Source organism: Haemorhous mexicanus, chromosome 13 (assembly GCF_027477595.1).
Source record: "Haemorhous mexicanus isolate bHaeMex1 chromosome 13, bHaeMex1.pri, whole genome shotgun sequence".
Taxonomy (NCBI): Eukaryota; Metazoa; Chordata; class Aves; order Passeriformes; family Fringillidae; genus Haemorhous; species Haemorhous mexicanus.
Genome location: NC_082353.1, coordinates 3,580,143 through 3,851,908, shown reverse-complemented (window position 1 = coordinate 3,851,908; position 271,766 = coordinate 3,580,143). Strand labels below are relative to the sequence as shown.

At 54.0% G+C, this 271,766-nt stretch overlaps 18 protein-coding genes and 2 long non-coding RNA genes across 32 annotated transcripts in view; 13 read left to right on the top strand and 7 right to left on the bottom strand.

Annotated features, from left to right (window-relative positions):
* SCAMP5 (secretory carrier membrane protein 5) overlaps nucleotides 1–4,605 on the top strand; it is a 7,196-nt gene extending 2,591 nt beyond the window's left edge. The window contains exons 4-7 of the mRNA XM_059858038.1: nucleotides 1,152–1,308; nucleotides 1,961–2,062; nucleotides 2,223–2,340; nucleotides 2,451–4,605. Coding sequence (XP_059714021.1) covers nucleotides 1,152–1,308; nucleotides 1,961–2,062; nucleotides 2,223–2,340; nucleotides 2,451–2,645 — 572 coding nt within the window. The 3' untranslated portion in view covers nucleotides 2,646–4,605. The remainder of the gene's footprint in view (nucleotides 1–1,151; nucleotides 1,309–1,960; nucleotides 2,063–2,222; nucleotides 2,341–2,450) is intronic.
* The window catches only part of LOC132333203 (uncharacterized), a 6,405-nt gene extending 1,545 nt beyond the window's left edge, over nucleotides 1–4,860 (bottom strand). Inside the window, exons 1-2 of the long non-coding RNA XR_009488085.1 lie at nucleotides 4,721–4,860; nucleotides 1–2,950 (exon numbers count right to left, since the gene is read on the bottom strand). The exon at nucleotides 1–2,950 is cut by the window's left edge and continues 1,545 nt beyond it. This is a non-coding gene — a long non-coding RNA (uncharacterized LOC132333203). The remainder of the gene's footprint in view (nucleotides 2,951–4,720) is intronic.
* Nucleotides 4,861–5,814: 954 nt separating this feature from the next.
* PPCDC (phosphopantothenoylcysteine decarboxylase) lies at nucleotides 5,815–31,639 on the top strand. 8 transcript variants are annotated; one of them, XR_009488070.1, is made up of 7 exons: nucleotides 5,815–6,066; nucleotides 7,555–7,719; nucleotides 11,686–11,781; nucleotides 14,004–14,132; nucleotides 16,272–16,440; nucleotides 30,491–30,735; nucleotides 31,504–31,639. XR_009488070.1 is itself a non-coding variant. In XM_059857928.1 (6 exons), exons 2-6 carry the CDS (start codon nucleotides 7,567–7,569, stop codon nucleotides 30,574–30,576), a joined length of 633 nt encoding a protein of 210 aa, XP_059713911.1. In that variant the 5' UTR covers nucleotides 5,815–6,066; nucleotides 7,555–7,566; the 3' UTR covers nucleotides 30,577–31,118. The 8 variants fall into 8 exon arrangements, 6 of the variants coding, with proteins under 6 accessions (XP_059713911.1, XP_059713912.1, XP_059713909.1 ...); XR_009488071.1 differs by lacking the exons at nucleotides 30,491–30,735; nucleotides 31,504–31,639 and adding exons at nucleotides 17,480–17,573; nucleotides 19,068–19,685; XM_059857928.1 differs by lacking the exon at nucleotides 31,504–31,639 and having other exon boundaries at nucleotides 30,491–31,118.
* Nucleotides 31,640–40,827: 9,188 nt separating this feature from the next.
* On the top strand, nucleotides 40,828–55,576 carry C13H15orf39 (chromosome 13 C15orf39 homolog). 2 transcript variants are annotated; one of them, XM_059857922.1, is made up of 4 exons: nucleotides 40,828–40,967; nucleotides 50,380–53,427; nucleotides 53,802–53,835; nucleotides 54,038–55,576. In XM_059857922.1, the coding sequence occupies exons 2-4, from the start codon at nucleotides 50,427–50,429 to the stop codon at nucleotides 54,039–54,041; spliced, it is 3,039 nt and encodes a 1,012-aa protein (XP_059713905.1). In that variant the 5' UTR covers nucleotides 40,828–40,967; nucleotides 50,380–50,426; the 3' UTR covers nucleotides 54,042–55,576. The 2 variants fall into 2 exon arrangements, with proteins under 2 accessions (XP_059713905.1, XP_059713906.1); XM_059857923.1 differs by lacking the exon at nucleotides 40,828–40,967 and adding an exon at nucleotides 44,328–50,024.
* A 153-nt stretch (nucleotides 55,577–55,729) lies between these two features.
* LOC132333136 (mucin-1-like) lies at nucleotides 55,730–62,180 on the top strand. Of its 2 annotated transcripts, XM_059857924.1 has the most exons (12): nucleotides 55,730–57,826; nucleotides 58,279–58,337; nucleotides 58,938–59,092; nucleotides 59,526–59,620; nucleotides 59,746–59,804; nucleotides 60,052–60,188; nucleotides 60,269–60,393; nucleotides 60,526–60,584; nucleotides 60,920–61,074; nucleotides 61,435–61,541; nucleotides 61,653–61,766; nucleotides 61,959–62,180. In XM_059857924.1, exons 1-12 carry the CDS (start codon nucleotides 56,687–56,689, stop codon nucleotides 62,001–62,003), a joined length of 2,250 nt encoding a protein of 749 aa, XP_059713907.1. In that variant the 5' UTR covers nucleotides 55,730–56,686; the 3' UTR covers nucleotides 62,004–62,180. The 2 variants fall into 2 exon arrangements, with proteins under 2 accessions (XP_059713907.1, XP_059713908.1); XM_059857925.1 differs by lacking the exon at nucleotides 60,920–61,074.
* Nucleotides 62,181–65,109: 2,929 nt separating this feature from the next.
* On the top strand, nucleotides 65,110–70,177 carry LOC132333253 (SNW domain-containing protein 1-like). Its single transcript, XM_059858156.1, has one exon. The coding sequence runs from the start codon at nucleotides 67,735–67,737 to the stop codon at nucleotides 69,349–69,351; it is 1,617 nt and encodes a 538-aa protein (XP_059714139.1). The 5' UTR covers nucleotides 65,110–67,734; the 3' UTR covers nucleotides 69,352–70,177.
* Nucleotides 70,178–74,740: 4,563 nt separating this feature from the next.
* Nucleotides 74,741–77,756, top strand: LOC132333240 (mRNA export factor GLE1-like). The gene has a single exon (XM_059858129.1). It carries the CDS (start codon nucleotides 74,887–74,889, stop codon nucleotides 77,308–77,310), a length of 2,424 nt encoding a protein of 807 aa, XP_059714112.1. The 5' UTR covers nucleotides 74,741–74,886; the 3' UTR covers nucleotides 77,311–77,756.
* An 872-nt stretch (nucleotides 77,757–78,628) lies between these two features.
* LOC132333241 (uncharacterized protein C15orf39 homolog) lies at nucleotides 78,629–85,242 on the bottom strand. Its single transcript, XM_059858130.1, has 2 exons — nucleotides 85,113–85,242; nucleotides 78,629–80,226 (listed from the first exon to the last, which is right to left on the bottom strand). Exon 2 carries the CDS (start codon nucleotides 80,177–80,179, stop codon nucleotides 79,670–79,672), a length of 510 nt encoding a protein of 169 aa, XP_059714113.1. The 5' UTR covers nucleotides 80,180–80,226; nucleotides 85,113–85,242; the 3' UTR covers nucleotides 78,629–79,669.
* Nucleotides 85,243–85,546: 304 nt separating this feature from the next.
* LOC132333204 (mucin-1-like) lies at nucleotides 85,547–91,888 on the top strand. Its single transcript, XM_059858040.1, has 12 exons — nucleotides 85,547–87,570; nucleotides 88,023–88,081; nucleotides 88,659–88,813; nucleotides 89,247–89,341; nucleotides 89,467–89,525; nucleotides 89,765–89,901; nucleotides 89,982–90,106; nucleotides 90,239–90,297; nucleotides 90,633–90,787; nucleotides 91,148–91,254; nucleotides 91,361–91,474; nucleotides 91,667–91,888. The coding sequence occupies exons 1-12, from the start codon at nucleotides 86,431–86,433 to the stop codon at nucleotides 91,709–91,711; spliced, it is 2,250 nt and encodes a 749-aa protein (XP_059714023.1). The 5' UTR covers nucleotides 85,547–86,430; the 3' UTR covers nucleotides 91,712–91,888.
* A 123-nt stretch (nucleotides 91,889–92,011) lies between these two features.
* LOC132333205 (SNW domain-containing protein 1-like) lies at nucleotides 92,012–100,069 on the top strand. The gene has a single exon (XM_059858041.1). The coding sequence runs from the start codon at nucleotides 97,475–97,477 to the stop codon at nucleotides 99,089–99,091; it is 1,617 nt and encodes a 538-aa protein (XP_059714024.1). The 5' UTR covers nucleotides 92,012–97,474; the 3' UTR covers nucleotides 99,092–100,069.
* Nucleotides 100,070–104,304: 4,235 nt separating this feature from the next.
* Nucleotides 104,305–107,168, top strand: LOC132333250 (mRNA export factor GLE1-like). The gene has a single exon (XM_059858142.1). It carries the CDS (start codon nucleotides 104,444–104,446, stop codon nucleotides 107,138–107,140), a length of 2,697 nt encoding a protein of 898 aa, XP_059714125.1. The 5' UTR covers nucleotides 104,305–104,443; the 3' UTR covers nucleotides 107,141–107,168.
* A 2,857-nt stretch (nucleotides 107,169–110,025) lies between these two features.
* Nucleotides 110,026–111,991, top strand: COMMD4 (COMM domain containing 4). Its single transcript, XM_059858010.1, has 8 exons — nucleotides 110,026–110,316; nucleotides 110,396–110,467; nucleotides 110,544–110,609; nucleotides 110,847–110,886; nucleotides 111,005–111,124; nucleotides 111,318–111,398; nucleotides 111,487–111,663; nucleotides 111,796–111,991. The coding sequence occupies exons 1-8, from the start codon at nucleotides 110,314–110,316 to the stop codon at nucleotides 111,834–111,836; spliced, it is 600 nt and encodes a 199-aa protein (XP_059713993.1). The 5' UTR covers nucleotides 110,026–110,313; the 3' UTR covers nucleotides 111,837–111,991.
* A 173-nt stretch (nucleotides 111,992–112,164) lies between these two features.
* NEIL1 (nei like DNA glycosylase 1) lies at nucleotides 112,165–115,699 on the top strand. 2 transcript variants are annotated; one of them, XM_059858009.1, is made up of 9 exons: nucleotides 112,169–112,648; nucleotides 112,747–112,866; nucleotides 113,025–113,097; nucleotides 113,600–113,699; nucleotides 113,837–113,961; nucleotides 114,426–114,453; nucleotides 114,782–114,855; nucleotides 114,986–115,199; nucleotides 115,355–115,699. In XM_059858009.1, exons 1-9 carry the CDS (start codon nucleotides 112,221–112,223, stop codon nucleotides 115,372–115,374), a joined length of 1,182 nt encoding a protein of 393 aa, XP_059713992.1. In that variant the 5' UTR covers nucleotides 112,169–112,220; the 3' UTR covers nucleotides 115,375–115,699. The 2 variants fall into 2 exon arrangements, 1 of the variants encoding a protein (XP_059713992.1); XR_009488084.1 differs by lacking the exon at nucleotides 114,782–114,855 and having other exon boundaries at nucleotides 112,165–112,648.
* A 240-nt stretch (nucleotides 115,700–115,939) lies between these two features.
* On the bottom strand, nucleotides 115,940–127,521 carry MAN2C1 (mannosidase alpha class 2C member 1). The gene is made up of 26 exons (XM_059858024.1): nucleotides 127,390–127,521; nucleotides 126,904–127,029; nucleotides 126,294–126,417; nucleotides 125,973–126,043; nucleotides 125,651–125,828; nucleotides 124,991–125,180; nucleotides 124,539–124,645; nucleotides 123,378–123,488; nucleotides 122,927–123,019; nucleotides 122,696–122,812; nucleotides 122,166–122,261; nucleotides 121,735–121,880; nucleotides 121,184–121,307; nucleotides 120,899–121,020; nucleotides 120,287–120,372; nucleotides 119,652–119,822; nucleotides 119,310–119,392; nucleotides 119,034–119,128; nucleotides 118,807–118,911; nucleotides 118,480–118,636; nucleotides 117,994–118,137; nucleotides 117,791–117,900; nucleotides 117,156–117,235; nucleotides 116,884–117,029; nucleotides 116,605–116,708; nucleotides 115,940–116,530 (listed from the first exon to the last, which is right to left on the bottom strand). Exons 1-26 carry the CDS (start codon nucleotides 127,479–127,481, stop codon nucleotides 116,413–116,415), a joined length of 3,096 nt encoding a protein of 1,031 aa, XP_059714007.1. The 5' UTR covers nucleotides 127,482–127,521; the 3' UTR covers nucleotides 115,940–116,412.
* A 2,220-nt stretch (nucleotides 127,522–129,741) lies between these two features.
* On the bottom strand, nucleotides 129,742–163,633 carry SIN3A (SIN3 transcription regulator family member A). 2 transcript variants are annotated; one of them, XM_059857918.1, is made up of 21 exons: nucleotides 163,530–163,633; nucleotides 154,024–154,244; nucleotides 152,456–152,632; nucleotides 150,539–150,645; nucleotides 149,763–150,045; nucleotides 146,932–147,183; nucleotides 146,125–146,277; nucleotides 145,143–145,301; nucleotides 143,831–143,920; nucleotides 142,360–142,478; nucleotides 140,676–140,886; nucleotides 139,043–139,159; nucleotides 138,105–138,343; nucleotides 136,739–136,922; nucleotides 136,002–136,575; nucleotides 135,372–135,541; nucleotides 134,190–134,363; nucleotides 133,408–133,500; nucleotides 132,969–133,063; nucleotides 132,585–132,792; nucleotides 129,742–131,215 (listed from the first exon to the last, which is right to left on the bottom strand). In XM_059857918.1, exons 2-21 carry the CDS (start codon nucleotides 154,210–154,212, stop codon nucleotides 130,985–130,987), a joined length of 3,825 nt encoding a protein of 1,274 aa, XP_059713901.1. In that variant the 5' UTR covers nucleotides 154,213–154,244; nucleotides 163,530–163,633; the 3' UTR covers nucleotides 129,742–130,984. The 2 variants fall into 2 exon arrangements, with proteins under 2 accessions (XP_059713901.1, XP_059713902.1); XM_059857919.1 differs by lacking the exon at nucleotides 163,530–163,633 and adding an exon at nucleotides 162,217–162,356.
* A 43-nt stretch (nucleotides 163,634–163,676) lies between these two features.
* On the top strand, nucleotides 163,677–166,462 carry LOC132333134 (uncharacterized). Its single transcript, XR_009488069.1, has 2 exons — nucleotides 163,677–164,780; nucleotides 164,949–166,462. It is a non-coding gene; the product is annotated as an uncharacterized LOC132333134 (long non-coding RNA).
* Nucleotides 166,384–176,979, bottom strand: PTPN9 (protein tyrosine phosphatase non-receptor type 9). Its single transcript, XM_059857921.1, has 13 exons — nucleotides 176,615–176,979; nucleotides 172,864–173,007; nucleotides 172,319–172,408; nucleotides 172,094–172,218; nucleotides 171,391–171,496; nucleotides 170,671–170,781; nucleotides 170,115–170,443; nucleotides 169,651–169,744; nucleotides 169,480–169,549; nucleotides 168,884–168,962; nucleotides 168,475–168,625; nucleotides 168,176–168,383; nucleotides 166,384–167,912 (listed from the first exon to the last, which is right to left on the bottom strand). The coding sequence occupies exons 1-13, from the start codon at nucleotides 176,645–176,647 to the stop codon at nucleotides 167,686–167,688; spliced, it is 1,767 nt and encodes a 588-aa protein (XP_059713904.1). The 5' UTR covers nucleotides 176,648–176,979; the 3' UTR covers nucleotides 166,384–167,685.
* A 1,958-nt stretch (nucleotides 176,980–178,937) lies between these two features.
* SNUPN (snurportin 1) lies at nucleotides 178,938–187,851 on the bottom strand. 2 transcript variants are annotated; one of them, XM_059857916.1, is made up of 8 exons: nucleotides 187,685–187,851; nucleotides 187,381–187,537; nucleotides 186,394–186,498; nucleotides 186,199–186,295; nucleotides 185,233–185,330; nucleotides 184,868–184,945; nucleotides 183,702–183,782; nucleotides 178,938–179,984 (listed from the first exon to the last, which is right to left on the bottom strand). In XM_059857916.1, the coding sequence occupies exons 1-8, from the start codon at nucleotides 187,834–187,836 to the stop codon at nucleotides 179,667–179,669; spliced, it is 1,086 nt and encodes a 361-aa protein (XP_059713899.1). In that variant the 5' UTR covers nucleotides 187,837–187,851; the 3' UTR covers nucleotides 178,938–179,666. The 2 variants fall into 2 exon arrangements, with proteins under 2 accessions (XP_059713899.1, XP_059713900.1); XM_059857917.1 differs by lacking the exon at nucleotides 184,868–184,945.
* Nucleotides 187,852–188,236: 385 nt separating this feature from the next.
* SNX33 (sorting nexin 33) lies at nucleotides 188,237–193,021 on the top strand. Its single transcript, XM_059857915.1, has 2 exons — nucleotides 188,237–190,458; nucleotides 192,356–193,021. Exons 1-2 carry the CDS (start codon nucleotides 189,018–189,020, stop codon nucleotides 192,607–192,609), a joined length of 1,695 nt encoding a protein of 564 aa, XP_059713898.1. The 5' UTR covers nucleotides 188,237–189,017; the 3' UTR covers nucleotides 192,610–193,021.
* A 6,628-nt stretch (nucleotides 193,022–199,649) lies between these two features.
* Nucleotides 199,650–225,883, bottom strand: CSPG4 (chondroitin sulfate proteoglycan 4). The gene is made up of 10 exons (XM_059857966.1): nucleotides 225,568–225,883; nucleotides 213,328–213,491; nucleotides 208,487–212,065; nucleotides 207,709–208,188; nucleotides 207,151–207,327; nucleotides 204,099–204,297; nucleotides 203,851–203,985; nucleotides 203,543–203,697; nucleotides 202,548–202,731; nucleotides 199,650–202,351 (listed from the first exon to the last, which is right to left on the bottom strand). Exons 1-10 carry the CDS (start codon nucleotides 225,656–225,658, stop codon nucleotides 200,448–200,450), a joined length of 7,068 nt encoding a protein of 2,355 aa, XP_059713949.1. The 5' UTR covers nucleotides 225,659–225,883; the 3' UTR covers nucleotides 199,650–200,447.
* Nucleotides 225,884–271,766: the final 45,883 nt, after the last annotated feature.

Sequence of the window (271,766 nt, the reverse complement as noted above, 5' to 3'; positions counted from 1 at the left end):
CCTTCTAGAATAACTCAGTTCCCTTATCAGGCACTTCCCCTGAACTTTGGAAGCACCAGCCCAGGGAGCGCCCTGTACTTTATAGGGGCATGTTAGGAAGAGCTGAGCTAAAACCACAGAGGTTGTGTGTTCCTGCTTTTGCCATGGCACCAGGCTGGCATCCCTGGAGCTGTGTCCTGTCAGGAGGTTGACCCTGGGGTGGCTTCATCATGTCAGGAGGCTTCACTTCTTTAAGGCATGGGAGGAAAAAAGCTGTGCTTCCCTGTGGAAGCTCTCTTGGGGGTGTTCAATTCCTTTCCCATCCCAACCAGGATGTTCTTCCTCTTAATGTAGCAGAGCTTGGTCCTTGCTCCTCAGCACCAGCTCTTAGACCCAGTCACTGTCCCTTGGGTTTTGCCTCTGGAGATCCTCTCTGCGTCATTTTCTCCCCAGCAGCCCCTCAGACACCCAGCACAGAGTGGCTGGAAGATCCCTTCATGTCCTTTAGGGCAGCTGAGCTCCTTGCCTTGCCAGCTGCAGCTCTCAGGCAGGCGGTGGTGGGAGGGCTTTCGCTCTCGTCGAAATAATGAATCATTCTCCGAACTCGGAGGCGTCAGAATGCAGCTGAGCCTTCTCTGCTTTGTCCTGTGTCTGCTGAGCTGGGACTCATAGTCGGAGCCCTTGTGTGGCCTGATCTCAAGGAGGGGTGGGCGAGGGAAATGTGTCACCCCCTGAACCGGCAAGGCGGGGTCAGGAGTTCGGGATTTTGGCTCTCAGTGGTGCTTGGGGAACTCCTGCACAAGCTCCTTCAGCAAAGATGTATCTGGAGCAAGCAAAAAACTTCACAGTTCCTCCAGTTTCCTTCTCATAGTGGAAATGTGTCCTGGCTGGATAGGAGCAGGAGGATGCAACTCCTGCCAATCTCAAGAGCCCAGGAACTCCTTAGGGAATTACAACTCTGAGTGATACATTGATTTTCCTCCTGTTACACTCAGCTGAGGCCTGACCCCTTTTGGCCCAGCCAGCCTGGGAGTGTGCTTCCAGCTTAATTTAAGGGAAGTTCAGCTAGGACAGGACTCTGAGGCCACATCCCTAGGGTCGGGGTCCTTGGTGTCTCAGTGCCACCCTTGCATCCGTGCTACTCTGCTCTGTGTGTGTGTGTGTGTTTGCAGTGAACAGCATCACCTTGGCGGTGAATCTCGTGGGCTGCCTCGCGTGGCTCATTGGAGGCGGCGGAGCTGTAAATTTTGGACTGGCAATTCTCTGGCTCATTCTCTTTACGCCCTGCTCCTATGTCTGCTGGTTTAGACCTATTTACAAAGCTTTCAAGTAAGTGGTCGCACCTGAGCCTGGCTTCTTTCTGCCTTGTTTTCCTTCGTAAACGGTCAGTGTTTAGCTTGGGGCATTGCCTGACTAATTGGGGGAATTCCTTTCTGTGCAGCCCTTTAGCTTTACTTTCTAACCTTCAAAACCAGAGTGTTTGGGATTTCCTGGGGGCCAAACCCCCCATCAGGCCATGTAAGGACACTTTCCTTGTGCCTCTGTGCAGTGGTGGGGGACAGTGGTGAGGATGCAGCTGGGGTGCCACTTTCCCTCTCATCCCTGAGGCATATCTCATATTTTCCCACAAATCCTCGAGGTGTTTGTACAGATTACCCAGGGTGCTGAGGTCAGTCCCCAAACCTAGAGAACTGGGGGTGTATTTATTCCCCATGTGGGGTGGTGTGAGCTGAGAGCCGTGTCCCAACACAGATGTCCTCAAGCCCAGCTGACTGAGCCATAGGGAGGGTCTGGTGCCCCGTGGCTTTCCCAGGTATCCCTTGACCACCTCCAGCCTCTTGCAGTTTCTCCTTTGCCTTTAATTTTTCTTTCCATCACCCTCCTGCTAAACCATGGCCAGGTCTGATACGTCGGAGCATCTCCCTTCCCTTGGAGTGCAGTGGGGATGGAGGTGCAGGAGTGACTGAACCTTCTCTTGCAGGACAGACAGTTCCTTCAGCTTCATGGCCTTCTTCTTCACCTTCATGGCCCAGCTGGTGATCAGCATTATCCAGGCAGTGGGGATCCCTGGATGGGGGGTCTGGTAAGGAAAATGCTGCTGTGCTGGGTACAAGGGTGGTCACCGTGGTGGTTTAGTGTCCTTACTGGTTCTCTCCTTGGGGAAGATGTTTTGAGGAGCTGGGAGGGCTGCTGGCAGTTTGAGAGAGCCGGTGAATTAACCGGTTGTTTCAATCTCCTTGCAGTGGCTGGATCGCAGCGATTTCCTTCTTTGGGACCAACGTGGGCTCAGCTGTGGTGATGCTGATCCCCACTGTGCTCTTCACAGCCATGGCGGTCTTCTCCTTCATTGCTCTCACTATGGTATGGCAGGAAAAACAGGGGTTTTCCACATGGCTTTGGGTGGTCCTCCTGCCACCCCGGGAGGTCCGCGCCGGCCGCAGGCGCTCAGCCCCTCTGGATTTTCCCTGCAGGTGCACAAGTTTTACCGGGGCAGCGGCGGGAGCTTCAGCAAAGCGCAGGAGGAGTGGACCACGGGGGCCTGGAAGAATCCCCACGTGCAGCAGGCGGCCCAGAACGCGGCCATGGGGGCGGCGCAGGGCGCCATGATGCAGCACGAGACGCAGTACTCGGCCACCCCCAACTACACCTACTCCAACGAGATGTGAGCAGCAGCGGGACTCTGTCCTCGGGAGGAAGAGCTGGGGGGGAAAAAGGGAGGAGGAAGCCTGAGCCGAGTTTCTGCAGCTGTCTCAGAAAGTCAGAGTGTACCATAATGATGGTTCTTTTCCCGTCTTTGTAACAAGATCCTTTGGGATTTTTTTTCCTTTCCTTTTTTTTTTTTTTTTTCTGTTTTTCTTGTCTTGAGGTCTTCTTTTCTCCTTTCTTTTTCATTCTGAAGAGGCCGTGAGTTGACCTGCAGGGCTCTTGTTGTGCGTGGTAGTCAGTGTCCGTTCACGTGTCTTCTCTTTCCCTGTGGAATAGTGTATGGTGGTGGTTTTTTAATTACTGTGGTGATAGGTGTACGTTAGAACCTCATCAGCCAAAAGCCCCCCCGTGCCCCCAAAAAGGGAAAAAGAGCAACCAGCACCCATCTTCCCTCTTGGAATAAGCCCCGAACCTCGGGTTTTTGATGTGTGTGAGTTTTCGCTTTCAGTTGGTAGTGTCCAGCCACTTGCCACTGTCTCAGCAAGGGCAAGCAATCCTGGGAATTCTCCTTTTTTCTTTTGCTTTTTAACTAGCAGGTGGCTGGCTGATTTAGGATTAAAAAAAAAAAAAAAAAGAAAAAAAAAAGGGAAAAAAATATAAGAAACCCTCAATCCTGCTGTTGATATGCTGGAAGCCAAGAGATTCCTAATCTACACCCTGGCTCAGGATCTACAACTTCTCTCAGTGTGTGGTGTTGTGAGTAGTTTACACTTGACGTGGAGGACCAGTGTGTGTGTGCGTGTGTGTGTGTGTGTTGGGGAGCAAGGACAGGTTTTCCCTGTGGGATACAACCATCCCATTCCAGATTCTGCATCCTGAGTCTGTTTTTTTTTTTAAAGGCTTCTGTTCTGAAAAGCAGCTGTAAAAGCAACAGAGTGTTCTTCAGAGGACCTAGGCTTGGGCAAGGCTGTGGGTCAAATCTTGCCACCCTAAATCCCAGCACATCCAAGCAGTCTCCCTGCTCATGGAAATAGCCAGGCCAAGATTTGTCCCCCTTAGCTTTGGAGGTTTGTGTTAATTTAAGTCTCTTAAGGAAACCTCCAGGCTGGAGGGAAGGACTCCTGCTCACCTGTGCTCCTGAAAAGCGTGGTGAGATGGGGCCCTGTGTTTTCCTGGTGCAGAAATCCCTGTCAGGCCCGAATCCCTGCCCAATTTGGGGATGTTGGACATTAAATAATGATCCTCCACCCTAGCAGGAGGCAGCTGAGCTCAGACCATCATTTCTTGGGGAAGGTGACTGGCACACCCTGGAAAAGATTATGAGTAGGAGCATAAATGGGATGGATGCTGCAGGGCAGGAGTAGGGAAAGCTACTTCTCTGAGATGCTTTTCAACTCTAAATGCACTTTAGATAAGCCAAATTTTTCTTCAAGTCCTTGAAAAGCAGCCCAAACAGAATCCAATCCAGCCCTTTGGCTCCAGTATCTCCTGCCTGGGACAGGGAAAGAGCTCAGTGTGCCACCAGCCAGGACTGTGCGAGTCCCCAGCCCCGTATCTGTCCCCTCCAGCCCTCCAGTGATGCTTGGATGTGACCCCTACCCCTGAGAATCACCCCAAAAAGGACCTTTTCTTCTCCAGCAAAGCACACCAAGACTAGTTTCCTTTTTAAGGGTGTCACTCCAGTCATTCTGCAATAGGCAGTTGTCTCTTGACCAGACTAAAATGCAGCTACTGATAAAATGCCTGTGTGTGTGTGTGTGTGTGTGTATATATATTTATGTATAAAATGTCAGGAGAAAAGTAATCCTTTGCTAAGCCTATTATGTACTTAATCAGGTTTAAATATTGTGCAATCCATTTCTAGCTCGCCTAAAACTTACTCTGCCAAACCACATGCTCTGTCATCCGTGTCTGAGAAATGATGGATTAAGTGACTTCACCTCTTGCATTGACAATAAGATGCATCAATAATAACTGTAATGAGCTGTAACTAACAGACATTGCTTCAGCACCTAACCCTCCTCTCTGATGTGTCTCCTGAGTGTGTGAGCGCTGAAACGTTGCCCCAGTGGGGAACTCGACCCCTCGTTCTCACCTTGGTTATTTCTAAGCTGTCCCTGCTCCAGGTGGGGCTGATGTGGGTGTGATCAAAGCGTGGTGCTTCTGAAGCCCACGCGGAGGGAGAGACGGGCTGTTCCTGCTGCTGGGCAAGAGGCCACTCATAGAACACACCTGGGCTTCTCCTGAGGTGTCCCTGTCGCCTTCCACGTCCTGCAGTCAGCAGAGCACAGCTCTCTCTTGCTGTCCTTGCTGCTTGTTTGTAGCCAATATCAGAGGGATGTCCAAATAACTGCTGCTTTTGAGCTGGATCTGTCGTGCCCACATAATCATGGGATGGTTGGGTGGGAAGGGACCTTACAGCTCCTCCAATAGGGACACCTTCCACCATCCCAGGCTGCTCCAAACCCCATCCAGCCTGGCCCTGGACACTTCCAGGGATCCAGGGGCAGCAACAGCTGCTCTGGGCACCCTGTGCCAGGGCACAATTCCTTCCCAGTATCCCACCCAACCCTGCCCTCTGGCATGGGAAGCCATTCCCCCTCATCCTGTCTGTGCCTCAGACAATAAATACTTGGTCCTTTAATCCATTTTCCCCTGCCAGCTCTGTGTGGCTGTCCTGAATCCCATAGGAAAGGTTTCACTCCTGATCTCTAGCACTTTCCTAGGCTTAGATATCACCCCTGTCACTTGAGGGGCCCTCAGACCCTCTCCTCTACCCCGTTCCCCACACGCCTCCTACGCCGAGTTTCTTTGGCTTTTGTTACATTCCAAAACCTTGCCAGGAGCTGCAATCCCCGTTAAGACTGCTTCCTGAGCAGCCTGAAGCCACCCGCTTGCCCTTCGTGATATCCCTCACGTGGCCATGACTGGGGCGCAGACGGGCACAGAGCCCTCCCGGGTGGCAGCACTGCCGCCATAACCCGGGAGGGGGCCATGAGGGGCCGCCATGACACCCCTTCCTCCTGCGGGTCGGGCCCAATCAGCGCCGAGGGCGGGAGCAGCGCGCACCAATCAGCGCCAAGGGCGGGAGCAGCGCGCACCAATCAGCGCCGAGGGCGGGAGCAGCGCGCACCAATCAGCGCCGAGGGCGGGAGCAGTGCGCACCAATCAGCGCTGCGCGTGCGCCAATTCCCGGCCCCATCCACTTCCGTTCTGCGGCGCCGCTCCCCTCACGGCCCCGCTCCCCTCACGACCCTCCCGGCCCTGCCAGGAGCGGTATCGGGGCGCTGTTTGTCACCTTCTGGGGGACCCTGCGGCTTCTCGGTGCTGCTGTGTGGCCTTTTGGAGCCGTTTTCAGCACAGCTACCGCATTAAAGGTCGATTTAATTAACCCTTAAGGGCCTGTAAATTGTTTGTTTTCTAGTGGCTGCTTCCCCACAGGTGTGTTTGGGTAAGAGGAAAGCGCGGCCCAGAATTTTTTTTATCGTTATGTTACATATGTTATTATACATACAGCTTTTACTATAATCCTTTGCCGTGATTTTATAATTTTTACCGCTATTTTTGCCGTTATTTTTACATTTGTACCATTTAAAATTTTCACCTTTTAACCATTGTTTTACCGTATTTATCATTATTTTACCATTTTAATAACTGTCTCATAATTTTATCCTTTTTATTCTTTTTATCATTACTTTATCATTTATAAGCATTTTGAAAGTTTCCTACTTAAAAATTTATGTTTTAGTACCCAGGCTTTAATTTGTAGATGCTTTGGTGGAATGAATTGGAAACATGCTAGGGGTGCTTTGAGTAGATAATAATTTTAATTATTTATAAATAATAATAATAATCCGATTTTAATTAGATACAGATAAATATGTGAAGCATGATGGTAGCATTGAAATCTCTCAGCCAATGTCCTGCCCCCTCTTAATTACCCTTGCTAATCAGCAAAGCTGAAATTGGGCTTTTAGTGGAAAGTGTCCCTGCCCATGGCAGGAGGTGGAGTTTGGTCACTTTAATTTCCCTTCTGACCCACACCAGGCTGTGATCCTGTGAAATTCCTCTCTCAAACCTCTAGGTTGCTCCCAAAAATCAGGACAGCCTGTGTCTATCTTCTTCATTCCACCCAAAGTGATTCCAAACAGTTTGAACAACAAGGACATCACTAAAATTGAACAAACTTTACTGGTTGCAGTGATTTTTCAAGAACTGAATTTGCTCTTTGCTGCTTAATCATTACTTGATTATATTTGAGATACTTGTGTCAGTTTCCTCACCAAAACATGAATTTCTGGTTTTTATCAGTGTGGCAGCAGCACAGGGAGGCCAGGAGGAAGCAGCAGACTTGCTTTAGAGCTGCTAGGGAATTATTTCTAGTGCTGCTGTTAATATTTAGGGACACAGTGAGAAAGAAGATGTTTGTGCATGCAGTGAGGCCCCACATTTTTAATTATTAAGACATCTCTGTGCATTTATTAATCACCAGAGAGTGCAGAGGGAAAGCATCTCAGCGGGGGTTTGTTTGCCTTTAGAGAACTTGGTGTAAAATTTTACCCCAAATTGATTTATTTATCTGTCCTAAATTCTGGATCGTGTTCAACATGTGGGAGTCTTAATTTTGGAGGGCATGGACTTTACCAGAGCAGTTTTGTGGCCTCTCTGCTCAAGTTTTAAGAGTCTTTCCCAGTATCTGAGGGAAAAATGTAATTATCCACTGAGCTGCTCTTGAAGTTCTGCTGGTGCTTGAAATCCATGTGGGATGAGTGACATTTGGGGGATGACCCAGAGTCATCCCATCTTTCTGGGTGACTCTGGGTCCTGCAGGGTCCAGGTCAGATCCCCCTTGCTGGGGATATATTGGGATTGGAGCTGTGCTTGGAGGCTCTGTTAGCCCAGTGTCTTTGTTTTTCTGTGCCTGCACAGCTGGATTGGAGCATGGAGCCCATCTCCCTGCCAGAACCAGGCATTCCTGCAGGAAACAGCTCATCTGGGGCACAGGAAAAATTCCATGTGCTGCTGGGAGTGACTGGGAGCGTGGCTGCCCTCAAGCTGCCCCTGCTGGTGGCAGAATTGCTGAAAATCCCTGGGGTGAGTGAAGCTCTTGGTGGAGCTTTGTAAAGTTGGAGTTACCCTGGTTTAGGGGAGTGATCACATGGCTTCTGCTGAAATGACAAGTTCCTCCTTGGGGGGCCCTTAGTTCAAAAATGTCTGTGAGGAGGATTCCACCTGTTTTTAATTTTTTTTTCTTTTTTCTTTCTTATCATTTCATACTTGAAAAGATCTTTGCTTTGGGTATTTTTTTTTTCCTGGAGTTTGTCCTTGTCAGTCAAGTTATCAGATATGGTTGCAGACAGAGGTGATGCTTCTGAAACTTCTGAAATCTCCAGGGTACTGCAGTTTTTTATGGGTGGGATATGGCTTTTCCAAATGTGATCCAGAAAGGGACAACAGACCTTGTGAAACCAGAAATGGTGAACACAAGCTGTTATATGTGATGGTGTAGGGTTTTTTCTAATATTTGCTGTCTGGAGTAACAGAAGTGCCCAGCAGGGGCCACTGGTGACTGATCAGGGAGGGAAATATGCTATTTTGCTGTAGGATGAAGTTAAACATAGAAAACTTTCAGGTTTTTAGAAATGGAGGAAATATTTTGGAGCATTAAAAAAAAAGAGTGGCAGGGGCAAGAGGGTGCATTGAAATCTGCAGATTTATTGATGAGATTGCTGCATGAATATCCTTTGGGATGCCTTGGGAGGCTGTACCTTGTGGGTCCATTTAGTAGAGGCAGAGGAGGTGCTGGTTTGTCTGGTTGAGGTTGTTACCCAAGCTGGAAAGGGAGCTGGAGGTGAGGCGTGTCTGGCAAAGGGAGGCCTCAGTTAATTTATGACTTGGCCCAATGTGATCGGTGAGGTCAAAGGTCCCAGCCTGAGATAAAGACAAAAATGACATCAAGGAATGGAGTGGCCAGGCCAGAGCCAGAGATAGAGATCTTCTAATCCTTTCCCTCATGGATTAACTTGGCTATTGTCCATTTTCCTTTGCTCCTGGAGCTTGGGATATCCTTCTGTGCAGGTGACAGGCAGAATGCATATGACCCATGGTAGGAATGTGGCTCAAACCCTTTGCTTCTCTCTGAGTGTTTGTTTCATAATTAAAAGCTGCAGACAGCTGGACTCGAGCTCTCTGTGCAGCCCCAGAGGTCTCTGACATCCAGTGCAGATTGTGGCCACTGGTTTTAGGGCAGAAAAAGCCAAAAAGTGAGACATCCAGGAGTTTTAAAGCTTATTAAGCAAAGTTATTTACTCATTTCTGCTGTGATTTCAGGGCCTGCTGAGTCAGTGTAACTTTCCCATGGCATTTATTGATGCTGCAGCAGGCTGTTGCATCAATTTCTTTACTGCTGGAGCAGAACTTTACAAAGCAGGCAGGGCAGGAGCAGAATCTGGCTTTGATACCAGAGGAGATGTGGTCACAGGCTTGCAACCAGAGTGGTTAGTTTAAATTGATGTTTTGCCTGAAATGGTCTGTGGTGAACGACTTGTCAGAGTGATTTTGCTGCTCATTAAACTTTAACACCTCCTCCAGGGTGCCAGTGGATGTGAGAGCTCACTGCCTTTTGCTCGAATTGTCCTTGACTTGTCCTGGAAGTGTCCAAGGCCAGGTTGGACAGGGCTTGGAGCTCCCTGGGATAGTGGAAGGTGTCCCTGCCCATGGCAGGGAGTGGCACTGGAACACCTTTAACTTCCTTTCCAGTCCAAACCCGTCTGTGATCCTAGCTTAAAGAAAGGCAAGGACAGACTTTTTGGTGGGCAAAATGTTTTGCTGTTGAAGCTCCTGGATGTCACCTGGACTTCAGGTTTAAATCACACCCTTCACTTCATTGTGCAGCTGCCAGGCAGCCTCTGCCTCAGCTTGTAGGTGCCATTTAACAGAGGAGCTCTTGTGCTCAGGCTGTGTGGAAAGATTTTGCTGTCAGAACTGAGAAAGCCAGTAAAAAATAACCACGTGCACCTCCTTACCCTGAGTAGAAAGGGCTGTGCCAGGAGAATCCTCTATCAGAGACCAGCAGTGTTGCCTGAACATGGGCTTTGTGGTAAAGTTTGTTTTGGAGATTTGGCCTAAGCCAAAGACCTTTAACTAATCTAAACTGTCTCCAGTGAGGGAGTTTGAGTGTGGCCAAACTGCCTTTGCTGTTGAAGATATCCACAGGCAAACAGAGGGTGTGCCAGGTAAATAGAATAAACTATGCAGGCTGAAGTAATCCTGAGAACACTGCCCTCTTCCCAGTCTGGGAGGCACTTGAAGGACTTACTGAGAACAAGGGAACCAGGAGCCCACCCCAGCAGAAACCCTTCATTAGGGAGAATATTTAACTCACAGAACAACTTTCTTGGGGGCTGGTGGGATTTCAGCCACCAGCACTCAGACTCCTTCAACGTCCCTCTGGAACCTTCTGGCCTGGAATGGTTGAATGCAGTGCTCAACAACCAGAGCTCTTCCCTAGTCCTGGGCTTATGCTTAGAAAAATAAATATTTTTTTCAATGGTAGCATTTCAGAGAGCAACCATCTCCTTCAAACTGCACAGTGGCCTTCAAACCCCCCAGATAAATAAATAATGAAATCAATTTTTTGCAGACTGAGGTTAACACCTCGCCCGAAGCCTGCGGTGCAGCGGAGCGGCGATAGCGCCTTTGTGGGTGTCGCTGCTTGGCTCGAGCAGCTTCCTGTGGGGTGAGGTTAGCATGGAAATAATACAGTTAGCTAATGCCTATGAGTGTGATCTTCATGCTCAAAAACACTCTATGAACACCTGCCATTCCCAGTCAGGGGTGTTTCAAGAAAAACAGACATTTAGAAGAGGCAGAAAAACAAATGTACAGTACCAAAAATGTGTTGTGCACCAAAAATGTGCAGTGCATCCTGTCACTTTTCCTTCAGAAAATGGGGGAAATTACCAGCAGGCACAATATGCCGAGGCTGGGGTTTTCCACTGCTCCCAGCTGTTGTGCTAGTCTCAAGAGCCAACACTGCCTGGTTCCCAGTGGAATAAATGGTGTTGGGATCTGGATTCATGTGCTCTGTCACATCACTGCTGCTGTTGCAGAGAACTTCTTGGAGCTTGGAGGTTTCAAGCAGTTGATTGTAGCAAGGAGTGCACACACCGAGTGCCTCATCAGTCTTCTACCTCAAGGCACTGCTTTCCAGCAGGAGAGAGCTGCTGGTGGGGCTGATTTTTCCCCATCTCACTGTCAGATCAACAGAACCATGCAGTGGATTCTGGGAGTTGCTGGAAGGAGCAGGCAGTGGCCAGTTCCATGGAAAAAGGGGTATTTTTCACTGTAATCAGCAGCCTGAGGTTCATCTTCCTCATTACCAGCCTTCAGAGTGCTCCATCCGTGTGTTTTGATGTTGACCAGTTTAAGGAACATCCTTGGGAGGGATTGCAGCTGGAAGTTCAGCTCCATGTCCCACATGGGCAGTCAGGGCATGCAGAGCTGACACTGGCTGATCCCAGTATGTGGAGGCCACCTCTGGTTCACTGCCTGTGGCAGGAGCTCTTGGCAACGTTTATCAGAGCTGCAGGACACACAGAAAACAGGGAAAAGGCCCCTTTTCCACTTGGGAAGGTTTCTGCAGGAGGAAACGAGAGGTTCACCTTAGCACCTTTTTTAAGTGCATGTCAAATAAACACCTGAAGGATGGGATAGGCTTTCCCCAGCAGACACCAATGAATGAAGGTTCCAGTGGCTTTGAAGGTTTATCTGAGATTTCAGAGAGAACCCTCCTGTGTTCACTCAGTCTCTCTTTGTGAAAGCCACGTGTTTGCTGCACAGAAACCCTGTGCTATGGGCTCAGCTGCACAGAGGTTTTCCCTTTTGCTTGGCAGGTGAGGACCTGCCTGTTTTAGGTGGACCTGAAATGAGTTTCTGGCTCCTGCGGGTGCTTGTGGTGGCCTGGCCTTTCAGCTGTGAATAGGGGAGGCTCTCTGAGAAGCCACAAACCCTTCAAAATTGTCCTCAAGTCTAACCAGTGGTCTTTTTCTTTCTGCTTAGCTCGAGGTGAAGGTGGTCACTACTGAGAGAGCAAAGCATTTCTACAATGCCCAGGAGATTCCTGTGACCCTCTATGGTGATGAAGAGGAGTGGCAGGTGAGTTATCCTTGCAAATAGAAGCATTCCTCTGAGTTTTCATGCAAGAAACCACACTTAGTTCTTTTTTAAACCTGAGCCAAGACTCACTCCTTGGTGTAGTAATACATGTTTGGAATGTGGCTTTTGAAGAACGTGCTGTAAAGGAGGAGGAAGAGAGAGGCTGCCCTGATGCAGTGGAGGATTTTGTCCTGCAGCAGGCAGGGAGGGTAGAGGGTGGTCAGCTGAGCTGCTCTGAGTGTCAGGAAATGTCAAGACAGCCACTGCAGAGCCATGGTGAGCAAGTTTGGTGCTTGTCATGAGTCATACTTGTCACGCAGGCAGCAGCTTCATTCTCCTTAGCTCTGCTGTCAGGGCTGTGAACATCTCTGCTCCCTGTGAAACAGCTTTTTCTCCTCACTGCAGTTTTACTGACACACTTTGAGACTCTTTGAGTATGAAGAGGTTCGTTGTACAAGCGTCAAGATTTGTTTTTCCATACATTTCATCCCTGCTTTGCAGGGCTGATCTGAGCACAAGGTGCTCTCTCCTTACCCCTATTCCTGCTCACACAAGAGCATCACTTTTAAGAGGACAGAGACACACACATGGCAATGGCCAAGAAACTTTCTGGCTGGTCTCAGGGATTGGTGGATCCCAAGGTGCTACAGCCTCAGGCAATTGTTTCTGAGGAACCCTCAGTGGGGTGATAGAAGAGCTGCAGGTCAGGCTTTGAGGTATGCTGGCACACTGGAGAGCAGGCACAGAGCTCTTGTGGTGGGAAATAATCACAGAATGGTTTGGATCGGAAGGGACATCAAAGCTCATCCAGTTCCACCCTCTGCCATGGACAGGGACACCTTCCACTATCCCAGGCTGCTCCAAGCCCCATCCAACCTGGCCTGGAACATTTCCAGGGATGGGGCAGCCACAGATTCTCTGGGCAACCTGTGCTAGGGCCTCACCATCTCACAGGAAATTATTTCTTCCAATATCCCAATATCTAACCCTGCCCTCTGGCAGTTGGAAGCCATTCCCTCTTGTCCTGTTGCTCCAGTGCCTTGTAAATAGCCTCCCTCCATCTTGCTGGCTCCTTCAGGCACTGGAAGGACACAATTAGGTCATCCCAAAGCCTTCTCTTCTCCAGGCTGAACACTGGCAGCTCTCTCAGCGTTTCCTCATGGGAGAGCTGCTCCATCCCTCTGATCAGCTTGATGGCCTCCTCTGGGCTCACTGTGACAGCCTGCTCAGCATCTCTTTGTGAGATCCTTCACTCTGACAGTAAAACAACAAGAAAGGATCGAAGTGAATGGAGGAGGTGGGAAAGGTGTTCAGGAAGCCCAGGCTTTTCGGATGCTGCCTTTTTGTTGTGGCTTCCCGTGACTCAGAGGAGGAGCAGTTTGTGGACCTGACACAGCCTGTGCTGGCCTGTGGTTGGGTCTCCTCTGGGGAATAAGCACCTGATGCTGTTTGCTGCTTCTCAGGACTCTTTCCCAGTTAACTGAGCTCTTAGACCAGGGTTTACTTGAGCAATTCCGGGCTTTAGAGAAAAAAGAAATAATCACTCAAGAGTGTATCAAGGAGAAACTGGCTGCCTCGTCCCTGGAAGTGTTCAGGGGTGGGATGTGCCTTGGAGCAACCTGGTCAAGTGGAAGGTGTCCCTGCCTATGGGACAAGGTGAGCTCTAAGGTCCCTCCCAGCCCAAACCATTCTGTGATTCAGAGAGCCACGAGAGGAGAGAAGTGCCAAAGTGGATAAACCTCATCCATCGTGGAGAAAGGCGACAGGACATTGCTCCCTGCAGTACTTAGGAGGGTTCCCTTTGCTGCTTTGAGTGTGAGTAGGGTTGTGCATCCTAATTAAAAGTGACTTGTTCAGTTAGGGGTCTGTACCTCGTGAGAAACCAGTGGGCAGCTTCTCTTCAATGTGAAACTTATAAATCACATGGGTTCCCCAGGAAATGTACCCTGGTTTGGGCCTGCCTGGCTCAGCTGGCTGAGGAATGGAGCTCTTAGGAATAATTACAAAGCCAAGGAATGCTGTAGATGGGGACAGCTCTTTGCTGTGAGTTGAAACCTGTGAATTGTCTTGTGGGGAAAGGATCTCCCCATCCTCTGATCCGCTGCCATCCCTTAAATTCCATAAGCATACTTCCATAGGAATTCCATCGGGAGTTGTGATTCCTGGGTGGGATTGATGAGGTGTGTGAGGGTTTGGTGCTGCCCACCGTGTGTCCCCCGCAGCTGTGGAAGGGCCGCTCGGACCCCGTCCTGCACATTGAGCTCCGGCGCTGGGCTGACCTCATGGTGGTGGCACCTCTGGATGCCAACACGCTGGCAAAGGTTGCCAATGGCATCTGTGACAACCTGCTGGTGAGTACCCAGGCTCTGCCTGTCACTGCTGCCACCCCTCAGGACTGCTTGACTTTGCCTTCATGGAACCTTGGTGCTTCTGCAGCATCACCAACAGTGAGATTTGCACGTTCTGCTCCCCCTTCATCTGCTTGTCTGTCTCTTCCCCAGCATGGTTCCCCTGCTCCTTCTCTTTCCTTCCTTGAAATCTGTTCCCACTCCTCAGCTCTCAGTCTCTCGTCTCATTTCCCAGCGCTGCTTTGTGTTCCCTCCTTTTTCTGGAGGGTGGTATTTCTTTCTGCCTCCATCCTCTCTCTCTGTCACTCGTACACACTAACACACACTCACTCCCTTTTGAGTTCCTCTACATTTTTTTCAATGCAATCTGGAAAGACACCTGTAAGATCAGATAAAACTGTTTACTTCCTGCTACTTCACCACCTCCCTCACCTAACATAGCACAGACTTTCAGACATGCTCATGCCGACTTACCTCCCAGCCTCAACTACAGAGGATTTTCCTTGTTCAGGCTTGTTTTTTGGTACTTAAAGGGCCCTTGAGGCTCTTGAGCCTAATCAGAAAGTGTATTTAAAGGGAGTGTTCTTCTTTGTTGGGTGCTGGGGACCTTCAGCAGTGCTGAATGTTTTGTGGCCAGGCATTAACCACACAAAAGATCTCAGGAAGCTGCAGATCTGCGTGACCTACAGCCTTTTGAGTAAGAAGTGCATATAAATGAACAAAATCCACCCAGAGCAGATCACTGGGGATCTGAGAGAAGCCAGAAAGAGCTATGGGAGGGACAAGCAGTGTCTTGTCCTTCTGGGTCCCTTGTGGGTGTGCTGAGGGAAGAGCTCAGGATGGATGTCAGGGATGTGTGGCTTCACAGGCTCCTTCCTGCTTATCTTTGGAAGCCTTGTAAAGGGAAGAGGCAGCTCCAGGAAAGGGAAGTAAGTGCTGGAGGTGCTGGTTGGCAGTTCAGAACAGATTCCATCAGATTTCCTTGTGCTGGGAAGGGTTCAAGTCATAGGGTATTAAAAAAGATGGGCAGAGCTGCTCCCTTGGAAGCTCCTTTGTTTGAAATGCTGCCGGGCCGGGGAATCCGATGGACGTTGCACTAAGAACAACCAGCATTATTTTTCCAAGGGGATGACGTGATCCTGGGTTATCTGGAAGTGCTGAGGAGTCAGATTTGATTGCCTGTAGCACACAGGAGCTGCCAGATGCCTTTTAACCTGCCAGTATCTCCTGCAGCAGCCCATATGTGCTTGTGTTCTCCTCTGTTGTATTCTGGAAGCAGCACTGCTTCCCATGGAGGGAGTTATGGATCCAGCTGGCATTTCATGTCAGAAAGACTCATTGCCAACTTTCATTGTTCAGCTTTGTTAGCTGAAGTGTTGCCCCAGGGGTGTCTTTGTAGCCAGTAAGATCTGTGGCCACCTCTCAGCTTCTCTGTGTCCCACACAGTCTGTACACATCCTCTTCCAGCTTGGTTTGCTCCAGCTTGGGCTGCTGGCTGGAGCATCTGGGATTTATCCTCTGCCTAGCCTCCCTCATCTTTCCTGCTTGGCTGGAATGTGCTACAAATTAGTCTCAGCCCATGGGTTAGTCCAGCTGCACTGACAAAACAGCAGCCAGGCTGGAAAGGTACAGCAAAGGGATGGGAAGGAGTGAGGAGGTCCCAGCCCTGCCATTGTTGCCCGATCTGAAGAGAACACACAACAACCAGAGTTGCTTTATAAGGTGCTTTATTAGGGCCCGGGAGCCTGAGGACTTTCGTCCAAAGTCAGAGCCCCATTTTGCCACAGAATCTGCAGGGTTTATATACTTTTCTTAACATGATTGCTTCATTTGATCTATATGCATCGCTAAGCATCTTTAAAGGCATACAGAGATTTATTAGGTACATTATGACATTTGTTACTTAGCCAGAAGGTGCATTCCATAGATAAGGTTTGGTACATTCTCTAGATTATACATCCTCTCGATCTACCATGCACTAAAGTTCACTCAAAGTTTACCGGGCCTACTGCGGCCTTAGCATAACTACTGCTACTCATGCTAACTATTATATTGCTTCATTAATCTAGACATCTATCTATTAACTAGAATATGATTTTCAATCATTTTCGAACTTCTGCGACACCATGGCTTCTCCTGCAGACCTGTGTGATCCGCGCGTGGGACCTGAGCAAACCCCTGCTCTTCTGCCCAGCCATGAACACGGCCATGTGGGAGCATCCCATCACAGCTCACCACGTGGAGCAGCTCAAGGCCTTTGGCTACACGGAGATCCCCTGTGTGGTGAAGAAACTGGTGTGTGGAGATGAAGGTCAGTCCTTTTCCTGGCACCTGCCCCTTTCCCTACCATGTCCTGGAGGGATGTGCTGCCTTTTGTTGTGTGGCCGTGGAGATGTTGAACTGCCACGGTTTGTACAAACAAGCTGAAGCTTTACCCTGTGCTATCTCTTGTCATTAATTTTTAAATAGCCTTAAGAGCTTTAAGCTGAGCCTGATACTGAAGAGAAATGCTCATTCAGGAAGAGAGGAGATCAAAGAGAAGGAAGGTTCTGTGGCAAGCTTCACCAGCCTGGGATTTGGGTGTCTTGACTTTGCCCTCTGCTGGGACTGGGGGCTGTTTTCATTGTGCCTCAGTTCCTCAGCTCCATCACTGGGATTAAATCTTGTCCTTGAGTGCAGACAGTGAGAAAACCCTTTGCAGATGTGGCTGGGGGTGTAGCTGGACACACATTTAACATTTGTTGTTATTGTTGCCTGGGTTACTTTTTAGCTTCCCAAACAAGCTTTGATTTGGGGTTTTGACACCGGAGTTCTGTGAAGTGAAAGAGGGGTGTGGAGGAAGTGCAGACTGAATACATTTAGCTTGCAGTGCTAAGAAATAATCATCTCATTTGAGTTTTAGTAGCTTGCTTTAAATGGAGGTTTTTTGACTTTTGAGAAGGGTTTTAATATAAACCACTTGGATGAATGGATTTGTATTTTTATTAAAATTTCATTGGGCAAATCTCTGTAAAATGTGCCTTAGTTCCAGCCACAGCCTGCGCCTACTTCTGTGTAACAGCCCTGGCTCCAGCAGGATTTTAACCACCCTGTCAGTCCAATAAACAGTCTGTGACAAAGACAGGCTGTTAAAATGTCCCTCATGGTTAAATTCTAGGCCTGGCTTGGTTTTGGAATCCTTAGGTAAGTGCAATGACTCCATGAATTTGTACTTTTGGAACTGAAAACTAAGAAATATTTACAGTTAGGTAAGTGTGGTCAAGTAACTCAGACATCAGTTGAAATATCCTGGGTGGTTAGCCTTTCACTGGGATTTTAGACATGATTACATCAAATTTCTTCATATCCAGCTCAGCTGTGAGAGCAAACTCCTGAAGGAGCTTGGAGGAGAGGGATGCAGGGATGGCAGGAGCAGCCTCATCTGACTGGACTCCACTTGTGCTCGTGAGTCAATTCCCAACAAGATCTTCCTGATGGCAAACACCAGCACTTCTCCTGGCAGGTTGTAGGGAGATTATGGCAGGATACTAATGGATTCCATCTCTCTGAAGACCAAACTAGATTCCACAACTGACATTTTTTCACCCCTTCCTCTTTTCTCAGGCCTTTCACCCCACAGACTCTTCCACATTCATTTTGGTTTTGTGGCTTCCATCCACGCAGGGGTTTCCCTGGTTTCCACACAAGCAGCACATAGCAAAGCTCACACATGTGGTGCAGGAGAGACTCAGTTTGCATCAGTTTTGTCTGTTGATGTTGTGGTTTGTTTGCTCTAGGAGGTTTCTCTTCCTCACCCCATGTGGTTGGGTCTCACCTGAAATGCACCAGATCCTTACTGCCCCCAGGTTTTATCTGATGAATTTTTCTCCCTTAGTAAAGGGTGGATTTAGACAGAAAGTCCAGCTAAAAGAGTTAGAATACCAGACTGAGTTTCTTGACTGGATAGTTTCCATACTGCCATTGTCTTCATCATCCTTGGATGGATTTCTGGAGCCTGGCACACTGGCAGATTTCCACCTGTAGGCCTGAGCTGTGCTCTAAGAGTTTGCTTTGCTAAACCTAAAAATCCAGCACTGAATTGCCAGAGGTGTTGGAGTAGTGGATGGTGGAGGAAGAAGGCAGGCCTTGGAAGTGTTCTGGAAGGGTGTAGCTCTGCCAAACCATGCAGAGAAGTGTCTCTTGTCAGGTGCAGCTCTTCTCCCTGAGCTTAGGAGAGCAGAAGGGTCCAAATCTGCCTGCAGCTTGTCCACAGGATGCTCCAGACCTCCTGGGATTTACAGGTCTGAAAAAGAGGAAAACAACATTTCCCAGAACTAATTTCTGCTGAGCAGTAAGTTATGAGATCAATTAGCCAGCAGGATAAAGTACCAAGAGAGACTAGAGACTCCTTTTCAGTCTTCCAAGAGACAAATACCTGTGGGAGAAGCATCTCCTCAGCTCCAGGCAAATTGGAAGAGTGAATGGCCTCAGTTCCCAGTGCTGAGTTGAGCACACAAGGTTAGACAAGGTGATTTCATCATCTCAGGCTTTAAAATTCTGAACCTGAATTTAAAACTGCTTCAAAGGAAAGCAGCAGCACAACATAGATTAGGTGTTCATCTGGCAGATAACCAAGCCCAAAGGAAAAGCCTTTCCATTTTGTTCTGTCCAGCACTCAGCCTTCTCCAAGAGTTGCTCCCAGGATTCAGGCTGGTGAGAATCCACAGCAGCTTTCTTTAATGGAGGTCCTTTCTCCCAGGCAGAGTCATGGGAATGGTATGGAGTTGTCAAGTCTTTTGTATAGGCAAAGACCACTTCAAAAAGATTCTGAAAACACACCATTTTGAATTGAAATGTACCTTGAAGAAAGGAGGTGAGATAGGGAATTTTGCTCCACACACTTTCTTTAGGTTGCCCCCACCCTGGATTTCACCCTGTGGTTTTGCTCTTGCCCTGCAGGCCGAGGTGCCATGGCAGAAGTGTGGACCATCGTGGAAAGAGTTAAAAGGATCCTTGAAGAACGGGATTTGCCAAGGCAGAGCTGATCTTTTGGCATGCAAATGGTGGTTTTGTGCCTTCCTGATGGTTTGGAGATAAAGCTAGCAGGAAGCTGGGCTCTGCTGCCCTGGTACCATGGCATGCATACCTTTAGCTGCTCTCCAACAGAAGGAGCCAACGGTTGTGTTCCAGCTGGTGCCAAACTGAAATGTGGTACCTCACCACAGACTTTCAAAAACCAGAGCCAAGAATGTGCTGCTTTAGTGTGGAAAACCCTGTGGTATTTTGGGAGTAACTGTTCCTGAGGCTGCTCAGCCCCCAGTGCTTCACACCTGCTCTGTTCTGGGCAGGCTGCAGAAGGTGTTTGAGCTCCTGTGGTTCTAGAGAGGAAAAGGCCCTGCAAATTCTGGTGCAGGGTAATTCCAGCCCTTCTAGCAAGTGTCTCCTGGATAATTCCTGCTCTCCAAATCTTGGTCTGTAGCTGTGCTGGCTGCATGTTCCTCCCAGCAGGAGTCACTGTCCAAACAGATTTTCCCTCTGGGAACTTAATAAAAAAAGAGTTTTTAATCCTGCCCCTGATGAGTTGCCTCTTGTAACTGCTTTGGCCAGTATCTTTGCTAAGTTGTGTCTGCTTAGGGTTTTTTATTGGAGAAAAAATTGACTGAAAGGGGCTCTGCAGTCCTTTTGCCCTTTTGTAGCTGTTGTCTGGAGAGGGATGCAGGTATCAACCTCATTCCAAAGTGCCTCCTGCCCATCTGGGTGCCCCAGTCAGGAAACAAGCAGGCCAGGCCTTCATGGAAAGCCAAGACTGCATGTTTCCCATGGGAATTAAGTGAAACTTCATATTTGATGACCTTTTCAGCTTGAAAATTTACTGCCTGGCATGAATAAGTTGGGAAATCCTGTGCCCTTGTGGGCCAGACCAGGCAGGGCTCCCCCAGTCCAGCCTTTCCTTGGGAGCAAGATCTTGCTTCTGAGGGGACTGGGAGCTGTGGAACATACTGCTCTAGCAGAGCACTGCTGACCTACAGAGTTTATTTTTGACTAAACCCAAACAAATTTGAGGCCTTGGGTACAGCATGTGCATCCTGCCTGTGAGGGAAACCTCTACCTGCTGTGTATGAGGGAAGAGGTCACTAGGTTAGGTTTGCTTAACTTACCCATCCCACACAAATAAAACCTCTGAACCTTCCCTGTTTTGGCTCTTCCACTGACAGGAATCCAGCAAGTCACAATTTCTGAGAAGGATCTTGGTGTGAGCAGAGCTTGTGGCTAACACAGAGGGCTGTAGTGGTGTTGTGGCTGTGACTTCTGCATTTTGCCAGGATTTATTATGGAGTGACCTGCATCATTTGCTCATGTTCTCAGCCTCTCAGAGGACCTTCCCTTAAGCTCAGTGACAGTAGCAGAGATGTTTCTGGCTTGCATGAGTTTTGATGTGAATGGTGTTTCTTCTGCTCACAGGAGAATGTGTGTTTTGGCTGCTACAACTGGCACTTGTCCTTGGGATCTGTCATAGCTATCTCCAGTGCCTGGAGTTGTTTATCCCTCCTCCTGCTCCCTGACTTGGCAGCACAGAAAATCCAACAGTGATTCCTCTACCCCAGGACAAAACACCACATTCCTGATAACAGCCTTCCATACTTTCAAGCCTGCTTTGCTGCCTTGAGCTGCTCCAGAAAGGTTGACAAGTGATCTTCTGCACAATTGCTGTGATTTTTTCATTGGAAGCAGGTTGTGATAGCTTTCCAGGCTGGGATAAACCCATGCCCAAACCACCTTTCCTTCAGGGCAAATGGAAGAAACAGTTAAGCTCCTTCTGGGAGGCAGGAGCAGCTTCCAGCCTGGCACAGGTACAGGTCCCCACACATGGCCAGGGAGATGCAGCAGCCCATAGGCAGGAGCTGCTCCCTGTGGAAAAGGAGCAGGAATAGAGCTGGGGAAAGCCCTGTCTGTTTGAGAAGGTGACTTTGGGACAGTGTTTTTCTAGGATGAGGCTTGGGGTGGTGATGAAGGACCTGATTCCAAACCAGGGCTCTGTGCCAGCTTGGGCAATAGGCACCACCAGGCTCTCCTTAGTCAGTGAGGTCACCAAGAGGTGTTGAGGGATGGATCCCTCAGGGCATTCAGGCTTCCATCTCCATCCCTCTCAGCTCTGTGTGTGACCCAGGTTCACATGGCAAGCCCAAGACACTTCCCATGAGCTTTTTCTTTTCCTTCAGCTTTTCTTTTTGAGCCACATGCTGATTTTTTGTTTCACTTTCCCATGAAACTGTCGGATGACTGAGGCAGCACTCCCATGAATCCTGCTGCGTTGCAATTTCATTCATCCTGCTTAAAACTGTTTCTCTCAGCATGGCTTGGGAGTGATAAAGAGCCAGGACAAAAGCTGAGCAAAGGCAGCAGCCCACCTCCTTTCCTGGGCTTGCACATGCCTCTCAGCATCCCTGGCTCTGGCTGCTTTCCCCCATCCCAAACTCCATGGGATCCCTTTGCTGCTTGGATTTGGGGAGCACCAGAGGAGGATGGAGGTGCCGTGGTGCTGTTTTGGTCTGGCTTTGATCAGGAGTTGGCTCCCCAGCCTGATTTAGGATGGGAATTGCATCATCTCATGTGCCTGTTCCATCCCACTCCTCCATCTTGGGAGCCTACAGCAGGAAAAGGACATCTGAAAAAAGTGATAAAACCTCCCCACACTGAGACTTGGAGCAGTGGTGTCTCCGTGATGCACCTGGTGTGGTGGCTTTGCACCCCAGGGCTCCAGATTTGACACCTCTTCCCCACCCCCGGGCACGGGGATGCCGCCCACTCCAGATCCCCAAAGCACGTGAGGTGGCAGGAAGTGGGTTTGTCCCCAACCACAGCCCAGCCAGGCACTGAGGGAGGCCAGGGGTTGCCACAGGGTGGCAGATCAGCGGTGCCAAGTGACAACGTGAGGTGTTGGTAGGTTTTTTCCTTTCCTTGCTCTGGCAGGGTTCAAAACAGAGACACAAATCTTCCTCCTGTAAGAGGAGTGACAGTGGAAAAGGGAGATAATCCAGAGGGATAGTGGTGGTTCCAACCTCTGTCTTCATGTTTTGCTTTCCGTGTGCTTAATTTTTTTGTCTGGCCAGCCCTCCTGACTTGGGAGATGCTGGGAAGCAGCTGCATGACCCTGACTAGTGATAAGGTGGTTGCCAAAAGACCCAGCAGAGCTGGGCACAGACTCCTTGGCACCAGCAACACAGATAGCTTAACTTTGGTGGGGCAACCTCCCAATTAAAACTTGCAGGTGCAGGGTTCTTCCCCTGGCCATCTGCCTCCATGGGTGCTTGAAAAATTGTTTTCAGGAGTAATTGAGTTTAATTAGAGCTTGAATTCCCTGGAGCTTGGATGCTCAGAGATGCACAGGGGATGGAAATAATCTGATGGGGCAGTTTCCTGCTAGGTCTCACCCTGTCTGAGGTTTTATTAATGGGATCTTATGTTGTCCTTTAGATGGAGATGGAGGTTTTTTCTCTGGGAATGCTGGCTTTGGTGTTGTACCTCACTTTTCTGACTCTCTGGGGAAAACGGGATAAAGGGAATGGAATGACCAAAAAGCCTTTGTGCTGTCCAGGGACATGAGGAATAAAGGTCACTTTAGTCATCACAGTAAAGATAAAATGAATATACTCTTGACCACAGGCTCCTGGGATCCTGAAGGGAAATAGTCTCTGCATGAAGAGTCCTAAAATGAGGCTTAAAATCAGACTCCAGCAAGTGTGATCGCAAAGACCCCTCAGTCTGAAATCGAGGTTTGCCTGGCTCCCAGTCCCTGTCCCATGGCATTCAATCCCTGGCAGGTCATCATTGGCCCCTGCCAGGGGGGAGAGCACCCCAGTGACCCTTTGTCCCTCTGGTCCCACAGGAGTATCCAGAAAATCCCCCCCCCACCCCAATCCTTCCAGCACTGAGTGAGCGTGCCAGGAGAGGCAGTGCCAAAACAAGCTGGGGGAGGGCCAGCACAGCGATAAAAGCTTTATAAAAGGGATTTATTCCTCCATGGCTCCTTGGATGGCTGGAAGAGCCTTCCCCCAGGAGAGCTGTACCCCCAAGAGCAGCCTGAGCCCCCAGGCCTGGCTCTGCTCTGTCTCGCTTGATTTCCACAGGGTGCTTGGGTGGTTTGTAGTTTAGAAGAAATATGATTCATGAACTCCAGCATGATAAGGATGAGGGAGGAAAGAAAAGCCACGTCAACCTGAAGGAATGTGGCTGGTAGAGAGCCCAGCCTGTGGCTGGCAAAAGCCCTGGGAGAGTGGATCAAGCATAAAAAGGGGCAAGATGAGAACATGTGCCTGAAAAAATAGCTGAAAGCTTCCCATCCCTGCTTCAGGGGCTTCTTGTCCCTCAAATACACTGCAGCTCTGAGGCCATGGGATGGCTCCAGATAAACTCCATGGACATGGGTCAGCCAAACTTCCTAACTGGGGATAATTGATGGCCAAAGCTGCTCTGTTTGCACAGGGTTGACTGTGCTCCAGCCTCCCTCCAACCACTGCCCTGCTTCCCCAAGGATCAGGAACCAGCGTGGGGTCTGGGAGCCATGCCAGCCGTCCCAAAGCAAGCTCCAGTGTGAGTGGCAGGCAAGGGAAGCATTGTCCTTTGTCCCCCTGCTCTGCTGGGCAGCTCTGTGTGCCTGCTGGGCACATGGCTTGGGCAGCCGATGCCATGCCCAGATTTCCTTCACCAGTGGGAATGAGAGTGGCAGGGAAAGCCCTGACCTGGTTCTTACTGCCCCCTGTGCAAATACATAATGTTTGGCATCCTGGCAAACACACAGCCCCTTTATAAAGGCAGCAAATTTTGGCTGTGATGAGAGAGCATGGCCATTATCAGAAAGAATTCTAGCTCTGGAATGTGCCAAGGCACACACAGGCAGACCTCTGCCCCCTGTTCCCATCCAGAATATCCTTCCTGAGGGCGGGGAGCTCCTGCTCTTGCAGCATCCCCAGGGAGTCTGTATCCTGCATACCCTCGGGGTGAGTCTGCTCTGAGATGTTCTGGGTGGATGTTATTTACAGCAGCATTTTTCATTGATAGCAAATCGCTCTTGGTGCCGGGAAAAAGCTGCTGAGGTGCTGGCAGGGTGCGGGCAGGGTGCAGCTGGAGCACCCAAATGCCTGCAGCCCGCGAACCCCAGCAGTTGCCTCGGCACAAAGTCAATATTGACCCTCTGTCACGCTTGTACGCAGCGGCACTCCCGCTGCCAAAGCAGAACAAAGCCCAGCGCGTCCCTCCAGCGCCGCCTCTCTGGGCCGGCTCTTTAAAAGTAATCAGCATTAAATTGTTGGGTCTGCTGGGGCTTTGTTGGAAGTCAAATACCTGGGAAAAGCCGTGGAGAAAGAGAGCTCCAGCTGCTCTGCTTCTTACTCCTCACCCTTCTCTCCCTCCCCTCTCCCAGAGCACCCATCCACGCTGGATCACTGCATGGAAGAGACATCACTTCATATCCCTGTCACATCTCCAGCTCCTCGGAGGTTACTGTCGTGCCAGAGCCGGGACATGGGAACTGGCAGCACCCCAGGGAAATAAAAGCTGAAGTGCTTTGAAGGCTTGGCCTTCGAAGGGGGAGGGTGATGGGGGAGCAGAGAGGAACCAAAACCCAGTGGCAGAGGAACAGGCTGAGGGCGAAGGGGAAGTGAAAGCAGCTGTGATTACTGAAAGCTCAGATGTGAAAGAGTAGGAGCACTATCTTTGGGGCTCTCACTTCCCTGTCTGTGCAGGTTTTCTTGGCTTCGGGCTATTTTTAACCCCGTTCCTGTCTTTGCTCATAAATTCCATCCTGGGGTGGGTGGGGAGGTGAGTGCCACATGTGCCACCAGATTTTGGAGTTTGGGGGCTGCTGAGCATCTCTGCATGGTGGGGTTTGAGGGGATCATCCAGCATCTCTGCATGGTGGGGTTTGAGGGGGTCATCCAGCATCTATGCATGGTGGGGTTTGAGGGGGTCATCCATCATCTATGAATGGTGGGGTTTGAGGGGGTCATCCATCATCTATGAATGGTGGGGTTTGAGGGGGTCATCCATCATCTATGCATGGTGGGGTTTTGGGAGGTCACCCAGCATTCCTGGTCTGCTGAGTTTTGGGGACTGTTCCCTGCTGGGCATGCAGATATATCCGAGCTGCATCATCCCTCTCCATCCCTTTTCCATCCCATGGCACCTGGGCTGTATCTGCTTGTTTGGCCTCCAGATAAGGAGGTATTTTTGTCTTTTAAGCAGACTCACAAATATGTGGTCCCTGTCCCCAAATATTTTCTGCAGGACTGGGCACCTGGTAGTGGGACAGAGTGGGGTGCTTGGGTACACCAAGTACCTCAGTAAAACCTTTTTAACCTGGAACACCATCACCAAGGGTTGAAAGAGCTCCTAGTCTGGTATCAAGCAAGGGTTTTCTTTCTCAAAAACTAATAAGTGATGCTTTCTCTAAATGTGCAGCCTCCACACTTAGTTTTGAGTAACAAAATTCTGCAGGAGTGTGGATTCAAGCAATTAAACAGCACTAATTAAAACAGTGCACACACACAGACACACACACACACCCCATCCCTGCCCCATCCCTGGAAAGAGTCAGCATAACTCAGCGGTGACCTCGGCTGGGCTGTGTGACTACTGTCCTCTGCAGGACCCCAAACCTGGGTTTAAAGTTAAGCCTGGGATTAGAGGCTGTGCTGAAGCCAGCAGGGTGAGTCCCTTCACTGTCCTGAATCAGCAGTGGCTGCACAGGGAAGCCCCGGAGCAGGCAGGAGGGAGTCTGGCAGCTCGTGGGGTGTTGGATGCTCCAGGAAGGGAGCTGGCCGAGGGTCCCCTGAGCTGCAGGGGACAGAAACCGCAGTAAAATTAACACCACTCCCACTGGGTTTAACCCACTTAAACCTCTGTGCCTTGTCCTGTTGTGGAAGAAGCATCCTCATTCTCCTCTAAAATTCTCCCAGGGCTGTCTGCCTTCCTTTTAAAGCCTGGTTTTACTCTTCCCTCTGCTCTTTTAATGCTGCTGGGTCGTTTTACCCCTATGTATCTCCATTTCCTCTACACCGGCCTTAAATTCCATAATTAACAGGTCAATGCAGTCAGTCCTGTTCCAGGGATGGGGAGGGAGGCAGCTCCTGCTCCGCACTGAGGAGGGGATGCAGAAGTGTTTAAAACGGGACCACACTCCCGGTACTACAGTGATTTCAGCATTTATTATAAGAAAAAGAAATGCCTAAGCAAGGGGGCCCGGGCCGAGCAGGGGCGCTCCCGTCGAGGATGGAGCAGCGCCGGCGCTGGGGCTGCTCAGCAGCGATGGCCCCGAGGCTCCAGGTGGAGCGGCACGGGTTATGTGGGTCAGATGCCCCCTTTTGATCCTGTTTTTTGTCCCTTTGGATTGGTTTCTTTTTGGGTCCTTCATTTGCATGAAGGTTTAAGGCGCTTGATTGGCCATTACAGTTCTGTCCAGGCCGGTTTGTTTCTCTTGGGGGTGCTGCACTTTGGTGTGTTATGGTACCTTGAGTACCGTGTATTTCTTATAACTACCCTTTTAACCCCTTTTACAATATAACAACCAAACTAACAGTACATGTTTAACAATTATCAAGTATTTTACAACCGTTTCTAACCTATTTTTAACAGAAGGAAACATCTGGGAACTTTCCCTCTGAAATAAACCAACACAAGAAAGAAAGAAAGGATAATATAATTAGGTGGGGGGAGAGGCAGAAGAGAAGTCACTCCTTGAAACCCAACCCCTTTCATCCCGCAGGGAGATCACAGGGGAAGCTGGGTCCGATGCACTGAAACATTTCCAGGCCTAGAGTGTTTAAATAGAAAGGTTATGTACTTGGGAGATTCATTTCATCTCTTAATTGGTTGTTTGTTTGTTTACATGACTCGGGAGCTCTTTTCTCGTGTTTGTTTTGCTGGCTCACTCAGCTGCTGAAAATCCCGGCCGGCCGCGTCCCGACCCGGCCAGTGCCGAGCATGGGGCTGTCCTTCGGTCCGGCTCCTCCCCATGACCCCTCTTCATCCCCCCGGAGCCAGCTGCCCTCCCGTGGCACCCAGGTGTGCCACTGGGACGTTCCAGCTGAGAGCATCTCATCTTCCCTTGTGGAAATCAGGAGGTGGTGGGGATGGACCCCTCTGAGCCAGGATTTGAAGCTCTTCCTCTCCCGAGCATCCTCCTAGGCCCAGCAGAGGATGAGATGCAAAACGCCACGGGTTTGTGTTTGGTTTTCCCCCGATCTTGGTTCTCTGCTGGCTTCAGCCTGCACAAAATTTTGGAGGAAAATCAGCTTTCTCCTACCATGGCTCTGGAGAGAAGTTTTAGAAATACCTGGAGAAGTGCAACAGCTTCTTGCTCACCCTCCTCTCTTGGCTGTATATACATTTTATGCTAATTTTCTCTTGGTTTTATCTGGGTTTATGTTAATTTCCTGTATCCAGGCACGAGGTGCCCTGGGGCTCTTTGGCCCAGCGGATGTCCTGATGGCAGAGGGTCCCCTCAACCTCGTGCTTGGATGGGAGAACCTCTTTCCATCCCCCTTCCTGGACCAGTGGATCTTTATCTCAGCCTGGCATCCATCCCTGGAGGGAAGAGGGGAAGCTGCACTCCTGGTTGGGCAGATAAGGAGCAGCCACCCAGATGGATCAGTGGGATGACCTTGGGAGGAGCAGCCTCGGGGCGATGGGGAAGCCGAGGAGAAGATAAAGGAGGGCATTGTGCCCAAGATGAGCTGGCACCACCACCCTTGAAATGAGGGAAGTGTTTCCTAAACAGGCAGGTTGGCCCCAAAACACCTCCCAGCTCCTGGGGCTCTCCTGGAACTGATGTCAGCAGTGGCCATGTGTAGTTTGAGAGGAGCTGATGGGTGTCAATGCAGGAATGTGAGGATTCGGGGCTTTTTTTCCCATGGGTTTTTGGGTTGCAAATGTGTTAACATCTGTGGGTTTTTTTCGTTTTTTTTCAAAATCAATCCCTTTCTCAATCTTTGCTGGTTGCAGAGGAATACACATTGCTAAGAGCTAAATCAGAGCCTCTGCTCCTCCTCCTCCTCCTCCTCCTCCTCCTCCTCCTCCTCCTCCTCCTCCTCCTCTCCCCTTCCTCCATTTGAAGTCTGCATCAACACTGATAATTAAAACCACGTTTGGGAGAAATTTATTGATTTATCCTCTGGAATTTCTTTTTCCTCCTGGACTTTTGAACTGCTGTCATGGAGAAGGACTTCCCCATGTGCTGCCCAGTCGTTTTTGTGGGGATATGATAGAGATTTTAGGGAAGGCACTATGAAAGATGCCATTCACTTTTGTTAAAATTTTAGAAGTTCAATAGTAATGAAAATAGTAAGAACAATTAGGGCAATAAGAGTCAATAAAAAGCAAAGAATTACAGACATACAGGTGCCTGGCACTCTGCCACAAAGCACACCTTGCTAACAAAGGATTACCCCTTAAAAGCAATAAACTTGCATATTCATATATCCCCTACATGATTCAAACATTCCTTTCAAACTAGGGGGTTTCTGCTTAATTTTAGCTTCCCCCCCATCTTGTAAATCAGCCTTCTTGGTTCCTCGAAGTCTGAGCTTTCCTGATAAGGAGGCAATAATTCTTCTCTTGGGATTTTGGTGTCTGTTGCTGTTATCTCTATCCACATAGGATTATGTGAAGAATTTCTTGATTATCTTTTCCATTCCTTGAGCTAGGAATGGAAAAGTATACAAAATAATACAAAAAGTATCTTATATCACATAGTTTCTATTTTAATATGCTATAGGCTAAAAACCATATTTACCACACTACTTAAAAGAGATTAATACAGCATCACTTTCCAACATCACACATGTAGTATTCATTTTAATATTTGCCAAGAGCCAATCATATAATATGCATTTTTCACAGCACCAACTTACAACCATCCCATGCTGTCTCCAAGCTTTGAGGCTGTGAGAGCATCCTGTGCTGCCTCCCCAGCCTGTCCCCAACCCCTTGGAGTCACAGCCAGCAGGACACAAAAACCCAACCCCAGGCCATCCACTGAGCCCCATGATATGTTTGGAGCAGCAAGGAGGTCAGGAAGCCAGGAAGCCTCCAAGCTGGTGCTGGCCTGAGGTGGTGGGATGAGAGGACCAAAGGCTAGGAGGGGATTTTTCCCTTGTGCTGTAGGGTGTTGGGGAAAAAATGTGTCAGGATGTGGTGATGGGATTATCCGGCCACACTGGTAATGGAGCCTTCTCCAAAAATTCATTATTGTTTGGGGCTGAAAAGTCCTGCTGGGGCTAGAAGGCCCAAGCTGGACTTGTGAGCTGGGAGTCACCTTCTGGAGAGCAGATGAGACCCTGCCCTGAGCACAGTTCTTCTGCTGGTGCTGAGCTTTGATGGGAAAATGCTCAGTGGGTTTTGGGACTGTGGAGAACAGCAAAGACTCATCCAGGATTTTCCTGGGCTGGGATTTATGTATGCCACTGGCCAGCTGATGAAAAGTCTGGAAATCCCAGGACCTGCCATGTCTTGCAGAGCCACTGGCTTGGCGTAGGCAAAGCCCAAGCCACTAATTACCTGCCTGAGGACAAAAAACTTGTGGATTTGTGTTTTCTTAGTGTCTGATCCAAGGAGGTCCCCATTCAAGTGGCACCAAGAGTGCCCCAGGGAGATCTGGCGTCCTTCTGGAGAACATGCAAAGCAGGAAAAGCTTTGAAAGCCAAGAGAAGGAGGAGGAGATCCCTGGGTGTCACTGAGCATCTCCTCCAGGCCTGGCTGATGCAATGTGAGCCCTTCCAAAGGCTGGGAAGCCCTGGGTAGTCCCCAGGGACTTTGGTGGCATCAAGGCTGGCTGCCAACTGGGGCTGGGGAGTCCCCAGCCCAGGGGCAGATGCTGAACTGGGGCCAAGCTGTGGTTCCCTGTGGGAAGGGCTGATCCAGCAGCTGTGGATCAGGTGGCATCAGATATCCCTGAGGGAGGGTCAGCCAGGAGGAAACCTCCTTCTAACAGGTTTCTATGATGAGGACATGAGGTTGGGATGGGGAAGAGCAAGGCAGGGGGTCATTCCAGCTCTAAGCCCTGAGCAGCCATTCCTCTCCTCTCCCTGGCATGATAAAGCCATCCCTGAACTGGCAGTGTGGTTTATCCCACCACCTCCTCATTCCCAGCCCTCTTTCCTGAGGGTTTCCACAATAAAAGCCCTGCTGGGGGAACTGGGGTCAGCCCCAATGTTGGTGTCCCAGTAACAGAGGGATGGAAAAGGACAGATTGTGCATCCAAGCAGTTGGCTGGGGGATGTCCTGTCCCACATTGGGCTGGAGAAGGTTCTGCAGCCCCATCCAGGAATGCTGCAGCAGGCACAGCCAAGAGCCTCACTCATTTATTGTTATTTTCTTTTCCTTTGCAGGCACTGAAAATTGCTGCGTGGGAAGAGAGGTGTCTGAAGGTGATGAATGGCTTTGCTATGTTTGCCAAGGAGATGTTTTCCTTTGATGGGCACCAAAACACCTGGGCTTGCCCTTCCTGGCTGGAAGAGTGAAATTCCCTAAAACAGCTCACGAATACAGGCCAAATCAGTAGTTTCAGGAGAAAAAGAGGAAGGCTGTAGGTGCCATTGCAGAGGAGGGGAGAGGCCAGGCTCAGCAGTCTGAGGTATGTGATGTCCATGTGCTGCTTCTGTCCCAGCCCAGGGGATTTTCCAGTGACCTGGATGTGAGCAGGGCACGCTCCATCCCTCCCACCAGTCCAGGCTTGGGGGAACTGGGTTAGATAAGCATCCCTGAGCCTGGAGGAGGGGAACCACACTGGAATGGTGGCTCCCAGGTCCCAGGGGTGCAGCACCCCAACCTCAGCTCCTTGGTTTGCGTATTGAAGTTGGGGTTTTCCCATAACAGGAAGATTGTGGTGCTGCCTCTGCTTCCTTGGAGGAGCAGCCTGTGGGCTGTGAATCATGCCTTGGACAGCAGAAAGGAGATCTTCAGGGCTTGCTCCCTGCTCCTCTAAACATCCATCCATCCATCCATCCATCCATCCATCCATCCATCCATCCATCCATCCATCCATCCATCCCTCCATCCCATCCTAAGCCATCCCACCAAACCCAGGTGCTCCCTGTCATCCCAAGCTCTCTACCACTGCTGCTTTCCTCCCTGAGGATGGGATGACAGGGATCTGGGGCTGTGGATGTTGGTGCACATCATTTATCCTGGTTTATCTGCTCTGTTTGGGATGTATTTGTACTTTCTCATGGTCCTTCTGAGGAGCAGAACGCAGACAGCTGTTGGGCTGCAAAACCTTCAGTGAGCTGGCATGGATGGATCTCTTCAGAGAAACAGTTTTAAGCAGAGAAAAAAAAAGGGATATATTTATAATATTTATTTATTTTTAATAGCTTTCTTTTTGTTATTTTAAACTACTTAGCTGGTTCTTCAAGGCATTCCAGCCCCAGCAGCATCCCGTGGTGAGAAGTTCCCTGGATGAACATGCAGCCTTCGCTCACCTCTGCCAGGGCAGGGACCTGGCACTAGAGCATCACCAGTAATTTTCCACCCGTCTCCACGCTGTGGAAATACACCCAGGCATGGAAAAAGCCTAGAAGGGAATAAAGAAGACACTTGGCCAGTAGAGCTTGGCCGGCTCCCAGCTCAAGGAACGGCTTCAGGTTCATCCCCAGCTCTCCAGTGCTTGGCAGGCTTGGCTGTCTCAGCTCCTACAAACGGGACAGGCCAGCAGCATTCCTGCCAAAACCCCGGGTGCTCCTGCTCCAACAGCTCCCTGCACCCACGGGTTAGCTGCATGACAAAAAGGGGGGAAAGTGGCCTTTTTGTGACGTTTGGTTGGGATTTTTTCCTTCTCACCGCAGAGAAAAGGAGAAGGAAATACTTGGCACAGAGGGCGGAGCAGAGCGAGGGGGAGCTTGGGGGCAGCGGGGATGTGGCAGTGGGAGGCGAGTGGGCCCTTTATGAGGCTCTAATTACTCCAGCCAAAACCCACATTAGCCTGATGAGTGAAAAGAGGTTTTTACGAGGGCAATAAGATGTCCCAGCCTGCCGGGGCGGTGACTGCCAGCCCGTGGCCTCGGGCTTTCCGAGGAGCCGCTGGTGCTCCTGCTGCAATTCGACTCCAGCTCGGCAAGAGGGTCCGGCCGTTTCCCAACCTCGCGGTGCTAATCCCTCTTACCTCAGTGGTGCAGCAATAACCCCCGGAGCCACCCCCACCTCCCACTGCCGGCGGCTGTCAAAGCACACTATGTTCCCTGACAAGGCTCCTCACACCCTGCACAGCCCCGGCAAACAAGGGCAGCTTCCCAAATCCCACGAGCATCCTTCCCCCAGCAGCTTTCCTTGGAAAACACCCTCGAAGAGTCACTGTTCCCAGCCCACTTCCTTGAAAACTCAGGTTGCTGTGAAAACAGTGGTGAAACAGGCTGGGAAGAGGGCACCAAGGGCAGAGTGACCGAGGTCTGTGATATCCTCATGAGTCCAGAGAAGACAAGGGATGAGAGGGTGGTGACTCACTGCCTCTTGTGCAAAACCCAGCACCATCCAATGCATCCAGCATGTCTGAAGATGTTTCTCCATAGGATTTCTCCTGATACGAGAGGATGAGGGTGCCTTCAAAAAGCAATTCCTGGAAGAGGAAGCCACCCAGGACACCAAGACCACTCACACTGCTGAGTGTAGAAGCTCACTGAGGTCTGATGTTTTCCTGGGATCCTCTGCTTCAGCCAATGGTTGTGGAGGAAGGAAACCCATCAGCAAGGTGTTGCTCCCACATCTAGGGGACAGGAAGTTCCTGGAGACAGGCTGGCCAAGGGTTGGCCAAGCTGCAGGGTCAGGACTGGCAGACCTGAGCAGGGGCAGGAGGGGGTTATTTGGTAGAGATGGTCATGAAGGAAACAAGATATCCCCTTTCCCAAGGTGGCTGAAGGGAGCTGAAGACACCAGGATTTAGCCCCTGGGAAGAATGAGTCAGTCACAGGGCTGCCACAAGGATCTGTTATCACAAGGATCTGCTATCAGTGGAAAATCTGTCTCATGAGGGCATCAAAGCAGCTCCTTGTGTGCCAACAGGAAGGGGGAAGGGAAGGAAAAGAGGACAAAGATCCTCAGTGCCAGGCAAGGAGAGTTCTGTGGCCCCCAGCCCCTCTGGGATGGTGCAGGAGGGGGTTCAGAGCCCTGTGTCCTTCCCTTTGAGAGCTTCTTCAGCCCATCCTGGCAGCCCAGGGGCTGGGGGAGCTGTGAGGGGAAGGTCTCACTCTGACAGCACCACGGAGCCAGAGCTGGGCCCAGCATGTGTTACTCACCTTGAAACTATGTGAGTAAACAGAGAAGGCTCCTCTTCCTGGTCCCACCTGCAATTAGGCTGCAGACTGGAGCAGAGGAGCCTGAATCCACCCTGGCAGATCATGGGGATGCTCTGCTCTCTCCTCTGCTGAATCCTCAGGCCAAGCCACCCAGGAGAGGAGGATGGTGAAGCTCCAGTTGGCCTCCTGGACCATCCCCTCCTATATGGAGCTTCCTGGAGATGTCCCACCAGGAGGAAAACACCCCTTTCCCATCACTTCTGGTGTTTTTATATGGGAATAAATCACATGGGACTCCATTTTCTTCATGGTGGAAAAAGCCCATTCTTTATTCACATAACTCCTTTTTATACAGTTTTACAGACCTTGGGGGTGACTCCAGTGGGTTAGTAGCTTTCTTGTCAATTATTGATTAATAACAAGTTGTTATTCTGTATTGATTAGTCATTCAAATCCCCGGGGTGTACATGCAGGAAAAGTTGTTTGTGAGAGATAGTTTCATTTTTCTATCTAATGGTGTAAAAGCAGTTTATACAGGTGGCAGTTGTTTTTCACCCAGGAATAGATTGTTATGCTAACAAACTGCTCACAACAGGACTGCTTTCACATGGGAACTTGCAAAGGGCCTTAGAAGGAATGACAGGCTAGCCAGGGCAGGCCTGATTTTATGAAGGCTTTCTTTATGATTTTTCTACCTTACTGCAACCTTTTTATAACCTGTATCACCATTTTTTGTTGCTGAGCAGCAGCTACACTGATGGCTCACTGTGACATGAGGGAAGTGGAGCCAACTGAGAAGAACTCAGTTGAGAGACTCAGCACCAGCTGAGAAGAAGAAGAGTTGATTCCACAGGAAAGGGACCTCCCTGCTGGCCCAGCAAAAGCCTCTGAGCTCCAGGGATTTAGTGACCACCACTGCAATCATGTGTCCCACTGGCTCCTGACACCTTCCACTCAGGTCCTTGGGGTCCCTAGAGAGGCTTGGCTCTTCTCTGTGGAAAACCTTTATCCATCTTGGTGTCCTCTTCCCCACCAGTGCCTAGAGGAAGAGGAGAGACCACCCTGGACCATCCCCTAGAGGGAAGAGACCAGCCTGCAGAGCAGCACTGGAGCCAGCCCAAGGCCAGGGAATCTTGCAGAAGACTGAAGGGTTTCCAGGATTGACAGTGGTTTCTGCAGGCAGGAGAGTGAATAAAATGGTCAAATTCCTCACAATTCCATGCCTGTCCTCCCACACAGAGTAAAGGAATGCAGGAGATACCGCAGCAATGCCATGCAAACACCCTGGAGAGGTGAACCTCCTCCTGACCCCAGCTAGGAGAGAACAAAAACAGTTTTAAAGACTTTTGGAGCATCTTGATGCATCCATGGGAGGCTTGTGGGCACTGGATGTGTGGGGAGCAGCTGATGGGTCGATAGCCTGCAGGAACACCAAACCCATGGACATTAGAGATAACTGGTGGAGACAGAGTCCAGAGATGTTACAGAGACCTGTAGCCATTCCCACACTGGGAATCATGTAGAAATAAATGAATTAACCATTCCAGAGCTTTAGGTACAGGCAGCAGCATCTGTGCTGGCACAGACACAGGGATTCTCTTTGGGAATGAGGCCACAGATAGGAAGAGAAGGGGAAGAAGGTGCATGTGTTGCTGAGGTTCAGACTGGGTGACCTCAACCAGATCAGAAACAAAGGGAGGGAGAAAAAAAAAAAAGAGGTAAGAAACATCAGCTTCCTCAGGCTGATCCCTTGCAAGACTTACTCAGAGTTACATCATGGTGCTTATTAGGATGCAGATCCCTGAGAGCCACGGCTCCAGAGCCTCTGGAAGGATCCCTGGGGATGTGGGGCCCCCCTGGCCAGCAGCCAGGGCAGTAGGGATGGCACCCCAATCCCAGCTGTGCCACTGAGGCCAGCTTCCCAAACACAGGCACTGCTGCTGCCCCCACAGAGGGACTCAGCTCTGTTTTGGAGCCCAGGGAGGTGAGGGGTGTTTGGGCACAGGGCTGCCTCCTCTCTGTGCTCCTCCCAGTGTTCTGTGGCTGGGACTGCACAGCTGCTGCTGGCCAGAGCTGAGGGCAGCTCACCAGCTTCCCTTAGTCGGCTGTCACTGCACCCAAGGCTTTTCCAAGACCACAGGGCTATTCCTCACCACACAGCACTGAGCAAGGTGGTTTCCCTGCCCTGGCTGCTCTCCTCCTCTGAACCAGGAATGCTGGGGTGTCTCTGGAGGTGGCCAGGGAACAAACCCAGGTAGGGGGCTGCTTCCCCCTGGAAGGGCAGGATGTGGAGGTGGGGCTCACAGGGGAATGCCAGTCCAGGAATCTCTGCTCCTGGGTGTGAGATTCCTGCTGAAGGTCTTCTCTCATGCCCCAGGATGCTCATGAGAAACTGTGCCGTGGGACTGGCCTGGATATTCCAAGAGTATCATCCTTGGGTTTGGGGGGGTGTTTCCTTCCTGCAGGCAGGGAGCAGGTGAGCACCTGCATCCTGCCTGCTGAGAGAGCAGGGAGCGTGTCAGGGGCATCCCCAGTGCTGCCACCATGCCAGGACTTCCCACAGAGGAGCATCCAAAGTGCCAAGCTTAGCAAGTCCAGCCAGGAATTCAGCGCTGGAGCCGTGGACTCCGAGCCCATATCCCCATGCACAAGTGGCTTTCCTCAGCTTTGGATGGGTTCCATCAGCCTGCAGGCTGCTCCAAGGAACTTCTCCCTCCCTGCATCCTCCCCCAGGGTTTTGCAGGATTTCACGTCCCGTACTGGGAAACAAAAGCAAAAAGAAACACCACAGCTTTTTTATAATGAAGTGCAGGAACAGCGTGTGAATGCCCGGGCAGTAATTCAAGTGAGAACATGGAGCTGGAAAGCTTTCAGCTCCCAAACTCAACTTGAGCCTCAGCACTTGGCTTTGTGCTGCTCATTCATCCACAGGGGTTATTTTTGGATTCCTCCTCCTGGGAGAACAGGATTAGTTTTGTTTTCAGTGTTCCTTGGAGAGCAGCTTGCTGAGGGAATGACTTAGCAGAGAAAAACCCTCTTGGCTGGTGGGGTCTGCTCGATTCCATGATTCTGGGTGGGAATGTGATGATCTGTCATGTCCCTTGGGGATTTATTCCCACTCTACTCTTGCTGGGGCTTGGATATCTCATTACCTACGGATAATTATCTAGAGATAATGAGGTACCTGCATCTCTGAGTTGCTGGGCCCTCTCTTTATTGCTTTCCTGGGGCAGCAAGCAGAGTAAGTTGGGATTTTTATTTATTTACCAATAACTGTAGGCCCTGGCAGGATCCAAATCACTGGAAAAACATTGGATGAGCAATCAGATTTGCCTATGCCCTATTTTCTTAGAATCATAAAATGGTTTTGGTTGTAAGGGACTTTAAAAATCATCCAATTCCAGACCTAATTTTCTCCTAGTTCAACCTAAAAGGGGATCTTAGAAGAGAGGAGAGAATAGAAGGAGAATGTCTCCCATAGAAGGAGATCCAGAGCAAAGAGGGGTGGAAGAAGCTGTAAAGACCCACCCCAAAAAATTCTCAGAGTGTGGCATCTGACTTGCAGGACAGGGAAAGATGTGGGAGTGGGCATTTCAGAGGATGTTTGGGTCTCCTTCTCTCACTGTCAGCAGTCATTTGGAGGCTTGGAAGGAGCTGGCAGCTTCCAAGGCTTCAACCCCTTCTTGGCTCCAGAAGAGATGAGTGGGATGAGGAAACCTGGATCCCTCTCTCCACAGTAAGTGTACTTTAAATTCAACCACAATGGCAGCTGTTGGGAGCCCTCCCTATTAACCCTCTTTAATCTTCCCCCCACTCCATCCCTTCATCCCTATTTTCCTCTGTCCCTCTCCTGCAGCAGGCTGTGCCTTGGGACTGTCTGCACAGCTCTCTTATTCCAATTAGCTAGCTAATTAGAGCCTCATCAGGGGTGCTGCTGCCACCAAGGATGTCTCCAAGGCAGAGCTGCTAACAAGGCTGGGAAGTCCCTGGCAGGAGTCCTGGGGATGGTGGGGTGGGATAAAGCTCCCTCTTGTCCTCTTGGACAGAGCAACAGATGCTGGTGTCCCAAATTCCTTGTGGTGGGATGGAATTGGGGGAGTTTTTTGGGGACCAAGAGGATTTGCCTTCATTCCATTCATGGGATGTGTTTCAGCTGTAGAGGAGGGCCCCATCCATCTCTCACTGCCCTCCAAATGGCTCCTGAGCCAAAGAAACCATCTCTGTTTTGGCTCTCTTGGATCATTTGGGGGATTGCCCAATGATTTGAGGTGTGGAGAGAGGTTCTCTTGTCCCTAGGAGCAAACCCAAGGGCTGCTGTGTTTAAAACCAGGGAAGCTGCAGGCTTTGTGGCAGCATGTGACCTTTAAATGCCACCTCTCCCTGTCACCAGGGGATCAGTTGTGTAGCTCATCTCTCCTGAACATAAAGCATGACTTGATGGGCAAGCAAATCAAAGAGAAGAGGGGAAAAAAAGAGGAAAAAGGAATGAAGGTAGATGTTTCTGGACAGATCTGCCACAGGAAGAAGCAATGGACAGGTCTGTGAGCTGGGGACCACCCACCTTTCTCCATCACTCAAGCCCTGGCCAGCATCACTCTGAGTTCTGCCCTCCTAGAGGGGGTTAAATCCTTTTGGGGGGCTTAATTAGCACCAGGACAAATTGGGGAAGCAAAAGCTGGGACAAGAACCAACCCTTTTTGGGGTGTGGGAGAAGTGGTGTGGGTGGGGAGCAGCAGTGAGCTCCAAGTGCTGCCTGAATGCCCATACGCCCACCTGGAGCCCCCACATCCCTGTGTCTGCCAGGGTGAACCCCAGGATGGGTGTTCCACAGGGACCTGGAATTTGGGGACCCTACAGCCAGTGACAATGTGAAGCCAGCAGGTTTCCTGGGGGAGCCACAGCTCAGAAAACAACAGATTGAACAGAGGTGCTGAGAAGCCTCAAAAAGAGAATTGAAAACCACATGGCCAAAATTTGACTGAATCAGTCAAATCCTCACCTCCCCAGCAGGCCTGTGGGGATTCTGGGGCTGCTGCCATCACTGGGGACCAAACAGAGAGGATGCTGATGGCTGGAGGGGCAAAAAGGGTGGGAATGGCCATGCCCTGAGTGGGAATCACCACCCACCTTTCCCCCAAAAGCACACTCCCAAGTCTTTAAAAATTAATATAAAAATTAAAACTATTAAAGTTAAATAATGAGTTGTTGTTTTTTTTTTTTTTTTTAAGTTGGTGTCTCCTGTTCCAGCAGGTTTGATGCTTCAGCAAGGAGCAGCTCAGAGCATCTGAGTCTCTAAAGGCAGAGAGGGAAGCTGAGAGAAGGAAATTCACAGGAAAAAGAAAAAACCAGCAGGTATTTGCTGAGACAGCAGGTAGAAATTCTCCTCTCTGTGCCAGAGAAATGTAAGATTGAGAAAATGTTGAAATTTAGCTTTCAGAGTCCAGCTGGATGCCTGGCAGCAGGGATGTGGCCAAACCAGGATGAGGAAAGGTGTTTCTTGAGTAAGGTTATGTAAATGTATGAGCCAAGTCAAGCTTAAAGGGATTATCTGCCATTTTGAGGGAATTGCAATTCTGTTCTGTCAGGTCAAAATTAACACTGATAGCTTCAATGCCCATAACTCTAAATAACAACCTGTATTATCCAGCCATTTGCTTGTTTTAATATATTTTAACTATTCTGTGTTGCACACTAATATATAACAATATATAACATCTCATAATTGAATGTAATAACTATTCTCTAATTGTATTACCATTTGAACAAAGAGAGTATTAATGGCAGCACCTGATCGATGAGCTCCAGACAGCAGTGTGTGTAAACTTCGGAGCCAAGGGACTGGGAATTCCACGTCTGCTCCTCCCAGATCCTTGTTTTCTTTGCTGCTGCCACAACACTGCTATAAATTAAAGCTGTAAGTGGAAAATAATGCTCATGAGGCCAAGGAAAGGAGAATTTAAACCCTGCTTTCTCGGTCTTTGTTCAATGAAGTAATGAAAAAGGGGAATTATTTCTTTTTCACTTAGAAATCTTTATTTCTCACTGCCTGAGGGAGCTGAGCCTCTGCCACTGCTTCACTCCATGGCCTTGGGCAACGCACTTAATCTCCCAGGATCTGTGTCACTGGGTTAATCATATTTACGTGCCTTTTATGAGGGTTAATGATTAGTCTGGGAATGTTTGCATGGACTTTTCCAGACGCGACTCCTTAGATAAACGCTCCGTGTTCATGCTTGGGGCTGGAAGGGGTTAAATGCGGGAGAAGGGGCTCTGCTTTGGGGCGGGGAGTGACCATGAGTGGGTTCAGAAGCCATCCCCAGCCCACCCCAGGCTGCCAGCGGATCCCTGGCTCTGCAGACGGGATGGGAAAGCGATTTTTTGTGAACACAGGGAGTTGAGTCCGGCCAGAGCCGGACCTCCGGCCGCATCCCGGTGGGCTCAGCCTGGGGAAGGCTCCTCCTCTGTGCTCTGTAAGGGAGGAGCTCCTGTTTCACAGGAACCCCCGCAGTGCATGGGCTGCTATGGGGAATCCTCTTCTTCGGCTGCCGGTGTCACCGAAATAAGGAAATAAAGTTTAACACCGGTGGAGGTCTAAGAAGCACACACTATAACCCACCCGGATACAGGGCGGGTGACTCTGCCTAAGGTGCACTCATGGCTCAAGATGATACACGCCTTTATTAAGAGGCGCCAATTCATCAGAAATTGTTACATATGAAGGTCTTTGCTGTCAGGGTGAGCTGTGCACGTGTTTTTGAACCATTTGTTACTCAGGAAGCCGTGGAGCCCCTAAACTGGATTGGGCGGCACGGAGTTTTTACCATGTTCCGTAGCCACGTCACCTTCCGTGAGCCGTGACTTCGCCGTCAGCACCTGCATCGGGGGACCCCTCGGTGGGGGTCCTCTCTTAGCGGGGGTTCCTGTAATTGGGGGCACCTCCCTAGTGGGCACTGCCTGTAAGTGAGGGGTCCTTCAGGGGTCCCTCCCTAATGGGGACTGCTTGTAAGGAGAGTGCCCTTAACGTCGCTCCTCCCTAAGGGGGTCGCCCCTTAATAGGAGGGTAGTTCCTAATGGGGACTGCCTGAAATGGTGGCCTTCACTGGGGGCTCCACAAAATGGGGCTCCCCTGAATCAGTCACCATAAAATCAGGGCTGCCCTTAATAACGCTCCACTCCACACCGTGGGTACCCCATGCGGCACCTCCTCTATAATGGGGGGCTCGCTGCAACAGGGACCCCTCCGTACAGCGGCTCCCCGGCTGCGGGTGACCCCCGTAACGCGGGGGCATGTTCACGTCCAGAGAAACCTCTCTCCGAGCGCAGGGGGAGACCCCAGACCAGCTCAGCGCACATGTGGCTGGGCTGTGCTCTGCTGTCCCGTCCCGTCCCCTCCCCTCCTGCGGCCGGCCCACACGCACACCCAGCCCTCCTCCTTCTCCACCTACTCCTCCCACTTCCTCCGCACAAGGCGGGCTGCCGGCCGAGGAGGGGCAGCGGTCCCCCAGTCCCCCCGTCCGCGCCGAGCCCCCAGCCGAGCCCGTAGCGATGCGCCGGGGGAGGCACCGCGCCGCAGCCGCAGGTGAGTGCGGGCCCGGAGGGATGCGCGTCCCGCGGGAGCCGCGGGGCAGCAGCAGGGATGCGGGGGCAGCGCGGCGCGGGGACCCCCAGCCAGCGCCACGCCTGCCTTGGGCTCCCCCGGCGGCTGAAAGCCTCGAGCAGGGGAGCCCTGCACGCCTTCCGGGGGATCGTCTGCTTCTCCTCGGGCCGTGCGAGGAAAAACGGGTGGCGGGCTCCGGATCCCGGCATTTTACCCATGTATGGACACTTTGGATCGTGCGGCCGAGCGGCAGCGGCAGTGCGCTCAAGCTCCTGCCGGAGGTTTCTCTGGGGCTCGCCGCAGTGTTGCCCACCCTGATGCGGTGGCCGTGGCTGTGCGGAGGGCACAGAAGGACGGCCACGGCCACCCAGCCCTGCCACATGCAGAGCTCGTGTCCCGGCAAGGGCCCGCGAGCACCGAGGGGGTCCCAGCCGTGCCCGTGGCCAGCCTTGGATGTGAGTGACATCGATGGGCCGGGATGGGATCGGTGCCTTTTGGAGGGGTTTTAACTCCCCAAGCAGAAGGAGACGCGGTCACTGAGCCCTTCTGGTGACTGCTCATTGCTCCGTGAAGCTTTGGGGGTTTTTAAATAAAAGTGAGTATTCCCTGGGGAAAAGGAGTGGTTTCAACTTGAATCTCAGACCAGCCGTGGCTTGGTGCATGCATTCCAGTGGGATACTGCCTTCAAAAGCAGCGGGCTTGGGCCACGGGAAGAATCCGGCTGGGCTTGTGTCCGCCTGGGAGAAGCTGCAAACTTTGTGGGAAAGGGACAAGGAGTGGAATGAGGGAGCCGGGACCGCTGAGGCCGCTTGTTTGTTCCCCCAAATGCCTGAAGTCTGGGGGAGCGATGCCGGTGAGCTCATCCGAGCCCGCCGGCCATGGGAATGGTGACCTCCTGGGCAGGGTCCCAGAGTGCCCGAGGTTGTGGAACCGGGATTGCAGCCGGCCGGGGAAATCCGCCTCCTTCCCGCCGGGGTCCGGGGAGAGCCCGGGAACCCGCCCGTGCCGCAGCACCTCGGGGGCGCTGGGCTTGCTGGGTGCCAGCGTGTCCAGGAGCTTTTCTTGCTCGGTTCCTGCGGGCTGGCCGGGAGCTGGCGGCTGGGTTTGGCATCACGTGGCGATGGAGGAGGCGGGAGAGTGCGGGGAGAGGCTCCCGCTGCGGGCATCGCATCCCGGGGAGGAAATGCCGGGAGCCTGCGTGCCCCGCTGAGAACAGCCACGGGCGCATTGTTGGCGGCTGCCGGGGCCAAAAGAGATGTCCGAGGTGTTCCCCACGGCCTCGGCAGGCCGGGGAGGAGCGGGAGCCCTCCCGTGTCCTTTGGGCACCCAGAAGGCGGCAGATAAGGCTACCGCGGGAGCTTCTCAGGGAGGTTTCGCTGCTGCTGGCACGTGTTCCCTCGGCGCTTGCTTTGACTTTTACTCCCTCCCGGCCAAACGGCCCCGTGTGGGAAAAAGCCCCGAGAAGAGGGAACGGGGGGAAAAAGGAAAGGAACATGAAAGAAGTGGAATAAGGGGTTGTGTTTATTCCACCCGCTTCTTTTCCCAGCTGTAGGTTTGGGAATTACAGGCTGCATGTGTTGGGCTTCTTGCAAGCATCGCCCCCAGCGCTGATTCCCACGTGTCCCTGTCCTCCCCCGCTGGCTGGGACAGTCCCAGAGGGAAAAGGCTGATGGTGGCAGCAAAAGCAGAGCAGTTTTGCTGGCCTGGCTCAGGTGTGGGGATGGCAGTGGCTGGGCAAAGTCCCTGTGGATTTCATGGAGAGAGGGAGCCCCTCTCCCGAATTTGGTTGACGAGCTCAGCCCTCTCAGACAATCCCTGTGCCCGGCTTCGGCCCTGCCCTGGGATCACTCGTCCTGCTGTGCAGCCCCGCAGGCAGAATGAACTCGGAGCTGGGTGAAACAGGGCGGCTGCACCGTGCCCGGTGGCGTCACCCGATGCCGTGGTGACAGCGGGGCCGGTGTCACAATATCCCCGCGGTGGGGAGTTGCAGATGCCCGGGGCTTTGGGGAAGGGAAGCAGCAGTGGGGAGACATCGGGACTCACAAGATCCTGGGTTTCTGTCCCAGCTTGTCCTCCCCTAACACTGTCCCAGCTGGGAAGGGATCCCATGCCTGCACGGCCCTCCCACGCAGCATCTCCCAGGGAGATGGATTTAAGCACCACCCTCCCAAGAGATCCCTTTTGGAAGGAAAATAATCCAGCCTGGGTTTTCTTCAAGCTTGCTTCCATTCGAAGGGAGCTCTTTTTCCTGGATCTACGGGCTGGAAATTGAATCGGCACTGCACATCCTGGGAATGACCCCAGAGATTTATCCTGAGGCTAAAACTGTGGGAAATGATGTGGGGGAGCTGCTTCCAAGGGTGCAAGCAGGGAGGGAAGCACCGCGCTCCCCTGAGGGGTTCCAGAGGATTGCAGGGAAGCAGTGTCCTTCCTGGGAAGAGATCAGGAGCTTGCATGAGAATCCCCCCAGGAGGGCTCAGTGAGGGCTGCAGCCTCAGCTGTGCTGTTCTGGGTGGGCTGGGGAGCTCTGGTCCCCTCCTGGCAAAGCTGCAGCAGCACCAGTGGCTCTCTGCCTTGTCTCCCCCACAAGTCTCCCTCCATATCTGCTCTGTTTCCCCTGCTGTTGATGTGGCTTTTATCTTATCTCCTTGTGCTCTTCCTCCATTTCCTCCTTGGCTTCTCTGCTAACGCTGCCACAAAAGGGAAAAAACCACCCAAAAATGGAGGAGATCCTGCAGGGAGTCCATTCCCGGGCTTGGGGTTGCTGGGCGGTGCTGGGTGACAGGGGGTGACATTTGGCCATGCTGGTAGAGTGCTGAGTGATGCTCAGGTTTGTCCTGGGGCTGCTTGGGTGATGTGCAGGATGCTGGCTGATGGTCCAGGGGTGCTCTTGGGGCTCAGCTGATGGGCAGGTGTCTCAGTGGGATGCTCAGGAGACTCTGGGTGCTGCCAGCTGATGCTCAGAGAACACTTGGGGTTTTTGGGATGCAGGGCTGTGCTGGGACAGGCTGCCAGCTCCACCTGCTGGCACCCACCTCCTGTCACTGCGGGCCAGCCCCACCCCACAGCAGCCCCAAATCCCCTGAGGGAGAGGCTGAGCTGCTGCCTGCGGGTAAAACCCTCACATTACTTTACAGGGTGATGCCGGGAATGGGAATTTTGGGCACTCTGGGTCTGTGTCTGCTGGCTCCTCACCCGAGCTGACCCAGCTTTGCTCCCTGCTGCCTGCAACAGATGCTCTGTGAGCTGTGGAACCAACTCAGCCAGAGCTTTCCAGGGTTTTTCCAAGGAGATGGATGGAGAAATGCCCCAGCAGGCTGCCAGGACTCCTCCCACGGACAGGGAGGGTCGGATCCTGTGGAGAGGGGAGATCTCTGCACAATTAAATCCCTCAGAACTGGCCACGCTGTAGAATTGTACAGCAGACTGTGCATCTCCAATTAGTGCTGCACACACAGGGATTGGACCTGCAGTGACATTCCCCTGTGGAATGCACTCAGATGTGCAGAGATTCCCCATCTTGATCTGAGGCCTTCCTGATGCACAGAAAGTTTGTGCTGAGATTATCAGAGATTAATATATTTATAGTTGTTTTATTTGTGTTTTCATTGAGAGTAACTCATTTGGATACCAAATATCAGTCAAACAACGTTATACATTGTTAGTTTCATTTTAGTAAGTTTATTTACTCTTTTTACTTGAAAAACAAATGAAGTGGGAAAAGCTTTTTTTATTACAGAAGTATAATTTCTTTCCAGCCAGACTTAGCCTGGGAGTTTGTACAAAGGTTTTTTACATATATTTGGAACAAAAAAGTTATGTACTAACCCTCCATGTTCTGCCTCAGAAGGCTTGGAATTTACGATGCTGAGGCTACATTTGTCAGAGATATTATACAGGAGAACTGAGCAATCTGGAGAAAGGACAGAAGAAAATGTCCCATCACCTCCTGAGCCATTCTATTGCAAACCACCAGGGTGGGAGATCTGAAGTGAGCAGCAGCAGCAGAGACCTGAAGGAATGTTTGAGTCGGGGCTGGTGTGTGAGGCTGGGATGTTCATGGTTAATGCCCCAAAGAATGGAGCATTTGCAGGAACTGCCCAAGGGCAGAGGGGCACAGCCCCAGCCCGGGCTGCAGTTCCCTGTTGGACAAGATAAGGGAAGAGGCTGATAAGAGACAAATGCTGCCAAGTGCCATGGTCAGCCTGCAGTTAGCCTGCAGATGTTCATCCCCTCTGATGGGCCATAATTGCCCTCTCAACTGCACCTACAAGCAGTTGTGTCACAAGTAAACAAATACACTCAGGTGTCCTGTGATCCCTGATCCATAATCTGCAGAGTTACATCATCCAGAGTAAAAGTCCCTGCCCCAGGGGAGGTACCTGGCTGGTCCCACCAAGCCTGAACATTTTATTAACCCTGGAACTTTGTGCTTCCTGTGCTTCCCTCACCCCAGGTCAATCATCACCGTGGAATTGCAACCTCCCAGTCTTGTTGGAAGATCCATGGGTGCTGGGATCTTTCTCCTCTTACCCTTTCCTACCCTTTCTTTTCCTTAGGCATTCTTGAAGTATTATTTTTGTGCTTCTGTATTGCTGTGTTACAGTAGATAATAACCAAAGCAGCGCCACTGCAACCAAATTGTTCTAAAATAAACCCCATATCTATATATATGTGTATATATATTTATAATCACCATTTAATCAGCATTGTTTCACTCTAATCAGCCCCAAGGGCTCAATTAACAAGAACCTGGTTCACCCTCATGTCGCAGCAGAGACTGACACATGACACGACATTAGAGGTTCATGTGGCAACAGGAAATTTTTTTTTTTTTTTAATTACAGTTCCCTTTGTACGTTTTCAGAAAGCCCACACAGTTGGGCCTGATTGGCTGGATTTAGTTACCACCCATTTTACTGGCCAAAGCTGTCTGCATCCCTAATGGCCTAGGCTGGTTCCCCAACGGCATAGAGTGTTGAGGTATAATTGGGATTATAACTGTGAGGCCTGCAGGCCAGCTGTTAGCCACCATAGTTCCCCCTTTCTGTTTTTAAATACTAACACAATGTTTGTTGTCTCCTGCAGGGCCCTTTGCAGACAGGATGACAAACACTGCACAATGCCAAAAATAATTGACACAAATTATAAGCCTAGGTAGGATGAGGCTCTGCATCAGACTTGATAAGTCTAGCCTTACCAGTTGTTGTGTATCCCAAATACCATCAAAAAGGATTTTTCAAGCATGTCCGAGAGCCATCAAGCATGGCTTCTTAGGGTGGTATGCCCCACACTATTCACATTCATAACCCAATTACACAAACAAAATTGCATTTAACTTGCTTACAAATGGTTAAACTTTAAAAACTATCGTGCTTCTACTTTTGATATGTCCCAGCTGGGTTAGACTTACAGGGACAGTTTGCTGTCACGTGACCTTGTTGCCTACATCCATAACACCGGTGTGTTAACAGGAGCTGCAAAAGAATCTGTCCTAGATTGCAAAGCAAGATGTCACCAAAAGTATGTATTCTATTACCATCTGTTAAAACCAGGTGGGGCAGTGTTCTTTATCTCTTCCACAACTAATCCTCCCTCCTGGAGATATCTTCTGTTAATGGGCCATTGAGTGTCACCACCTGACTGATAAAATTCCATCATCCCATTGTGAGATGCTCCAGGAGGACTGCAGCCACCCCTTAGTCAGACTGCTACCAACACCCTGTCAGGTTCTATTCTGACTATGTCAGTGGGGTTTTTTTGTACTACTGCATTTTATTTTAATTTTCCTATTAAATGGTAGGGTTTTCTTAAATTTATACATACCAGTAAAGAACTGTTACTCCTATTCTCATATCTTTGCCTGAGAGCCCCTTAAATTCTAAACTATAATAATTCAGAGGGAGGGGGTTTACATTTTCCAGTTCAAGGGAGGCTCCTGCCTTCATTCTGTCCTTCAAACCAAGACAGAATCGGCTAACTAAGCAATACTCCCTGATTCCATCCCAACTTTAGCACATGCATAAATAAATTTATTTAAGGATGGTTTTTCTTTTGGTAACAAATCTAGCCCTTTTGCAGTCCTCATTTGCATTATCCTATGCCAATTTTCAGTCAATTGATTTCTTGCATCATTATTTATTTTTTGCTTTTCCCTGGCATCTTGTGTCCTCTATGAATTGCATGTATGGTTCCTTGGGGCCTTGTTTGATCGTGGAATACTTCTGGGTCGGTGTTGCCATGTCTGCAACATTCAGCAGGGCTTGTATCCCCAAGTCTTTTGCCTGTACTAATATTTAAGGATGTAGGGAGGATTGTCAACAGGGGGCAGTCCCATAAGCTGAGAAACCCTAGCCCCAAAGCGTGGATCTTGCTGCGGTACCTCTAAATTGCACAGCTCTTGATCCTCTGCATATCGCTGCCAGGTGTACTTAAACATCATTTACTGAACTGGGGTACATCTTCACTATCTGTTTAATATCAGAAGGTGTCGTCTCATTGGCAGTAAGAAACAGGAACATCCTTGCTACTGCCAGAGACCCCAGCGCGTGTTTGGCAGCTGGCCGGCACAGTTCAGGGAGGCCCTGCCATTTGAGGGAAACATACTTGTCACGTGTGTACCAGTCGCATCTCAGCACTGGGAAAGCTCCAATTGTCCTGCCCAGAGGCTTTGAGCCCCCCTATGACATTGGGGCCGTGGGCACAGAGATCTTTTCTGCACATTTGAGATTCCCATCCGCAACGGCAATCAGCTTTACCTGCCTCCAGAAGCTGACAGGATCGTAGGTAGAGATGGTGACTGGTACTGGTGGTGCGGCAGAAGCGTCCCCATGCCAATTGGTAAGAGTGTGATAGCTTGGGTTCCCCCCATTAAAATGTTTGAGTTTAATCATGGAAAGCATCCCTTGGACTTCCCAAGGCCTGGTTGTGGATGTGGCAGGGTATGATGTCTCACGGTCCCGGGCACCGGCAACCTCCATCAGCGCTGGGTGCCTCTTGACTTCTGGGCTCTGCTCGTGTGCTGATCCTGTTGGTGGGTGCGCCAAGCGGTGTCTGGGCTGCCCGCTCAGCTGCAGGCAGGGGCGTGCCAAGCACATTAACGGCAATGCAGAGCCCAGTGGCACGGCGCAGGCGGTTTCAGGTGCTGCACAAACACATCCGTTGCCCCCAGTGGCGGGGTTATGGCGGTGTGTCGGGATGGTGCTGCAGGGACAGGGGGCTCTGGTAACAGCCACTTCCCTCTCGGTTTCTTGCCCGTCGTCTCTGCCCGCACACCTGAGGTGGCATTCACTCCTGCCTTGGATTCCCCCTGCCCTCTCTCCTTACGAGACAATCCACTGGGTGGTGCCCACAGTGCTTCAGCTGCAGCTTTCGCGCTCTGGTCAGCTTTTATCGGTTTTAAAGTGTCCAGTACCAAACACCAGGTCGTTTAAAAGTCTTGAGTTGATTTGTTGCCTTGTGAGGCAGAGTCAAATACCAGATCACCAGCCCGCTCCCATGTTTGTACATTAAAAGCAGCTTCTGTGGCTGTGCCCAGTCCGTGTCTCTTACACCATGACAGCGAGGCTTGTAGAGACTGTTCATAATATTTTATCCCAGACTGGACGAAAAGAGGGTTCATCCCTGTACAACAGCCTTTTCCTCCAATGAGACTTGCGTCCTCATGTTCCCTGTGGACACTTTCTCTACTTGCAATGGTCGGGACTCTGCAGCTCTACTTACTCCTGGCAGCTCACCTGGCTGCCTCTCTGCTGGGCTCCATCTCCCTGCTCTCAGCACAGCAGCCTGCTGCCGATCACATTGGGTATCACCACCTCTTGCAGTCAAGATGGACACATGACATGACACTTGACGTTCATTTGACAACAGCAAATTTTTGGTGCATGCAGTTCCCTTTTGTAAGAGATGGTCTGAAGTTTCCCTCATTTGCCTCATGACCGTCGCAAGGACAGAGACTAAGATGCTGAAGACCCCGACTGGAGTCCTGGCCTGGTTGAGGTGGATGCTTGCCAAGTGATTGTTTTGCAGGTCTGCATGCTGTGCTGCCACGGTACACTGCTTCAGGCAGGGACTGGTGAGGAGCAGCTTGGTCTGTATGCTTTCGCCTGCTTCATGGAGCAACAGGTCTCATCACAATAGCCTATGAATTTCCCCACCTCTTGGCCAGATGCCACTCGCTTTAGACAAAGACTATAAACAAGTAACTTTCTAGGGTAACTTTGGTGATCCCCCACAGAATGAAGATGAGTCTGTTGGCTGGACCACGACTTTATCTCTCCCTTGGTAGCTATAACCCCCCTTCTCTCTCTCTGTCCTTTACTTTGTTTCCTTAATATCTCTCTCTCCTCTGTCGCATAATTGTTGTTGGCTCTCAGTAAAGGTGCACTGCTGTGATTAAATTGAAAGTCCCCTGCTGTGTATCTTTTGCACTCTGAGATCAGTAAAACGAACCATCATGACCCCTACTTGTACTGGCAGATCGTGACACCTTTATATAGTTTCAGAAAGCCTGTGTGGTTGGTCCTGATTGGCTGGATTTGGTTACCAACCAGCTTACTGGCCAATAGCTGTCTGCATCTCTAACGGCTTGTTCTGGATTGCAAGGCAGGATGTATTCTATTACCCTCTGTATGGCAGTTGTCTAGGTGTTAAGTGGGCAATTTCCCCTTATCTCTCTCCCTGAGAGATCACAATCACTCCTCCCTCAGCAGGGGGCATCCCGTGATAAGAGGCTGTTGAATGTCACTGCATGGCTGATAAGAACTGTAACATCCCCTTGTGAGATGCTCCGCCCAGAGGGAGGAGCCAAGCATTGCTATCCAGATATAATCAGGAGATTCTGACACACCAGCACAGCTTCTCCACTGGATTCACCAGAGGAACAGCAGCTGCTTCTACTTCCACGGATCTGCGGAGGAAGAATCACCCTTTTTCTACAGGACCCCCCTGCTCCAACAGAACCACACCTGACACCTCAGGAGGACTGCAGCCACTTTTCCAGTTGGACTGCTGCCAGCACCCTGACCAACAGGGTGTCAGGTTGAGATCTGACTCTGTCATTTTAGTGTACTGCATTGTTTTTATTTTATCATTTTATGTTTTTTTCCCCCTTCCCTATTAAAGAACTGTTATTTCCTGCTCCCGTATTTCTTTTGCCCGAGAGCCCCTTAATTTAAAATTCATAGCAATTTGGAGGGGTGGGGAGGGTTTGCATTCTCCATTTCAGGGGAAGCTCCTGCCTTCTTTAGCAGGCACCTGTCTTATCCAAACCAAGACAGCCACCACACTTTCACCTTGTGGGAAATGGCTTGTAACCCTCTGTCACCCTGTGCCATCAGAGGCTGCTGGCTGTGGGGACTTGCTTTGCTCATGGCTCGTTCTCTCTCTTTTCCAGGAAGGCCAGCTCACCTCTCCCGTGGGGACAGTGGCACCAACGTATAAATGGCCTCCAAACGGTACTCGCAGTCTGCAGGCCCTGTGATTTTCAAGAAGCTGCCTCGTCTGGCGCCCGCCCCCAGCTTCCTGCCCAGCAAAATCCCAGGCACATCCAGCCCCGTGCCCCAGCCTGGCTCTGAAAACCATTTCAGCTACAAGGGCTCCTACTTTGCCTGCCCGCTGCAGAGCCCCGAGGGCCCCAAGCAGCCCCCGGCTGGCTGGAGCCCCACGCCCGCCTACCTGCACTACGGCCCCGGTGCCCTGAGCCAGCCTGTGCCGGCCGAGGGGCCACTGCTGGGCTTCCTGCTGTACCCACCAGACAGCCTGGGCTCCAGGCTGCAGCCCCCGGACACCCAGAAGAGCAAGGACAGCCTGAGCCATGAGCAGCTTATGGCCAGAAATAAGCTGGAAAGTCCTAGGTGCCCCTTGCCAGTGAAGAAGCCAGTAGTGGTGAAGAAGGCAGCTCCTCTAGCAGTCCCCAAGCCCATGTACGGAGCCCCTGCCTCCTTCCTGGCTCCCAGGATGGCTCTCCTGCTGGGTACACAAGCAGAGAGCCTGAAGCAGCAGCGACCAGGGGACACAAACTGGGCCCTGCCCCCTGCCACCCACCCTCTGCACCCCAGCGAGCCCCACAAGAGTGGTTCCAGCACCGACCACAGACTCCTGCCACTGCCCTCCAGCCTGGCCCTGCCTTCCAGGGAGCAGCTGAGCTCCCCCACTGCCTTAACCCACTATTGCGTCACCTTTGATAAGTATGGGCCATCCCCCAGCAGCCCATTCCTGGAAGCAAGTTGTCCCTCTGCCCAGAGCCAGAAGAATGTGCCAGAGGTGCCCAGCCTCAGCCTGGAGCCCTGGCCCAAGCTGCAGCCAGCTGACAGCAGCCCAGTGATCCAGGAGAGGTCAGCAATGTGCTACCCACCTCCCCCCTACCCGCTGTCACCCCACAGATCTGGCCCCCTCTACCACCCCCCAGCTCCCACTGAGGGAGAGCCCAGTGCCCTGCCCAGCTTTGGCTACGTGGGAAGCAGGGAGCCCTTGGCCAGCACCTACCTCAAGGCCCAGGAGCCCAGGAGTTACTTTCCCAGCCCCTGGGAGCCCTACGTGCCCAGGACAGCGGGTGCCAGGCTGGGGGCAGCGCTGAGGGATGCTGAGCCGGCCAGGGATGCCGAGCTGCCCAGGAACAGCGGGCACCCAGGGTTTGCCATCAGCCCGGGCCATGCATCCATGTTCCACGGCTCCTTTCCCGGCACGGAGCCGGGCTGGGAGCAGCACAGGGCAGGCAGTCCGCAGTGGCGAGCTGCACCAAGGCACAGCAGTGCTTTCCAGCCTGTCTGCACCTCAGAGAAGCTTTCTGGGGGCTCTGCTGGGCTCGCTGAGACATTTCCTGAGAGAGGAGGGAGCTGGGAGAATCCCAGGCAAGGGGAGGAGGAGCCGCTGTATCCAGGGAGGAGGAGCAGCAGCGCAGCCCCTCAGGACACCCCCCGTGGGGGACCAGGGGAAGAAAATGCCTGCAAGGTCATGGATCCAGCCAAGGAGCTCCTCTGCCCTTCTCCGTCCGTGACCCCCATCAAAGGGCTGGAAGATCTGAGGGACACCAAGGCTTTGTCATCCTCCCCACCAATGCCTGTGATCCACAACGTCTTCAGCCTGGCACCTTACCAGGAGTACCTGGAGAAGGCCAAGGGCACCGACCCCATCCTGTTCTGCAGGAAGCATCTGTGGGAGGACTCCTCAGCCCAAAACACGGCTGGCAGCCAGGAGCCTGCTGCCCTCAGAGACGTCTCGCTGGTGTCCAGCCTGAGGGCCGGCAGTGATGCAGTGCAGAGCCAAGGGGAAAGCTCTTACAGGAGCATCCCAAAAAAGCCAAAGCCTGTGCCCCCAGAGCTGGAGTCTCAGGAGAGCAGCCCTGACAGGGAGGGCACCGAGGAGTCACCCTCTAAGGACATGGTGCTGGACCTTAGCTTCAAGAAGAGACTGGTGGAAGCTGGGGACACCCAGAGACCCCCTGGCTGTGTGGAGGGGACACTGGAGCGAGAGGAGAAGGAGGAGAGAGAAGCTGCAGGAGGGAAAGTGGGGCTGGGAGAGGGGGCTCAGCCCCAGGTGCCTGAGGCAGACTCTGGGGACAGGAGCAGCTTCCAGAGCTCAGCCAACTTCATGTTCCAAAAATACAAGCTGCTGCCCTCCCTCCCAGCCAGCACTGAGCCCCCCCAGCAGGACGGCAGCTCTCAAGCCCCCCAGCCCAGCCCCCCCAGCACCACCCCCACTCCAGCTCCCCCAGCCTCCTCTCCATCCAGCAACCCCCCGTTCCCACCGCCTAGCCCCCAGCTCAGCATCATCCTAGCCCCAAACCCTGCCCAGACTGTGCTTCCCACAGCCCCCTCCACTCCAGAGGAGGAGAAGGTGGTGGTGGTCAAGAAGGTTGGTGTCCTCTCACAGGCCCCCTCGAGGCAGTACTTCAGCACCCTGCACACCTTGCTCTGTGACACCATTTCGGACTCGGTGTCCCGCTCCTCCCCGGAGCTCCTGCGGCAGTGGCTGAAGAAGGCTGAGCTGGCAGAAGAGCTGGGGGAGATGCCCAAATCCTTGCCCAGCCCCAAAGATGGCTCCAAGGCTCCCAATCCTCAGAAGCCCAGCAATGGCAAGGAGATCTGGCTGGCTTTCCAGGACGTGGCCGAGCTCCTCACCAAACTGCTCTCCCAGCTGAAGACCTTCATGTCCGCTTGCCCTTTCCCTCATGTCGTCCGGGCAGGAGCCATCTTCATCCCCATCCACGTGGTGAAGGAGAAGCTCTTCCCAAAGCTCCCCGGGATCTTCGTGGACCAAGTGCTGCAGAAGCACAAGGTGGAGCTGCGTCCCACCACCCTCTCAGAGGAGAGGCACCTGAGGGACCTGGAGCTGAAGAGCTGCACCTCCCGCATGCTGAAGCTCCTGGCGATCAAGTGGCTTCCCGAAATCTACCCTGACCTGCTCAACCTCCACTGGCACAACTCCGTCCAGCAGCAGCTTGGTAGGTAGCCTGGCATCACCTGGGGATGGGTCCCTGTGGCTCTCCCAGGGATGTTCCCGCTGCACCTGCCCTCCAGGTGCTGCTGTTCTTGAGGAGCATCCAAAGGTGCCTCAGCATCCCTATCCTACTGAGGGTTCGCCCAGCTTTTCCTCTGTGGGTTGTGGAGGGGGGGAAGTTTGAGCTGGAAGGCAGAAAAATCATCCTGGGGTTGTCAAGGAGGTTTCAGACAGTTCCAGATGACCTGTGCCCATCCAAGGGTGCAGTGTCAGACCTCTCACACATGGCTGTCCCATCTAGCTGATGACTTCACTGCTCTGTCCAGATAACTTTTTGTTGCTGTTCAAGGCCATTAACAGCACCTTTATTTCTTCCAGATTCAAGCTCAGAGACTGGCCAGCAGCCTTCCAAGTAAGTAACTCTTCTTCCAGAGTGGGTTTATAGGAGTTTATGGGATTTGTTTGTCATTTTGTGGAGGTGTGTGGGTGTGGATTTCATGTGATGATGAGCAGTTGGAGCTGGCTGGGGAGGCTCTGCTCCTGGGGCTGGGCTGGAGCCAGGAATATTCAGGATGTGGAGGTGTGCCCTCCCTAACCACTCCTTCCTCTCCCAGGTAGCCCTGGCCTGGAGGCACTGAAAACTGATGGCAAAGCAACAGCCACAGAGAGATCAAGGAAAAAGTAGGCACTGAGGAATGTGCCAAGGGCAACAGCCAAATGATGAAGGGAATGGGAAAGTCCTGAGTCCCCAGAGCCGGGAATGGGAAAGTCCTGAGTCCCCAGAGCCGAGGATGCCGAGGATGCTGACACCACCAGCAGCCCTGCAGGCAGGTCCCACTGGCATCAGGATCATCCAGGATGCTGATACCTTGGCAGGAACCCTCTGGGGATGCTGCTCAGGGTGGAGAACAGCTCGGGGTGCTCCAGGGACATACACAGGGATGCTGCTGGCAGGTTTTCTGGGCCTGCAGGCATGGGCTCGAGTCCCTCATGGCAGCTGGAGCTACTTTTCTTTGAATGGATCATCTTTCAGTGCATCTCCCACCTCCATCCATGATTGCCCTGGTGAGCTGAGAGGGAATGGCTGGAGTTCCAGTGGAGCTGGAGCAAGAGGAGTGTGGAAATGGCCACAGCACCGTCCCCAGCCTTGGAAAATGGGACTGCAGGGATGACATCCCACCTCCTCCTCTCTCCTCTGAATCCCCCTCCTGCTTTATCCATGCTTTTCCCAATAAACATCCCCTTCCTATGGGATTTTCACCTTTAAAGTGCCACCAAGACCTGGCACAACAGCAAGGGCAAGGGAATCGTGACTTCCATAGTCCCAGGACTAAGTTGGTTTTGTGAAAAATGAAAACATTTTACAAATGTTCTGGATTAACCTTTATAAGGAGCTGCTGCCTTCAGGTCATGTGTTTTGGGTTGGTTTTTTCTTTAAATACAGTAATTTATACATGTCTTTTAATTTAAACTAAAAGACTGCAAGAAACTCTTAAAGAGACTCTTAAGGAAAAGAAAACCAAATCACTTAACGTCCCCGATCCTGTCCCAAAGGAGAACGTGGGAGATGCACGTTTAGGGACCACCTTGGTGGAGACTGAAGGAGCAGAGAGGGGAATGATGCTGCCAGACCTTGGAAGGAGGGATCCTTTCATCTCAAAGGGTTATGGGCATGCCAGGAGGGATGTGGGCATGCCAGGACTAATGGACAGCCCCTCACCCTGCGGGGCTGCAGCCGGGTACACAGCAGAGGCCTTAAAAATTCATCTCTCAGGTGTTCTTCAAGGAGAAGAACAAAACAAGGGTTATTCTAATTTTTTATTTCACTACAGGAAATATTTATTTTAAACTAAGAAGATGGGGTGGGGGAGGGTAGGTGGAAATGACCCCACCAGAACTGTACTTATTTTAGCCAAAAGGTGTGTTTGCTACTGGGGGATTTCTGTGGGTGCCTTCCTGGTTTTCCGTGGGGTGGCTGTGGATGTGAGGGAGATGCTGCTCCTCACAACCCCCCACACCTGCATGCCGGTGCACAGTGATTTGGAAAGCAGTGTTTGTTAATAATGTTGGTTTTGTACATATATAAGGTTCCAGGGAAGAAAGTTCCTTCCCTTTATTTAATTTTTTTTGTAAGAATATGAAGAGTTCCCTCACCTGGTTTAAGTGAGTTTGACTTGTTTCCAGACATGCCTGCTTCTGTCTCTGCTTCCCAGCGTGGGCACAACAGGACCTTCCTGGGCCTGGAGGGACCCAGATCCCCCACCTGTTGCACTTGCCCTCTTCTCCCTGCAGCAAGCCACAAGTGCTGTGCCCAGCCCCTCTGTGCCATCACTGGAGGTTGAATCCAGTGTTCAGGATGCCATGACAGGAGCACATCCCAGCCTCCACAAACCCTGTGGGTGACAGCCTGGGAACAGGGTGCTGGTGGATGTGTGAGCATCAGAAACTGGGCAGGAGAGTCTGGACTGCTCAGGGATGCAGCCTGGGCTGACCCAGTGGGGACCCCAGGACTCGCCCCCTTGGGAGCCTCCATCAGGCACAGAATCTGCCTGATCCCAAAGGCCAAGTGCTGCAATCCACGTTCTTCAGCCCCAGGTGGTGGAGCCCAGCCGGTGAACACTGCCACAGCCTCACAAACAGGGAGTTGTGGGCAGCATCAGCAGGGTTTGGGGATCATCCTGCCTGGAGGGACACACCCACCCCCTCCTTCTGCTGCTGAGAGCTCCATGAGGAGCAGAGGGAAGCTGAGACCCCTCCAGCTTCACCTGGGGGAGTGCAGATGAGTTTGTGTGTTAATTGGGAGCAGCTGGAACAGAGCCACAGCCTCCCCTGGGAAAGCAGATAAAAGCCAGGCCTTGGCTGGGCCTTGGTGCTCTCTTCTGCTGGGTGCTGCTGGGTGAGGGGTGCTGCTGGTCCTGGCTCTCCTTGGGGAGGTTTCTGGGGATGAGGGAATGTCTGAGCCCTGTGCTGGTTACAGCCCTGTGCTGCCCTGGGAGCTTCCCAGGAGGTGCTGAGGCTTGGCAGAGGCTTTCCTGAGCTGGGAGCCTGCTGGGGACAAGGGAGGGGGGTTTTAATGAGGAGCTCCTGGGATGGGAAGTGTGGGAATGGGCCTGGCACTGGGATGTGGGAGTGCAGAGAGCCAGCCTAAATCTCCTGCTGTCCCTCTCCACAGCTGAGCTCTCGCCGTGGCCTCTGCCGACAGGAGCCGAGGGCTCGGAGCGCCGAGCCCCCCAGGCGCCGCTGCTGCCCTGCAGGCAGGAACGATGCTCCGTGCGGAGAGGGGAGGGGCTGCGGGCCCAGCCCCGTGTCCTGCTGCCCGCGGGGCTGTCCCTGCCCGCAGCCTGTGCTGCAGAGCCTTGCTGCTGCTGGCCGTGTGTGTGCGTGCCACTGCTGTCCCCTACGGCCTGGGCGCTCTGCCTGCTGTCACCTGGGGTCCCCCGGGCTCAGCAGCCTCCCAGCGAGGGGTGGGTGACACTCTGGGGACAGCGTGTGGGGACCTCCTCTCCTCGGGCTGCTCCCCAGGGATGCAGGGAGTAGTGTCCCCTGGAGCAGGTGCTGGGGGACAGAGGCTGGGGACACGGACTGCAGCCACACGGACATCTGGGACCTCCCTGCAGGGGCAGCCTGGCTGTGGGCACAGGGAAGGGCTCAGGCTGGCCACAGCAATGGCTGTCACGCTGTCCCCCACACCGTGGCCTGGCAAGAGGGTGCCTGTTGCCTCAGCTCAGCTCCTCCAGCCTGAGGGTCCCAGCCCTGCAGGTCCCACCGTGGCTGGGATGGGCTCCACAGCCCCTGGTGTCATCCCAGAGCTTGGACAGATGTTTGTGACAGAAGAATCCAGGCCCAGCCAGCCCAGGACAGCATCAGTGGGACCTGTTCCCACTGCAGCAGGACCTCCAGGGCCCAGCCCTGCCAGCCCGGGCTCTGTGCCTCCCCCCTGCTCCACAAAGGCAGCTCTGCAGCGTGCCTCTGAGCCTGGCCACCACACTGCCACCAGCAGCACTGTGACATCTCCGTGCTGCCTGCTGCCCTCTCCTGGAGCTGGGCATGCAGCCAGCTCCCTGCTCAGCTCCCAGAGCCTGGCTGCGCCCTCAGCACTGACCCTCCGTGCCCACGCCGTGTCCAGCGGCTCCAGCACTTCCCAGAACTCCTCCACAGGCACGGAGCAGCTCCCTGCAGCCACCAGAGCAGCCTCCAGCCCAGCTGAGCTGATGACAAAGGGCAGGCCTGGCTCCACAGGGAGGAAACCCCCTGCATCCCACCCCTCCAGCCTGCCCTTGCCCTCCCAGCCTGTGCACGTGCTGCCCTTGCAATTCCGGCTGCTGGGCATCGCTTACGGCCCGGCTCTGGGCAGCAGGAATTCCGAGAGCTACCGGCAGCTGGAGGGAGATGTGACACTGATGGTGGGTGCTGCAGGGGCCTGGGACACATCTGGCACTGTGGGCTGTGGGGTGGTGCCAGGCCCTGCTGGGGGAGAAGCCTGAGTGCTGCATCAGCCCTTGGCTGGTTGGGTGCCCACCTGAGCACGGTGGAGGTGGGCAAACCCCTGGCACTGCTCTGCTGGAGCTTGGTTTGAGGTGGGGCTGGGCTCCCCTCACCCCTGGCAGCCAGCAGGGCCCTGGCACAGGGCATTAGTGCTGGGCTGTTCCCTGCCAGGATGGGGCTGGCTGCTCTGGGTGTCCCAGCTCATCCCCAGGCATTCCCAGAGCTCTCCCTGGGGTGCCAGTGTGCCCTCCCCTGGGCAGGCTGAGCTGACTTCCCTCTCTTTATTGCCCACCTGCTCCTGCATTTCCCCTTCACATGGGGGGGCTTGGGAAACCTCCTCAATTAATTCCCAGCTGCTTCTTCCTTCCAGCTCAACCAGATGCTGTCCAGCTATGAGAGCTTCCTGCAGGCCAATGTCCTGGAGTTCATGTGAGTGTGCAGCTGCTCTGGAGGGCTGGGTTTGTAGGAGCAGTGGCCTGAGGCAGCCAGCCTGGCCTTAAGGAGAGTCCTGAGTAGAAGAGCAGCTTGTTCCACTTTGATAGAGACTGTCTGTTCCCTTGGGAAAGGTGCATTCCAGAGGAAGGGCTGCAGCCATAAACACCACGTGGGAATGTTTTTCCTTGGTCTCCCAGAAGGCTGGGAGGTGGATGTTGGAGCGAGTGGCTGATAAGGGCAGCAACCTTGAGTGCTTTAATGAATGTTTGGTGGTGTAGGCTCTTTTGGCTTTCCTCTTACATGTTCCTGAGACTTTCTTCAACCTTTCCCAGAGTGGAAACATAGAAATACTGAGTGTGTGCAATAAAGGTGGACCCTGCTGGAAGAAGCAGTGCTGTCTGGTTTTCTTCCAAGCTGCTGCAGGTTTGGCTTGGAGGGAAGGGTTTGCCCAGGAGAATGCTCCAGACAGGAGCATTGAGGGGCTTCACTCCCTCCCTGGTGTCATCATCCTGAGGGATCCCTGTCTGAATTCCTGGACAATGACACCTGGACAAAAGCAGTAGGTGTGCTGCCCACTGTCTCCTGTCCCTCCAGGAATGGCTCAGTGGTGGTGCGAGGGCAGGTTCTGTTCTGGGGGGATGCTCCTGCTCCCTCCAACTCCCACCTCATCCGGACAGTCATCACAGAGGCCAGCAAGGGAAGGAGCATCTTCAGCTGGCAGCTGGAGCCCCAGTCTGTCCAGTCTGCTGGTGAGTCCTGAAGATCTTCCCACAGCAGGGCTGCTGCTGCTGCTGCCCAGTGCCCTCCTTGTGCCTCTCTCCAGGCTGAACCCCGTGCAGTTTGGGTTCCAGGCTTTTCCTTCCCTGAACATCCCTTCTCCTGGCCTGTGTAAAGCCACTGTAAGGATGTGGAGGGTGGTGGAGGGCACATCTGTAGCAGCTGGGCCTGTGTGGGCCTGGGCTTCTGCTCGGCTCCCTGGCCTCCCCTCTGTGCCCCAGCCCTGCTGTGCTGGGAAATGGTACATCCCGAGCCCTTCCCACATTCCAAGGGATTGCTCCTCACTCAGCTGCCCTGCTGCTTTCTGCCTTTGGTGTGTGGCCATGGATGAGCTCTGGGCTGAACACTGTCTCCCAGGGAAGCTGCAGGAACAGGAATGAGTGGAACTCTTCCCAACTCCCTTAGGCTTCAGCCTGGAGAACCTGGACCCGGAGAAGCTGTCCATCTCCCTCACTGGCTCCCAGCTTGGCGTGGGCAGCATGGAGAGGCTGGTCAGAGAGGTATGCCAAGCCTAGGGGGCTGTTCCAAAGGGAGATGCTGGGGGAATGGGCACAGGCTGCCTGGGTGCTGGAAGAGCCTGTGCTAAACAGGGCAAGGTGTGAACTGTTGCCTTCTCCCTGCCCAGGTAACTGCAGCTGTCAGTGCCCTCTACCACGTGAGGAACTTCACCATCTCCCAGCTCAGGTATGGCATGCAGCTACTCCTCTGCCAACCTCTTCCTTTCATCCCCTTCACTCTCTCCTGTGCCCTCTGCAGCTAATCAGCTGTGCTGCAAGGATGGAGGGAATGGGGAAAGCTGGCAGGGGATGTGCAGCTGGAGCAAACTGGAATTGAGCCCCTTCTGTGGGCTCTCAGGAGAAAACCTCCAGGAAAGGTGCTGGAGCCAGGTCCCAACCCTCCTGCCCTGCTCAGAGCTCTTCTCTCCCCTCAGGAAGCTGGGTGGGAACACGGAGATCACTGGAGACCTGTACCTAGACACAGTTGTCCATGCTGACGTTACAGAGGTTCTGGAAGCCCTGACTGCACTCTCAGGCCTCTCCGTGGCCCTGAGCTCCCTCTCGGTGGAGGGTAAGGACGGTCCCCGTGGGTGCTGGGGGCAGGGTGGCTGCCAAGTCTGCTCAGCCAGCGCTTGTTTCCTGCTCCTTCAGGGTCCCAGCTCGGGCTGCACGTGTACCCTCTGTCCTTCGTCGTCACCAACAGAGCCTTCAGCCAGAAGCTTCAGGATCCACTCTCTGCAGAGCACCACGATCTCTCCAGGCACCTTGGTGATGCGGTAGGAGTGGGGCTGCTGGAAGAGGGGATTGAGGTCCTCCCAGCTGGGTGGGAAGGGAGCAAGAGGGGCTGCTCTGGGCTGGCCAAAGTGCCCCAAGAGCTGGCAGGGAGCTGAGCACACCCTTTCTTCCAGGTGGCGAGAGCCCTGAGGGATTACCCATCCTTCCTGACAGCCATCATCAAAGAATTCCTGTGAGTTGGGAGCAGGGCTTCTGCTGGCCAGGGCTGCACAGGGGCAGGGAGGTCTCCCTTCAGCCGTCAGCCAACAGGGCATGGCTGACAGCTGCATGCTTTTGGCTAAGGAAGGGTTTGCAGAGGAAGCTGAGGTCGAGCATTAAGCCATTGCAGCAGTGGTGACTTGCTGGACCTCCAGGCATGTCCCATCCATCCCTCGGCTCCCTGAGTGCAGAGATCTCTTCCTCCTGAGCAAAACCCTCTGGGAGGAGGCTGGGAGTGCCCACCCCGTGCCACTGTGGGGTCATGGTGGGGCTGGCAGCTGCTGGAGCTCTTCCCAACCCTGCCTGCAGGCCTGGCTCCTTGATCTGCCATGGGAACATGATCTTCCGCCGCCCCGCTCCAACCAGCGTGCAAGTGCTGCGGGCACTCGTGCGCTCGGTGGGGCCAGACCAGGCTCTGGCTGGCTCTGCCATCCACGTGGATCCATCCTCTCTCTCTGTGGGAGGTAAGCTCTCCTCGGGCACCTGAGTGCCTGAGCTCCACAGGCCCCGTGCCTGCCCTGGGAGCAGAGTGGATCCACAGCTGGGCCCATCCTGGTCCCTTGTGTCAAGAGAGGCTCAGGTGCCTTGGCTGCTGAGGTGAGCAGGCAGCAACACTGACTAACAGCTGTGCCCCTTGCCTCTGCATGGCCTGGGGCACTGGGGATGGAGACCTTCTGCTGCAGGCTGCTGTGGGAGGGGAGGAAAAGGCACGGAGGGAGTGGAACAGGAGTTATTCTATGCCCTGTGTCAGTCCTGGGGCAGAGGGTGGCTGGCACCCCGTGGGGCAGTGCTGGCACAGCTCCCAATGCTCTGCTCTGCTCCAGAGGACACCCTGGAGCCTGCCAGGCCCCAGCCGGGCTTCCCAGCCTACGGAGTGGCCTTGGTGGTCATCGGTGGCCTCTGCATCGTGGCTGCGCCCGTCGTGCTTGTGGTGAGGGCCAGTCCTGTCTGCTGGGCTGGGCCAGCAGCCCTGGGCCCTGGGCTGGGCTGGGGGGCTCTGTGGGGCCAGCTGGGGCTGCAGTCCCTGTGCTCTCCTCCCCAGTGCCTGGGCACCAAGAGGCTGGGCTGGCAGGCTGGAGGAGCCCTTTGGGACAGAAGAGACCCTGAAGTGGGCATCCAGACGTTGGAAATGGAGAACCAGGGCTTCTGGACAGAGGTCAGTGCCCTTTGCACCCCTTGCATTTCCCTCTGAGCCTGGGAGCTGGTGTTTCTGCAGCTCACAGGTTCTCCTGTTACCTGGTGATGGTCCCTGGGGCTGGAGAAACCTGTGGGGAGCTGGAGGGAAGGGACCCTCACTCCTGCCTTCTTCTGGAGGTGCTTCAAGGGACTTCTTCCCTCTCCCCTGCAGGACCCTGGGGATGGTCACTTGGTGTGCCAAAGCACTTCTGCCTGAGGAGAGAAGCAGCAGCTGGGGGGAGCCTGGACAAGGGCTGTGGGTGGGAAGGAGATGCTGAGAAGCTCTCCCTGATCCTGTGGCAGCAGCTGCCAGGTGCTCCCTGTGCAGAATCCAGACTCAGGTGTGTCAAGGAACCATTTTGTACCTGAAATAAACTGTTTGTAGACCGTGAAAGCCTGTGGTGAAGGATGTGTGTCTGCTGTGGGGGTGGTGTTGAACCAACCTCCCTCCTGGGCTCCCAGTACCACCCCAGCCCTGTGCTGCTGCTCTAACTGGTGCCTGTGAGCTGGGCTTGCTCCTCTCCAGCTCTGGGATAACAGCCCTAGTGCTGGGGAGGTGAAAAAGCAAGGATGTGCAGGCCAGCCCCACAGTCACTTTCCCAGCCCTGGGGTTCTTCCCCTTTGAGCACGCTGGATTTTATTTCAGATCCTGCTCTGGGCTGTTTGTTCCCCCCCCCAAACCTGCCCCAGGGGCTTCATCTCAGCTCCAGCCCCACAGCACTGACTGCAGCTCCTGCTGTGTGTGCTGGGTGCCCCAGAGCCTTTATTTCAGATCTTTATTTCTGTGCTGCTTTGCCTCTGGCTCTCTGCAGTCCCTATTCCAGCCTCAGTGCCAGGGGCTTTATTTTACCTTTCCCCTGCCACAATCTTTACTTCACCTCCAGGCCCGGTGTGTCTATTTCAGGCACGCTGAGGGCTTTTATTTCAGCCCCACAAGCAGAATTTCAGCCCCAGATCAGCATCGTGTCCCCACAGTCTTTATCAACACCTCGGTGAGATCCCAGCTCTGCAGTGCTTCCAGCTCCACTCTCACCAACCTTTATTTATTGCCAGCTGTGCCTCTTCCCCCTGCAGCAGGTGCAGCTGCTCGTGCAGCAGAGCAGGAGAGAGGCAGTGGGGTCCCAGCTGGCAGGGAGGCTGTGATTGGCTGGAGGGATGCATGGACTGTGTATGGGCTGGAAGCTGATTGGGTGTGAGGACATGTGGTCAGCAGCGCTGCAGCTGAGCCAGCCAATGGGTGCCCTTCTTCTGTTCAATCCCTTTGGGCTTTGGCTGGGTTTCTGTTATGTCAGGTGGAGATTAAAGGTCTAGAAGGGGCAATTTCTGCAATAAGGGGGTCTCGTTCACTTGCACAAGGGGCTTTGTGTTGCTTTGTTCCCCATTGCTGCAGAGGAGGGCCCCATCCATCTCCCACTGCCCTCCAATTGGCTCCAGAGCCAAAGAAGCCATCTCTGTTTTGTCTCTCTTGGATCATTTGGGGGATTGCCCAATGATTTGAGGTGTGGAGAGGGGTTCTCTGGTCCCTAGGAGCAAACCCAAGGTCATTTTGGAGGGCTGCTGTGTTTAAAACCAGGGAAGCTGCAGGCTTTGTGGCAGCAGGTGACCTTTAAATGCCCCCTCTCCCTGTCACCAGGGGATCAGTTGTGCAGCTCATCTCTCCTGAACCTAAAGCATGACTTGATGGGCAAGCAAATCAAAGAGAAGAGGTGCTATGTGAGGTCATTGGCTGGAGACAGGGCTGACACAAACTCTCAGAGATCCATGTGGCAACAGTGGTGCTTTAATATGTAAGAGTCTCTGTAAAGAGGGTCTGAAACTCCTGGGTTTAAACAGGCTGGGATCTCTCTCTGCCTGGTTCTCAGGCCAGTGGTTCTTCTGCCTCTAGACTTGAACAGGCTTGGCTGAGGGTCCCCTGCATAGGTTTGAGTCTAACCTCTCCAGGGACCTGTTGATCTGTTTTCTGGAACAGTCCAGGCCAGCCAAACTGGATTTGTGTTACCTCCTTGTCCAGTTACAGGCTGGCTGTACTGTGACAATTCCTCCTTTTCTTTTGATTAAAAATGGCAAAGTGTTCTCTGTTGTCCTGCCTGCAGGGGCCCTTTGCAGTCAGGGTGGCAGAAGGCAGCAGGGTCTCATTTCAATGAGGCCTTTTACAAATTGGACTTCAATAGTCCCAGATGTCCATGAGGAGGGTGAACAAGTTTCCATCCCTGTTCCACACATGGCTCCTCCAGCTCTGTTGAGGAGCTCTCAGGAGGATGCTGCCTGTGGTCCTGGGCAGGAGGTAGGGCAGGAGGGACACATCTGGCAGGCACCCAGTGTGTGTCAGGGTCTGTTGGATCCCACATCTCCCCCTCCCCAGGTCATGAGACCCCACGGGCCTCCCCACCCACTGGTGATAAGGTCTCCCACCATTCCCTTGGGTTTGGATGTCTGGTGGTCACTGGATGGATGATTGTAGTGACTGGAAGTGATTTAAAATGACTGGGTTCTGGGACTTTCCTAATACTCTCAAATGGTTTAGTGTCTAGACAGCTTTAGCTGCCCTGCTCTGTGGGGATTCGCTGCACATTCTCCCTTTTGTCAATCAGCAGAGAGAATGAACAGAGTGAAAGGTGGATGAACACCTCTGGGCAGATCCAGGGGGCTTGTCTGTTTGTGATAGCTTGCTCTGCTGTATTGAGAGCAGCTTTTGCCTCTGGGGTTAATTTTCTGCGGGAAGTTAATCAGGATCACCTTTTAGGAGGTCAGATAAAGGTGCTAATTGTGAGCTGGCCAATCCTAGGTAAGGTATTGTCTGGGTTTGGAAAGACAGGTGCCTGCTAAAGAAGGCAGGAGCCTCCCCTGAAATGGAGAATGCAAACCCTCCCCCCCCTCCGAATTGCTATGAATTTTAAATTAAGGGGCTCTCAGGCAAAAAATATGGGAGCAGGAAATAACAGTTCTTTAACAGGGAAGGAAAAAAATAAAAGGATAAAACAAAACAATGCAGTACACTAGAACAACCCTGACAGAGCCAGATCTCAAGCTGACACCCTGTTGGTCAGGGAGTTGGTAGCAGTCCAATTGGAAAAGTGGCTGCAGTCCTCCTGAGGTGTCAGGTGTGCTTCTGTTGGAGCAGGGGGTCCTGTAGAAAAAAGGGTGATTCTTCCTCCGCAGATCCGTGGAAGTAGAAGCAGCTGCTGTTCCTCTGGTGAATCCAGTGGAGACGCTGTGCTGGTGTTTCAGAATCTCCTGATTATATCTGGATAGCAATGCTTGGCTCCTCCCTCTGGGTGGAGCATCTCACAATGGGATGTTACAGTTCTTATCAGCCATGCAGTGACATTCAACAGCCTCTTATCTCGGGATGCCCCCTGCTGAGGGAGGAGTGATTGTGATCTCTCAGGGAGAGAGATAAGGGGAAATTGCCCACTTGACACCAGACAACTGCCATACAGAGGGTAATAGAATACACCTTGCCTTGCAATCCAGAACAGGTGTGACCCAGTTGATGGCACCCAAAAGTTTCTGTGCATCATTTAGAGTTTGGATTTTGGTTGAAAATGGAATTGTTTCTGGTTGTACTAACTAGTCCATTATTTTGAGTCCCAAATATTTCTAGGGTGCTTGGTGCTGCACCTTCTCTGGTTCTAGCTGCAGCCCAAATGGTTTTAATGTTTGCAACAGGCTTGGCTGAATCTGGGAGAGTTCCTCTTTTATTTGGGTTGTATCAGAATGAATCATGCAAGACTCCATTTTCTTCATGCAGGAAAAAGCCCATTCTTTATTCACACAACTCATTTTCATGCAGTTTTCACAGACCTCGTGTCTGACTCCAATTGCTCAGTAGCTTTCTTGCCAATTACTTTATTGGTTGGTAGAAGGTATTTTACTTGTCCATCAAATCTCTCTATTCTTAAATTGTTTAGATATTTCTTCGCTGATTCTCCTGGGGTAGATCTACTGTTTATGCAGGTGCCACTTTATTTTCTCCCCAAGTATAGACTGTTGTGTTAGCAGATTCTCCTTCTCACTTGGGAACTTGGCTGGCTGCTTAGCTGCACTAAGAAGAAGTGAGAGGCTAGCTGGTAATCTAGCAGAGCAAGGCCTGGTTTTATGAGGCCTTTCTTTTATAATTCTTTTACCTGTCGGAGTAGGGCTGCAGTCCAAATGTCATCCATGTGGTGATAACAGCATGCCCTGGGAGTTGCTCTCTCCCTGCTGAGAGTGCCTGTGCCGTGCAGCAGGGACAGATTGCAGGGCTGTTTGTCATGCCTCGGGGAAGAACTCGCCATTGGTAATAATAATGATAATAATTGGTAATAATAACACGGCATCGTTGCACTGGTGCCGTGTTATTGACAGGAGGCACTGCAAAAGCAAACTTTGGGGTATGGTCTGGCTGCAATGGAATAGTGAAAAAACAATCCTTCAGGCCCACACTCAGGCCAGGCCACTACCCAGGCTCCAATTGGGAGGGAATTCCCTAAACACATTTGAAAACAAGGCTCCTAAAATAGCAGTTATGAGTAAAGCCCTTGTGGTTAAAGACTAATCAAAGCATCCAGTAGTTGGATCACTGTGGAGTTTCCATCAGGATAGAGATGCTTCAAACACTGCAAACTGCTGGAGTGCTGCTGTAATAATAACTGGGCAAAAATCACAAGACTAGCAGTTTGGAGAAGGCTTTCAACAAAGCTCTGCCTTTTGTTGGAACTCTGAAAAATACTTAAAATTATGAGACAGCATTGGGTCAGACCACTGAGCCAGTGCAGGGAGCCGCCAGAGAGCTCAGCTGATCCAAGAGATGCATAAACAGCCAGAGAACAAAGACAAAGGATCCTGAAACAACATGTGTCCTTAAGATAATTGCACAAAGAGATGTTAAAGCATAGAGGAAGCTGGCTATAAATACACTAATACCATCTTATAAATAATGCCTATTATTAAATTGGAAAATTCACACCATGTAATCAATACATCAGTGATAACCCTCTCAGGAAGTTGAGGGAACACCTTTCTAAACTGTCATATACCTATGACAGGAAAATGAAACAAAGGGAAATGCTAAAACAGCTTACAATCAATAACAGCCATAATGGAGAATCATCACTGACTCTTCTGTGTTACCTATGGAAGACAAAACAGCAATTGTAATGAAGATTGTAACAGGCAATAGACTCTGACAAAATCAAGGGTGAACACACTGTATGTTCTTTAGCCAGAAACAGGTGTTTATCAGTGTTTCATCACAGCTGTTTTAGTTGGATTTGTCTTTCCTCTTCAAAGAAAACAACTCTCCATCTTACAATGTAGAAAATATTTAACTGCCTTAGACTGCAATGCAAGATGTAACCACAAGCATGTGTTCTGTCACCATCTGTTAAAACCAGGTGGGGCACTTTGCCTTATCTCTTCCACAACTAATCCTCCCTCCAGGGAGATAATCTTCCGTTAATGGGCCATTGAGTGTCACTGCCTGACTGATAAAATTCCATCCTGCCATTGTGAGATGCTCTGCCCAGGGGGAGGAGCCAAGCATTCCTGCCTGGATATAATCTGGCCCTTCAAACACCACAGGCAGTCTTCTCCCACAGGATTGCCAGAGGAAGACCAGACTCTTCTACCTCACCCCTGGACCTTCAGAGGAAAACTCCCCGATTCTCCAGGATCCTGCTCCAGCAGAACCACAGCTGGCACTGCACGAGGGCTGAGCCACCATTTAACGGGACTGCTGCCACCACCCTGAGCCACAGGGGTCAGGTTGTATTCTGACTGTGTCTGCTGCAGCAGTAAAATTGTTTTTGTGAGCTATTCATTTCTAAACTTTGCAGAACTGATGCAGATAAAATTCAAAGTTACAGGACTTAGTTAAGACCTTAAAACTAATTGCTGCAAATAATCTTGGGAGAAGCGGAGAGCTGCGGGCTGGGCGTGAGGCAGAGCGGACGGCGATCGTGGTCAGGATGGCCCTCACCAGTTTTTTGCCAGCTCCAACCCAGCTGTCCCAAGATCTGCTGGAGCTAGAAGCAAGAGCAGGAGCTCAGGGATCCAGGCAGACTGCTCTGGTCTCCTCACAAAGGGAACCTCCCCCCTATGGTTACCGGAAAGGATGGATACCAAGGGCGCTAGAGGATTTTGGAGATGGGGGTGCCTTCCCAGAAATTCATGTGGCCCAATATCCATTGGATATGGGCCAAAAGAAGAAAATTTCCAATGCTTTGGCTCTTCAGGTGGATGCAGAAGGAAGAATAAAATACGATGCAATTGCTCGACAAGGACAGGCAAAGGACAAGGTTATTTACAGCAAGTACACAGATCTTGTGCCAAAAGAGGTCATGAATGTGGATGGTCCTGGACTGCAAAGACCAGATGAGAAGGCAGTTAGAGAGATAACCAAGAAGACAAGAGCAGCCTTGGAGAAATTAGTCTCCCAAAAAGTTGCAGCAGCCCTGCCGGCTGGAGCTGCTGAGAAGGCAGCTCCTGCACAGTACATTCGGTACACGCCATCCCAGCAAGGAGCTGCATTCAACTCTGGAGCAAGGCAGAGAGTTATTCGGGTGGTGGAAATGCAGAAGGACCCTCTGGAGCCTCCAAGATTCAAAAGCAACAGGAAGATTCCACGAGGACCACCGTCTCCTCCAGCACCTGTCTTGCACTCTCCAAGTAGAAAGCTGACTGTGAAAGAGCAGCAAGAGTGGAAAATTCCTCCGTGCATTTCAAACTGGAAAAATGGAAAGGGTTACACCGTTCCCTTGGATAAGCGTCTGGCTGCAGACGGCAGAGGATTGCAGACCGTTCATATTAATGAAAACTTTGCCAAGCTTGCTGAGGCACTCTATATTGCTGACAGAAAGGCTCGTGAGGCAGTAGAGATGCGTGCCCAGGTGGAGAGGAAGATGGCTCAGAAAGAAAAGGAGAAACAGGAGGAAAAGCTCCGAGAAATGGCCCAGAAAGCCAGGGAGAGGAGAGCAGGGATCAAAAGCCGTGTTGAACAAGAGGATGGAGACGCTGGAGCAAGAGACGAAATCAGACGTGACCGGCGCAAAGAGAGACAGCACGACAGAAATCTTTCCCGGGCAGCCCCTGATAAAAGGTCAAAGCTGCAAAGAAATGAGACCAGAGACATCAGTGAAGTTATTGCCCTGGGGGTGCCCGGCCGCAGGCCATCCAATGAAATCCAGTATGACCAGAGGCTGTTCAACCAGAGCAAGGGTATGGACAGTGGCTTTGCTGGAGGAGAGGATGAAATTTATAATGTTTATGACCAGCCATGGAGAAGTGGCAAGGATCTGGCCCAAAACATCTACAGGCCAAGTAAAAATATGGATAAGGACATGTATGGAGATGATCTAGAGGCTCGAATAAAGACCAACAGGTTTGTTCCTGACAAAGACTTCTCTAACTTGGATCATAACAGCAGAGGCAGGAGCAGAGATGGACCAGTTCAATTTGAGGAGGATCCATTTGGTTTGGACAAGTTTCTGGAAGAAGCTAAGCAACACGGTGGTTCCAAACGGCCACCAGACAGCAGCTGCCCTAAGGAGCACGAGCTTCCGAGCAAAAAGAGGAGGAAGGACTGAATGTGCTCCTTGAGAGGTAGGGAAATGGACTAAAAACCCAGACTTCATCAAAAAGGATTTTTAATATGGGGTGTGCAGGAGGATGGTGTTGTAACACAGCAGTTCCCAACTCTAGCATGCACACACTAATTCTTCTACACAGGACAGCTAGCCAGGGAGAGAGAAGACATGGAGACCACTTGGAAACATTTCATAAGGGAATTAATTCTTCTTTAGCAAGGTCTCTGACTTTGCTGATTCCCCATTGCCCAGCGTCTAAGGGTAAGAATGTAGCCCCCTTCCTACAGCTTTAGTTTTTGCAGGTAGCTAAATCTTGAGCTGTTAAAAGCCTTCCAGCTGTATATAATGATTGTGTCATGCTGTAACAAATGCTGGGGTGTTCATGTTTCAGTGGTTTAGTGTGGTTATGGAGTTTCATTGAACAAGGGAGGGGAAACAGCTGGATTCTGTATTAAAACAAGCACTCATTCATAGTCTCTCAGTAATCCTTGCTTTAGTTTGTTTACATTTAGTGAAATAAAGCCTCCTTCTGTGGTAGCAGCTCCCTGGTCAGAGAGAGACAAGCTAGATACCTTTTCCCAGAATCAGCCCGGGAAGGTTTAGGGAGCTGGAGAGAAAGAATTCTAAACAATTCTGGTCTTGCTGCACCTGATGTTGTGCACATGTGGAATGTGTTCTGGAGATTTGTTTACAAAGGGTGGTTTCTTAATTAGTCAATGGTGATGGTGTTTTAATTAAAGGACCAGTTAGAGGTCCATCTGTAATGAAGTAGGGTATAAAAAGCATGGGTTTCTTAATAAAGAAGTTTATTAACCTTCTGTGAATAGCTTGAGAGTCTGTGTCACTTATTACCCAGTCCTGGCTTGCTGTGCCATCCTTCCACCACTCAAAAAAACCCCAAAAACCAACTAAAAAGCCCAAAAGGAGCAGAGCTGCAGCAGCCAAGCTACACCAGGGCAGGGCGGGGGGAGGTCCACCATGCCAGGGTGGGGCACAAGGGGAGGCTCACCATGTGACCCCATATCTACAACTGCTCTCTCAGATGAACAGCAATTAAATGTTGATCAGCCGATTCCAAGTGATGGGCAGGTGCCACCCCAAAAAGTGCAGGGCTGAGCTGTCCCATGCCGCCACTGCAGCCAACAAGGGAAGGAAAACTCTGCAGCACCATCCTGCAGCTGTGACCCAAGGCTGCTGTACCATATCACATCCCTGGGGATTAGATTCTTCACTCTGGATTGACTGGCAGCGGTGGCGGTGGAAGCCACACAGACTGATCATGGTGCCACCTGCGCCTCTGCAGCTCTGTTCCCTCCACAAAACACTTGTGGGTGAGAAAGGGGAGGGGAAAAGGCAATAAAAACCAAACCCTAAGAGCCGCACACCTTAAAGTGGGAAACACCAAAAGGCAAATGTAGAAAACTCTAGAAAGGCACTAAGCATCCACAGCTCTCTTTTGGAATCTGTGATTTCTGTGGGGGACCGCTGCCCGAGGGACCCAGCCATGGTGGAGCTGCGGGGCTGGAAACAAGCTTTGCTACAGAAACACTGTCCAGCCACCCCCAGTTTCACAGGTTATGAGTTTTGCAGAGAGCCCTTGTGCTCAGCTTCTGTACCATTTGGGGCTCGGGGATTTCTGGAGAACAGGACCTGCTCAGACAGCTACAAGCCACCACCCACCAGCCTCCCTGGTCACCACAGTTCCCCAGAGAGTGGAAGCCAGCCGCCCCCATGCTGCCTGTCCGTGCCACCAGGGGCAGAAACTTCATCTTGCCAGTGGTAATTTTGCAGCTAAGTTCCAGTTCCAGGCTCCTGGTTGTTTGTTTCTCCACGCAGTTTGACTCTCACTGTCCCTACCGCCGTGTCCAGCCCCAGGATGAAGAGAAATGGGCCAACATGGGGGCTGCATGCTCCCGAGCATCTGCACACAGGGACACACACACAGGTGCTGTCCTGGCACAGGAGTGTGGGCTTGAGCTCTGCTAAATACATTTTCCAAATCGGGGACGGTGGAGGCCCATGAGCCTGCCAGGGAAAGGGCAGTAGCTATGCCCTGGAGAGGCACACAGCAGGCTCCAGGCATTCCTCACAGCTCAGGGTGAGGAAACAGGCTGCCCTGACGGTGCTCCGCAGGACTGTATTAATTTGTCCCAGTTCTGTCTTCCCCATTGGCCTGTTGGCCTTCCCTACCCCTTTTACCCTTCTATGTTCAAGTTCTAGTGAGATCTCCATTCCCTGTAATCCCATTGGTGTCTGTAACCCCAGCTATCCAGCCTGGCATTCCCTAGCAGTCCCTTCCCAGTGTACTGCCCCTGAGCCCTCAGACCACTGGATCCCTGACACTCCTCTATGCTCCCTCTTTCCCTGTATTTTTTACCCGTGACCCTCTTTTGTCTTTGGGCCTTGGGCCCCTTCAGTGTCGCCTGAAATGAAGCGCGTTGGAACTCTGTACCTGGACCATCCTGTGTGTTAATGCAGAGCTGCTGCTCTGTGTGTGTGTTTGTGTGTCTGTCTGTGTGTGTTTGTGTGTGTGGTTGTGTGTCTTTGTGTCTGTGTCTGACTGTGTGTTTTTGTGTCTGTCTGTGTGTGTGAGTGTGTCACAGAGCAAGGTGTGCAGGGTGCTGAAGTACTGCCCCGAGGGGGCCTGTGAGGGGACACCAACCTTCTTGACCACCACCACCACCTTCTCCTCCTCTGGAGTGGAGGGGGCTGTGGGAAGCACAGTTTGGGGCTAGGATGATGCTGAGCTGGGGGCGAGCTGGGGGCTAGGCTGTGGGAACGGGGGGTTGCTGGATGGAGAGGAGGCTGGGGGAGCTGGAGTGGGGGTGGTGCTGGGGGGGCTGGGCTGGGGGGCTTGAGAGCTGCCGTCCTGCTGGGGGGGCTCAGTGCTGGCTGGGAGGGAGGGCAGCAGCTTGTATTTTTGGAACATGAAGTTGGCTGAGCTCTGGAAGCTGCTCCTGTCCCCAGAGTCTGCCTCAGGCACCTGGGGCTGAGCCCCCTCTCCCAGCCCCACCTTCCCTCCTGCAGCTTCTCTCTCCTCCTTCTCCTCTCGCTCCAGTGTCCCCTCCACACAGCCAGGGGGTCTCTGGGTGTCCCCAGCTTCCACCAGTCTCTTCTTGAAGCTAAGGTCCAGCACCATGTCCTTAGAGGGTGACTCCTTGGTGCTCTCCCTGTCAGGGCTGCTCTCCTGAGACTCCAGCTCTGGGGGCACAGGCTTTGGCTTTTTTGGGATGCTCCTGTAACAGCTTTCCCCTTGGCTCTGCACTGCATCACTGCCCGCCCTCAGGCTGGACACCAGCGAGACGTCTCTGAGGGCAGCAGGCTCCTGGCTGCCAGCCGTGTTTTGGGCTGAGGAGTCCTCCCACAGATGCTTCCTGCAGAACAGGATGGGGTCGGTGCCCTTGGCCTTCTCCAGGTACTCCTGGTAAGGTGCCAGGCTGAAGACGTTGTGGATCACAGGCATTGGTGGGGAGGATGACAAAGCCTTGGTGTCCCTCAGATCTTCCAGCCCTTTGATGGGGGTCACGGACGGAGAAGGGCAGAGGAGCTCCTTGGCTGGATCCATGACCTTGCAGGCATTTTCTTCCCCTGGTCCCCCACGGGGGGTGTCCTGAGGGGCTGCGCTGCTCTTCCTCCTCCCTGGGTACAGGGGTGTGACTGCTATAGCTGCTCTAAAGCTGCACAGAGAATTTGGCCTGACAGACACCAACTCAACTAGCCTGGCTCATTAGGAGATATGCATAAAGAACCCCAAGTGTACTAATGATAGGCTGGACTTAAGTTCAAACAGGGGACCTCAGCCAATCCCTTGGGATCATGGATGCACTCCTATCCTTGCCAGTGAGCTGGGTGCAGTTAAGATCTTTAGCCAATCATGTTTATATGAACGGGGCTTTGAAACCCCTACAAAAAGACCTGTCAGTCAATAAACTTTGGCTGTTGCTGCATGAGCACGCTGTGTGATTGTCACATTCCTGCCTCCAACACCCAAGCAACATTTGGTGCCCTCTGTGAGGACAGCAAGCTGCTGCAGTGTTGTGGAGATACAGGGCAGCAGAGATTGCTACCAGGCACCTGGGTGGGCTGTGAGAAGCTGCAGGCAGTGAAAAGAGCTGCTGGCAGCAGAAGGACTGCAGGCAGCAGAGAGAGAGCTGGGGCCAGTAGAGAAAGCTGTGGGCAGCAGGGACCTTGTCTTAGATTGCAATGCAAGATGTAACCAGATGCATGGATTCTATTCCCATCTGTTAAAACCAGGTGGAGCAGTGCTCTTTATCTCTTCCATGACCCATCCCTCATATCTCTGAGGGGGAATATCTTTTGTAATGGGCCAGCTGTTAAAAGCAGGTGGGGCAGTTTTCTTTATCTCTTCCACAACTAATCCTCCCTCCAGGGAGATATCTTCTGTTAATGGGCCATTGAGTGTCACTGCCTGACTGATAAAATTCCATCCTGCCATTGTGAGATGCTCCGCCCAGGGGGAGGAGCCAAGCGTTCCTGCCTGGATATAAGCGGACACTTCAAACACCACAGGCAGTCTTCTCCCACTGGATTGCCAGAGGAAGATCAGACCCTTTGACTTCACCAGTCGACTTCAGAGGAAAACTCCCCTCTTCTGCAGGATCCTGCCTTCTGGAAGCAGACACCAGCCTTTCAAGCCAAGAGAGAGCGGCGGGCAGCAGAGGAAGCTGCGGGCGGGCAGAGAACCCTGCGGGCAGCAGAGTGCTCTGCCTGAAGTGGAGAGTGCGGCAAGGAAGGGCAGGGAAACCACGTGGATCCGAACACCTTTGTGATTTACAGACACCTCTGGGCAAAATGGGAGCGTGGGCATCAGTGCCAGAAGACCCTACACTCCAGGTATGGACTCTTCTTTTAACAAGCAGAGGGATTAGCCATGATAAACAGGCTTTACTAGCCTTAATAAGGTGGTGTGGGAGCCACGGACTGGACGTGTCCGAAGAGGCAGCCTTGGATTTAAACACATGGGATTGGGCTGGTAGGTCTATACTGGCAGCAGCTGCCGCAGCCGATGAAGCTGCCATCAATGTCGTCAGACCCTGGAGGCTCATCCTGGCCCTGATCAAACAGTTGGAGAGCGAGCGAGACACGAGGCCGGTGCAGGGGACGGCACGGGGCGAGCCGGGGAGGAGAACAGGCAGAGCATCCCCCGCGTGGGGCCGCGGAGCCTCCCCGGGAGGGGATGACCTGTCTGCAGAGTGCCCTGCAGCTGCCTGGGACCGGGACATTGCCCAGAGCAGGGACCATATGCCAGCCAATCACCCCACCACGGCACACAGACGTGGAGCCAGCCCGCACAGGGACGAGATGCTGGTAGAGGGCACCGTCACTGAACAAAGCGACAGAGACACCCTGCGCTCCGGAGCTGAGTTAAACAGCCCTCCTGCAGCCACCCTGGGTCCTGCCTCGTCTCTGTGCCCTGCTGCGCCAGCCCTTGGGGCTGTGACAGGCTGCCCTGCCTTCCCTCTGTGTCCTGCTGCTTCAGCCAAGACCACCGAGACCGCAACTGCCCGCTGTGAAATGGCAAGCTGCCGTGGAGCCACCTCTGCCTGCTGCCAGGCAGCCCTCGGGCACTGCAGGATACCTGGCTGCTGTGGAGCACAGGGCTGCTGCAGAGGGCTGTCTGCCACCGAGCCTGGCTGTGCCACAATGGCCAGCGAGCACTCTGTGACCAAGCCTAGCTGTGCTGGCTCTGCCGCTGTGCTGCAGGGGCGCCCGGCTCTCGCAGAGACAAAACACCTCACAGCTGTTCCAGGTATGCCCGTGCAGCCGTTCCAACAGCATGTGCCAGGGACACCCACATGCCCTGCTGCAGCACACACGCCAGCACTGCCTCCTCCCAGAGCCTCTTGGTCCGGCTCTGAGACCATGCCTTCTGCCTGGCCTCTGCAGGGCTGTTGCTGCAGCTCAGGGGAGGGCCTGGGAAATACATCCCCAGAAATTCCTGTAAGGAACAGCAGATCGGGGAATCCCTCAGCAGTCGCCACCGGGACTGCACGGCCACCGTCGGAGCGGAAGCTTGCTTTGGGTTGTATGCCAGCAAAGCAGACAAGAGAGACCCAGAGCCATCACCCCTCAGCAGAGCCACAAAATACTGTCACCCTCGCCGCAGTGCCGACAGCGTTGCCCAATCCTGTGACTGCTGGGGAAAAGGAAAACGATCATCTTAGTCTGCTGGAAATAAATCAAGAAGTTACTCCAGCTGTCTTGACATCTAAAGTAGCAAACTTTGAAGGCTGCATTCGGATGTGTGAAGAGATGCACAGGCTGAGAGCAAGGGAGAGGCTGAGCCAGCGGCAGGAGGAGCTGGAGCAGATGGTGAGGGCAGCCTATGCCCAGGCCACTGAGCAGCTGAAGCGCTTTGCTGAACTGAGGGAGCTAAAGCGGCATCAGGAGTTCCAAGAGTTGCAAGAAGTAATGGAGCAGAGCTCCAAGGAGGCTCAGAGGCAGCAAGAGAAGCTGAAGGAAGAACACCGACGCAGAGCAAAGATATTGAACCTCAAATTGCGTGAGGCAGAGCAGCAGAGGCTGCGCCAGGAGGAGCTGGAACTTTTGCACAAGAAAGAGGGCCAGGAGAGGCTGCGTCGCCTTTATTCCATCCAGGAGGAGCTGCTGCAGCTGAACCAGCAGATTGATGCCAGCTCCAGGCACAAAGACTTGCCCAGAATCGACCTGGCTGCGTACAGCAGTCGTGGCAACCAGATCTGTGGACTGGTGTCAGGGCTGATCCGCAGCGCGAGCGAGAGAGGGCTCCCGGCTCAAGCAGACGTGGCCAGCTCTGAACAAGCCCTGCAGGAGATGCGGGGGTTGATATCCAGCCTGCAGCAGGAAGTCTCTGCAGCTCTAGAGGAAAAAAAGAGGAGAGATGAAGAAGAAAAGGAACAAAAGCAGAAAGACTTAGAGGAAGAAGAGCAGATGATGTGTCAGACTTCTGCCCCTGCCCAGCAGTGGTGGGGAAAGCAGCAGAAGGAAGGACTTCAAGTGGAAACAGAAGAAAGTATCATGCAGTGGTACCGGCAGCTTCAGGATGCTGCTGAGCAATGTGTTGCTGCTTTCAGTGAACTTGGAAACTGCAAAGGCAACCCTGAGGTGAAGAAGATAAAAACCAACTTGCAGAAAGCAGCTACAATCCCTGTGAGCCAGATCTGTAGCCTATCAGGCTCGAAGCTGAGAGAGGTCTTTGAGAAGATCAATAACCTGCTGTCTGGGAAGCCTGTTCAGACTGAAGGCCAAACGGTGTTGGTGACTCAGCATCCGCAGGGGCTGGAGTTTGTTTCTTACAAACTTGCAGAGAAGTTTGTGAGACATGGGGAAGGAGAAGTGTCTTTCCACCACGATTCAGCCTTCCCAATTGCTGTGGTGCTCTCAGGAATCTGGGAATTGCACCCTCGAGTTGGAGACATCTTTCTAGCTCATCTGCACAAGAAGTGCCCATACTCTGTGCCATTTTACCCTGCTCGGAAAGAAGGGACTTCTGTGGAAGAGTATCAGAGGATGCTGGGCTATGAAGTTCATGATTCCAAAGTGGAAGAACCAGATCATTTTCTTAAGAGGATGTCAGGAATGATTCGTCTCTATGCTGCCATCATCCAGCTCCGCTGGCCTCATGGGAACAGACGAGGGGCTCATCCTCACGGGCTGGGCTATGGATGGCGCTGGCTGGCGCAGATGTTGAACCTGGAGCCTCGGGCAGATGTGACAGCTGCGCTGCTGCTGGATTTCCTGGAAGTGTGTGGCAATGCTCTGATGAGGCAGTATGGGATTCAGTTCTGGAAAGCAATGCTCTTTATCCAGAAATCCTACATCCCAAGAATTGAGGCTGTGACCAGCTCTGGCCAGATGGGCTGTTTGTCACGTTTGAAGACTTTTGTGCAGAAATGTCTGCAGGCAGAGGAAATGCCATTACCAAAGGGCATTCTGACGCCTTCCTTTTGGAGAACATAAATCAGTCTGTATGTCTTTTCCCCTAAATGTTTAATTTAAGAAGATTCATTTGTTACACTTAGAAGCTCATCTTTGCATTAGATCTTTATAAGTTTTTGCACAGTTATTTTGTATAGTTATTTTGTATAGTTTTGTCTATAGTAAATTACTGAAACTTCAAGACTTTTCCTTCACAGGTTTAATTGTGGAGGCTGCTAAACTGACTGAGGAGAAGCTTACCACACTCCCCTGGAGTGACAACCCTTAAGCAACAACCTCCCTAACCAAGACAAGGAAAAAAGCTTCCCCCAGCAAGCACTGTTGCTGTATGTTGGTTCTATGGATCCCTTTGGCCCTTCCTCTTTGTTCCACCCCTGTGCCCTCATCTCATTTGTTCTGAAGTTCTGCCCTGCCCCTCACTATCCCTTTATAAACCCCTGCTCTCTCTGCCTGGGAGAGTTCTTCATCCCTGGACCCCTTTGAGGTAAGAGCTCAATAAAAACCCTCTGTGGAACCTCATTCAAAGACTCCCTCCTTTCCTTCTGTGCTGCTCGTGGCTGAAATCACCCGAGAGCTGAAATCACAGGGCGAGAGCGAGACCTGCCTGTGCACCCAGGACATCTTTTTAAAGATGCTTCTCTGGAAAGGTCACAGCACTCTACCACCTCTGCCTGCCACAACATTTAATCATGTAGGAGATGCTTTAAATCCATTGTCCTGATGGCTCCAGAGATTAAGGACTCTTGGGCTGAAAAGCTGCACAGCACAATGCAAGTTCCATTGTGCAGTTTGTCTCATGGAAGTGAAAATGCCCACCGAGCAGAGTAGCAAAAGCTGTTTACACACTGAATCACTTAACAGGACCCAAGCAATCCCAAAACCCACTTATCTTAAACCATTTCCTATCACTACAGACATCAGGTGATGCCCAGTCACCTAAAGCAATGGTAAAGACATGATCACAAAGAGGTGGGAAGGTCCGTGGGGCCTCATTCCAGGGCTGTGGGTGCGTTTCCACAGACACCAGAACAGGATGGACACCAGCCAGCTGTGTCTGCCCTGCCCTACCTCCTGCTGGGGACCGGAGACAGCACCCTCCTGCTGGTCCCTCAGCAGATATCGTGGGCCAGTGATTTTAACAACTCCTGCACCTCTCACATGGAGATTTGGGGCCTTTTGAAGTGACAGTTTGTTTAAGGATGTTACCGAATAAAGGACACAAAGATTTTATAACATGAGGTCTTGAGTATTTTATCTATTGAAGAGTATGAATCAAAACCTGAACTCGACAAGTTGTTTTCCATGTTACCTTCTCTGGGTTCTAAGGTTAAAATGTTTCCAGTTCATAGCATTAAGTTCTAAGTCTATAACCTCCAAGTGTTGTGCCGGTGGCACGCCAGGTTCAAAGCTTGCATTGTTGGTGATCCCTCCTGACAGCTCCTGGGGATGAATGCTACAACTCCAATGGTATGAGAGACACATCACTGGCTGAGAGATGCTGGCCTTGTTGAGGTGAGCAGAATCATCTGTATCACCATGCTGTCCTGCCATCCTGTTTGCAAAGGGCCCTTGCAGAGGGATGACAGAGAGCACCTTGCGTGTTTTAGAACAGAAAGGGGCAGCTGGGACAGCTACAGCTGGCCTAGAGCTGCACAGATCATTTGGCCTAACAGACACCAACTCAGCCAGCCGAGCTCGTTAAAAGATAGAGGGAAACAAGTCCCCTGTGATAGGTTGGATTAAGTTCAAACAGCGGACTGTGGCTGATGGTAGAGACAGGAATGTGACACACACAGCGAGGTTCATGCAGCAGCAGCCAACTCCTATTGAAGTGCACCCCCTTCCAGAGGGGCTTTGAACGTCCTGCTCTTATGGACATGAGTGGATAAAGGTCATAACTCTGCCCAGCTCACTGGCAGTGATTTGGGTGCAGTCACGGTTCAAAGGGACTGCCTGGGCTCCCCTTGTGTGAGCTTGAGCCCAGCCTATCAGTCCCAGACCTGGGGACTTGGTTACTGCTACTGCCTAACGAGCTAGGCTGGGTGAGCTGGTGTCTGTTATGCCAAATTCCCTGTGCAGCTACAGACCACCTAGAGCTATCACAGGGAGCTCAGCCAATCCCTCTGGATCATGAAGGCACTCCTAGCATTGCCCATTGTCCCGGGCACGTAGGGCTCCAAGGGGCTGGGAAAGTAACTCCTGGGCTCCTGGGCCTTGAGGTAGGTGCTGGCCAAGGGCTCCCTGCTTCCCACGTAGCCAAAGCTGGGCAGGGCACTGGGCTCTCCCTCAGTGGGAGCTGGGGGGTGGTAGAGGGGGCCAGATCTGTGGGGTGACAGCGGGTAGGGGGGAGGTGGGTAGCACATTGCTGACCTCTCCTGGATCACTGGGCTGCTGTCAGGTGGCTGCAGCTTGGGCCAGGGCTCCAGGCTGAGGCTGGGCACCTCTGGCACATTCTTCTGGCTCTGGGCAGAGGGACAACTTGCTTCCAGGAACGGGCTGCTGGGGGATGGCCCATCCTTATCAGGCTGTCCTTGCTCTTCTGGGTGTCCGGGGGCTGCAGCCTGGAGCCCAGGCTGTCTGGTGCGTACAGCAGGAAGCCCAGCAGTGGCCCCTCGGCCGGCACAGGCTGGCTCAGGGCACCGGGGCCGTAGTGCAGGTAGGCGGGCGTGGGGCTCCAGCCAGCCGGGGGCTGCTTGGGGCCCTCGGGGCTCTGCAGCGGGCAGGCAAAGTAGGAGCCCTTGTAGCTGAAATGGTTTTCAGAGCCAGGCTGGGGCACGGGGCTGGATGTGCCTGGGATTTTGCTGGGCAGGAAGCTGGGGGCGGGCGCCAGACGAGGCAGCTTCTTGAAAATCACAGGGCCTGCAGACTGCGAGTACCGTTTGGAGGCCATTTATACGTTGGTGCCGCTGTCCCCACGGGAGAGGTGAGCTGGCCTTCCTGGAAAAGAGAGAGAACGAGCCATGAGCAAAGCAAGTCCCCACAGCCAGCAGCCTCTGATGGCACAGGGTGACAGAGGGTTACCAGCCATTTCCCACAAGGTGAGCATAACCCAGGTTGTTGTTAAGGGACCTCTGGGGGGTGAGTAGAGTGAATAAACAGTGTCTATTAATATATATATATATATATATATAAATACAGGGTTTATTTTAGAACAATTTGGTTGCAGTGGCGCTGTTTTGGTTATTATCTACTGTAACACAGCAATACAGAAGCACAAAAATAATACTTCAAGAATGCCTAAGGAAAAGAAAGGGTAGGAAAGGGTAAGAGGAGAAAGATCCCAGCACCCATGGATCTTCCAACAAGACTGGGAGGTTGCAATTCCACGGTGATGATTGACCTGGGGTGAGGGAAGCGCAGGAAGCACAAAGTTCCAGGGTTAATAAAATGTTCAGGCTTGGTGGGACCAGCCAGGTACCTCCCCTGGGGCAGGGACTTTTACTCTGGATGATGTAACTCTGCAGATTATGGATCAGGGGTCACAGGACACCTGAGTGTATTTGTTTACTTGTGACACAACTGCTTGTAGGGGCAGTTGAGAGGGCAATTATGGCCCATCAGAGAGGATGAACATCTGCAGGCTAACTGCAGGCTGACCATGGCACTTGGCAGCATTTGTCTCTTATCAGCCTCTTCCCTTATCTTGTCCAGCAGGGAACTGCAGCCTGGGCTGGGGCTGTGCCCCTCTGCCCTTGGGCAGTTCCTGCAAATGCTCCATTGTTTGGGGCATTAACCATGAACATCCCAGCCTCACACACCACCCCCGACTCAAACATTCCTTCAGGTCTCTGCTGCTGCTGCTCACTTCAGATCTCCCACCCTGGTGGTTTGCAATAGAATGGCTCAGGAGGTGATGGGACATTTTCTTCTGTCCTTTCTCCAGATTGCCCAGTTCTCCTGCTAATATCTCTGACAAATGTAGCCTCAGCATCATAAATTCCAAGCCTTCTGAGGCAGAACATGGATGGTTAGAACATAACTTTTTTGTTCCAAATATATGTAAATCCTTGCACTAGCTCTGAGGCCAAGTTTGGCTGGGACAAAATTATACTTCTGTAATAAAAAAAGCTTTTCCCCACTTCATTTGTTTAAATTAAAAAGAGTAAATAAATTTACTAAAAATGAAACTAACAATGTATAACGTTGTTTGACTGATATTTGGTATCCAAATGAGTTACTTTTGATGAAAACACAAATAAAACAACTATAAATATATTAATCTCTGATAATCCCAGCACAAACTTTCTGTGCATCAGGAAGGCCTCAGATCAAGACGGGGAATCTCTGCACATCTGAGTGCATTCCACAGAGGAATGTCACTGCAGGTCCAATCCCTGCGTGTGCAGCACTAATTGGAGATGCACAGTCTGCTGTACAATTCTACAGCGTGGCCAGTTCTGAGGGATTTAATTGGGCAGGGATCTCCCCTCTCCACAGGATCCGACCCTCCCTGCCCCTGGGAGGAGTCCTGGCAGCCTGCTGGGGCATTTCTCCATCCATCTCCTTGGAAAAGCCCTGGAAAGCTCTGGCTGAGTTGGTTCCACAGCTCACAGAGCATCTGTTGCAGGCAGCAGGGAGCGAAGCTGGGTCAGCTCGGGTGAGGAGCCAGCAGACACAGACCCAGAGTGCCCAAAATTCCCATTCCCGGCATCACCCTGTAAAGTAATGTGAGGGTTTTACCCGCAGGCAGCAGCTCAGCCTCTCCCTCAGGGGATTTGGGGCTGCTGTGGGGTGGGGCTGGCCCGCAGTGACAGGAGGTGGGTGCCAGCAGGTGGAGCTGGCAGCCTGTCCCAGCACAGCCCTGCATCCCAAAAACCCCAAGTGTTCTCTGAGCATCAGCTGGCAGCACCCAGAGTCTCCTGAGCATCCCACTGAGACACCTGCCCATCAGCTGAGCCCCAAGAGCACCCCTGGACCATCAGCCAGCATCCTGCACATCACCCAAGCAGCCCCAGGACAAACCTGAGCATCACTCAGCACTCTCCCAGCATGGCCAAATGTCACCCCCTGTCACCCAGCACGGCCCAGCAACCCCAAGCCCGGGAATGGACTCCCTGCAGGATCTCCTCCATTTTTGGGTGGTTTTTTCCCTTTTGTGGCAGCGTTAGCAGAGAAGCCAAGGAGGAAATGGAGGAAGAGCACAAGGAGATAAGATAAAAGCCACATCAACAGCAGGGGAAACAGAGCAGATATGGAGGGAGACTTGTGGGGGAGACAAGGCAGAGAGCCACGGGTGCTGCTGCAGCTTTGCCAGGAGGGGACCAGAGCTCCCCAGCTCGCCCAGAACAGCACAGCTGAGGCTGCAGCCCTCACTGAGCCCTCCTGGGGGGATTCTCATGCAAGCTCCTGATCTCTTCCCAGGAAGGACACTGCTTCCCTGCAATCCTCTGGAAGCCCTCAGGGGAGCCGCGGTGCTTCCCTCCCTGCTTGCACCCTTGGAAGCAGCTCCCCCACATCATTTCCCACAGTTTTAGCCTCAGGATAAATCCCTGGGGTCATTCCCAGCATGTGCAGTGCCAATTCCAATTCCAGCCCTTAGATCCAGGAAAAAGAGCTCCCTTCGAATGGAAGCAAGCTTGAAGAAAACCCAGGCTGGATTATTTTCCTTCCAAAAGGGATCTCTTGGGAGGGTGGTGCTTAAATCCATCTCCCTGGGCGATGCTTCGTGGGAGGGCCGTGCAGGCATGGGATCCCTTCCCAGCTGGGACAGTGTTAGGGGAGGACAAGCTGGGACAGAAACCCAGGATCTTGTGAGTCCCGACGTCTCCCCACTGCTGCTTCCCTTCCCCAAAGCCCCGGGCATCTGCAACTCCCCACCGCGGGGATATTGTGACACCGGCCCCGCTGTCACCACGGCATCGGGTGACGCCACCGGGCACGGTGCAGTCGCCCTGTTTCACCCAGCTCCGAGTTCATTCTGCCTGCGGGGCTGCACAGCAGGACGAGTGATCCCAGGGCAGGGCCGGAGCCGGGCACAGGGATTGTCTGAGAGGGCTGAGCTCGTCAACCAAATTCGGGAGAGGGGCTCCCTCTCTCCATGAAATCCACAGGGACTCTGCCCAGCCACTGCCATCCCCACACCTGCGCCAGGCCAGCAAAACTGCTCTGCTTTGGCTGCCACCATCAGCCTTTTCCCTCTGGGACTGTCCCAGCCAGCGGGGGAGGACAGGGACACGTGGGAATCAGCGCTGGGGGCGATGCTTGCAAGAAGCCCAGCACATGCAGCCTGTAATTCCCAAACCTACAGCTGGGAAAAGAAGCGGGTGGAATAAACACAACCCCTTACTCCTCTTCTTTCATGTTCCTTTCCTTTTTTCCCACCCCTTCCCTCTTCTCGGGGCTTTTTCCCACACGGGGCCGTTTGGCCGGGAGGGAGTAAAAGTCAAAGCAAGCGCCGAGGGAACACGTGCCAGCAGCAGCGAAACCTCCCTGAGAAGCTCCCGCGGGAGCCTTATCTGCCGCCTTTTGGGTGCCCAAAGGACACGGGAGGGCTCCCGCTCCTCCCCGGCCTGCCGAGGCCCTGGGGAACACCTCGGACATCTCTTTTGGCCCCGGCAGCCGCCAACAATGCGCCCGTGGCTGTTCTCAGCGGGGCACGCAGGCTCCCGGCATTTCCTCCCCGGGATGCGATGCCCGCAGCGGGAGCCTCTCCCCGCACTCTCCCGCCTCCTCCATCGCCACGTGATGCCAAACCCAGCCGCCAGCTCCCGGCCAGCCCGCAGGAACCGAGCAAGAAAAGCTCCTGGACACGCTGGCACCCAGCAAGCCCAGCGCCCCCGAGGTGCTGCGGCACGGGCGGGTTCCCGGGCTCTCCCCGGACCTCGGCGGGAAGGAGGCGGATTCCCCCGGCCGGCTGCAATCCCGGTTCCACAGCCTCGGGCACTCTGGGACCCTGCCCAGGAGGTCACCATTCCCATGGCCGGCGGGCTCGGATGAGCTCACCGGCATCGCTCCCCCAGACTTCGGGCATTTGGGGGAACAAACAAGCGGCCTCAGCGGTCCCGGCTCCCTCATTCCACTCCTTGTCCCTTTCCCACAAAGTTTGCAGCTCCCCAGCTTCTCCCAGGCGGGCACAAGCCCAGCCGGATTCTTCCCGTGGCCCAAGCCCGCTGCTTTTGAAGGCAGTATCCCTCTGGAATGCATGCACCAAGCCACGGCTGGTCTGAGATTCAAGTTGAAACCACTCCTTTTCCCCAGGGAATACTCACTTTTATTTAAAAACCCCCAAAACTTCACGGAGCAATGAGCAGTCACCAGAAGGGCTCAGTGACCGCGTCTCCTCCTGCTTGGGGAATTAAAACCCCTCCAAAAGGCACCGATCCCATCCCAGCCCATCGATGTCACTCACATCCAAGGCTGGCCACGGGCACGGCTGGGACCCCCTCGGTGCTCGCGGGCCCTTGCCAGGACACGAGCTCTGCATGTGGCAGGGCTGGGTGGCCGTGGCCGTCCTTCTGTGCCCTCCGCACAGCCACGGCCACCGCATCAGGGTGGGCAACACTGCGGCGAGCCCCAGAGAAACCTCCGTCAGGAGCTTGAGCGCACTGCCGCTGCCGCTCGGCCGCACGATCCAAAGTGTCCATACATGGGTAAAATGCCGGGATCCGGAGCCCGCCACCCGTTTTTCCTCGCACGGCCCGAGGAGAAGCAGACGATCCCCAGGAAGGCGTGCAGGGCTCCCCCCTGCTCGAGGCTTTCAGCCGCCGGGGGAGCCCAAGGCGGGCGCGGCGCTGGCTGGGGGTCCCCGCGCCGCGCTGCCCCCGCATCCCTGCTGCTGCCCCGCGGCTCCCGCGGGACGCGCATCCCTCCGGGCCCGCACTCACCTGCGGCTGCGGCGCGGTGCCTCCCCCGGCGCATCGCTACGGGCTCGGCTGGGGGCTCGGCGCGGACGGGGGGACGGGGGAACCGCTGCCCCTCCTCGGCCGGCAGCCCGCCTTGTGCGGAGGAAGTGGGAGGAGGAAGAGGTGGAGAAGGAGGAGGAATAGGAGTACCAGCAACAGGGTGTGAGATGGTATTCTGACTCTGTCAGTGTTGTTTGGTATTACTACATTATTGATTATAATTTTTTTCTTCCCTAATAAAGAACTGTTATTCCTACTCCCATACCTTTGTCTGAAAACCCCTTAATTTTAAAATTATTATATTTCAGAGGGAAAGGGTTTACAGTTTCCATTTCAGGGGAAAGGCTCCTGCCTTCCTTAGCAGACACCTGTCTTTTAAAACATGGGTCACAGCCTGGGAAGAGGATCACTGGGTGACAGCCTGGGAACAGGGTGGTGGTGGATGTGTGAGCATCAGAAACTGGGCAGGAGAGTCTGGACTGCTCAGGGATGCAGCCTGGGCTGACCCAGTGGGGACCCCAGGACTCGCCCCCTTGGGAGCCTCCATCAGGCACAGAATCTGCCTGATCCCAAAGGCCAAGTGCTGCAATCCACGTTCTTCAGCCCCAGGTGGTGGAGCCCAGTCGGTGAACACTGCCACAGCCTCACAAACGGAGTTGTGGGCAGCATCAGCAGGGTTTGGGGATCATCCTGCCTGGAGGGACACACCCACCCCCTCCTTCTGCTGCTGAGAGCTCCATGAGGAGCAGAGGGAAGCTGAGACCCCTCCAGCTCCACCTGGGGGAGTGCAGATGAGTTTGTGTGTTAATTGGGAGCAGCTGGAACAGAGCCACAGCCTCCCCTGGGAAAGCAGATAAAAGCCAGGCCTTGGCTGGGCCTTGGTGCTCTCTTCTGCTGGGTGCTGCTGGGTGAGGGGTGCTGCTGGTCCTGGCTCTCCTTGGGGAGGTTTCTGGGGATGAGGGCCGTGTTTGGGGCAGGGAATGAGGGAATGTCTGAGCCCTGTGCTGGTTACAGCCCTGTGCTGCCCTGGGAGCTTCCCAGGAGGTGCTGAGGCTTGGCAGAGGCTTTCCTGAGCTGGGAGCCTGCTGGGGACAAGGGAGGGGGGTTTTAATGAGGGGCTCCTGGGATGGGAAGTTTGGGAATGGGCCAGGCACTGGGATGTGGGAGTGCAGAGAGCCAGCCTAAATCTCCTGCTGTTCCTCTCCACAGCTGAGCTCTCGCCGTGGCCTCTGCCGGCAGGAGCCGAGGGCTCGGAGCGCCGAGCCCCCCGGGCGCCGCTGCTGCCCTGCAGGCAGGAACGATGCTCCGTGCGGAGAGGGGAGGGGCTGCGGGCCCAGCCCCGTGTCCTGCTGCCCGCGGGGCTGTCCCTGCCCGCAGCCTGTGCTGCAGAGCCTTGCTGCTGCTGGCCGTGTGTGTGCGTGCCACTGCTGTCCCCTATGGCCTGGGCGCTCTGCCTGCTGTCACCTGGAGTCCCCCGGGCTCAGCAGCCTCCCAGCGAGGGGTGGGTGACACTCTGGGGACAGCGTGTGGGGACCTCCTCTCCTCGGGCTGCTCCCCAGGGATGCAGGGAGTAGTGTCCCCTGGAGCAGGTGCTGGGGGACAGAGGCTGGGGACACGGACTGCAGCCACACGGACATCTGGGACCTCCCTGCAGGGGCAGCCTGGCTGTGGGCACAGGGAAGGGCTCAGGCTGGCCACAGCAATGGCTGTCACGCTGTCCCCCACACCGTGGCCTGGCAAAAGGGTGCCTGCTGCCTCAGCTCAGCTCCTCCAGCCTGAGGGTCCCAGCCCTGCAGGTCCCACCGTGGCTGGGATGGGCTCCACAGCCCCTGGTGTCATCCCAGAGCTTGGACAGATGTTTGTGACAGAAGAATCCCTGCCCAGCCAGCCCAGGACAGCATCAGTGGGACCTGTTCCCACTGCAGCAGGACCTCCAGGGCCCAGCCCTGCCAGCCCGGGCTCTGTGCCTCCCCCCTGCTCCACAAAGGCAGCTCTGCAGCGTGCCTCTGAGCCTGGCCACCACACTGCCACCAGCAGCAGTGTGACATCTCCGTGCTGCCTGCTGCCCTCTCCTGGAGCTGGGCATGCAGCCAGCTCCCTGCTCAGCTCCCAGAGCCTGGCTGTGCCCTCAGCACTGACCCTCCGTGCCCACGCCGTGTCCAGTGGCTCCAGCACTTCCCAGAACTCCTCCACAGGCACAGAGCAGCTCCCTGCAGCCACCAGAGCAGCCTCCAGCCCAGCTGAGCTGATGACAAAGGGCAGGCCTGGCTCCACAGGGAGGAAACCCCCTGCATCCCACCCCTCCAGCCTGCCCTTGCCCTCCCAGCCTGTGCACGTGCTGCCCTTGCAATTCCGGCTGCTGGGCATCGCTTACGGCCCGGCTCTGGGCAGCAGGAATTCCGAGAGCTACCGGCAGCTGGAGGGAGATGTGACACTGATGGTGGGTGCTGCAGGGGCCTGGGACACATCTGGCACTGTGGGCTCTGGGGTGGTGCCAGGCCCTGCTGGGGGAGAAGCCTGAGTGCTGCATCAGCCCTTGGCTGGTTGGGTGCCCACCTGAGCACGGTGGAGGTGGGCAAACCCCTGGCACTGCTCTGCTGGAGCTTGGTTTGAGGTGGGGCTGGGCTCCCCTCACCCCTGGCAGCCAGCAGGGCCCTGGCACAGGGCAATAGTGCTGGGCTGTTCCCTGCCAGGATGGGGCTGGCTGCTCTGGGTGTCCCAGCTCATCCCCAGGCATTCCCAGAGCTCTCCCTGGGGTGCCAGTGTGCCCTCCCCTGGGCAGGCTGAGCTGACTTCCCTCTCTTTATTGCCCACCTGCTCCTGCATTTCCCCTTCACATGGGGGGGCTTGGGAAACCTCCTCAATTAATTCCCAGCTGCTTCTTCCTTCCAGCTCAACCAGATGCTGTCCAGCTATGAGAGCTTCCTGCAGGCCAATGTCCTGGAGTTCATGTGAGTGTGCAGCTGCTCTGGAGGGCTGGGTTTGTAGGAGCAGTGGCCTGAGGTAGCCAGCCTGGCCTGAAGGAGAGTCCTGAGTAGAAGAGCAGCTTGTTCCACTTTGATAGAGACTGTCTGTTCCCTTGGGAAAGGTGCATTCCAGAGGAAGGGCTGCAGCCATAAACACCACGTGGGAATGTTTTTCCTTGGTCTCCCAGAAGGCTGGGAGGTGGATGTTGGAGCGAGTGGCTGATAAGGGCAGCAACCTTGAGTGCTTTAATGAATGTTTGGTGGTGTTGGCTCTTTTGGCTTTCCTCTTACATGTTCCTGAGACTTTCTTCAACCTTTCCCAGAGTGGAAACATAGAAATACTGAGTGTGTGCAATAAAGGTGGACCCTGCTGGAAGAAGCAGTGCTGTCTGGTTTTCTTCCAAGGAAGGGTTTGCCCAGGAGAATGCTCCAGACAGGAGCATTGAGGGGCTTCACTCCCTCCCTGGTGTCATCATCCTGAGGGATCCCTGTCTGAATTCCTGGACAATGACACCTGGACAAAAGCAGTAGGTGTGCTGCCCACTGTCTCCTGTCCCTCCAGGAATGGCTCAGTGGTGGTGCGAGGGCAGGTTCTGTTCCGGGGGGATGCTCCTGCTCCCTCCAACTCCCACCTCATCCGGACAGTCATCACAGAGGCCAGCAAGGGAAGGAGCATCTTCAGCTGGCAGCTGGAGCCCCAGTCTGTCCAGTCTGCTGGTGAGTCCTGAAGATCTTCCCACAGCAGGGCTGCTGCTGCTGCTGCCCAGTGCCCTCCTTGTGCCTCTCTCCAGGCCGAACCCCGTGCAGTTTGGGTTCCAGGCTTTTCCTTCCCTGAACATCCCTTCTCCTGGCCTGTGTAAAGCCACTGTAAGGATGTGGAGGGTGGTGGAGGGCACATCTGTAGCAGCTGGGCCTGTGTGGGCCTGGGCTTCTGCTCGGCTCCCTGGCCTCCCCTCTGTGCCCCAGCCCTGCTGTGCTGGGAAATGGTACATCCCGAGCCCTTCCCACATTCCAAGGGATTGCTCCTCACTCAGCTGCCCTGCTGCTTTCTGCCTTTGGTGTGTGGCCATGGATGAGCTCTGGGCTGAACCCTGTCTCCCAGGGAAGCTGCAGGAACAGGAATGAGTGGAACTCTTCCCAACTCCCTTAGGCTTCAGCCTGGAGAACCTGGACCCAGAGAAGCTGTCCATCTCCCTCACTGGCTCCCAGCTTGGCGTGGGCAGCATGGAGAGGCTGGTCAGAGAGGTATGCCAAGCCTAGGGGGCTGTTCCAAAGGGAGATGCTGGGGGAATGGGCACAGGCTGCCTGGGTGCTGGAAGAGCCTGTGCTAAACAGGGCAAGGTGTGAACTGTTGCCTTCTCCCTGCCCAGGTAACTGCAGCTGTCAGTGCCCTCTACCACGTGAGGAACTTCACCATCTCCCAGCTCAGGTATGGCATGCAGCTACTCCTCTACTCCTTTCATCCCCTTCACTCTCTCCTGTGCCCTCTGCAGCTAATCAGCTGTGCTGCAAGGATGGAGGGCATGGGGAAAGCTGGCAGGGGATGTGCAGCTGGGCCAAACTGGAATTGAGCCCCTTCTGTGGGCTCTCAGGAGAAAACCTCCAGGAAAGGTGCTGGAGCCGGGTCCCAACCCTCCTGCCCTGCTCAGAGCTCTTCTCTCCCCTCAGGAAGCTGGGTGGGAACACGGAGATCACTGGAGACCTGTACCTAGACACAGTTGTCCATGCTGACGTTACGGAGGTTCTGGAAGCCCTGACTGCGCTCTCAGGCCTCTCCGTGGCCCTGAGCTCCCTCTCGGTGGAGGGTAAGGACGGTCCCCGTGGGTGCTGGGGGCAGGGTGGCTGCCAAGTCTGCTCAGCCAGCGCTTGTTTCCTGCTCCTTCAGGGTCCCAGCTCGGGCTGCACGTGTACCCTCTGTCCTTCGTCGTCACCAACAGAGCCTTCAGCCAGAAGCTTCAGGATCCACTCTCCGCAGAGCACCACGATCTCTCCAGGCACCTTGGTGATGCGGTAGGAGGGGGGCTGCTGGAAGAGGGGATTGAGGGCCTCCCAGCTGGGTGGGAAGGGAGCAAGAGGGGCTGCTCTGGGCTGGCCAAAGTGCCCCAAGAGCTGGCAGGGAGCTGAGCACACCCTTTCTTCCAGGTGGCGAGAGCCCTGAGGGATTACCCATCCTTCCTGACAGCCATCATCAAAGAATTCCTGTGAGTTGGGAGCAGGGCTGCTGCTGGCCAGGGCTGCACGGGGGCAGGGAGGTCTCCCTTCAGCCGTCAGCCAACAGGGCATGGCTGACAGCTGCATGGTTTTGGCTAAGGAAGGGTTTGCAGAGGAAGCTGAGGTCAAGCATTAAGCCATTGCAGCAGTGGTGACTTGCTGGACCTCCAGGCATGTCCCTTCCATCCCTCGGCTCCCTGAGTGCAGAGATCTCTTCCTCCTGAGCAAAACCCTCTGGGAGGAGGCTGGGAGTGCCCACCCCGTGCCACTGTGGGGTCATGGTGGGGCTGGCAGCTGCTGCAGCTCTTCCCAACCCTGCCTGCAGGCCTGGCTCCTTGATCTGCCATGGGAACATGATCTTCCGCCGCCCCGCTCCAACCAGCGTGCAAGTGCTGCGGGCACTCGTGCGCTCGGTGGGGCCAGACCAGGCTCTGGCTGGCTCTGCCATCCACGTGGATCCATCCTCTCTCTCTGTGGGAGGTAAGCTCTCCTCGGGCACCTGAGTGCCTGAGCTCCACAGGCCCCGTGCCTGCCCTGGGAGCAGAGTGGATCCACAGCTGGGCCCATCCTGGTCCCTTGTGTCAAGGGAGGCTCAGGTGCCTTGGCTGCTGAGGTGAGCAGGCAGCACCATTGACTAACAGCTGTGCCCCTTGCCTCTGCATGGCCTGGGGCACTGGGGATGGAGACCTTCTGCTGCAGGCTGCTGTGGGATGGGAGGAAAAGGCACGGAGGGAGTGGAACAGGAGTTATTCTATGCCCTGTGTCAGTCCTGGGGCAGTGGGTGGCCGGCACCCCGTGGGGCAGTGCTGGCACAGCTCCCAATGCTCTGCTCTGCTCCAGAGGACACCCTGGAGCCTGCCAGGCCCCAGCCGGGCTTCCCAGCCTATGGAGTGGCCTTGGTGGTCATCGGTGGCCTCTGCATCGTGGCTGCGCCCGTCGTGCTTGTGGTGAGGGCCAGTCCTGTCTGCTGGGCTGGGCCAGCAGCCCTGGGCCCTGGGCTGGGGGGCTCTGTGGGGCCAGCTGGGGCTGCAGTCCCTGTGCTCTCCTCCCCAGTGCCTGGGCACCAAGAGGCTGGGCTGGCAGGCTGGAGGAGCCCTTTGGGACAGAAGAGACCCTGAAGTGGGCATGCAGACGTTGGAAATGGAGAACCAGGGCTTCTGGACAGAGGTCAGTGCCCTTTGCACCCCTTGCATTTCCCTCTGAGCCTGGGAGCTGGTGTTTCTGCAGCTCACAGGTTCTCCTGTTACCTGGTGATGGTCCCTGGGGCTGGAGAAACCTGTGGGGAGCTGGAGGGAAGGGACCCTCACTCCTGCCTTCTTCTGGAGGTGCTTCAAGGGGCTTCTTCCTTCTCCCCTGCAGGACCCTGGGGATGGTCACTTGGTGTGCCAAAGCACTTCTGCCTGAGGAGAGAAGCAGCAGCTGGGGGGAGCCTGGAGAAGGGCTGTGGGTGGGAAGGAGATGCTGAGAAGCTCTCCCTGATCCTGTGGCAGCAGCTGCCAGGTGCTCCCTGTGCAGAATCCAGACTCAGGTGTGTCAAGGAACCATTTTGTACCTGAAATAAACTGTTTGTAGACCGTGAAAGCCTGTGGTGAAGGATGTGTGTCTGCTGTGGGGGTGGTGTTGAACCAACCTCCCTCCTGGGCTCCCAGTACCAGCCCAGCCCTGTGCTGCTGCTCTAACTGGTGCCTGTGAGCTGGGCTTGCTCCTCTCCAGCTCTGGGATAACAGCCCTAGTGCTGGGGAGGTGAAAAAGCAAGGATGTGCAGGCCAGCCCCACACTCACTTTCCCAGCCCTGGGGTTCTTCCCCTTTGAGCACGCTGGATTTTATTTCAGATCCTGCTCTGGGCTGTTTGTTCCTGCCCCAACCCTGCCCCAGGGGCTTCATCTCAGCTCCAGCCCTACAGCACTGACTGCAGCTCCTGCTGTGTGTGCTGGGTGCCCCAGAGCCTTTATTTCAGATCTTTATTTCTGTGCTGCTTTGCCTCTGGCTCTCTGCAGTCCCTATTCCAGCCTCAGTGCCAGGGGCTTTATTTTGCCTTTCCCCTGCCACAATCTTTACTTCACCTCCAGGCCCGGTGTGTCTATTTCAGGCACGCCGAGGGCTTTTATTTCAGCCCCACAAGCAGAATTTCAGCCCCAGATCAGCATCGTGTCCCCACAGTCTTTATCAACACCTCGGTGAGATCCCAGCTCTGCAGTGCTTCCAGCTCCACTCTCACCAACCTTTATTTATTGCCAGCTGTGCCTCTTCCCCCTGCAGCAGGTGCAGCTGCTCGTGCAGCAGAGCAGGAGAGAGGCAGTGGGGTCCCAGCTGGCAGGGAGGTTGTGATTGGCTGGAGGGATGCATGGACTGTGTTTGGGCTGGAAGCTGATTGGGTGTGAGGACATGTGGTCAGCAGCGCTGCAGCTGAGCCAGCCAATGGGTGCCCTTCTTCTCTTCAATCCTGTTGGGCTTTGGCTGGGTTTCTGTTATGTCAGGTGGAGATTAAAGGTCTAGAAGGGGCAATTTCTGCAATAAGGGGGTCTCGTTCACTTGCACAAGGAGCTTTGTGTTGCTTTGTTCCCCATTGCTGCAGAGGAGGGCCCCATCCATCTCCACTGCCCTCCAAATGGCTCCAGAGGCAAAGAAGCCATCTCTGTTTTGTCTCTCTTGGATCATTTGGGGCATTGCCGGGTGATTTGAGGTGTGGAGAGGGGTTCTCTTGTCCCTAGGAGCAAACCCAAGGTCATTTTGGAGGGCTGCTGTGTTTAAAACCAGGGAAGCTGCAGGCTTTGTGGCAGCAGGTGACCTTCAAATGCCCCCTCTCCCTGTCACCAGGGGATCAGTTGTGCAGCTCATCTCTCCTGAACCTAAAGCATGACTTGATGGGGAAGCAAATCAAAGAGAAGAGGTGCTATGTGAGGTCATTGGCTGGAGACAGGGCTGACACAAACTCTCAGAGATCCATGTGGCAACAGTGGTGCTTTAATATGTAAGAGTCTCTGTAAAGAGGGTCTGAAACTCCTGGGTTCAAACAGCTGGTTTAAACAGGCTGGGATCTCTCTCTACCTGGTTCTCAGGCCAGTGGTTCTTCTGCCTCTAGGCTTGAACAGGCTTGGCTGAGGGTCCCCTGCATAGGTTTGAATCTAACCTCTCCAGGGACCTGTTTATCTTTTTTCTGGAACAATCCAGGCCAGCCAAACTGGATTTGTGTTACCTCCTTGTCCAGTTACAGGCTGGCTGTACCGTGACAATTCCTCCTTTTCTTTTGATTAAAAATGGCAAAGTGTTCTCTGTTGTCCTGCCTGCAGGGGCCCTTTGCAGTCAGGGTGGCAGAAGGCAGCAGGGTCTCATTTCAATGAGGCCTTTTACGAATTGGACTTCAATAGTCCCAGATGTCCATGAGGAGGGTGAACAAGTTTCCATCCCTGTTCCACACATGGCTCCTCCAGCTCTGTTGTGGAGCTCTCAGGAGGATGCTGCCTGTGGTCCTGGGCAGGAGGGACACATCTGGCAGGCACCCAGTGTGTGTCAGGGTCTGTTGGATCCCACATCTCCCCCTCCCCAGGTCATGAGACCCCACGGGCCCCCCCACCCACTGGTGATAAGGTCTCCCACCATTCCCTTGGGTTTGGATGTCTGGTGGTCACTGGATGGATGATTGTAGTGACTGGAAGTGATTTAAAATGACTGGGTTCTGGGACTTTTCTAATACTCTCAAATGGTTTAGTGTCTAGACAGCTTTAGCTGCCCTGCTCTGTGGGGATTCGCTGCACATTCTCCCTTTTGTCAATCAGCAGAGAGAATGAACAGAGTGAAAGGTGGATGAACACCTCTGGGCAGATCCAGGGGGCTTGTCTGTTTGTGATAGCTTGCTCTGCTGTATTGAGAGCAGCTTTTGCCTCTGGGGTTAATTTTCTGTGGGAAGTTAATCAGGATCACCTTTTAGGAGGTCAGATAAAGGTGCTAATTGTGAGCTGGCCAATCCTAGGTAAGGTATTGTCTGGGTTTGGATAAGACAGGTGCCTGCTAAAGAAGGCAGGAGCCTCCCCTGAAATGGAGAATGCAAGCCCTCCCCACCCTCTGAATTGCTATGAATTTTAAATTAAGGGGCTCTCAGGCAAAAAATATGGGAGCAGGAAATAACAGTTCTTTAATAGGGAAGGAAAAAAATAAAAGGATTAAACAAAACAATGCAGTACACTAGAACAACCCTGACAGAGCCAGATCTCAAGCTGACACCCTGTTGGTCAGGGTGTTGGTAGCAGTCCAGTTGGAAAAGTGGCTGCAGTCCTCCTGGAGTGTCAGGTGTGGTTCTGTTGGAGCAGGGGGTCCTGTAGAGAAAGGGTGTATTCTTCCTCTGCAGATCCATGGAAGTAGAAGCAGCTGCTGTTCCTCTGGTGAATCCAGTGGGAAGCCGTGCTGGTGTTTCAGCATCTCCAGATTCTACCTGGGTAGCAATGCTTGGCTCCTCCCTCTGGGTGGAGCATCTCACAATGGGATGTTACAGTTCTTATCAGCCATGCAGTGACATTCAATAGCCTGTTATCAGCAGATGTCCCCTGCCCAGGGAGGAGTGATTATGATCACTCAGGGAGAGAGATAAGGAGAAATTGCCCACTTGACACCAGACAACTGCCATACGGAGGGTAACAGAATACATCTTGCCTTGCAATCTGGAAGAGGTGTGACCCCGCTGATGGCACCCAAAAGTTTCTGTGCATCATTTAGAGTTTGGATTTTGGTTGAAAATTGAATTGTTCCTGGTTGTACTAACTAGTCCATTATTTTGAGTCCCAAATATTTCTAGGGTGCTTGGTGCTGCACCTTCTCTGGTGCTAGCTGCAGCCCAAATGGTTTTAATGTTTGCAACAGGCTTGGCTGAATCTGGGAGAGTTCCTCTTTTATTTGGGTTGTATCAGAATGAATCATGCAAGACTCCATTACTTCATGCAGGAAAAAGCCCATTCTTTATTCACACAACTCATTTTCATGCAGTTTTCACAGACCTCGTGTCTGACTCCAATTGCTCAGTAGCTTTCTTGCCAATTACTTTATTGGTTGGTAGAAGGTATTTTACTTGTCCATCAAATCTCTCTATTCTTAAATTGTTTCGATATTTCTTTGCTGATTCTCATGGGGTAGATCTACTGTTTATGCAGGTGCCACTTTATTTTCTCCCCAAGTATAGACTGTTGTGTTAGCAGACTCTCCTTCTCACTTGGGAACTTGGCTGGCTGCTTAGCTGCACTAAGAAGAAGTGAGAGGCTAGCTGGTAATCTAGCAGAGCAAGGCCTGGTTTTATGAGGCCTTTCTTTTATAATTCTTTTACCTGTCGGAGCAGGGCTGCAGTCCAAATGTCATCCATGTGGTGATAACAGCATGCCCTGGGAGTTGCTCTCTCCCTGCTGAGAGTGCCTGTGCCGTGCAGCAGGGACAGATTGCAGGGCTGTTTGTCATGCCTCGGGGAAGAACTCGCCATTGGTAATAATAATGATAATAATTGGTAATAATAACACGGCATCATTGCACTGGTGCCGTGTTATTGACAGGAGGCACTACAAAAGCAAACTTTGGGGTATGGTCTGGCTGCAATGGAATAGTGAAAAAACAATCCTTCAGGCCCACACTCAGGCCAGGCCACTACCCAGGCTCCAATTGGGAGGGAATTCCCTAAACACATTTGAAAACAAGGCTCCTAAAATAGCAGTTATGAGTAAAGCCCTTGGGGTTAAAGACTAATCAAAGCATCCAGTAGTTGGATCACTGTGGAGTTTCCATCAGGATAGAGATGCTTCAAACACTGCAAACTGCTGGAGTGCTGCTGTAATAATAACTGGGCAAAAATCACAAGACTAGCAGATTGGAGAAGGCTTTCAACAAAGCTCTGTCTTTTGTTGGAACTCTGAAAAATACTTAAAATTATGAGACAGCATTGGGTCAGACCACTGAGCCAGTGCAGGGAGCAGCCAGAGAGCTCAGCTGATCTAAGAGATGCATAAACAGCCAGAGAACAAAGACAAAGGATCCTGAAACAACATGTGTCCTTAAGATAATTGCACAAAGAGATGTTAAAGCCTGGAGGAAGCTGGCTATAAATACACTAATACCATCTTATAAATAATGCCTATTATTAAATCAGAAAATTCACACCATGTCATCAATATATCAGTGATAACCCTCTCAGGAAGTTGAGGGAACACCTTTCTAAACCGTCATATACCTATGATGGAAAATGAAACAAAGGGAAATGCTAAAACAGCTTATAATCAATAACAGCCATAATGGAGAATCATCACTGACTCTTCTGTGTTACCTATGGAAGACAAAACAGCAATTGTAATGAAGATTGTAACAGGCAATAGACTCTTTGACAAAATCAAGGGTGAACACACTGTATGTTCTTTAGCCAGAAACAGGTGTTTATCAGTGTTTCATCACAGCTGTTTTAGTTGGATTTGTCTTTCCTCTTCAAAGAAAACAACTATCCATCTTACAATGCAGAAAATATTTAACTGCCTTAGACTGCAATGCAAGATGTAACCACAAGCATGTGTTCTGTCACCATCTGTTAAAACCAGGTGGGGCACTTTGCCTTATCTCTTCCACAACTAATCCTCCCTCCAGGGAGATAATCTTCTGTTAATGGGCCATTGAGTGTCACTGCCTGACTGATAAAATTCCATCCTGCCATTGTGAGATGCTCCGCCCAGGGGGAGGAGCCAAGCATTCCTGCCTGGATATAATCTGGCCCTTCAAACACCACAGGCAGTCTTCTCCCACTGGATTGCCAGAGGAGCAGCTTTCTTCTCCCGCTGGATTGCCAGAGGAAGACCAGACTCTTCTACTTCACCCCTGGACCTTCAGAGGAAAACTCCCCGATTCTCCAGGATCCTGCTCCAGCAGAACCACAGCTGGCACTGCACGAGGGCTGAGCCACCATTTAACGGGACTGCTGCCACCACCCTGAGCCACAGGGGTCAGGTTGTATTCTGGCTGTGTCTGCTGCAGCAGTAAAATTGTTTTTGTGAGCTATTCATTTCTAAACTTTGAAGAACTGATGCAGATAAAATTCAAAGTTACAGGACTTAGTTAAGACCTTAAAACTAATTGCTGCAAATAATCTTGGGAGAAGCGGAGAGCTGCGGGCTGGGCGTGAGGCAGAGCGGACGGCGATCGTGGTCAGGATGGCCCTCACCAGTTTTTTGCCAGCTCCAACCCAGCTGTCCCAAGATCTGCTGGAGCTAGAAGCAAGAGCAGGAGCTCAGGGATCCAGGCAGACTGCTCTGGTCTCCTCACAAAGGGAACCTCCCCACTATGGTTACCGGAAAGGATGGATACCAAGGGCGCTAGAGGATTTTGGAGATGGGGGTGCCTTCCCAGAAATTCATGTGGCCCAATATCCATTGGATATGGGCCAAAAGAAGAAAATTGCCAATGCTTTGGCTCTTCAGGTGGATGCAGAAGGAAGAATAAAATACGATGCAATTGCTCGACAAGGACAGGCAAAGGACAAGGTTATTTACAGCAAGTACACAGATCTTGTGCCAAAAGAGGTCATGAATGTGGATGGTCCTGAACTGCAAAGACCAGATGAGAAGGCAGTTAGAGAGATAACCAAGAAGACAAGAGCAGCCTTGGAGAAATTGGTCTCCCAAAAAGTTGCAGCAGCCCTGCCGGCTGGAGCTGCTGAGAAGGCAGCTCCTGCACAGTACATTCGGTACACGCCATCCCAGCAAGGAGCTGCATTCAACTCTGGAGCAAGGCAGAGAGTTATTCGGGTGGTGGAAATGCAGAAGGACCCTCTGGAGCCTCCAAGATTCAAAAGTAACAGGAAGATTCCACGAGGACCACCGTCTCCTCCAGCACCTGTCTTGCACTCTCCAAGTAGAAAGCTGACTGTGAAAGAGCAGCAAGAGTGGAAAATTCCTCCGTGCATTTCAAACTGGAAAAATGGAAAGGGTTACACCGTTCCCTTGGATAAGCGTCTGGCTGCAGACGGCAGAGGATTGCAGACCGTTCATATTAATGAAAACTTTGCCAAGCTTGCTGAGGCGCTCTATATTGCTGACAGAAAGGCTCGTGAGGCAGTAGAGATGCGTGCCCAGGTGGAGAGGAAGATGGCTCAGAAAGAAAAGGAGAAACAGGAGGAAAAGCTCCGAGAAATGGCCCAGAAAGCCAGGGAGAGGAGAGCAGGGATCAAAAGCCGTGTTGAACAAGAGGATGGAGAAGCTCGAGCAAGAGACGAAATCAGACGTGACCGGCGCAAAGAGAGACAGCACGACAGAAATCTTTCCCGGGCAGCCCCTGATAAAAGGTCAAAGCTGCAAAGAAATGAGACCAGAGACATCAGTGAAGTTATTGCCCTGGGGGTGCCCGGCCGCAGGCCATCCAATGAAATCCAGTATGACCAGAGGCTGTTCAACCAGAGCAAGGGTATGGACAGTGGCTTTGCTGGAGGAGAGGATGAAATTTATAATGTTTATGACCAGCCATGGAGAAGTGGCAAGGATCTGGCCCAAAACATCTACAGGCCAAGTAAAAATATGGATAAGGACATGTATGGAGATGATCTAGAGGCTCGAATAAAGACCAACAGGTTTGTTCCTGACAAAGACTTCTCTAACTTGGATCATAACAGCAGAGGCAGGAGCAGAGATGGACCAGTTCAATTTGAGGAGGATCCATTTGGTTTGGACAAGTTTCTGGAAGAAGCTAAGCAACACGGTGGTTCCAAACGGACACCAGACAGCAGCTGCCCTAAGGAGCACGAGCTTCAGAGCAAAAAGAGGAGGAAGGACTGAATGTGCTCCTTGAGAGGTAGGGAAATGGACTAAAAACCCGGACTTCCTCAAAAAGGATTTTTAATATGGGGTGTGCAGGAGGATGGTGTTGTAACACAGCAGTTCCCAACTCTAGCATGCACACACTAATTCTTCTACACAGGACAGCTAGCCAGGGAGAGAGAAGACATGGAGACCACTTGGAAACATTTCATAAGGGAATTAATTCTTCTTTAGCAAGGTCTCTGACTTTGCTGATTCCCCATTGCCCAGCGTCTAAGGGTAAGAATGTAGCCCCCTTCCTACAGCTTTAGTTTTTGCAGGTAGCTAAATCTTGAGCTGTTAAAAGCTTTCCAGCTGTATATAATGATTGTGTCATGCTGTAACAAATGCTGGGGTGTTCATGTTTCAGTGTTTTAGTGTGGTTATGCAGTTTACTTGAACAAGGGAGGGGAAACAGCTGGATTCTGTATTAAAACAAGCACTCATTCATAGTCTCTCAGTAATCCTTGCTTTAGTTTGTTTACATTTAGTGAAATAAAGCCTCCTTCTGTGGTAGCAGCTCCCTGGTCAGAGAGAGACAAGCTAGATACCTTTTCCCAGAATCAGCCTGGGAAGGTTTAGGGAGCTGGAGAGAAAGAATTCTAAACAATTCTGGTCTTGCTGCACCTGATGTTGTGCACATGTGGAATGTGTTCTGGAGATTTGTTTACAAAGGGGGGTTTCTTAATTAGTCAATGGTGATGGTGTTTTAATTAAAGGACCAGTTAGAGGTCCATCTGTAATGAAGTAGGGTATAAAAAGCATGGGTTTCTTAATAAAGAACTTTATTAACCTTCTGTGAATAGCTTGAGAGTCTGTGTCACTTATTACCCAGTCCTGGCTTGCTGTGCCATTCTTCCACCACTCAAAAAAAACCCCAAAAACCAACTAAAAAGCCAAAAAGGAGCAGAGCTGCAGCAGCCAAGCTACACCAGGGCAGGGCGGGGGGAGGTCCACCATGCCAGGGTGGGGCACAAGGGGAGGTTCACCATGTGACCCCATATCTACAACTACTCTCTCAGATGAACAGCAATTAAATGTTGATCAGCCGATTCCAAGTGATGGGCAGGTGCCACCCCAAAAAGTGCAGGGCTGAGCTGTCCCACGCCACCACTGCAGCCAACAAGGGAAGGAAAACTCTGCAGCACCATCCTGCAGCTGTGACCCAAGGCTGCTGTACCATATCACATCCCTGGGGATTAGATTCTTCACTCTGGATTGACTGGCAGCGGTGGCGGTGGAAGCCACACAGACTGATCATGGTGCCACCTGCGCCTCTGCAGCTCTGTTCCCTCCACAAAACACTTGTGAGTGAGAAAGGGGAGGGGAAAAGGCAATAAAAACCAAACCCTAAAGCCGCACACCTTAAAGTGGGAAACACCAAAAGGCAAATGTAGAAAACTCTAGAAAGGCACAAAGCATCCACAGCTCTCTTTTGGAATCTGTGATTTCTGTGGGGGACCAGGGGCCCAGCCATGGTGGAGCTGCGGGGCTGGAAACAAGCTTTGCTACAGAAACACTGTCCAGCCACCCCCAGTTTCGCAGGTTATGAGTTTTGCAGAGAGCCCTTGTGCTCAGCTTCTGTACCGTTTGGGGCTTGGGGATTTCTGGAGAACAGGACCTGCTCAGACAGCTACAAGCCACCACCCACCAGCCTCCCTGGTCACCACAGTTCCCCAGAGAGTGGAAGCCAGCCCCCCCATGCTGCCTGTCCATGCCACCAGAGGGAGAAACTTCATCTTGCCAGTGGTAATTTTGCAGCTAAGTTCCAGTTCCAGGCTCCTGGTTGTTTGTTTCTCCACGCAGTTTGACTCTCACTGTCCCTACCGCCGTGTCCAGCCCCAGGATGAAGAGAAACGGGCTGACATGGGGGCTGCATGCTCCCGAGCATCTGCACACAGGGACACACACAGGTGCTGTCCTGGCACAGGAGTGTGGGCTTGAGCTCTGCTAAATACATTTTCCAAATCGGGGACGGTGGAGGCCCGTGAGCCTGCCAGGGAAAGGGCAGTAGCTATGCCCTGGAGAGACACACAGCAGGCTCCAGGAACTCATCACAGCTCAGGGTGAGGAAACAGGCTGCCCTGATGGTGCTCCGCAGGACTGTATTAATTTTTCCTAGTTCTGTCTTCCCCATTGGCCTGTTGGCCTTCCCTACCCCTTTTACCCTTCTATGTTCAAGTTCTAGTGAGATCTCCATTCCCTGTAATCCCATTGGTGTCTGTAACCCCAGCTATCCAGCCTGGCATTCCCTAGCAGTCCCTTCCCAGTGTACTGCCCCTGAGCCCTCAGACCACTGGATCCCTGACACTCTTCTCTGCTCCCTCTTTCCCTGTATTTTTACCCGTGACCCTCTTTTGTCTTTGTCTTTGGGCCTTGGGCCCCTTCAGTGTCGCCTGAAATGAAGCGCATTGGAACTCTGTGCCTGGACCATCCTGTGTGTTAATGCTGAGCTGCTGCTCTGTGTGTGTGTCTGTGTGTCTGTCTGTGTGTGTTTGTGTGTCTGTCTGCATGTGTATGCATGTGTGTGTGTGTGTGTGTGTTTGTGTGTGTGTGTTTGTGTTTGTGTGTATGCATTTGTGTGTCAGTGTGTGTGTTTGTGTGTGTGGTTGTGTGTCTTTGTGTCTTTGTGTCTGACTGTGTGTTTTTGTGTCTGTGTGTGTGAGTGTGTCACAGAGCAAGGTGTGCAGGGTGCTGAAGTACTGCCCCGAGGGGGCCTGTGAGAGGACACCAACCTTCTTGACCACCACCACCTTCTCCTCCTCTGGAGTGGAGGGGGCTGTGGGAAGCACAGTCTGGGCAGGGTTTGGGGCTAGGATGATGCTGAGCTGGGGGCTAGGCGGTGGGAACGGGGGGTTGCTGGATGGAGAGGAGGCTGGGGGAGCTGGAGTGGGGGTGGTGCTGGGGGGGCTGGGCTGGGGGGCTTGAGAGCTGCCGTCCTGCTGGGGGGGCTCAGTGCTGGCTGGGAGGGAGGGCAGCAGCTTGTATTTTTGGAACATGAAGTTGGCTGAGCTCTGGAAGCTGCTCCTGTCCCCAGAGTCTGCCTCAGGCACCTGGGGCTGAGCCCCCTCTCCCAGCCCCACCTTCCCTCCTGCAGCTTCTCTCTCCTCCTTCTCCTCTCACTCCAGTGTCCCCTCCACACAGCCAGGGGGTCTCTGGGTGTCCCCAGCTTCCACCAGTCTCTTCTTGAAGCTAAGGTCCAGCACCATGTCCTTAGAGGGTGACTCCTTGGTGCTCTCCCTGTCAGGGCTGCTCTCCTGAGACTCCAGCTCTGGGGGCACAGGCTTTGGCTTTTTTGGGATGCTCCTGTAACAGCTTTCCCCTTGGCTCTGCACTGCATCACTGCCCGCCCTCAGGCTGGACACCAGCGAGACGTCTCTGAGGGCAGCAGGCTCCTGGCTGCCAGCCGTGTTTTGGGCTGAGGAGTCCTCCCACAGATGCTTCCTGCAGAACAGGATGGGGTCGGTGCCCTTGGCCTTCTCCAGGTACTCCTGGTAAGGTGCCAGGCTGAAGACGTTGTGGATCACAGGCATTGGTGGGGAGGATGACAAAGCCTTGGTGTCCCTCAGATCTTCCAGCCCTTTGATGGGGGTCACGGACGGAGAAGGGCAGAGGAGCTCCTTGGCTGGATCCATGACCTTGCAGGCATTTTCTTCCCCTGGTCCCCCACGGGGGGTGTCCTGAGGGGCTGCGCTGCTCTTCCTCCTCCCTGGGTACAGGGGTGTGACTGCTATAGCTGCTCTAAAGCTGCACAGAGAATTTGGCCTGACAGACACCAACTCAACTAGCCTGGCTCATTAGGAGATATGCATAAACAACCCCAAGTGTACTAATGATAGGCTGGACTTAAGTTCAAACAGGGGACCTCAGCCAATCCCTTGGGATCATGGATGCACTCCTATCCTTGCCAGTGAGCTGGGTGCAGTTAAGATCTTTAGCCAATCATGTTTGTATGAACGGGGCTTTGAAACCCCTACAAAAAGACCTGTCAGTCAATAAACTTTGGCTGTTGCTGCATGAGCACGCTGTGTGATTGTCACATTCCTGCCTCCAACACCCAAGCAACATTTGGTGCCCTCTGTGAGGACAGCAAGCTGCTGCAGTGTTGTGGAGATACAGGGCAGCAGAGATTGCTACCAGGCACCTGGGTGGGCTGTGAGAAGCTGCAGGCAGTGAAAAGAGCTGCTGGCAGCAGAAGGACTGCAGGCAGCAGAGAGAGAGCTGGGGCCAGTAGAGAAAGCTGTGGGCAGCAGGGACCTTGTCTTAGATTGCAATGCAAGATGTAACCAGATGCATGGATTCTATTCCCATCTGTTAAAACCAGGTGGAGCAGTGCTCTTTATCTCTTCCATGACCCATCCCTCATATCTCTGGGGGGGATCTCTTTTGTAATGGGCCAGCTGTTAAAACCAGGTGGGGCAGTTTTCTTTATCTCTTCCACAACTAATCCTCCCTCCAGGGAGATATCTTCTGTTAATGGGCCATTGAGTGTCACTGCCTGACTGATAAAATTCCATCCTGCCATTGTGAGATGCTCCGCCCAGGGGGAGGAGCCAAGCGTTCCTGCCTGGATATAAGCGGACACTTCAAACACCACAGGCAGTCTTCTCCCACTGGATTGCCAGAGGAAGATCACACCCTTTGACTTCACCAGTCGACTTCAGAGGAAAACTCCCCTCTTCTGCAGGATCCTGCCTTCTGGAAGCAGACACCAGCCTTTCAAGCCAAGAGAGAGCGGCGGGCAGCAGAGGAAGCTGCGGGCGGGCAGAGAACCCTGCGGGCAGCAGAGTGCTCTGCCTGAAGTGGAGAGTGCGGCAAGGAAGGGCAGGGAAACCACGTGGATCCGAACACCTTTGTGATTTACAGACACCTCTGGGCAAAATGGGAGCGTGGGCATCAGTGCCAGAAGACCCTACACTCCAGGTATGGACTCTTCTTTTAACAAGCAGAGGGATTAGCCATGATAAACAGGCTTTACTAGCCTTAATAAGGTGGTGTGGGAGCCACGGACTGGACGTGTCCGAAGAGGCGGCCTTGGATTTAAACACATGGGATTGGGCTGGTAGGTCTATACTGGCAGCAGCTGCCGCAGCCGATGAAGCTGCCATCAATGTCGTCAGACCCTGGAGGCTCATCCTGGCCCTGATCAAACAGTTGGAGAGCGAGCGAGACACGAGGCCGGTGCAGGGGACGGCACGGGGCAAGCCGGGGAGGAGAACAGGCAGAGCATCCCCCGCGTGGAGCCGCGGAGCCTCCCCGGGAGGGGATGACCTGTCTGCAGAGTGCCCTGCGGCTGCCTGGGACCGGGACATTGCCCAGAGCAGGGACCATATGCCAGCCAATCACCCCACCATGGCACACAGACGTGGAGCCAGCCCGCACAGGGACGAGATGCTGGTAGAGGGCACCGTCACTGAACAAAGCGACAGAGACACCCTGCACTCCGGAGCTGAGTTAAACAGCCCTCCTGTAGCCACCCTGGGTCCTGCCTCGTCTCTGTGCCCTGCTGCGCCAGCCCTTGGGGCTGTGACAGGCTGCCCTGCCTTCCCTCTGTGCCCTGCTGCTTCAGCCAAGACCACCGAGACCGCAACTGCCCGCTGTGAAATGGCAAGCTGCCGTGGAGCCACCTCTGCCTGCTGCCAGGCAGCCCTCGGGCACTGCAGGATACCTGGCTGCTGTGGAGCACAGGGCTGCTGCAGAGGGCTGTCTGCCACCGAGCCTGGCTGTGCCACAATGGCCAGCGAGCACTCTGTGACCAAGCCTAGCTGTGCTGGCTCTGCCGCTGTGCTGCAGGGGCGCCCGGCTCTCGCAGAGACAAAACACCTCACAGCTGTTCCAGGTATGCCCGTGCAGCCGTTCCAACAGCATGTGCCAGGGACACCCACATGCCCTGCTGCAGCACACACGCCAGCACTGCCTCCTCCCAGAGCCTCTTGGTCCGGCTCTGAGACCATGCCTTCCGCCCGGCCTCTGCAGGGCTGTTGCTGCAGCTCAGGGGAGGGCCTGGGAAATACATCCCCAGAAATTCCTGTAAGGAACAGCAGATCGGGGAATCCCTCAGCAGTCGCCACCGGGTCTGCACTGCCACCGTCGGAGCGGAAGCTTGCTTTGGGTTGTATGCCAGCAAAGCAGACAAGAGAGACCCAGAGCCATCACCCCTCAGCAGAGCCACAAAATACTGTCACCCTCGCCGCAGTGCCGACAGCGTTGCCCAATCCTGTGACTGCTGGGGAAAAGGAAAACGATCATCTTAGTTTGCTGGAAATAAATCAAGAAGTTACTCCAGCTGTCTTGACATCTAAAGTAGCAAACTTTGAAGGCTGCATTCGGATGTATGAAGAGATGCACAGGCTGAGAGCAAGGGAGAGGCTGAGCCAGCGGCAGGAGGAGCTGGAGCAGATGGTGAGGGCAGCCTATGCCCAGGCCACTGAGCAGCTGAAGCGCTTTGATGAACTGAGGGAGCTAAAGCGGCATCAGGAGTTCCAAGAGTTGCAAGAAGTAGTGGAGAAGAGCTCCAAGGAGGCTCAGAGGCAGCAAGAGAAGCTGAAGGAAGAACACCGACGCAGAGCAAAGATATTGAACCTCAAATTGCGTGAGGCAGAGCAGCAGAGGCAGCTCCAGGAGGAGCTGGAACTTTTGCACAAGAAAGAGGGCCAGGAGAGGCTGCGTCGCCTTTATTCCATCCAGGAGGAGCTGCTGCAGCTGAACCAGCAGATTGATGCCAGCTCCAGGCACAAAGACTTGCCCAGAATCGACCTGGCTGCGTACAGCAGTCGTGGCAACCAGATCTGTGGACTGGTGTCAGGGCTGATCCGCAGCGCGAGCGAGAGAGGGCTCCCGGCTCAAGCAGACGTGGCCAGCTCTGAACAAGCCCTGCAGGAGATGCGGGGGTTGATATCCAGCCTGCAGCAGGAAGTCTCTGCAGCTCTAGAGGAAAAAAAGAGGAGAGATGAAGAAGAAAAGGAACAAAAGCAGAAAGACTTAGAGGAAGAAGAGCAGATGACGTGTCAGACTTCTGCCCCCGCCCAGCAGTGGTGGGGAAAGCAGCAGAAGGAAGGACTTCAAGTGGAAACAGAAGAAAGTATCATGCAGTGGTACCGGCAGCTTCAGGATGCTGCTGAGCAATGTGTTGCTGCTTTCAGTGAACTTGGAAACTGCAAAGGCAACCCTGAGGTGAAGAAGATAAAAACCAACTTGCAGAAAGCAGCTACAATCCCTGTGAGCCAGATCTGTAGCCTATCAGGCTCGAAGCTGAGAGAGGTTTTTGAGAAGATCAATAACCTGCTGTCTGGGAAGCCTGTTCAGACTGAAGGCCAAACGGTGTTGGTGACTCAGCATCCACAGGGGCTGGAGTTTGTTTCTTACAAACTTGCAGAGAAGTTTGTGAGACATGGGGAAGGAGAAGTGTCTTTCCACCACGATTCAGCCTTCCCAATTGCTGTGGTGCTCTCAGGAATCTGGGAATTGCACCCTCGAGTTGGAGACATCTTTCTAGCTCATCTGCACAAGAAGTGCCCATACTCTGTGCCATTTTACCCTGCTCGGAAAGAAGGGACTTCTGTGGAAGAGTATCAGAGGATGCTGGGCTATGAAGTTCATGATTCCAAAGTGGAAGAACCAGATCATTTTCTTAAGAGGATGTCAGGAATGATTCGTCTCTATGCTGCCATCATCCAGCTCCGCTGGCCTCATGGGAACAGACAAGGGGCTCATCCTCACGGGCTGGGCTATGGATGGCGCTGGCTGGCGCAGATGTTGAACCTGGAGCCTCGGGCAGATGTGACAGCTGCGCTGCTGCTGGATTTCCTGGAAGTGTGTGGCAATGCTCTGATGAGGCAGTATGGGATTCAGTTCTGGAAAGCAATGCTCTTTATCCAGAAATCCTACATCCCAAGAATTGAGGCTGTGACCAGCTCTGGCCAGATGGGCTGTTTGTCACGTTTGAAGAGTTTTGTGCAGAAATGTCTACAGGCAGAGGAAATGCCATTACCAAAGGGCATTCTGACGTCTTCCTTTTGGAGAACATAAATCAGTCTGTATGTCCTTTCCCCTAAACGTTTAAATTAAGAAGATTCATTTGTTACACTTAGAAGCTCATCTTTGCATTAAATCTTGATAAGTTTTTGCACAGTTATTTTGTATAGTTATTTTGTATAGTTTTGTCTATAGTAAAGTACTGAAACTTCAAGACTTTTCCTTCACAGGTAAGAGGAGGCTGCTAAACTGACTGAGGAGAAGCTTACCACACTCCCCTGGAGTGACAACCCTTAAGCAACAACCTCCCTAACCATAGCAAGGAAAAAAGCTTCCCCCAGCATGCACTCTTGCTGTATGTTGGATCCCTTTGGCCCTTCCCCTTTGTTCCACCCCTGTGCCCTCATCTCATTTGTTCTGAAGTTCTGCCCTGCCCCTCACTATCCCTTTATAAACCCCTGCTCTCTCTGCCTGGGAGAGTTCTTCATCCCTGGACCCCTTTGAGGTAAGAGCTCAATAAAAACCCTCTGTGGAACCTCATACAAAGACTCCCTCCTTTCCTTCTGTGCTGCTCGTGGCTGAAATCACCCGAGAGCTGAAATCACAGGGCGAGAGCGAGACCTGCCTGTGCACCCAGGACATCTTTTTAAAGATGCTTCTCTGGAAAGGTCACAGCACTCTACCACCTCTGCCTGCCACAACATTTAATCATGTAGGAGATGCTTTAAATCCATTGTCCTGATGGCTCCTGAGATTAAGGACTCTTGGGCTGAAAAGCTGCACAGCGCAATGCAAGTTCCATTGTGCAGTTTGTCTCATGGAAGTGAAAATGCCCACAGAGCAGAGTAGCAAAAGCTGTTTGCACACTGAATCACTTAACAGGACCCAAGCAATCCCAAAACCCACTTATCTTAAACCATTTCCTATCACTACAGACGTCAGGTGATGCCCAGTCACCTAAAGCAATGGTAAAGACATGATCACAAAGAGGCGGGAAGGTCCGTGGGGCCTCATTCCAGGGCTGTGGGTGCGTTTCCACAGACACCAGAACAGGATGGACACCAGCCAGCTGTGTCTGCCCTGCCCTACCTCCTGCTGGGGACCGGAGACAGCACCCTCCTGCTGGTCCCTCAGCAGATATCGTGGGCCAGTGATTTTAACAACTCCTGCACCTCTCACATGGAGATTTGGGACCTTTTGAAGTGACAGTTTGTTTAAGGATGTTACCAAATAAAGGACACAAAGATTTTATAACATGAGGTCTTGAGTATTTTATCTATTGAAGAGTATGAATCAAAACCTGAACTTGACAAGTTGTTTTCCATGTTACCTTCTCAGGGTTCTAAGGTTAAAATGTTTCCAGTTCATAGCGTTAAGTTCTAAGTCTGTAACCTCCAAGTGTTGTGCTGGTGGCACGCCAGTTTCAAAGCTTGCATTGTTGGTGATCCCTCCTGACAGCTCCTGGGAATGAATGCTACAACTCCAATGGTATGAGAGACACATCACTGGCTGAGAGATGCTGGCCTTGTTGAGGTGAGCAGAATCATCTGTATCACCATGCTGTCCTGCCATCCTGTTTGCAAAGGGCCCTTGCAGAGGGATGACAGAGAGCACCTTGCATGTTTTAGAACAGAAAGGGGCAGCTGGGACAGCTACAGCTGGCCTAGAGCTGCACAGATCATTTGGCCTAACAGACACCAACTCAGCCAGCCGAGCTCGTTAAAAGATAGAGGGAAACAAGTCCCCTGTGATAGGTTGGATTAAGTTCAAACAGCGGACTGTGGCTGATGGTAGAGACAGGAATGTGACACACACAACGAGGTTCATGCAGCAGCAGCCAACTCCTATTGAAGTGCACCCCCTTCCAGAGGGGCTTTGAACGTCCTGCTCTTATGGACATGAGTGGATAAAGGTCATAACTCTGCCCAGCTCACTGGCAGTGATTTGGGTGCAGTCACGGTCCAAAGGGACTGCCTGGGCTCCCCTTGTGTGAGCTGGAGCCCAGCCTATCAGTCCCAGACCTGGGGACTTGGTTACTGGATAACAGCCCTAGTGCTGGGGAGGTGAAAAAGCAAGGATGTGCAGGCCAGCCCCACAGTCACTTTCCCAGCCCTGGGGTTCTTCCCCTTTGAGCACGCTGGATTTTATTTCAGATCCTGCTCTGGGCTGTTTGTTCCTGCCCCAACCCTGCCCCAGGGGCTTCATCTCAGCTCCAGCCCTACAGCACTGACTGCAGCTCCTGCTGTGTGTGCTGGGTGCCCCAGAGCCTTTATTTCAGATCTTTATTTCTGTGCTGCTTTGCCTCTGGCTCTCTGCAGTCTCTATTCCAGCCTCAGTGCCAGGGGCTTTATTTTACCTTTCCCCTGCCACAATCTTTACTTCACCTCTAGGCCCGGTGTGTCTATTTCAGGCACGCCGAGGGCTTTTATTTCTGCCCCAGATCAGCATCATGGCCCCAGAATTTTTATAAGCACACCTCAGTGAGATCCCAGCTCTGCAGTGCTTCCAGCTCCACTCTCACAAAGCTTTATTTCGCTGTCAGCTCTGCTTCTTCCCCCTGCGGCCAGGTGCAGCTACTCTTGGACAGGATCTTTATTTGAGGACGAGCTTTGCGAAGCTTCAGCTCCCGCTTCGATCGTCATATTCCCGCTCCCTCCCTGTGGCTGGGGGCTGCTAACGCGGTGCGGAGCTCAGGCGGCGCCTCCGCTCCCCTCAGGGCGGTCTGAGGGGCCGGGCTGGGCGGGACCGCGCCCGGCCCGAAAGGGCGGCTGTGATTGGACAGGGAGGAGAAAGGCGGGCGGGGATTGGCGGCTGTGATTGGACTGGGTGGAGAAAGGCGGGGCAGGGATTGGCGGCTGTGATTGGACAGGGCGGAGAAAGGCGGGCAGGGATTGGCGGCTGTGATTGGACAGGGCGGAGGAAGTGGGCGGGGATAGGCGCGCGGGCGCGCTGTGAGGCCGCGGCCCGTGGCAGCGCGAGGTGGCCGGTCGGGAGGAGCCCGCGCTGCCGGACAGGCCAGGGTCCCCCGGGTGCCGCTCCGGGACCCCCATCCCCTCCTCCGGCCTCTCTCCTGCCCGGGTCCCGGCTAAAAGGCCCCGCCGACCCCTTACCGGAGTGCCGCCCCTGGGCAGGGGGCGGGGAGGGGCTTAGCGGGCGCTGGCCCGGGAGTGGTTCCGGGTCGCAAAGGCGGAATCTGCCGTAGGAGCGGACCGGGTAGCGGCGGCGACATGGTGGGGAGAGGGTCGGCGGCAGGGAGCGGGGAGGGCGGGTGGAGCGTGCTGCGGGCTCTGATCGCTTCTTCTCCCGCAGCGGTTCCGCTTCTGCGGGGACCTGGACTGCCCCGACTGGGTGCTGGCCGAGATCAGCACTCTGGCCAAAATAGTTAAGTGTCCCCCGCGTCCCCTGCCCGCGCCCCGCCTGCTGCGGGCCCGCCGCTCACCCTCCTTCTGCCCCGCAGTCCTCGGTGAAGCTGAAGCTGATCTGCGCCCAGGTGCTGCGGGACCTGCTGGGGGAGGCCATCGAGGTAAGTGTGGGGCTGCCGCAGCGGAGGCCAATGCTACAATGGCATAATCATCAACATTGATTAGTCTCGTGTTCTTCATGCGAGCCTCAGCGTTAAGAACGCTACCGGCCTCTACTAGTAGTACTAATATGCATAGCAAGTATTATTAGTATGAATGTTTAGGTAAGAATTGTCGGTGCTAACACTGGTAGTGAGTGTGTTAGCTGGTGCTTACTGTGATGCTCTGCTCTCCCACAGTATGACAAGATCCTGAAGCTGACCTCAGATGCAAAGTTAGGTGAGCACTGCTGTCCTTACCAGGATCCCCCGATAGAGCCATGCTCCAGGGATGAGCAGCAATGCATCTGGGGATGCCTTCCCAAGGTGACAGAGCTCACCCTCCCTCCCATCTGCAGAGTCAGGGGATGTGAAGGCGACCATTGCTGTCCTCGGCTTCATCCTCTCCAGTGCAGCCAAGCACAATGTAGACAGTGAGTCTCTGTCAAGCGAGCTGCAGCAGCTGGGACTGCCCAAAGGTAGGGAGAACCCCGGGGGTGGCACCATGAGCCAGACTCGGTGGGATGTTGGGGATGGAGGGCAGGCTGGCTGCTGTGCTTCCTCCGTCACCTCCCTTCTGTGCCGTCGGTCCCTGGGGTGCTTTGGTGGGGTTTGGCAGCTGCAGGTCGGTGTGAGCAGAGGGGTTCTTCTCTTGTGTCCCCTGACGAGCAGAGCATGCCAGCGGGTTGTGCCGTTCCTACGAGGAGAAGCAGAGCCCCCTCCAGGACAGGCTGAGGGCCTGCAGCCTGCGATGTGAGTGAGTGCTGAGGCTCGCTTGGGCTGTGGGGTCACCCTGCTGGAGAGAGCCGGGGTGCTGACACCATCCCACTGCCCACCCTAGTGAGCCAGCTGGGCTCGGTGCGCTGGCGGGTGGATTACACCCTCAGCTCCAGCGAGCTGCAGGAGGTCAATGAGCCCGTGGTGCACCTCACCTTCAACGTGTGCGACAGAGAGTGTGAGAAGATGACGCCTGTCCCTGTGACGCTCTCGGCCAACAAGTTCTGGGTGCTGCTGGCAGGTGAGGCACCAGGAGGGGTGGCAGCGGGGACCTCCATGGGGGATTCTGCAGGGGGAATTGCTGTGGGAGGCACACTGGGAATGGGATGCTGCAATACCAGCAGCTCCCCCACATCTCCACATCTCTCTGCAGAGCTGAAGCAAGCCCAGGCCCTGATGAACACCCTTCTCTGAGGAGCCAGGAAAGGAGCCCGGCCACGGTGGGAGGCTGCGACACTGAGCTGGGGGTCCAGATTGGTGCTCCTGGCTGGGGCAGAGAACGTTTCCCTTCCCTCCGAGTTCTTGGGGTCCTCGGGGCAGCTCTAATAAAGTCTCGGTGACAAAGCTGAGCCTTGTCCTGCTGTGTCGCCTCACGTTGTGTAACCTCTCCCCGCGGCGGGACCGCCCCGGCAGGGCGGCAGGGCACCGACCTCCGGGATCAGCGCGCGGCCAATGGGGGCGCGCATTGCCCGTGCCGCAGCCAATGGGAGCGCGCCTCTCGCCCCGCGCAGCCAATGGGGGGCGGGCTGTGCGGCCGGCGGTGGCGGCGGGCTCGGGCCGAGCCGTGCGGCCGCCACCATGCCCGAGTGCCCGGAGCTGCACCTGGCCGGGCGCTTCATCAACGGGGCCTGCGGAGCGCTAGTGTTCGCGGGCGGCGTGGAACGCTCGGCCGTGGGCCGCGGCCCCGAGGTGCCCTTCCGCAGCGAGGCCTACAGCATCTCGGCCATCGCCCGGGGCAAGGAGCTGCGGCTGACGCTGAGCGCGCTGGACCCCGCTGCCGGTCCCCCCGCGCAGGACCTGGTGTTCCGCTTCGGCATGTCGGGCTCGTTCCGGCTGTGCCCCGCCGCCGAGCTGCCCCGCCATGCCCACCTGCGCTTCCTGACCCGGGAGAGTCCCCCCCGCGCCCTCTGCTTCGTGGACCCGCGGCGCTTCGGGTCCTGGCGCCTGGGGGACGCCTGGCAGCCGGAACGCGGGCCCTGCGTCGTGTCCGAGTACCAGGCCTTCAGGTGAGCGCCCCGAGGAATGCCCCCGGCTCGGTTGTGGCCGCTTTTCCTGCACAGACATGTCCAGGTGACTCTTCTTGATGGCCCGTGCTCGCTTGCAGGGAGAATGTGCTGAAGAACCTGGAGGACAGGGCTTTTGACAAGCCCATCTGTGAGGTCCTCTTAAATCAGAAGTATTTCAATGGAATTGGGAATTACCTGCGTGCTGAGATCCTGTACAGGTAAGGCGGGTTGAGCACCCGCTGACCTGCCAGGGAGGGAGGTTTAGGCTCTAAGGGTGTGCTGGAGCTTGCCAGCTCCTTGGCTAAGCTGCTGTGCCTCCTCACCTGGCAGACACTGGAAAAGGCAGAAGCTTCAGGCTGCTGTGTAACTCTCTCAGGTTGAAGATCCCTCCCTTTGAAAAAGCTCGGACTGTGCTGGAGGCCCTGAAGGAGCAGGAGAGGAGGAAGAAGGTGGGGTGTACCAGGTGCTTTCACGGGCTCAGAAAGCAGCAGGTTTCCAGACAGGTGCCAGAAGCAGGGGTTTGGTTGCCCGTGGCCCTTCATGATGAGCTCTGCCAATCTCTTGCCCTGAGGAAGTCTGCAAGTGTTTTTGGGGTGGGTGAGGAGGAAGAAGTGAGGGAAGCAAACACCTTGCAGGCTTAAAATCTCCAAAGGGAAAGGCTGCAGTAAAGCCAAAGGCTGATGTTGTGACCTCAGGGGAGAGGAAGTGGCTATTTTGAGCCTGAAAACAAACTACATGACCTGCTGCTGGTGTTTTTGTGTATTAGTCCTCTTTCATGGCTTTGTAGCTAAATTGGAAGCCTACTGTGTGGTGAGCTCAGGGCTATCATGTGTGGAGAGGTGGCAGCTCATCCCCTGGAGGGCAAGAGATGGGGAAGAGGACGGGAGGAGAGAAGCCGAGGAAGCAGAGGTAGCTGGCATGTGACCTCTGTGCCCTTCTCCATGCCTGCAGGATCCTTCCCTGACGCTGAGCAAGAAGGTGAAGCTGAGGCAGGAGAGCCCAGATCTGCTGGAGCTGTGCCACACCGTGCCCATGGAGGTGATCACGGCAGGTGAGGGGACAAGACAGGCAGTGGGGAGAGAGGCTGGGGTTTTGCATTCTCAGCATCAGGAGGTTTGGGGGGGCCGCCCTGTCGTGGTGATCACAGCTTCTGCTCTGATTCTGTCCTTTCCCTGTCTCCCCTCCCAGAAAAGCAGCTCCTGGACCCGGAGCACCCAGATAATTACTCTGCCTTTAAGAACTGGCTGCAGTGTTACTTGGTGCCTGGCATGAGCTCCCTGCGTGACCGCAGTGGCAGGACCATATGGTTCCAGGTAGGAGCCTGGGGCTGGGGAGCCCCCAGACCACTCTTCCAAGGGGATACTGGACTGTTTTCTGCTTGCTGAGACTCCCTTTATTCTGCATGGCTGGGGGTCCCCCTCTCCATCAAGCTCCTGGGCATGGGGGTGACAAGGACCTCCTTTGTGGTGGGCAGCCAGCTAATGGATGGTCAGCAATCTGCAGCAGATAGAGGGAAGGCAGGGGTGTTTGGGTGGTCTGGCAGCCCTGTTCTTCCCTCCTGGGCCCTGTGTTTGGGGCCTTGCAGGTGCAGGGAATGATGGCAGAGTCCCCAAGGCAAAGGGCAGGCAGAGCAAGCCCAACTCTGCTGCCTTTCCAGGGAAATGTGGCTGTTTCCCAATCACTGCAGTGGCTGCAGGATGGAGAAGGGGCAGGGATTCTGCTGCTGCTGCCTGCAGAATGACTGCACCCCAGTCACTGCTCTGTCCCTTCCTTACAGGGAGAGGCTGGCCCCATGGCTCCCAAAGGTGAGTTTCCTCTCCTCTTCCTGTGGGACCCACTCTTGCTCCAGGAGGGCTCCTGGGAAACCCCTGTCCTTGCTGTGCAGCACAGGGGCACAGACAGGAGCAAAGCCATTCTCTCAGGGGTGCTGTGACAGTCACTGGCACCGGGGGGCAGAAGCCATTTGTCCCCAAAGCTCCTTACCAGCATCCAAACCTGCCTGGGTGCAGCTGGTTTTTCATCCTGTAGTTCCTCACTCAGAACAGCATCCCTGCAAGGTCACTGTGCCAGGGGCTGTCCCTGGGGGTGCAGGCTCTGCCTCACCCTCTCCTCACCCCACATCCTCTGGTGCAGGGCAGAGACCCCGCAAGACGCCCCGCAAGAAGAGCCCTGAGCTGAAGGCAGAGCCCGAGGCACCAAGAGCCGAGGTGAACAGCTTTGTGGCTGTGTCTGTCTGTCCTGCTGCCCCTGCCCTGCTCGGGCTGCTCACGAGTTCGTGGTGATGATCCCACACGGAGTTCCCCACCTTGGTAATCTCCAGCTCTGACGCCCACCCAGGTCACCCCCCGTGCCTCGAAACAGCGCCGCAGGGCTGCAGCAAATCCCCCGAGGCTGGAGGAGAAGGAAGTGAAGGAAGAGCAGAAAGAGCAGGCTGACAGGCCAAGGAGGGGACGTGCTCGTGGAAGGAGGACAGTGACAGCTGCCCCAGCCTCACCTGAGGAGCCTCAGAGTGTCAGAAGAAGCCGCCGCACATCTGCTGGCAGGAGCAGAGGTGAGCCTGGCAGTGCCTGTGGCTTTGTGCACCCCTGGGGGCTCTGGGAGAGCTCCCTGGTGGCAAGGGGGACAGAGGGGCAGGAGAGGAGCCCTTGGGGGAGAGCTGGATACCCCCTTGCCCTCTGACTCCTCATTTCCCTCTTCCTTCTCCAGGTGCAGCCCCTGCCGTGTGAGTGTCACCTGCTGCCACCTCCTGAGGGGCATTTTAGGGGCCAAGAGGAGCTCAGGCAGGGCCTGGCCACGTACCAGGGTCAGTGCTAGTGAAAATGGAGCTGCTCCCTACCTCTGCTCACACTTATTTGCTGCTGTGGCTTCGTGCCATTCGGGAGGGAGAAGCTGAGCCTGGTGATGGGGCTTTTTCCTGCTGTCCACAGGCATTTCAGGGAGAAAAGGGCCAGGACCACATGTTGTACTGGACTCTGACTCCTTCCTCTCCCTTTTCTGGCTGCTGATCCAATCACTGTTTTTAGCTGACTAATAAAGTATTTTGTGTAGAAATCACCGTGCATGCCTTTTCATGTGAAGGATAAATCCCTCTGTGCCCAGTCTCTTCTCCACAGGGGCTGGAGCAGACTTCCCCTCCACCTCATCCCCCCAAAATAAAGGTAAGTTCAGCCTCCCCAGTGCCAGGAGTGAGATCCTGCTCAGGCAGACACTAAAAGAGCAACTACAGCAAATACCTGGAGGAGGCAGGTCAATGCAGTTACCTGGAAACAAGTTAAGAAAACAGGCTGGAGCTTGTTTTTATGTAATTCTCATGATTTTTTTTTTTTTTTTTTGGTTTCCTCTTCTGCAAGGGCAGTGCAAGGGACAGGCAGGGGGAGAAGGGAAGGAGTGGAGTGTGTTTTTACACTCACTGCTGGACAAGATGATGGCTGTGACACAGGACTTGCTGTGGAAGCTGCTGGTCCCCAAACCTCTACAGCTGGAGCAAAGCCCATGCAGGGCCACCAGCCTGTCTGCACCTTTGTCCACACTTAAATGAGCTCAGAGCTCACTCAAGACCACCTACCCTGGTTGGGCAGTGGGCAGCTGTCCTCCTTCCCTGAGGAGCAGGGTTGTTCAAGTGCTGATTTGGGACAAGGGGACAGAGCCCTTCCCTGGAGCTGCTGCCTTGCACAACTCTTGGGACGGGGAACAGCTCAGTCTGTGGTCTGAGCTCCCAGGGCTGCTCCAGGCACTGCAGCACCAGCAAGGGGCGATGTTTGGTGTCAGCAGCTCCGGACCAGGAGGACGGAGAGCACACGGAAGGGTGTGAAGGAAAGCCTCAGGCCCCGCTGCTCCAGGGGCAGGCGGCCCTGCGCAAGGGGACGCTCCAGGAGGTCGCAGCTGGGGGGCAAAGCACAAGGCTGAAGGGCTGATCTCCATCCCCAGGCACCCCCAGCCCTTCTGCATGCACTCACAGCATCGCCTCCTTCACTGGGAGGGAGGTCTGGAGCCAGGCGGTGACTGTGCTGCCATGGGCCTCGTAGAGCCGAACCACCACAGCCTCGGGTCTGTCCTCAGCCTTGGGGGAGGTCACACAGATGAGTTCAGACAGATGAGACAGGCACAGCCCCTCCAACACAGGCTGCTGTCCTCAGCTGAGCCTGACCACCACTCAGTGTGGGTAGAAGAGCAAACTCTGCTCAACAACAGCACCTTAGCCCCTCTGCCCTCCCCTCCTCCACCCCAGCACCTGCCTGCTTGACAGTCTCCAGCACGATGGCAGGTGAGCTGACAGAGAAGGCACTCCAGGCTGGGCACTGGGCACAGCTGGCCGGGACCACGTGGAGGGGGAAATTCAAGCTGTAGGCTTGCTGAATCACACCGGCCTCCTGGAAGGAGCCTGCAGCACAAGAACCTCTCTCTGGTCAGCCTCTGAACACACACGGCCAGAGGCACGCTCACCCCAAGGCTCACTGGAGCAGCTCCCACCCTGCACGTCCCCATGGGGCCCAGCTCTGTCACTCACCCTGGTGAGGCATCACAGCGTAGGTGAACTGGTGGTGCCCAATGTCTGCCGTGGCATCAGGGGACTTGGGTGCTCTCAGCCTAAGGCAACACGAGGTTAGTGACACCGGTGCCCTGGCAGCACCCACTGTCACCCACTGTGACAAGACAGCTGCTTCCCTTGCTACCTCGAGGCTGGGCCCTGAAGTGGAAGCAAACATGCAACAGCAAACAGACCCTGGGCAGTCCCAGAAGCTAAAAAGCTGGGGTGTCATCCTGTGAAAATTGCAGCTGACAGAGTCAAACTGAAATAGGCAGCTGCTTTTAGCTTTGCATGCACCTGTAACATTACCACTCCCGTTTCTTTCCTCTCTCTAAGCCTCCCTTCCTGGGGTATGTTTTGGTTAGCAACAGAAAAGCTACCTGCTACAAATATGACTCTGATCTCTCCTGAATTATCTTTGAGCACAGTTCACAGGAATTAGTTCTAACTGACTAAGATAATGTATGTCAGCCAAATTCTCAGAAAACAGCCACCCACCAGACTATTTCCTTGTTATAACTGAGGTCATTTAGGAGCAGGTGTTGCCTTGACTTCCAAGAGACACCTCAGAAGGCAGAGCAGCACAGCAGCCCCCTCACCCATCCCTCACTCACAGGGAGAGGCTGAGGACGTTCCTGTGGGCCGATGCTCCGTACTTGCAGTCGTTCAGCAGAGCCACCCCAAAGCCATGCTCAGAGAGATCCAGCCACTTGTGAGCCCACACCTGCAGCAGGCACCGAGGGCTGTGTTCAGCACACAGATGCACTGCCTGGAGCAGGAGCAGCCCAGCCCCAGGAGCACAGCAGCTCCCTCTCACCTCGAAGCGAGCCCAGTCCCAGGACGTGTTCCAGTGCGTTGGGCGCTGCAGGTGGCCAAACTGGATCTCGTAGGTGGCGTTTGTGCTCCTCACCTGCACAGGGAACTCCACCTTCAGGAACTTGTGAGCCTCCTTCCACTCCACCTAAGTGTGGCAGCAGAAGGATGTCACCATGGGGGACTGACAGGCAGAGGCTGCACTTCTCGTGTCCCGGTGTGCAGCAGCCAGTGCACATCAGCTACAACAAAAACACACCAGAGTCTCAACAGGGATGAACTGGTGGGTCCCACCTCCACCCTTGGCCCTTGGGACCCCCAGCCTTGGGAGGAGGACAGGCAGCAGGGGACTCCAGGGAAGAAAATAGGGAAGAATTATATCCCAGGGGGGATTATATCCCCAGGGGGGATATAATTCAGGCACAAGGTTCAGCTCCCCAGCTCCCAGCTGCACAGGATGCCAGTGTCACACAGCAGCCACGGGCCAAACCTGGGTCAGGAAGCGGAGGTAGGGGCACGTGGCATCCAGGATGATCTCCTGTGTTAAGGTGCTGCTTTTCCCCACCTGCAGGGAGAACCTCACACTTCCCCGCAGGCCCCCAGCCAGGGTGATTTCCAGAGGCTTCAGCAGTGTTGTCACTGGCTTCCTAGAGAAAGGAACGAAGGCAGAGATAGTCTCAGCCTGGTAGATCCAAATCCCAATGCAGCAGGCACTCACTTCTCCAGAGTGAATGCTCTCTTACAGCTAGGACTGACAGAGAGGCAGGAACCTCAGGGCAAAGCCAAAATCCAAGTGCTGCATGCACTGCTCCTCTACCTGGTTTCCAAGTGATAATCCATCACATCCCAGGCATCCCAGTAGAGGGGAACATCATCAAAGAGTGCAAACTGGTTGGCATAGCAGCCATCTGGGACTGACTCTCTGAAAGAGAGAGGAACAGGGGAACAGCAGCATCAGAAGGGCTGGCAGTGGAGAAAGGTGCACGGTGAGAAGTCCTGGGAGAGGTTTGAGGAGCTCAGGGCCAGGAACCGGGTGACACAGACCTCCCTGAGTCCAGCAGCTGAAGCGAGGTCAGGTGCCCCATTGTGTCCAGGCAGACAGCAATTACCCCGTTCTCCATGGTAACGGAGCCATCCTCCTTGGGAAAAGGCCAGAAACAGGTGTCACAGACCCACACCTGTGGGAGCTGAGTGCCTCCAATGCAAATTTAACATGTGGATTCCTTAGATTTCTCCTCCTTTTAACCCCAACCCTGATTTCTCCTCGAACAACCTCTGACGCGGGGCACACAGACCTGAGGAAATCTGCCTTGTGCTTACCTGTTTCCTCACTGCCACAGGCTGAGGAGGCACAAATGGCTCCTGCACTAGGGCATAGCCCATGCTGGGGACTGTCACCAGAGCTGGAAAGCAAAGAGGTTCTGTTCCAACACTCTCCCCAGACTGAACCCTAAGTGACACGACTGCTGCCCTGCTGCTCCCATGTCAGATCTACCGCCTCCTCCCACACCCTCCCCTTCATGCTTCAGAGGACTTTATCCCCTTTTAAGCTGTCCAAAGAACAAATTGAACAGTCAATAAAGTCCTCGCCAGGGGAGGGAAAGGCAGAGTATTTCCCTGTTAGCAACTCTGACACAAGAGCTACCGCCAGGTCAGACATACCCAAAGTCTCTGTCCCGTCCGGCCCGGGCCTGGAGATCACCTCGGAGCGTTCCCAGGACAAGGTGTTCAGCACGAGGGTGCTCTGGGTGCTGCACGCCTGGGGCTGCAGCAGAGCCCTGCACAAAGACTGCACAGCCTCCTCCTGCAGCTGAGCACCAGCCCTGCGGATCTCTGGGCAATAAAAGGGCCTGAGTTGGCTCCGAGAGAGCTTCTGGCACTCCCCGTGCAAATGTACACACACTTTATCGCCTTCCCAGCTACAATTGCTAATTATCATTAATTATTATTATCTATTAGTGATTCGAGTGTGTAATTATTCCGAACTGTGTTGTTACAAGATTACAATGAGCTGTGCCAGCTCAGCTGGAAAATTCTGGTTACCAAAGCTCCTGCAAGCACCCCTGGGCAGGCAGAAACAAACCTTGCTGGGAGTCTATCCTGGCATGCCAGCAGCAAGGAGAAAAGCCAATAAATTGGGATGGTTCTCAATCCCTTGGCTGCCCTGCTAATCTAACACCATTTCAGACACGCCTGCTGAGCTGGCCCTGGCAGTCCAGGGCTGGAACCTCCCCAGCCCCACCAGGCAGGAGCTGCTCCCACAGGTGAGCGCCCTCCTAGCCAAACTCCCTGCTCACCTGTGTAGTATTGCAGGGCATCCTCCACCACCAGCTGGATGCAGCTGCCTGGCAGGACATCGTGGAACTGGTTGAGCAGCAGTAACCTAAAACAGAGAGCAGAAACCAGGGAAGAAAGTGAAGGAGAGCACTGGATTTGTGCTGGCTTAGAACAAGCTCTTCTCTCAAATAAGAGCCCTGCTTGCAAGACAGACAAACTTAATAACTATTCCTTATTGCCCCATTACCCAACCCTTGAGAGAAAAGGATTTTTTTCCACAGCATCCTTTAAATCCCTTCATGTTAGGGCTTGTCAGCTGCCATCTCAGTAAACCACAACCACGGGCAGTAAGAGCTATTTGTTTGTACCCCTCAGGGCTACAAGATACCTTGTTGCACAAGCTCAAACAAGTCAAAACTGGGGGGGAGGAAGAAGCCTCGGTAGGAAATGAAGTTTCCAGACAGCAGAGCAGCGAGGGTTTGGAGTTATCTTCCAGCAGGAGAATGAAGCATGGCAGCAAATTCTTTCCAGGTAGATTCCTGATCAGTTTATGGCAGGGTGTTGCTGTGCACACACAGCGCTGCAGCACTGAACTCTGCCCCGGTGCCCCCAGTGGTCCTACCCTCCCTCACCTCCAGAGCTGCTGGAGCTGGCTGGCAGGATACTGGAATGCTGTGTCCTGAGCCACAGCCAGGCTGCTGAGCACTTCCACGTCATGCAGAATCCGCTCGCATTCCCGATTCCCCTTCTTTATCTGGTGCCAGTTAAGGACAGAAGGAAGATGCTCAGGAAATGGGTAGCTGGGAGTGGATCTCTCACACCAGCAGCAGAACCCCAGCTCCAGTGCAGGAGGGTTGGCTGCTTGCAGGTGTTGTGAGGTTTTTGCATGGCCCCCTTGCCTGGGACGGGACCCTGACCTGGGCCTGCGTGGTGTAGGTGCCATTGTGAAGCTCGAGGAAGAGCTCTCCCACCCAGGTGCACAGCTGGGATGACTCCTTCTCCAAGACAGAAAAGAGCTGGTCAGGGGTGGAGATCTGCACCCTGTGGGACAGACACACAGACAGTGATGGGCTGGGGAGAAGCCTGTGACATGGCTAATTGTGCATCCGAAAGGAATGGAAAGGTCTCAGGCCTCAAAATCTGCAACACACCCATACAAAGTATTCCCTTCACCCTTCTACCCCTCTCCTGTGAGCCCATCCCTCTCCTGTGGATGTTCCCCAGGCACAGCTGCTGTGCTGGCCATTCACCCCACAGCTCTCCTGAGGGGTCACAAGCAGTCCATGGCTGCCCTGTGGACCTGTTCCTAGAGCTCTTGATGATGGAGAGATTCCATCCCCTGCAAATCCTTCCCAGCCTTCCTGCCCATCTCCCTGCCCTTCTCCCTTTCTTTTGGCACTGCTGAAGGCCAGGCCTGGCTCAAAACAAATGCCCCTGGCAAGAGAGAGGGTGGGAGCTCTCCTCTCACCTGGGCAGCCCATCAGTGTCACTCATTCTCTTCATCCTGTCCAGCATCTGCTGCGTGGGGCCCCCTCCTCCATCCCCAAAGCCGAAGAGGAATGCGCTGTGGTTCACACGGCCTTTGTCCTTGTTGTTCTTCACTGTTTTCAGCACCTGGAGGGATTTTTGGGCAGCTGCAATCCCCTGGCACCCAGCCCCAGCTCCCACAGCTCCATACAAGAAAGCCAGGTCAGTCTTTAGGGTGCAAAGCCCAGTCTTGCTCCTCTTCCCCAGCCCAAAGTGCCTAAATCAGGCATGGGCACATCTTGGAGCCAGGCACCCCAGCAGCCTTTGTCCAACAATGCTGCTGGACATGCTGCTCCCTTCCCAGGCAGCCTCACAGCTGGCTTCAGGGGGCTGGCAGTGCCCTTCTCGTGCAGGTCTGGCAACCTCACTCACCTCTGCCACTCGTCCTTGCATCCCATAGGAATCACCAGGGGGGAAATGGGTCAGCACCTGGGAACCGTCAATGCCTTCCCAGAAAAAGGTGTGATGCTGGAGGGGAGAGAAAGGAAAATGTGGTGCTCAAGGGCATGTCAGAGCCTCTTCAGGGTTTAAACTGGGCCTTCACTTTCTCTCCAGGGAGGTGCAGGGTGCCCTGATGGATCAGTTCAAGGAGAGGACAAGAACAGGGAATGCCACCAGGGCAGGGGCTGGATTTGCTGGATCTGTTGGACCTGCACACAAGTCACAGCTTCCCATCTGGAAGCAGCAGGAGTACCTAGGCCAGGGGCCTGGCTGGGATCTCTAATCACATCCTTCCTCTCTCCTAAAGCCTGACAGGACATCACTGCCACCAAACCCTGGTGGCTTCTGGAAGCAGAGCCTGTGTTAGCTGAACTGAACAACTGTGGAACCAACAGGTCCAGCCCTGCAGAAGACTCCAGCACCCCCAGTCCATTCCCTGGGGAGAAGGCAGCACAGCTCACCGGGAAGGAGTTCACCAGGTTCCAGCTGAGCTTCTGCGTGAGGAAGCGCCGGATCCCAGAGCCACGCATCAGCTGGGGCAGCTGGGCTGAGTACCCAAACGTGTCTGGCAGCCAGAACTGGGGCACAGGAGCAGAGGGAGAGGGACACACACAGGTCAGCCCAACCTCACAAAGAGCAAGGGGTGCAAGGAGATGGTGGGCAAGGAAGGCATGATGGAAAAGAACAAGTACCTCCGAGCAGATCTGGCCAAACTGCTCCTGGAAGAACCTCTGGCCCTGGAGAAACTGCCGCACCATGGACTCCCCGCTGGGCAGGTTCCCATCCTGGGGAAGGCACGGGGAGTCCATGAGGAAAGCCAGGCACAGGGAAGGAGAGATCTTGTAAGACCCTCATCCCCACCCACCTGACCTGGCAGATCTTGGGGAGAACCTCAGCAGGGCTCAGCAGAGGGGAAAAGGAGGAACACACTAGGGAGTCCAAAGCTCCTTTCTCAGGGAACGATTTGGGAGCATTGTACTTTTGCCAGGCTGGACACTTCAGACAGCTGCTGTTCCTAGGCCTGGAGACCATCACCAACCAGACAGGCTCAGCAAAGGCTCAGCTCTCCCCTGCAGCGTCAGGCCTGGCCCCAGAGGATGGCACGAGGAGGGTGTGGCAAGCCGGGCTCACCATGCTACTCACCATTTCCACCCAGGTGCCTCCCACAGGAATGAACTGTCCCTTGGCCACCAAGTCCTGGATGCGTGCATAGAGCCCAGGGTAGCAGCTCCGCACCCACTCGAACTGCTGCGCCTGCCGGGGCACAGGGGTCAGCCCCAGCTCCCCCACACCCTGCCCCTGCTCCCTGCAACGCTCCTGGCTCCTTATGTGCTGGAATGCAAGCCTCTCTGAGCCCCTGAGAGAGACAGATGAATGCAGGGGCTGAATTAAAGCCTTTAGGGAAATTAAGATATATTAAGCCACAGAGATATGAAGCAGAAGTGTGGGTTTGGGTTTTAAGTAAGTGCAAGTGTAAGTTACAGTTTTAAGTAAGTAGAAATATATTTAAGTACCTTAAGAAACTGTGTTAGCTAGTAAAGGCCCTAAGGCCTAGTTTAAAGTTCAGTAACTTAGCTCAGACTAAAACACAGCAGAACTCTGATTGTGTCTCTAAAACAGAGAACTATATGTGTAAATAGATAGAAGTATTCATGTAAATAGACAGACTTACACATGTACATTTTAAGTAAGAAAACAGTATATTTGTGTAAATAGATAATATTATATACGTGGCTTTTTTAGGTAAAAACTGACACTACTTTCATACTACTTCTGCATATTAAAATTAAGTTTAGATTGGTTTAGAAAGAATGTTTTAGAATCGTGCTTTTAGCTGATTGGTTGTTTTGTGTTTAAAAATCCCCCTGTATTAAAAGGAACAAGAAGAAGAATACAAGAAGAAAGAAGGAAGAAGAACGAAGAAAGAAGGAAGAAGAACGAAGAAAGAAGACAGAAGAAAGAAGAAAGAAGGCTGTGGTCCCTGCTGCTGTTCCTGCACAAAGCCTGAGACTCCACACCAGAGAGCAGATGTTGCAGCTGCAGCTCTTGCCTGGGACTCTATGCCAGAAAGCTTTTAGCATGGATTTTAATACTTTAGCACAGACTTTTACCACCTTTAACTCTTTGCCTTCGAGACTGATGTATTCAAGCAATGAACAACTTTACAGCAACTAATAACTGCTCTTGCCTCCTTGAAGACCCCAGACCCAAACCAGCCTCGACAGTTACATCCCCCTATCTCATTTTGCTGGAAAAGCAACATGCCACAAGCAAAGGAGAGATGTCCAGAGGGAGATCCCTCACCTGGGAGCAGGCAAAGGTGAGCTCTGGATTGTGCTCCATCAGATGGACCACGGTGACCCAGCTCCGGGCGCACTTACGGATGGTCTCCTCATAGGGCCACAGCCAGGCTGCAGGGACAGGCAGCCATGGTTATTACCAGCTCCTCACAGAGCTGGAACCTCTCTGAAACCCCTCCTGGGATGGGAAATTGAGGGGTGAAGCCCAACAGGCGGAAGACAGCAGACTGTAATTCATCCCTCATCCCCAGTCCCATCACAAAGGGCACAGCTAGCCAGACCCACTCTCCCACACTGCCCCGGTGACAAACCAGCAATGTGGCAGCACAGAGGGCCCATTCCCTCCTCTCAAGGCATGGTACCCTGTGCTCGGAGCCCAAGGGCAGCCTGTTCTCCCCTTGGGCAGCACACCCTGGCCTCCAGGTGAGAGGAGAGGGAGCGCTGTGCTGCTCTCACCAGAGTCAATGTGGCAGTGTCCCACGGCATGGACGGTGTGCTGGCTCTGGCCGTTCCTCTGGCTGAAGATGGCTGCAGCCAGGTCACGTGCAGCACGGAAGGTGGAGGGGTCTGTAACATCACACACGTTGACCATCTGGTTGGCAGTGTACAGTGCCTGGAAACTCCTCTGGTTTTCCTCCCCGAGGAGCTGGGGTTGAGAGGGATAAAAGTATGACTCTGGCCACTGTATCAGCTCAGATGTCACCTGCCTCCAGGAGAACCTGCTACCTCCTTTCAACATCTATCTCAGGCAGTCATAACAGGTAAACACCACGTCTCTGCTTCACAAACACAGCCTTTTGCCTTTCCTCACATGCCTTCCAAATTCAGGTTCCACATACGCCCATTCCAGGGGACCGTGGTTAACATATCCTGCTTTGGAGCAGAAAATGGATGAAAAAACACCTGTGGCTTCTCTCAATTCAGCTTTCTCCTGCTCTAGGATATCCTGAGTTGGAAGGGACCCACAAGGATCATCAAGCCCAGACAGTGTCAATTGTGCTAAAGCAGAAGCAGCAAACATTTTCTCCTCCAAGGTCTCAGGTCACAGAACAGCAGGAGGAGAAGATGCAGTGAAGCTGAGGAAAAGGTGAAAGAAGGGAAGAGGAGCTCCCAGACCTGAGCCATGTCCAGCAGTATTTCCAGATCCACCAGCAGTTCATAGACATCTCTGTTGAAGACAACCAGCTCAGCCTTGCTCAGGGTAACCCTCCTGTCTGGGTCCGGAGGGGCAATCATGCTGCCCTGGCCAGCTCCAAAGAGCCCATTGCAGGCCAGCTCCACGTACAGGGTCAGGCTGTGGGGACAAGAGGAAACCATCAGGGAGCAGTCACCACCACCAGGACACAGACAAGGACATGTGTGTGTCCTCGGCCTCTTGGCTTCCAACAACACCAAGGTCCCCCAGCAGTGGGGGGCTCTGGCTTGCCTGGCCACCCACCTGTGGGGCTCCGACTCTTTCAGGCTTCTTGTCAGGATGTAGCTGGTCTTCTCACCTTCCTTGGTCAACCCCTGCACAGGAAGATGGCACATTCAGCACATGTCAGCAGAGGTCCATGACAGCAGGCTGGATGGGCAGAATAAGATACCCCAAACTCCAGCTGGACAGAGGGGCTGGTCCCACACGCTGTGGGATAATTGTTGGCACAAGAACAGGAACAGAGCCCTGCACAAACCACCAGAGAATATGGCAGGGGTTCCAAAGGTCACCCCTGTGTACACAGCAGGGCACCTGGCACAGCCCTGACCCGTGTCTCCATACCTGCACAGGCTGGGCATCTCGCCACACCATGCCCTCCCCATCGCTCTCCCAGACGAAGTGCACTTCCCGCCCTGCCCATGCCGGGGGGATGCTCAGCTCCACCTTAAACCAGCATGTCTCCCACCTGGAAGAGAGCAGGCAGCAACCTCAGTCCACTGTGTGACCTTGTCCCGAGGGAAAGCACGCTCCCTCAGAGCCCTCCATGGAAAAACCAAAGTGGGGACAGCCCATGAGAGTGACGAGATTCACAGACCTGATTTAACCTGTGCCCTTCTGGAACCCCAGATAAACCAGCAGTGGCATCTTGTCTGACCACTGCTGGGATAAGAATCTCTTCCCAAACATGACAAGCAAACACATCCCCACCAGAAGCATCAGAGACACCACCACGATCGCAAGGAGCTCTCAGCAGAAACGAGCAAGAAACTTGTACCTTCCTTCATGAAATCTCCCTTAGGGCTTCTGAGCAGACACCTCCAAGCACTCAGCAGGGAAGATCAACTCATGTCTTCACCAGGGACAGCTTGTGAGGACTCACCCACACAAATACCTCTGAGACCTGAGCTCCGATCCCACCGGGGGCACAGCCCCACCGAAACCTGCCACTCACGTGGGCCCGAAAGACTCTCCCACTTGAGCCGGCCCGAATTCCTGCGCGACAGCCTCCTCGTACGGGATGCGCCGCGGGGTCTGGAAGCAGGCGAGCGATGCCGGTGGACAGCGATCCCCAAAAAGCCTGTGGGACACAGGAACAAGATCAGTCCCGCACGGACTAGCCCGAGGTGGTACACAGAGCTTTCACAGCACGGCTGAATCGCCCTGCCACCACCCATCACCCTCAAGAATATTAATCGCTGAATAATAAAGGGCCCGGGTGGCCAGGGGAGGGCTGGGGGGCTGAGGGGCTGTGCCGTGGAGTCCCGGGGCAGCGCTCCATGCCCACTAAGGAGAGTGTGTGTGTGAGATTTGTCCCCTCAGCGTGAGCTCCCCCAGCCCCCGCACCCACGGCCGGCAGCGCCCCGGGGCAGCGCCCCCACCCCGAGGGGACACACCGGAGCGCCCCGGGGGTGTCCCGGAGGGTCCCCCCGCCGCCCACCTGCCCCGCAGGTTGCAGTCGGTGAAGTAGGTGTCGGAGAAGAACTTCTCCACTCGCTCCAGGGCCGTCCGCCGGTTCTTGATCGCGGCCATGGCAGCGGCCGAGCCCCCGCCCCGCCCGACGCGGCGCAAGCGCGGCCGATCCCCGGAGCCCGCCCGGAGCCCGCCCGGAGCCCGCCCGGAGCCCGCCCGGAGCCCGCCCGGAGCCCGCCCGGAGCCCGCCCGGAGCCCGCCCGGAGCCCGCCCGGAGCCCGCCCGGAGCCCGCCCGGAGCCCGCCCGGAGCCCGCCCCTCTGCGGATCGCCCTCCTCGCTCCAGCTCTCCTGCTTCCAGGCTCTGCGGCGCATCCCGTACGAGGAGGCTGTCGCGCAGGAATTCGGGCCGGCTCAAGTGGGAGAGTCTTTCGGGCCCACGTGAGTGGCAGGTTTCGGTGGGGCTGTGCCCCCGGTGGGGTCGGAGCTCAGGTCTCAGAGGTATTTGTGTGGGTGAGTCCTCACAAGCTCTCCCTGGTGAAGACATGAGTTGATCTTCCCTGCTGAGTGCTTGGAGGTGGCTGCTCAGAAGCCCTAAAGGAGATTTCATGAAGGAAGGTACAAGTTTCTTGCTCGTTTCTGCTGAGAGCTCCTTGCGATCATGGTGGTGTCTCTGATGCTTTTGGTGGGGATGTGTTTGCTTGTCATGTTTGGGAGGAGATTCTTACCCCACCCTGAGCGCTCCGTGGGTGAGAAGACAGAACCTGCCTCATCACGGTCCCTCAGCCTAAGCAATCATACACCCTCCTCTCCATGTCCTGGTTTGCCTCCAAATCGCCCCAAAATGTCATTATCATCAGGAGGGAAGGAAGGATCTGTACACGATGCTCAGCCCTGATGTTTTACTCGCTACAGTCAAGTTTACAACATTGGTATAGAAATCGCATGGGTTGTGGGCTGAGGATCATGTTACAGAATACAAAAAGCAAGATCAAATAAAATTAGAAAAAAAGCAAACCTCTGCTACTGTACAGGCTGGGAGCAGAGCTGGGATGTCAGATGGAGCACCAGAGGCAGAGGTCTCCCCACGGTGTGTCCCAGGGTCCTGCACCAGCCCCACTTCGTTCAATGATGTGCAGGCACAGGGCCCTCCTGGCACAGGACCCCCACCAAGCAGCAGCAGGTGGTACTTCCAGGCTGGCCAAAAGTCTAAATCACCAAAGATTTTCCCTTCCACATCACCTTGAGCATACACCAGAATTTAAAAAAGGGGGGAAATAACAGGGGAGTGTGCATGACACCTTTGGAATGGAAGAGGACACATGAGAGCCCCTTCCTGCCTGGTTACCTCAAAGGAGGAGAAAGGTGACAGGTGATTTATTGCCAGCAGAGTGTGAAAATCCCCTGCTCGGCTCTTCCTTCTCTCCCTCTTCTCCACAGGAGGCTCCCATTCCAGCCCTGCCTGCTGTGCCAATGACTCTGGCCCCTCGGGGCTGTGACTTCCACACCGGCTCCAGGTCCCCCTCCAGCCCTGCTCCCCTGCCTCGCTCCGAAGCAGGGAAGGAGCTGTGGTGGCAGGAGGAGAGAACCTGGAACTAGATGATATTTAAGGTCCCTTCCAACCCAGGCTGTTCTGTGAGTCTGTGAACCTGCTGTCTCAAAACAGTGAGTCCAGGGATGATGGAAGGCACTCCATGTGTGCAGCACTGGCAGCATGGATTTCTACTAGGAAAGCCACCTCCTTTTGAGAAGACACCGTGCAGTGGTGGCTGTCGTGGCTTACAAAGTCTGTGCTGACTTCTTTATTTTTAAATTCAGAATCTTCCCCCGCATTTTAAATATCTGCCAGCGTTAAATTTCTCTGCTTAAAAAAATATATATCCCATATGTAGATTTCTGGAGTGAAAGCACTGAGACCCACCCCCCTGCAGCCCCTCCTCCTTCTCTTGCCCACACACACACACAGAGCAGCTCTGTCGAATACTGGCTTGGTATTTCCCATGATGTTTTCTCCAAGACAGAAAAGGAAAAATACATCAGCACAATCAGCCCCAGCTGAGTTGCTCAGCAACACTTCCCAAAAGCAAAGATCCTTGGAGCTGGAAGACAAGGTGGATAAAAATTACCCACCAGGAAAAAAGCCAAACATTTAAAAATATTAAAATTATATACTCTATATTTATATTTTTCAGGCTGCTAATACCTCAGTTTTTTAACCCCCAAACACACACGCTGGCTCTGCTGTTTCCTCTTGCCAGCCTTAGAAAAGGGGTTGGATTACCTCCCTCTTCCCCCCTCCCCTCTCCCACTCCAAAACCTGCATGCTGCAACAGTGCCTCAGACCAGGAACACGGCTGTGGGTGAGCGAGTGTCTTCCTCCAGTTAAGAACAAAGACATTATTTTTTTTATTTACAAAAAAGGAGAAAAAAGTTTCCACACAAAAGCACTACAATGATAACTCCCTTTGGTAAAAAGTGTAATAAATGTCTCCATCGGTCTGTCTGTCGGTACTAATTCTCAAGCCACCTGGTACTATGGTACACAAGAAGCTAGTACAGTTATGCTAGCACATCAAGCATAATTCCTTTAATTAAAAAAAAATAAAACCAAAACAAAAAGGGGAAAAAAAACCAAAAAAATTGACAATTTGTACATTTATTTACAAAAAAGGAGGGGAACATGTTAAAATCGTGTTGTTCTCTGCTGTGTGTGTGTACGTACAAGTGTGTGAAAAGCTGGTGCATGGCACTAGGAGAGACTAGTAAACAAGCAGGTACAAAAAAAACCAAACAAACAAACAAAAAGAAAAAACAAAACCAAAAACCCAAAATAAAAATAAAACAGTTCCACTGGCACTAGAAAGGACAGACCGATCTGCACAGGGTGAGTCCAGCCTGGGAGGGAGGGGAGGGAGCGAGAGGAACCCGGGCTGGGCTGCGCTGCCCCGGCCCCACGCCGGAGCCCGCTGGGAGAGGAGTCCGGTGGTGACAGGCACCTGGGCATTTCGGGGACACATCCCAGCAGTCCAGGCACCTGGGCATTTCAGGGACACATCCCAGCAGTCCAGGCACCTGGGCATTTCGGGGACACATCCCAGCAGTCCAGGCACCTGGGCATTTCGGGGACACATCCCAGCAGTCCAGGCACCTGGGCATTTCGGGGACACATCCCAGCAGTCCAGGCAGCTGGGCATTTCAGGGACACACCCCAGCAGTCCAGGCACCTGGGCATTTCAGGGACACATCCCAGCAGTCCAGGCACCCTGGGCATTTTGGGGACACATCCCAGCGGGCCGGTGGTGGAGAGCATCCTGTTCCCCTCCCTCGCCGCTCCGGGGAGTCAAAGCCTCAACGCTGCTGGTGTGTACGAGCTCGTGGTGTTTCTCTGGGATGGCTCAGTTCAGAGAAGGGTCCTTCCTGCCCAGAAAGGGCCGGCAGCCCACGGCCCCGGGCAGAGATCCACATCCCCACGGGGAATCCCGCCAGGACGGGCTGCACCAGCCACGCACTAGTCAAGTGGCCATGTGACGGAGATACACAGTGAGGGGAGAAAGGCATCTCCCTCCTTCCCTGGCTGTGCGCGCACACACACATCCCCCGGGCTCTTCCTTGCCCCGGGGCACTCCTAGGGTGTCTTGAATATCGTGCCGTATTTGACGCGGTACTTGTTGATGCTGACAAAGTGCAGGGTCTCTGTGTCACAGGTGGTGGTGCAGGGCACCAAGCCTTCCAAGCCTTCACCCATGAGCCACTTGTTTGTCTCAGCTGCCATTTCGCGGGGCACGTGCTCCTTGGTCCATTTGTCCACCCAGGCCTGGAAGCGCTGGTGCAGCCGCTTGCTCACCCTTTCGTGGGACTGCAGAGACAGGGAGAGGGGTTAGGAAAAGGCAGCTCTGGCCCCCAAACTGCAGCATGACACCAAGCTGGGCTACTGGGTGACACAAGCAAGGGGATCAAACACACAGAGAATTTGTAATGCGGGCACCGGACTAATGACAGAGGGAAAGCTCTCAAGAATGTCCCCCTGGGGGTCTCCTCTCCAAGCTAAAACGTGGCAAAATGAGCTCAGAAATATAAAAAGTTTATGCTCTATGTTTAATACAGCAGTTCATGGACTGGAGACACAGAACATATCCAGTGGGAGCCTGAAAGTTGCATGCCCAGCTCAGAGCGAGTCCCTTCTGCATTACCCTTCTCTGCTAGCACCCAGGACCAGGCAAGTCCTGCTCTTCCCAGCCCTTGGAGTCTGTCCCCAGCCCCTAGAGAGAGGCACAGTCCCAGGAAAGAGCAAGTTCAATGTGCATTACACATACTGGGGACACAATTGCTACAGAAAATTAAGACCCAGGTCAGGTCTTACAGGCTCAAGAAGCTCTGACTTAACAGAATCATCAGGAGAGGAAGAACTGTGCACTTTTTTGGGTAACAGCATCTGCCTAAGGAATGTAAAATGCAGGACAGATGGTATAAAGCCACGGATACGCTCATAACTGAAAATAGCCAATATAATTAAACCTCCAGATTAAAACTTTCAGATTTTATTACTTGTTTGTTCTCCTCCCAGAGACTAACTGCTTTGGGGTGTTAACTGCTAAATCCAATAGATTTGTTTCCAAAATCCAATGTAGATTCTACAGCTCCCTCATTGTATTCCAGTAACCAAGGGCTAAGCTGCACACTACATATTTAACACTTTAAGAACTTATGCTCAGATTCTCTGTGAAGAGCACTGGCACACAGTATCCTGCTTTTAAGCTTACATTTCCTTGAGGCTAGTGCCAGTTAAATGAGATAGACAGAAGTCAATCAAAATCCTCAGTATCAGCATTTCAAAGTCACTACACTGCAATAAAATGCTTTCATCTGATGTGGATGCAAAGTTTAAGAGAATTGCTTTACAACTAATGAACTAAAGCCACTACCTGTATCTCATCAGCAAGAAACATGGTAAATAGTTGTTTTATAAACCTAAATACACGATAGAAGTGGATGGAAATATTCCCATAAGATGAGAAAAGGAGAGTGTCAAAGCATCCAGATGACCAGTTTCCTCTGGTGCAATCCTCCTAAATTTCACCCATCTGGAGTCACAAGCTCTTTTCATCTTGGATAAACCCAAACCTCTACAGCTTCCCAAACAGCTGGAAGGGCAATGCCTCCTTCCTTCCCCTGGCTCCCAGGAAACAGCAGCAGCCCAGCCCATTCTCTGGCTGGCTCCTTCCTACCTGCTGAGCTCGCAGCAGCGCGGTCCTCCTGTACATGTAATCCTCTGATTTGATCACGTACACCATCTTATAGGAGTTCAGCTTGAATTTACACTCCACCTTGTCCAGACTCTCTATGTTCTCCATGGACTTCTTACTGTTTCCCTCCTTCCCTTCCTTCTCCTGCTGCTCCCGACCACGCTGACACTTGCGGATCCGCCTCAGATTCCTGCAAACCAGAAAACCCCTCTTGGGATTAGCACCCACCCCTGGGTGTAAGCTCAGCTTAGGCGGTGGAGCTCAAGGCCAGGCTGGACAGGGTCTACAGGAGGTGTCTCTGCACATGGCAGGGGGGGGAATGAGATGAGCTCCAAGGGCCTTCCCCAGCACAGCCTGGCCACTCACCTGGGCAGGAAGACGGGTTTCTGGGCCAGGTGCTCGCGGAGCTCGGGGGAGGTAGAGTCAGAGTTGACGTACCGCTCCACGTAGTCGGACCAGCGCTGGAAGCAAGCACAGAGCACACATCAGCCACTGCCCTCCCACCAAACAACTGCAGGGCTTGAGGAGGCTAAGCTGGAAGCCAGGCAGAAGAAGAACACAACACGCCTTCTGAAGGCTCTGTGCATCTTATGCCCAAATAGGCAGGTACAATGGTTCTTTATGTGGTTTTGAGTATTTTCTAATACGAAATAAACCAAGAAGGATTTGCCTGCTCACATCACTGGAAGTGTTATGGCACGTCCCTGATGTTTCTTTGTCTTGTGCTAACAGACCACACCACCACTCAGCTGGACACTCGACCTTGACCATCATAATCAGCTCTCTCTGGACAAGCTACCCTTACCTCTGCTTCCACAGGGTCATCCGAGTTTTCCTCTTCTGTGTCCAGCAGCTCAATGGTTAACTGAACTTGACCTCTGCTCTGAATGAACATCAGCTATAACAAAAAACCAGAAGGAACTTCAGCAAGAGAAGGTATGAAATAGAAACAAAGACCTTCACTTCTCACTGGGGCAAAGGGACAATGAAGCAAGTTGGCAGTTTTGGGGGCTTCTTGGGCCCTCAAAGTAAGTTTGAGGGCATGGGAAGAGATATTATACACTCAGGCTTTTTTCCAAAGTACTTCCCTGGCTCAGAAAGGGCCTGACCACTTCCTGCCTCTCCAGCAAAGGAAGTATGGATTTGATTAGCACAGGTTTATTAGCAATGTATGCAGGCAGCAGTGATTTAAAGCCCAGTCAGTAGTGGCAGATCTCCCAACAGTCGACAAAATTGAGACACCAGAGAAACAGGAGAGTTTGAGCTAACAAATCAAACGCAGTGGCAGCCAAGCAGTCAGTATGATACAGCCCAAAGCTGCTGTAAAGCACAGGGGATACTCTTTGCTGTTCCAGGAAATAGATTCCTCCTTGAAACTTCATTTCTGAGGGGCCCTTACAGAAGCATTAACCTATGCTCCAAAAGCTGGCAGCATGCGCGCTGGTTTTGGCTGGGACAGAGTTAATTTTCTTCATTTTTGGGTGCCTAAAGAAGGCTCTTTTTCAAAGGACCGGTGTCTGTCCCTTCTTCAAAGGCACCCCCTCAGCTCCTGCTGGTTTTCCACCACGGTGCAGAGCCTGGCTTTACCTTGAAGCAGTTCTCCTCGGACATGAGCTGCTCGGCTTTGCGCTGGTAGGCGGCCTCCAGGAGCGTGCGGGAGGACTGGGATGCCAGGAGCCCTCCAGTGGCCCCATTGCTGTTCTCTGACAGGTACAGGTCTGTCACCTGCACACAGATCTCATCGCTCACGATGTGCTGCAGCTGCAAACAGGAGCAACGGGGACAAGGGGTTTGTCAGGGAGGCTGCCACGTCACCATCAGAATGGAATAAAGTAAGGGTGTGACAACGGCATTGAGCTCAAGCAAAAAAATATCCCTTAGCTTCTTCCACTTGCAGATGATCTCTGCTGCTATGTGAAAAGCCTACAAGATCTTTAGAAAAATTAGCAAGTGACAAAGCACAGCTACTCAGAGAAAAACTACACACAGAGAACATTCTGATCAGCAGCAGGGGAGGAAGGGCCAGAGCTCCGTGACACAGCATGTCCTCTCCTCACCAAGGGGCTGCTGCTGTGTCTGAGGAGAGGGGTGGGAGGTTCAAGATCAAATCCATATTTTGTGTAAGTTTAAAAATCAAAAGTCTCCCAACTGTCTTCTGAATTCAGTTAATCTCTGGACTGAAGGGCTTCTGAAGAGCAGCTCTATCCTTCTGAAAGAGGAAAGCCCTTTCAAGCTATTCCACTTCCAGCCCCTTGTGTCTGTTTTTGTTCTTTATGCTACAAAAAAGCACAAGAATTTTTCCTTTGCTCATGCATTCTTCCTACCAACCCAATAAAAGGACTGGAGTTTAACAGCCAAAATGAGCTACTCCAGCAGCCAGATAAAAGAGACAAAAGGTTTTTAGAAAAAGTGTGCACTCCTACAGCACTGATGGAAAGGAAAGGAACTATTTAGATATAATTTCTTTGGGCTTTTTTCAAAGCTAAAGCAAGATTAGCTCTGGACATGCTTTGAATACTTACATCCTAAAACATGGAAAACTTTGTAGAGGATATTCTCAATAATTCAAACAGCTCAAAAATCACTTTCTATCGTTTCTCTACTATGAGGGTCAGAGAGCTGGGTGAAGAAACAACCTGAATTTACCTTCTTACCCCTGAAATTCCCCATGTGGGCATACAATACAGCCCCCAATGCGAGCCTGGAGCAAACAACCTGCCTGCTGCCTCTACCCTGCCCCACCCAGCCCCCAGGCTGTGCTGCAGGCACCTGTCTGACGATGCTCTGGATCAGCTTGTCCATGGTGAAGGCGATGTAGGCGTGGATGGTGAACATCTCACGCAGCGAGTCCTCGTACTGCGACGAGTCCATGTTCCCGTCCAGCAGGTTGCGCACCATGTCCAGGAAGGCCGGGTAATAATCCTCAACATCGATGTCCACTGCAGCAGGAGAGAAGGGGACACATGGGCACACCACCTCCAGGAAGGGCTTTGGTCCTCAGATGACCCACGTAAAGTGAAGAGTTACTTAAACTTTTCCTTCACGGACATAAATCTTTGTACATAAAACCATACCCTTTAAGGCCACAGGTATTTTCATAATCTTTTGCTTTCTAGCTCTAGCCTCCTCCATGAGCAATTTATTTCTGAAAGGTTTTACTTAGGGAACTTGAGGATATGCAAGTGTACAACAAAAGCTCTTATGAAACTGCTGCATATTATCCTTCTGCTAGTGCAAGACCTATGTTCTCCACATCTTCCCATCTCCCCAGGGATAATAACAGAGAGCCCATCTTAAAGGGTCACTGCTGTCACGTGCCTGAAGACTCCAGACACCCTGTCACCACACTACAAACAGAAACACCTTTTTGCCCCCAGCCTCCCACCAGAAGTCACTCACTGGGCTCCTTCAGTCGCAGCTGGATGGCAGGACTGTCACTCTTGTCTCGCTTTATGCCCAGCACTTCCCTCTCCCACTCCCGTTCCCGCGTCTCCTCCTCGATCTGCCGCTCGGCCTGGGTGCAGATCCGCAGCAGCCGCAAGCACAGGATCTGGTGCAGCCTCATGAAGATGTACCAGTTGCTGTTCACGTAGAAGAGGTTGTAGACCTCATCCATGCCCCGCAGCTTCTGGGCTGTCGTGTTGTTGAACATCAGCTTGGTTTTGGGAGGGCTACCCCCAACACCGTTGTGCTTTTTTGCAGCCCCAGTGGCTTCGTCCACATCCATCTCCTCTTCTTCTTCCTCCTCCACATCTGAGAGTTCGCCTCGCTGAGCAAACAGCAGGTCTGGAATGAAGTGATACATGATCTGCTTGATTTTGTACTTGTCCTCCTTCTGGATTCCCGTCTGCCGCTTCACGTGGTGGATGATGAGAGAGGCAGCATCTTCCAGGATCTGCTTGTCTTCATAGGCTAGTGAGAGGTGTGGGCCTGTGGGGACTCCAGCATTGTCTTCTGAAGCTTGTTCTTGCCTCTACAAAGGAGAAACAGCATAAAAATCAGCCTAAACAATCCCTCTCCACCACCCAAGAGCCTACTAGAAACAGATTTCCTCCCTCACCAAGCTCTGAGGAACTGAAACTGCACTAGCAAAGTGCATAAACTCGAGGGAAGGAAACTGCTGGTGACCATCTCACCTCATCATAGATGCTTTCAATCTCATTGAGGAGACTCTTTGACCTGAGGACCTTGGTATCATTCTGCTTGAAGTTGATGCCCTGGTGGTCCAAGGATTTCAGGTAATACTTCTCATTCTGCTCTCGCCAGACTTTATTAAATCCTCTCTGGGCTTCTCGCCACTCTTCCTCTTTCATCTTTAACCTTGGATCAAGAAAACAAAGGTGAGCTAAGAGGTGAGCATGTAAGAAAAACCTCAGCCTGTGGTGCTTGGTGAGTGTTGACAAGAGCTGAACTCCCAATGAAATGAGCATGGATCAAAGATATACCACAGAAAGGAGCTTTCCAGGAGGTGCCCCCTAGACACACCCTCCTGGAGAAACCACTCTGGGTTTCTTTCACATTTAGGTAAAACCATGCAGAAACAAAGCAGCCCCAGGAGAGGGAATAAAGGGACAGGGAAGGCAAAAAAGCTGGCCCTGGGTCTCAGAAATGTCCAAAAAGCTCCTCCTGTGGGAGAGGGGCAGCTTAGTTTGGACAACTGAACAAAGCATGGACACCTGAGTATCCTGGGAACGCACTCCTGAACCTTGACTCGGCATCCCAAGGAAAGCACCCCTGATTCAGCTGAAGAAGGGCAGGGAAACTGGGACCTTGCAGGTATCCTAGGAAGGCTGCTCTGCCCAGCTCCAGAACTCCAAAACACAGGACCAAGAGCCCCACAGAGATAAAACAGCATGTGCTGCTTACACATCCCCTCGACATTCCCCAGGGAGTTGCAGTATCCATTCCTCTTTAACTGAGGAAGGGGAAGCTGACAACAGAAACATTCCTCAGGGAATCTGAGGATAGCAGAGAGACCATGATCTGGGCACACTGACCCATAGGATTTGGAAAGGGATCACAGTTAGCCCTGGGACAACAGTTCCCTTACCTTACACACAGTGCTGACACCAGGGAAGAAAAAATTTTAAAGAGGAGACAACAAAAGCTCTACATCCTTCCAGCTGAGCTGTAAGGATTTTGCTTCAGGAGGGCAATTCCCTCTAGGTGATTATTATGGAATATACCAACTGTCCAGAATATAAATGAACTTTTTAGTTTCACAGAATAATAGAATCATGGAATGGCTTGGTTCTGAAGGGACCTTACAGATCATCCTGTTCCACCCCTGCCATGGACAGGGACGCTTCCCACTGGACCATGTTGCTCCAAGGCCTGCCTGGCCTTGAACACTTCCAGGGGTGGAGCAGCCACATTCACATCCTTGTGGAAGGTGCACTTCCTTAGGGGCAGAAATCAGCCACTTTTCCATCAATTTGGAGGGCACAGAGTGCATTACCCCTGGGAAGGGACCCTGGGGCAGGGTGCTGGGGCAGCCAGTACCTTTTCAGCACGATGGGCACAGCCACAGAGGGGTTCTTGCGAAGCCCATCAATGATGTCAGCTGCTTTGTCAGCGTATATCCTCTGGAGAGCCTTGCGGTGGATCACCTCCGAGGTGCCCCCCAGGGTGTTGTCCAGCCGGAATTTGGCCTGCTCCTCCGCAGACAAGCGTGACAGCTTCTTCTGGATTGCCTCGAGAACGCGGATGGTTGCCAGGTTGGTCTCCAAGACAACATCCAGCTGGAGAGAACAGTGCATTAGCCATAGCATTTGAATAGACAAAACATGATACTTCACGGAGGCAAACATTCAAGTGACACAAAACAAGAAGCTGCGCCTGTTTAACAAGGTGTACTCGAGCACTTTGGTGTTCAGCTGCTCTAAAATAATCCAATTACATTTCATCTGCTACCTAAATAATGCTGTGGAAGAATTTAAAGGCTACCAGAATGATACAGTTCGGAAATTACATCTTCCAGCTGGGAACAGAACACAATTGACAGTTACTCGACAAAAGGATGTGCCAAATCTGTGCAGATTCAGGTAATTGCCCAGCTAACTTCCATTTCCAGTCAAAATGTCAGTCATTTAAAATCCTGAACATATTGCTTTGCAGATGATTACAGGGGAATGCATGTTCTCATGCACTATGTGGGCAGGAAGAACAGAAAAGATGCAACGATTCCATGCTGGCCATTCAACAATTTCATGTGGAGCAGGGTGAACTAAATGCTCCACACAAAAGGTGAGGGGCAGTGGTGGCAGCTTAGTGGTTATGCAGCCACTGCTTCTTGCATGAAGAGAAAACAAGCTTTTATGCCAAAAACCAGGTGGCAGACACAATAAAAGATGCAGAACTAAAGGTATCATTACACCAAACTCATTAACTGTTCACAGAACAGAGCTTTCTGAGACATGAACCAAGGAAAAGCAATTTACCTCAAAACGCTCATCCTCACACCTGTAGATGTGCTCTTCATATTGGGTCTTCTTGGAGCTCACAAATGTGGAATCTTCAGACCAGGATGGGAAGGAGACCCAGGTGTCATTCAAAACCTTTGAGGGAGAACAAGAGTCATGGTCAGTGTTCAAGGGGATCACACCTGGCCAGTTTCAAGAGCAGTCTTCTGATGGGACAATCTAATTCCCAGCTGGAAAAAGTGTGTGTGCCTTCCAAAGCTCAGCATCCACAGGGCAACCCCAAACAGCCAGAACCCAAACAGCCAGGCAGCCTGAAAAATTCATAGGCTGGAGCTGTGAAGAAAAACCTTGCAGGAGAAGAGGAAAATAAAGGTGAAAGGAGCTTTTTCTGCTACTTTGGATTAGTCAGCTGCAACCAGCTGGTTCCCCATGTGTGATTCACCATCAACACTGCATGGTCACCACAGCAGACCTGACTGTTAGACAGGACACAGCTGCTGCTTCCAATAAGGCTATTTGGAAGTATAAAACCATACCCCAGCATCACCTTTCCTGACAAAACAGCTCAGCACCTGCAGCTTTCAATATAGGAGCAGAACATTAAAAAGCAAACAAACAAACAAACAACCCAACAACCACCTCAAAGAGGCCAAAGGCAAAGAAACAATGATTTTGGCAGGCAGTCTTGAAAACCAGGTCCAGTTTCTATAGACCCAAAGCCTGAACAACTGAGTCATTAGATTCTCAGAGGGAGAAAAGTTTGTAACTGCATCACACAAGAAGCTTTTGAGAGACGTGTCAAGACATGGATTAAAAATTCAGCATTTCAGGGAGAAATAAAGATGCATCTGAGGGAATACGTGGGAGAATCTGTCTACAGAAAACATGATTTTCTTTTAAAGTTGGCCAAGAGACAACTCTGAAAGCAGACTAAGTGAGAATTTAGGTAAAAAGGTAGCAATAATCCTGAATTACATACAAACCTTGTAAAGGACCTCTGAGATCACATCAAGGCCACACAGAAAACCAGTTCTGTCATCTCCTACTAAAGTTTGCAATCTTAATGTTCCTTTCAGAGGTCATACCACATAACACATCATAAATAAGATGTAGGAGCATTAGGTATGTCAGCAATTAACCATCATAACTATTCAGTAGGTTTTTCTCCAGCTGCCTCCCAACTCTCTATGCAAACCTTTCACAAACGCTGCCGGAGAAGAGCTGATGCCAACCATCAAAGCCACGTGGGTACCACAACTCCCAGCACAACCCAGTTCCTAGACTGACACCTCACCCTGTGCAACAGCTTCTGGATATGATCCAGATGTTTATGGGAGTGCCACCAGGAATTCCTGAGGTGTGCTCCCCCGGGGCTGCCACACGCGCCGTGGCGATCCCGAGCCAGGACGGTGTGCCCACACACGCCTGGCTGCAGGAGCAGCACAAAGCAGTGTGCAGCAGTGCTGGGCAGGCAGCTGCCTGGCCCTAGCCCTGTGCCCACCACCACTAGATGTGCCCTGACACCCCCAGGAACCTTTCCAACACAGGGATAGAAACAACATCCCCCATCCTGCTCTGTTTGCTCGCTTTTGCTGCGATGCTTTAAAAAGGCTGGGAAGAGCCTTGCTCTGTGGCACAGCCCCCACCTTACCTCTTTACACAGTGGAGTCCTCCCCGTGCACTTGGGCTGCTGGTAGCTCTTGGGCAAGGCTCTGTAGCTGGAGCCCAGCCTCTTGCAGGAGGCATAGTCAATCTCCATGGCAATCCCCTCAGTAGCCCGTTCCTTGGGATACGTCTCCATGTGAACAGACTCCTTATATCCCAGAAAGTTCTTAAACCAAGTGAACAGTTCTGGGAATTTCCTAAAATAAAAGGAATGAAGTGAAAAATAAGCTAAACAGAATGCAAACAGCACTGAGCTGTGATGCTGAGGCTAGAAGTGACTACTACAGACAATAATCTAAATTATCAATCTGGTGAGAAGACCCTCTCTGCTCAACCCCACTCCCACAGAGCCTGACCAAATGGGAAGCAAGCACCTGCTGTTGAACAGGTGGGGATTGCTCTCCTGGTGCAACTAAGGTGCTTTAGGATTAGTGACCAGCAAGGAGCAGCTGCCAAAGGTTTGCTATGGGGACAGCACTCGTGGCACAGTCACATCTGGGTCTCCCCAAACTACCCTGGTACTGATCTCAGGCCAGGCTCCTCATTGTTTGCCAATGGTTTGAACCTTAAATCAGACCTTTCCTTCCCAGAGGCAGCGAGAAGAAACCAAAAGGCAATTCTGTAACTATACAAAAGGTCTCAGTGCCAAGCAATTGCTTCAACCAGAAGCAATCTTCAATCATGGAGAAGCCTTTGCCTGCAAGGCCCAAGTTTGCCTGTTTGCAGAATTTCCCAGAAAATTTATTTGTCTAAAATACAGCATTTGCTCACATCCTCTTATTTCATTCAAAGCTCCAGCAACAGGATGAACTGAACCTGTTACTAATTGAATCACTAGTTATTCATTGCTTTTTCATTATATGGCAAAAGATAATGTCCAACTCCAGAATTAAAAAACCTTATATTATATCTTTCCCTATAGTTAGGAGCACAGGCAGTAGGTGGGGAAAGTACAGAATTTTCTTGTCAAATATTGCACCTTTTTCACCTAAAGTCAGGCATTTTGCTGATGCCTGGCTAATTCCAGTGGACCTACAGAGCAAGGAGAAGCTCCTTAGGGCAGTTCTCTGCACAGTAGCTACTGTAATGGGGTCCTGAACCCAATTTATGTTGCTACTGCCTTCTTCCTTGGAACCAGAAATTCAGTGCCCAGGCAAAAGAAACACTAATCCTGCTGCCCAAAGTTGATGAGAGGATAACTATTAATTTTAACCAATTAATAGAGCTGTTCTGCACACTGCTGACAATCATAGAAATCATAAATTCCTATTTAAAGTACAGAGTTCCTTACCATTTTTGGCTTTGTGACAGAATTCAGCTGCTTTTTGGAAACTTTAGTGAGTTTATATCAGCACTCTGCTTTTTGTGGGGGGGACCACTTCCTGTGTAATTAAGACAATTGATCTTTTCTCAAATGACATAATTTGAGAATGATTCCAGAGCAAGAAACTACAATAACAGCCTGCTAATAATTTTGTTTGCCCTACTGGAAAGGGAAGAAACACAGCAAGCAACACCAGTACTGCTCCTGCACGCTGCCTCTCAGGACACAGCGGGGAATGCCTCTGGGATAAGGAATAAGAAAGGGCAGTGCAGAAGACCATGAAGGTGAGTGGCTCTCTCCTGGCTCCACAAGAGAAACAGACCAGGAAAGGGGCTGCTGCACTTACCCCAGGAATGGGGAGACCAGCTGCACGAGCTCAGCTCTGGAGATCACCTCCTGGTTGAAGATCACCAGGCAGCGCAGGAAGTTCTCGTACGCCTCGGTGCTACGCAGAGCTTTGCGGACCTGAGCCAGAGCAGACAAGAGAAGAGGAGCTGTCAGGGTGACACTCAGCAGGGGGAAGTCCAGAAGACCTGGGTTTGACACTGTGTTTCCCACCCAGGCACACAAACCTTTGAGTTGAACAGAGAGAACTCGCCCTGTACACAGGGCCAGACAAACTGGTACTGCTGGGAGCCACCCCCACGCTGGGATCCCCTGCAATGTCAGCACTGGGGCATTACTCTAAGAAAAGAGCTGCAAGTGAAGAACTAAATCCTTCAGAGAGCCCTGTAACAGCTGGATTACAGAACACTGGAATCATGAAAAACATCAGTTTTAACTGCAGCACCACAAACCCACCCAGGGTGCTTTTAAACTCCAGAGAGTATTTGAAGCAGGGAGTGGGGGGTATGAGAGCATGCCCTGGGTAACATCTCTCCAGCCTCTGCCTACTTCCAGCTTGGATTCTCACAGCCAATCCTCCTTCTGTAACCCTGATCTTCACAGAATGAGGAAGCCAAACTTCATCCCAACACCACAAGAACAGCAGGATCTACACATCAGACTGAGATCTATCACTGTTAAGTTATTCATCATTATGGCTATAATTCTACAGCGGGGATTTCTAGGTTTACTCATGCTAAATTGGTTCCCAGTTACCATTAGCTGGTTTGCATCACGCTGCAGAATTCAGCAGATCAGCAGGGAGCCACCAAGACTGTCATCAGTGCGTGAATATTGCTTAAAAGGATGGTTTTAACTTCATCCCATACTCCCCTCTGAGCTATAAGGCACTGTATGGACATCTCAGAGAAGACACCAAGGTACCACTTGGAAACATCCCATACCTCCTTCACTTGTGCTACACCAGCAACAGGTAACAACTGTGCAATTAATTAGATTAATCTCTGAGGGGAAATTAAAAAAAAAAACCCAGCCCAATGTAAATATGAATCAGGTGCTTTGTAAACTGAGCTCCCCCACTGCAGCCAGCTGGCTGTAGATGGGTACAAGCTGTGCCAACATAGCAAGACACGCCACGCACATCATCAGCTGTAGGGGATCTTATAAAGGGGAAAAACATTTGGAGTGTGGGTTACTGGAAAAAACTCCCATTCCCTCAAACAAACTGCAGCAGCAGCAGGTGGAAAGCTGGAGAAGGAGCTTTGGGGAAAAGACACATGCAAAAATTATCACCAATTTAAAAAAAAATTCAATGTTTTTGACTTAGAGGTTGCAGGATACATCTGAGGTCAAGCAGAGAAATGTTATCAGGGCGGTGTAAATCTCACACACTTCACTGTGATAAAAATCCAGATGTGTATACCAGAAGGACATAAATCAAGGACATGCAACATCTGCATCCTGCCTCTCACCTTCTCGAAGAAGAGAGATTCTGTCCCCACACCATGTTTGCTGGCTTCTGCCAAAGACTGGTCTTTCAAACCAAGCAGCTTTGGTTTCTTCTGTTATCAAAAGAAAGAAAGGCAATTAAAAATAAAAGGTGTGTTCAGCAAGTTGGGATAATTTGATTACCTATCACACCTGAGTGCCAGCTCCCTGACCCCACCATGTGCTTCCCATTACAAGAAAGGTGGCTTTAAGAAGAAAACCTATTAAAACAGGTGCTACAAGTTAATTTACTGAATGTTAATAAGTAGCATGCCACTCGAAATATTTGTAATACATTGTTTCACCCTTTCCTGTAACTAGCTGATTGTTTCAGTCACACCGAAGCATATCTTACTTACATTGATAACTAGTTTGGAAAGCTGCCAGAATAGATGATTTTTTCTATCACTCATCCAGCTCTGCAAGTCTTACACCTCCCCAGAATGGCAATTTTTTTCTCTCTTACATTCTACTGATGCTTTATTTTCCCCATCCTCAGAAAGGCTGTAGGTGCCTCCAAAATGTACTTTATTTTGGTGCCCTCGATTTGAAGGGGAGGAAAAAGGGCAGAAGGGGACTTAAATGGTACAATTATGCCTGCTAATGCTTTTCATGACAAAGGAAGATATACTGGCTTCAAAAAAAGCAGGCAAATGAATCCCTCATGCACAAACACGAGGCCACCTGGCCACAGGACAATTTTTGTTGCACTACAAAGCCTTGCTGCTCTCACAAATCATGCGTCATTTGAAAAGGGCAAACTCTGCTGAGAGAATAATCATTTATCATTGTATTAAAAGCTTTATCACAAGAAAGATGAGCAAACATGATTCTACTGCATCTGTTTCGAGTTCTACTATAACAAAGCTTTCAGGCACACCTTTTCAGCTTGTCTTTTCCTACGTGCCTTAGGAACATTTGCTACAAATATTGGGCAAATTTATTCTGTGGCATTATTGAGACTTTGGTCTCATCACTCCATAACTCCCCCTCATTAAACACTGCTAATAAAACTACATCTTTATTAGAAAGTGATGAAAACTCTGTTTCCCCAAGCCATTAAAGCAACTATGTCCCATCCTCAGGACCAGGTACCACCACCGGTTTGCAAAAGTCAGAGGCAAAGCCTTGTGCTTGGAAACAAGGACTTCAGAAAGGTTTAAAGACAAACACTATTCACCATGTTCTCAAGCTGCAGCCCGTGCCACAAAAACCACAAGGACTTGGAAGACACATCCTGCTGTGCCCCAGCCTCCTGGACAAGCAGGGCTCTGAAGGAGCAGCCCAGGCTCTTACCTTCACCGGAGGGGTGGCTCCGGTGCCTGAGTGCCGTCGGATCTGGCAGCCATTCTGGTTGGGTCTCTGCTGCTTGTTGTTGAGCTGTGGCTTCTTCACTGTGCCCCCGTGGTCATTCCTGACTGATTCCACTTTCTCTGCAGTTGTCTTGCTCAACAGCTTGTTCAGAGACAAACCCATAAGAACATTAGGGCTACGTTCCACACAAAATGCCACCAAATGGGCTGGGTTGGAAGGGACCTTTACAGCCATTCAGTTCCAATGCCATGCCATGGTCAGGGACACCTCTCACTACTCCAGGTTGCTCAGAGTTCCATTGGACCTGCCCTTGAACACCTCCAGGGATGGGGCAGCCACAGCTCCTCAGAGTAGACTGTGGCAGTGTCTCACCACCCTCACAGAGAAGAATTTTTTTCTATTACCTAATCTAAACCTACTCTCCTTCAGCTGGAAGCCATTGCCCCTTGTCCTGTCACTCCATGCCCCTGTAAAGAGTCTCTCTCCATCTTTCTTTGAGGCTCTCTTCAGGTACTGGAAGGCCACAATTAGGTGACCCCCGAGCCTTCTCTTTTCCAAGCGGAACAATCCTAATTCTCTCAGCCTTTCCTCACAGGAGATGTGCTTCATCCCTCTGACGATCTTGGTGGCCTCCTCTGGACTTGCTCTGACAGATCCATGTCCTTCCTGTGCTAGGGACCCCAAAGCTGGATGCAGCAGCCCACAGGGGTCTGCTGCTCCTCCTAGCTCTAGATGATCAATGGATTTTACTGCAGTTACAGCACCAACGTAGAACAACCCTTTTAGACAAAGGAATTGCATTTAAAATAAAACCTGTTTAAGAGACAAGTTGTAGCCAGAAAACACAGCCTACCCCCCTGACCTCCTTCCTTACACCCCAGGAAAATTACAGCAAAAGCACATTTTTCTGAACATACAGAACAGTCTGCACTAGGTATTTCATCCTATCTCCAAGGCTACTCACCACAGAGCTGTTGGCATCAGGCAGGAACTGCCCAAATTCCGAGAGCAGATCCTCCTGGTTCTTGAAGAGGCGAGCCACCTGGGCATAGACCTCCTGCTCTGTCAGGGCTGGAGTGTAGTTCCCTCCTGCCTCCTTGGCATTACGCTGCTCCTTCTGCCAGAGGAAAGAGGAGAGAGGTGTCAGAAGAAAGGATGCACAAACTATTTAAGTGACAAAGAAAAAACAAACTTTCAGTGATAGGAACAATGGAACAGCAAAGGTCTCTGCTTCTTAAGTAAAACATCAGTCTATATTAATAATATGACTCTCATATATTCTAAATATCTATACTTATATATACTATAAATACATCCCAAATGCCCAACTGGCCTTGGAACAGTAAGACACTGACCAAGGAAGTCTACAGCCACAATGCCTCGTCCTGACACATGCTCATAGAAAAGTGCCAAATCCAGGTTTTAAACAACCATTGCAGACACTTCCAAACAAAGATGATGGATTGAAATCTATTACTTCACACTGCTATGTAATCTTTTTAACTTGCCATACTTTTGCTTATTTCAAGTAGGATTCAAGACCAGGCTGGACAGGGCTTGGAGCAATCTGACCTAGTGGAAGGTGCCCCTGCCCATGGCAAAGGGTTGGACTAGATGATCTTAAGGCTCCTTCTAATCCAAACCAGTCCATGATTACCTGCTGGCCACTGCTAGTACAGCAGAAGACCCAAATGCAAGTTTTGGAAACCATTCCAAAAGCAAAGCAAGAGAAATAACCGTACAGACACAAAATCACGTTTCCAACACTCACCTGATACGTGTGGAGAATCTCCAGGAAGGCTTTGTAGATGTCTGGCTGTCCCTGGAACCGGTTTTTGATCTTGTTGACATAGTTGATGGCGTGGTTGAACTCCACGGGCTGATTGTTCTGCAGGGATGGTGTGGTGCCCAGAGAGATTGTCACGGGCGTGTGCGGCTGCACCGGCGGCGAGCGCGGCGACGCGTACGGCGGGATCGGGGGCGTCTGCTGGCTGGCAGGAGTGTGAGCCTGCAACTGCGATGGCTGAGGAGAACACAGGCTCTGTTAGGAAGCAGCAGACCCCCCCTCATGGTCAGGATAAAGGCACTTAGGGATAGATAGATAAATAAATAAATAAAAATAGAGAAATATTTGGTGGGCCAGCAGAGACTAAACCACAGCACGGAGACAAAATGCCTGGGCCATTCAAGCAGTTGTTACTAAGATGATTTTACTTGCTAAATGCTTTGGACTGAAACCTGACAAGAGACACAAACTACCTCAAAAACTTAACACAGCCAAAATGCATAGTGTTCCAGATTGCAAGACAAGATGTATTCTATTACCATCTGTAGGGCAGTTGTCTTGTGTCAAGTGGGCAATTCTCCTTACCTTTCTCCCTGAGTGATCACAATCACTCCTCCCTGGCAGGGGACATCTGCTGACAACAGGCTATTGAATGTCACCACATGACTGATAAGAACTGTAACATCCCATTGTGAGATGCTCCACCCAGAGGGAGGAGCCAAGCATTGCTACCCAGGTAGAATCTGGGGATTCTGAAACACCAGCACATCTTCCCACCGGATTCCCCAGAGGAACAGCAGCTGCTTCTACTTCCATGGATCTGCAGAGGAAGAATACACCCTTTCTCTACAGGACCCCCTGCTCCAACAGAACCACACCTGACACTCCAGGAGGACTGCAGCCACTTTTCCAACTGGACTGCTACCAACACCCTGACCAACGGGGTGTCAGCTTGAATTCTGACTCTGTCAGGGTTGTTCTAGTGTATTGCATTGTTTTATTTTATCCTTTTATTTTTTTTCTTTCCTTATTAAAGAACTGTTATTTCCTGCTCCCATATTTTTTGCCTGAGAGCCCCTTAATTTAAAATTCATAGCAATTCAGAGGGTGGGGAGGGTTTGCATTCTCCATTTCAGGGGAGGCTCCTGCCTTCTTTAGCAGGAACCTGTCTTTGCAAACCCAGATACATAGGTATGGCTGTCTCCAACACTGCAAGTCACTTTGAGACTAGTGAACAATTAAGGGATGTATGAAGGCAATAGCAAGGGAAACCATGAGTTTCTTGAGACAAAAAGCAGGCAGTGAATAATTATTTTGAATACTCTCAATGGACGTTGAACAGCCAGGTGAAAATTTAGTTTTGAGGTGGCAATTTTAAATGGAAATGCAAGTACTTATTCCCCTCACATTTTACATTTCAAAACTCATATTACACAGAGTTTTCAGGACTGAGAATGTAATTGTCTTAGGATGGCCATAAATATCCTGCCTTGCTCCACTACAGCTTTACCTGCCTGGTGGGGACATCTCACCTCATTGTCTAGCCTGTCCCTCAGGTTCATTTTAAAGTTTCAGCAAGGACAGTCTGACACTTTGCAGGTCTGACAGGGAGAAAACCATTCATGCCATGGTGTTAAGAAGGAGACTGCTACATTGTTACTGAGAGCATGTGCCTCTTCAGAAAAAATCCCTGAAATCCAGCACAGGCAAGTTCATTCTGGAATGATCTGCAATGTCCACTTTGGCAAATCTTCTGGCAAATCTTTCAGCGTGTTTTGGTTTGCCATTTCTGAGCAGGAAGTTGCATGTCCCAACAATGTTTGCCTAGAGATCAGCTAACCGCCACATTTTAAATCCTGCTGCTTTTTAACTGCATGTTACCTTTTCCTTCAGCTTTTCCAGGCAATTGTTATCTAACACGTTAGGGATTAACCCTTGAAACTTTGGAGATTTCCTCCCTAAGGCTCTGAAATATTTTTGCACTTTGAGGCTAAAATACACATAATTTCATCTGGAGTAATCTCCTTGAACATCTATTATCCTGTTCTGTTTCACATAAAATATATCTTTTGGACAGTAGCATCTGGATTATATCTAAACCTGAGTCAAATTTTCTTTGTTACTCAAAGGTTTCTGTTTTGGGCACACACAACCAATACCTACAGGCAACCTCATGGTCATCTTGCTAAACTCTTGCACTTTACATGGTGCTGAACCTTTCCAGCTGACAGCTGAACCAGACCTCTCTACAAAAACCATTCAATCTGAAAACAAGACTTCAAGCAATGCAGAAGCCACCAAATAAGAAATGAAGGTTTCCCAAAGGCTTAATTGCCTCAAGCAATTGAAATGACTCACACACTTGCACACCAAAGAGAACATCTTTATCACAACCTCTGTTTTATAGGCAATTTCTTGGGACTTTAGGTCTAGGACAATACACACAAAAGCAGGCAGATAGTGTGTGCCCAGTGCTTTAACTAGGAACTTTTTCCCTAGGTTGCTGGATCACTTCTTGAATAATATGTGTGCCATTTACCAGATGCTCTGTCTTTCAGTTCCCCACTGCCAGCAACAAGGCTTTTCCAAACCCTTAATGTTTTGGAAAGCTTATTTGAATTGCTGTCAAATTAACTACGACTGCATCTTCAAGTTTGAAAATGAGAAACGAATCCAGCAGGGGAACACATGAAGGTTCACAAATACTGCGGGAAAGCAGCGTGGAAGTTAATTTTGCACCCTCTAGCTGCACACCAGCTTTAGCTGGAGGCAGCAGCACCCCCGTGCTCTCAGTGCAGTCCCCCAGAGCCCCTCACCTTGCTGATTTTGGCAGGTGTGGGCTGTGGTGCCGGCTGTGCTGGTGTCGGGGTCGACTGCGCCGAAGGCTGCGACGGATGCGGCGGCTGCGGCTGGGGCTGGGGCTGCAGCCCGTGCGTGGGGATCTGGTGAACCTGCCCCGGCGTGGTCACGTTCACCATGTCATTGGTCTGCACCTCGATCTTGTAGCCAGGTGGCAGGAAGGTGTTGAAGCCCATGATCAGGTCTGGGTGGCCCTTGAAGAGCTGCGACACGCGGCTGATGACGCCCGGAGTGTCGATGCTGGGGAAGGAATAAGATCACAATGTCCCCGGCCTTGGCACCCTGCAGTGGGACAAGGTTCTCCACACAGCAATCTTCTAGTAGATTTTTTTTTTTTTTTGTCCCTTACCACCTCCAACCTATGAAACAATGCAAAACTGAGTCCTACAAACAGACTGCTGAACTCAAGAGTGACATTAGCATTATTTTATCAGCCCAGACAGGGTTTTATATCCATGAGATCCAGTCCCAAGTCTGACCATTATTAATGGGCAGACAACCAGATGAATCAGCTATCAAGGCTGAACTTGTGAACTCCCACTCTAGGCAGAGATTTAGTATAAATGAAGGGATGCATTTCATTTTCAAAAAATAAAGCACACAACTGCTTTTACATCATGTCCAGGTGTGTTATTCTGTATACAAAGGACAGAATTCAGCTCCTGCCCTGTGCTCCCATGTCCATACACACTTTGTCTAACCTGGAAGGAAGAAGCAAAATGCAGCTTGTTACCTTTGAGATTTAAATTCCTTCATAATATCCAAGAAGTCATTGTAGACCTGTGGCTGACTACCAAACTGTAGCTTCACCTGGTCAAGGTAAGACAATGCATCCTCCACCTGGAGACAGGCCAGACAGGTTATGTTAGCAGAGAAGATTTGATTTCACCTCCCACTGTTCTGTAAAACACTCAGCATTTGAAAACACAGCTGTTAGCCCTGAGCCTGGGCAGGGAATTAAGGAGCAAAAAGCTCATCAGCCTGGTTTGTGTACGACCAGCTCTGTTTGAATAAGAGGTACTCACTCCCCACTCCTGGCCTACAAGATAAAACTGTACCAAAAAAAAGACAAAAAGAAAAAAAAAAAAGGCAACACAGATCAGCAGAATTACACAGAATTAAAAAAAACCCAAAATCCAACACACTCCAAATCTACCATCACTGAAGTGACTGCTAGGATAAACAGAACTAGACTGAGTATTTTTCCTGCATTCATATGTGGAAATTATTAGGGAAGTCTAAGAATAAGCAGAAAGTGGAAATGACATATTCAGTGTAGTAGATGTCTGCCAGGTACACGCTTGCACTTCTCTCTGAAAACCAGACATTTCAGTTCAACATAGAAGGGCTTCAAAAATGGCAACCGTGGGTGGCAAATTGTTTTACACCTCAAACAGCAAGAGGTTCATGATTTGTGTACCAACAGCCAATTTTCAGAGGTACAGGAAGAACAGCCATGGCCCAAAGCAAGAGCTCTGGGTCCCTGTGCCTTCAGCAGCCTGGCCATGCACCCAGCAGCTGCAAAAGCTGCACACGGGACCCCTCCTTCTTCTGAAATTAAACAACAGCAACAGAAGAAAGACTCATGTATAGCCCCAACCTGGCACCAGCAAAGGACTTTCCATGGATTTCACTGTGAGGAAGAAGCACTCTTTTTGAAACTGGTTTTCAGAGGTTTGTAGAAATGCAGTTCCCCACATTCAGCAAAAGGAAAGGGCCATGGTTCCCACCAAAACTGGAAAAGACTCACACCGTATTTGGAAGAAGCTGAAACAGGCATCAATTTGTATGTATGTGCCTTCTCCAAATGTAGCAACTCAAAGGGGTTATTTTTGGTGGACTTCTCTCTTTGTTTAAGGGTTTTACAGCACATAATCTGAGAATAGAGCCTTCCTTACTCCCAAATTACTCCCACACAACCACCCACATATGCCATGTGTTCAGAAGAGCACCAAATGTTTTGGTAATTTAACCCATTCGTCCAAACACTCTAAGCAATACATTCCTCCTTTCCCTCCCTGTCACAAATGTTTTCCTGGCCAGTCCAATTTCTTTTTATTATGGTTATGTGAAACAACAGGGCTTCAGCAGAAAGAGAAGTCCATTTCTGCATTTAAGAGATTCTCAAACATGAGAAGCATCAAATCCTTGGGGGAAGGTTTTGGAAGGGAGAGGAAGGGAGAGGAAGGGAGAGGAAGGGAGAGGAAGGGAGAGGAAGGGAGAGGAAGGGAGAGGAAGGGAGAGGAAGGGAGAGGAAGGGAGAGGAAGGGAGAGGAAGGGAGAGGAAGGGAGAGGAAGGGAGAGGAAGGGAGAGGAAGGGAGAGGAAGGGAGAGGAAGGGAGAGGAAGGGAGAGGAAGGGAGAGGAAGGGAGAGGAAGGGAGAGGAAGGGAGAGGAAGGGAGAGGAAGGGAGAGGAAGGGAGAGGAAGGGAGAGGAAGGGAGAGGAAGGGAGAGGAAGGGAGAGGAAGGGAGAGGAAGGGAGAGGAAGGGAGAGGAAGGGAGAGGAAGGGAGAGGAAGGGAGAGGAAGGGAGAGGAAGGGAGAGGAAGGGAGAGGAAGGGAGAGGAAGGGAAGGTGGACAGAAAAAGGGACTTGGCCGCAGAAGGAATTTTGGGAGAGGATGGTTGACATGAGGCAGCTGCTGACATTACCTTGAGCCTCTGGAACTGCTGCTGGCCCTGCACAGGCACGGCTGGGGGTGTGGGATGTGTGTGGCTCTGCACCACCTGGCTGCCGTGGGGCTGCACGGGCGCGGGGTGGTGGTGGCCGCTGTGCACGGCGGCGATGGCCGGCCCGTGGCTGCCCGAGCTCTGGGGCATGGCCGACACCTGCCAAGGCAAACAGCACGTCAGGCATGGCCTCTGGAGAGAGCAGAGAGTCTCCCAGCTCCCCAGAAACAGCAGGACAGTCAAGGAAGCAGAAGGCAGTTGGTTTGAGCTTTGACCACGACTGCTAACAACTTTGCTCGACCAGCTCCTGGCAACTCTCATCCCACTCTCCAAATACAGGAAAGCCCTCCTTGCAGACACGTGCCAAACACAGGCTGTCCCCAGCCTGTATGCTCACTGTCCAGAATGTTCCCTGACACAAAGACCTGGAAAAGGAGGGTAAAAGCGACTTTTTAATCTGGCAAGAGTCAAGGTTCTCTCCTTTCCCTACGTGTCACAAGTAATAATCTGAATGAATGAAACTACATTCTTCATAATTCAGTTAGGGTACTGAAAGTCAAATTGTGGCTCTCTGGCATCAGCAGGCTCAGGGGAAAACCCAGCTTGGTATTTCCCCTAGAAAACCAGGGAAAGAACAGAAAGCATGCACTTTTGAGACTTCTTCATACCATAAACCAGGAAAATTTCAATTTGGAAAATCATTTTCACAAACCCAGTTTTCTCTCCAAGCCTCTTTTAGATGGGACATACTTAATTTAATCAAAATAAGGTTTGCCTGCTGGTCCATCCTTCTTTTTAGGAAGGACTGGGAGTATCAACACACCCTCTTACAAAGGGTCTGCCTGCAGCTCTTCAGCTCTGTGGCCGCCACTATCAGTGTGAACATCCTTTCTGCAGAAGCAAGGATGAAGCTGTGTGTAAAATCAGGCACTAGACAGGGAGAGCAGCTCACCAGCAACACAAGTGTGGAAGATTAAACATGCCAGAAATGTGGCAGAGACAAATATCCCACAAACAGCCTTTCCCTGCTCCTTCACTGACAGCTATCTCCAGTGTACTCTTAAAAAGATTCTTTTTTTTCCCCTGTTCCCAACTGCCAGCTCCTTGTAAAGGAGGCAAGAGAGGGAAGAGTGCCACCTAATGACTCTGGGGTAATGTTTTACAAAACATTTCAATTTTCCTGAAAGTCTTCAATCTAAATGCTGATCTAGTCTGTTAAGCTTAAGATCACCCAAGATACCAAACATCTTTTACAACAGCAAACCTTTTCCTGCTGAAAAACAGAAAAATGGACGTAAAACCCTCCACAAATCTGACTCTGTGATTCAGAGACCATGGTCTGAGAGAATCATTAGAAGAATCACATTCAAGAAAGCCATGTCGGGTCACTAATTAAGCCAATAAAGCAAGCACTGACAACGAGACGTCCATTGCCCATTTTTTAAAGGAAACCCCGGCTACCAAAACAAAACCTTGTGTCAAATACGCAACTCTGCAGTGCCACAACACAGTGCTGGGTGGCCAGGGAGCTGAGGGCTGAGCACACACACCTGGTAGCTGGGAGTTACAGAGTACTGGATGCCCGTGGCTGACTGCATGGTCTCGGACACCGCCTCATAGACCGGCGGGGCCGGGGCGAGCACGCGGTGCTGGTGCGGGAAAGCCTCGGTGCTGCTGGTGATACGTCTCTGCTGCGACGCATACACGGGAGACTCCTGCTCATCCAATCGCCGCTTCATGCTGAACTCATGCTCGGGAAGCACCACAAAACCTGGGGAAAGCACAGGGAAATCGAGCCGGTGCTCCCGTCCCGCAGCGATCACCGCGAGCAGGCACCGTGAGTTTCTGTCCAGTCCGGCGCTGGTATGTTGTAAAGGAAAAGTGGAATTAAAGATTTAGCTTTCAGCATAAAACATGCAACCGTAACCCAGCACCAAAAGTACAGCCTCATTGTTGTAGCAACTTGAAAGTTAAGGATTTCTTCAGTCTCACCTAAAGGATGTTGCTAACACACAGACCCTGAGTGACGCAGAGCTAGTGAACACAGTGTTTGAACACAACAGGCTGGGGGGAAGGATGTGTTACCTACACACCATTTATACTGACAACAGAAAAAAACCCTCTTGGACAGTTCAGGTAGGATGACAGCAGAGAGAGATCCTAAAGGATGTTGCTAACACACAGACCCGGAGTGATGCAGAGCTCATGAATGCAGTGTTTGAGCACAAGAGACTGGGAAAGGAAGGACGTGTTACACCGTTTATACTGACAACAGGAAAAAACCCTCTTGGACAGTTCAGGTAGGACGACAGCAGAGAGAGAGAGATCCTAAAGGATGTTGCTAGAACACAGACCCCCAAGTGACGCAGAGCTAGTGAACACAGTGTTTGAACACAAGAGACTGGGAAAGGAAGGATGTGTTACACCATTTATACTGACAGAAAAAAACCCTCTTGGACAGATCAGGTAGGATGAGAGCTGTGAGAGATCCTAAAGGATGTTGCTAACACACAGACCCTGAGTGATGCAGAGCTAGTGAACACAGTGTTTGAGCACAAGAGACTGGGAAAGGAAGGATGTGTTACACCATTTATACTAACAGAAAAAAACCCTCTTGGACAGTTCAGGTAGGATGAGAGCTGTGAGAGATCCTAAAGGATGTTGCTAACACACAGACCCTGAGTGATGCAGAGCTAGTGAACACAGTGTTTGAACACAACAGGCTGGGGGGGAAGGATGTGTTATCTACACACCATTTATACTGACAACAGGAAAAAACCAGCTGTTGGACAGTTCAGGGAGGATGAGAGCTGTGCAAGATGCTTTAAAACATGGGAAAAAAGCAGGATGCAGAATCAGAGTCTGAAGTTGCTTACAAAGCCCCAAAGCATTTAATACATGTGACTTAAACACATTTCATGTGTAACTTTAGGGAAAGACATGGGTCTACTCTACAAGGAGTATTTTGGGTTCCACATGCCACACCTGTGGTCCTGCCAGCACCTTGGCCCCACTCAGAAGCTGGATTCCTGCCTGCCTGCCAGGGAGCACAGGTCAGCAGCTCCCTCACTTACTCCCCTGTATTTCTTTTCATGTTCCTGCCCAACCTCAAGCTGCTTTTCTGCAATTTGATTTCACTTCCAATCCAACAGGTCATTCTGCCACTGTCCCACTCCAAGAGGAGCCATGAATTCCTGGCTCTGTTGGATTGAACCAGCCATCCCAGCACTCTTCTCAGCAAGCAAATTCCAGTGCTGTTTTCTGTCCACTGATAGCTATTGCCATCCTTGAGATGTTATCTGCTGTTTATCAAAAGCACAGGCAGCCTGTTAAGATGCTGGAAGGGCAGAAAAAAATGAAACCACCCTCTTCTGCTTCAGGATGTCTCCAAAGCAAGGCCTTTTCAGTTCAGTGCAGTTAAGACACACTCATTGCTAAGGCAAGCACATGGATAAATCAGAGGGAACAACATTCCCCCAGAATAATGGTAACAGCCAACTGAGCCAATCCCCATCTACCAAATCAGGACAGCTCTGCACAGCCTAAATCTGTCATTAATCAAATAACCCTAAGACCATTAACTGATATCTCACATCAAATATGGAAATGGGAATCAGCAGGACAAAGGTGCAAATTTTCCTCTCCATGACATAAAACATGGAAAAGATTTGGAAAAAATTTCTTTTGGAAGGGACCTTAGAGATCATCTCATTCCACTCCCTGCCATGGGCAGGGACACCTTCCACTATCCCAGGATGCTCCAAGCCCTGTCCAACCTGGCCTGGGACACTTCCAGGGATGGGGCAGCCACAGCTTCTCTGGGCACCCTGTGCCAGGGCCTCCCCACCTTTTCCAAGAGGAAAAAGTTTCTTCCCAGTACCCAATAAAAACTCTCCCTTAGCCCCCCTGCCTTTCACTTGGAGAGGGAAGGACAAGGAAGATTACTGAATTTATTTTTAAAGTTACTCTCCAAGTTTCACCTCTCAAGAGGTCCCCCCAAATCACCTGGCAGGTCACAGACAGGAAGCAGAGGAGGACTCCTTGCTCAAAGTAAAGGGGAAAAGCTCATCAGCTGCATCCTAATGGCAAGTTACAAACCCTAAGTAAGCCTGACCCCCAGCACACATTCAGCAAGCAGAGGAACACACTCCAGGAGCTCACTTCTCTAATGGTGCCTGCACTGGTTGTCTTTTCAACCAGGCTCTGCTGATAAATGAAAAGCCAGGAAGGTAAACACAGACCTACTCCCCTCACGGAGCTACTCCTCTCAGGCACAGGCCACATTTTGCTCTGCAAAACAGAGTTTTATGCTAATAAGGTTGGGACTAAACTGAGTAAATCTGGCCTCACCCCATCCACCCACAGCAGAGCAGAGCTGGCCAGGATTTTGCATGACAATGGCTGAGTGCATGAGTAAAGTCTGGGCAAAGCCTTGGTGGCAGCTATTTACAACCTACTCACCCACTTGGACACCCTTCTACTCTGAACCCTGCTCCCTCAGCCAGCCCTGCCACTCACTTCTGACCTCCCAGGCTGCTTCTCCCCTCATCCTTGCAATATTGTCTGCAGATCCACGTGGTGTGGTGGCTGCTCAGTGTTCCACCCTTGGGACTCTTTTCCCAGAGCAGCACTCCACACTCACCCCTTCAGATGGACTCACCAGCCCCTGAAGCAGAGGCTATTTGAGGGCAGAAGATGGCTGGAAGGCTCATGTGTCCTTATGAGGATTAAAATGCCACCTCAGGCTGTCTGAGAAGACTTTTCCCTGTGAAGACACCACAATTCTTGGCCTGGGAGGCCACAGGAATCATGACAGCACCAAGGATCCATCACCACACACACACCAGCAGCGTGAACATCAGTTTTTGAAGCTCCCAAATTCTTGCAGGCCAAGTGTACAATCTTCCAAAAATTTAGTTTGCTGTGTGGTTGATATTGAAACTTCTGTAAAGCAAAAATTAAAGCTCTTGTACCTTCTTCTTCCCTCTGAATTCCTCTCACCTTCACCAACTGAGCTTGGACTCTTGCTTTTATCCAAGTACTGGAGCTGCTTCAGCTGTGAAATTCTGTATTATATATGGGTATATATATATACATATATATATATATAGATAGATAGATAGATAGATAGATAGATAGATAGATAGATAGATATAGTCAATATATAGGTAATAGTCAATAGCAGCAGTCTTCCCAGATAACACCCCACTAACTGCCACCAAGGCATCCCACTGAGTAAGAGTGTCTCACAGCAAACCAACCCTTAATGAAGATTGCTAATTGACAGGCTTCATTAATCATAGCAGAGAGATGGTCTCAAAGCTCTGCTGTAACTAGACAGAGACTAGAGATGGGAACTCTGCATCCACCACCACCCAAACTAGAGAGGGGAAAGCAGACCAGCACCACAACAGTGCCTGGGCTGCATCCTGCAGGAGGAGATATGGTGCTGAATGGTCCCAAAGTGCATTCATTTCCTCACTGAAGTCCTGCTAATCTTGACCTGGCATCTCCCACCAATCTCCTCTGTTCAAAAGCTGGAGAGATCTGTCCTGCAGAAAGTCCCTCCCCTCCTACAGCCCAGCCAAAAAGCTGAGGAAGGAACAATGAGATGAAACCCAGGACTAGACATGTCATTTTGAAATGATTTAGCTAAAGCATGCTACTCAAAGGGGCAATTCCACCCACTTCCACCCTCAGTAACAACTGATTTTTCCTTAATGATAGCAAAGCCCAGCTAAGGGAAAGGTATTTTGAGAATAAGCACACAACATCAAAGACTTGTACCAGGAGTTTTCCCTCCACATTACAAACAATACTATACTTATGCATCATCTCTGAAACGCAGCACACATCTCTGGCATCCCCTCATGGACTTTGAAGTGCAGATTTAGAGAGCCCCAATTCAAACTGCAACATCTGTAACCTTAATTGGAGGGTTGAAAAGCCCTCAAAATACAGCAGGGACTGAAAGTAAGTCACAAAATTCAGGTACTTTCCTTTGTTAAAAGCATAACAGGATGCATCACCTGAGCAGACCAAGCCAAGAATTGAATTCCCTTTCCCCAGCAGCATTTCTACCCAAACTCCCCTTTAACTCCTAAAAAGGAGCACACCTCATTCTGTCTAGGGGAGGATGAAAACTATTGGTTTTTTTCCCTGAGGTTTTTAGTTTTTAGAGGTTTTTTTGCAGGAAAAGGGGGCTTCATGGGAACACACCTCTGGATCTTCCCACCTGTGCCACCTCCCAGCTCTGTGCCACAGGCTGGCTGCATCAGGCAGACACACACACACACACACACAGAGGATCTTCAGCTGGTAAAGCAAAGGAAAAATTAAGAAAAGCTATGCTGCATCTCAGTAACAACTCTAGAATTATGGAATTTTACCTCACCAGCTTCATCAGAGGGTTTCCCCATCCACCTGCCCCACATGAGCTGGTGGGACAGATAAGGGCAAGTAGAGCACATCCCTTTCCCTCTGGTACTGGAGAAAGCAGAGGAGTGGCACTACTGACACAGAAGGAGAAGGAACAAAGAGGGGACAAGGCTGGATTCAGCTGGAGGAGCATTGCAGGGCTCTCCTCCTGCCTGCCCACTGCTCCATGGGAGCAACAGTGGCACCAGAGCCCAGGTGCTCTCCTCTTCCATTGCAAAACCACCTCTCTGGTGGCAGCTCTGCTCCCCAGCATTTTACCACATAATATCCCTAAAATCTCCATTATTTCTATTGCAGGTTTTCCCACCAGATAAGCAGGGTTTTCAGGCATTGGAGATCAGCTGGTAAAGTTAAAAGAAAAAGCCAAATAGAGACTAGGAGGAAAGCAAATTGGGAAGGTGCACTGCCTTAACACCTGTTGGAAACCCAGCACACCTGTGGATAAACACCACCTCCACCAACAAGCTGTAAAAATCCTCTAGAGAGGATTTTGATCTCTCTGAAAAACTGCAGGGAAATTGTAGAGCTGCAGAGGATTTGTTTCAACACACGTGAGGGCTTTTTAAAAGGTTTTCTTTCGAGGGAGAGAGGACTCAAAAGTAGGGAGCAGCAAGTGTAAGTCTCAGCTCTGCTCCCGGAACAGTCACGGATGTCCTGCAGGACACATCCCACACAGGATTACAGAGGAGTGCACAGCAGTGCCTGCTGAAAGGAGCCAGCTCAGGTTCCAGCAGTGCTGCTAACCCAGCCACACGACTTCTAGAACATGACCCAGCTTGTTCAGCAGTCACTACCACACTACACTTTGTTTTTACGGTGCCACACAGCCCTGCAGCACAGGGATAACCCCTTGGCCACTCTACAGAAAGGCACATCTAGGACCAGAGAACCATTCCAAAACTAAATGAGAAGCACCCTTAGAAAAAGGTGCTGGAAAAGCACAACCTGAAGCTTTGGGAGCAGTTGGGAGAGTTTCCTGCAGGGTGACATCGTGCCAGCACTCACCAAGAGGCAGATGGGACACAAAAAAACCCCACTTGTCCAGATGGGGAACAAGTTGGTGAGGCATTGATCCCTGCTTTGCCAAAAAGTGGCCCAGGTGCCAAACCCCACTGCAGACACCATCCAAAACAAGCTCAACAGAGCTCAGAGCATTGTTCTGCCCTGTTTCCTAACTGCACAGAGAGAATGATCAAAATCCTTTTATTTAACCAAATGAAAAAAGACAAGACCCCAGCAGGGTTGGAAAAATGTAGCCAGGTCCCAAAAGCACAGCCCAGGCTGAAGCGACAGCTATTACGGGGCTCCAGCTCCAAGAGCCATAAAAGCTTTCCAACGCTGGAGAAGTCCAGAACAGCAATCTGGACAGAAAACGATTCATAAATCCTGGAAACGTAAATGATCTGCCTGCCAATTCCAACACGATGCTCCCAGCCCCACGACCCACACGTGCCAGGAGCCTGAGCAGAGGGCTCCCCCAGCAAGCCAGGCTGGGGCCAGGGGGAGAGCATCCCCCTTCCCCACACTGCTGACAAAACCAGCCTGAATCAGCCAGAGTTTCCCCTAACTTGAGCAAATTCTTGCTATTTTTTTGGATGAATGATGACGTTGCAGCATCTCAAACTAATTCATGCTGAGACCATGTGTCTTCACCAGAAGCAGAAGGTGGGAGGGATGAGGATAAGACACTTTGGGGGAAGAAAGCACGATTTCCTTTTGCAAAGAGCGTACCCGCGTGAAAAACTGCTAACTTCACCTCAGCAGGGGAAAAAAGAAAGACCCTAAAAAGTGGTTTTCTGTCCTTGGAGATCCAGAACAGGCTGACACCAGGCTGCCAAGGCGCTCTAGGTGATGCAGGAAGTTTTACAGGAGCTTTAAAATTAGTATACTAAAATAAAATGCCATTTTAATTTAAAATACTGTGCTATACAGTTAATCCTATATAGCAATGTTTACTTTTCTGAAAAGTGTATTTTTTAAAATAATTGCAAGTTAGGAGTGGAAAATGGCCAGTAGAGATACAGCTGCACTGAATTAAGTTGGGCATTTCCCACTTGTTTACTGAGCCTGCACCTTTTAGCACAAGGAAAAGCGGCAAGTTAAAAGAGAAACATGAGGTGTTATGTCAGCCTTAAGCTACACTTTAACACACAGACCAGGTTTAGGTTCCTCTGGACAGTGTGGGAGACTGAAAAACCACGCATAGCTGGAGATGCCTTTGATAATGAGTTTTAAAAAGAGCTGACACTACTTATTTTGCCCCATTTCAGTGGTCCAAATAAATAGGCTTCTTCAGGGACATAACTTGTATCTGAGCACACGTGCTATTCACACTAATGATGATTGTTGAAATTCAGAATGGGTCTGACCCCGGGCCAGAAAAAGGCAGAAAAAACAGGATTTAGTTAAGCAGACACAAAGTACAGTCGGACTTTAAAGCTACCTGGACTCCACCAGCCTCCTGCTATCAACCCGAAGTAGTTTCGAGGGAAGTACAACAGCCTGAAGAATTAAAAAAATGGATGAAATACCAATGTGAGCACGGGAGGACGAGCAAGGCTCCGGCTCGCTATTACAATCGCAGGAAAATTAAAGTGTGCCCGGGGAGCTCTCGGGCTCCCGTGCCCGTGCACGCCGCTCCAACAGGTCCTTTCGGAGAGCCGTGCTGCGGAGCGGGAGAGCTGAGAAAGCCACGGGGGAGCCCTCGGCCAGCCCGGAGCCGCCGCGGAGCGCCCGTGGCGCGGGGACCGGGAGCGCGGCGGGGGCACGGCCCGGCACGGCGCCTTCATGGCAACTCCGCCGGGAAGTTGGGCTAACGCCGGCACCGGGGAGCACCGCGCCGCCCCCCCGGCTCTCGGAACGCCCCCCCGGGCGGGCGGGAGCCCCGGCGGCGGCTGCGGCGCGCGGTGCGGCCGGTACCGGGGCCGTGCAATGCGGGCGAGCGCTGCCGTGGGCGGTCCCGCCGCAGCCCGGGAGCGGCACCGGGCGGAGGGCGGGCGGAGGGGCGGGGGGAGGAGGCGGCGCCCGGCTCGCAGCGCGCCCAGCGGCCGCCGCACGCTCCGCCCGCCGCTCCCGCCATGCCGGGGCCGGGACACCCCGGCGGGGCGGGGCGGGGCGGGAGGACGCGCGGCCGCCCGCGCGGGCCGGGGCTCCCCGGGGAGCCGCGCCGCAGGCACCGACCGGCCCCCCCACCCAACCCCGCGCCGCCGCCGCACCGGCGCCGGGCCCCGCCCCCTACGGATCGCCGGAGGGGGCCGGCCCCGGGCCCGGCGGCCTCCCGTCCCCGCCGCCCCGCTCTTCCTTACCTCGAAGCGGCTCCTGGCAGCGGCCGGGTCTCCCTCAGGGTCCGGGGGTGGCGGGCACCTCCCGGGCGGGCGGCGGGGGCGGGCTGTCCCCGGCGCAGTGAGAAGAGGGGGTCCCCGCGCCCCTCCTCCCGGAGGGGGGGGGCGGGCGGGGGCGGCGCCGGTGCCCCGGAGGGGGCGGGGGGCTCGGCGGGGGGGGGTAAGATGGAGTAACCGTCTGTCGGCCGCCGCGGCGGAGCGCTGCCCGCTTCTCTGTTCCCCGGGAAATCCCGCCCCTCCTCGCGCAGGGGGGGAGCCCCGAGTGCCCGTTGGCTGAGACGCGTGGCCGTCACTATCTGGGCCAATGGGAGCGCTGGCCCCGCCCATCAGGCCCTCCCCTATTGGCCGCGGCCCCCAGGAAGGGGATGTGGAGAGGAAGGGAGGGAGGCGAGGAGGGGGGGGAGCGACCGCCGAAGAAAAATGTCCGTATAAGCAGCGCGCCCCGCCCCCGTCCCGCCTCCCCCGCCGCCTTATTGGCTGCGACACCAAAGCACCGGCCAATTGGCGAGCGGGGCCGCGCCGCCGTCACGGCGAGAAGCCCACCCACGCGGCGAACTGGCCCCGCCCGCCACCGGCGAGGCCACGCCCCCCTCTCTGGGGAGCCCTTTTGTGGAATGTTTACATCGCGGCCGCGGCCCGCGCCAGCGGCTCCCCCCGTCATCATCCCCGGCCCCGGGCCCCGGTGCCAACCGGTTCGGCGGCGGGAGAGGAAGGGGGGGCTTGGCAGCGGGGCCCGGGCCCGGGGGCGGCGTGGCGCTGCCTTTTGTCCCCGACCCCTTCACTTCCGGGATGGCGGCGCCCCACGTGGGGCGGGTCGGTTACACGTGCGGGCGGGGGACACACGGCGCGCACACACACTGCCTCCCGCACACGCCCCGCACACTCGCACACGCTCACACTCACGCACGCACGCACCGAGGAGGAGGAGGGGGGCCGTGGGCGGTGCGCGCCGCGGGGGGCGGTGCCCTCAGCTGCTGCGGCCAATGGCGTGCCAGGGAGGGGGCGTGGCCGCCGCGGCAATGGCCCCCTCCCTCCCCCCCGCACACACACACACTCAGTCACTCGACTCACCGCCCCCCCCCCCCCCCCCCCCCCCCGCTCGTCGCGCGCTTCCCGCCGGCGGGATCCGGAGCGCGCGCGCGCTTCCCTCCCCTCCTACCCCCCCCTCCTTTTCCCTCAGGTTCCCGCCCGCCCGCCCGCCGGGCCCTTGGGAAGCGATTCCCGTGAAGGGGGGCGAAACTGGGAAAGTGCGTGTGGGGGAAGCAGCTGTTACCTACCCTCAAGGCGCAGGCGAGCAGCCCTGAATGGAGGGGGAACTCCCCCCGGGGCGGATTGGCCCCGCGGTGCCGATCGTCACGGCCGCACCGCCCACGGCGGGAGGGGGGGCGCGAGCAAGGGGGGTGTGAGGGAAAGGCCTTCCCCGGCGGGAGGGAGGAAGGGAGCTGGGCCGGCCGGTGCCCCCGCCGCGGCAGCCGGCCTTCCCCTCCGCTAGAACACGAGCTGGAGGTGGGGTTGATGCCTTCGATCGCCCTGTTTCTCTCCTTTTGGAAAGTTGTGGAGCGGGCTGCTGGGCTCCGCAGACGGAGGCTGCAGGAGCCAGGCCTGGCCGCCCGTTAGTGCTCGTCTGGGCATCTGGAGCGTGCTCGGAAAAGGGTGAAACACAAACAGGGGTTCCACACTTCTGTTACAATGTGTGTTTCAAGCACCTTCACTCAAACAAGGTCCAAATCTCCTAGCTGTATTTTTTTTTTTTTTTTTTTTTTACTTTCCAGCTGTTCTTCCCTTTCTCAGACCGGGAGAGCGTTGCAGGCGCAGGCAGTAGGGGGGTGCCGGGACAAGCAGAGGAGGCTCTCTCTCTCTCTCTCTGTAGCTGGGAGCTGCAGCTCGGTTTAACCCCTGGAAGGGCGCTCGACCCGGAGTTTGAGCCTACGCGGGCTGCGGTGCCACTGGAGATCGAGCCTGAGCCTTGCAAACCGGAGACAAGGAAGCAGAAGGGCTGAGAAAGGAAGCGCTCTGGAGCTAGGATCTTTCCAAACTCCCAGGGCGCAAAATTACAAGCACCGAAGTAATCGTCATTAGCGAGGCGTGCACGCAGCCAAGAAAGCCAAATGAGACAGGTGGGCACAGCGATGGCAGCGCCGCTTTAGGATTGCCCTGCGATGCCTTTAAATCCCCGTTTCCAAACTCCAGCGGAACTTTGGATTTCGTTCTGTGTTGTTACTTTTGCCCGTGGTGGCTGATTCCCCATCTCTGGGCCACTCCAGGGAAGGGGAGATCCTCCAGGCACCAGGCTGCTTGCACTCAACAGCCCGTTTTTCCCACCGCTCTCCAAACAATACAAAGTTTTTCTTTCCAGTAACTTTTGGCCGTCTGCGTGAAGTGACCATTTCCAGAGAAATCCTTGTTTCTACTGCTGAGCAGGACCTGCTGGCACAGAAGGAATGGATGGAACAAAACATCATGTTGTGCAAGAGGACTGAAAATGCTGGCTTTGAGAAGAAACGCAGCCCTGGAAATAGTAAGGGAGGGTGAGTGTTTGGGTTGTTTTCCCATGGAAAGAGTTTACAACCTTTTCCTCCGCCTCCAGCACAGATGGGCTCTTCATCCCTCCTCGAAGGGAGCAGCATATCCGAGCTGTTCCCATTCAGAGTCAGAGTTGGTTATCTCCCTCCCTCTCCTCTGGTTGTTCCTATCAGATACCCAGCACATGAGTCTTGGAAACGTTTTGGTTCTCTGTGCCCACATCCTGTGGGATTGAGCTAGAAGGCACAACCACCTTTACCGTGTGCACAGAGCGGGCTTGATTGGGATTTCACAGCCAGCGGAAGAGAGACATGGGCTGGGCACATTTGTGGGGCCACGTGGGACACTTGGCATCACCTGCAGCTTTCTGATCTGGACCCAACACTTTGCCAAAAGCCCCGCTGAGCCACAGAGAGCTGCTGCTGACAGCACAGGATTAACAATAAACTGCTAACACTCCCCTCCTGCACGCGTGCTAAGAAAGCCCAGCTGGGTGAAAAAGTCTGGCAGTGAGGAGGGAGGGCCCCAGGAGCCTTCCCTCAGAGGATGAGAGCTCCCTTGGAGGAGCCACCCTACAATGGGTGCCTGGAGGGAAACTGTGGGGCAGCCTGAGCTGGAGGAGCAGATCACACTGCCTGGGCTGGTGCTGCTCCAGGAGACAGCTGGGTGGAAAATGGTACCTGGAAGGATGGGACACTGCAGCTGAACCAGAACCACTCTGCAGGCAGGATGTGCACAGCCCCAGGGGTGCTCCCAACACCCACCTCTCGTGCAGTCCTATGCCCTGGGACATGCAGCCCTTCCAGACACATTCCCTGCTGCCTCTGGTTCTTTTCCAGCCTTCCAGTGCTTGTGTCTGACCTCGGTTTGGCACAGCCACACCAGTCCACCCCCAGAGCACAGGGGAAAGCTTCTCCCTGTGCTAGTCCTAGAAAGACACTGGCATCCCTCACTTTTTTAGGCTCCAGCTGAACAAACACAGGTGCTGCTCTTCACACCCGCCAGCTGCCCTGCTCTGGGGCACGAGCTCTCTCGCTGGCTCTAGGGCTTCATTTGCACAAGCTGCCTTTTTTATTCCCTCATCCCTAAGCCTCAGGCTGCGGCTGCTGCTCTGGGACTGGCATTGCTTGCACCTGAAGGCAGCTGGGGCTGCCCAGGAGTTCCCCCTGATTTTTGTGCCCTACATGCCTGCTCAGAGGGGATCCAGAAGCACAGAGGCGATGCCTGCACCCCCAAATCCTGCAGCAAAAGGCAGCAGCAGGCAGACACCATGGCCAGACAGGAGACTGATGTCCTGGGGCTTGTCAAGGCTCTGGGAAAAGAGGCAGAGCTTGGAGCAGGGTGGCTTGTGTTCCCCCTGACTACTCCAGCTCATTGTGCTGCCTTCCCTCCTGACACTATCCTGCCTGACCAGGAAATCTTCCTGCAGCCTGGTTATCTCTGTCTCAGCCTCACCCAGGCCAGAAGAAGCCCTGAACACAGCCCTGTGCTCCTCAAAGTCCATGTCTAGCCAGGGATGAGGCCAGCTGGTTTTCAGAGATCACAGCCCATGCAAAGCCCTGAATTCCCTCCTTCTGTCCTGCCCAATGCCCCCACGACAGCAAAGAGGACTGGTCACTGGTGGTATATTTATATATCAATACAAATAAAAACAAAACAACTCCCAAAAAAGTAACAACAACAAAAAGGTTTCTCTGAGAGCAAAATAGGAACATTTACAAATACTTCTGGCTCTGGCTTGGATCAAGTTAATGTTAAATAAAAAAAACCCCAAAACCAAACACAAAAAAAAAAAAAAAGCCCCAAAACAAAACAAAACCTCCCAAACCCTGAGCCCCCCTCCCCCAAGATTATAAAAAAATAAGAATATACACATTCAAAGAGCTTATTACAATATAAAGTTGGGGAGGCCCAGGCAGTGGCGGGGGCTGGGGCCGGGGCAGAGGCTCGTTGCCTCTCCAGGGTTTGGGGTTTACTCTTGCTCAGCGCTTTCCCGGCCCATGACTCAACGCAGGGCTGGGCCTGTGGGTTCCCAGTGGCAGCTTAAGAAAGCCGGGCAACCTGGAGAGCCGGTCGGTCCCACCGGCCCCGTCACCTCGTACCTAGTGACTCCCTCAGCGGCGCCCAGGGGCCAGGGGATGCCTGCCAGCTCAGCACCCCCTGGACAACCCAGTCCTCCAGATCCTCCCAGGAGCACTGCTGCTATCTCTCTCCATGGGGAGGATGAGACAAAGAAACAGGGGGGACACCATCTAGTATCCTTGTGCCTCCAGCAGGATGGGCACAGGAGTGGGTACTGGGTCCCAACGCTGCCCATGAGGGGAAATAAGGGCAAGGGGGAAGACAAGACAGAGCCAGGACCAAACTCACCGCTCCAGAGATCACAGCAGTGAGGTGGCAGGACAGCGGGGACCCTTGGGAGCTGCTAAAGGGGAGGTTGTATATATGTATCTATATAATAGCCGGGGGTCACAGCGGGGGTATATTATATACACACATACATACAGACACACAGATGGAGCATCAGGTGACACCGAAGCACGTGCCTCTTCCTCAGCCCCAGGACTGGGAATACATTTCCTAGGACTTTGCAAAGCCCCTCTCTAGGTACATCTTAGGTGGTCCCAACAACAACAAAAAAACCGAAAACAAAATAAAAAAACCCAACAACTCGAAGAGAAGACAAACCACCTCCCCAACCATCCAAACCCAACCGAAACACGACGGGGAGGAGTGAGAGCCCCCTCCCGTGCCGGCCAAGCAGCAGCCACCGTTTGGGTTGAATAAGGCACAGTTCCATAGCAGTGCTGACAGCTGAGGTGCTCCGGCTCTGCTGAGTCCCGGCGGGCGCCGAGGCGGCGCGGGCAGTGCCCGAGGATGGGCAGCGGTGTCTGAGGGAGGTGGAGGGTCTCAGTGCCCCGGCGAGCTCTTCTCCTGGGCGGCCCGGCTGTGGTTGGTGAGCAGCAGCCCCTCGCGCTGGGCGTGCTCCAGGATGGCAGTGTAGCAGAAGTAATACTGCTCGGGGGTCTGGATGCTGAAGGCGCGCTGGGTCCGCATGCGCAGCACTGTCTGGTAGATGTTCAGTGTGCCCACGTCCTGCAGCTGTGACAGGCAGATGTCCAGCGCGCAGAAGGTACCTAGGGACGGCGATGGCCATGGCATCAGACACCAAATGGCACCATCACCACCCCTTGTGAGAACTGGAGTGCTGGTGCTCAGCCCCACACTGCTCTCCTACAGGCATCTGGGGACTTCTCCCAGGTCTGATGGTTGTGGAAAGTCCTGAGGACATGTCTCAGCTTGCATCTCCCAGGGACACCATGGGTCCCCGGGATGGAAATGCCCCAGGGAAGCTGGACTTGTCACCCCACCATCCCCAATCCTCCCCCACAGCCATTACCTGTCCTGCCAATGCCAGCGCTGCAGTGCACCACGACTGGGGGTCCCCCAGGGTGACCCTTGAAGCGAGGTCCCAGGGCGCTGACAGCCACTCTCTGCTGCTGCTTCACAGCCCCCAAAAAGTCAATGAGAGTGGTGGCGGAAGAGGGGACGCCATAATCTGGCCAGCTCAGGTACTGGAAGTGGGACACCAGCCGCCGCTCCCTGGTCTGGGGAAAGCAGGGCATTTAGACTCTCTTTCCTCCCCTGACCCCTGGTGCCCCCATGCCATTCCTCCACCAGGCAGCTGTGCCCACGCACCTCTGAGCTGTGGATCTCCAGGATGGTTTTCTTGTAATGGTTGAGGTTCTCTACGCCCAGGTTGGTGATGGTCAGGGCCCCAAAGCACACCTGGAAATCCTTTTCCAGGGGCCAGTACTGGCCACACTTCCTCCTGCCTCCCTCCTCCAGCCTGGGAGCATGACAACAACAAGCTGGTAATGTTCTCTTTGTCCTGCCTGAGACATCTCCCATGCCACCCAGCCTTGGTCCTTTGGGGACCCCGCAAGGACCAAACAGTCTGCCCTTGACCCAATGTCCCACTTCTGTGGGGCTCTGGCTGGCACCACTGCTGCAAGATCACTGCACTAAGCCCAGCGCTGCTTATCCCACACCAAAAATGCTCATTTGGCACAGAAAAAGAGGGCTGTGTCCCTCCATGAGCGCTCACCGGGTTGTCATCACGATCACCAGGACGTTCTGCTCCCACACCATGCGCCAGAAGTCACCATAGGTGTTTTCCAGAGGCCCTGCAGGGACAACCCACACATCAGCACAAAACCTCACGGATCTGGGCAACCCCCTGCCCAGCTGCATCCACCAGCCCCCCATCACCCCCACCAGGAACCACAGCCCCTTCCTGTAGGGGCTGACCCAGGTGTGGATCCATGAACAGCCTGGAGCTGTCACTGACTGCCACCCCCGGCACTGTGTCCCTATGGCTCAGTGCTGATCCCGCCTCTCTGCTCATCCCTGGGCAGATGGGGCAAATCCAGAGCTGGGATGGGGGCAGGGAGAGGGCTGCTATCATGGATGAAGATGGATCCCCTTGCTCTCTTCCAGGAAAAACTTCAGTCCACTAGCTGGAAACTGAGAGGGGAATAAATACACCCAGGGAGGAGTAAATACACCCTGGGAGAAGGGGGACCTGCTGGGCAGTGCCCAGCTCCTGGGATGTCCCCTGTGGCCAGTGGCTGCCACTGGGCAGAGAGGTGGAACCCATGGGTGCTTCAGGAGCAGAACAACCCCTTGTTGGCTCAGCCATACCCTGAGTGCCAATGTAAGCATTCCTCTGCTTGTAGCCATCCATGAAGCTCGCATTGATGTAGTCAGTCAGCTGCAGGGAGAAAAGCATGGGTGAGATAAGACCTCCAGAACCCTGGGACAGCTGTGCCAGCTTCCAACAGGACTGTGGGTTTCCCTCCTGGGCTGGCTCACCTCCGGGCGGCTGTATGGCTTTGCCAGCTTGACACGGGTTTGGTCCAGGCAGGGCACGTCCCCGTACCGGTTCTTGTCCTGGTTGTAGGGTGCCCTGGGAGGCGGGGGAGAGGGAAGCAGGGATGTATTCCAGGCAAGGCAAAGGCAGCATCCCTCCTTCTGTGCAAGCCTCTGGGGCCCGTAGCCTGGGCTCTGCTGCCATCAGCTGGCCAAAGCCTCGGGAAGCAGAGTCCTGGCCAGGTCCTGGTCCCTGCTGTCCTATGCGGCTCCCCCTGATTCCCAGAGGCTGCAGGACCCCCAAAGGGGGCTCACACCATCCCTAGGCCGCGGTTCTGTCTTGCTAACCCAAAGCACCACGCCATGAAGAGGCTGATGGGCCCCCATCCAGCAGCAGAAGAGTGGGGTGGGGGGCCACCCAGCTTTCTGGGGTGATAGGGGCACCTGGCTCCCTCCCACCAACTCACAAAGAGCAGGCGAAGGTGCCGGCCGGGCTCCTGCGCCGAATGTCTTCGTACTCCTCATAGATGCCACGTTTCTGCTTGTGGCTGACATGATCCAGCAGCTCCTGGAGGGTGACAGACTTGGGCCCAGGGACGTGGACGGAGCCGTTATCTTTGGGGGCCGCCAGCGGCACCAGGATGAGCTCGTCCAGGGGGTCGGGGTGCCCGTTCTGCTGGGGCAGGAACCGGCAGTTCCAGCTCAGAGGGTCCACTTTGAGGGACCCTCCGAGGTACTCAGGGAGGCATTCCCGGGGCAGGTGATCCTTCAGCTCCGACATCTTCACCATCTGCACCTGTGAGAGGAAGGGGAAAGGCAGGGGTGACTCCAAGAAGTTTGGAGAGGATTTGCTGGGGATGGGGACAGGGATGCCAAAGGTCTGGTGCTTGGCAGCTTCCAGCAGATGGGGCTGAATGGCACAAGCTGCTTTCACCACTCTGGCACGAAGGGAAAGCAGCCTCAGCCTTGCCCACTGAGGCTCCTGTGCCAGGAGAGTGCCGTGCCAGGAGGGTCCCCACTAACCCGCTCCCGCAGCTTCTCCTTCAGCAGCAGACTGATGATGGAGTAGGGCACGCGGAACCACATGGGTGCTCCCACGATGAAAACCTTCTTGAGCCGAGCTGGGAAGGCACCCTGTGGGCGTGAGGAGGGGGTCAGACCCACTCTGCTGTGGCAGGGGACACATCCCAGCAGAGGTGACATCCAGCATATGGGAACCCAAGAGGGCAATGCCACACCTGAAGCATGCCTCGCACACTCACAGCTGTGCTTGCTTTTATGAGTTGATAAGGACCCAAATTACTTCCTTGGAATTAGGTAATCAGAGGGTTTGGCTCCACGGGGAGAGGTGAAGACTGGGAACTGGGATTATGCAAAGAACACACCCTGGACAGTATTTACTCTTATTGACTTTTTTTTCTGTAGGAGGGAGGAGGCACCAAATGCCAGCACGATTAAAAAATAATTTGCATCTGTTTTCCCAAAAGTGCTGCCAGCAGCTGTGAGAGGAATCCAGCCTGGGGACAGCTGATCCCTCCCGCCCGCGCCACACCGCAGCCACAGCCGGGTCCAGCCTGGCAAGCTCCCAGTGCCTCCCCGAGGTCCTGCGGGGCTGCAGCTGGTGCTCCTGGCCGAGACGTGGTCAGCGTGGTCTGGGGGGCACATTGATGCCAAAACCACAGGGCTCTGGGTTCTTGGTGAGTGAGCGGCCCACACAGACATCAGTGAACCCTCAGGCACCACCTTGAGCAGGTTGAGGATCTTCTTGCTGAGGTCCAGCTCGAAGTTGGTGTACTGTGACCCTGCCATGTCGTAGATGAATACCAGCCCGTTCCTTTGCGTCTCAAAGCTGAGAGGAGGAAAAGAACAATGTCAACCCCACAACATGCAACCACCTGGCTCCTGCATCAGCAGGTCTGCCTCACACTGACTCCCAAAAATCCCTTCCCATGCTTCCCAAAGGACTCCCAGACCCAAACCTCGCTTCTGCACTTCCCAGTTGCTTCACCATCTCTTCCTACAGCCCTCATTTAAGCCTGACTTGTGCCTTAAGCCTGCCTCAGCAGCATCACCCGTGATGGGTAAGGTCAAAAACAGACAGAGCCTAGCAGGATAAGTGGCAGGGGAATGTCCTGGGTTTATATTTTTGGCAGGGCTCACGTTACGTCTGGCTGATGGTGGGGCTGCCTCCTCCCCAGCCAGAGCCTGCAGGAATCCAGGACTTTGCTAAACTGAACCTAGGGCGTGGACAGGGCAAGGCTGCAAAGAGCCTGGTTCAGGGCTTGGGGGATTTTGCTCCCCTCCCCTACAGCTCCATAAGGAGGAGTGGCTGGAGTTCAAACCAGGGAATTTCAAGCCACAGGGAGCAGTGATCTCCCTGGGAGTGAACGTGCTCCCTGGGGACTCTCCAGTGTGAGACAGGGTACCCCTGCAGAGGCAGGCTCACCTCTCCACAGCTCGGTCCAGCAGGTAGAAGAGTGCCTGGAGCACCACGTGCTGCACGCTCTTGCTGGGGTGGTGCAGCTTGGCTGTGAACAGGGCGATGGAGGCTCCCGAGGGGTCCCGCACGCTCTGCCGAGGAAATGGGGTCAGGCTCCTGCAGCATCCCCATGGAGCAGAGCTGGGGCAAGCCACCCAGCTGGAGGAACTCCTGGGGGGACACCCCACCTACCAGAATGGTGAACTTCCCGCTGAGCAGCTCCGAGCGCAGCGGCTCCTCGTGCGGCTTCAGCTTCACAATCCCCTCCTTCAGCCGTGTCTCCTGGGGCACAGAGGGCAGTGACAGGGGGCACAGGGGGCACAGGGGACACAGGCACAGCCCACCTCTGCCCCACGGGGCACCCAGCTGTCCCAGGGAACCTCTGCTCCATGGGATCATCTTCCAGCACACACCCCAGTAACAGAAGGAGCAGCTTTGCAACACCAGGTTGGAAAAGGCAATCATGGCTGTATATCCATAACATACAGGGAAATGCTCTGTGGGCAGCACACACCAGCCAGGAGGGCACCCCATGAGCTGCTCCCAGAGGAGGGGAAGGGATTGGGATCGGTGAGATCTCCATGGCAACCCGCCTTGGCTGAAAAAGGATTTTCCAGCTGGATAAAACTTGTAAGGGAGAGAGAAAAAGAAAAAGGAGGAGAGGGAGGGTGGTCCTGGGGAGCAGGATCTCCTGCAGAGCAGGAAGCCCTCAGATGGGGGGTTCCCATCTCACTTACCCGGTAGGAGTGGAAGAGCTCGATGGCCCGCAGGACGTCGAACTTGCGGGCCATGAGGAACTTGACAGCCACATTCCAGGAGAGCGGGGACACATTGTACTGGCCTGTCCACTTGTTGATCTCCTCCAGGAACTGCTTAGTTGCCTGTGGGAGAGATCAGGGGCATGCAGTGAGACAGGGTGAGAGGAAGATGAGGAGGAGGAGGAGGAGAAGGAGGAGGAGAAGTGGCCAAGGAGCATTGTTGGAGCTACAATCCTCAACAGACCCAGCAGGTTCTTGGGGTGAAGCAGGGAGCTCCACAACAAAAGGGGTAAGGGCAGTGGCCATGGAGACGGCAGAAATGCCACATGGGAACGGGAGCAAGGGGTGGGAAAAATGGCCTGGAGGCTGGGGGACACTTATGGAAAGGAGAGGGGGAGCAAAAGGATGATTTTATATGCAACAAACTCCTATTCAGACACAGCATCCCCAGCACAGCCCCATCAGCTGGCAGTGGCCTCCTGGGGCTGCAGCTCCACCACGGGGCAGCGAATTTGGCTGTGGGAACACAGGCAGTGACACTGGAGGGCTGTCACTTCAACCTGCTACAGGACACAGACCAGCCCAGTAACACCAGTTTCACACACACATGGAACACCAGGAGGGTCCCAGGACGCAGCTTTGCCTTCTGCCATGAATTGATCCCATGTCCCACACAGGAGCCCCAGGGGTGACGGGGCAGAGCAGCCCAGTCTTCCACTGCATCCTGCTCAAAGGATGCAGGCAGCATGGAGGGAGACACCAAAATGCCTTGCCTTGCTCCCACCCAGGCACACGCCAAAATAAAACAGCTTCCAAGCTCCCCAGAGCGGAGGATGGTGAGCAAGGAGGAGGAGGAGGAGGGGAGTGCTGAAGGCTGGCTCTGGGAGGGAGGCAAGCAGGCGGCGGTGTAGGATGTCAGGCACGGAGTTACTGGGAACTATTCAGAGTTACTGGGAGCTATTGAGCCAGAAAAGCTTGTCGGTGTTAATGACTTCCGACAGGAGGAAGTGAAGGGCCGGGGTTTATCGGCGGCGCGAGGCTGGGGGGGACAGCGAGCCCCTCTCATGGGATGGGCCAAAGGAGCCTGGCTCACCTCGGGGTCTGTCTCCCAGCACTCTGCAGCCAGGAGCTCCCCAACTTGGTCCCAGAGTCATACAAAGCAGCCAGGCAAGGACCACAGGAAAATAAATGGAGCAATACAGGAACCATCTTCAGCCTTAACATAGCACACATCCACACACATAGGAATATAGTTTATCTGTAAACATTTCCTATTCAATATATCCTGGGCACACCTCCACTTTGCCAGGGCATCCCCCGAGGCACCCAGTTGCTCAAAACCCAGGGTTGCAGATGCAAACCCAAAATAACAGTGAAGATGGTCCTTCCCCAGCACGTGCAGGACAGTCAAGGTGTGAGAGTGAGTGCCAGGTACAACTCCCACTTCCCTTGGACAAAGACCAGAGCCGGCACGGCAGCCTGAGCTGGCAATGATACCCCAAGATGATGGGAAGGGAGTTCCCCCATGATGGGAAGAGAGGCCCAGAGGGCATGGTGGCAATGAGGAGAGGATGCAGCCTGCAGTTCAGGTCTGCTTCCTCAACATCTAACCCCCCACACTTCACACAATCCCATTTCCAGCAGACGAGGGATGACGGGCTTTTTGCAAGGGGAAGATGCACAAGAACAAGCACTATCTTTGCAGGGCAGTTCAGCCATGAATTCCTGCTTTCCCTGGGAACAAAACCAAATTCCAAACTTACCAGTGCTGCCATTCAACAGCAGGGAGCCAGGCATTACAGAGCTGAGCATCAATGCCAGCCATAGCTCTGCCCCCTTTGTGCTCTCCACTGGGTCTCATCATCATTCCTAGCCCCAATCCCAAACGGATTTATACACATGTCAATCCCAGCGGAGCAGAGATCGCTCCACGTGCCAAAAACAAAGCCTGTGACCCAGAGCTGCAGCAAGAAGTTCTGTTTCTGCAGCTCTGGGAGTGAAATTGTCCGTGGCCAGGCGTTTGGAACAATGCTGGTCTTTGGAGTGCTGGCGTCATCCCTGTCCCCGCTGCGCCGGAGCAGGGTGGTGACAAAGCCACTGCTGCCGGAATCCAGGGGTTCTTCCAGCCCTCCTCCCCCAGGCAGCAAACCTGCCCTACTTCTTCAGCGTGGGGAAGTGGGGGATAAATCTGTGAAAACTGCAGCTGGACTGAAAACCTTCAAGGAAGGTTTTGGCTCCTTGGGGATAGGCTAGGGAGGGAGTTGCAGAGAGCAAGTGGAAGAGATGTCCCAAGGCTGGCCTAAGAGGAGAAGGGTGACTTTCCCTCTGGCTTGCTGTCAGTAACAGGAGAGAGTGGAGGGAATCTTGATGGTCCCAAGAAGGATGAAGGGATGGCAGGAAGGGCATGTTCCAGCCCAAACCACCACTTACCCACAAAAAGAAGGAAACTTCTGTTATTTTTGCTTCCAGGTCACTGAGGGCAGCACGAAAGGCAGCCTTCCCAACACCAAGCTGATGACCTAAACCTGGAGCCATTATTGCAAACATCTCTTCACCTTCTCCATCCAATATTCCCAAACAAACCAAACATCTCAGATCCCTCTCCTGGGATGCTGCTCCCACTGCAAACCTGCCTTCCCTGCAGGTGCAGGATCTCCAAAACCTCTATTTCTGGAAGCTTTGCCCCCTCCATGACACAGGAGAAATGCAAATCTCAGGCACCTGTGGGGACAGAGGGCACTCCCTCCTTGGACACTCCAAGGACACTCCCCATTCCTTGGGATTTTATCACCCTGGAGAGAGCAGTGCTGCTTCCAAGAGGAAAAAGCCTGGGAGCTCTGCATTTGCTGAGCACCAGCACAGGCTGCAGGAGGGGCTCTTCCATGGAGGTTTTGGAACTCGGCATCTCCATCCCAGCCCTCCTAAACCTCCCTGTAGAAACGAAGGATTTTTAAAGGAGAAAACCAACCAGCCAACCAACTGGAAAACCGACCATTTTGGAAGGAAAACGGGACCTTTTTGCCTTGGCTCTGCAGTCCCCATCGCCACCAACGTGGCCAATGTGATAGCCCGAGGGGGCAGAGGGATCCCGGCAGCTCGCCCAGGCTGCACATCCCCATCCACAGGGAAGCCCAGCGGTCGCGGGTGGGCAAGCCTGGCGACGAGGACAAAGGAGGGGACAGGCAGGGATTGCTCCGGCCACCCGAGGCGCCCCGGCCGGCTCCAGGGCCCCGTTCCCCGAGCCCAGCAACATCCTCCCGCGGTGACGCAAGGCCGGCGGAGGAAGCCGGGACGTCACGGGAGGCCTGGGGCGTGGGAAGCGCGTGCACACGCATCCATCCCCACGCATCATCCCCACGCATCATCCCCACCGCAAGGAGACTTGCCAGCGGGGCCACGCTGCTCTGGGGACGTGGGACCCACGCCCCAGCACCCACGGCAGGGGCCTTGCGAGGGCTCCTGGGGAACGGGAAGGTTGGGGGGGGTTGCGTGGATGGGGGTTGTAGGGTTGGTGCTGCGTGGGTTGGGAGGCTGCGGGTTTGGCGGCTGCTTGGATGGGGGGCTGCGTGGGGATGGGAGTGCTTCCCACCGGGAGAATCTCCGGGCTGGGAAAAAACCAGCCCGGCAACCCGGGCTAGCCAAATAACGATGGGAAAGGAGCGGTGTGGGGAAGGAGCCCCCGGCGTCCTGCCCAGCCCGACCCAGGGAAGAGGAGCCCGGCGGGACCTACCTGCTCCTCCTCGGCGCTGAGCTCCGCGGCCATGCTGCGCGCCGGGCCGGGCCGGGCCGGGGCGATCCGAGCCGGGCTGGTCTAGGCGGAGGACGCCCCGGCGGAGCCCATCCCCGGCGCTGCGGGCACCGGCCCCTCCCGGCGGCGAGGGCGGCTCCGCCCCGGGGGCCCCGCCGAAAGTGCCGAGAAAATTAAAATAAAATGGGGGAAAAAAAAAAATTAAATATCTATGTATGCGTGTGCGTGAGTTGGTGCGAGCCCCCCGGGAAGTTTGGCTCGGCCCGGGAGCGCCTCTCGGCTGGGCCGGGCCGAGCCGAGCTCCCGCCCCGCTCCGCTCTGCCCCGGCGGGGGCGGCGGCAGGAAGCGCCCGCAGCCCCCGGTCCCTCCTCCCCGTCCCCTCCCCGCGGCTCGGCCGACCCCGCAGGGCGGGCGGGGGACAGGAAGCCCTCCCCGGCGGGGGGGCGAGCGGGGGACAGCAGCCGGGATGGGGCCGGAGGGGCCCGGTGCCCCCCCGGCTCCGCGGCGGCTCCCCCAGCCCCGGTTCCGGGCCGCGGCAGGCGAGAGCGCCGCCGCTAAAATGGTGGCAGCATCCTCCTCCCTTTGCTCTTGCTGGATAAAATTCCCGGCAGCCGCATCCTCCCTTGCTGTTACTGGATAAAATTCCCGGCACAGCTTTCTCCCTTGCCGGGATTCCAGCCGCGCAGCCTTCCCCCCACGAGCAGGAGTCCGGGGTTTCCAGGCGTCTCTTTCCACTCCCTCCTCTACGGTCCCTAAATTGCATTTCCCAGCCGAGCGCAGGTGTCAGCGCCTGGACGGAGAGTCCCGAAGCTCCTCCGGGAAGGAGCGGGGATCCCGGGAAGCTCAGCAGCGGTCGCTCCAGAAAGCCAGACCCTGGGACAAGGGGACATTTTGTTCAGTCGAGGAGCACTGTGCTGGCAGCGTGCCTACAGCCGGAGCCTGTGCACCTAACCGGGAGAAAATGGAAGTAGGGCAGAGGGAAGGGGCTGAGAGCCCCGGCTGGATGAGTGCTCCAGGCTGGCTCTGTCCCCCAGCGCCCCAGGCCACCTTTCCTGGTCGAGCTGCCCGCTCAGCTCTCCGGCCCCAGGCCAAATTTCAGCCCCCGGTGGGGTGACCCCTCCAGTGGAGCTGCTGCCTGTGCCAGCTGGGAGTGGGATCGCACCCAGCAAAGGGAATAGTCACGGCACCAAACTGTGCTGGCCCCTGCGACTTCCGTTTGACACCCTCCCTCCAAAAACAGCCTTTCGTTCCCAACAGGAATTGTAACGCAAATATTTATTTCTCCAGCCCAGCTCATGCTTCTAAAAGGGAAACTTCCCTCTCGCTCTCCTCCATCAGCGCACACAGCCCATCTTCGGCTGTATTTCCTCTCCTTCCCTCCTGGAGGACCTTGGAAGGCTGCTGGAGGGCAGTAACCTGAGCTGCAGCTTTCTCTGCCCTAAGGGATGCACAAATCTTCCATCCAGATGCCCACCTCCGGGTTTAATTGCCTGATGGAAGGAAAACTGTGCTGACAGGAGGCTGGATGCGGTATGCTGCTCTCCCTGCAGACGTCTGCCAACCAGGGAGGCTGAAGGTGGGAACCTTTGAGGTACGGGGACGTTAAGGCAGTCCAGGTGTTCATCCTCTTTCACTGGGTCAGCTGCTTCACATGTTAAAAAAATAATACCGAAACCAGTCACTTAAGCAGCTGTTTGAAAGCGACAGCTCTAACGCTGCGGGGCCAGGGTGTCACTTCCCCGGTGGGGAAGGGGAGCGGAGGGCAGCCCCCTCCCACAGCCAGGCCAGTTCCTGCTGCCCGCTGCTATCATCAATAGCGCTGCACGGCCAGATGGTCGCACACAGCCCACACGCTTGGCACAGAAACCAGGCTCTTTCTGGGAAAAACGGAGGGTGCAAGGGCAGGATACAAGTGCACCCGCTATCTGCAGGTGGCCATCCCCACTCTCAGTATCTCCTCCAGGGGAATTTCCATAGAGAGCTGGGAGGAGAGTCCCCAGCGCTGCCGTGAGCTTGGTATTTAATCTCCCTCCTTTTCATCCCTCTCTGGAAACCAACCTGGAGACAGTGAGAATGATCATTTCATCCCCCCAAAACCAGGGAGGGGGAGCAGCCGGTGCTTAAAAGGTGGGGTTGGGCTGGGATGAGAAAAACAGGACAGGAGACTGAAGTACCTTGATGTGCAGAGAATTAAACCCACACAAGCATTTCCTCTGCTCCAGTCAGCACTGGAACCAATTTTTCACTCCCTGTTTGGGAGGCACAGCACGCATCCACCCTTAGGTAGCAGGAAGACGCTCAAGAATTTGTCTTTCTGAGAAACCTTTTATTTGGCACGATCAATGGTAGCGTTTTTCAGAGAGAACCCATTCCTTCCTCCCCCCACTGAGAAAAGCCTCGAGGAGAGAGAGGCTACAGCCGTGCTCGTGCCGCACAAAGCCCTGCTCCGAGGCAGGTCCTGCTGCAACGCAGGGAAATTCAGATTTTCCCAAGAACGCGTGGGTGTGGAAAGTCCAGCCTTTGGATTTACAGCAGATCACTGCAAACTTTTTGTTAGTAACAACTTTCATTGGAAAGGCCTCAGAAAACAGCTGGATCAAAGGCTGAGAAGCCCCGATTTTCAGGGCTGGGAAGGTGGGGCTGCTTGCTGCAAGGGTCACATGCAGCAGCTACACCTCAGAGGTCCAAGCACTGTTCCTATGCTGGAGTTTTGCCAAGACTCTAACAGAAGCAGGGTCAGGAGCTGAACTGTATCTCTGCACTATGGGGACAGATCATTTCCCAACACATGACTGCTTTAGCAAAGAACCAGACTGTTAAGGCCTCACGGAAGTCCTGGCAAAGAGTATACAGGCATATAGCAACAACAAATACAAAAAATCCAGCAGCACCTGAGGCAAGATATTCCACTGTCATGCCCTTTAAACAAAGCCATCCTATCATCATTACTCTGCCCCCTCTCAGGAGCACGAGGCACAGTGAAGAGCAGGGAGCCTTTTCCCTGCTCTCTGCCCAGCTGGGCTGTCCCAGCAGCTCAACTCTCCATCTGGCTCACTGCTCCATCCCGGCCCTCCGGAGACTTTTCTGGCTGAGGGGTGGACAAGTGTTCCAGCTCGTAGTGTCCGTTCCTGGCGGCTGCCTGGCCCTTCTCCGCCGCCAGCTTTTTACTCCTCTTGCTCTCGATGATCTGCTGGAGCTGCCGCCCGGCGTAGTCAGGCTTGGCCGTGAGCTCGGTGGCGGGCACGGCGAGCCCCAGGATCTCGGGGACCATGTAGGGCCGGAGCCAGCCCACCAGCGGGGTGCTGCCCGGGGTGTAGTGGGTTTGCTTGTGGTAGAAGAGCAGCCCGTCGACCTGCGGGCAGGAGAAAGAATGAATGAAAGGGCAGAGCTGAGGCTCCTGCAGGTGAATGACCAGGCACCAGACAACGGCTCTGCTCTCTGTTTGCAGGCCAAAACCACCAGCTGGATCATTTTTCCTCAAGCAGTGCAATAAATAGCGGAAGGGAAAGGAGAAACCCACAGAGCTGCTGCCCTGAAAGATCAGCGACTCCCAGATGGCTTTAAATTGTCAAAGGCAAATGAGTCCAGCTTGGTGTCGGCACAGAGCAACGTCCTCTGGATGCTTTCATCCCATTCTGCAGAAAAGCCAGAGAGTCTCTGAATAAGGCAGCCCACTTTACTGGATTAGGGCTATTTTAAATAATACATTTGGAAAGTAATTAGCCCGAGCGTGTGACGCCAAGGAGCCCCGATTCCTAACAGCTCTTTCAGCTGGCTTATGCCAAAAAAATTCTTAACGTTTCCCAGGAGAGAACTTCTCCTAGCAATCAGTGACAGTTAAGGGCACTCAGGACTTTAAAGGTTTAGGCCCTAGCTCTTGTGCTACTATTTCCACACTCTGCAGTGCTGCAGCTGGCTGACGTTTTCCCCGCTTCCCCACCGTGCTCAGGGATTCTCATCCCCCCTCTTCCCACGCTTCCCAGGGGTGTGCTCTGCGAGGTTGGATCCTGCTGTCAGCCTGACTAATGCTGGAGGTGGTGCTCCTCTTAGCTCAGCTTCACAAGCTCTTAAAAGGCCATTTGGCTACGAGGAAGAGTGGCTGAGTGGGCAGAAAAGAGGAGAACAAGAGCCCACCTCAGGATGAACTACTCCCAGGCCCCTCCCTGATCCTACAGCCTCCAGAACAGAAACACTGGCTGAGCACAAAGCAGCATATGTCCACTTCTGCTCCACAGATGCTAACCCCTGCCAGAGAGGGTAAAGCTTCTGACACTATTCTGTCCATAACTTTCAGTCACTGTTAACATCTTGCAAAATAATCCCAGAAAAAGGGGGATTTCTGTGCTAGGAAAACACAAAACCAGAACAGTAAACATCATGATGAGCTTGTGCAACCCCTCTGGACATATAAAGTGAAAAGCTTTTCCCCCACCCTGCCTCCTGGCAAGAATCAGATTCTACAGCACTTGTACATCCAGCCCATTTTTGTGAGTGCATGGCCCTCGATGAGCAATGGGGATTCTCCGGTACCCACAGGAATGTTTCAGTAAAGATCAGAGCCTGGAAGGCCTTCCAGATCACTCCAAATACCTTCCCCAAGCTGGAGAATTCAAAGGAGTTCAGCCTGGTGGACTTAGGTCAGGTTCCCCATTCCCCAGTTTCAGTGACTCCTATATTCCTTCCCGTTTATTTAATTTGTTGGCTGGGTCCCTCCCCCGAATCACCACAGTGACAGTGGCCACATCAGAACGAGGACTGACACTGCCCCTGAAGGCCTGAACCTGAGGAGAGACTGGCCTGGCAGGCTTTAACATCCCACAGCCACGCTTTCCAGATTTTAGGTGCCTAACAGTCCTCCCATTCCTAAACATCAGGGTTTCTCAGAGGCTTTGGCTCCCCTGCCTTCGTGGAAAGCATGAATTTACTCAGATCTGTGAGAGGGACAGTGGTTCTTAAGATCCACTCTAAAAACCACTTGAAATTCAGAGCCAGTCAATTGATCCAAAGTCTACTGAATTCCAGAGAATAAGAGTCCACTGAACAGTGTATCAGGCCCTAGCTCTGAGGTTACAGATTAACTCTGAAGAAGACCCAGATCTGAAAGCACTGACCTCCTCTGTGGGCACCACACACACAGGATCCCTGTCAGCATCAAAAGATGCTCGGTCCAGACCTAAGACCACATTTGTTACCCTTCACCCACAGTCAGGATGTATTTTGCCTCCTGCAAAGTTTACTTTGTTCTGTGCCGGTGGTAGGTGTTTTTGGGGATTTTTGAGCTCCCTCTGGTGGCACACCACAGAGACCCACAGCTCCCTTCTACCTGGAAAAAGCACCGTGGTTCCTGTGGTGTTGGGGCTGCTTTGAGCCAACATACACCACGTTTTGCTTCTTGGGGTCACACCCTGGTACAGCAGAAGGCTGGGGCGGGGGCAAATCACAGCTGGATTACACAGCTGGAGCTCATTCAGCTCCATCTCCTGCTCCAGAGTTTTGCAATGGCCTCCTTTGTAGCCCAGAAGTTTGCTGCTCTGACTGCAGCGGGCAAACGCTCCTCAGCCATCCCTCACAGGAGCAGATGCCTCAGGAGGGAATGAAGACTCTACTCAGGAAAGCCAGGAATGACTGTTTCTACAGAGGCACTTGAAGCATTTATTATTGAGCAAGCCAGCTGTAAGAAAGCTGGGAAGCCTCTTCAATCCATGTTCAGAGCAGGGTCTGGCAAGACCAGCGAGGGGTTGGGACTTTCCAACTTGCTCTGATGACTGTCCTGGCTTTCACAAGCAGAAAGCAAAGTTAGCCCTCACAGCCAAGTTGGTGCCCTTAACTTAAACCTACACCCATTTTAATGGCTTGCTCAGGATGGGAGACCATGAAAGACACTGTCACATCAATGTGGCTCTTGGCTTCATGGGACAAGAAATCTCTGTGGAAGCTGTTCCTGACGTAGGGCTGAGGTTGGGCACTCCCAGGAACAGCTGCAGCCACTGGAGGAGCTCTGGCTCACAGATGTTGTCACTGTCACCGGGTCGGAATGCCACTGCCTCCTCCATCCCCTTCCCTTGCAGTGACAAGTCAGCCAGGGCAGGCAAAAGCAGCCAGAGCTGATTCCACAAGGGCCTGAGACTCACTGCTGACAACCACACGGAACTGAGCTGGGTGGCACGTGGCTTTGCCTGTCCTGCCCTTCCCTAGAGGTCAGAACAGCACAACACCTGTGGCAGGGGAAGTTTAGAGTGGATTTAGGAAATATCTTCCCCCAGGGGATGGTCAGGCACTGGAAGAGGCTCCCCAGAGCAGCAGCCATTAGCCCCAAGCTTGCCAGAGCTCAGGGAGCCTTTGGGCAACACTCTCAGGCCCAGGGTGGGATTCCTGGAGCTGTCCTGTGCAGGGCCAGAGCTGGAATTTGATGCTACTAGCAGGTGGTCCCTTTCCACTCAATACTGAATGATTCTACTCTTGAAGCTGATGAAGCAAACACAGGTGTCCTGCTCAGTGATTTCTGTCACAGCCAACTGCCCCCAGCCCCAGTACACCTCAGTCACCCACCATGAACACCCAAACCTCCCAGAAACCATGGGGATCTTACCACTACCTTTCCCCTTCCTCCCCACAAAACAGCCCAGCTGTCTTGTTGGAAGCACCAACACCAAGGAAACGCACACAAGCCCACCCAGGGCAGTGATCAGTACCAGTTTTGGCCCTAAAAAGGTCAGCTGTCCATCACACTGCTATGTGAACCTGAGTTGTGCTGCTGTGGAGGCAGCCTGAGTGTCCTCTCATCCCAAAAGGCTCTTTCAGACACAGCCAACTGCAGCAAGGGCAGCACAAACCCAGGGAGGGCCATGGTTTAACTCTTGCCTGTTTGTGTGGTTGGATGAGGTGTGTGACAAGGCAACAGATCAAACAGGGGCATAAAGGCCTCCATCTCACACACAGGAAACAGCAACCTGGAAGCTTTCTGCAGCCTCAGGAGAGCAATTCCCAAGGAGAGGGGATGCACCTCTCTCCCAGCACTGGCAGAGTGTTGCTAAGGGTGGGGTCCAGGCCCCCACCTGAGTGTTCTCACCTCAAAGGGAAAGTCTGTAGCCAGCAGCTCACACAGGCTGTCCGAGGAGCAGGGGAAGTTCTGCAGGCCCACAAATTTGTACTGGAAGAGTAAGAGAGGGTTAGAAGAGGCAACTCTCTGGTCTACAGGAGAACAAGTTGCTGCACTGGTGTGGAGGCAGCTGAAAAGGAAGGATTCCTCCACTTCAGGATGTGGCATAAGAGGGAAAGGGTGACGAATAGCTCCCACATACTCCTGATACCTTTTTTCCCAAGCACCTAAGACTGCAGGAAGGACTCTTCAGGAGACCTGACCCAGAGATGCTCTTCTAACCAAAATAGAAAATGATGACCTCCGGGCAGGATGCAAAGCAGACAGACGTCTGCTCCAGGCTGCTGCCTCAGCCAAGCCAATCTTTCCACCCAGGAAATAAAAGCTGAAACGACCCCCCCCCCCCCACCTCCATTAGGTAGTTATCCTCTAGATATTCCTGTTGGGAGTCAGGACAGGATGTTCTCTGAACACAGACACCCTCCCTGCTGTCAGCCCCATTTATCACTGAGATGCTCAGCTCACAGGAGCTGCTCTGCTTGGCCATGTCTGAGCAGACAAATCTCTCGTGTCTGTACCCAAAATTCACGTTCCAAGCTGCTGTCGACTCGAGGTCTGACCCTCATGTGTAAGCCTTCAAAGGAAGACCTTTTATTCTGGCTCAGCAGGGACTCTGGGTGGCAAGCCAGCATTCATCCCAACAACTTCAATGATCAGTTTAAACAGAGGGAAGGCTTAAAGCTTTACAAACCCACAAGACTGACAGAATAAACCCCACTGTAGTCAGGCTGCCAACCAACACTGCTCCTGAAGAAACCACACTGGCTTTCCATTCCATTACAAGGGAAAGCTAAAAACAGCATGGAAGTTAGCTGATACCCTGCAGTGTGATCTCCCTCAGCACTTTGGATGGGGGGGAAAAAACCCCACTAAACTCATTTACAATATGCAGTGGTTCTATTTACATCCTGACCACGGCATCCCATTTCATCAGATCTACACTTTGAAGCCTGATCTGTGAGGGGAAAGGATAAAAAGGAAAAAAAGCTTCCACTTGTGAAAGAAACTGCTGAAGCCTGCTGAACAGGAGAGCTTACCCCCCTGCCCAGCCTCCTCCTCAGTACAAAAGGACTTACTGGATTAATCCTGCTTTTCTCTCCCAGCCCTTCCTCCTCTTGGATTTTTGAGGAGAGCCAGAAGAATCTGAAGTCAGTCTATGAAAGGAGGCAGAGTTAGTGACCATTCATCCCACATCACCTGGCAGCATCTGCTGAGCACCTTTGTTCCTCTACACTCACCTGGGAGATTTACAAACTCAACTTCATCTGCAGAAACAGCACCCCAAACCCTGCTGCTCCCCCCCAAACACTTATCCAACAGCTCCAAAGCTGCAGAGATGCTGCTGCTGCTTAGGGGAAATATCTGCCTTTTGCAGAGTGAGCTTCCTGCAGTGCTGGAGCAAAGCAGCTCAGGGAACAGCAGGGAGGGCTGGGCTCAGTACCTGGCAGTCATAAACAGGGTGTCCTCTCCAGCACATCACGTCCAGGATGTAGTAGGTCTGCTTGGCCTCGTTGTAGATGCAGTCCAGGATGCTGTACACTGCACACAGAGACACAGGGAGGTCCAGACCTGCTCCTAGCACTGCCCAAGCCAGCTGGCAAATACCAGGTCCCAGCTCTCTGACATTAATCCTGCCCTGACGGGGGACTGCGGCGTGCAGAGGGATCCCCTCCTGCTAACACAAACTGCAGCCACAAAAAGCCTTGAGCTTGAGGAGTCCCACGAGGCTGCAAAGGGACCAGTCAGAGGCACAACAAGCAAGGGCATGTTTCAGGAAATGGCATTTGCCAGACAATAAGCCTCTCTTTTTGGGGCAAAAAAAATGAATTCCAAGCCATATTAAGGAAGATGACACCACACAAAGGTCTCTGTCAGAGGACTGTGAGGATGTTGGGGTTTAAAAGTGTCAGTCAAACAGGAAGCTCGTTAAAAGATGTGGCAGGACACAGGGCAATGGTTTTAAACTGGAAAAGGACAATTTTAGATTAGATCTTGGGAACAAATTCTTTCCTGTGAAGGTGCTGAGTCCCTGGCACAGGCTGCCCAGAGCAGCTGTGGCTGCCTCATCCCTGGAAGTGTCCAAGGCCAGGCTGGACAGGGTTTGGAGAATCCTGTTTTAGAGGAAGGTTCCCTGTCCTTGGCAGGGCAGTGGAACAAGATGAGCTTTAAGGTCTCTTCCAACCCAAACCACTTGGGAATTCTATGTGCTTATAAAGGCATCTGATACTGTTCCCATTAGTTATTTCTAGAGATACAGAAACTGGCCTGAAGCTGACCGCCCCCAGCACAAAAAAGGTGCCCAGCTGTGGGCCTTGGGGGAGCTGGAGGAGCAGCACTGGGCCTGTCAGCACACACAACTCCCAGGCACTTCCCCCCTCTCTATCCCAGATCCTCCTCACACCTGTACCTTTGTCACTGGTGGAGTTGTGCCGGTTTCCCCCCGGCAGCAGGGATGGGAACCTGTTGACACAGAAGCCACTCTTGGTGTAAGCTGCTGTTGTGCCCTGCGAGGAAAAAAGGAGAGAAAAAACCCAGTCAAGCCAGTTTTATGTTGGCTGTGAATGGGTAAACATCCTTCAGCAGCTGGTGGAAGCCCACTTACCCTGGAGGCCACGACAAGAGCCCTTTTCCCAACGGGACACACCACCACAACCCACTCCTGCTCCAGATCTGAGGGGACATCCACCAGCCACTCCGACAGCATCAGCTACAGGGAGCCCAGGGAGAAGAACCAGTCAGTAACAGCTCTCCTAAGTTAGGACAACAAACAGCTCAAGGGTAAAGCAAGGAGGTTTTGACTTTGCTTTGACAGCTACACTGGCTGCTTTAGAGGCAGCTGGCACTGCTTGTCACCCCCTCAAAGGGCTCCAAATGAAGTCCAACCTGCCTAACATATTCTTCCCCAAGCCTTTCTCTTGCTTCCCGCTGCGGACTGAGCTTCAGACCACAGCACAGGGCTCACAGCCCTTGTCTAGGCACCCCCCACCTTGGTCCCTGCTCCAGCACTTTATTTTTAAAAACACAGCAGGGCTTAGAGATTCCAAAATGTCAGGAGTAAAGAGCCTGGACAAGCTGACCCCTTCAGAGGTTGCCTAAATGGCTGTGTGATATCTAGGACCAATACAGCACCCAGGCTGATAAACCCAGCCGAGTTTGCCCTTTTTTCCTTTCCAAACACCAGGAAACAGAAATCTTTAGCTGAACACTGCCTAACTGGCTACTCATGCTGCTGCCTTAGCTGAAATCTCCTAAAGTGGGGAACACAGTGATGCAGAATTAATGGCTGGAATCAGTGACGTCCGAGGTCTTTTTCAACCTAAGTGATTCTAAAGCAGATCACATCTCCACGTGTTTTCCATTTGAACTCAGCGTGTTTTGGAGGTGAACTAAGCACAATTTCTCTGCAAGCACCAAGTCAGACACACTCCTCTGAGCCCCCAAATGGCCATCACCGTGGCCTGGAATCACAGCCGTGCCCCACAGCCACACCTCGCCACGGGGACACAGATAGCCACAGCTGTGGCCTGGAGCCACCCCACAGCCCTGCCCCACAGCCACACCTCGCCACGGGGACACGGTGGCTCCTCACCTGATTGGCGTAGCGCTTGGGCAGCTTTTTGCCAGCATCCACGTCCATCGCCTCTTCCTCCGCATCTTCCCCTTCCCTGTCCTCGTCCCCGCTCTCCACCCCTGCCCAGTCGTCCTCCGCCAGCCTCCTGGCATGGTTCACGTAGTCCAGCCGCCTCCTGGGGTCGAGCAAACAACCCGCCGGGGTGTCAGGTCCCGCAGGGCACACGCGGCCCGGGCCGCTCCCCTCAGGCAGCTCCGGGCAGGCCCAGCGCAACCCGCGCTCCCAGCCCGGCGGATCCCATCCCGCCCGCTGCCGCGCTCACTCTCTCTGGATGCGGAGAAGGCGCTGCCGGCGCTCGGCCTGCCCGGGGCCGCCGCGGGGCTTGTAGGCGGCCAGCCGGGGGTGCGGGGCGGCCGGGCTGCAGGGCCCCGCCAGCCCCACGCCCGCCGCCAGCGCCGCGCTCAGCTCCTCCATGGCAACCCCGCGGCCCGCCTGCCGCGCTTCCGCCCGCGCCGCCCGCAGCGCCCCCGCCCGGCGCGGAGGCCCCGCGCCCCCTCAGCCCGCGCGTCCCGTGCCTCAGTTTCCCCCGCGCCCGGGCACCGGGACGGGGCGCTGCGGGCCGGGACCGGGCACGGGCGAGGGGCACGTCCCGGCAGGGACGCGGGAGCAGCCGCAGCCCCCGCGGGAGGGGACTCGTGCCCCCGGGGCCGGCTGCCTGCAGAGGGCAGCGTGCGGCTGGCCGGGCCGGGCCGGGCCGCTCCCCGCCGCGAACCGGGCGGCGGAGCGGGGAGCGCTGCCCTGCGTCACGGGAGGCTGGCGGCCGGCTCCGCCACCCCTTCGGCAACGGGAGCGGCGCCGGCAGCGGCACCGGCGGCGGAGCGACCCCGGCGCTGCCCCGTCACAGCCGGTGGCTGCAGGAACGGCCCCGACACCGACACGGGCACCACCGCCGGCGCCGCCTCCGTCCTGCGTGAGATTTACGGATTTCAGGGAAAAAACAGAGCCCACCAACCATCGGGAAAGTCGGCCCGGAAAGGAATTGCAAAATCCCGGGATCACCGGGAGGTTGGGCAGGGTTTGGGGTCGTGCCCGGCGCTCTCCCAGCGCCCACCGACTGGAGATTTAGGGTGTTTTACCCACAGGAGCCCCGAGAAAAATCGCTTTGGATTTATTTCCTCGTTGGCAGCCAGGGGTTTTCCTCCCGGAGAGTGAAAGCTCGGGATCAGCCTCCCAGAGAGATAAACCCTGCGCGGACATGGCAGAGCTCGGCTCTCGGGCCGGCCGGGATCCACATCCCGGGGAAGCCAGGGGAACGCCGCTCGCGTGACTGGGAATCTTGTTTTTATCCAGGGAATGTCGTTTTTAAACGGGGAATGTTCTTTTTAACTGGGGCGCCGGAATCGCGGGGGGTCACTTGGACATAGGGACATTGGCGTCACCTCGTAAGGGATTTCTTCTCCACCTTTTTTTTTTTTTTTTTTTTTAATTTTTATTTGATTATTTTCCTGGGAAAGCGGCCAAGCCATTTCCCACAGCGCGTGGTGGTGATCCCGGAGCCGCGCGAGCCCGCGGTATTGCCGGGATTGGGGGGGTGTTTTGGCCGGAGGGGTTGCGTTCCGCTGGCTCCCCCCCCTCTTCCCGACCCAGGACCGGCCATGGCGTTGAAAGCCAGAGCGCTTTACAACTTCCAGAGCGAAAACAAAGAGGAGATCAGCATCCAGGAAAACGAGGAGCTCGTCATCTTCAGCGAGAACTCCCTGGACGGGTGGTTACAGGGCCAAAACAGCCGTGGGGAGACCGGCCTCTTTCCCGCTTCCTACGTCGAGATCCTCCGCTCCCGCTCGGGCTCCAACTACACGGACTATTCCAGCAGCCCGGTCGGCTCCCCCGGGCACGATTCCTCCTTGTACTCGGCATCCCCCAACCCCGGCATCTCCTACCAGGGCAGTTTTGAGGACGATGATGATGACGATTGGGATGACTGGGACGACGCGTGCACGGTGGTGGAGGAGCCCCGGAGCGCGCCGGGCACCAACGGGCACCCCTCGCCCAGCCTGCCGTGCCCGGCGGCCTACGGCCACCACCAGCACGCCGGCTACCGGCCCAAGCCGGCGCTGGAGAGGCAGGACAGCCTGAGCTCCTCCAAGAGGGGCAGCGTGGTGGGCAGAAACCTCAACCGCTTCTCCTGCTTCGTCCGCTCCGGGGTGGAAGCCTTCATCCTGGGCGATGTGCCTCTGATGTCCAAGATCGCCGAGACCTACTGCATCGAGATGGGCTCCAGAGGCCCGCAGTGGAGGGCCAACCCCCACCCATTCATCTGCTCCGTGGAGGACCCCACCAAGCAAACCAAGTTCAAGGGCATCAAGAGCTACATCTCCTACAAGCTGACGCCCAGCAACTTCAACTCTCCCGTGTACCGGCGCTACAAGCACTTCGACTGGCTCTACAACCGCCTGCTGCACAAGTTCACCGTGATCTCGGTGCCGCACCTGCCCGAGAAGCAGGCCACCGGCCGCTTCGAGGAGGACTTCATCGAGAAGCGCAAGCGGCGGCTGATCCTCTGGATGGAGCACATGACCAGCCACCCCGTCCTCTCCCAGTACGAGGGCTTCCAGCACTTCCTCTGCTGCCGCGATGAGAAGCAGTGGAAACTGGGCAAACGCCGGGCAGAGAAGGACGAGATGGTGGGCGCCAGCTTCCTCCTCACCATCCAGATACCCACGGAGCACCAGGACCTGCAGGATGTGGAGGACCGCGTGGATGCCTTCAAGGCCTTCAGCAAGAAGATGGATGACAGCGTCCTGCAGCTGACCAACGTGGCGTCGGAGCTGGTGCGCAAGCACGTGGGGGGCTTCCGAAAGGAGTTCCAGAAGCTGGGCAATGCCTTCCAAGCCATCAGCCACTCCTTCCACATGGACCCTCCCTACAGCTTGGATGCCCTCAACAATGCCATCTCCCACACGGGCAAGACATACGAGACTGTGGGGGAGATGTTCGCTGAGCAGCCCAAGAACGACCTGTTCCTCATGCTGGACACTCTCTCCTTGTACCAAGGGCTCCTCTCCAACTTCCCAGACATCATCCACCTGCAGAAAGGTAAGAAGGCATTCTTCTCCCCAGGAATGGCCCCATGTGAGTGGAAATGGTGCTGCAAGCGGGATGGGGATGCAGTGAGGAAATCCTTCATTGGGCCTTGAAGGGAATGGGGAAGGAGGATGGGAATGGGGATGGGAACCACTGCCTACGCCTCTTAGGGGCACGGTGTGGTCCCCGCTGGCACAGCCCTCCAGTCAGCCCAGCCTGGCAGAGTCTGCTAGGGCTGTTGGGTCCAGAGTCTGATCCTGTGGACTCTGTAACTGCTGCTGGTGCTACCCAAAGCACTGCCAGGGGTGGTCAGCACAGATGTCACTTCCCCCAGACTGTGAGCAGGAGCCAGCACTGCTGCTGTTAGGTCTGGGGTGACCTGCCCTGCACCTCTTGTGCACTCCCACCCACTGCCACTTGTCCCTCCTCATCCTCCCTTCCTGCCAAGGCAGTGAATGGGTGGCCAGCAGGAATACCAGAGCTTGCTCCCCCAGGGCTGGGACATGGCTGGACATGGGCTTGGATCGGTCAGAGGGGCCAAGGGGGCAGGGCAGTGGGATAGGGGACACACTGAACCTCTGGGGACAACCAGGGTTGTACTTTTCATGAGTATGTCCCTGCACCTCCAAGGCCAGCAGGAGGGGGTTATCATCCCCAGGGCATCAGAGCTCCCCATGTCCCATTTGTCCTGGTTCCCTGGATTTGGTGGGATCAGAGAGGGGGAGAAGTGTCAGCTGTTCTCTCCCTGGGACAGGCAGCAGGCAGGCAGGGCTCGGTGTCCCTTTGCACCCAGGCAGTCAGCAATGTGGGTGTGGGGCCAAAGTCCACAGACACTCCTTCCCGCCCAGCTGCCTGCAGCAGGGAGGAGACACCCACACCAGTGTCCCCAGAGTCTGGAGGACAGGTTTTCCCCAGGGTGAAGCCAGGGCCGTTTGTGTCCAACATGCAGGGATGTCTGTGCATCATTCCACATCCCTGGGGGAGGCTGGGAAGGCAAAGGGCGCAGGGAGGATTCAGTCCTGCCCGGGCAGCTTCCCTGCCTTTCCTCTGAGTGTTGTTTACCCACGGAGAGGGGCTGGATCCCGTCCGGAAGCGAGGCCGCGTGGGCAGAGCGGAAGGCAGGATTTGGCCTCCAAACTTTGCTTCTTCCTTCTCCTCCTCCTCCTCCCCTCTGGGAGCAGGGCTGGCGCAGCGGGAGTGCTGTAACCCCGGGTCTGGTGCTCCCGGCAAGGGCCAGGGAGAGGGGAAGAAAGCCCAGTGAAGGCCAGATCCTGTTTTTAGTTTTTTAGCCTGTGTGCTAATGAGGGGGAGGAATGCAGGGCTGGAGCCAGGCAGGATTCTTTCGAAACCAAGCTGTAAAAAAACATGGAAGGAGAGGGAAAAACTGGTGTCAGAGCATCAGCTGCCTCTGGGAGTTGGAGATGCTTTCCCAGCTAAGCTCCAGACAGCACCACATGCCCTTGCCACATCCTGGTTCACTGCGTCCTTGGGCTGGGGTGTCCCAGGGCTGCTCCTGACCCCCATTCATGGAATGGCATGGAATGTTTGGAGGGCAGGCTTGGCTGGGGTGTTTCACTGTGCTAACACTGCCCCATGTCAGCTTTGCTCTCCGAGCCTTGAGTCACAGCGCTCCAGGAGGCCAGAGCCCCCAAAACCAGCTATACATGAGGCTGACTGCCCAGGATGGAAAAGGAGCTGGGGATGCCAGAGTCCAGAGGGAAAATGCTGCCGGTCTTTGCCTGCCTGGAGGAGAGGGAAGGGTTTGATGGGCAGGGGGAGATGCAGGCACATCCCTCCCTTGGGGCCAGGCTGGTGCCCCGGCATGGGGGACCATGGGCTCAAGCGGGGCTGCCCAGGGAAGGGGCCCGAGGGTCGCACACATGCCCTGACGCTGCCCCTGCCCCGCCAGGCGCCTTCGCCAAGGTGAAGGAGAGCCAGCGGATGAGCGACGAGGGCAGGATGGACCAGGAGGAGGCGGACGGGATCCGCAAGCGCTGCCGCGTGGTGGGCTTCGCCCTGCAGGCCGAGATGAACCACTTCCACGAGCGGCGCGTGGCCGACTTCAAGAGGATGATGCAGTCCTACCTGAGGCAGCAGATCGTCTTCTACCAGCGCGTCAGCCAGCAGCTGGAGAAGACGCTGCGCATGTACGACAACCTCTAACCCTCGTCCCGCTCTGCCCGCAGCCCCCGGGGCTCCCCGGGGCCGCACGGGAACTCACCACGCTAGTGACCAAATGACTTTGGGCTTTCTTCCCCCTTCCCGGGCTGGCAGGGAAGGGCTCGCCCGCGGGCTGGCCGTGCCACCTCTTCCTTTCTTTCCCCGGGGACCTCCCACCCTGCCACGGGTCTGGCGGGAGCGTGGGAGGGTCACGAGAGGGACAGGTGGGGAGGTAACGGTGCTGGGGTCTCTGCCCAGTGATTTTTAGCTTTCTGAAAACCCACTCTCCTGGAGCAGGGGTGGGTGCATCCCAGCCCGCTGGGAGGAGAAATCCAAGCGGTCGACATTTTGCACACTAAAAGCTTTTCTGATGGGAAAAAAAAAAAGAGAGAAGAAAAGAGATCTTTATTTGGAAGAGATTTTTTTGTTTGTTTGTCACAAGATGTTTTCAATATTTTCCATTTTTCTGCAGCATTTTTACAGATCAGTTTTTAACTAGATGCACAGAGGCAAAGAGAAATCTCTTTCTCAAGTATGGCTGCTGACTGGGAAAAGGGAGAAAAAAGGAAAAAAAGGGAAAAAAAATAGCCCCACAGCCTTTTCAATAAAATCATTGGTAGAAAAAACACCCACCTCCTTCCCAGAGATGTCTGTGGAAAACAGAGCTGCTCCAGGATCCTGGGGAAGGTTCTGCCTGAGCATCCCCTGGCTTCCAGCCAGCTTTGAACATCCCCGTGCTGTGGGGGGGATGACCCCAGGAGGGGTTCCCACAGCGACCACCCTCCTGCTCTCTAAACAGCCCCCCAAGGGGCAGATCCTGCCCCACTCTGCCCTGGCTGGGACAGCGTGCTGCTGCCTGGGAGACAGCAGGGCTGGCACGGGGCCTTGTTTTTGAAGGGAAATGGCTGGGATAAATCACAGCTAGGAAAGTTAGGGCCGCCTTGGCCTGGCTCCAAGGATAAAATTAGCCCCGGCATGCAGGCCAGCGGGGTATTGTTAAACTAACAGCGACGCTGGGAATGCTGCGGGCTGCGCTCCATCCTCCCGGAGCCCTCCCCGGCCCCAGGCTGCAGGACGAGCACTCTGAGGTACAGCCTTGCTCACAGCCTCCATCCAGGCAGGATGTGCTTCCTCCTGCATCCCACCGCCGGGGCAGGCCCCTTTGCTATGGCCCCATCCCACCCTGGGTCCATCCCACACCAGTCCCATCCTAGCCCAACCTCATCCCACCCTCACCACATCCTGCCTTGGCTCCATTCTGCCCTGTTCCCAGCACACTCTGGTGCCATCCCACCCCAATGCCATCCCACCCCAGCCCCATCCCACCCCAATCCCATCCCAATCCCATCCCACCTCAATCCCAGCCCAACCCCATTCCATCCTAACCCTGTTCTACCCTGGCCACATCCTAGCCTGGCCCTGTTCCACTCTAGTCCCATCCCAACCAGGCTGCATCCTTACATGGCACCATCCCACTCCATTTCCATCCCAGTCCCATCCCACTCTGGCCCCATCCTCACCCAACTCCATCCTATTGCAATTCCATCCTACTCTGGCTGTGTTCTGCCTTGGCCCTGTCCCACCCTGCTCCCATCCTGTCCCAGCCCCATCTCACCCCAGCCTCATCCTCATCCTCACCTGACCATATCCTTCCTTGGCACCGTCTCACCCCATTCCCTCCTCATCCCAGCCCCATCCCAGCACAGCAGCCGTGGGAATGGTGTCTGACCCTGTGCTAATCCTGCAGGAGTGACGGCTCCTCAGCCCTCTGGCCATGCTCTGGGTGACCATGGTGGCCTTGGCCCCACGCTGAGGCCAGAACGTGTCCCTTCCCCCAGCCCTGCCCCCTCGGCAGCACAATGGGCACTGGGACTGAGCCTGCCACCGCTGTCCCCGGGCTGGCAGCCAGCCTCTGGCACTGCAGGCAGCCTCCAGAGCTGAGCCAGCATCCCAGCTCCCCTGGGACCTGGGAGGGGCAAGGGCATCTGCTGCCTGGGGTGCCCCATGGAAGCTTGGTCCCTGGGATGTCCTGAAGATGGGGAGTGCAGCTGGAGCAGGGAGATGTCCCAGCACCCCAGGAATTCAACCTCTGCTCTGGTGTCCTGGCATGGGGACACGGATGGGCTAAGGTCCCTGTGGGCTGCATGCACCCCTTTGGAAAGCTGTGCCTCAGTTTCCCCAAAGGTGGACCTGTGCTACCTGTGGTCCTTCAGCATCCACAAAGGTCTCCCCGCTCCACCATCCATCCCCTCTGTACCCTCATGTCTGGATCACACTCCCAGAATATGGCAAATCCATTGGCTAGAACAATTAGCATTCCTGCCTTTTCCCACTTGGCAGTAGGCAGCTGGGCCTTCACTGCTCATGGTGGGCATTTCACAGTCTGCCTTGGCCAGATGGGGGGGTTGAGCATTCTGCTGCTGCCCCCCACACCTCCGACAGCATCCTGCAAACGTGCCCAGGGTTGGGAGACAGAACAAGCCCTGAGCATTTCGGTGGCTGTCCCAGGGTGCAGGATGGTGGTGGGGAGGGGTCTGGGGGCGTACACAGTGCTTCACATGCCCCAGCAGTTCTGTCACTGCCTTTGTTATCTGTGACACAGGCTGTTCCCTGCTCTCACAAGAGAAAAAAACCAGGGCATAGAGGGCTGAGAGGAAGCTCCGGGAACATGGAGCAGATCCGTTTCCTCCTCCCACTTCCCAAGGCTGCTCCTGCGTGGGAAAGCCAAGGCTGAGGCCCTGCGTGAGTCCTGTCAGTACTGACAGCAGGACTGGGAGGTGGCAGCAGCGGTGGTGGCTGGAGCATCCTCCCTGGAGAGCACTTAAGCCAGCCCCAGAGAGCCCGTTGCTGCCTCCCTTCCTGCGTGTGGCTTCCTGGAGTTCCTGTCTTGCTGCTTCTCTTTGGGCCTCCCTCCACCCTGGGAAGAAAACCTGGCATCCTTGTTCTGAGCTCTGGGAGACCGAGGTTTGTGTGTGGGCCAGGCTATCAGGCTGTAGGGACCTCCTGTGCATGTATCCTGAGCCCAGCAAGATGCTCCAGGGCGGGCAGAAAGAGCTGGGGTCCCACAGGGGCCGGCAAAACAGCTGGAGGGAGAAGGATGAAAACGCTGGGACAAGCAGAGCTGCTGATCAGAGCCCTGTCAGCCACACGGATACACCCAGCAGTGCTCAATGATTCGGGACCAGCCGCCAAAGGAGCGCAGTGACCCAGCCCAGCTCCTCGCAGGAGGAGCAGGATGCAGCTGCCGGTGGGGCGGGCGGGCAGGACGGGGCTTGCTGTGCACGCCACGCTGCCGGCACACGCTGGCACGGGGGCTGGAGAGGCACAGCTGCCAATGGGGAGCAGGGAGCACCCCTGAGGGAGCGGGGAGAAGCCCTGCCTGCCCATTAGGGTCAGCAGCAGCTCAGGAGATGGAGCCAAGCGGAGATTCAGTGCCTCCCCCACCGTGTCGGGAGGTGAATGAGTGTGTGCCCGCCTAGAGGAGTGATTCCGGGCGGATGCAGGTGGGTGGACACAGGCATGGATCAGGGCGGAGGGAGACAGCTCAGCCTGCCAGCTCCAATCTTTTAATTGCTGTGCTTCTCGAATATTTCCGAAGCATGACCCTGAGTTGGCTCCTCCAGGCAAAAATACGAGCACCAGCTGGTTCCCTTGAGCACCCCTTTATTCCCTTGGCTGTGGATATAAATGAAGCTCCCTCCTACTCCCAGCCCAGGGAAATTATGGTGGATCAGTGCTGTCTGTTTTAGGGAATCAGCTGGAAACCAGCTCTAATGGGGGTGTGACCCAACCCAGCTCCTCCCATGAGTGTGAACCTCAGGTTCCCCCTGCTAGGCACAGCCAGGGTGATGCTCAGGTCAGACCCTGTCCCAGCTCTCTGTGCCAGCCTGGATTCCCTCTCTCCAGTCCCTGGGAAGGTGCTGAGCATGGGGAGGTCGGTCCTGCACGGCCAGGGAGCTGTGTCTCTGGGTGTGTTGTTTGTGCAGGAGGGGTGGGGAGCCCAGGCTCTGGGCTGTGGTTGTCCCTCCGTCATTGTCTGTCTGCCTGCAGTTGCTGGGTGTGGAAACAGAGGCCAGGCTCAATTTGTCTGAAATTTAAATCACAGCTGGGCTGGGGAGCCGTGGCAGGCACGGGGATGCTTTCTGGTGGCCGGGTCCTCACCACGCCACACTTTCCCTGGGACCTGGGAACCTCCTGTGGCCCTGCAGTGTAAATCTGTGTGCTTTATCTCCCGTGGGCAGGTGGTGGGACAGATGCCAGGATCCCGGGGCCAGCACCAGCCCCGTGTGGGTTTGTTTGAGGTGCTCCCAGGGTGACGTTCCAGCTCTTCCCCCGGGCTCCATCCCGTCCTGCCGGGCTTGCTGCCAGCTGAGCCTGTTCTGCAGGCTGTGGGCATGGCTGGCCCCAATCAGACAGGCACGTAGCAGGAGGGAGGGCTCCCGGCGTCCCGGGGCACTGGGCTTGGCTTGGAGCCCAGTGGAGGTACTGAGCCCTGTCACACTAGGCAGCTGTCAGCCCGGGCTCTGGCTCTGGGCTTTCCTCACAGGACAGCTCCTGGGAGCACCCGACCCCCCTTCACCTGCCGTGGTGTCCTCCTGCCCTCCCAGGAGACTGCTCCTCATCACCTGCCATCAGGCAGCATGGCCTGTGCCCCCTGAGGGGACACCAGGATGCTGCTCCTGGCTCCTGGTGAAATCCAGAGCATCTCCTGGAGCTGCTGAGAGCTGCCCGGGAGGTTCTGGGTTTGGGACAGGGAGGCTGGAGCCCTGGGACCACACCTCCCCAAAAGAGAGTGGGGTTGCTGCCTGAGCTCAGGGGGCTCCTGTGCTCACTCCCAGGAGAAATGTGGACAATGCTGTTCCAAGGTGCTGCAGCTGTTGTGGCCCAGAGCAGTGGGGGTTTTGGAGGCCCGTGATGCTTCCCTGGGTCCCAGTCTCCTGAAGCCGGGCTGGGAATGAAGTCCCACCTTTGTTGAACCCCTGCATTTGCATGTCAAAAGCTCCCCGGAGGGGTTTCAGAGCCAAAGGATCCATCCTGTCCCGGTTGAATTCTTTGTTTGCATTTGAATAGGTGCCTGGAAACTGGTTCGGTCACCCGAGCTGAGACAGCCTCCCCTCCTGCTCTGTGTCCGTCCCTACCTGTGAGCCCCAATGCCTCCAGCTCCTGCTGAAACCTGACCTGAGACCAGCTGCTGGTGTTTCTCTCCCAGGAGAGGTGTTGGGTCCAGCCTGTCACAGGTGGGATGGCCCTGGGGTTATGGTCCCCTTCCTTCTTCCCAAGATGCTCTCCCAGGACTCTGGGGACAGGCTGGGAGAACTGGGGGTGTTCACCTGGAGAGGAGAAGGCTCCAGGGAGATCTTAGAGCCCTTCCAAAGGCCAAAACGGGCTCCAAGAGACCCGGAGAGGGACTTTGGACAAAGGCCTGGAGTGACAGGACGGGATGAATGGCTTCCCACTGCCAGAGGGCAGGGATAGATGGAATAGTGGGAAGAAATTGTTCCCTGTGAGGGTGCTGAGGCCCTGGCACAGGGTGCCCAGGGAAGCTGAGGCTGCCCCATCCCTGGAAGTGTTCAGGCCGGGTTAAATGAGGCTTGGAGCAACTTGGGATAGTAGAAGGTGTCCCTGCCCATGGAAGGAGGGTGGAACAAGATGACCTTTAAGGCCCCTTCCAACCCAAACCATGCCATGATCTTCCCTGAACCTCTTCTAGTTTTATAGCCAGCTTGGCAGGGAAGGGCCTGGCCAGGAAACTTCTGAGATTGATTGGGCTGTGGTTTGTGTTTCATGTCAAGGCAGGAGCCCCCCTGGGCCCTCAGCCCTTCCTCAGGTGGGGGGTGGCAGCACTGAAGCTGCATCTGATCCTGCAAACCTGGCATAACCCAGTCCTTCAGTTCTGAGGATTTAAACTCTGCCAGCAGAGCTTGGCCCTGGAGAGCTGCTGTCCGTTTTCCAGGTTACTGCCTGTCCTCCCTTGACCTCAGGAAGGGGATGTTTCCCAGCAGCAGGAATACAACCACAAGCCTTAAAAATAACCTGGTTTGCTTTCAGTGTTCCTTACAAAATAGGCCACGTTCCTTCTGTTTAATCCCTGGGCACGAGGCGAGAATCGCTGGGAAGGAAAACACAGCCCTTGGTGGATGGAGGTGGATGCAGCCCCATCCCTCACTGGGGGGATGTAAATAGTGAGGAGAATAAAAATGTGTGTTTGAATGAGATGGGGAGGTGCAGAGCTATGATCTGGAGTCAATGGCAGAAGTTGTCCCAACCCTTGGGAGCAGCACGGCCCTGGCCATCTCCCAGTGCAGCACGGTCACCCTGACCCCGTTTCACAGAGGGGAGAGGGTGTCATTTGTCTTTGAGCAGAAGGAAACCTCATTTTTCTCTCTAGATGAGGCAGGTGAGGGTTTTGGAGGTGGGGAGTAGATATCCATCAGCATCCCCCTTGGGCCAAACAGATCAGATGTGCCAGGTTTCCACAGGTGTCCTGTGGGGCGTGGGGACACAGCGTGCCTGCCCGCACCCTGATGGCTTTGGGTGCCCACGAGATGTGCCAGCACCAGCTGAAGCAGGGCAGGTGTGATTTACTGCTCAGCAAAGGTCTGGCACCGTAAACCCACCCAGGAAAACTGCTGGCATGATCCAGGCAAACACCCAGCTCTGCTGCAGCTTTGGAGTGGGACCACACAGGGCCACTGCTTAGGGAGGGATCATGTGCTGGATTTTGTCTTGGGTGAGAGGGGTGCAAGTGGTCCCCCGTGGTCCCTGGGGACTCATGTTAGCTTCCCACCAGACATGTGTGAGCAGGATGTGCCCTGTGATGAGATTCCCAGCTGGAGCAGCACAGGGTATTATTGTTGGGTCCCATCCTGAGCTCAGCGCTCAGTTTTTCCTCTGCCCTCCCTCAGACAGTTTCTATTTAAGTTTTTAGGACTCCAGGCTGGGGAAAATTTGAGCAAGAGCCCAGAATATGGTCCATTACCTCCAAATGTTGCTCAGCAGCTTAAAACAGGCCTGGCAAGGGAGACAGCTTAGGAAAACAGTGATGCACCTCGGAAAAGGCACTTTATTCTCTTTACTTCTGCCGTACTGGAGTATACAGTGGAAAACCGTGCTGGCTCCGCTTCTCAGCTCTGCTCTCTGGTTTCACACTGCCCAGGTGAGCTCCAGCCATCCCTCCCTGCCAAGTCCTACCTGTTGTGCAACCCCCCCAGGGCTCGGTGCAATTGGCTTCATGCGGCACAGGGCAAGTAGAGAAAGAGCGAGGCGGGTGTTTTTCCAAGTGGGCAGGGACTCCTGAATTCCCCTGGCATTGGCCACAGAATATTTTCTGAGCCTCTGCTCCAGTGTCTCAGTGTCTCGCCTAGCCCTGGGGAATTTGGGCAGCTTCATCCCCAGCCTGACTCAGCGCGAGCTGCTCCTCATCCTCCCTCTCTTACCAAGAGCTGTGAAAAGCACCCCTGTGGCGACTGTGCTGCCTTCAGAGGAGCCACCACTGGACCAGCCTGGGTGGCTCTGTGGGGACCAGTGTCATCAGCTGCCCCCCAGCACTGTGGCCTCCATCAGGTGGCCCAAATGAGCACCCAAAGTCAGCAATTCCCAGTGATGCTCAGGAATTTTGCCTGTCCCCAGTTGCTTATGCAGTGCCCCCCTACCCTCCCCAAATGAGATGTGGGGCTACAAGGTGGGCTGGAGCAGCAGCCCCTGTATCCCCAGGGCCCTCCTGCATCTGTGGGATGCCAGCTCCCAGGGAGGAGGAGGAGGAGAGCCGGGAGGAGGTGGCTGGTGGTGCTGCAGGAGGGGCTGGGCGCCCTGGTGGTCTCGTGCCACTGCAGCTGAGCCCTTCACACCCAGTACTGGTTGTTTTTCAGCGGGGGGTTGGAAGTCCGGCAGTACTGGAGGAGCTCGGGGTCTGGAGGTGCCCCAGAGCCCGCTCCCGGGGGCGGGGGCCCCGTGCCCTTGCCCTCCAGGGTGGTGACAGTCGTTAGGGGGATGCTTTGGCTGGGGTCTGTCCTCCGGAAGGTCTCGTGGTCTGGCACGGCCCCGTTCTTGGCCTTGGTGCTGGGGGTGCCCTGGACGTGGTGCTTCCCCGTCTTGTTGCGCTTGTGCAGGTAGAAGAGAAGGGGCAGGATGAGGGCCAGCAGGAGGAAAATGAGGCAAATGGGGATGATGATGCTGAACATGTTGGCCTCAATGAAGCTGAGGAAGGTGCCCCCTGCCCCGGGGCTGGGGCTAGTGGTGGCACCGGGGGCCAGCCAGGGAGTGGGGGACATGCCCAGCTCGCTGGCATTGGGGCTGCTCCGCGCTGTGCCATAGGGCACTGGGGGCGAGGGTGCCAGCGGCACTGTCAGCAGGGTGACACCGTAGGATTTGGAGGCATTGTAGGGCTCGATGCCGTACTCCAGGGATGCCAGCGCCGGCGGCACGCCGGCAGCCACCAGCTCAAAGACAAAGCTGTCCCTCTGCAGGGGTTGTTGGGTGTCCCCAGCATCCAGCACCTCCAGCCCCACCAGGCCCTGCTCCAGGTCGCTCTGGCTGAAGGTTTCGATGGGGGAGGTGGGCTGTCCTGGATCCCTGGATACCCTCACAAGACGGCTGGCACGGGGCGCCCTGCGGACCTTGAAGACTGGCACGCTCTTGGTGTGGTTGGCCAGCTCACTGGCATCAAGGACACTGGTGTCCAGGAGGGCTGTGGTGCCTCGGGGCCACAGGCTGCCCGCTTGGGTCTTCACCGCAGCACGGACGGTCACGTTCACCACCCCGGTCCTGTTTCCTGCCCGTGAAATGGCAACGAACTGGAAGTCGTCCTCAGGCGACCTGAGGTCATTGAAGGTGAACGTCACCTCCCTGCGATCCAGCTGCTTCTGTGAGAAGCCCCGTGATGGCTTTTGGTTCACTTGCACCTGCCCAAACCTGGGGTCCCTGGTGATCCTGTACAGGACATTACCTGCCCCTCGTGGTGCGGCACCCAGTAGGTGATGCTGGGACATGGGGGCCCTGTTCAGGTCTTGGGGCACCTCCAGCACTGCTGGGCTGGCAGTGGTGCTCAGGACAGGCAGCACCTCGATCTCCAGTGAGGTCTGGATGGGTGGGTGGTGGCCGCTGGAGAGCCTCAGGGCTAAGGTGCCCGGGGCAGGGCTCCCAGTGGCAACAAACACCACGCGGCCAGCATTGACATCTGCCTGGGTGAAGCGGCTGATGGGCTCCCGTGGGTCGCGGGCGCTGGCCACGTGGCCAGAGAGGGGTCTCTGGAGGACGCTGTACACCATCTCCTGTGGGGACACCAGCGGGTCTGCCACATCCAGGTGCTCCTGTGACAAGGTGACCACGGAGCCTGGCGGGACCTGCAGCACTTCTTGCCGCTTCACCACCCGCGGCGACGCGGTGCTGCTGGTCACTGTTATGTTGAATGCTTCAGAGATGACCACCCCATCCTGTGGAGGACGGACAGACCGCTGTTCCTGGGGCTGGAGCCACGCCTTGAAACTGAAGTGGTCTTTGGAGACGCTGTCCCCACCATGGGCGTACACCAAACGCCTCGCTGCCAGGTCTGACTGCAGGAAAAATGGCCGTGACTGCTCCAGGGGCACACCGGCCACCAAGATCTGTCCATGAACTGGTGGCTCTGTCACCAGGAAGACCACATCATATCCAGCCCTCTCAGGGACCAGGATTCGGCTCAGGAGGTTGGAGGCATCCAACACCGCGGTGTCAATCTCAGCCTGCTGAGCCCTTGTGAGCTGCAGACCTGGCGAGAAAAGGGACAAGAATCAACTAATGAAAGTTGGTCCGAGTTTGTTGCAATAATGGAAGAAGGAATTGGGTGCCGTTTTAGATGTCTGATGTAATGTATCAGCCATGGAAAACAACACATTTGTCTTCTTCAGACAAACAAGCCCTCCTGAAGAGCTGGTTTGTCCCATGCTTCTCCATCCTACCCTTACCTGCGTTCTTCCAAAGCTGAGTCAAGCGCTGGGGACAATTCTCCTCGAAGGAGATCAGCACAAGGAGGATGAAAGAATCTGAGATGGTGGTGGGAGTGACCACACGGAAGCGGATGGCATCTTGGGCCAGCCAGAAGGGCTGGCCTGGCATCTCGTGCTGGTAGAAAATCCGCTTGCTGTCCACCTGAAAATGAAAAAAAACCCCTTGATCAGCTCCTGTCTTGGCTCTGGGATGGACAACCAAGCTCTAATTAGGTAAGAAATGGGGATTTTCACTAGCCATGGCATGGCAGTGGTGTTTCTTGACCAGGATGTGAAATTGTGGCTGCTCCACTCCTGGAAGCGTTCAAGGCCAGGTTGGACAGGGCTTGAAGCAACCTGGCCTAGTAGAAGGTGTCCCTGTCCGTGGTGGCGGGGAACAAGGTGATCTTTAATCTCCCTTCCAACCCAAACTGTTCTGTGACTCTGTCATGTTTATCCCAGTAAATAGGGGAACTGATGCTCAGAGGAAGGGTTGAGCTTGCTCAGCATCTTCTGAGGGTGAGCACAGCACAGAGGAGCTTCCAGGGAGGGTAAACCTATGTGTCTCTGAGCGATGGAATAAAATAAGATCCTTACTGGGCCCTGCAAAATTTGGCCCCACAGGAGAAAGGTTTTTTCAGAGCAGAGGTGAAAAAATCATGCTTGGCTCTTCCCTTCAGCAGCAGCCAGGCTGGCTGGCTCTGCAGCAGGGGGATGGCCTAGGAAAAGGGATTATAGCTCCCTCAGCCTCCCCCAGTGCTAAATCCAAGGCTGGGGCAGCAGCTCTTAATCCCTCTTAGCAGCTGCTGGCAGAGCTGGGAAAGTCACGGCACGGCTGGAGCCTTGTGCTGCCTCCTGCCTGGGATCAGGTGCCTGTGGTGGCAGTGGGCTCAGACTGGGACCCCCATGTGTGGTGGGGGGTGACGAAGGGCTGTGTTTGGGCTTCTGAGGGGCTAGGGGAATTGAAATCTCACCTGGGCTTGGGTGAAGTTCCTGATTTCCTCCCCCTGTGAGGTGGTCAGCCTGCCCAGGCGCGGGGCTTGCTCGATGCTGTAGTAGAGAGTGGTGGAGCTGCTGGGGCTGTTGCTCACTGCCTGCAGGTTCTGGTTGGTGATGGGCTGCAGGGCACCTGGAAAACACATCCAGTATGGATTTCAACCAGTCACCTTGCCACCCACCTGCAACCTCTGCCAGGGGCACTCAGCAGTGCTTGGGCAAGGGCAGGAGTCCTATGGGGGCCCCATTTGAACTGAATGAGGATGGAGAACGTGCTGGTACCCACCTGGGCAGACAGTGAGGCTCTGCTTCCTGGCCAGGCTGATGATGGGCTCTCTCTGGGCCCTAATGAGGAAGAAGTGCCCAGGGGATAGGTTCTCACCATCCCACAGATCGAAGGCGAAGCCACCATCCAGGGGTCCTGTGGAAAGCACAGACCTGGGCATTTGTGGGGGCCAGAGGAGATGCAGCTCCCCATTAACCCCATCACCCTGGGGTGGTGCAGGGGCCTGGGGCACCTCAGTCCTGCCCTACCTTGGTGCACGAAGAGGACGAGGCCATTGTCTATCTGGGCCTGAGTGAACCTCTGGAGCTCAGTGCCGGGCGCTGACCTCAGCACGACCTTCCCGTTGGCCGGGGGCTGGATGGAGTAGGTCACCTCTTCTGCTGGGGAGTCCTCATCCTCAGCACTCAGGATGTGGGGGCTGAGAACAGCCGTGGCACCTTCCCGCAGCTGGGGGACAGGGAGAGGCTGAAATCCCCCTGCCAGATCCCCGGCACCTCTCCCCTTTTTCCCGTCCCAGCTCAGACCACTCTGCTGGGTGCCAGAGCACATCCCAGCCCAACAAGGGTGCCTTGTCTGCGTCCTGGGGACGCCTCCATCTTCTGGCCTCTGCCCAGCCCTGCGTCACCACTGCCGTGTTTGCCAGCACGTGTCACACAGCTGGGTCTGCGCCTCTGCACGGCATGTGCTGGAGGGCAAGCGTGCCTCAGTTTCCCCAGTTCCTGGAAGTGGAAAAGGGCACGGTGCCCTGGGGCAGGGGCTGTGCCTTTGGGACCTTGCTTTGCAGGGAATGGGTTTTAGTGGGATGCACAAGCAGCTGCTGGGCACCCAGTGACCACAAGCAGCCCTGTCTCTCCCTGGCTGGGTGTTTCTCCTCGCTCCTGCTCCAGTCCCACTGCCCCCTCACAAGGCTGCAGCAAGGCACGCTGTCCCAGCAAACCCTCCAGGAATGACAAATATGTGGCTGAGTTCAGAGCCACTGAGGAATTTCCCAGGACCACTTCCTCCCATCCAGTGGTGCTGACCCTCCCGTGGGAACACTGCCACCCCAAAGCCTTGGCATCTCCCATCTCCAGCTGGAGGCAACAATTTTCCCCGCTCGTGACCCTGTGCCACATCCCCATCTTGGCAGACCACAGGGATGAATCTCGTGCTGCCAAACAGGTTCTGCCCACACAACCCAGAGCTGCCCTTTGCCCTCAGGATGCCTGGAAGTCATGAGGTGCACGGATGGAGCCGTGTCACGGCTCACGTGGGGTGGAGGGGTGGGATGTGCAGCATCTCACAGCATCATGAGGCTGGGACCTTGGAAATCTGCATCTCGGGAATCTGCAGGACAACACCCAGGCAGGCGCTGGAGGAGGTGCTCTGCTGGATGAGCTCTTTTCTGCTGTTTTCAGCTGGCCTAACCCAAAACATTGCTTGAGTGGGTGTGGGTGCCGACAGAGAAATTGAATCCCTCATCAGTCCCCACGGGATGGCAGAGGGAGGCTGGAAAACACTGCTTTGGAGAGGCAGAGTGGGGGAAGTGCTGCTGGACACGCAGCCGGCACAGGAGCTTCACCGAGTTTTTTGGGCTGCTTCCTCTCCCCAGCACCCACAGCAGTTGGAACTGCAGTCCCACTGGGGGCTTGGAGCCAAAGAAACTCCCTGTGGGTAAAGCAGGGGGGACTGGCAGCCCTGGGGCAGCGCTCTCCCCTGGGAAGGGACAGTCTGAGTGGCTGCAGCAGCTCTGCTCCCAGCCCAGAGCCCGCGCTGCGGGAGCTGACCCATTTCTCCCTGCTCCTCGCCCTCCCTGAATTATTAAAGCCTTCCCCTGGCTCTGTGCTCGCTGCCTCGGCTCTTTGTGTTTGCTCAGCCTCCGTGTCGCCTCCGCTCCCGGGGACAGCGCGCGGGGAGGTGGCGGAGCGGCGCCGGGAGCGTGCCCATGTGCTCCGGGGCGGTGGAAGCCTCTGCCTCGGTGGCATCCAGCCATCCCTCCTTCAGATCCGGCCCAAAAACCGCTGCTCCTTCCCAAGGGGCTCCACTTTGGGGTCTAGACCCAGCCTGTTGTCCCTCGGCATCCCTGGAAACCTTTGTGCAATCCCTCTCCCGGGCCTGGCCTGACCTTTAAACACTGAAGTCATCCCTCAGCAGAGCACAAACACGGCAGGGCCGGGACTCTCCCATCATCCCCGTTGGGGGAAGGAAGCCTTTCCCTGCTCCAGAGCTCCTCTGGGCAGCTGTGCTCACTCTTCCCAGGGTGCTAAGGGATTCCCATGGAAAGGCAGACAAATTGCTGCCTCAGAGTTTAATTTTAGGAGGTTTTTCTGTCTTTTCACCCTTATTCTTAGCATGATGGCTGGGGGGAAGGGAAGACCATGCTTACACTGGATGTCTGGAGTGGGGAAAAGGGGCTGGCACAGGCCCAACTTCTCCCTGAGGAGTCAACTTCTCCCTGAATTTTGGCCCAGGTGAGGCAGGCCTACAGAAGGGATTTGGTAGAAGCTTCCTGGGCTTGAGGGGGAAAACTGGGGCAGGCACAGAGCTGGGGCTGGGGGTACCTCCCAGACTTTGCTGGTATCCCTCAAAACGGCTGTCTCTGGGGCAAGGCAGGGCAGCCCCTTCCCCTTGGGCATCTTCTCCAGAGTCCAGGCTCCCAGAACCCTTCCCAAGGCAACTGTGTGATGATCCCCATGGAGCAGATTGCTTTCCAGCTGCCAGCCTGGGAAATCCCATATCTGGGATAGTGAAAGTAGGTGCAGGGGGGTGGGGGAGGGATGATTGTGCTTCTGTGTTTCCCACTAAATTCTTTGCTGGAATTTTGCATTAGTGACCCCGAATGGGACAGGGAGGGGTTGGAAGCAGAAGGTGGGAGTTCAGCAGCAGGTGAGACCTCTTCCCTTCTGCCGTTTTCCGGGATGGACGTAAAAAGAGGTGTGAAAGCTGCCCAGATGACCGAGTAATTGCAGCCTGTGCTGGTGAAACGCGGGCAAGCTGCTCTTGGAGCTGCTGGGGATTATCCCGCGGGCAGGGGCTGCGGAGGCGCTGCCGCCGTGGCAGCGCTGGGATTGCGGGGCGATGCTCCCACCTCGCGGCCGCTCCCCGCACCAGCGGCGGGGCGGGACGGGCTGGGGGCGAGCACAGCTCGCTCTCCGCCTCCTCCAGCGCCTCGCCCCGGCGGGAAAACGCTCCTCCTTTCCATTCCCCGCGGTCCGCCTCTGGGCGGCAGCCCGGCTCCGCCGAGCCCAGCTCCCCGGGATGGGTGACCGCGAGTGCGGGGATCCCCACGCTGGTTCCCTCCCCGCGGCCTCCCAGCCTCACCTGCAAACCGGCGTTGACCTTCAGCCGCGGCGCCTTGGTGCTGCGGGGCAGGATGGTGATGAACAGAGTCCGGGGGTGGCTCTGTCGGGATACCTCGGAGGCGTTGGCCAGGATGGTGAAACTGTCAATGAGGGATCGGCGACCATCCTGCCTGTACTGGATCTGCTGGTTCTCCATCTGCGGGGCAAGGGCCAGGTGAGCCTCCACGGAGGACACAGGCCACCGGCCCCTCTGGGGAGGTGACCCTGAACCGTCCCGGGAGGATGATGGCAACCCACCACCAGCTCAGGGGCAGCCCTGTGGGTTCTCTGTGGGAAGCAGACCTGGAGCCCAGCATGGGTGCTCTGCCTGCATCTCCAACCTGTATCCCTTATCACATCCCTGGGGCTGCAGAGCAAACCCATCACCCCAAATGCCTCCATCCCTTCCGATGGGGAGAGGACTCCTGCAGCCCTCCCCAACCTCCCAGTGTGGCTGGGGGCTGGAGACCACCCCAGGCTTTCCCCAAACCCTCGGGAAAGCAGCCTGGTGGGCAGGTGGGTGCCGTGGGTGCTGTACCTCGCTCCAGGTGAAGCTGTGCAGCCCGCCCTGCTCGGGCCGCTGGCTGCTCAGGAGGGTGCCAAACCGGGGGGGCTCGAGCACCCTGAACTCCACACCCAGAGCTGGGTAGTAGGTGTTGGGAATGCGGAGGATGCTTGAGGAGATGGTAGCAGAGCCGCCTCCTGGCACTGTGATGTTGTGGACATCCAAGGGCACGGTGATGGGCAGCACAACCAGGCTGACCACCACCCCCTCCAGAGGGTCTGCACTGCGGGCGGTGATGTCCACAACAAACTGGTCACGCTCCTCGTTGGCCTTGGAGTGGAGGTAGAGGACTCTGCCACTGTTGATGTCCTCCTGGGTGAAGGACTGGATGGGGTCCAGGCTGGGCTGCTCGTTCATGTTCTGGCTGTGCTGAAGCATTGCCAGGAAGCCGGAGGCTGGGGGGCTGCTCACCAGGTAGACTATGTCTTGGGAAGGTATCTCTTCGTGGGTCACCTGGGAGTGTGGGGGAGATGAGGCATGAGTGGGAGGGCTGGTAACTGAGGCTGGGCTGCCCCACAGCCCACCTGCTGTGCAATCAATCCCTCAAAGCTTTGTTGTGGGATGGACTGCAAGAACCACCTCACTGAGGCCATGCCTGGAGCCCTCTCTCTTTGCCCCCTGGGCAAAGCCTTACACAGGCCTTGGCCCTGAGCAGGTGAGAGTAATATGGAGTCCCATGGGTGGCCGTCCTGGTTTGGTGGCCAGGGAAGTCATGGAGGCATGGGGAATGACTAGAGAAGGGGATACTCACCATTAAGTCCTCCTCCTTGATCCCAGCCGCTTCCCCCTGGAAAACATAGATCTCCTTGTGGTTGACTATGCTCAGGGGGCTGGGATGGGTGTCCAAGAACACACTGATGGCCAGTGTGTCCTCCACTGCCACCTCATTTGCTTCTACAGTGAAATGGAGCTCATCCCGGGTGTTCCTGCTCCCGTTGTGGCGGTAGGAGATCTCTCCTGCCAGCAGATCCCTCTGGGAGAAGGCCATGACCGGCTGCTCCCCTCTCAGCACAGTCCCCCACCTTGGGGGCGTGGTTATTAGGAACCGTATCTCTTCATCTGACCTGATGTCCATGTTGGTCTCCAGGCTGAGGACAGAGGAGTCAATGCTCCCTTGGGTGCCCTGGTGGATGACCAGACCAGTGTTGTTGACTATTTTGATGTAGGGGTCCGATGCCTGCACTTCCAGGAGGGCTGTGGTTTGGTGGAGGCCATCCGAGACCTGCAGCTGGATCCAGCCCCGGTCAGCCCCGGAATGGACAAAGAGGATCTTCTTCTTCCTCAAGTCATCCTGCGTGAATCGGTAGACCTGGTGGCGTCTGTCATCGACGGACACAATGCTGCCAAACAAGATGTCCTTCCTGGTCAGCACCAGCTGCGCGTCGGAGAAGCCAGAGTCCTTGTCAGTGAAGGCGATGTGCTCAGTGGTCAGCAGGTGCTGCCCGTTGCGCACCACGTTGAAGACTCTGTTCACTGCCCGGACAGGGCTGTGGTCGTTGACAGGCTGGATGGAGACCCTGAAAACGCCCCTCACCTCCTCGGCCTCAGACCCGGCGCTGCCCTCGCCCTGCCTGATGGCCACGAAGGGGATGTCGTCCTCCAGCGTCTCGGAGTCATCGTGCTGGTACAGCAGCCGGCGCTGCAGGATGTCGTCGTTGGTGAACTCCGTGATCTCCTCTCGGGAGGCCCAGCCGTGGGACGCAGCCCAGGCCAGCCTCCCGTGCGCTGGCCCCTCGATCACCTCATAGACATAGTCCATGCTGTTCACACTCTGCACAAACAAGTGATCCTTGGAGATGACAGCCTGCCCGCCTTCCAGCACGGTCAGGAGCACGTTGGTCAAATTCGGTGCATCGGGGTCCCCACCAATACTGATTCTGTAGGTGTAGACGGGCGAGTGCTGCTCACCAGCGTGGACGCGGAACTGGAAGAAGTCCTCGGCTTGCTGGGAGTTCCTGATGGTCACGCTGTAGCTCAGGTGGTTGCCCTGCAGGTCCTCTTCAGTAAATCCAAAGCCTTCAGTCAGCCTGTTGCCAAGCAGCTCCAGGTTTCCCTTTTTGGGAGCCTGGACGATCATGTAGTGGAAGGGAACTGGGGCAGAGTTTGGATCTTCCAGCATTGCCTCCAGCTCCTTGCTGGTGATATTTCTGTGCCGCTTATTCTTCATCTGGAGGGGAGCCATGGTCCTCATCTTAATGGTGGCTCTTTTAATCCGTACGGGAAAGGTGTTGTTTGGCAAGGTCTTCTGCCCCACCTGGACTTTGAATCTCACCTCCTCCACGCTGTCTTCCAGATGGTGCTCCGGGTCTGTGCTAAAATACTGGATGCGCCCTTGCTCCAGGTCTTGTTGGTGGAAGGACTCGACTTTTTTCCATTCCCCTCCCATGCTCCCTTGCTTCTGGACCTCACCATACTTCAGAGGCTCCGTGAGGACGTACAGGATGGAGACCCGTTGCTCCACGGCGTTCGTCTCCACGGACAGATTGGCCGTGGTGATGCGTGCAGCCCCTCCTTGGGAGAGGGAGAGGCCGGTGTTATTGAGCAGGCGGATCTCAGGATCAATGGCCAGGATCCTCAGGGTGGCAATGGGGCTCGGGACAGCACCATCACTCACCTGCAAGGTGAGCTGTAAGTTTGTCCCACCCTGGTGCACATAGACTACGTTGCCAGCTTCCAGGTCCCTGCAGGAGAACTCTTCAATGGGCACTCCAGGGTGGAAGTCTAGCTCCACATAGCCCTCCTCCATCTGCTGACCGTGCAGCTGGAATTCAAGGTCATCGCAGGACGAGTCATCATCCAGGACCTGCAGGATGTCAGTGGTCAGGTGTTTCCGTGTGTGCTTCAGGATTGTCATGTGGTTCCCATGGGGGAAGATCACCTGTGGGGCATCGTTGACAGGGTTGATCATGATGGGCAGCAGGTACACCTGTCCCTGCCGCAGGCACTCTGGGACCCCTTGCTGGGTGGTCACTGTCACCTCCAGCATCAGCTGGTCCATGGGCCCTTCGGAGCCATCATGGATATATCTGACTTTCCGGTTCACAATGTCTAACAAGGTGAACTTCCTTCTGCTCCTGGACCCGGGAATGTCCAGCTCCAGCTGGCCGTGCCTGGGGTCACCTGTGATGCTGAACAGGATTTGGGACTGACGGATGTTGGCCAGGCTCAAGTCTACCGTAGGCTGGGCATGCTTCCACTCCAGGTAGGCCATGCCCCCTTCAGAGACAATGAGGGGGCTGACGTGCAGCAGCCTGCTGATGTTGGCAAAGGCGGGTGGAAAGCTGCTGTCGGGCTGGCACGGTTCCACCACCAGGCCCGGTGCTCCGGAAAAGCTGTTTGGAGGTGGGGAAGTGGATGCCTCATCCTGCTCATACACCTCCTCATAGTCCCAGTAGTGGTCCTGCTTCCCACAGCCTGCTGTGATGTCCTTTGTGATCACGGCATCCTGCAGGCTCCTCCTCTGCAAGTTTATCCGGAGGTCCTCCAGGCAGCCAACAAACGAGTGGTTGGTCATGGTCCACAACGAGATGAAAGAAAGATGGTGCTCCCTCAGCCTCTGCAGAGCTTTTTCATCCATTCCTCCAATGAAGAGGTTTCCCTGAAGATCCAGGTAGTTGTTGATGCCCCGGTTGGATGTGGATGAAGCGTAGTAATCGATCAGTATCTCAAACTTGTGGATGTCCGTGTGGACCTTGACGTAGTGCTGCTGCTCGTCGCTGATGAAGACGTTGTTGTGCAGGACGATGACGCCATTCCCCTTCTCCACAAACCCTCGCAGGCGCCCGTTGGAGATCTCCAGGTAGAAGAAGTCATTCTCCAGCCCTGTGTGGTAGATGAGGGGTGCCTGGGTGATGCTCGTCGTTATCACAAACTCGATGGTCGCTTCCTGCCTTGCGTCCCAGGTGGGAAAAGCAACATAGGAGTGTGGCCCCGGGAACCCGAATGGGTCCTCAGGCTCTGCAGAGAACTGTGTGCTGCACCCTTCCTGGACACGGTGGAAGGTCTTGGAGCTGCCATCAGCAGACAGATGGGAGAGGACATCCAGGCCGTTGAAGGTCACCAAGTGAAGGCACCCCCTGAAGGGAGGGCTGGCCTCGGCAAGGTACGGCAGGTCCAGCCTGCCTGTCCCACCGGCATAGAGGCCGTACTGGATGTCCAGCTCCCTTGCTGGCCCTGCGATGTCAGCGGAGCTGTTGAAGAGGCCATCGATGGTCAGCGTCATCCTGCCGTCTTCCACCAGCAGCTCCACGTCGTGCACCGCCAGGTTATCGAGCTGCAGCCCTTCTGGGGACTGCAAGGTCACCTCCTCCAAGCCCAGCTGCAGCTTGGCCTGCAGGGAAAGACACAAAATCCTCAGCTCAGGTGGGACCTCTCCACCTTCCAGTAGCACCTGCATGGACCCACTCCCAGGTGCTCACAGGGGTTCTGGTTCCTTGGTTCACTCCTCCACCTCTGGATGTGCTCCTCCTTCATCCTCCCCATGGGCGTGCCCTCTTCGTCCTGCTCTCTGAATTTCTTTCCTTTTTCACTCATTCTCAGCAAACCCCAGTCTCAGGGCTGGGGTCCTCCATCTCCCAGTCCCACAGCTGGGCTTTTCCTCTCCCCTCACAGAGCAGCCCTGCCAGATGTTGGCTCCTCTTTCCCTGCTCTGTCTTGCCCACTGCCCTCCATCCTTGCAACCTGGGCTGCTTCCAGCCCTTTCCCTGGGAACTGGCAGGGTAAATAGCAGGCTTTGCTCCTCATGGGCAGCAGCCTGGAGCCTGCCTAAGTAGAGGATGAGACACATGGCCTGCATTAGGGACACCTCTGGCCAGTGGCTTGCTTGCTCTTCTGCTTTGGTTTAATGTTGTTGGTAGCCTGGCCCAGGCTGCAGGAGAGGCAGGACGTGTGCCTCAATGCTCCCTGCTCTTTCCCTTCTGGGTGGATGCCAACACCATAACCACATCAGGGATTTTTATTGCTCTGTCTTGATTGCTTCCCATGTTCCAGCTGGGACAAGGGAGATCTCTTCTTTCCCTGGATCCTCTCGTCTCACCTCCTCACACCTGAGGGTGCTGTGCACCGTGTCTGACCACAAAATGCACACGGGGTGCCAGGGTCGGGGTGCCCCTGTGACCACCCCCAGCATCACCCAGGCAGTGGGTGAGCAGCTTCCCCGGATGGAGCCTGTTTCTCTGTATTTAACCAAGTCTTCCAAGACTGTGTCCACTCTCCGTCAGGGGTCCTGGCAGCTGGGCTGCCCCTTCATCCTCTCACTGGATGAAGCGAGGAGGACACAGTCTCAAGCTACGTCAGGGAAGGGATAGGTTGGATATTAGGAAAAAGATTTTCACCGAAAGAATAATAAAGCACTGGAATGCTCTTCCCAGGGAGGTGGTAGAATCACCATCTCTGGATGTGTTTTAAAAAGACTGGACATGGCACTTGGTGCTATGGTCTAGTTGAGGTGTTAGGGCATGGGTTGGACTCGATGATCTTAGAGGTCTCTTCCAACCTCATCATTCTGTGATTCTGTGAAATAACACTCCCATGTATCTACACTTTAAGCCACGACACAGAGACCCCAGCCTGGGGAGAGGAGGGGGTGCTGACCTGCAGGCGGCCGGCTCGCAGCTGGAGCAGGAGGTGGTCAGGCTGGCCGGCAGCCAGGAAGAGCAGCCCGTTCCCCTGGCTGGTGAACAGCTGCAGCTGCAGCCGCACCGTGCGTGAGGCGTCCGCCAGCGGCATCTCCACGAAGCTGTCCCCGAAGAAAGAGGCTGGGGAGAGAAGGGAGAAAGGTCAGGCAGAGAGGGACACCTCCTGCAAGCCCTGTCCAGGTGGGTGCTGTGGTTATGGAGCCTCCCGAGCCCAGCCGTCAGCCCTTCCCTTTTTTGCCATCTGACAGGTTGCTGGAGTCCAGCAGCCTAAAAAGACCCTTGGGGGAGTCTGTTTTGCTGATTTTCCTAAGGAAATCCTAGAATGAGCTTGGGTTGGAAGGAAACTTAAAGCTCATCTAGTCCAAGTCCCCTGCTATGGCCTGTGACATTTCACTTTCACAAGGGACCTGCAGCTTCTCACCTCTATCTCCCCTCTTCCCTGCCTTCCACTTTGGAAAAGACACAGAAACTTTCCAGTACTCCAGGTTGCTCCAAGCCCTGTCCAACCTGGCCTTGGGCACCTCCAGAGATGGGGCAGCCAGAGCTTCTCTGGGCAACCTGAGGCTAGCCTCAGTACCTTCTGATTAAAGGAATTGTGTTTCTCCTCAGTGCAGGAGGAATAAACAGGACTGCCAGTGATCCATAGGTGGATGTGAGAGTGGATGGAAACCTCGCCTCAAAGTGGGCGCCTGGAGACGCAGCTGGAACACATTCAACACCCAGTATGCATCAGCCCTGGAGGACTCAGCTCAATGGCATGTGGTCATGAAATGACAGACTGTGTCACAGGGCAGAGGCAGGAGAGTGCAGGATTAAGAGTACAGGGAGCGGCCAGGCTTAATTTTAGAGCGCTTTTAGTTTTTAGCTGACTCAATGCATGCATGTGCATCTCACACATGTTAAATGTGTGTGGCTGGGGCCTGCAGCCACCCATCCTGCTTGGCTCCAGCTCAGCCTGTGGCAAAACTCTGTGCTTAAGCATAAACACTGCAGCCCTGTAAGCTGGAAATGTTTGGGGAGGATATGTCAGGGACGGGGGCAAATGCACATTTTCAGTCCATATGTAGTCACAGCCTCTTCTGGAGTTTATATGTGTGAAGTTTTCCTGCTGTGCTTTACTAGAGCACTTATCAGATCCACCCAGTTCCAGACCTACACTTAGGTTTGGGGTCCCAAATCCATCTTGCTGAACAAGAACAGGATTTTGGTTTTGAGGGTCCCTGCCCCTGATATCTTTTGGAGGAGGCAGAGGTGGATGTTGGATGCTGGGTGACACCAACATTCTGCACAGCAAGGTCTGGGTATAAACACCCACATCTGCTCTTACAACTGCTTCCCATGATGCATTTTCCTCTTGTCCAAATTTCTGTGGGATGACCAGGCTGGGAATGGGCAATGCAGGCTTTGCTCACAGGGTGGTGCACTAAGTGAAAACCCAACCCTGCAGGACAGCCACAGCCCCTGAGCCATTTGGAAGGGGACCATCTGTAGAGATGGTGGCAAAAGTTGGCGTGGCAGGGACAGAGTTGAAGCACTCTGATTTAGCTTTTCCCGTTTTCTTCAGAGCTGAGCCCTGCAGTGCCCAGCTTGGGGGAAGCTCTTCTGAGCCCTTTGGGAATGGGGAGACCTCCTTGTCTAGGACACCACAAAAAAATCATTTCCTCCCACTGGCAGCAGAAGAAAGTGCCTCAGTTTTCCCCTGTGGTCTGGGAGGATGACGTGGGTGTTGCAAGGACCATCACCCCACCCGCTCTGGACAGGGAGGAAATGGCACCATGGAAATATTTGGCCTTTGCTGTAAGACCGAGCCCTTTGCCCAGCCCAGGGCAAGGCTGTCAGGGTGCCTGCTGCTGGCATGGGGCACTTTGGCTTCCTTGTCCTCTCCAGCCCAGCCAGTGACTCAGAGGAGCTGTTCTGTTCTCTGCAGGGCTCTGTCCTTCCCTGACCTGCTCCCTCCTTCCCATGGTCCCCAGCAAAACCAGCCTTGCCCAGTGGCCAAGGGTGGTGCTGGGTGCTGGGGCGCTCAGCACCGCCCTGTCCTGGGGCTTGGTGAGCAGGAGTGACGTGGCACAGTGGAAAAGGGAATGTTCCTGTCCCTCCTTGCACAACCACAGGCACACGTGTGTGCACACGTGGTCCCCAGAGACATCCATGGACATTATGTGCTGGCTCCCGAGGAGCTTCCCTCTGCATGCTCCATGCTCCAGCTCCCACTGGGATTTTCCTACATTTTAGTGGCTTCCCCTAATTCAAAAATGTTTTTCAGATGGGTACTGAGTGGCTGCTCTCACAGGGAGGGAAAGCTTGGCTGGGCTGGACCCACCAGCAGCTCCCATGCCCACCCAGGGGCTGGGCAGTGTCTCGCTGTGGGTGCTGGGGATGAGGGTTTGGGGCTGCTCCAGCACGACCAGCTTGTTTTCCAGTGTGCCAGGGGGCACCAGCTCCTGCAGCCAGCACATTCTGTCCTGCCTGCACTCTACCAAAGCTGTCAGAAATGTTTTCCTTCTTCTCTCATAAAATACTAATAATAAAAAGCTCCCAGAGGTGCGGGTGCCTGGGGGAGTGGTGCTGTTTTTTGGGGAGGAGGAAGAACCTTGCCCGGATCCAGGAGGCGCTGCAATTTTTCTCCGGCAGCAGAGGCAGTTACTGTTGTTTGTCCTCTCAAATTCCTGCTTTATTTCAGGGCCACTCTCCTCCTCCCTCATCAGCCCAGCCAGGATGTGAAGCCACTTGGCCTGTGACATTTCACTTTCACGAGGGACTTGCAGCTTCTCACCTCTATCTCCCCTCTTCCTTGCCCTCCACTTTGAAAAAGACATGGAAAACATGGATTTTTTGGAGTTCTTTTCAAATGCATTTTGCTCTGGAGAAGCCTCCATGGGACAGGGTGCCCCATCCTGGTCCATCACCTGGAGCAAGCAGGGACTTCCAGGCACCCATCCCCATCTTGGGCAGGCTCAGGTGAGCTCCTGGGATCACCCCATGAGGATGAATTCCCACACCCCAAAAGCACCTATCTCACGTGATTTAAGGCTGCCATGATCATACCACAGGAGTGTTGTGCCCCTCATCCCTGGATGCAGATGCCCAAGGGGGCCCCTCCTCTCCTGCCACGGGGAGCAAGAGGTCCCCAAGTCCTGGCCACGGGTTGGAGTGGACACCCCGGATGTCCCACTCACCCCGGATAAAAACAATTGACATTCCCATCTTGCTGCGTCCCACAGGAAATCACCATCCCTGCCTTGCCAAGCCGATTGAAAGGCGTTGACGAGGCGAGAGGAGCCTCCGTCACAATTTCCGAGCAGCCAGCCAGCAGCCAGCAGATTATAGACTGCAGTGTCACTTGCGTTTGGGGTGGGTTTTTTTTTTTTTTTTTTTGCATTGAAAAAAACAAGGAGACGAGCCAAAAGCTCTAAGGAGGGCTCTGGGAGCGAGGCCCCGGGCTGCTCCTGGGCCGGCAAACAGCGAGCGCTCCGTGCGAGCCGGTCCTGCCCCAGCGGCCGCCGGCCACGCGCCGGGCCCGGGAGCTCTGGCCCTCTTCCCCTGCTCCTCCAGCTGGAAACACGGCTGCTCCGGCCTCTCCAGAGGCTGCTTTTTTGGTGTTCAGATATTTTCCAACTGCGGGAGCAGGAGCAGAGCCTGGGGGGGATCCCCATCCGCTCACGGGGCTCTCTGAGTGTTTGGGGCTCAGCGAGGCTGTTTTGGGCTCTCCTTTTTGTTTTTAACATGCATCTCAGCACAGAAACTTCTCCCGCCTCCTTCCCTGCACGTAGGAGGCTGAAGGAGCCAAGTCCAGGCCCAGGCGAAGGGAAGTGCTCGGAAAGCTCAGCGCAGAGAGGACCGGCCTGGGCACGAAGGGTTTCTGCAGCAGGGACAGTCCTGGGTGTGTGGGAGGGCACGGGAGCTGGTGGGGGGCTGCTGCCCTGCCCCAAGGCTCCCACCCCAGCCGGGGGCATCCCCAGCCCTGCCACAGGACAGCCGACTGCATTCTGGGGCACAAGAGGAGCAGCACCTGAGGGGCTGCAGGGTCCCCCATCGCTCCGGCCACAGGAGGATGCCGAGGCTGAGGAGGAAGGAGGAGGAAGGAGCGGAGCAAACCCTGCCCGGGCATCGGGGTGTGGAGCCGGGGAGGGGCTGGATGCTCAACAAGGCTCCATTCAGGCTGCGGTGGAGCAGGTGGGGGCCAGGGCCGGTGGCCGGCTGTGTTTGCAGGGAGGGGACTGGAATTCATTAAAGCAGCTCTTTAATGACCGCAGCGGTGCCAGGAGAGCCCCGTGCAGACACACGCGCCCCCCTGAAAGGCTCCCTGTGTTCGCAGCCGCTTCCCATCCTGGCCACACCGCTTTTCCAACGGTGGAAAAACAGCCGGGGAGTGAAAGCTCCTTGTTGCCCGAACAGCCCCGGGCTTGTGCGGCCGCCGGTGCAGCCCAGCCCGCCGGCTGCCCTCCTTCCTGCCCGCCCCCCTGTGCCAACAAGCGGCCCCTGTGCCGTGCCCGCTGCTGGGCTGCTGCCGGGCCGCCACAAGGGCAGCCCGCTGCAATCCTTCTCCGCAGCCTCGGGAGCTGGTTTTGAGGCCCTCTGAGTTGTTTGGGGATGGTTTTCTTTCTTTGTGTAACTTTTAAGGTAGTGAGGTCACCCCCGTTGCCGGCCTCATTGTGCTGCATCCCCAGCCGCTGTGCAAAGGGCGGAGGGGCTGGGGGATGTGAACCCCGGAGAGATTCGGGGGGACGTGGGAGAGGTTCGGGGGGTGAAAACACCGGAGGGGTTCAGGGGAATGCCAACAGCAGAGGGGCTGGGCGATGTGAACACACTGGAGGGGCTGGGGGTGGCTGCCCAGCGCTGGGGATGCTGCTCAGCAGCTCGGTCCCCTCCTGTTCCCCCCGCAGTGTGTGCTCAAGGCTCCCGTCCCGCTCCCAGCGCAGGCAGGGTGGGCAGGGCCGGCGCCGTGGGTGGTCCCGGGGGCTCAGGCTCCCTTGTCCCCAGCCTGGCTCCGATGCCCAATGGCACCTGTAGCCCCCGGAGCTGGAGCTGGGCTGGGCCCCTGTCTCCACACAGGGTGGAGGGGCCGCGGGAGGAAGGGATCCAGTGGGGTTTTGGAGAAAGGCTTCATTATGTTCCACATTCCCTTCGTTTTACGGTGTGGTTTTATTTATGGCCAGGGAAGGAAATGAACAGCCTGCGAGGAGGTTAAGGCAAACACGGTAGCCCTCGGCTTTGGCTGGGGGGACGAATGGGGGGCTGCTGCTTCAGACATGCCCTGAGACCCGAGCTGAGCACCCACCTGGGTCTCCACAGCAAAGAAACCCCTGCTCAATGGAGATGAGCTGGGTTTAGTCTGCAGCAAGGGCATTGAAACCCAGCGGGGATCACAGCACAGTCCCCTTGTGCCTGCCCCAGGAAAGCCTGGGGTTCTGCCTCAGGATTTATGGGATGGGGTGTCACAGGCACAGATCCATCCCTGCTGGGATAGCTCCTGGCAGGCAGGAGGACTTTTATCCCCAGTCCCAGTGATTCCAGGGACTGCTGCTCCCACATCCCGAGCCAGGGCTGTGTGTGCTTTTCCAGCCCCAGCAACGGGAATCGGCGCTCTGGTTCTCGCCTCCCCCCCTCCATCTGGCCCTCCCTCCCGGCGGGGCTCCCAGGGGCCGGCGCTTTCCAGGAGCGCTGGCCAGCAGAGATTGCTGGAAAGCAGCACCCACAAAACCACCAGGAAAGCCGTGGCTGGTCACCTCCCCAGCTCTGGTCACCTTCCCAGGTCTGCCGACCACCAGAAGTGCCATCACCCTTGTTTTGGGCGTGGGAGGAGAGTCCTGGCCAGGGGTGCTTTGCTTCGCCCCCATCCCACCCGGGTGGCCTCTGGCTGCACCACGCTGCTTTGAACCCCTCCTCCTGTGTTTATTCCTTCAGTTCCTCTCCCCCGTTCCCCAGCCAGCTGCTCTGCGCTCGCCTTCCCCAGCCTGACAGCTTTGGGGAAAAACAGCCTTTTTACAGCCCACGGACTCTGGGGTCAGGGGAAAACATGAAAACATGCCCCCTGCTAATTCTGTGCTGTCTGGGAGGGGGCTGGTTGTACCCTCTCCTTGTCCTGCCAGTCCCCAACCCCTGCCCAGCGCCTGTGCCTACTCCTGCCTGCCTTCCCCATCCTCATGGAGCAGCATGAGGAGCTGTGATACAGCAGGGAGGCCATCAAGCAGGGTCCAGGAGGCTTGGCTAGGGCTCCATCGCTTATCCAGCATGGTTTTACGATGATTCAAGCACAGCCCTAAAGCTGATGGTATTTCCTGAGCTCTCCTGCTCGGCCAGATGCAGAGCCATGGAGGGGAGGGCAAGGAGCTGGGAGCCAGCCTAAAACCCCTCCCAAAGGTCACAGTGCTTTTGGGAAGAGCTGGGGAGATCACCCCTGGAGCGAGCACCCCCAAAGCCTGGCAGGAGCAGGAGCAGGGATGAAGAGCTTTTAACGACGTGTGGCTCAATGGCTCCGGAGGGACTGAAGGAATAAGCCCAAGCTGGAAGCAGCCGTTGGAGTGTTTGCCCTGGGAAGTGAAGCGGGGGGAGAAAGTGGGAGGATTTGGGGAAGCAGGAGGCTCAATGGGGCTTTTGTGCCGTCCCCTGCAGCGTGACTCAGGCTCACTCAGGCTCCCGCTGCCAGGAGAAGTTGGCCTGCAAATACTGTATCAGCCCCAGAGGACGTGGTTTCCAAACCATTCGAAGTTGGGTTTTGTTCTATTTTTTCTGGTTTTTTCTCTCTCCCAAGCCCTCTTCCCCTGTCTCACAGGCTGGCAGGTTTTCCAGCTCCACCCTGCACATCCTGGCACCCGCTGCCACTGTGTTCCCTACCCCAGCTGCTTCCCACCCAGCCAAGGAGAAGCTAGCAGAGCTGAGGGAGGGCATGTGGTGGCACAGGAGGGGACAACCCCAGCCAGCCCCGTGCCGGAGGATCTTGGAGGAGTGGGGCACCTGGTGCACATCCCACCTGCAGATCCCTGAATCCCATCCGTGCCTGTTCCCAAGCTCACCCCCAGCCGCAGTGAGAGAAAGGAGCTGGCGGGGGGGGGCTGGAGGAGCCAGGCCAGGGGATGCTCACAGACACGCCTGGAGCGGCTCGGTGTTACCGGAGAGATCCTGCCTGCTGTCAACAAACAGCCCGCCGAGAGGGGCCGGCTCCAGCCGCCCGGGCTCTGATGTTTCCCAGCCCCGCTGGTGTCAAGTGGCTCCCGACGTGCCAGGATGGGGGGAGTTATCAGCCAAAATTGTGGGGGAAGAATGAGCACGAGCGGGAGTGTTGAAACCTTGCCAGAAGATACCTGCTTGCCTTAATTGCAGCACCCAGGGATGGGGAAATGTGCCAGCAGGGATGGAAAACGTGCAGTTGTGGAGTGAAATGTGTAAATTGGGGCCATTCCGCTTTGGTTGTGCTGGTAAGGCAGCACCCACAGCACCCTGCACCCCACAGGGCACCGAGGACCATGGCCAGGAGGAGCTTTTGGTGATGCTGAGTGCTGTGAGGGACAGAGAACAGTGTCTCCATGGACAGAGATGGGGGTTTGCAGTGTGGATGGGGGAAAGAGAGGATATTTTTTGCTCCTCTGGGGCTGACATACTAAACTGTCTGCAAAGAAAATTAGTATTTTTTTCTTTTCCCCCCTCTTTCTAGAGCTGAAAGCTCTGTCCTCTCCTCTCCTGTCCTGTCCTCTCCTCTTCCCCCATCCTTCCAGAGGTCCCCCTCCCCACTCCTGCTATCCCTGACTTTTCCATCCATGAGAAACACCCACTGGGGTGATGTTTATAGAGAAAATAAATGCCTGCTCTATTTGTAGCCCGGGGGGAGGCCCGGCTGGGGGGGCTGTGGGGGTGTGGAAGCCGGTGCTCACATCCCCTCCCAGGGCTGCAGGGCTTTCTCAGCCACATCCACCCCGGGCCAAGACTTCCCTCTCCTCTCCCAAGCTCCCAGAGGAAATGACCCTGGTGGGCTCAGAAATTTCTGTGGGATGGGATGCTGAAAACCTTGAAGCCCTTCTGAAGCCCAGATGGAGGCTGGGAAAGGGAATGGGAAATTCCTGCTGCCTGCCCCTCTCCCTGCCAGGGCTGCACCACGCCAGGGGTGTGGGATGGTCGAGGATGGGAAGCACCCATCAACACGGCTGGGGATGGCACCACGAGCACTTGGTGACTCCAAACCCTCCCATCCCTCGCCTGCCTGCAGCAAAAGAGGAAAAACAACTTCCAGAAAGCCAAGACTTGGGCAAAAGTAGCAGCAGGGATTCACAGGGCCATCCCCAGCTGACTCACAGCTCCTTCCCCAGCCAGTGAGTCATGGTGATGGATCCGTGTTGCTCCTCTGTCTCCTTGTCTGGGAGGCACGTGATGGGCCCGGCCACCTCCAAACCATGCTGGCCCCATCATTCTCTCCGCTCCCAGCAGTTTTTGGCACCCTTCTCAGGGCTGCTTTTGGGCTGTCAGGCAGCCAAGGCAGCCCCTGGGCACAGGGCAGCTCCCAGAGGCACTGCCCGGAGCCATGGGCGGCACACCCGGGGAACAGGGATGGAAAATGGGAATTTATCACCCTCCTGGATGCGCAGCTCAGGGCACAAACATCTCCCACCCCACCCTGCTGCCAGCTGAGAGGCCCTGTTTGGTCTGTCCTGAGGGTAAAGGACTGGCAGTGGGTGACAAATCAGGCAGCAAACCTGCACACTCCCTGTCCTGGGGCTGGGAAGAGCCACAGCAGCCCTGCTCCTATGGATTTTATCTTGTCCTTGCAGATCCCAGTGCTGCCCTGACCCTCAGCTGTGCTTTGCCAAGCAAAGCTTTTGTGAAAGGTTCTCTGACTTCATAGAATGTATTGGGGATATTAATATTCTATCAATACAACAGACTAAAAATTATCCTCATACAACAATACCTAACAATATTCTGCTATATTGGTAAATATATTATATTGGTAATATATATATATTTTATATATATATATTATATATATTACTAATATATTATATTGGTAAATTCAACCTCCCTTTTTCTGCTCTGTTTACCTCAGGAAAGGTCTGAGGGGTTTCCCATTCCAGTGCAGCATGGCAATGTCCACCCAAACACAGGGCACGATGGAGAGGGCTCAGGAAGGGCTGGTTTGGGAATGAGGGAGCTCTGGGGGGCACCCTCCTCTCTCTGTGTCTCAGGGCTTTGGAGATGCAGTGTGGTGAAGGGGCTGGTGGCAAATGAGGCTCGGGCTGCCCAGGTGAGAGCTGGCAAGGGCACAGGAGTTTCTAGGAGTCTCCCAGCTGAAGGCTGGGGGTGATGCTCACACTCAGCCTTCCCAAAAAGGAGACAAAGCGAGCCCAGCACCTGGAAAGGGCCAGGGAGCAGCCCCGGGGAGCCAAGGCTGGGCTGGGCCAAGGCCTGCTGTGAACAGTCTGTGCTTGGAGCTTTATTTAGGCACGCAGGCTCCCGCCTCCCAGGCCCTGTTCCTGTCCAGCCTTCAACCTGACGTGAGCTCCTCGGGGTGAGCTTAACCCTGTCCTGCAATCCTGCAGGAATGCACTTATTATATTTTTGCCCACAGCTCTCTGTTGCTAAATATAAGAGTGAGACAAGAATATTCCTCCCCGATTCCCACGATACCAGTTTGTGTTCTCCCCCCTTTTCAGCATTTTTCCTGTTCTTTCCCATCAGCTGGAAACTTTTCCAGCTGCTTTGAGCTATGACCTTAAAACATGTGGCGCGACCATAAAAAAGAAAGTTTGAATAAATCAGTCAGATTTCCAAAAGTGGAGGAAAGGAAGGGCCGAGGTGGTTCCATGGAGCTGAGGAACCTGGAGAGAGCAGAAGGGATCCTGGATGGACACCCCAGGGCAGACACTGCTCCCTGTCCATGGGCAGGGTCCTGGACATGCCAGTATCCCACCTGCCTCCCCAGGACCCCGGCACTGCCCCTGGGGTCTGCCTAGGCTTTGGAGGGTGTCACATTTTTGGCACCCACTCGCTGAAATCTCGGGGTGAACGCTGCTCACGGGGAGTCCACACATCCAATTCTCTCTTCTCCCCTCACTCCAAACCTCCACCAACAGGGATTTTGGGGAAGGGGGAGCCCAGCCTGTGGGTGACCTCACTGGGATCCAGAGGGGAGCCAGGCTGTCGAAAAACAGTTTACTAAAGCTTCACACTCTGATGTCAAGAGGACAAGTTTTATGAGTGTTTTTTCTTTTTGGTATAATCCTGTATTTGATGAAGTGCATGATGACTCTTCCCATGCTGGGCTGGGCTGGGCAGGAAGGCCCAGGTTCCTGAACCTGAGCTTGGAGGGAACATAAAACACAGGCTTCACCCCAAAACCCCTCAGCCCCATGCTCAGCATGCTGCTCGTGCCTCTCCCTGTGGGAGATGGACAGGGATGTCCCACGGTGGGCAGCCCATGGGAACGGCTGGAATGAGTGCTGCTGGGCTCAGCAGGGATGTTCTCAACTGCAGGGGGCTGGTGGGAAGCTGCTGCCCAGGCCCAGGGTCACAGCTGGCACATCTGTTTCAGCCCAGTGCAGAAACAGTCACCAGCATTTGAAAATGGGGGTAAACCTCCTTTTCCTGCCCAGTCCCAGGTGTTGACCAGGGAGGTGCCTATGGATCCCCAGAGCCGTGTCACAGCCATGGGAGGAGTCACCTGGGGCGACTCTGGGGCTGTCAGTGAAAGCCATGGGGGTTTCAGGGTTTTTTTTTGGGGGTTTCTCCAGCCTCTTCACCGTGAAAGAATTTGGGATTGCCAGGGCAGCCCTCAGACCCACCCTGGACACCGTGCAAGCAACAGATCCATGTGGGGAAATCCCATCCTAGGATGGAAAGGTCAGGGCTGGGAGGAAGGAGACCACTCTGTTCATTAACAAAAGGGATTTTTTTCCACTCAGCTTGCCAGGCACCCTCCTATTTTGGTGCATGACAAAAAATAGAAAGAACAAGGCCTAAGGTAATGAAAGGAGCATGTCCCAGAGGCCATCTGCTCTCTGGGAGGGAACAGGGACAGCAGGAGACCAAGAGCAGCCCTGCAGGTGCTGAGGGCCACAAGGCTGGGCTCTGGGACCATCTTCCTCCTTGCACTGACCCAGGCTGGGATGCAGAAGATGGTTAGGAAGCAAAAGACTGGAGGTTTTCAGCAATTCCTTTGGGAACTGCCGGGAGCAAGCTCCTGCCTCACTGCTGGTCAGAGTCCTGGTCCCTGGGGGGAAGTTTGGGGAAGAGACACTGCTCAGTGAAATGATAAATTATTTTTGGGGTGAGTTAGGGACATGAAAGTGCTTTTTAAATGCCCTTCACGTTCAAAGCTGCAGATGCTGCTGATGCAGTGCCCTGTCAGACCCCAGGCACAGCTTGGAGGGTCAGACCGTCCCGGTGGAACAGAGCCCGTCCAGACCCGCTGAGGCAGGGAGGGAGCAGGGACAGAGCAGGGCTGTGGGACAGCTGGCAGGATGCTGAGGCTGGACACACGTCCGTGACAAGAGCTGGGTGTGCAAACCGGGCTGCTCCATGGGGAAAACTGGGTGTAAATCCCGCACCCCGCCGTGCCCAGCGTGGCCGCCAGCCCTGCGCCGCCACGGGGGGACCCTCGGCCCCAGCTGCTCCCCGCTGCCCTGTCACCGCAGGGGTGGTCCCAAAACCCTTCTGGGGCCGTGCTGCTGGGAGGGGTGAGCCACTCACTCAGCCCTCGCCCCGGGCCGCCAGGCACAGCAGCGCCGGCACGGACAGCCGGGAGGGGACACACCCGCAGACTCCCGGGATGAAGAGGGGCTGCCCTCGCAGGCGGCTCCCATGGCAAGGCCAAACATGGGCAGGGAGGGCTGGCGAGCTCCCTGCCCGTGGCGCCGGGCTTGGCGGGGCAGCCACGGTGCCGTTCCCCCGCCGGCTGCCCCTGGTGCCGAGCGAAGCCGCTCCGAGCCGCGTCCCACACGGAGCACACACCGTGCGCCCTGCAGTAAGCTCCCAGCGAGGCACCCACCGCCCTGCCAGCCGCTCCTCTCCCAGCCTCGGCTTCCCCCACACGCCCTGCCCCAGAACACAGCGCTCCTGCCAGCTTGGCGACAGCACCCGGCACCCCGGGGAGCGACAGCCCGCAGCCGTGGGTCGCCCATGTCCGCAGCGCTCCCCAGCTCTCCCAGCAGCAGGATTATCCCCGAGATTTCCCACCCGTCACTCTCGGGTTGGCGACGGGACTCACCTCCGGCCGGGGGTCCCGCGCTGAGGGGCCGGGGGTGGCCGGCCAGCAGCAGCAGCAGCAGCACGGTGGCGATGCCACCTCGGGCACCCATCGCGTCCCCGGGGCTGCGGCAGCGGCGAGCGCTCCGGGACGGCACAGCCTCGGCCGGCGCCTGCTCCAGCCCAGGGCTCCCGCTACTACTATATTTAATAAAGCGGAGCGAGGGAGGGACCTGTAACTTCTCCCGCCTGTCAGAGAGGAGAAATTCGCTCAGATTACAACCCCAATTTTCCCTCTTAAAGAGCTAGAGGCCCTCGCCACCCACACCCGCTCCTGAAAGCAGCCTTGTTCCCGCCGGCGAGGGAGGGAGGAGCGGGGACGGAGCTCGACGTGGGGTGCGAGGGGCGGCTGCGGAGGCACCGCCTGCTCCGGGCTGAGCAGGATGTCAGAGTCCCAAAATACTCTGGGTTGGAAGCGACCCACGAGGATCATCGAATCCAACTGTTAAGTGAGCGGCCCGAGCAGGGATCAAAGCTTGGTGCTATTAGCACCGTGCTCTGACCGACGGGGCTAATCTCCGCAGATCCCTTGGCACTTCTGGGGGAGCAAAGCCAGTTGCTGGTGTCCACGCAGACCCAGGTCAGTGACTCGGTCTCAAAGCTGCTGTTACCCACCCCTGGCCGTATTCCTGAGTGGCCCTGCAAACCTCACACCTCTCTCAGCCGGCAGTCAGGATGACCTTTGGCCCTCAGGGCTCACAGCACTCCAGCTGTGCTAGCACAACAATGGGGAAAGAACTTTCCAGCTTCTCCTCCTGTTGCAAAGCTGATTCAGGACAAAGCCACCACCCTTTGGAGACCCAGCATCCCACCCAGCCTGGCTCCCTGCTCCTTGCTCGTGCCCCATCTTTCCAACCCTATCCAAAGGTGCTCCCATCCTCCTCCTTGGCTCTTGTGCAGCACACCTCTCCTTCCTCATGGAAGTCTGGGTTTCAGGCCCTTTTCCCCCGTGCCACGCTTGGCTGATGGATTACATGTGGCTTGTTTCCTGCTGGGTTAATTCTAACCCCTCCAGGGCCCTCGGCGTGACTTTGCCGTCTTTGGCAGCGTTTGCAACACGTTCCAGCGTGCAGTCATCTGCAAACATAATTAATTTGTTGTTTGCTTTTGCTTTCAGATCATTAATAAAGACATTAAATAAACCTGGGATGCGCTGTTTTTCCAGTAACTTTTTCTGAGTAATTGCCAGGGGCTCGGTAAGTTCATTAGCTAATTCTGTTTAGTCTGGGGGTTTCAGATTAGCCAGGCTGGCTGATTTGTACAGATTCAATTTTGCAAAGTATTCCCTTTCCTGCTCTTTATCTTAGGGTCTACTGAGGGCTCTGGGAGGCTTTTCTCTCTGTCTGTCCTCAGCAGTCCCCTCTCCTTGCCCCTCTTAGGGGCTGATGAAGGAGGAGGGGGATGCAGGGCTTTAGCCTTCAGGGTGGAGTTCAATCTCTACTGTCCCCATCGTGTCATAGGCAACAGGTGGGCTGAGCACATCCGCTCCTGTCCCACCTACCAGGACCGTCTCCAACCCACCAGAACCACCTCCAACTCACCAGGACAACCCCCAAACCACCAGGAGTACCTCCAGCCCACCAACAGGCATCCCTGGCTTTACTTCAGGCTCTCTGTCCTCAGGTTTGCTTTGCTCACTGGGAACAAACCACCCTTTGCCAGGGGAGCACCAGACTCGGGCAGCAAGTACGGCTTGAGCAAGGAAATAGTTCCAAACAACATGAGTATCCTCCCCCTCAAGGATGCTCAGGGTCCACTCCACAGGCAGGAGGCTGGTGGGAAAATATCCAAGACAAACCTGTCCACAGCCAGGACAGAGGAAAACTTCCACTGCTTTGTAAAAATTTTTTATATTCAAAATATTCAAATTTTAAACTAAAGTTTTCTATTCCCCCCTCCCAACAAGGATATCACAACTTCTGCTTGAAACTTCCTGTATTGTTCAGAGGAACATCCCCAGCGAGTCCTGCCTCAGGCAGCCTCTGCCACCCCCTCGGCAAGCCCCGAGCCCAGCCCCGTGCCCCACATCTGGCCAGCACATTTCCATCCCTCTGCCAGGCCCGCCAGCAGTGGGGGATTTGTTTTTTCCCTTTCCCAGCCAACATCTGGCTGAGAGCAGAGGGGCAGGGCCAGCATGGAACGATGTCTTTGCCCTTCGGGCAGGGCTGGCAGCCTGGTTCTGCTCGGGGACCCTCGTCCTTCCCCCACCAGGCAGCTCCAACCCCAGTGCCAGCTCCATTTGCAGGCAGCGGGGGCTGTCCTTGCCCTTTGGAGTGCCCACCGTGGGGGGCTGGAGGGGACCTTGAGGAGGGAAAAAAAATAAGAAAAATCAAATTATTTCCATCTCCTTCAGTCCTGGGGCCGGTGTTTGAGGCAGCCACTGCTCCCATCCCTTCTGGCTGCTCCCCTCCTCCTCCTCCTCCTCCTCCTCTCGGTGCTGGCTGACCCGCCGGCCTCCGGACGCATTTATTTATCCAAGCCCAGCTTTATTTAGGATGTGTTTCCAGGGCAGCCGCTACAGAGGGAGGTGTGGAGGGCTGCCCAGGGGGTCCACAGCTGCAGCCAGAGCCCTGCCATGCCTGCGGGCACCCTGCTCACATGGGCACCTCTTGGGCACCCCATCTCTCATAGGAACCCCACCTCAACAGCTGCATCTAAGCCCTGTGTGGGCTGGCCAAGCTGGGAGCCCTTTCCATGGGAGAGCCCTTTCCCTGGACAGCTCTGTGGCCACTGTGTTTGCTTGGCATGGGCAAAGCCATCCTGGCAACTATTTCCCTGGAATGCCAACATTCACCTGCAGGGAAGAGGCTCCCTGTGCACCCTTCAATAAAGCAGAGCTCAGCTCCTCCACTTGCCTTTGCCCCCCAAAGCTACACCCTGTGCCGGGGCCTGGCTCCCCTGTGCCACCCACCAGCAGCACAGGAGGAGCTCTGGGGGTCCTGATGCTGTGAGGGGCTGCAGCTGGGGAAGCAGAGGGAGGAGAGTGGCGAGCGTGCTTGGAGCGAGCGCCTGGAAGGAATATCCCATTCCTCCCCTGGAAGGAATATCCCATTCCTCCCCTGGAAGGAATATCCCATTCCTCCCCTGGAAGGAATATCCCATCCGGCGCTGGCAGCAGAGAGCACATTCATGAATGCTGCTGGGATTTAGCTCCTCAGCATCTGCCTTCCCATGTGCTGGAGGGATTATAAAAGGAAACGAAGCAAAGCCCTGGGATCTGACCTGGCTGGAGCAGTGCCCTGGCTGGAGGTGGCGGGTGGGGCTGGCCCACGGTGGCAGGGCTGCAGCCTTGGCCAGGCGCCCCTTCCCCCAGGAGCAGGGGGGCTCCCTCTGGGTGCCCGGGGCAAAAGTGACGTGAACCTTGTCTATGTGGTTGGGAACAGCTGGGCAGATGTGAGGGTGGGGTGTCACAGGGGTTGTTTGGTGTTTCTGACATGCCTGCCCTGTCTCGGGATGGAGTCAAGGAGGAAGAGGATGCTGCGGGGAGCTGGGTGTGCTGCAGGGAAGTTGGGAATGCTGCCTGCCTCTGCATTACATGGGAGAAGCACAATCCAGAGCCTGTTTCACCTCTGCAACCACCAACAAACCTGACTTTGTCCTCGTGGTGCTGTTATTTTAAGGGGACAAACAGCTGGGCAGGGGGTGCTAATTGTCCTGACCAGCTGCACCTGGGCTCTCACCACACCCTCCACCCCGGCTGCCTTTAAATTGAGGTGTCTTCAGCTCTTGCTCCTTCTCTCCACAGCTGTGCTGTGGTACTGGGTAGATGCTAGGCCTGGACAGAGGGTCTGCACCCCTTCCCCAGTTTGGGGGAGTCTATTCCCCTCAGAGGACTGGGATGAGGCTGTGTCCCCAGCAGGGTGAGTCTCCTGTCCCTTCACTTGGTGCTACCTTGTGGTGTTGTCACCTGGGTACCTCACACCCAGCCTATGACCAGGAATGGGGTTTTAAGTCCCTGAAAAGTCACCTGCTGGGGCTTTGGAGCTGTGTTGGACCATGGGACAAGCCCTCTAGACCAGCCCCACAGCTCTGCTGCTGTTGCCCAGACCCTGTGAAGGGGTTTGATGTGAGTTTTATTTACACCTGTGGGGGGGTTGGAGGGCTGTGACTGTGCCTCCCTATGACTAATGCCTTTTGCTCTTCCTTGAGCACAGAACACATCACTCCCCAGCATTAGTTTTAAAAAGGAAATCAATACAGCCCATTTATTTTTAGCCTGGATTTAGGATGCCTTGGAAGAGGAACTGAGCTGTGATTTGGAGGCAGCAGGCTCACCATCTTCTCCAGGGTTTGTCAGACAGAGGAACTAGCTTTTAACACTAGCTAGATATTGACTGATGTGTTCTCAAGGAACTAATGCCCCACTGTGTGAGTGGGGAATTCTCTGAGGCCATGGGAAGGGCTTGGAGCACGTGGCAGAGCAGTGGTGAGCTGTGCTGGCTGCTCAGGCTGATTTTGTGTATCCAGTGAGCTCCTGGGATCTAACTGGGCTGTGGCAGGGCTGGGCTTGGTCTTGGGGACCTTGTGACAGTAGAATTGTAGAAGGGTTTGGGTTGGAGGGGACTTTAAAGGTCATCCAGCTCCTGCCATGGGCAGGGACACCTTCCACTATCCCAGGTTGCTCCAAGCCCTGTCCCACCCGATTTTGAACTCTTTTGTGAGGCAGCCACAACTTCTCTGGACAACCCGTGCCAGGGTCTGACCACCCTCACAGGGAGGAATTTCTCCCTGATGTCCAATCTAAGCCTGCCCCATGTCCCATCACTCCATGAGACAGAAGAAATGCTCTTCCTCACCAAGGCAGAGCTAAAGCCCACGAAAGCCAGGGCAGGCTCTGGCGGGCTGGGAGCTGAGGAAGATGCAGGTGGTGCCTGCAGGAGGAAGGCTGGGGCGGCCCTGCTCGGCCGGGTGTGACACCGGGGGTGTGTTCAGGGTGCCTCGGTGTCCCAGGGAATGTGGATGTGGTGGATGCGGGACCCTCCCGCAGCGGGCAGGGCTCGGAGCCGCTGGCAGCGGCCGCAGCCCAGGAGATGGCACCAGCGCTCCGCGCTCGCCCGGCCGGCGGCGGGAGGGATGGAGGGATGGATGGGAGGGAGGGAGGGATGCTCCTGGAGTGCAGGGTAGGATGCTCCGGGGGTTTGGCACCCCCAGGGGCCGTGCAGACCCCACGGCCAGCTCAGGCTGTTGTCTCTCCCAGGTCGAAGCAGGTGGGGACACGCTGGGGACTGATCCCCCTTGCTCCTGGTCTGGCACCTGTGCTAATTTGGGAGGGTCTTACCTTGCTGCTATTTGGCCCCTTGCTGTCCATCTCTGCTGTCACTGAACCAGCCTGGGAAGGTGTGCAGGTGCTGCCTTCTCAAACACACATTTGCACCAGAACAGCAGCAGCTCGAAGCCCTGGCTGCTGCTTCACCTGCTTCTCAGAGGAAGATGAAGGCATTTCTTTACCTGGGAAGGTGGTGGTTGCTCCAGGTGCACTGACCTGGCCAGGGAAGATGCTCATACTCCTTCTGTCCATCCCCAGCAAAGCTCGTGGTGCCCGAAGCCCCCAAAGCTCTTATTCCTCCCCATCTGATGTGTGGATAAACAAGCAGAGAAAGCTGCCATGGCACCACCCCAGCACTCCCCCCTTTCACCCTGCTCCAGCTTCCAGTGCCGTGGCTTCCCTCCCAGTCAGGTTTAGCCGTGGGATTTCTCTCCCAGCAGAGGAACCCATCTGTCTTGGAGCAGATTAGAAAGATGTCACTGCGCCGGCACGGCCATTCATCACGGCGGCTGGGGAAATTAGCAGGGCCCGGGCAGGGAGGAGGGAAAATGGGCTTGTCCTGGAGCTCTGAGTAGAGGTTGTGGGGAATTCTTACTGGACTATTTCTAGCTTGGCATTAGTTTGTCCTGAGGAAAAAAAACAGAGCCTTGGATTTCCACCTTCAGGTCCTGATGCGGCAGAGAGCAATAAATTCTGTCAAAATTTACAGGGCAGAAGAGCTGGGCTCGCTCAAGCATTGGGGTTTTATCCAAAGGCTAATATCCTCCTTCCAGCCGTTAATTCCAGGAGCCAGGGTATAAATGAAGCCATAATAACAACAAGGCTGGGACAAACCACATCACCCTGCTGTGGTTTGCAGGTTTACCTGCACCTCTCTCTGGGTGGGAGCAGCAGTGGGACAGGGGGCCTCAGTCACTATTTGCCAGCTGGAAACATGACAAAACTCAGGAAAAGGCAATAAAATTTTTTAAAAAGTGCGATTTTGCAGCCACAGTGCTGCAAACAAACCAAGAGTAAAATGCAAATTAAAACAGATAAAAATTCCTTGGCAGTGTCCCCTTTAAGCGTCATTTATTTTTATCCTGCCCCTGGTTTTATTTGCTGGAAAGAGAAACATAAAGAGAGAAACATTCAATTAAACCTGCTTGTCAGCTGGAACCCCCAGGCTGTGTCCCAGGGGGGCTCTGTGCTGTACCCAGCAGGGAGGGCTCGGGTGCCTGGGCCATCCCTCGCCTGTCTGCTCGCCCACCACAACCAGCTGGTGGCACAGGGCTCTACTGGCAAGGCAGCTCTAATCACCATGGCAACAAGGGCTGATTTCTGCCGGGATTTGTCCCCCTGGCTGCGGGGCAGAGTGGGGCTGTGTCCTCCAGGGAGTGAGGAGTGTCCTCAAGGGCACCCTTGTGTCCTGCCCTCTTGCTCTGTGTGACAGCAGCCTCCCCTTGCCCATCACCTGCTGCCTTCTTGCCTGGCTCCTCTCTGTGCCCTTCCCTTCTCTCCCCTTGGGTGCTCCAAGCACCCAATAAATCCAGTGAGGAGGGCCCATAAATCCAGGGGTCAAAGCTGGGGCTTTTTTGGGGCTTTTGGGGCAGAAACTGCCTCTTCAGCTGCATGGGGGCACTGTCTGGTGTCCACACTCACTGACACGAGAGGGAGGTGCTTACAGGGTGGTTTCTGCTTGGCTCATTGCCTGTTCCTTCTGGAGGGTGAAATGTTGGAGCTCCCATGAGCTGTTTCAGTCCACAGAGGTGAGCAGCAGTTTGCAGAGGGCAGGAAGGAGGATGAGGGCCAGCTGTGAATCCCAGCATGGGGCATTTTCCTGTGAATACTGTACCTGTGGAAAGAGTCAGAGAGAAGGTCCTGGGGATATTTGCCCCCAAACCAGGCAGGGTTTCTGTGAACATTCCCTGCCTGACCAGGCAGAGCTGATTCCCAATAAAAACTGGTAGTGTGGAGGATCCAGGCCACGTGCTGGTGGGAAGGAACCAGCCACTGGCTTTTTTGCTGTGAAGGCACAAGGCAGGGGAGAAGATTCCTCCAGCAATAATCCCCTTGTGGGTACTTAGACTTGTCTTCGTGGGAAGGAGATCTTCTGGCCTGGGTAGAAGGTGCTGGTTAGCAGTGGTGTGATAGGAGCAGCTGCAACGTGGACATCTGTCTCCTCCTAACTAGAGTGAGACCAATGCCTTATTCCCTTGCGTGAATTCATCAGTTGGCAATGATTTTCTGTCTCCATTGACCCTGGGCTGGAGCTGAGCCGGTGACATGGAGGAAAAAGGGTCTATTTACCCATGAAAAGTATCCTGAGGTGTCTGGAGCTCCAAACAGTGGTGGGACCATGGGTGTGCTGTGTGTGGGGAGGAGCTGGTGGGACTGCAGCACCCAGTAAGGTGCGTGGAGCCTCTCTGAGAGCTCAGGAGGTGCCCATGGGATGTGGGAGAGCTGCTCTCCAGGCATACCAAAAATGTCAGGGAGGCTGGCAGCTCAGCTCCTGCAGCCCACCAGCAGCTTCACTGAGCCCCTGGAAAGCTGTCATCCACTGACATGGCACAAATAGAGCCGTTTCACTGGGGAAAACCAGACACAACATCCTCTGTTGTGTTTCCACTTGATGTGCTCTTGGTGAACCCCCGGCTGTGTGCACTGGAGTGCGCCCAGGTCACACTGCAGATGGAGACTGGGAAGTAGAAATGACAGAAATGGGACGAGAGCCACCAAAGACTGACTAGCTGGAGAAGGAAATGGGGTAAAAATGCTGAAGGTGAGATAAGAGCCCCATCCCTGAGGCATGGGTGTGCTTCAGCCATTCCATCACCTCCTCCGCCTTCTCCAGACAATGTCCCTCTTCCCCCCCTACTCCTACATCCTCTGACCCTTTCCAGCTGACCCTATGCACGTTCCCAGCCTCTCTTACCCCCATCAGAACCCCCAGTTAGAGAGCTGTACCTGCTTCCACAAAATCGTGCATCCCTCTCTCCAGCCTGTCTCCTTCAATGGATGAAAATTCCCCCCTGTTGCTGACTTTGCTCATGCCACAGACCCTCAGGAAGGCATATCAAATTTAATTCAAGTGCTGGTAGCCTTTATTTTTATTTTCTAGCTTGTTAGAATGGCCAGGTACGTATCAGAAGACTTTCCTGTGAGAGCCAAGGCTGCCAGGATGGGTGTGGAGAAAGGAACAAGAAATCTTCCTGTGGGTGCAGATGATCCCCAGAGAACCCACACCCTGGGGGAATCAACCACAAGAGGAAGAACTCAAGCTGGAGGAGGAAGAAAGGCTGAGCCAGCTGTAAAGAGAGGAGGAGAGAGCAGGGAGGCTGTGAGGATGGATTTTTGGAGTAGCTTTGGGATGTGTTTGTTGGAACTGCTCCTTTGTCAAACAGAGTGTGTGGGGAAGGCCAGGCTCTGTAAATCTCCCCAGTTTGAAAGCAGGCATCCAGAAGTGCTCCAAAATGTCCATTCCTGTGATTTGTAAGTGTCCAAAACACTGAAAAGTTGGTTCAAAAGACTTTTTTGCCTAGGAAATGTGAGTTTGCTGTGCAATATCTAAGGACAAAGAAGTGAAGCAAAGCCTGATGACTGAATCCAGTCAGGATTTCTGCTGGGGTGGGTTTGGCTCCCATTCTTTCCTTGCAGCCCTTCCTGGCCACCTCTGTCTCTGCAGTGAGGACAGCAGCCCTTTTGGGTGACAAAGCCCTTTCCTATCATTTCCAGCAAGAAAGTGTCTGAAATCCAGGACCCTGAAGAGACAATTCAGGAGACTGGAAATTCAGTGCCATTGAAGACTCAGTCTTGCCCAAATTCTGGTTTTGGGAGTGCTGTCACTGACTCCCAACCCTGATTTTCCAGCATGGCTCCAGCCCTGGGATGTAGGGAACATCCTCAGCCTGGCACTGACACAAGGCAAGTCACTGAATTTGGGCAATCTTTAAATATCCTGCACTGGAGGGACTTGTGAGTGTTGTGTGGTTAATGGGGATTAATGGAAATTAAATGAGAATGGTTGAGAAGCCTGAGAGGACTAAACTGCATTGGGAATAGGCTGTAAGAGGGAAGTGTTACCTGGAAAGTGCCTGGGGATGGGGCTGGGAATGATTTGAGAGAACATCCCTCACCTTGCAGAAGCTCTGGGGGCAGGGCAGGGATGCAGGAGCAGCCCCACAGCCCCTTCCCCCAGTGCCTGTCTTCCCAGAGGGGCTCAGACCTCCAAGTCTGGCTTGTGGGGTTTGGTGTTTATGCTTTTTTCATCTGGAAAAGTCTCATGGGGGCAGCTGTTGAGAGGCAAAGAAGCTGAATTGGATTTTTGTGCCCGCACGAAGCAGGCTCTGGTTACACAGTCTGAGAGAATAGGATCTAAATTGGATTTCACTGCTCACTTGGAATGGGCTCCAGTCGTGTGGGATTATTGGGGATTTAAAACTAACATATAGGAAATGCTAATGAAACCATCACCCAGCCAAGAAGCTGGGGAGCTGCTACATCCACAAATGAGGAGGAATCTCCCAATTAACACCTGAGCCATGAACAGAGCATTGCTTGGGATGCTGGAGTGTAAATCAAAATTTACAGGATCACAGGTGGTTATTATCTCCTCCTCTGATGTGAAACAAAGGCACATGTGCCAGCATGGCCAGCTCCATCCCACTCATTTCCTTTCCATGCCTTTGCCAGCCAGGCAGGCCCTCATGGGGGGCTTGAGGGTTTTGCAGATCCATGGATGGGTCCTGCCAGCACTGGTCCATGGATCTGCAAAATCCCTGTGTTCTCTGGTAAAATCAATAATAGATTTCTTTTTGGTTTTTTAAAGAGTGAAATTTGGGATGCTCTACGGGCTTTGACTGGTGCTGAGATTTAATGTCAGATTTGTTTCCACTCCTCTGCCTCACCTTGTTTTGGCCCCAGCAATGTGAAGGCCCCTGGCAGTGTTATTTCTCCTCTCGTTTCAGCATCACCCACCAGAGCACTGGGACTTGGGGTGGAATGTTCCAGAATTACCTGGTGCTGGTGTGGGCAGCCCCTGCCCCACTTTGGGGAGTGCTCTCACAGGATGCTCAGCCAGAGGCTGTGGCTGAGAGCTGGGCCCTTGGTCACAGAACCACAGAATGATGAGGTTGGAAGAGACCTCTAAGATCATGGAGTCCAACCTGTGCCCTAACACCCCAACTAGACCATAGCACCAAGGGCCATGTCCAGTCTTTTTTTAAACACATCCAGAGATGGTGATTCTACCACCTCCCTGGGAAGAGCATTCCAGTGCTTTATTATTCTTTCAGTGAAACATTTTTTCCTGATATCCAACCTATCCCTTCCCTGCCATAGCTGGAGACTGTGTCCTCTGGTTCTGTCAGTGCTCCCCGGTGGGAGAGACCAACCCTACTTGTCTGCAACCTCCCTTCAGGAAGGGATCCTGATCTGATCCACCAGCTCCTTTCATGGAGAGAGAATCCAGGTGGAGCTCTGGGGGTGCATTTGGCCAAGGGGGATTGGGCAGCAGGTGGGATTTGGGCTGTGGGGCTCCCTGGGTGCCTGCAGAGGGATCTTGCTCCGGGTGTTGGGAGCTCCTGGTGGGGCTGGGTGCCAGCAGCTGGCACTCCAGGAGGTGCACTCAGCCTCCTGCTCTGCAGGGCTGCTCCCAGAAGGCTTCCCCAAGCTGGGGCTGGCTGACCCCAGCCCTGCCCTCCATCCCCCTCACTGCCTGCACATCCCTCCTGTGCCCCACATCTCCTGCTCCTCATCCAGGTGCTTCCCAGCCTCTGCTTGGCTCTCTTTTACATGCTGGGTGTGAGGAAGGAGGCCAGAGGCACCCTCCTGCCAGAGGGGGCTGCCCAGAGACCCCAGCCCCAGGTTTTGGGGTTTGGGTTGGAAAGGGGAGCAGCACGGGGAGGAGGGCTGGGAGCAGAATCCTGCAGAGGCAGTTTGTTTTCTGTCCCTTGGGTGGTAGGCTCTCACCTCTGCCTCAAATTACAAGTCATGTCACATCTTGGGAGGCTTGAAATTGTGTTTCTCAGCAATGTTCCCAAAGAGATTAGAAGCACTGAGATGGCTGAAATACCCTCTGAGCCCGGAGCAGAACAAGCCACTAAACAAGGAGTGGGATGAGGAAAGAGCTGCAGCATCCTCAGTAGGGTGGAGGGAGGGCTGGGGGCAGCTCAGTCCTGGCCCCTCCCCAAATCCCTCCGGGCTGGGCACTGTTTTTTCAGTGCTGGTTCATCCTGGTGCTCATGGGATGTGGGAAGAGCCAGGGTAGCCACCTCTGGCAGGGGATGGAGAGGCCCAACCACCATCCCAAATAGTTCGTGGTATCTTTTAACCCCTGGAGCACCAAGTGCTGCTCCCCAGATTTCCAGGTGGAAAGTGAGGAGCTGTGATTTATGGGAATGAAGAAGGGCCAGGCAGCAGCTGGCCATGAGCATGGCAGGGGTTGGTTTCCAGCACTGAGAGGAGAAGGCAGAGATTTGCACTGGGGCACCACCAAGTGCTGGTCCTCTTTTTTTGTTGTTGTTGTTTGTTTTGTTTTTGTTAAGGTTGTGTGTTCGAGATGATGTTTTGTGTTTAGATTTAGGTGTTTATTATATCACAGACTGGTAAGCTGTACTGTAGTATTTTACTAATAAGGTATAAAATGGTTAATTGTCTTTTAAAAGGTTTTTTAAGGTTGAACTATTTAATTAAGAAATTATATTTAAATTACTTTCACTTTTAACTCAATAATGAATCTTTTGTGTTTTGTAATGTGGACTTTTCTGTTTAATTATAAAACACTACTTAAACTCATGAAGAAGAAGGTGAAGAAGAAGAAGAACTAGTCACCAGCTTAAAATTTCTATCTTAGTTTTATATGTATTACTATATTCTAAAACGTCAAACTAAAAGTGTTCTACTATGTGATATTACACACTTTTATTTAAACTACACACTCATAATCTCATTTTTAAGAGAGAAGGTTTTAAGCTTAATAATGGAGTATGGTGTGTTGTTAATAGAAAGAAGACCAGCAAGCATTGTGTGAGGCAGGTGTATGTGTACTTTTAATGATGGGTTAGAACAACTGTCTAAGCTTTAGCAATATGCTATGGGCTAAAAAGTTTTTAAGATGCTGTGTAACAAAGAAATCTTGGGCTGCTGCTTGGCTGTATGTGAGCTTTGCCATCCTCCTGCTGTCTCAAGCACGTGGTGAGGCTGATGCTGCGAATGAAGCTCAAGGAACAAACCCCAGCAGTCCCATCCCATTCCTGAAAGGGAAAAAACAGTTATGGCCTGGGAAGAGCTGCAGGGTGTGGGGAATGGGAATGGAGGGAAGGGGTGTCAGCAGTGGGACAAAGCAGGGTTTGCTGCAGGAGAGGCCTCGGGTGTTGAAAACCCAGAGATTCGGTGAAGGAGGAGCTGGGACTGAAGGAGAAGCTCCAGTGGTTGGGTTTACTGGGGGAAGATCTGCTTCCCACTGGGATTCACTGCTCTGGACTTCACTGGCTAATTGTGCTGCCCTGTTCCTGTGACCTGTGAGACTGAGCTGGAGCCCTGGCTCTGAGGTCAGCAGAGCTGATTGAGCTGAATGTCCTGTGGGAGCGCTGACGTGCCTCTCTTCAGAGTGGGCTTTTTCCACACCTCTGGAAAAATGCAAGCTGAAAGGGAATTGCCCTCTGCTCTGAGCCTGCTGGGACCTGCTGCTGCAGTCCTGGCTGAGCTGTGCCTGGGGGAAGATGTTCCTTCAGCACAGGAGGAGGGAGAGCTGCAGGGCACTGTAATCCTGGGGGTCCCAAAATTGTCCCACCCCAGAGAACCCCAAACAGATTTTTATCTGGTTGTGAAGCCTTCTGTCTGCAATACCAATGTGCTCAGTGTGCAGAGTGAAATTAATACAGAGCCACATTTACCTTGGGAATATTTGAGCAAGTCTTGAAATGAATATTCAGTGGAATTTCCGTGCTCTTACGTCCTGCTTGGCCCATCATGGCTGTAAGTGGGCAGCTGGGTCAGCGCTTTCCGGGCACTGCCTGCTGTGTCAGAAACACTGGAAATGTCCCAAAAGACAGCATCCACCTCTGATTTTCTCTGCAGCCTTTGAAGCTGTGGGTATGATGTGAAGCCTGGTGTTGACACCTGTAGTGTGAGAAGAGAGGAGCTGTGCCCAGAGTGCAGCTCCTGCCTCCCATCCCAGTGGTGCTGTTGGCTGGAGCAGAGGGAAGGTGTCCAACACCCAGGAGCCAGGTCAGAGCTGCACGATATGCTTGGACTCTGCAATTGTAATAAAAGTATGTGAGCTGACCTGTGGCCAGCTCCACAGAGAGCTCTCAGTGCTGCAGCTAAATGAGCTGGTGGCAGATTTGGGCAAGACTAAAATTAAACCAGGTCAGGTACAGGCAGTGTCGTGGAGCCAGAGTTTCAAAGCTCGCTCGCTCTGAGAGAGGGAGAGCAGGAAAAAACCTTCCTGTGTATGCAGAGGACATTTCCAGAGCTCTAATCCTTTGATTATAACAGATCTTAGGAGAAACTGTGCGGCTCCTTGAAGATGGGAAGAGAAAAAACCCATAACTATTCTGAACTGATGGAAGTGGAGCTGCTAATCAGAGGAGAATAATGATCTATTTATTGGATGTGAGACATTTAATAATGAAATACCAACTGTCTCCCCTGATTCCTGTGACTAATGGAGAAGGACACGGTAAAAAGTGCTGGAAAACAGACCAAGGTGGGGCAGGGGGTGTTTAGACAAGGACAAAGAGAAAACATGAACCAAGGGAGAGTTCAGGAGGGAACAGGGGGTTCCAGGCTATATTTCAGGGGAGGGGAATAAAAATACACCCATGGACACAGCCAGGGGAGCTGGGGTTGTTGGGGAGAGCTGGTGCAGAGGCTGCAGCAGCTCAGGGTGCTGGTGGAGTGATCCTGTCCTGGACCCTGGGTGGGGAGTGTGAGATGTGGCAATGGCTTGGATGGCTCAGGGGGGCTGTGCTCGGCAGAGGCGTGACCAGAGGGTTGTGCTCCATTCCTGGAGCTGCACGTGCCTCCCCAGTGCAGTAGCAGAGCCTGTAGCTAGGTGCCACTCAGCACCAAGGCGTTGTTATTTTTTACGAGCTCGGAGAACATTCCCTAATGTGCCTTGGAACATTATCGTAAATAATTAAATCTGAGCTGCAGTTGTCACAGTAAATGAACAAAAGATTGTTCCGCTCCCCATGTGCAAAGTACAAATCACAGACTTTTAGTCTCCCTCAATTTTTACTGCCAATTTAAGGAAAACGGCAAAGAACTGATATAAAGTTCCCAGGTTGGGAGAGGATCCAAAATCCCTCCTAAAAAGCCAGCATTTGGGCAGATCAAATTTGTTTTTCTCTCTGCAAGGGCTGAGGAGACTGGGAAGCTCGTGGTGATAGCTCACATCATAGAATTTCAGATTGCCTTGGGTTGGCAGGGGCTTTAAAGATCACCCAGTTCCAATCCCCCTGCAGGGACACCTTCCACTAGAGCAGGGTGCTCAGGTTTTCTGGGATTTGCAAGTCCTACCTTAAAAGTAAAGCTCAAATCCTCCTCTAGGGAAGGAAACACTTCCCTTAAGTTCAAGGGATATAACAGGGCACAGTTAGGGGGCTGTTTTTGTGACAGTGGTTTAGTTTAGCTCTTGGGCCATCCCGCTGGTCTGCTCCTAAACCAGCCAAGCAGAAAAGTGATGTTCCCAAAAGGTGAGATCAACAGCCTGGCATGGCCAGGACCTAGGGAGAACAAAATAGAGCCTGTGTCTGGCTCCTGTATATCACAGGGACCCAGGCTGTGCTTTGGGGAGTGTCTCCTGCCCCCTTCCCTTGCCTTGATTTAAGGCTGTCGGTGCTGAGGACGCGAGGGTTTGATGATCTGTGACAGCTCTCTGAGGTACATCTCACCTCCCTGTATCTCCCTGTACGGGTCTTAATTCAGTGCAAAGTGACCCTGCAGGTGTCACCAGGGCCAGGTGCTGGCTCAGAGGGGGTCCCCAGGCTGTGCCACCATTCCCAGCACACAGCCCTGGCCTCCAGCAGGGGAGAGCGAGTGGCACAGCAATCACCTTCCTCTGCTCCATTCCAGGTTTATGATGCAAAACGTTTTAAAAGGGTGAATAATTAAGTGCTGCTCATAAAAAGGGTTGCTTGGCACTGCTGCCAGACTCCTCTGGCTCCAGGATCTGTGATCCAGATGGGGCTGTGCCGAGCTGAGACCCATCCTCCGCCGGGCACTGGGCTCATCCCGTGGGCAGAGGGGGGACTAAGCTCCCAGATTCCTCTGACAAGGAGGACAGAAAGTTTCCATCTGCTGAGCAGGCCCCCATGGCTGAATCCATCCCCAGGCTGTCCAGCCCAGGGGGTGTTTCTCTTGGCAAGATCCAGCAGTGGTAAATAACGCGGAATTTGTGCTTGATGGATGTTCCTTCCACACCAGCCCGTCTCCTGAGAGTTGTATAATTCCCTTTCCTGCAGCTCAGCTGTAAATCCAGAGTGATTCATGGCAGGCCCCTCCACCAAAAGCATTTACAGCCCTGCCACCCCTGGGCAGGCAAGGACAGGGCTGAGGGCACGGGTGGCCTGTGCTGGGCTGGGGAATGCTGCTTGCCGAGGCACGCTGGGTCTCCACGGGCTGAAGCCCTTGAGCAGGGTGGCTCTGAGTGGCATCAGCTGGCCCATGGGGATGGGACAGTCTGGTCCTCTTCCTCTGGCTGGCAGCAGCCTCTCTTTCTTTTTGCTGCCGTTGTGGTGGGGGTGAAGCAACCTCTGTGGCTCTGGAAGGGTCCTGCCAGCTCTGAAAGTCCCAGAGAGCAGGAGAAGCCAAATTACTGGTGGGTTTTTGGAGGGAACCATCCCTCCTTCTGCTGTGTAAGTTCCTGCCTGGCCATGAGCCTGACTGAGGTGTGGGATTTTTGGTCAGGCTGGGCCCTGCCCACTCCAGTGCTGCTGGAGGGGGCTGTGGCACCCCAGGGATTGGGGAATGGAGAAGCAGCTCTGCAAATATTCCTGTTGCAGTGTGTTTGGTGCTCTGGGGTGATATCCCATCTGCAATATTAGCACATGTGAAACCAAGTACATCCCTGTTCCCCCCTTAAATCAGGTGGACCCCGTGGTGGAGGGAGCTGAAAAATTCCCCAGGCAGTTACAAAGGCAGGGAAATGTCATTAATTCTCATCTCTGACAGAGGCAGCAAGCAGCAGGCAGGAAAAGGGATCTTTCTGGCCTCTTCTCCATGCTGAGGAGCTGGAGAGTAAGGGAGGCTGCTGGACTTAGCCCAGCAGAGGGGCTCCCCATTCTCACCTGGATGCCTGAGCACTGGAATCTGCTGGGAGGAAAGGAAACAGAGACCTGCCAGCCTGCTGCTCGTGGTTTGATCCATCAAAATCCAGGCACCTAACCATGTCAAAACACTAGGACATATAAATAGCTATTTCCAGGTACTGGAAGTATGTCTAAATAGAACCAGCTTGGCTCAACTGCTCATCCCAGACAATAAACACCTGTAAATTGTGAGGTGCCTGTGACACACTCCTGGAGCGCACCCGTTCCTCCTTGGAAAAATATTTTGGAGTGGTGTTTATCTCTGGTGGTTGGGAAATCATGGCAGGGCTGGATGGTGCATTGAAGGGCAGAGGGGCAGCCAAGAGAGAGGAGCAGGGTGGTTCTGGGGAAAAGGAGGCATGTGTCTGATGGTGGGATGGACACCCACTGGCAGGGTCACCTTCTGCAGCTGGTCCAGAAGCTCCAAAGCAGCCTGGAGCACGAGGCTTTGAGCAGATCCAGGGTCAGGGGTGGTGTGCTGCAAGAGGAGAGCTGCTCACCTGCCCCTGGGAAATGCCCTTTGCCTCGGGGCAGAGGTGGGGATGGTGGGACCAGGTTTCCAGGACAAGCCCCAGTCACAGTGAGGCTGTGGAACTCTGCTCTGGGCAGGAGAAAAAGGTCCCTGCCCTGTGCAGGGTGTTCGAGCTCCATCCAACTTCACCAATGCTCAATTCCTCAGTTTTTAATGTTCCTGTCCTCCCAAGCAGCCTAGCTTTCTTTTTTTCCTCTTCTTTTTCTCCCTGTCGCTGGCCACTGCATTTTCATCTTATTCTGCCGATAGTTCATTTTCATTTGATGTATTAATCTATGCTTCTTTCTGTAAAATAACTCATCCCTGCCTGATGGCAGGAGTGCATAACCAGCACCACGCCAGGAATATTTTACTCCCTTTGAAAAGACGATGGAATAACAAGTAACCAGAGCTGAGCTGGCATCACCCATCCATTTTAAGAAGCCAGAGGTGCCTGGCAAGGGGCCTGGTGTGAGAGCTTTGCAGGTGGGTGAGATTTGGAACAGGAGCTGGGGGTCAGGATGCCAAGGTGGGGCTGGACGCTGGGCCCCCCTTCCTTCCCCACACACACACTGGAATGTTGGGCTGTTGGCACTGGGTTCATTTATTTGCTGCTGTTAATCAGGCTTGTGGCTGGCTGGCAGCTTTAATGCTGTTTATTTAAGGAACAGTAGCAGTGTACAAGAGCAATTATTCCCACCAATCTGCCCGGGGGTGGGAACTGTGCTGATTCCACCACCCCATCCCCGGCAGCAGGGGCATGGCAGGTACCACACAGGGTGGCAGATGTCACCCAGAGGAAGGTTTGACAGCAAAAGCTGCCCAGCTTCCCCTGCACCCATCTGCCAAAACCACACAGCTCTGGGGATGTTCCCGGTGCTGTTCCCTTAAATGCTTAAAAGGACTCCATCTGGTTTTAATTATTCAAATGAGCTGACAGGGTAATCAATATAAATGGTTAAATGTGGCCAGGACTAGTGTCAGCTCTGCTGCAGCACCTATAAAAGCCCTGGAGAAGGGGGGATGAGCTGCTGGAGGGGTGCTGGGGCTCCCCTGCTCTGTGGGCATGGGTGGTGTGGCAGCCCAGGCTGGGGTCACAGGAAGGGTTTGTGACCACAGCCACCCCGTCAAGGCAGGATTTAAAGCCATAACCTGCAGTACTTCTGGCTCTGGCTGCTTTTTTATTGCTAATATACTGCTAATTGCACTCTGCTGTGTGGTGATACTAATAAAGAGAGATTTAGAAAGCAGGAGGCTGGAGAGAGTAAATCAAGGGCACGGTACAGCCTCAGCTCTCTGCGTCACAATTAGCCCCAGCTCCCTGGCACTGGGAAAGGGTGAGGGACCCCAGCCCCAGGAGCTGCAGCTGGTGTCCCCACAGCACCCCGAGGTGCTGGTGGGTGACACATCCTGGGGTGGGAACCTCATCTCCTCCCTGGTGTTGGAGCACTTGTGTCCCTGTGCCCTCCATGGCAACAAAGTTTCTCCTGACCCCTTTCTCCTCTCGGAGCTGTGGCCCTGCTGCTTTTTCGTTGTGTTGCCATGGAAATGCTGCCTGCATCCATCCCTGGTCCTGCCTGTCTCCATCCTGCAGTGGTCCTGACTGTGTCCTGTCTCTATCCCAGCCTGGTCCTGCAGCTGGTGAGTGCCACCAGGCTCCACCCTCGGGGTTCCAAAGGGGTTCTCCCATCTCTGCCAACACTGCACAGAGCATTGCTAAGAGATGGAAAAAGAGAGAGGGGGAGGAGGTGGCACCCTGGGTCATTCACTCTGTCTCACCTTGGTGCGGGTGAGATTGGTCACGGCAGCCCCAGCCCCAGAACAGCTGAAATTCTGCAGGTGGCAGGAGGGGAACCATGGCAAAAGCTGCGGGGGGTGGGGGCAGTGGCATCCCTGTCACCACCTCCAGCCAGCCGTGAGCCCTCCAGGTTTGTCCAGCCCCAGGTGAGGGCAGAGCTGAGGTTGGGCTGTTCCTGCTCTTTCTGTTCCCAAACCCTCATTTTTACCTTGTGTTATGGCATGGAAATGTTTGACTTTACAGCCTTAGTTTATATTGCCAGGAAGTAACTTAACCGTGCTCTCTAAGTGTTGAAGCTGCATTTCTTTTTGATGATTTCAAAGATTTATTAAGTTCTCCCAGGGAGAAAGAAGGAAAGGGAAAAAAAAAAAAAAAAAAACCAAACAACCAACCCAAACCACGCCAGCAAATAAGATTCAGTGGTAAGCCCAGCAAATAAACCCAAAATATATGTGCAGTGTTTAGAGATTTCACTGGAGCATTCACTTGCTGCCAGCTCCTGTCTACAATAGGATGTAGATGTTCAGTATTATCCTTGGCTGTAGGAGCTTTGGGGATGCTGTTTTCACGGTTCCCCCTTTTATTTCAGGGGGTGGGATGCAGGAGATGAGCAGGGGGTTGCTCTTTGCTCTTTAAGGATTGCTCTTTGCTAACAGCTGGAACATGGGGAGGTGATCATCCAAAGCACTCAGCTGAAATTAAAACACAGTAAGTGCTTCCTGAGCTGGAATCTGGAGCGGTTCCTGGGCAGCCTGGGAACATGAGAGATGGGTCCAGTTCACCGCACAAGTTAGTTGCAATTAATTAATGAACTGGTTCTATTAATTTACTCCAAAATCCAATCACTGGGGGATGAGGTCACAGCTGGCAGAGACGTACCAGCAGGTTGCAGAGTTTTCTGCAAAATAAATTAGCAGCATTTAATTTCAAGAATCCAGGGGAAAAAAAAAAAAGTGTTGAGAAGTGATGGAGGCCTGGAAATCAGCTGGGGCTGCAGCCAGGAGAGGCATGGCCAGCTGTGAGGTGGGTGAGACACAGGGCCAGGCTTCTCTCCAGGGGTGTTTATGTACCTGCTCCATCAACCTGCTGCTCCCAGGACTGAGCCGTGTGCCTCCAGAGGAGAAATTCCTGGGGGAAGCCAGTCTAAATTACTGTCTCCCCCAAATAGATGTGATTTGAAGCAATTTTCTGAAGTGTGGGATTATTACAGGTAAGTTGTGTATTGATTTTGAAGGCTTTCAGGTGAGCAGAAACATTCTTGCCTCGTCACAGAAAAGCTGAAGGGTTGGGGTGGGGATCTTTTGCCTTTTTTTTTTTGAGGGAAAAAGAGGAAAATGCACCATTATAAGGCAGAAGTGAGACATAGGAAGGCAGAGATGGGTTGGAGATCTCCAAAAGAGCTCTAGCCACTGAATTATTTTCAATGAGGGGCAAAAAGCAGTGATTTGTGGTTCTCAAGGTCCCACAGGTGTTTTCTTTCCTCCCTTTTCCCCTGCACCCAGCATCTCTCCAGCCCAGAGAGGGGGCTGCTTATCAGGGGGAGTGCTGAGATAAATATCCATTAATCCCTGCTCACTGTGTGGGAAGGGCAGTGGCTCTGCAGGTTATTTTCTCACCTGTTTGGTGAGCTGATGGAAAACCAAGTCATATTCTTCTTCCATATTCCCTGCTCTGACAGAGGCCAAGCTGCTGTGTTTGGCTGTGGGATGCTGTGGGAAGATGTACTGGTGTAATTACCCACAACATACCAGCAATCCACCTTGGGAACTGCAAAAATTGCAGCTTTCCTCCATAAAAATTACCCTTTGATGGGACCTGGGCTGCCCAGATCCTCCCCAGTGCTGCTGGGAAGAGGACTGCTAACATCTAACCTGTCCCTTCCTCTCCTCCTCACATTGGATGCAGGGAACAGCTTTCTCTCTCCCACTTTGCAGCCATCACCAGCTGCATTTGCAGACTCAGTTTTGCCCTTGACACTCTCTTCTCTGGGTTAAGCAACTCAAATTCATTCAACCTTTTGTGTTCCCCAGATCTCCTGGACTGACTTGATTGAATTCATGAAGTGGGTTCTTAGGCCAGGAGGAGGGAAGGTCCTGCCTGAGCCCCAGGCTCATCACTGGAGGGGAGTATTCCCCCCCACCATGATGCCTTGTAGCCCTTTGGGAAGGTACAGAGGATATTTTAAGCAGTTTTGGGCCCTTGTTTGCCCTTACCTTTTTTGCAGAAGGCTGGCAGCATCACTTGCAGCTCTCAGCGTCTTTATCTAAGCACATCAATTTGGCTTTTCCTGAACTCAGTCCTGCAGGAGCACCTCGCTGCTTCTCCCTCCATGGATATATTTAGGTATTTTCCCATCTCCAATTAATCCAGCCCCTGCCTGGATGCATCCTGCCTTTCATCCTGCTGCAATAAAGCCTCTTTTGTTAGCGGCGCTCTGCCAGGCTGGCGTGAACCAGCCCCAGAGCCTGCAGGACAGGGATGTTCATTACCCTCTTCTGCAAACCTTTGGTGCTGGGAAGAGCAAGGGAAGAGGTTCATTATAGTCTGAGCCTCAGCCCCCTGGATGAGAGGCAGCCAGAGGGAAGGAAAGCTCAGGCATTGCTGTGGATAGTCAGAAAAAGTTGGGGCTGTGTTGGAATTCAGGACATCCCTCTGGCTGTCCTGGATTGCCCCAACCCCTGCCAGGGGGCTCAGAAACCCTGGCACAGAGCCCAAGACCCCTGTGACTTTGATTATGACCCATAGAAAAAATTACCAACCTTGTATGAGGATCTGCAAGCCATGAAAGTCTAAGTAGAATAATAATTAGTTTGTCACGGGGTGAAAAATAGATTTTTGGGGTTTTAGAACAGGGGTTCAGGGGGCAAGATGGAGGAATCTGGGGGTGTCCAGCCTTTCTCCTTTTTCTTCTTGGCCTCCATCTTCTGCTGTGATGGTGGCACTTTTGGATTGGTTTAGAGTAGAAGCTCACTGTCTACCTTAGGTGATGGGTATTGGGAAGCTATGGTAAATATTGCACACCTAGTTTTTAGTATAAAAGGATAACACCACCCCGGGGGCAGGCAGAGTGCCTCTGTCTGACCTGCTGAGCGGACCTTGGCAGGCCAGAGAAAGAATTTTATGGATAAGAAACAATAAACAGCCTTGACAACAAGAACTGAAGAGTTCTGACTCCTTCTTGGACAGCTGGGCTGGGAAAAGAGACTTTCTGGCACATCTCGGGGTCACTGTGACAGCAGAAGCCCCAAGAGGGCTGTAACCCCAGGAATTGGGATGGATCTTGCCAGAGCATCATCCCAGGGGTTTTTCAGCACTGTATTACTGTGGCTGCATCTCAGTTTGGCTGCCCAAGCTGGGCCTGAGAGAATCTGAACCTTTTTCTCCCCATCAAAACCCCTTTGAGGTAATGGATGTTTTTCCCATGGATGACATGTTTTATTTCCATTCTCTCCCCTCCTTTCCACTCCCAGCCAAGGGATAATGAATCCAGCCTGCCTGGAGTGTTCAGGTGCCTTCAGGGAAGGAGAAGATTCTGTAAGGTTCTTCCTGTACCTGGTGAGGCTGAGGGTGTCCTGCCAGTGGGATGTCATTCCCAGAGGCTTGGGGAGATGATACTTGGAAATGCAGTTCTTCCCTGGCTCCTCCTGCCAGCAGCAGGTTGCATCTTTCTGGGAAAGATGCAACACCGAGCTGAGCATCACCCTAACTCTGCCCCATTTGAGATGTGTTCTACACAGCAGGGACACTACAGGGCATTTGGAGATGGGATAGCTTCTCCAAAGCCCTGAGGGATGCAACTCTTCTCCCTTGCCCTTTCCCAGCAGAGGCTTGTGAGCAGGTCATTGTCAACCCTCTCCTTTTCCTCTTGATGGATGCCGTGCTGTTCCAAGTTTAGCGTCAGTGGGTCTGTCAGAAAAATTAATTTTTTAATTAAAAACATTTTTTTTGGTGGTGCTTTAATGTCTGGATCTGGAGTAATTATTAGTAGCTCCAGGGAGACTGTGCTTTAGAAAAATTGTTGGTGCTACTGCAAAGGAATTTATCTGATTAACGTCAGGCTTCACACGTGGCTGTCGGGGGGGATGGATGAGGGTGGGAGTCCTGCTGCTCTCAAGCAAACTGATTAATCATGGAAAATGAGGCAGGGCTCTGCAGGTGCTGATTTTCCACCTCAGAGGTGGGCTGGGAGCATCAGCAAGTGAGCTCCCTTGCCACCCCCTCCCCTGTCCACAGGTCCTGGGATGTGGCTGGAATGATGGAAGAGGTGAGTGATGGGTTTGTCCCCAGCTGGAATAAAGAGGTGAGAAAACACCAAAAGAGAGCATGAGTAAACCCTTGGATATTTTTGCTGCCATCCTGGGTGGGAATGGAGGGGCTGCTGCCACCCCAGGGCTGGGGATGCTTGGTGATGTCCCCATACAGCCCCTGCCCTGCTGTGGCTGCTTGCACCATTTTCCATGGCCAAATCCTTCCCCCAGCCTAAGATTCCCTGAGGGAAGCAGCTTTTCTCCCAGCTTTTCCTTCCCAACTCCTTATTACAGGTTTATTCCTGTGCTGAAGTGTAAGCATTTAGATTCCTCCCAGAACTCCTGGCTCTGGAGGTTTGTGCTGGTTTAATCCCTGTAGCCCTGGCTGTGCTGGTTGGTCCAGCTTTGGATTCTCTTGGCTGGGGGAGATTAACTGGGGCAAAGTGAAGTGAAATTGGTGCTGTGAAGGCACCTGTTTGCTGATCCATCCTCCTTCTGCAAGCACCTCCTGGTGACAGGGATGGATGGATGGATGGATGGAAGGAAGGACAGGAGAGAGGGAAGGATGCAACAGGAGGCCCTGGGCTGTCCAGAAGCAGGAGGGACCAACCCCTGCCCTGCTCAGGACCCTCTTCCCCTTGCAGAACCTGTTTACCCAATTCCACCATAACATTACCAGCTGCTTCCCCAATGGGCTCTGCAGGCTCCAGGCAGATCCTACCCTTTGTGCCCAATTAACAGGCTGTATCCTGGAGAGTGTGAGGCAATACAAATGTTTTCCATGCAGTAATAGGACTTTTAAAAAAAATTTCCTTTTTTAATATTTTTTGGCTGCGGCGCTGTCATTATAATATTGATTTGACATCCAGGTGTCAGAAACAGCTGGATGGCAGGAAAAATGGCAACTTTAATTCATTTTGCAGGCAGGAGAGTGGGGGGAAGAGTTTCCTCGAGGCTTTTCCTCCCCTCACCACCTTCCCTCTGCGATGCTCCATGTTCCACCCTGACAGGAACATTTATAAACTGCCACTGTGGGGAGTATTATTAACAGCTCGATTCCTTAAAGATGCAATTAATTATTCACCTGCTTCCAAATCAGTTTAAGCAGCTTCTAAGCTGCAGTGTAAATAAAACCTTCCCAACTCTCCTCTCCTCTTTCGCACACGTATTCCTGGTATTCATAAAGTGGAGCTATTTAAATTGAGCCAAACTAGCAGTTATTGTAAATTACTGCAGCTCCATTGGCTTCCCGGGCTCTCTGCTGAGTTACACCAGCCAGGATTTTAACTCATCCTTGTGGGGCTGGCAACTGTCACTATTTCCTCATTTGCCGTATTTTTAGGCTATTTTTACCTCGTTGCTAAATCCCTCCTGTTTTGTTGTGCCTGTCCCCCCTTAGCCCAATCTCCCTTTTACCTGTTTGCTATTCAATAAATCATCCCCTAAATGATCCCCTGACTTGAGCATCAGCTACAACGCTTCGGTGCAGGGTTTATTTATATTTTTTTCTTCCCTCTTTGGAAAGACGTTGATTAGGTCTCAGCTGACTGCTGCCTTCAAAGGAGGAAATGCCGACTGTGCTCCAGGGGGGTCTGCAAGCAAAAGGCTCATTTATTGTGGTTAAGTTTCTGGGCTGAAATTTAGGTTTGGCAAATGGTAGATATTTGGGAAAAAAACATTTTAAAAAGAGGTTTGGACTTTTTTTTTCTCTCAGGGAAAGCTGATACCTGCGGTGGATTTTAATGGGAGTGGATGGGGCAGAGCTCCTGAAATACCTTGTCATCAGCACCCAGAAATGTTGAGCCCCCAGGGCTGAAGGGACAAGGGAGCGAGCAGGAATGCCTGGGGGATGTTCACCTCCAGAAATAGACTCCGAAAAAAAAAAATTAAATGGATAAAAATCCCCTTTCCTCTTGCAGGGTCCATCTCCAGCATGAACACAGCAGCCGCCTCCTGTGTTTCAAAGAGGCCAGGCCAAATCTTTGCACAGATTAGTCGTTAACAATGGAGTTAATAATGATAATGGCACAAACGTCCTGTAGCTGCGTGAGCTACACTTAGGAAAATCTGCCAGCACCAGGTAATCACCATGTTTCACACTGTCAATGAGATCAATCATGTCGAGAGCCCATTCATCAATCAGCTGCGCCTGGGGCTTAGCAGGCAAGGGGGGAGCACAGGCAGCTCTCAATGCCTCCAACCCCAGCTCCTGCGGGAAAAAGGGGGGGTGTCCCGGGATTAGAGTGGGGTGGGGAGGTGTCAAAGTCCCGGTGGGCTCCAAACCCAGCTGGGTGCCAGGGGGCTCCCCTCTCCTCAAGGCTGCTCTCCTCTCTGTGCTGGCTGGGGCTGCCGGGACCCCTCTGCCGGAGACAGATTGTTTGTTGCTGTTTCTCCATCTGGCTGGAATCACGTCTGTCTTCCGCTGTGTTATTTGTTGCCCGACTGCCACCTGTAAGCCATCCTTTCTGCTCGGCTTCCTGGCAAGGAGATGTCCTCAGCTGCGTGGCCTCAGCACCGCCCTCGGGTCCCTTCTTCCAGTCCACCAGCGCTGGAAATCTTGCCCCAAGGAGCTTTCTGCTCTGAAAAATAGGACCTTGCCTCAAAAATCCTCCCTAAAGGTGTAGCTCTGGCAGAAGGGAGGCAGCAGGCAGGGAATGGGCAGCTGTCCCGTGGCAGCTTCGCTCCAGCAAGCAGCGGGAGGTGATGGAGAGCCTGTCACCATCTGTGGAGAGGACTCCGCCCCAGGGCACTCAGCCGAGCCCAGCCTCGCCGAAGGGACAGGAACAGGCTGTAAAGAGCATTTTATGGGCAGCTGGGGGTCTGCAAACCCTGCTGGACAATCCTTCATGGCTGCTGTGCTGTTATGGGAGAGACACCCTAAGGGCAATCGCAACACCTCCCAGCTCCTGTCAGCACCAAACCTTGTGGGACAGGGACACCCTGCTTCTGGGTGGCTCTGGGGGGGCAGTCCTGCCCTGCCTGTGCCTGTCCTCCCTGCTGACTGATGGGTGAGCACACTGGGAGCTGGGAAGGGCTCCGGGTGCTGCCTGCTCAGAGCTGCCCTTTCTGGCAAGGCTGTCAGTCCTGGCCTGCATGAATCTGACAGCTGAAGGCATGGGGACATGGAGGGGACACAGCCCTGCCTGTCACTCCTCTGGCCTCTCCATCCAGCCCCAAACCGCCCTGCTGCTGCCAGCTCTGCCTGCATGGACCTGCTGGTCTGCAGCCTCTGTGCTAGATGGAGATGCAGCCTGGGTACCCCCTTGGCCAGGGGGCTTCAGGCTCACTGCCAGGGTAGGATTTCAGGCAGAGGATCATACTCCTTATTCTGCATCTTAGTGAGAAGGGAGCTAACTGTCCTACCCATCTCACAATTGTACCAGGTGAGTGGGAGTGGTAAACCCAGTACAGGCTTTGGTGATGCCACCTCCAGGCAGCCAAGAAGGTGCCCTGAAGGATCTGGCACTCAATTTGGACTCTGTTACCTGCATGGAGCCCTTCCTTGTACAGCACTTCTGTAATTCCTGGAGCAAATACTATTGCAGAGCACAGCCTGTGAGCCCGGGCTCAGCACTGTGCACTCCAGAGGTTGAGCTGAACTTTCCAGAAGCCCTAAACTTTCCTTGCAGTGCTGTGGCCAGCATCCTCATCTTCCTCAGTGTGGTTCCCAGCTACCTCAGCACCTCTGCAGAGGGTGCTGCAGATGTTGCCCAACAGGTAATGGCATCTCCTCACAGGTCCACCAGGTAGGGATGCAGGACTGGTAGTGGGGCAGAGTGAACCCCATTTGGTTCTCCCCTCCCTTCTCCCTGCCTTGCCTGGCCCACTCCCCTCTTTTTCTCCCCGGCAGCAGCCCTTTCTTTCTTCCTCCTTCTTTTCCCCACTTCTGGGAGGCTGCTTGATTGCCTGGCTCCCTTCATTAGCATGATACCTCCCGGAAAATTGGTAAACAGAGGCGTATGAATGAGGTGTTGATTGCAATCAGCGGGGAAGAAGGGGGACTGAGAGCGCTGGAGAGGCCAACGATGCTTCTCAATCCCCCGGTGGTCCGGGGGGCTGCCGGAGAGGATCCGCTCCCCGGCACGACCCGCGCGGGGCGGCCACCGGCGCCCCTGGGGCTGCGGAGCGGATCCGTGACGCTCCACCCGAGCACCCCTCGGCAGGATGGCGCTGCGTGATGCCACTCTTTGTGTGATCCCTCTCTGGGGAGTGCGGGATGTGCTCTGCGGGAGCCTCTCCTCGCTGCCGGACGGGCTGGGTGCGGGACACGCTGTCCCGAGCTCCCGGGATAAACCCATCACCCACCCTGGCGCTTCTGATTCACCGCGGGCCTGGGCTGCTGCCAACAGCTCACCCACAAGTGTCTGTCATTAAGCATCTATTTAGGCGTGCAGAAGTTGCCTAATTTTTCAAGGGTGCTGCAAACCCCCAATGTCCTTGAAGTCGGTTGTTGCTGAAAGTACCTGGCACCTCCAAAAATGAGTCATGGGGCACGTGCATCTGATGCCCAGCAGAAGCAGGCGGGTAAAGGGCCAGGCTGTGGGTGGTATGGACGTTTTCCTATTAGCAAAGGGGGTGTCAGTGCGTATCAGAACCCTCCTGGGTGTTGGGGAGAGATCCCCTGACCGATGCCAAGGCAGACTGCAGCCCTGCATTGCTGGAGAAACCCCAAGAGTGATGGGAAACCCTGTGGGAAAGTGCCTTTCCCTGTGGAGCACCTGTTGTCACCCAGGCTGTCTCTGCTGCTCCCAAAGGTGGCCTTGGCTCATGGGAGCCAAACTGCTTGTAAAGCCCTCCCTAGAAAAGGCAGCCAAAAGGGGATGCCAGAGGATTATTCCCCAGCCATCCTCATCAGGAAATGCAACCACCGAGAGAATAAACGCAGGAACTAGAGGAGGACGCCAGAAGACAGGGGCTCAGGCTGGGAGAAGGATCCCTGCAGAAGGAGGTAAAACACTGGCAGTGGTTTTGACTCCCCTGCATCTATTATTTGACCTTATAAAACTCTATTTATGGAGGTGGTTGTTATTTTTTGTTAAAACTTTTAATCTAAAAATCCCATTAGGCTCAGTGGTGTGTTCATTTGTGAGCAGAAGCAAAACAGTTCAATGTTTGCTCATTCCTGTATCTTCCTCACTTCAAACAGATGTAATAAAGTATTTTCTCTTTCCTTCTTGTTTTCCTTTGTGGTTTGGCTTTCTTTAGGAGCCTTCGAGGCAGTTCAGCCTGGTTTTCCCCATTCCCTGCACTGCACGTCTCTTCTAGCTCTTCTGCTTTCAGGTCTGTTGAAATCAAATAAATTCACAGGATGTCCTCTGAAGCAGGGACTTTTCTTTGCCTCTCCTGCCAGTTAAACCAGCCCATCCAGACTAAATTGTCTGACTTTAGGATAAAAGAGCATTAAAAGATACATCCAGGATGTATTTTTGTGTGTGTGCCCATCTCTACCAGGCAGCAGCACCCTGTGGAGGGGACAGCCTGGTCCCCAAACCTAGGGAGGCATCACAGTGGCCCTTTACAGTGTCTTTTTCCTTCACCCCCATTTCTCTGTCATCTTTATTTCAGGAATTGCTTTAAAACCAGCCTTTGAATAATTCACTGGGAGCATACGGCAGTCCACCCTGATTGCTTCGTCACAGCTTCCCTTGGCTTCAATAATTCACTTTCCCACCAGGAGCTGATGTGCTTTCCTTGTACGTGGGTTTGCTGCTGAGCACACCCAGCTCCCAGAGCAAAGCTGGTCTTGAGGAGGAGTGAAAGGGGATTTAAGGCCAAATGTCTTTGTTTTAAGAAGTGCTACATTTCAGGCAAGGCAGAGAGTTGGCCAGGCAGTTTCTCCAGCTGTGGAAAAGGAAACACCAGGTTCCCCTGGGAGCAGAGGCTGTTGGTCATGCAGCCTCTTCCTTGATGGAGGCTTTGGGTGCTGCACCTCCAGTGGGTCAGTATCCACTCCCCAAGAGCATCCCAGACTCCCCAGCCCTAAAAGCTGCATCACAAGTCAGTCTTCTTATGAGGTGTCTAGGCTTGTATTTTCCCCCAGAAAATCAAGCCAAAGGGGCCAGTTAGTAGGTGATGGCCAGGAACAGCAAATAAGAGTGGAATGGGAATAAGCCACGGGAATTCAGGAGCCTCTGCATCCAAGTCTTGCTTATTTGGGTCAATTAGGGTTTAAGTTATAGGAAGCACAAAGGCTCCCATTGCAGTGTATTGATGGCAGAAGGTATGATACACATGGGGAGTAAAAATAAAATATATAATGCACAAGTGTCTTGGGTTGAAAGACAGGTGGGAACCTCCCTTGGAATGGGGAGTATGACCCCCTTCCTTCTGAATTATTTTAACTTTGAAACGAAGGGGCTTTGGGGCAGAGCTGGCTTTAAGAATGGGGAAGATGGGAACGCAAAGCTGGAGCAGCAGTGCTGGCCCTTTCCAGCAGAGCCGGCCCTTTCCCGGCTCCTTCCCGGCCCTTCCCTGCTCCTTCCCGGCCCTTCCCTGCTCCTTCCCTGCTCCTTCCCGCTCCTTCCCGCTCCTTCCCGGCCCTTCCCTGCTCCTTCCCGCTCCTTCCCGGCGCTCCGGCAGCCAGCCCTGCCCGCGCTGCAGTTCCCGGCACGGCCGCAGGGGGCGCTGCCGGCTCCCGGCCGGGCAGGCGGGCGGGGATCCCCGCGCCGCCAGGGGGCGCTGGGCGCGTCTCCCTCACGCCGTGATGGCGGCGGCGGCGCGGCCGGGCCGGGGCAGGAACGGCGCGGCGGCGGCCGGAACGGCGGGGCGGCTCACCTGGCAGCGAGCGAGAGGCGGCGGAAACTGGGCAGTTGTGCCGGGAGCCGCGGGGTGTCCCCGCCAGGCACGGGGTGTGCGGCTACGGTGTAGCAAAAGCCCGGAGCAGTGGCGGAGGAATGGCGAGGCCCGGCCCCCAACACGGCCGGGAGAGGCTCCCCTGAGGGGAAAGGGCCCGGGGTTCCGGGGTTTCCCCCGAGGCACCCGAGCAGACGGTAAAGGGTCATTTTTTCCTGAGGTGGGGTGTTGGTAAGGCCCCGGTGCAACAGCCGCTTCCACAAGCACTGCTTTGCTCCCGGTGGCAGAAGGCAGCAGGAGACGGAGCCTCGCAGCGCTGCCGAATATCCCCGCAGTGAGCGCAGCGGCTTCCCCTCCGAGGGACGGCGGAGAGCGAGCGAGGAGCTGCACCCAGTGCACTTCCCCAGACAGATCTCAGAGGAGCTGCACCCAGTGCACTTCCCAGACAGATCTCGGAGGAGCTGCACCCAGTGCACTTCCCAGACAGATCTCGGAGGAGCTGCACCCAGTGCACTTCCCCCAGACAGATCTCAGAGGAGCTGCACCCAGTGCACTTCCCCAGACAGATCTCAGAGGAGCTGCACCCAGTGCACTTCCCCAGACAGATCTCAGAGGAGCTGCACCCAGTGCACTTCCCCCAGACAGATCTCAGAGGAGCTGCACCCAGTGCACTTCCCCAGACAGATCTCAGAGGAGCTGCACCCAGTGCACTTCCCCAGACAGATCTCAGAGGAGCTGCACCCGGTGCACTTCCCAGACAGATCTCAGAGGAGCTGCACCCAGTGCACTTCCCCAGACAGATCTCAGAGGAGCTGCACCCAGTGCACTTCCCCAGACAGATCTCAGAGGAGCTGCACCCAGTGCACTTCCCAGACAGATCTCAGAGGAGCTGCACCCAGTGCACTTCCCCAGACGGATCTCAGAGGAGCTGCACCCAGTGCACTTCCCAGACAGATCTCAGAGGAGCTGCACCCAGTGCACTTCCCCCAGACGGATCTCACGGGATCTCTGCCCCTCCAAGAGAAACCCCTCAGATAAGAGAGTAGCCAGCCGCACTCTCCCGTGGCAACTTTTGTCTCTCTTAAGTACTGGTCGTTTTGGTTTCTTAGCGACAGATGGGACGAAATTCCATGAGAGAAAGAAACACAAGGAAAATCCTAAACCCCAACGCCGAGCTCTATGTAGTAGTGTTTCCGCTGTGGGTCCCTTTCGCTGACATCTCGGGAGCAAGCCTGGCGAATGATGTGCAGCCAGGAGGCATGGGTGTGAATAACCAGCAAATTCCTGGGAGGAGAGCTGTGTACCTGATCCTGCAGATGCTGTGGGGTGTGTGTTTGCAGTGATGCAGGCTGAGGTAGGTTATGGTAAAGATACTCTGGTGCCTGTGTAAGAGTGTGGCATGGAGGAAAGAGCTTACACTGGTGCTAAGTGCAGTGAATTTAATTTCCTCGCAGTAGCACTTTGATATTACAAGGCGCTCCAGAAAAATCAGAGAGGGCCTGGAGCGAAATGCAGCCGAGTCAATTGAAGTTAACTTCCCTGGGCACAGGGCCAGGCCCCTCTTTAAAGGCTATTTTTCCAGAATGGCTGCAAAAATATATTTTGAGTTGCTTTTGATTCAGCTAGCTTGAGCCTGCTTGAGTGAACTGTGTGCAGAAAGAACCCTGAAAGCCTGGGCTTGAAGGAGGGGGTGCAGACTGAGAGGAGCTGGCCTTATATCCCCCCTGGGTCCTTCAAGGAGTCCCATGAGTGTTATAAGGGCCCTGTAAGGGCCCCCAGCCTTGCCCTGTTCCAGATTCACTGAGGAAGGCTGGAGGGAGGTGGGGGAAGCCTTGCAGCCCACAGGGCATGGAGAAGGGTTTGCCATCAGGCAAGGCAAAGCTCCCTCTGTGCCCAATGCTGACTGAGGGCAGATGGATCCCCAACACCAAGAGGCACCCCTGGCTGGGAGGGGAGGCACCAGGGGAGCTGAGACCTAGGGACAGAGAGGCTGGACAGATGTGCTGCAGGTCTAGGCTGAGCTGAATCGTTCCTCTGGTTGCCTGGGGACTTTGATGCTCCATGTCTTTGGGGGCCTGATGAGACAGACCATCCTCTAGCTCGACTTGCAGTTTCTCTTCCTTAAGGCTGTGCTTACCACACCATGGTGTGGAGCAGGAGGGGTTTCTACAGCTTTTCTCCCCCTCCTCGCTCCCCCAGGTCTGCTGCTGCCGCTCCCAATGGCTGCTGCCTCTCTAATTGCATTATAGCCAATGGGGGGAAAGAAAACACTGCTTTGGCTTCAAATAACGACGCCCTAACCCAGCTCATTAGCCACCCGACTGGCTCCCCAACCTCCTGTGACACTCCCGTATTTGTCACGCTGTTTTAGCACCGCTAACGAGCACAGCAGCCGGGGCTGTGGCCGGCGGCTGCCCCAGCACTGGACCTGGGCTCTGGCAATAAGCTTGTGCCCAGAACCCCAAGGGGATGCTCTGCCTCTGCAGCTCTCATCCTTCTCTTTGCCGTCATCCTTTTTATCCACAGGCGCTTCTTCTGGCCTACTTGCATTCAGTTCATTTTCCTTTTGTTAAATAAAACCTGACTCTAGGCCTTATTTGGCAAATAGAGCTGGGAGAAGCTGGGCTTGCTCTTTCTTCTCCTGACAAGCCTTTCAGGATGGGGAAGATGAGATGGAAAGAAAGCCAGATGAATAGGATGCAAAAGCAGTGAAGAAAAATAAACAGGAGATAAAGGGGGTGTGGGAGAGAGAGAAAAACAAGGCAGATCTGTAGCTGGGATGGGAAGCAGAGGAAAGGCAAGAGGGAACCTGCTAAACCCCAGCCAGCCTGGCCCCTGTGCACGAAGCCAGGGATGAGGGGTCCCTCACACTGGTATAATATGTCCTTTCCCAGCTCCTCCTGGCCATGCTCACCTGGGGAGTTTGGGGAGGGGGACCTGTTGTGGTATAGATATGTCCATGTTTCCATCCAGGAGCTGCCCTTCCCTCTCCTCCAGTGTCCCCTAACAATTTCCCCCTGAGGTGCAAGGCATGGAAGCAGATGAGCACTTTAGCCTGACTCTGTCTCCAGCTGTCAAATGCTGTAAATATCTGGGAGGTGGTTAAAGCTGGGAAAACACAGAGATGCTTTAAACACAGCCCAGAGCCAAGCCCACTGCTGGTAGGGCTCATAAATATCCCCTCTGTGCTCCTGCTCTGTCTGGAGGCTGCAATAACAGGGAACAAAAGCCAAAGCCATTGTGGGGTGGCTTCAGCATTTCTGATGCCTCCTTACCCCTTCCAGGGCACGTTGAATAGCAATGAGAAGTAAAACTCAGTTAGCTGGGGGGAGATGGTGGCACTGGGGTGTCCTCTGGGCATGAGATGGTGAGGTTGGGAGCCAGTACAAGTGGCTCAGCATGGAAGTAATTGTTTTTCCTATTATTTCCCCATTTTCAGCTGGCTGAGTAACACTGAACATCTGCCTTAAGGCAAAACACCTGGCCCAGCTCTTGAAACCACCAGCTTCATTGGCAGCGAATGAAGTCCTTGGCTGAAGAGAGAAATTGAGGACTTAAAACTGTCTGTGCAGGAAACAGGTGAGAGTGAATGCTGTTAAACAGGGCATGAGACAGGAAACAGGTATTTGCCAGCACAGAGCAAACCCTGGGCATCGCTAGGGAAGCCAGGGAAATGTCTGTCCTTTATCAAGAGGCCACATCACCCCATCAGCCCTACAAGCACAGGACCTGCAGGGCAGCAGGACCCACTCTCAAGGAAGATGGAAGCCTCATCTAGAGGCAGCACCGACTACATTGCTCTGCCCCAGTTGTGATTTTTATAATAAGCTGAATTCTCAGCTGGACCCAGCAGAAAATCAATAGTGGGACTTGAGAAAGCAGTCAAAATCCATGGAGCTAAATTGGCCACCCCACAGGCAGCCGGGCCTTCTCGGGCATTGTGATGTGCAGCCACACTGAAAGGGGAAAAAATAGGACAATTTCAAAAATCCTTTGAAATAATTGGCTAAGATTATTGAATTCTCTTGAAATACCAGGGCAAGATGCAGAAGTGCTTTTTAAAAAGTTGGCAGTGGGAGCTGGAGGAGCAAGGGAAGCCACCTTCCTGCTGCCAAAGGCATCTGGGGACAGTTGAGGTGGGTTTTTCCCTTTCCCAATTAGATCCAAAGAGTGCCTGCCACTCCACCTGTGGAGCCTTATCTGCAGAGCAGCACATCAGCTTTAGCAGAAAGCCTCTCTTTCTCCAAAGTCCCTTTAATTCCATCCTTTTAGATCTGCCTTTTCAAGCGCAGCCCCAGCGCCTTCCATCTGCCCTTACAATAGAGACCGTGTCCTGAATCGTTTTATTTTTGGCAGCTCTGCCTTCAGCTCCTCATTGGCAGGGGAGCAGGGAGCAGATATCCCCCTCCCCGCAGCCTCTGAGGACACTCTTGGATTTGGGGATGGCTATTTTGGTCCTCAGCTTCTCTCCCAGCGGTGGGTGCAGGACAGACAGACGCTGTTGGCCATGTGAGCCTGTCCATGAATTACTCACTGCACATGGCTCTTGCTGGTTTCTAGCCAGGTGACTCTAGGGACACCTGGCTATGCCATGTGCACCCTATATCCCACCCCCACATCCGCCCCATGGTAGCCCAGAGCTGGGCTGGCCTTTGAACATTCCCCCTGGGGCTGAGGAGGGCATGGGAAGCCTCGACCAGAGTTCTCCATGCCTATCAACCTCTTCTAAGCTATAGGAAAAAAGACAGGGCAGGAAAGTGAGGAAAAACATAAAGAAACAATTTTCCTATGACATTTTTCTTTTCTTTTTCAATGTGAGCCCTTACAGGAGGAGGTCTTTAAAATTAATAATGTTCTTTCTTTTTCTCTCTCTATTCCCCAGACTCCTGGTTTAAATTAATGAGATGTCAAATACTCTTAAGTTCCAATGATGTGTTTGTGATAACGAAGGGACTGATTTTCAGCCAGTTTACAACTCTGATCCGTTCTCTCACCCCTTCTCTTGGCTCTGATTAAAACTCCCTTTATTAGATTTGCTCTTTCATGGGCTCCCTCTGATTTCTAACCTTTGTGGTCCAAGGCTGGGGAAAGCCTTTTCATTGAGCAGATTTGAAGGCTTTTTAGCATTCTGGTATTTTCTTGCCATGTCTGCTCAGGAGCTGGTGGGTACTGCCAGGAATGTCACCTGTGGTGCTGCAGGGCACATCAGGACTGGACCCTACCACTGGCATGTGGCTTTCAAGGCAGCAGGGATGCCAAACTGGGTTTTCCCTTATGGGGACTTTACTGAGACATTGTGAAAAAGAAAAAAAAAACCTCTGATGGCTACAAACTGCCTTAGGGGAGGCCAGACAGGGATCTCCAGAGACCCCTGTGCCTGAACAGCCTCTCTAGGAATTGAGGTAGTCCTTGCTTCACTTGCTTCCCTGCCAAGGTCATATGGCAAGGGTTGTACAGCTGATAGCATTTCTGGAGGGATGAATTAGGGAAGGACAAATGGATGGACTCACAGCTAGATGGGCCCATCCTCTAATGGATGGGCCAACAAGGTGACAAGGTGCTCTTGCCGAGGCCTTCATTAATCACTTGTCTGGCTGTGCTCCCTGGCAAACTAGAAGAGCTTAAAGGGTTAATCTGTAATTTAGGACTCAACACCAAAGATACAGTTGTTGGGAGAGAAGAAAGCCCTGTTGAAGGCTTTGGGAAATAATTTGCCTTGGCACTTTCTTATAAGAGTGAATTGATTTTTGCTGGGCTGTGTCAGGCTGAATTATGAATGGGGGAAAGTAGGACTGGTGCTCCTGGAGCTGAAGGTGCGATAATTAGAGGCACATGCAGAAGGGGCTTGGGGGCTGCCTCCTTCCAGGATTTCCCATGTGAATTCAGGACTCAAAAGCCCTCAGAGTGCTTGGAGAGATGGGTTTGCTTCAGCCTAGATACGGAGCTGGCCCCCCAGATGGACCAGGAGAAGCCTTTTCTGGGTCTTCTGGGACCATCTCCTCTCCCTGTCCAGGCAGTAGAGCAGCATATCCTTCTTGCTGGAGAGTGAAACAAAGCATCACCCTCGTCCTGGGAGGAGGTGGGAGTGTGCAAGGGGTGATCCTGTCACCCTGCCCTCCATCCTGCCCTGCCCACTGCAGTGCTACTGGGAAAGAACTGTGCTCCCAAGCCCTGTTCCTGGCCTCAAAAACCCCTGGTGCTGTGTCACTGCCTGCATCCACCTCCCTCAGTCAGCGCTGAGCCTGCTGCCCCTCAAGTGCATTATCATGACCTGCTCAGATGCTGCTTTCCAAGGCAAAGGCATACAATTCCTGCGGGCTGCTGGGAATTGTAGTGCGGTAAAGCCAGCAGGCAGGAGTGGGGACAAAGCCAGGCTGCCAGCTGGCTGCTGGCCTGGCCCCTGCTGCTCCCCGTGGCAGAGCCAGCACCAGACCTTGTCCCTGGCCCGCAGAGACCCCAGGAAACCTGCATCTGCCTCCAGCACCAGCCACCTCTCCAGAGCTCCGAGCATCCTGCCATGCAGCTTGGCTTTTGTTTGCCAGCTCAAGAGGAGTCACTGGGAAGAGAATGAGGTCTGGGCTTTTTCTTTTTTCCCTTTGCCCTTTTATTTATTCTCCTCTATTAAGAGCCAGCTCCAGCTCATCAGTAAGACCTGGGAACAGCAATTCCTGAATAAGAGAGATGCTGTAGAAAAGCCTTGCCTGATCGCAGCCACTTCCCAAACAAAAGGGCTCAGACTATTCACTTCCTTCCCTGCCCCTTTTCCCAGAAAATCCACCCCAAAGAACAGCTTGTTCAATAAGCTGTCTGCTCCGTAATCAGACTAACCCAGTAATAAGCACTGGGCTCATCCAGCTCGGCACAGCGTCGCCCGGTTCCTGGGAGGATGGAAGTGCCCTGCTCCCCAGGGAAACAGAGGTGGCTCTGGGAGGGGGAGAAGGGGGGGACCTATCTCTGTTGCCTCCTGGAGCCGTGGTTTAGCCTTCCCCAGGTAATTGTGCATGGAAATGGATTCCCATTTCTCTGCTCAATTGTCCTGTTTGCTGTCACAGCCGAACGTTCTGCATGTGCAATTACCCGTCCCCGCACATCTCTGTGGGCACGCTCAGGTGTCGCCTGCCAGCCTCGGGCAGCCGCTGCGCAGCCACATCCTGCTGCGTTTGGGCTCTGATAGCAGTCAAGCAGAAGCCATTTTCCATATGAAGCTGCAGGATCTATGGGATAAATAAATGGGTTGGAAAACCAGGCTGTATTATGAGTTAATTTAAAACCTGCCTTCCCTTCTTGTATATTAATTTACTTGGCATTATGTTTAATCTTTCACTACTGGGTTGCATTGGTTTCTTTGTCTCCTTCCCCCTCTGGCAGATCCCTGGGGTGCTCTGCCTTTGGCTGGGGCAGGAGGAAGCTAAACCAGGGCTGGAGTCTGTGAACCAGACATGGACCAAGAGGAGCTGCTGTGTCCCACAGGAGCTCAGATTGCCACCTTGAAGGCTTGTGTTCTTGTGGATGCCTAGCAGGTGTGGACGAGTTGCCTGCAATGAAGGGGAGACCACTGCTGGGTATCCCTGGTGTCATTCCCAGGGTGCTAATTCCTTTAACCAACTGGGAGGGTGGTGCAGGGGATTAATCAGCTGTAGTAAGGACAATTGGAGCTGACAAGGCAGGAGGAAGTGGAAGCAGAGGACTGGATGGAGGAGCTGAAATTTGGCTGGGGATGATCCTGCCCAAGTATCCATCACACTGCTCCCATCCTCCAGCAGCCACACAGCCTCGGGTGTGAGTGGATGGCACTTTACATGAGCACCTCTCTGAAGGGCGTGGGAGGCCAGTGCAATGAATAAAAGGCTGCTGCAGCCAGGGAAGAGCCGATAGCAGCAGCTCTGCGGTGAGGATGAACAAGTGAATGCTGGTCCAGGCCTTTGTGTCACTGTAATGAGGCTGTGATGCTGCTCTGTGCCCATGGCTGGTCTGGATCCCCACTGGATCTCTCACTGGTCCAGTCAAAGAGAAACTTGGGGGTGGGTATTGCAGGCAGGGAGAAGTGGGGAGGGAAGGAGCAGCAGGCAGGGCTTGTAAGGGCTCACCAGCAACCCAGTGATGCTGCAGCAGTGAGTGCCAGAAAGTGTGGCAGGCATCGGGACGCCTCAGTGGGAGTATGCCCAGCCATTCCCATCATCTTTCTCTGCTGGGAATCATCTTGAACTGTCTTTTAGAAGGACTGACCGACCATGTGAAAGAAAAAGAGACTGTTGTGGAATCTATTTAAGATAGGCTGACCAGAGAAACTGTCCCTGAGACCATGCCAGAGAGAGGAAGACTGATGCAGGCCCTGGGGCTGCATCCAGCCTGGGGAGCATGAGGTCACAGGCAGGTTTGATCTGTGCCCGCTGCCTCTTCTGTGCTGGGGGAGTATGGGGAGCAACACAACAGCTGCTGCTGGGAACATCCCCTTCCCTCCCCTCTTGATAATGAACGTAGGTGAAACTTGCTGTGCCATGACTTTAATCAGCAAAGAAAACTGCAAAGCCTTTTTTTCTTCCCTTTCCCCACCTGCTGAATTCAGCACCGCATGTGAATTAGGCGGCGTTTGGGCTTGGCTGCACGCCCGCTTCCCGTGCTAATGCAGGGAGCCAGACTCCCGCACTCTGAGCCTCCCAGGCTAATCCGAGGCAGGCGTGCCTGGATCAGCCTCTGGCATTTCACACTGTGCCTGTAACCCCCGGAGTTTAAAGGCTGCTTACTGCCTGCTCAGCCCATGCTGGGCAGTGGGACTGGCCCTCGGCACCCATGGGTGGCTGGGCAGGGTGATTCCAGCAAGACCATGCCTCACCAAGCTTGTGAGCCAAGTGCAGCTCTGGGGAGCGTGTGGTTGCATTATCCCATGGCCGGTGTGCTCAGCAGCAATGGGCTGCCTGCCCCAGGAAGGGATGCAGGAGTGAGCATCCTGGAGCTCTGCATGTGTGCGGAGTGCCAATGCTGTACCCCCGGGCTCACACCTATGGGTCCCCGAGCGTGGCAGGAGTAATTTGTGGCTCCATTAGCACTGGGAGTCAGCATAGCAGCCCTGCAGTGTGTCCATTTGATAAGAGGCAAGTTCCACTGAATAATGAGCAGTAATTGGATTTCAGGGTTAACCAGCTTGCAGCAAAAATAGAAAAGAACAGAAAGCCATTGGATATTTCTGTTCTGGCTCATCAGACACTGGAAGTTTATCTCTGCTGAGAATAGCACAGGAGAGGTAAAGTTATTAGTGACCATCAGAGCATGGTGATACCATCTCTCTCTTGCATTTAGTGGGATGAGTCTGTGTGTCCTCTCTGAGTTTCATTTAAGGCTATGGAAGTTTATAAGGCCCAGTGGGAGAGCTCCACGCGTGCACCAATGCAGAGTGGCAGAGAGGGGAGAAAAGAGCACTCCTCAGTGTGCAGGAACACCTGGCCTTTCTGCTGCCAGCCTGAGGCAGAAGGCAGTGTCTCCTGCCAGTGTCACCTCATCCAGGTAACAGTCTGGTGGGGGGAAGGCCAGCAGATGTGCAGCACCACCATGCCTGGAGCTGTAGTTGCCTGCTTTGGGGTGGCACCAGTGTAGGCAGGATGGGCACTGCTGGCTGTGCCAAGCACTGGGAACACACAGCCATGATGGCCCATCTTGCAGCGAGGTGAATTCATGCTGGGAGTGGTGCAGAGAACGGCTATTAGCATGGGATGGAATGGAGAGCCTGTCTTGTGAGATGAAGCTGAAAGCACTTGGCTTGTTTAGCCCAACAAAGAAAGGCAAAACAGGAATATGATTACTCTCCATAAATATATCAAGCCAGTAAACACCAGGTACAGAAAAGAACCATTTAAGCTAAAAGACTGTTGTGGCACAAGAACAAATAGGCTTGAAACTGGCTAATGTAGGCTGGAAATTAGGAGACAGTTTTTAACCATGGGAAGCAGAGGAGGAAAAATACCTCATTGCTTTTCCAAATGAAGCTGGACCACCATGTGAAAGGAGCAGAAAGCCAGCTGCCTGCAACTGCAGGGATATGGGTGGGGGAGCCAGCAGGGTCCTGGCATGCCAGGCTCCCTCCAGGGTGACTGGGTGCATGGTGCACAGCCAGCAACTTCAGAGGTCCCAGTGTCCCGAGGCAGGGAACACTGGTCCTGCAGGCAGGGCCTGCTGACACCAGTCTGCCTCTGTTCAGGGGCTGGCAGGCACCTGGCTCTTGGGACAGCACCCCCAAAGTGCTCAGGGTGGAAGGGGTAATGAACCAGAGGCAGCAAATGATGTCTACCAGCTTGGAAGATGCCACAGGAGCAAAACCTTCACTGATCAGAGCAGGGCAGCTCAGAGCACCTGGATTAGGGCTGGGAATCTGCTGCCGTCGCTGCTTGGTCTGAATTTTCACTGGGATTGGCACACAGCTGAGCCACCAACTCCAGATTTTACCTCCTGCATGAAATGATTCTCAATTCCCTGTATATTCTAGGGCCTGCCTAAAGGATGGGTGAAGAATCTGTTGATGAGGACTCTAATCAGTTTTGAGAGCAGGTAATTTCTCAGCTAGAGATCATCTCCAAACAGGAAATCAGATTCAGGAGTTATCTGCTTTATGCAGCACATCATGGTGGACTCAAGCAAAGCTTGTGGTAATAAGCAGAGCTGGAGTAAGATGATCATTATTAACATTATGCATTAATTATTTTACAGTCCTCCTACCAGGTGTGCTTTCCTATCTCACTCATCTCTAGTGTTAATGGAACAGGAATAATTCTAGACCCAATCCTGGCATCTGGGCAGGATTTTTTGGTGATGTTTCTCCTTTGTGAAACTGAAGGAAAGATGTTCCCTGCCTTCATTGTGCGTTTAGAGTTTGGCAGCGTGCCTGGGATCGTAGTAAGACACAAAAGCATCTGAAGGAAGTGGCCACTGGATGGAGCCTTAAAGGTCATTACAATTGCCGGCTCTGGTACAGATGGTGCTCGCTGATGAAAAACACCAAGCGGGAAAGCACCGAGCATCAGGGCTGTGGGATGCTGCAGAGCCCAAATCCACCGCCCTGATCCCAGCTCTAGACACCTGAGCCAGCTGCCAGCACGTCTGCCTGCTCCTGCCCCCGGGTCCTGCCCTCACTGTGGCAGCTGTAGATTGCTTGGGGCAGGGATGCACTCACAGCCCGGAATGCTCTGAAACACCTTGCTTAATTCCGGCAAGACAAACAGAGATAAGTGACTGTGTGAGGAGAGCTCTAGTTTTGATTAAAACCCACAGACCTGCAAGCCTTGGCTCCCGCTTGAATAAGGATGAGGATAATATTGGCAGGAGAAAATGAAAACATCCGATGATATCTGAAGCAGAAGTGTGGCAGGGTGTCAGCTTTGGGAAAGGGGCTCACAGCTTTCTCCTGGACAGGGTCTGCTGTGCCGAGCCCTTGGTGGCTCCACTCCCTGCAGTCCTGGGAAAGGGTAAGGCAAACTCAGCCAGTGGGATAAGAATTTTCTGGATGAGTGGACCAACGCGCTCACTAAAACGGGCTCTGCAGGGGGGACGAGGGCCATCACTGGGTCTAGCTGTCAGGACTCAGCCTCACGGCGCGCCCAGCCGCCCAGGGAGTGATGGAGAACTACGGGGGGGTGCGGTGCATCTTGGAGGGGATGTCAAACAGCGCTCCCTCTATGCAGGCGCTCTCCCTTTAAAGCAATCCCGGGGCCGAGAGCGGGGAGGAGGCGGGGGCGGGCGGGGGGCGCGGCGCCTCGGTTCGGCGGCGGCTGCTGCGGGAGGTGGCCGGCGCCGCGGCGGCGAGCGGAGCCCGGCAATAGCCGCCAGCCCCGGGGTATGCGGGTGAGCGGGAGACGAACGCGGAGGAAGGCGGAGAGCGGCGGGGAGCGGGGCGAGGGAGCCCGGCCGAGCCCTCCCGAGCGGCGGAGGATGCGCCGAGCCCCGGGGAGTCGAGCCCAGCTGCAGCGCGGCGCGTCCCGCCCGGCCGCCGCCCCTGCCCGCGCAGGTAACGGCGGCGGAGGGGATCGGGGGCACCGGCAGGGGGTTTTGTGGGGGGAGAATATCCATCCCCCTGGAGGCGGAGGGGGACACCCTGGGGACCTGCGGCTCTGCAGCGCATCACTCGGCAAGTGGGACTGGATCCCCTCGCAGCGGGGCTGAGATGAGGGAAGGGTCCCCCCGCGGAGTGAAGGGCTCTCCCGGCGCGAATCGCTCTGTGGGGCAGGCAGAGACAGGGTCGCCGTGCTCTGGGTCCCCCCGATGCCCCGAGGGGCCGGAGGCCCAGCTCAGATCAACGGCAGATGCTCAGTGCCAACCTCAAAACCACCCCGATCGAAGCTTGGCTTTGAGGTTGGATGCATCCAGCAACCTCAGGCAGCTGGTGCAGGAGATAGGCAGAGTGTGGTGTGAGGTGACAGGTTCCCATCTTGCCGTAGCTCCTGAAACCAGCCAACTTTGGGCTGATGCTGTGGGGCACCTGCTTCCCAGTGGTGCTGGTGGGGGCAATGGGAGCCAGTGCTTGCTCGGACTAAAGCTAGTGAAGATGACAAGGGTGCCTGGAACATCACAGCTGGGTCCCTAGGGACTGCTGGCTGCATGGCGGATGATACCCCAGGTTTAGCAACAGCAGGGGTTCGGTTTGATCCCAGCCAGACACTTTGTTTTCAGCTCCCTGTTCATCAGAGGATCTGCCCGGCTAAGGGAGCTGCCTGCGTGCTTCTGACATCTTGTTCCCCCGCTAAATTGGGGCAAATTGCCAAGCTGGCCCCCTGCTCCCTTGCCCATGTCTCTATTGAGAAACTGAGTCTCATTTCACGTTCCTGAACTTGTACAGGAGCAACCCACCACAACAGCAACTCGAGGGCCCCAGGGCTCTCCTTTTATCTGCTGCGCTGCCAATGGAGGAGGGAGAGGTTTAATTATCCTCAAGTGTCAGTTCAAGATAGATCTGCTGGGACACAGCTCTTGGCAGGTGCAAAATAACAGGACGTTTTCATGCATGGGAGGCTGAGCTGGGAACAGTTCAGTGGTTTAATTGGAAGGGTTCATATCAGGGTACAGAAAATGGGACAGTGCAGGCTCCAGCAGTGATCCTGCTGCTGCAGCTGTGGGAAGATGGATGCTGAAGGCTAAGAACTTTCTCTGGTGCATTGTTTTGTGGACTTGGAGCAGAGAGGGTGCTCTGGGCTGGTAGAACAACCTCAAGTTCTGTGACCTGCGAGGTGCTGATGTGTTTTCAGTCTCACTTGTTTTCTCAGCTTTTCAGTTGGTTCCCATGACAGTCCTTGCAGGGCTACTGGGAGATGTGCTCTGTTTTAAGGGGCATCCAAGAGCTGAGAATGAGTGAGTTACTCCAGAACCAGGGCACTCTGGGGATGTATCCTGGTCTGTAGCTGTCATCACATAACCTCCTCCAGCTGTGGCATCCCACAATGGCAATATTGCTACCACAAAATGAGACCTCTTTATATCCAGACCCTGTAATCAGCCTGGTGTGGGACACGCCAGCATGAGGAAGAAAGATGTCTTATTTTATTTAATTTTATTTAATTTTATTTTTTATCAAGATATGCTGAGCTTTTCTCTATGCTCATTCCCTGGGGACCGTGGGACAGGTGTTATAAAGAAACCATGCCCCCATCTCTTCTGGCTCCTTGGAGGGGACGTGGTATCCTGATTTTCTGGCGAAGTCACAATGTTGTGCCATTGTAGTTAGGTTCCTTGTTTTAGGGTCCTACATAATGAGTTAGCTGTACCTTATTTCAGTGCTGGGTGCAACAAGCCAGCCCTCAGTGCAGTTCCTACAAGCACAAAACAGCAGCTGGCGTTAGAAGTCTGGGGTTGATCCTGTCTCATTTATAGCAATCATATTCTAGCCCCCCTTGCTAATTGCTGGTGTCTTTTCTGACACTGTGAGAGGACATTCATTAAACTCATTGAATTTTGTAGTTGTGCTGAGATGGTGTTTTCAGGAAGACCCAGTTATTAAATGTCATTTTGGCATCATTCCCTTCACGCTTATGCCTGATGAACGCTGCCATTTGCTTGTAGCCATGCTCCACTCCTGCCAGAGTCACATCCCTCCTTTGCAAATCTGCTTTAGTGAAACTTGGCTGTTGCTTGGGTGAAAACCTTGTGGATGGTCACTCCTGGTGCTGTGACCTGTGTGGTGCTGGCCCTGATGGAGGAGTGCTGGGTATCTGGCTAGCTGTGGCTCGAGGGAGGGCAGCTCTGAGAGGAGGCTTTCTGTCCTTTGTCCTAGTTAACGGTGCCTGAGTCTCTGACAAAGGCATTTTGCAGGTGAGATGGAGGAGTAGAGGTTCCTCCTCACTTCTCCTTGGAGTCAAGCATCTGGGAGATGGGCTGGACCAAGTAAGAGCAGAACCCTCACACATTTCAACTCCCAACAATCTTTTGTTGCTGCCTGTGACAGGAACATACCTAGACTTGATATATAACCCCTGCCTTGACTTTGGGCTTTGGATCAAGGCGTAAGAGCTTTTAATGCTTGCATACACAATAAGGGGAAAAAAAATTAAAACCACAATCCTCAAAATGTTTGTAAATCCAAGAGCTTATTCTCACTCTGGGTAGGAAAAACTAACCAAGGGTAGGATCAGTAAATCACAGAATCAGCCACTTTCATCATCAAACATCAGGGCTGGGACACAGCTAGCATGGAGCAGCATAACCACACTGAGTCCTTGGGAGTATGATCAGGATCTGGCACTATGGGTTTTTCCTTTAATACCTTTACAGTGAGCAGCTTGGCAATTGGCAGGGATCCCAGCCATACATGGATGGGGCTGGGCTTCACATGGGTGTGATGGAGAAACAAAGGCTGCTTGTGGAACGGAGGACACCCACTGAATGAACCTCTTGCTAGGGCTCTGCAGAGGACAGTGGCTTGTTCAGGACCAAATGGGCTGAGCTAATGCAAGCCCCCACATTTGTCAAAGGGGTCTGATAACTTCAACCAGTAACTGAAGTGCTGAGCAGGGAGAGCACCCACATTTTTAGCCCAGGGAGGAAATTTAGGCCGTCCCTGCAAAGCTGGGAACATCCTATCTACAGATCAGCACATCAGTGCCAACAGTAAGAACAGTAAAAAGGGGCTGGTAGTACAGCATTCCATCACTTTAGCCACTCTCCTACATCCACTTGCCACTGAAGCCCCTCTCCAGTGAGGCCAGTCCCTGCTGCTGGTGAGCAGGGGCCATCCCCTCTCTGTATCGGTGTGATGGCGAGGTGGATGGTGTATGGTGAGGTGGGAAGGGATCAGGCTGTGCTGGCACATCAGCATCAGTGGTGCATAATACCCTGAGGCAGCCACTGCTGAAGCTGACTATGTGGGGTGTGTGTAGCAGTAGTGGGGAGAAGATGGACTGGCATCTGGCCTTCAGATCTGTCCTTCTGCCACACTGAAAGCAAATTCAGAGCCAGAAGTAGGGCAGGTGGCATCTCTCTCACTGGTGCTTGTGTTGAGCCTGGCTGGTGTGTGCTCCAAGGGCAGCAGCGAGCCCAGGTTGCCCTGGGGCAATGTGCCAGTGGACCAGGACAGCACATCTCTTGGTAAAGTCAGCAGGGACTCACAAACCCAGCCCACAGGGAGCACTGCAAGGCTGAAGGTTATTTCCCAGTGTGTTTGGACCTGGGACATCAGCTGGAGCGACAGCAGCGCCCGAGCCCCCCAGTGGTGTCAGAGTCTGGGGTCAGGCCAGTCCATCTGGAGTCTCATGGCATTATCTCTTAAATGCCTTTAACTGCACTAGGATGGCCTGACTGATTGGATTGTGCTCTGTAATTAATTAGCTGGGTGCGCCGTATGGGAAGCAGCATCAGTGGGAAGAGAGGGGGAATCTGCTGGTAAGAGCTGTTAAGCTTCAAACGTCCATTTTTTGTTAAAGCAGCCTTGTTCAGCATTAGTCTCTGGGCACAGGGGGTTAGCTCCAGGGTCATGGCCCTTTTCTACAAGAGGAACTGGTGTTTTGCTGCCTGACCATTCCCCCAGAGCCTGTGTCCTGAGAGCCCCAACCAACTTGCCTGGCCTTGGGGATGGCTAGGAGGGAAGAACTTGTTTGGGCTAGGATGTTTTGAGGTGGTGAGGGGATGCCCTCCTCCTGCCAAGGTGACAGACCCTGTTAGGGTTAGGGTCTGCTGGGGTTAGGGTCTGCTGGGCTTGGCTGGCCGAATTCCCATTGCTCTTCCTTCCCACACCAGAGCCCATGGGCTTCTCCCCACTCCCTTCCTGCTCCCAAACTTGCCAT

Coding starts and splice junctions, on each gene's coding strand:
- PPCDC (XM_059857928.1), top strand. CDS start 7,567: ATGGAGCCCATCTCCCTGCCAGAACCAGGCATTCCTGCAGGAAACAGC. Junction 11,782..14,003: donor GTGATGAAGAGGAGTGGCAG/GTGAGTTATCCT, acceptor TGTCCCCCGCAG/CTGTGGAAGGGCCGCTCGGA. Junction 16,441..30,490: donor ACTGGTGTGTGGAGATGAAG/GTCAGTCCTTTT, acceptor TTTCCTTTGCAG/GCACTGAAAATTGCTGCGTG.
- C13H15orf39 (XM_059857922.1), top strand. CDS start 50,427: ATGGCCTCCAAACGGTACTCGCAGTCTGCAGGCCCTGTGATTTTCAAG. Junction 53,428..53,801: donor CTCCGTCCAGCAGCAGCTTG/GTAGGTAGCCTG, acceptor TATTTCTTCCAG/ATTCAAGCTCAGAGACTGGC.
- LOC132333136 (XM_059857924.1), top strand. CDS start 56,687: ATGCTCCGTGCGGAGAGGGGAGGGGCTGCGGGCCCAGCCCCGTGTCCT. Junction 57,827..58,278: donor AGGGAGATGTGACACTGATG/GTGGGTGCTGCA, acceptor TCTTCCTTCCAG/CTCAACCAGATGCTGTCCAG. Junction 61,075..61,434: donor ATCCTCTCTCTCTGTGGGAG/GTAAGCTCTCCT, acceptor GCTCTGCTCCAG/AGGACACCCTGGAGCCTGCC.
- LOC132333253 (XM_059858156.1), top strand. CDS start 67,735: ATGGCCCTCACCAGTTTTTTGCCAGCTCCAACCCAGCTGTCCCAAGAT.
- LOC132333240 (XM_059858129.1), top strand. CDS start 74,887: ATGGCAAGCTGCCGTGGAGCCACCTCTGCCTGCTGCCAGGCAGCCCTC.
- LOC132333241 (XM_059858130.1), bottom strand. CDS start 80,179: ATGGCCTCCAAACGGTACTCGCAGTCTGCAGGCCCTGTGATTTTCAAG.
- LOC132333204 (XM_059858040.1), top strand. CDS start 86,431: ATGCTCCGTGCGGAGAGGGGAGGGGCTGCGGGCCCAGCCCCGTGTCCT. Junction 88,082..88,658: donor GCCAATGTCCTGGAGTTCAT/GTGAGTGTGCAG, acceptor CTGTCCCTCCAG/GAATGGCTCAGTGGTGGTGC. Junction 89,902..89,981: donor GAGCTCCCTCTCGGTGGAGG/GTAAGGACGGTC, acceptor CTGCTCCTTCAG/GGTCCCAGCTCGGGCTGCAC.
- LOC132333205 (XM_059858041.1), top strand. CDS start 97,475: ATGGCCCTCACCAGTTTTTTGCCAGCTCCAACCCAGCTGTCCCAAGAT.
- LOC132333250 (XM_059858142.1), top strand. CDS start 104,444: ATGCCAGCCAATCACCCCACCATGGCACACAGACGTGGAGCCAGCCCG.
- COMMD4 (XM_059858010.1), top strand. Junction 110,610..110,846: donor TGCTGGGGGAGGCCATCGAG/GTAAGTGTGGGG, acceptor GCTCTCCCACAG/TATGACAAGATCCTGAAGCT. Junction 110,887..111,004: donor GACCTCAGATGCAAAGTTAG/GTGAGCACTGCT, acceptor TCCCATCTGCAG/AGTCAGGGGATGTGAAGGCG.
- NEIL1 (XM_059858009.1), top strand. CDS start 112,221: ATGCCCGAGTGCCCGGAGCTGCACCTGGCCGGGCGCTTCATCAACGGG. Junction 114,856..114,985: donor CCGAGGCACCAAGAGCCGAG/GTGAACAGCTTT, acceptor ACGCCCACCCAG/GTCACCCCCCGTGCCTCGAA. Junction 115,200..115,354: donor ATCTGCTGGCAGGAGCAGAG/GTGAGCCTGGCA, acceptor TTCCTTCTCCAG/GTGCAGCCCCTGCCGTGTGA.
- MAN2C1 (XM_059858024.1), bottom strand. CDS start 127,481: ATGGCCGCGATCAAGAACCGGCGGACGGCCCTGGAGCGAGTGGAGAAG. Junction 125,181..125,650: donor TACTGCTGGACATGGCTCAG/GTCTGGGAGCTC, acceptor TCTCAACCCCAG/CTCCTCGGGGAGGAAAACCA. Junction 123,020..123,377: donor GAGGCACCTGGGTGGAAATG/GTGAGTAGCATG, acceptor TGCCTTCCCCAG/GATGGGAACCTGCCCAGCGG.
- SIN3A (XM_059857918.1), bottom strand. CDS start 154,212: ATGAAGCGGCGATTGGATGAGCAGGAGTCTCCCGTGTATGCGTCGCAG. Junction 152,633..154,023: donor CTGTAACTCCCAGCTACCAG/GTGTGTGTGCTC, acceptor TTGCCTTGGCAG/GTGTCGGCCATGCCCCAGAG. Junction 134,364..135,371: donor TCCAGAGCATCGTCAGACAG/GTGCCTGCAGCA, acceptor TCCTGTTTGCAG/CTGCAGCACATCGTGAGCGA.
- PTPN9 (XM_059857921.1), bottom strand. CDS start 176,647: ATGGCCGCGGAGCTCAGCGCCGAGGAGGAGCAG. Junction 173,008..176,614: donor TCAGCGCCGAGGAGGAGCAG/GTAGGTCCCGCC, acceptor TCTCTCCCACAG/GCAACTAAGCAGTTCCTGGA. Junction 172,409..172,863: donor AGCTCTTCCACTCCTACCGG/GTAAGTGAGATG, acceptor TCTGTGCCCCAG/GAGACACGGCTGAAGGAGGG.
- SNUPN (XM_059857916.1), bottom strand. CDS start 187,836: ATGGAGGAGCTGAGCGCGGCGCTGGCGGCGGGCGTGGGGCTGGCGGGG. Junction 183,783..184,867: donor AGAAAAGCAGGATTAATCCA/GTAAGTCCTTTT, acceptor TTACTCTTCCAG/TACAAATTTGTGGGCCTGCA. Junction 179,985..183,701: donor CTACAGACTTTCCCTTTGAG/GTGAGAACACTC, acceptor TCCTGCCCGCAG/GTCGACGGGCTGCTCTTCTA.
- SNX33 (XM_059857915.1), top strand. CDS start 189,018: ATGGCGTTGAAAGCCAGAGCGCTTTACAACTTCCAGAGCGAAAACAAA. Junction 190,459..192,355: donor CATCATCCACCTGCAGAAAG/GTAAGAAGGCAT, acceptor CTGCCCCGCCAG/GCGCCTTCGCCAAGGTGAAG.
- CSPG4 (XM_059857966.1), bottom strand. CDS start 225,658: ATGGGTGCCCGAGGTGGCATCGCCACCGTGCTGCTGCTGCTGCTGCTG. Junction 203,698..203,850: donor GAGCCTCACTGTCTGCCCAG/GTGGGTACCAGC, acceptor TGTGTTTTCCAG/GTGCCCTGCAGCCCATCACC. Junction 202,352..202,547: donor TCAGCTTTGGAAGAACGCAG/GTAAGGGTAGGA, acceptor TTTTCTCGCCAG/GTCTGCAGCTCACAAGGGCT.